Below are 222,706 nucleotides of genomic sequence, written 5' to 3'. Positions count from 1 at the left end.
TTAAAGCTTGTTTAAAATTCTGAATTTTTAGTCAAAGCTTGTAATAAAATTCTGAATTTTTGGTCCAAGCTTGTCATGATTAAGTCCAAGTTACAAAATTACAGAAACTAGAAAACCTCCAGCAGCTTCACAGCTCTAAATTAATTCTGTGCTAACATGGGCAGGAGCTTGTCTTGAAACAAGGACTGGTTTTGCCTGTTTGGCTTTAGATTCCCTTGCATGTGAGGCTTTGATTCACTTTTCTCATTTCCTCATGAACTTCACCAGGGCAGGGGAACCTCAGAAATTGTGAAAAATGGGTATTTTATGATTGGCTTTTCACCAATATTCAAATTAATATTATATGTGCTATGTTAGAAAGTGATGCTGTATCCATTTTCTCAAGTAGTGTGTTAAATATAGTTTTAGGTTATAACATAATGATAAAATAGAAACTATGCTATGTAAGATTTTTTTTTAAAGAGAGGAATGAGGTACTCCCACCGAGATAGCAGCCACAGGACACCTGGATCTTTCAGAGAAAGAGAATTTATTGCTCCATTATCAGGAGAAACGAACTTCTTCCCACATCTCCCAGCCTTGAGGAGGTTGTCAGGATTAAGAAGAAGAAGCTGACACTGCCCAGCCAGAATCCTGTGTGTGAATGGAATTTATGCATCATGGATGAGGAGTATGAATAGGCAACAGGCTGTTGCTTTTAAGGGTTAATCCTCTGTTAACGTGGGTAATTTTTGGGCTTATTTTGCCCAGAAAGAGGTACCCAGACTGTCCTTAACTCTTTGTTCCTATTGTCTCATATTGTCCTAAATCCCAACTGTCCACGTTTTTACTACTCTCATTACATTACCATTTTTATACCATGTTATTGCCATTAAACGTTTAAAACTCTAAACCAAGTGATTGGTGCTGTATCCATTTTCTCAAGTAGTGTGTTAAATATAGTTTTAGGTTATAACATAATGATAAAATAGAAACTGTGCTATGTAAGATATTTTTTTTTAAGAGAGGAATGAGGTACTCCCACTGAGATAGCAGCCACAGGACACCTCAATCTTTCACTGAAAAATAATTTATTGCTCCATTATCAGAAGAAATGAACTTCTTCCCACATCTCTCAGCCTTGAGGAGGTTGTCAGGACTAAGAAGAAGAAGTTGACACTGCCCAGCCAGAATCCTGTGTTTGAATGGAATTTATGGATCTTGGATGAGATGTATGAATATGCAACAGGCTGTTGCTTTAAAGGGTTAATCCTCTGTTAACGTGGGGATTCCTTCCTCTCTGTGCAGGGCAGGATATGGCTGCAGCACCAGGTTGGTGTTTCTGAAGCTTGAGATGAAGAATTGTTTGAAATCTTTGGCCTCACCAGTGAAAGTGTGATCTGTTTGTGCCATGAGTTGTGGAAATATTGCATCCCATCCCTGGAGGTGTTCAAGTCCACAGTCACAGAATCCTCAGGGCTGGGAGAACCCTCCAGGATCACCCAGCGCCACCAGCATCACCCCAGTCCCTGTCCCCAAGGCCACATCCAGACTGCTCTGGGACAATTCCAGGGACTCCAAACCTCCCTGGGCAGCTCAGCCCAAGGCCTGACCACTCTGCCAGGGAAAAAACATTTCCTCAATGTGAAAAACACCAATCACTTGTTTTTAAAATTTTTAAAGTTTAATAATAATAAAATGGTTATAAAAATAATAATATAATGAGAGTAATAAAAATTTGAATAATTGGGATTAGGACAAAATGAGACAATAAGAACAAAGAGTTAAGGACAGTCCAGGTACCTCTTTCTGGGCAAAATAACCCCAAAAAGGACCCACGTTAACAGAGGATTACCCCTTAAAAACAACAGCCTGTTGCATATTCACACACCTCATCCATGATGCATAAATTCCATTCAAACACAGGATTCTGTCTGGGCAGTGTCTGCTCCTTCCTGTGAATCCTGACAGCTCTTCAGGGCTGAGCAAGGCAGGAAGAAATTCGTTTCTTCTGATTAATGAACAATAAATTCTTTTTCTCTGACAGATTCAGGTGTCCTGTGGCTGCTGTCGTCCTGCAAGTCCTTTCCTTAGAAAAAGTATCCTATATGGCATCGTTTCTGTTTTAACATTTTGTTATAACCTAAAACTATATTTAACACACTACTTAAGAGAATTAATACAGCATTACTTTCTAACATGACATATATAATATTCATTTGAAACTTGTGGAAAGCCAGTCATAAAATACGCATTTTTCACACTGAACATCCCCTGGCACAACTGAAAACCATTTCCTCTCCTCCTTTCACTTGAAATGTGAGAGCAGAGCCAATTTGTTCCTTGTTTATCTACTGCTAGAGACACACTTAGGGATAAAATTGTTATTTTGAAATACCCATTGCACTGAATTTCCAAGTGCAGAACAAGACCTTGAGTTCAGAATAATAATAAAAAAAAAAAAGGTTGTGGCTTCCTGCCCAACTTGTTCAGGAAACAAGTGTCACGTATCTGTTGATGCAGGTGTTGGCTTCCTTCTTGTGGCCTTGCATTTTGCAGCTTTTTTTAATCTTCTCTTTTCCCTCACACACCAAGTGTCTGCTAGGATCAGACTGATCCACGCTTCCTTTCCCAGAGCTGTTGTTGTGGTTCCTTTCCCCAGAAAATACAGAAAGTATTTGCTAACTTTGGTGCATTGCTATACTGGAGGAGTTAAGGCTAACTTGCTGTCTGTTGTGTGTTCTGGAGGAGCAATTTGTGTTTGCAGCGCGCAGGGCACGTGCAAATCCTGCAGCTTGATTCCCTGCCAGGCTGTTCCTCACTCTGATGTCACTTGGTGAATCCAATGAATTGGCTTTAAATGCATTTCTGGCTGGAATTGAATGCATCCATTTGTGGCTTTGGTGGCTACAGCAGTGGGAACTGGGGACAGGTGTCTTCTGCTGGTCCTGTGTGGGATATAAAAAGGAACGCTGTGCCTTTAGGAGGACACCATCACTCTGGGAAGAAGGTCAGGTAGAAGTGTCATGTCATTTCTGAGGAAGATGAGATACTTTTGTGAAAAATGGGTATTTGATGATTGGCTTTTCGCAAATATTAAAATGATTATTATATGTGTTGTGTTAGAAAGTTATGCTGTGTTAATTCTCTTCAGTAGTGGGTTAAATATAGTTTTAGGTTATAACATAAAGTTGGAATGGAGACTATGCTGTGTGGGACGCTTTTTCTAAAGAAACAACTCACAGCCACAGGACACCTCAATCTTTCAGAGAAAGAGAATTTATTGCCCCATTATCAGAAGAAGTGAATTTCTTCCTGCCTTGTTCAGCCCTGAAGACGCTGTTGGGATTAAGAGGAAGGAGCTGACACTGCCCAGACAGAATCCTGTGTTTGAATGGAATTTATGCATCATGGATGAGGTGTGCATCATGGATGAATATGCAACAGGCTGCTGCTTTTAAGGGTTAATCCTCTGTTAACATTTGTCCTTTTTGGAGTTATTTTGCCCAGAAAAGGTACCTGGACTGTCCATAACTCTTTGTTTTTATTGTCTCAACTCAATATATGGAGTTATGGACAGTCCAGGTACCAATCGCAATTGTCCACATGTTTATTACTCTCATTATATTGCTATTTTTATAAAAAAATTATTACTATTAAATAAAAAAAACAAACAAACAAACAAAAACCCAAGTGATTGGCGTTTTTCACACTTTCCTGTTGTCCATCAGGATAGTTTGAGCTTTGGAGAAGCAGAAGATTTATCCTAGGCTCCATCACAAATGGTGGGAGCAGCAGGTGAGGGGGGAATTCTGTCCCTGTACCCTGTCTCAGGTGATTCCCCACCTGCAGAGCTGCCCCAGGCCTGGGCCCAGCGCAGGGAGGAGCTGGAGCTGCTGCAGAGAGCCCAGAGGAGGCTCCAGGATGGGCAGAGGGATGGAGCAGCTCTGCTGGGAGGAAAGGCTGGCACAGCTGGGATTGTTCACCTGCACAGGAGAAGCTTTGGGCTGAGCTCAGGGTGGCCTTGCAGGGCCTGCAGGAGCCCCAGGAAAGCTGCAGAGAGACAATTTCCAGGGGATGCAGGGACAGCACACAGGGAATGGCTCCAAGCTGAACATTTTGCAGGTTCAGATCAATATTAGGAAGGAATTGTTCCCTGGGAAGGTGGGGAGAGGCTGGGATGGAATTCCCAGAGCAGCTTTGGCTGCCCCTGGATCCCTGGCAGTGCCCAAGGCCAGGTTGGACATTGGGGCTTGGAGCAGCCTGGGACAGTGGAAGGTGTCCCTGCCATGGCAGAGGGTGGAGCTCGATGAGCTTTAAGTCCCTTTTCACCAAAACCATTCTGCCATTCCCAGAGCAGCCGGGTCGTGGCGCCGGCGACGAGAAGACCTCGCCTGCTCCTCCTCCTCTTCCTCCTCCAGAGCACGCCTACAACTAACCCACGCCCCGAGCCGCTTGGAGCGATTTTGAGCGCTCTTTATTTCTTTTCACACCTCCTTCCACCGCGGAACTCCGCGTTCCCCTCAGCGTGAGGAGCAGGCGGCGCCCTCACGGCCGAGCGCTGAGGGGAGGAGGAGGGGAGAGACGCGGCGCTGCCAAAGGGGCGGGGCGCCGCGCGCGCCAGCCCCCGCCAGCCAATCAGCGCTGTGACCGCCACCCGCCCTCCCTGACGCACGGCGCTGCGATTGGCCGGGGCGGGCGGCGGGGGGCGTGGCCGCGCGCCCGCCATGCTGATCACGCTGTGCTACCTGTACCTGTGGGCGCGCTGGGGGCCGCGCTCGGCCGCGCTCGTCCGCAGCACCGTGCGGAGGCTGCACCGCTCCCGCTGCTCCTTCACCTTCTGCGCCCGCCAGCCGCACCCCGACGAGCGCGTCTGCCTCCGCGTCGGCGGCAAGGTGTTCTGCACCGGCGAGGCGCAGGTAGAGCCGCGGGGATGCGCGGGGAGGCGCGGCGGTTGCCGCGGTAACGGGGATGCGGCGGGGGGCGCGGTTGCCGCGGTAACGGGGACGAGCATCCCGGCCCCGCGGTGACGGGGTTGTGGTTTGGTTCTTGGGGTTGGTGGCGGGCAGGGGTTTGGGATTAGGAAAAACAACGCGCGGAGGGAATTCCCACGTGGTGTCAGAGCCAGGGGAAGGAGGAGGGGACAGCCGGGTGGTCGCTTTGGTGGGAAATGTTAGTTCAGGTGTGGTTCCCTCTCCTCGCTGCTTGCCGGAGCTTGTTTAAATAGGAAATGGGCTGAGAGATGCTCTGTGTGCTACAAATGTGTATTTGTATGTGTGTATATATATGTAAATATATAGAGGAAATAGGAAATATTTATACATGAGAATGTATATATATATATAGGAAATGTGTATATATATGGGAATAGGAAATGGGCTGAGAGATGCTCTGTGTGCTACAAATGTGTATGTCAATATATATACATGTATATATCTCAGAAATAGGAAATATATCTATAGGAAAAAATAATATATATATATATATGAAATAGGAAATATATCTATATAGGAATATATATATAAAGGAAATGTATATGTATATATAGGAATAGGAAATGAGCTGAGGGATGCTCTGTGTGCTACAAATGTGTATTTGTATGTCTACATATATAGGAAATAGGAACTATATATATAGGAATGTATGTACATATAGGAAATGTATTATATAGGAAATAGGAAAAATATATATATATAGGAAATGTGTATATATAGAGGAATAGGAAATGGGCTGAGGGGTGCTCTGTGTGCTACAAATGTGTATTTGTATCTCTGTATATATATATATGTATATATTTATGTATGTGTATTAAGTGCAGCTTTGCAAGTGCAGCAGTAGTTCTAGGAAAGCTTGGCTGGGAGAGCTTGAGAGAATTCCATAAAATCACAGAATGGTTTGGGTTGCTTGAAGATCATCGTGTTCCAACCCCCTGCCATGGGCTCCATGCCCCGTCCAAGCTGACCTTGGGCACTTGCAGCAGCCCCAGCTGCTCTGGGCCCCCTGTGCCAGGGCCTCCCCTCCTTCCCAGGGAAGATTTCCCTCCTGATATCCCATCCAAACCTGCTCACTTTCAGTTTAAGGACATTTCCTCCTCATCCTGTCCCTGGGAAAAGCCTCTTTCATTTCAGCAACATACTTGGAGAACATGTAAGGCTTTAGTCTAAAAATATGTGCTGTGCTTGTGCCTCCAGGATTCGTGTCAGGGCTTTAAAACGCTGCTGGATCTGCCCAGGAATGTGAACTGCAGAGAGAGCTGGCTGCTTCTCCCCACACAAAATGTGGTTCTAAGTGAGGAAAATGAGGTGCAAAATGAGAATCACAAATGAGCAGGGCTGGGGGAGGCTGTGGCAGCCCGTGAGGGTGGAAAAGCCCTGTGCCTGAAGCAGCTCCACGTGGCACTGCTGGGAGCAGAACTGAAAGCGAGCTTGCTTGACTCTCAGGATCAGGAGTGGAGCTGGCACTGCCCCAGCTCGTCTGAGTTATTTAAATGGATGGTGGATTTCTCTGAATTTGGCACTAAATGCCAGAATTGGTCTGGGTGAGGCTCTTCTTGGTCTTTATGCTTTTTGCTGCTGTTGGTGTGTGAGTGGTTGAGGATTATTTCAGTTGTTGCAGGGATTTATGGAGCACGTCAGTGGCTAAGTGCTCTTCAGGAAGCAGAGAAGCTTTTTGTAAGTTCAGTGGGTAAAAAGACCATTTGCATTTGAGGGAAAACAAGATTAGAAATGCTGATGGAGTTGGTTCTATTTAAAACTAGGTTTTTTGCTATTTATTAACAGATTATTTCACACTCAAGAGCGATGGTGGCAGTCTCAGAACCTTCCCCAGCCAAGTGAAATACCTAATTCACATTCCAATAAAGCCCCCCAAAACAAAACAAAGCTGTGTTTGGAGGAGTTCTGCCTCACTTGCCCTGGATTATTGTTCTGTGAAGAGGATTTCAGCTGATTTCTGCTCTTTGCTCCACTCCTGCTCATTTCTGAAACAGCTTCTCCTCAGCCCTTGCACTGCCAGCACATTTTTTTCTGTCTGCAGTGCTGTTCATGCAGACTGATTTTATAATCTGCTGGGTTTATTGGTGTTTATTGGGAGCTGGGGAGCCCTCTGGGGAATTGCAGCTTGGCATGAAGTTTGGCACAGACTCAGGGCTGTAATTCAATGTATTTCTGTCTCTTTAAAATATGTGGTGACAGCAATTGAAAATCCCTGGGGCAGGTCCTGTTGTGCTGCACTTCAGTGTGAGAGCTCTGGCTCTGCATCACTGGGGAGCTCTTTACATCATCTCTGAAGAGATTAAAGGTTAATTCAGATTTTTTTTTTGGCTTCTGGGCAGCCAGCAAAGCTCCTTTTCTCTCTCAGTAGCTTGGACTGTGATCAGTAGCTTGCTTAAGATACTGCAAGTCCTAAATCATAACCTGTAAAGGGATTTTTTTGGTTTGATCTTTAGCCAGAGGGGATGTTTAAGGTACTTTAAAGCTTCCTGAGCTGAGTTCACTTTCATGTGGGAGAAACCAGTGTTTGTTTGTGCAGCTTCTGTGCTCTCTGGGGTGGCTGGGTCAGTGAGCTGCCCCCTCAGTATTCTGGGCTGTGCAGGGATGAGCACACTGAGTGCTGGAATCCAGAGCCACGCGGGAATTCCCTCCTGCTTCCACATGGAATTACTGCAGGTGTGTGCAGAAGGGAAATGTGGGAAACAGTGAAGGTAAGGGGATTTTTAGGGAGTTGACAAACAAGACAAGACTACTAAAATATGTTCTTTGAGATTTATTACGTCACATTACATTAAGACAATTAAAAGATAACAACAGCTCACTTCTTACTAACAGCAACCAAAAAAATTCTTTGTAATAGAACATTTTAAAAACTTTTTAACCAATAACATATTACCAAAACTTACAGATAATTATTCTAGTTAATCACTAAAACCATACCTACTTCAAACAATACTTTCTTATATACTTCCTATTAACAATACACAATTATTAAACTTAAAACCTTCTCCTATCTTACTAAACATATTTTCTGCAGTCTTAAAATCTGTCTTAACCAAACCTAAAACTCAAACTGAGTTGAGTTGTTTCAATTGTTTCATGTTTTGAGTTCTCTCATTGTTCCATGTCCTTGCTTACTGTACTGTTGTAACTTTTCTACTTTCAGATTTTACAGTTAACTCTAAGAGTTCTCTATTCTTTCTGTTTCTAAAGCCTGCTTTCACAGCTTTCTAAAAATCTTCTTACCTTGACTATTTCCCACAGCAAACCAGTTGTTTCTAATGTTTGCCATTTTTAAAATATATCAGACAAATGAAGTTCAATGCAAAATGAATGTGAAAATTAACAATGGATGTAATATTTTCCTGAGAAGCTGTGAGGTGTCTCAAATGTGTTTTTTGATCTGCTGATTCCAGGTTTTGAGCTTTATTTGCTCCTTGCTGAGGGCAAGAGAGGGAATCTTTTGTAATTTAATGAAGAAACTTCTGTGCAGTGTTCTGCTGAGCGGTGGATGGAACAACTTACGGAAAAATTTATTCTGAATGAAGGATTTGTTTCTATTTGATGAGATTCATAGTGAATGAGGAATTTTGTTGAATGAATGAGGATTCAGTGCTCAGTGTGGCTGGGAGAGGAGGAGAGGTGCATGGGGGATGCTGCCAGGGGCAAATGTCCCACAAGGGTCCCAGTGCCAGGGGCTCGGGGGTTTGTGTTCCACCCTCCCTTCCTGTGAAGCTGAGAGCTGGAGTTTGAGCTGGCTTCAAAAACCCGCCTTGGCACTTCCAGTTTCACTTTTAGTGTTCCTTTTAACAGTTCACAGCTTTATCCCCTCCTTTGTCTCGTGGGGAAAGTGAAATCATCATCGCCCTTCCCGTAAGGCTGGAGGCTCGGATTTGAATTTAAGCTGGGCGTAATTTAAACAGGAATTCTTAAATCAGTTGTTTCCTGCTCAGACTTACTCTCCTTTCCCATTTCTTTCAGTTCCTTGATGACTTAAACAGGTGGAGGGGGCTGCTGGTTTCTCCCTTTGCTCACGCTGAGAGGCTGCTGCCAGCAGAGCACATTGCTTTTGTGACAGAAAGCATTTCTGCTCACCCAGAGCACTTGCAGAAAGCACCTGACTCTTCCAAGGAGGTGAGAAAATATCTTTGTTTTTGCATAGAAAAGGGGGACAGATATTCAGTATTTTTGTATAGAAAGGGGGTACAAATATTCAATATTGTTGCATAGAAAAGGGGTACAGATATTCAATATTGTTGCATAGAAAAGGGGTACAGATATTCAATATTCTTGTATAGAAAAGGGGTACAGATATTCAATATTCTTGTATAGAAAGGGGTACAGATATTCAATGTTCTTGTATAGAAAGAGGCACAGATATTCAATATTGTTGCATAGAAAGGGGGACAGATATTCAATGTTCTAGTATAGAAAGGGGTACAAATATTCAATATTCTTGTGTATAAAGGGGGACAGATGTTCAATATTCTTGTATAGAAAGGGGTATACAGATATTCAATATTTTTGCATAGAAGGGGGTACAGATATTCAATATTCTTGCACAGAAAGGGGCACAGATATTCAATGTTCTTGCATAGAAAAGGGATATAGATATTCAATATTCTTGCATAGAAAGAGGTATACAGATATTCAGTATTATTATATAGAATGGGAGATAATCAATATTCTTCCATAGGAAGGAGATACAGATATTCAATATTCTTGCATAGGAAGGGGGACAGATATTCAATATTCTTTCATAGAAAAGGGATATAGATGTTCAATATTACTGCATAGAAAGGGGGACAGAAATTCAATTTTCTTGCACAGAAAGGGGCACAGATATTCAATGTTCTTGCATAGAAAAGGGGACAGATATTCAATATTGTTGCATAGAAAGGGGTACAGGTATTTAATATTCTTGCATGGAAAGGGATACAGATACTCGAAATTATTATATAGAAAGGGGGACAGATATTCAATATTCTTGCATGGAAAGGTATTCAATATTCTTTCTTAGAAAGGGGTACAGATATTCAAAATTATTATATAGAAAGGGGGACAGATATTCAATATTCTTGCATAGAAGGAGGCACAGATGTGTTGTGATCTTATGGGGAATAAAAAGGGAGTTGCTTCATTCAGATCACTCAATAATTAAACTCTATTTTGTGTTTCAAACAGAGCCAGAGGTATTTTGTTGAGATTTTCAGGAGCATTTTTCTCTGGCTGTGGGTGGGCATTGCCCCCCCTGTTCTGGAGCCAGGCTGGGAGAACTTGGGATTGTTCAGCCTGGGGAAGAAAAGGCTCCAGGGAGAGCTCAGAGCCTGAAGGGGCTCCAGGAGAGCAGCTCTGGGCAAGGAATGGAGTGACAGGACACAGGGAATTATTGGGTTTGTGGGGTGCCCCATGGCAGGGAGGAATGATGAATCTGGCTCCATGCTCTCAGGAGGCTGATTTATCATTTTATTATACTAAAAATATATTAAAGAATGCTCTACTAAACTGTACTAAAGAATACAGAAAGGACACAGACAGAAGGATAAAAAGATAATAATGAAAACTCCTGACTCTCTCCAGAGTCCTGACACAGCTTGGCCCTGATTGGCCAAAGAGTGAAAACAACTCCCAGCAGAATCCAATGGAACAATCACCTGAGGGTGAACAATCTCCAAACACATTCCAAAGCAGCAAAACAGAGAAGAAAATGAGATAATTACGGCTTTCCTTTTTCTCTGAGGCCTCTCAGCTTCCCAGGTGAAAAATCCTGGGTGAAAGGGATTTTTCAGAAAACCTGAATGTGACAGGGAATGGCTCCCACTGGGAAAGGGGAGATTTGGGTGGAAAGGAATTATTGGGAAGGAATTATTGGGAAGGAATTCCTGGCTGGGAGGGTGGGCAGGGGCTGGGATGGAATTCCCAGAGCAGCTGGGGCTGCCCCTGGATCCCTGGCAGTGCCCAAGGCCAGGCTGGACACTGGGCTTGGAGCAGCCTGGGACAGTGGGAAATCCTTCTCCTGCTTTTTGTGCAGCCCCCTTGAGGCCATGGAAGGCTTTGGGAGGGGAGGGATGGATCTCAGTGCCCCCAGGGAAGAGGAGGAAAGGGAAAATGTCCATGTCAGGATGTATCTGGAGGCTTTAATAAAACATCTGGGCTGCTGCTGGAATCCCAGAGCTCTCCATGATCCCAGGCTGGGATCACCCCTGGAGCCGTGGATAAGGGTGGGAAGTGGATTTGTAGAGATTTTTTCAAGCAGCATTAAAAGGGCTTAATTCAATTTGAAACCTTAATTTTAATTTTATTTTATTTTAAAACCCTAAAGTCAGCATTTCTTCTCTCAAAGTTTACATACAGAACCCTCTGTCAAACTTCAAGAATTCTATACAAATCCACTTCCCACCCTGGCCTGGGTGTCCCTGAAGGGCCACCTGTCACCCTTATTTCCTGCAATCAGGAAATTTCAGGCTCCTTCACCAAAATTCCACATCCTTGGTGTTCCAGGACATCACATCCACAGGTGCTCATGGCCAGGCTGCTTCCCTGGGTGAGGATCTGTGTAAAAGAGTTTTTTAGTCTTCAAGTTGTTGTTTATTTTTTATCTTATCAGAGGTTCTACACTAGACTTAGCACACAAAGAGAAGGCAGCAAGAAAAGTCACAAAATGTACAGTTGCAAGGTCTTTTAAAGCTATTTTATCTCTTAAATTAACTCTTAAAATGTGCTTTATTTCTACTTTTTTCTACCAATAACTAATTATTTGCCTGCCACACAACATCTGTATTACAGCTCTCCCTAACTAATCACTCTATACCACCAGCACAATAGAAAATAAAGCAGATGAAGAAGAAAAAAAGATCAAACACCATCCAAAAGCCTCTGTTTTGTCTTCTATCCACCTCCATACTAAAAACCCAAAACTCTTAAATTTTTCACCCTATGGTAAAGTATACTACCAGCAATTTCCTTGTGGAAAACCTGCAGCAGCTGCTTTGGGAATGGTTTTATTGCCTTTGGCAGGTGGAATCCATGCAGGTGGGCTCTGCTTCAGGAGATAAATGAGCTGTGCCCTCCCTCTTGTACACCTGGGCCAGCTCAGGTGGAAGATTTTTATTTTTTATTTTTACTTTGTGTAGCAGAAAGATCCACAAACACACCTGCATTGAAGCTCTAATTATCTATTCTTTTGGGGTTTATTGTTTTGGGTTTTTTTAAAAAAAATCTTCTTGGGTTTGCTTTCATTTTCCTTAGGATGGAAGATTTTTCATCCTTATGTGGCCATTACTAATTAATTTGATTTAAAAAGCTCAGAAGTGATAGTCCATGCAAAAAATCAAAACTAAAGAGGACAGGGGCTGCTGCTTTATTTTGTTTATTGTTCTTCTGTGTGAATACAATAAAGTGCTCTTAATTTTGGTTAAAAACCAGCTCTGGCTGTCACCACATCCAGGGCCTGTGGGGCACACATTGCTCTTGGGGGAAATTCTGGCCAAAAAAGCCATTTTTTGGTAGGAGTATCAGTGATCTGTGGCTGGTGAGAATGAGGAGGGACTCTTGTACACCTGGGCCAGCTCAGGTGGAAGATTTTTCTTTATCTTTTACCTTGTGTAGCAGAAAGATCCCCAAAACCACCTGCATTGAAGCTCTAATTATCTATTCTTTTGGGGTTTATTGGAGATTTTTAGTCTTCTTGGGTTGGCTTTCATTTTCCTTAGGATGGAAGATTTTGCATCCTTACGTGGACATTAATAATTAATTTGATTTAGAAAGCTCAGAAGTGATAGTCCATGCAAAAAATCAAAACTAAAGAGGGAAAGGAAACCAGCTCTGCTGGTTTGTTTATTGTTCTTCTGTGTGAACACAGTAAAGTTCTCTTAATTTTGGTACCTCTGGCTGTCACCACATCCAGGGCCTGTGGGAACTCATTGCTCTTGGGGGAAATTCTGGCCAAAAAAGCCATTTTTTGGTAGGAGTATCAGTGATCTGTGGCTGGTGAGAATGAGGAGGGACTCTTGTACACCTGGGCCAGCTGAGGTGGAAGATTTTTATTTTATTTTTACTTTTTGTAGCAGAAAGATCCACAGAAACACCTGCATTGAAGCTCTAATTATCTATTTTTGGGGTTTATTGTTTTGGGTTTTTTTTTAAATCTTCTTGGGTTTGCTTTCATTTTCCTTAGGATGGAAAATTTTTCATCCTTATGTGGACATTACTAATTAATTTGATTTAGAAAGCTCAGAAGTGATAGTCCAGGCAAAAAAAATCAAAACTAAAGAGGACAGGGACTGCTGGTTTATTTTGTTTATTGTTCTTCTGTGTGAATACAATAAAGTGCTCTTAATTTTGGTTAAAAACCAGCTCTGGCTGTCACCACATCCAGGGCCTGTGGGAACTCATTGCTCTTGGGGGAAATTCTGGCCAAAAAAGCCATTTTTTTGTAGGAATATCAGTGATCTGTGGCTGGTGAGAATGAGGAGGGACTCTTGTACACCTGGGCCAGCTCAGGTGGAAGATTTTTATTTTATTTTTACTTTTTTGTAGCAGAAAGATCCACAGAAACACCTGCATTGAAACTCTAATTATCTATTCTTTTGGGGTTTTTTGGAGTTTTCCTTAGGATGGAAAATTTTTCATCCTTATGTGGACATTAGTAATTAATTTGATTTAGAAAGCTCAAAAATTATAGTCCAGGCAAAAAAAAAATCAAAACTAAAGAGGACAGGGACTGCTGGTTTATTTTGCTTATTGTTCTTCTGTGTGAATACAATAAAGTGCTCTTAATTTTGGTTAAAAAACAGCTCTGGCTGTCACCACATCCAGGGCCTGTGGGAACTCATTGCTCTTGGGGAAATTTCTGGCCAAAAAAGCCATTTTTTTGTAGGAGTATCAGTGATCTGTGGCTGGTGAGAATGAGGAGGGACTCTTGTACACCTGGGCCAGCTGAGGTGGAAGATTTTTATTTTATTTTTACTTTGTGTAGCAGAAAGATCCACAAAAAAACCTGCATTGAAGCTCTAATTATCTTTTGGGGTTTATTGGAGTTTTCCTTAGGATGGAAAATTTTTCATCCTTATGTGGACATTAGTAATTAATTTGATTTAGAAAGCTCAGAAATTATAGTCCAGGCAAAAAATGAAAACTAAAGAGGAAAAGGAAACCAGCTCTGCTGGTTTATTTTGTTTATTGTTCTTCTGTGTGAATACAATAAAGTGCTCTTAATTTTGGTTAAAAACCAGCTCTGGCTGTCACCACATCCAGGGCCTGTGGGGCACACATTGCTCTTGGGGGAAATTCTGGCCAAAAAAGCCATTTTTTGGTAGGAGTATCAGTGATCTGTGGCTGGTGAGAATGAGGAGGGACTCTTGTACACCTGGGCCAGCTGAGGTGGAAGATTTTTATTTTATTTTTACTTTTTGTAGCAGAAAGATCCACAAAACCACCTGCATTGAAGCTGTAATTATCTATTCTTTTGGGGTTTATTGTTTTGGGTTTTTTTTAAATCTTCTTGGGTTGGCTTTCATTTTCCTTAGGATGGAAGATTTTTCATCCTTATGTGGCCATTACTAATTAATTTGATTTAGAAAGCTCAGAAGTGATAGTCCATGCAAAAAATGAAAACTAAAGAGGAAAGGGACTGCTGGTTTATTTTGTTTATTGTTCTTCTGTGTGAACACAGTAAAGTTCTCTTAATTTTGGTACCTCTGGCTGTCACCACATCCAGGGCCTGTGGGAACTCATTGCTCTTGAGGAATTTCTGGCCAAAAAAGTCATTTTTTTGTAGGAGTATCAGTGATCTGTGGCTGGTGAGAATGAGGGCGACTCAGACAACAGGAGTTTGAATAATGTCCCATCTCTTGCTGAGTGCTGGCCTTTCATCCTTTTTGCTGACAGAATTTTGATTTGGAATTGCAACAGGAAAGCTGGAAAATACTCCCTGAGGGTTTTTGCTCTGCTCTGAGCCAATGGATTGCTGCCTGATTTCAGGGTCACAGCTTTTGGCAAGAGCTTTGCTTTGTGAGCTGCTTCTGTGGGTTCGCTTTGTTTGCACTGTGCAGCAATAATTACATTTTACATCTGAGGTTTTACTTGGAGGAGACATCAAGAGCATCAACAGAACTTCCTGACAGCCTCCAGGTGTGGGTGTTACTTGTGCCTGTTCTTTGGGTAGGAAATGATGTTTAAATACTCTGTAAATCCTTCACCCTCCACCACAGGCAGGGAAGCTGGGGCACCTCTGGTGGGGCTTCACCACCTTGAACTTGGGGGTGAAACCCCACACTCTGCTCCCCTTTTCCTCTGGGAAAGGGAATTTTTTCTCTAAGGGTTAGCAGAAATCATGGATCACAAGATACCCAGCCAGGTTTATTGTTAGATATCCAAAGGCCAGAAATAGAAATATGGATTGAGAGCCCACCTGCAGAGCTGGGCCTAGGCCTGGGCCCAGCCCAGGGAGGAGCTGGAGCTGCTGCAGAGAGCCCAGAGGAGGCTCCAGGATGGGCAGAGGGATGGAGCAGCTCTGCTGGGAGGAAAGGCTGGCACAGCTGGGATTGTTCACCTGCACAGGAGAAGCTTTGGGCTGAGCTCAGGGTGGCCTTGCAGGGCCTGCAGGAGCCCCAGGAAAGCTGCAGAGAGACAATTTCCAGGGCATGCAGGGACAGCACCCAGGGAATGGCTTCACACTGAAACATTACAGGTTTAGATCAGATATTAGGAAGAAATTGTTCCCTGGCAAGGTGGAGAGAGGCTGGGATGGAATTCCCAGAGCAGCTGGGGCTGCCCCTGGATCCCTGGCAGTGCCCAAGGCCAGGCTGGACACTGGGGCTGGAGCAGCCTGGGACAGTGGGGGTGTCCCTGCCCTTGGTGAGGCAGAGAACAGAGGCTGGGCAGAGCTACAGAATAAAGCAGGGATTGATTCAAAGCATCTCCTCCATGGATGCACCTTGGGCAGCACCAGAGCCCAGCCAGGGCTGCACCCAAGATGAACCAAAATGGCCCCAAAATGCACGGCTGGGAACGGGGTCTGTCCCTGGGATCAGTTCTGCTCCATTTGCATCTTGCAGTTCATTGTCCCATTCCAGCTTTAGCCCCTGCAGTCCCACCCTGCTTGTTTTTCTCTCTCCAGCCCACGGGGTTTGTGCTCTGGGGCTGAGATTTGGATCATTTGTCCTTGGTGCCCAGCTGGAGCAGGAATTGTTTTGTCTCCCTGCTCTGTGCACAGAGCTCACCATCCCAGAATGTGAACCCAGCCCCACACACTGAAGCAGCACAGAATGTGAAAATAATAAAAGCTAAACCTGAGGCATCAATGGCAGGGGTGGCACTGGGTGACTTTTAAAGCTCCCTCCCAGCCCAACCCATTCCATGATTCTAAGATGCTGTAAAAATGCTCAAATTTGGTCACTTTCAGAGAAAATCTCAACACAAGCCCAATGCAGCAGAGCAAGAACCACTTCAGGAAAATAACAAATCCATTTTAAATCAGCATCAGATAGTGGGGAAAAATCCTTCCCTGGCAGGGTGGGCAGGGCTGGGATGGGATTCCACCCCTGGATCCCTGGCAGTGCCCAAGGCCAGGCTGGGCACTGGGGCTGGGAGCACCTGGGACAGTGGGAGGTGTCCCTGCCATGGCAGGGGTGGCACTGGGATAATTTTTAAGGTTCCTCCAACCCAAACCATTCTGGTATTCTGTGACTGAATGGTCTCATTTGGGTTTGTTGATTACACACCAGAAATTGTCTCTGAGAAAGACTTAGAAAGGAGACAGAACCATTGGGGTTGTTGGTTCTGTCCCCTTGTTCCCTTGGGAAATTCCACAACATCAAAAGCTGCAGCTGGATTCCCTTGGGTGGTGTGTAAACCATTTAATTGCAGAAAAGAAAGATAAATTTAGCTGATGGTCTGATTATGAACAAGTAGAATAACTGACAGCTCACCCTCAGTTTGTGCATCCAAAATAGGTTTTTCCTTCCTTTAATCAGTGTTTTACATCTGGTGTATGGGGGTGAAAAGCTGAACCTCATGGAAGTGTCCAAGTGCTGCAGCTGCTCTGAGGGAGTTGCACTTTGTCTCCCCATGTTCTGGAGCATGGCAAAGGCTGATTTTTTGACTTTTTTAGGTCATGAAGGCAGGTCTCTAAAAATTCTTTCATGGGAGAACAAGTGGTTTGTGGATCCAGTTGTGTCTCCTACTTGTGCATTGTTTCCTTCCTGGAAAAAGGAATTTTTGACGTAGATAAACATCTTGAACCCTCATGGTTTAGTTAAGACTTCTGATAATTTTTTATTAAAATGAGGAGTTTAAGATTTGAGGAGTTTAAGATTTGAGGAGTTTAAGATTTGAGGTGTTTAAGATTTGCAGCCTGTGAGATTTCCCCACATTTGGTTTCCCACCCTGAGCTCTTTGTCCCTCACCACAACCTCTCAAAGGGCTGAAGAGTTTTTGAGTTTCTTGTAAAAAATGCACCATCATCACACCTGTTGAAAGCAGAATGCTGAGTGTGGTCATTAATTAACTTACTAATTTATGACACAATGAATTTTTAAAATATATCTGCCCACTTTTACCACTGCTGCCTGTAAATGTCCCTTCTGCAGAGCTTAACTTTAATTTTTTTACCCAATCTACCTGCAGCCTTGATTCCAAATGCACTCAGAATTGACCTGGGGATGAAGAATTCCCTGGGAATGGCCAAGGAGGAAATTCATTTCAGCTGCCTGCACGAGCCTCTGGATGCACCTTGTAGTTAATAAACCCTTGTAGTTGAATTTTGTTCTTTTCATCAGCATTCTTGCTTGGAGTTTGTGCTGAAGGAAACAAATCCAAACAGAGTTTTTCTTACAGCTCTGCTGCCATTTTGTTGCTTGGAACTTTTAGAGCCTTGCTCTTTGGGAATGATTCCTTGGTGTGGATATTTTCCTCTTCTGTCAGGGCTCAATCTTTGCTGCCTAAAGCAAACCCCTGTCAGTAAATTCTTCAATTCTCCCGCATTCCTCCTGCAAACTCACAAAATTGTTGCTGCTTAGGGATTTCTCCACAATTTTCCCAACTGAAAGCCATCCATATGCTCTGTTCTAGATTGTCAAGTGGTCAGACTTTTGTTCACCCTTGGCCTATAAACCTGGTGAACCTTTTAAGTTAATTGCTGAAGCCAGTGTAGATAATTTCAGTAGCCTTGGAGTAGCCTTCCTGGAAGACAGGCTGCAGATGGAGAACGGGATGGTGCCACACAGGATTGTTTGTAAGTACCCTCCTGATCATTTCTCATGCCACAACATTCTTGATTTATGCTTATTTTAGGACTTTGTGCATATTTTTTGTACCTACCTGAAAATTTTCCTTTTTTTTTTGGCAGTGTTTTTTTTTCCTGTTGGGATTCCAGGTTGACCCCTCTGTAGCTCTGCTTTAATTTTTTTGGAGGATTTGGAAGGGTTTGGGTTGGAAGGAGCCTTAAAAATTATCCATTCCCAACCCCTGCTGTGGGCTGGGACCCTTCCACTATCCCAGGGTGCTCCAAACCAGAAGTTAGCAAATACTTTCTTTAAATCTTGTCTGCTAGATTAACAAATCTATTTTTGAAAATCCAAACTGAAAGTTTTTAGGCAAATGTTCTCATTTTTTTTTTCATATTTGAAATTAACATATATTTAAAGCTGAACATGGATTGAAAACAATTTGAGGTGGGATTTTTTTTTTTGGCCTTTTTTATGGGGTTTGTTTTTGCTTTGCTGTTTTATTTAATGTAGATCACAGTGCTCAGGCAGAAATGAAGGAATGACAAAATCAACAGCATTTAGCTGAAGTGCAGGAGGACAGGAATATTCTCCCAAAAGAATCTGATGGGAAATTCTGTCTCTCCTGGTGCTGTTCTGCATAAATATTCCCCCAAGGAAGGCTGGCAGCTGAGAGTGTCCCAAGTCTGTCCCTTTTTAAAATGTTTTCTGCCTCCTTTTGCTTCCAGTGCTCTGTGGAAGCTGCTCCAGAACAGGCTGGGGGAGGCTCTGGATGGAGTAACAGAGGTTGGAAACTGAAATTCCCTTGGGATACCAAAAAAACCCCAAATCTTGCTTCATGTTTCTGCTCCAAAGGGGATGTAATTTCATAATAAGGAAAGGGGTTGAAGTTGGATTAACAAAATGTTGTTAATCAAGTTTCTCCCTGGATTAAGAGCACAATAAATTGATTTGGTTGTGTGTGAGCGGGGAAGGATTCAGGAAAATGTTTCAGATTTTTCCTTGAAGCCCTCCCTTGTGATGAGTGTCTTTTCTCTCCTCTTTGCTCTGCACATTTCTTGCTGGTCATAATCATCTTTGCTCTTCTCTTCTCAGTTGTATTTGCTCCAAATTATCTTCCCATTTCTGTCATTTTCAGGGGAAAAGGGAAATTTTTAACAGTTCTTCCTATTTTCTTGTTTTCCCTTGGATTCTTAGCTCCCAGATCTTGCTGTGCTGGATCTCTCTGCCTTTCTGCAGCCTGAAATCTGTTCAAATCTCTTTTTTACTCCCTTTTCTCGTGCCAAACCTTTATCTGCAGCCTGCAGCAGTGCAAGGGACGTGGTTCAATATCTGTCTTGCCCAACACCATCACTTTATTAGCTTATTTCAAAACAGTTGCTTTCAAAACAGCAGCACTTTTAAACCCTGCCCTAATTAGAAGAGCTGTACTTTTCCAGAGGTATTTTCTCTTTTTCATTTTGTCTTTAGATTTATGGTATGGGTGCAAATCTCTGTTGTCCTGGGGGGAAATAGGATTTGTTGTGTCAAATAAGTGAAATTCTTGCTGTTACAGGGAGTTTGTACTGAAACTGAATTCTGCTGTTAATGATACTTATCCTAACCCTGGTAATCTCGTTATTTGAACCCTTTTTTTGGTATCTTTACCTTTTGCAGCTGTCCATTTAGAGGAGTCTGCTCTGAAGGAGCTGGCAAAGGAGGCACCGTCGGCGGAAGAGGAAAGCACGGACATGGATGCAGTAACTCCTGCTGGGAAATCAGGGTTAGGGCAAGCTGAGGAGGACAGATCCCAGCTGGAAGAAGAAAGGGAAGATGAGGAAACAGGAGGTGGGGAGCAGCACCACCTGCACCTTTCCAGCTGCCACGAGTGCCTGCAGCTGGAGAACAGCACCATCGAGTCGGTGAAATGCGCCTCTGCAGAGAGCATCCCCGAGCTGCCCCGGGACTGCAGCAGCACAGGGCAGGAGGAGAAGGAGCACCAATGCCTGCAGAAAGGAATCAAAAGAATCAACCTGGCTGGAAAACCCCCTAATGTCCTGATTTACCTGGGCTCTGAGGCTGCCAAAGGGAGGTTTGAGCAGGTGAAAGCAGTGCTGAGGGAGTGCATCGATGCTGAGAGCTACACCCTGTACCAGCTGCACCAGGAGCAGGTGCTCAGGGACCCCTGGGTGGAGAATTCCCTGCTGCTGCTCATTGCCACAGAGGAACCCATCCCCGAGGGCATCCACAGGCAGTTCATGAAATTCCTGTCCAAAGGGGGGAAGATTCTCGGGCTTTCTTCGTCCTTCACCTTTGGGGGCGTGCAGATAAAGCACAAGAACAAACTGAGGAGGGCGGTGCACGAGCTGGTGGTGACTAAAAGGGACAGCACGGAGGTGAAGCTGAACCTGCTGCTCAGTGGCTGCGTTTTTGAGGAGGGGATGAAGGGAGATGGCAGCAGAGTGAAGGTGTTGAGTCGACTGAGCAGTGCTGCTGAGGACACGGTGATTGTGCAGCTGAGCCATGGGAGCAGTGGAGGAGAAGCCATCCTTTCCCAGGTACTGTGGGCATGCATTTCCTCATTGCTGCTTGGGCTGCAATCCTAAAAATTGTTCCTATTGTGTGTTCATTGGGGGTTCCTGTCAAGGGCAGGTGTGCAAGCATGGAATGGTTTGGGCTGGGAGGGAACTGAAAAATCATTTTGTTCCAGAAAAATCATTTTGTTCCATTTGGTGACAGAGGAACACCTTCCACTGTCCCAGGCTGCTCCAGCCCCAGGGTCCAACCTGGCCTTGGGCACTGCCAGGGATCCAGGGGCAGCCCCAGCTGCTCTGGGAATTCCATCCCAGCCCCTGCCTGTGACCATGGTCACAAGGGTTTTCAGGATGAAGAAGAGACGAGAATGTTGACTCCATGATCAGAAGGCTTGATTTATTATTTTATAATATATGTTACATTAAGATTATACTAAAAAGCAATAGAAAGGAAAAGGTTTCTTCAGAAGCTGGCTAAGCTAAGAATAGACAAGAATGAATAACAAAGATCTGTGTCTCAGACAGAGCAAGAGCCAGCTCTGCCATGAGTGGTCAGTAAATCCAAACACCCACAGGAGACCAATCACAGGTCTACCTGTTACATTCCACAGCAGCAGATAACCATTGGTTACTTTGGTTCCTGAAACTGCAGCTTCTCACAAGGAAAAATCCTAAGAAAGGATTTTTCATGAAAGATGTCTGTGACACCTGCCCACCCTGCCAGGGAGGAAATTGTTCCTAATATCTGATCTAAACCTGTAATGTTTCAGTGTGAAGCCATTCCCTGTGTGCTGTCCCTGCATGCCCTGGAAATTGTCTCTCTCCAGCTTTCCTGGGGCTCCTGCAGGCCCTGCAAGGCCACCCTGAGCTCAGCCCAAAGCTTCTCCTGTGCAGGTGAACAATCCCAGCTGTGCCAGCCTTTCCTCCCAGCACAGGAATATCCTGAAACTCACCCAGTGCCACCCCTGCCATGGCAGGGACACCTCCCACTGTCCCAGGCTGCTCCAGCCCCAGTGTCCAACCTGGCCTTGGGCACTGCCAGGGATCCAGGGGCTTCACTGGGAATTCCATGCCAGTCCCTGCCCACCCTCCCAGCCAGGAATTCCTTCCCCATATCCCACCCAAATCTCCCCTTTCCCAGTGGGAGCCATTCCCAGGTGTAAATGGATGTGCAGGGGTCCAAGTGCAGGGTGGGTTTCCCTTGGTGTTAAAGAAGGGGAATGTCACTGCTGGGAAAACATTTTCTTATTTTTGCCATGGATCAGGCAAGGTAAAGCCAAGTTTTGTGCAGGAAGCAGGAATTTCACTCATTAATCCAAGGAAATGCCTCCAAGGGGTGCCAGAGCTCCCAGGGGTGCCCAGTGGCAGCACAGGGAGCAGTGGCCACAAACCAAAGCCCAGAAAGTTCCAGCTCCACTTGAGGGGGAATTCCCTTCCATGGAACAGCTGCCCAGGGAGCTGATGGAGTCTGGGACATTCCAGACCCACCTGGACACTTCCTGTGTCACCTGCTCCAGGGGACCCTGCCTGAGCAGGGGTTGGAATGGATCACATCTCCAGAGGTTCCTTCCAACCCCAGATTGTTCTGGGATTTCCTCATATTCCAGAGCAGAGCTTTCCCTCTCTGCCTGCTGGAGATGGTACAGGAATACAGCTGGAGCAGATTTTGGGAGGTGGGAAATAAATCCCACAAAAGCCTTACAAAAATAGGAATTGTGGCAAAGCAGGAAGTGCAGAATAAACTTTGCTGGAAACTTTTTTTTTGTTTCCTGAGTCCTTATTCAGGCTTTAAAGGTTGAAATGTTTAATATTCTGCAGCTATCAAATAGCTCAGAGAATCTGGGGGTGGGATTGGGGTAGTCTAGGATGAGCCAAAACCATTAATTCCACTTAAAAATAATATCCCACAATAGAAGTGTCTCTCCAGTATCATGATATTGTGATCTCTGGTTAAAAAACCACCAAAACAGCCAAAGAAAACCCTCAAACAAACAACAACAAAAAAACCCCCAAAAAAGCACCACCAAACCCCCCCCAAAAAAAACCAAAACAAAAAAAACCAAACAAAAAAACCAAAACAAAAACCCAACAAACAAATAAACAAAAACCACCCCACCCCAAAAAGACCAAACAGATAAAGGTCAAGTGTTCATAATTTTTTTTTTTCCTTTTTTTTTTCCTTCACTTTACCTTCTGGATAATGGGTGAGGAAGCTTCCATGGGAGGGTAAATGTTGGTCACTGATGATTGAAATTATTTAAATATTCCCAGCTAAAGTTTTGGGTGGTGGAAAGGCTGATGAGAGGTACCACGAAGTTTAGCCAATAAATAATTGAGAAAAGCAGAGCAAGATGAGTTTTCCAAGATTAAGTAAAGGAATATGAAAGATGAACCCACTTCATGAAAGATTCTATTTTTGTACCAATATTTTAGGTGGGGAACTTTCTCAGCAGCCCAGAGCACTGAAATTTTAACTGCTCAGGGGTCAGGTAGCAGTTACAGAGCTCAGAAATATTCAGGGGGTTCTCAGAAGTGTTTTTGTCTTTGATTAGCTTAGATCTGCTGGGTTTTTGGGAGCTCTGTTGGACACTGGAGGATATTTATTGCTTTTTTTTTTGTAGGCAGCTCTGCCAGCCAGAAAATGGATTTGATTCTGTCCCTGCAAGTTGTGCTTTGCTGCACCCTTTCAATTGATCCTCCTGCTGCAGTAAAACTTGATACTCCAGAGGTTTTTCCCAGGAAAAAGAAAAGGGCATCAGAGCACAGCTTCAAAAATCAGATTAAAAGCATTAGTGGGACATTTTATAATTCTCAATGACTTCCAGTCTGGATTTGAAAAGCCCTCGTTGTTTCCAGGCAGTGACATCAGCCAGGAACTATTCTGGCAGATTTGTTTCTCTTTCTTCTGCACTCCTCTGGTGGGTGGGTGTGTCCTGCCTCCTTTTTAATGTGTTTATTTTACAATCATGGAGTGGTTTGGGTTGGAAAGGATCTTAAAATTATCCCATCCCAGCCCTGCCATGGCAGGGACACCTCCCACTGTCCCAGGCTGCTCCAGCCCCAGGGTCCAACCTGGCCTTGGGCACTGCCAGGGATCCAGGGGCAGCCACACTCATTCATTTCCCTGAATTTCAACGAAAATATGTAAAACACAAAGAACATAATGAAATTTTGCAAAATGGAAGGAATGAACAAAAAGAAGGGCTGTATTTAATAGCAATCAATCGATCTGCAGAGAGTACAAGTGTGGATTCTTTGGAGTTTTTTTCACCAGGGTCAGGATTAAATGTGTGAGAGGGTATTTCTTGTTGGCACTCAGATGTTTATCAGTTCTTATCTCTGTCACAGTCTCACAAACCCTGAGTTCTGCAGCACTTCACTCCAACAAACTAAAAATGGAGCCCTGTCTCTCTCTGCAAGGCCTTTGAAGGATAAACTGTCCAATTAACAAATGACACCTCAATTATTTTCACTTTTAACCCAACACCCAACCACCCATGCCTGCAATGGGGACTTTTTTATCCAATGACACAAAACCACCCAAACCCATGGAGAAGAAGAAGAAGAAGGAGCAGCCTCCACCCCAAACCCTCCATCTTGCTTTCTCTCTATTCCTGTATTCTAAACCCTTAAACTCTGAGTTTCCCACCCTGTGATCTCACACACTTCTATTCCAACTCCACACCTTTAATCTCAGTTTTATTATTGAAGTTTGGAAGCTTCTCCAGGCCCTCAGGTCAGTGCAGTGTTCTCTTGGGGGTCAGAGCCTGGCAGCACAGAAAGCCCAAAATTCAGGGTTCCAACATACAAAGGCTTTGAAATATCTTGGAAAAGCAGGAAAAAAGGGCCAAAAAGGAGGTTTATGAAGGATTTTTTCCTCTTGCATTTAATTTTAACTTCTAAGCATCTGCTTCAGCCATGAGGAGTGATTTTCTACCAGGTGAAAAAGTACTTTTTAGACAGAAGGGATTCTTTATCTGCACTGATTTCCACTGAATTCATGTGACTTGCTTGAGTTCTCCATACCTCGTTCAACTTCTAAAAAGCTCTTTCAATTTTAATATAATTTTGATGGAATTTCAGTTTTGATGGAATTTCAGTTTTGATGGAATTTCAATTTTAATGGAATTTCACTTTTGATGGAATTTCAGGTATAATGGAATTTCAGTTTTGATGGAATTTCAGTTTTGATGGAATTTCAGTTATAATGGAATTTCACTTTTGATGGAATTTCAGGTATAATGGAATTTCAGTTTTTATGGAATTTTAATGGAATTTCACTTTTGATAGAATTTCAGGTATAATGGAATTTCAGTTATAATGGAATTTAAATTTTAATAGAATTTCAGTTTTAATGGAATTTCAGTTTTGATGGAATTTCACTTTTGATGGAATTTCAGTTTTAATGGAATTTCAGTTATAATGCCATTTTAATTGTAATTGCAATTCTCTTCATGCACGGAATATTAAATGCCCAATCTTGCTGTTGGTTCTGGCAGAGCTGAAAAGCAGAACATTAAATTTAACTTGGTAAAATACAAGTTTGATCGACTCCTTCAGAAAAAGTTTCTGAAGAAATTAAATTTTAGGTGGGTTTCAGAGGAAATTCTGGTGTCTTGATGGTTGTGATCCCTGAATTAAAAACTGATTTTCTTTTTTTCTATGTCCTGCCAGGCCCATTTGGAGCTGGACAGCAATGCCATGGATGTGCAGACTGAGGAGGATTTTAATTTGCTCAAAATGAGCAATTCCAAGAGATTTGAAGTTCTCAGGGAGATCCTGACCTGCCTGGGGCTGAGCTGTGGATCCAGTGAAATCCCTGAGCTAACTCCCATTTATCTGCTCTCTCCTGATGAGGTAAGCTGGGATTTACCCTGCCAGGGAAATTCAGTGTCCTCCTAAAGCCTGGAGAGTTTTCAACATTTCAGGTATTTCAGGTAAGGGAAAAAAATTTCATTTTTAATCCATCAGTTTTGGTCCGTGCTAGAAGGAATTCTGAATTTCACCGCAGGGGAATTGTGCAGGGTTAATTTTATTATATTTTTAATTTTATTATATTTCTGTGTTTCTGTTAAGAAATTTTTAATGCTGTGCTTTTTGAAGGCTGTAGTGAGCTGCAGAAATAACTGCTTTAAAAGACAGGATTTATTTATTTATTTTTTAATATAAAATCAAGATAAAAAATTAATCTCTTAATTAAATCAAGATAAAATTTCCAAATTTTAAATCAAGATAAAATTTCCAAGAGAGGAAATGGTGAAGAGCAGAGTGCAGTGAATGGGAAGGGGCTGATGGCCCAGGGAAATCAATCCCTGATTCCTGAGGCTGTTGTAATATTTCCTGGGAATATTTGAAATTCAAACGTCAGCTCTCGGTGCTGCTCTCCTCCATGTGGGACCCTGCTCTGAACAATTGTCAGGAATGTCTAAAACAGGGATTTTCACTTGTTCTTCTTTAAAATATAACTTCAAAATCTTGTGTGAATTGATTCTCCATTTGTGTGGCAATGTGGAAACAAAACTGCAACCCATTTAACCTTTTTGGTTGTGTTAGATGTGCTCCAGACACAAGCCTTGGGTATTGAACTCTTCCTATTTTTGTTCTCCTCTTTCACTATTTTTTTTCATGATTGTTTCTGTCCAATGCCTTTGCACTTCTCAAACATGTTATAAATTAAAATTCAGTTAATTTCTATCCAAACTTGCCATCTAGTGGCATATTGCAGGGTTGCAGACCACCAAGTTAAGATATTTTAACTGCCTATCCTTTAGTTAAAGTTTATACCACAATTAGTTTTTAAAATTTGAACCATAAATTCTATTAATAAATTATTTTATTCCTAAATTTCATTAATTGTGGCTTCATGTGATTGTAATTGTTTTATTCACATATTTAATGGGAGTTTTGCTGTCTGTAGTCGTTGTTTTAATGTCTTTCCCTTTAGGCCTGATAAAATTCCAGAATCTTGTGTAAAAGGAAATTGCAGCTTGTAACAACAACAGTTCCTAATGAAGAGAGTGCACATAAACATAAATAATGAATGTCTTAGAGTTCAGCTTTCTCACAAATTATTTATTTTTCCCCATCCATCCATTATTTATTTTTCTCCTTAGGCCTCCTCCCTTTCCCAGAGAGCCAGGAGATACCAAAAATGTGAATTATTGGAGGAAATCCTTAATTTTATTGCCAGCAAGTGATTTTGGGATGGTTTTCTTAGACTTCCCTGTAATAAAAATACCACAATGAGTCAAATAATGATCAAGCAAACTCAAGGTCTTGTTAACAGATACAAAAATAATGAGAAATACTTTTATATATTTCTTTTATATTCTTTTATATTCTTTTTAATATTATTATATATTTATAATATATAATATTAGATATTATTTATATATTTATATTCTATATAATATTATCTATATTTATTATATGATAATACTATAAATATTATATATTTATTTTTATATATAAACTTTTATATTCCTGAGACTCGGCAGCTCAGGAATGATTCCTCATCCCCAAACTGGACTTTCCATTGTGTTTAAAATCTGCTGGTTCCCCTCACCTGCTCAGATTTTCTAATTAATTTTAGGAACCCCAAGCTCCTTTTGCTTATGAGGAAAAAATAACAATTGGGTTTGCTCTGCGTTTTTTGTTCCATTAAGAAAAAATGAAGCTGAGGGGTTTGGTTTTTTTTTTTGTTTTTTTTTTTGTTTTTTTTGGTTTTTTTGGTTTGGTTTGGTTTGGTTTGGTTTGGTTTTTTGTTTTGTTTTTGTTTTTTTTTGATAATTTTAAAATTCTTTCAGCTTCAAGTGCTGGCTTGGGGAGTTCTTCAATTTACAGCAGAGCTGTAAATTCTGTGGGATTCCCTTGGTGCCTCTTCCATCTTTTATCAGAGCTTTCACCTGGCCTGTTTCCTGCTACCTTTTGGGCATCAGATAGAATTCTAAACTTTATTCTGTGAGCTTCTCCTGACTTTGCCTCTGCTGAAATTCCCGGAAAATCTGAGTTTTTCTGCATCGTTGTTGAGATGCTGTTAATAATCCCATCAAACCTATGCTGCTAATTGATATGAATGTGATTATTAAGAATTTAAGATGTTCCTCTCCACTCTGTGGGTCTTTGTGCCTTTTGCATTGGAATTTGAAGCTGTTCCTGAGGGGTGAATTGGAATTTTTTTTTCTTTTCCTCCTCAGAATTCCCATTTTGAAGTTTTAATTTCCAATTCACGGACCTTAAAACCACAGTCTTGCTGCATGAATTAAAAAAACCCAACAAAACATGAGCAAACTGGAATTATTATATTTTAAATCCAGATGAAAGCTCTGCTGCCTGAATAATGGATGGTCCTATCCATCTTTAAGGATTTTAGATCTTAGCAGGGAGAATTCTGCTACAACAACAACAACTGAAGAACAATTAAATGAAGAACAATTAGAATGCTGGTTAAAAGCTTAATTAAAGCTACACAGCTTGATGCTGAATGTAACTTTAGAGGTCAGTATTGATAGCAAACCCCAGCATCTTTGTTTTTTCTGCTTCTCTTGCTGGGCTGCAGAACAAATGGAGAGGGAAATTCAGAGTTCTGTGGAGAGGGGAGCCCCAGGGTCTGGCACCCACATGTTCAGTGGCAGCTCCCAGCACAGAGATCTGATTTTTGATGCAGCTTCTCCCTTATACTCTCAAATATTTGCTCTTTCAGCCATCTCCAAGGATAATTTTTCAGACATAAATGGCAGGATTGTGTTTTATTGCAGGGAGTTTCAAACCAAGAATAGATTTCAAACCAAGGATTTGCTCCTTGAAGAATGAGATTTGTCCCAGTGGTGATTATTCCCATTAGGAATTGTTACACCCTCACATTTGCTCATCTGAAAACTTGAGTAAAAACTCCTCAGGCTCAGAATTTTTTTTGTGTATTTGAGTAATTCAGTAGCTGGAGCAGAATCAGCTCAGAGCAGATTTCATTTCCATGTCTTGGTTCTGGGGTGGTTCATAGTCTGCTTTTAAATTCCAGGTCCATTATGTCAGCCAAGAAAATGTGCAGTCACTTTATCCTGAATAAATCTTCCTTTGAGGGTGGGAAATTTGAACTCTCAGCTAACACTATAATGAACCCTGATTTCAGGGTACATTTGGAGACAATTGTTTCTGAAATATTTCCATGCATATTCATGGCTGTGGTAGGACTTGAGATTCAACTTCAGGGTTTGTTTTTAAATTTCCAGGGCCAAAATCAGGGGTAGTTACACTGAGACTCCAGAGTTTTTATTACTACCCAGGGTTTTGGTTTATAAGTAAGTGAACCAAAAATGTATAATCTACAAAATGGGAGATTTGCTTGTTTTCTCTTATCCTCAAAGCAGCAGCATCATCCCTGCCTTACAGACAGTAGAACAAAAACCAAGAGCACGTTAAAATTATTTATTCCAGAAAGGAAATTTGCTCTTATCTCTGGCTCACAAGTAAAATAAGAGCTGAGAAAAATCTTAAATGACCAACAGACAGTGAGGAACTGGAATAAATCACTGATAAATCATTTGTGTCTAACTTGTTTTACTTTTTTTATATGTATTATCTGTATTATTTTAAATGAGCAAAAACCTTTGTACTTGAAGGCCTTTCCCAGTTTATTTCTTGGCTAGAAATAAAAATACCTTTCAAGGCAAAGTAGCTTCAAGGGGAAAAAAATAGATGAAGCAATGTAAATATATCTGTACCAATAAAAAGGGGTATTTGCTGAAGCACCTTGCTGCCTTTGGGGAATGGATTTAATGTATCTGTAAAACTTCACCTAAGGACTGATAGCTGTGCTAGCAATTAAAAACACTGAATTTAACTCCATGGATTTAGGGCTTTTTTCCATAATAAATGCAAAGGAATTGGTTGGGCTGCAAGGCTTTGAGTTGCCTGTGTGTGCAGGGAGGGGGGGTTTGCATTTGCTGGGTTTGTGTTTTTCCCTCTCCCCTCCTCAAATTCACTTTTGTTTCTTTACAACAAAACCCTGCAAACCCAGAAGGGCCACACAAATCATAAAGCAAAGTTTTTTTCAGTGTTGGCATTCATGGGAAGTGTCAATGTCTGGATTCTAATCCTAATTCCTGCTGTTTGCTGCGGTTGGAGTGCGGTTCTGAAGGGAATTCTTCTCCAGGAATATGGTTTTTGACAGTCTGTGCCTCACTGTTTTCCTCTTTTTGCTTCATTAGCACTCAGAATAATGAAATTATGTAGGGACTGTGTCCAAATTCAGCAGTTCAGAGCTGCTCTGCTCTGGTTTTTGTATCTCAGTGATGTCTCCTCCTGTACCCAAGTGAACAACATATCTAACACTTGTCACAGTCCCATGGTGGAATAAATTCTGTGTATTTTAGCATCTTTTTATACTTTCTTCCCAGTCTTCTATTACTCTGCACACTTTTATTAATGTAGTTTCCTCACAGAACTGTTGGTTCTTGGGTGAATTTTGCAAACTTTTGAGTTCCAGTTATTTGGTAGAGGTAAAAGCTTAAATCAAGCTGAGTTTGTGAAGCAGATTTTGCAGCAGTCCTGATGCCTCAGGTTTGAGCTTTTCTATTTTTCAGGTTCTGTGCTGCTTTAGTGTGTGGGGCTGGGTTCATATTCTGGGATGGTGAGCTCTGTGCACAGAGCAGGGAGACAAAACAATTCCTGCTCCAGCTGGGCACCAAGGCCAAATGATCCAAATCTCAGCCCCAGAGCACAAACCCCGTGGGCTGGAGAGAGAAAAACAAGCAGGGTGGGACTGCAGGGGCTAAAGCTGGGATGGGACAATGAACTGCAAGATGCAAATGGAGCAGAACTGATCCCAGGGACAGAGCCCGTGCCCGGCCGTGCATTTTGGGGCCATTTTGGTTCATCTTGGGTGCAGCCCTGGCTGGGCTCTGGTGCTGCCCAAGGTGCATCCATGGAGGAGATGCTTTGAATCAATCCCTCCTTTATTCTTTAGCTCTGCCCAGCCTCTGCTCTGGGGCAGCCTGCACAAGGCATCAGTCCAGGGCAGGATGATTTTCACAGGTACTTCTGTGCCAAGGCAGCCCTGGCAGTGAAAACTGAGAGTCACAGAATTCCAGAATTATCAAGGCTGGAGGAGCCTTTCAGGATCACCCAGCCCCACCAGCATTACCCCAGTCCCTGTCCCCAAGGCCACATCCAGACTGCTCTGGGACAATTCCAGGGACTCCAAACCTCCCTGGGCAGCTCAGCCCAAGGCCTGACCACTCTGCCAGGGAAATTTTCTGTCCCAGTCTCCAACCTGAGCCTGCCCTGGTGCCATTTGAGGCCATTTCCTCTCCTCCTTTCCCTACCCCTCCTGGCAGGAGCTGTGCAGATCAATGAGGTGCCCCCTGAGCCTCCTTTGCTCCAGGCTGAGCCCCCTCAGCTCCCTCAGGGATTCTCCAGCCCTTCCCAGCTCCGTTCCCTGCCCTGGACGCGCTCCAGCCCCTCAAGGCCCTGTTTGAGGTTTTCCTCTCCATGGCTCTCTTCAGATGCAAAGAACTTGCTTGGATCACTGAGGCACATTAAATGAACACCTTGCCTTGAAAAATTGTTTTGTTCTCAAACAAAAATAAAACCTTTTGCCCTTGTCCAGGGAAGGAGAATGGAGCTGGGAAGGGGCTGGAAAGTCTGTCCTGGGAGGAGCTGCTGAGGGAGCTGGGAAGGGGCTCAGCCTGGAGAAAAGGAGGCTCAGGGGGGACCTCACTGCTCTGCACAAGTCCTGCCAGGAGGGGCAGGGAAAATAATGAGAGGAAATGGCCTCAAATGGCCATTTGAGGGCAGGCTCAGGTTGGAGACTGGGACAGAAAATTTCCCTGGCAGAGTGGTCAGGCCTTGGGCTGAGCTGCCCAGGGAGGTTTGGAGTCCCTGGAATTGTCCCAGAGCAGTCTGGATGTGGCCTTGGGGACAGGGACTGGGGTAATGCTGGTGGGGCTGGGGTGGCACTGGATGGTCCTGAGGTTTTCTTCCCACCTTGATAATTCCATGATATCAGGAATAGCAACAGTGACTGTAGGTGGAAGGCATGGAGAAGATGATGAGGACTAATGGCAGAGTCACAGGAAAATTTTTCAAGAAGATTTTCTTGGCTCTTTGTTCAGAGGCAACTTTTGGAACCAACCCTATAGTGCAACATGGCTGTGAAACTATAAAAGGCTTTTTACTGATTTGTGAGACAAAAATTCAACTGGTCAATTGAGAGATTGTTTATTCTGGTGAGAAACAGGATTTGAGTGACAAATGAGCTTTGTTTGTGCTGCCTCCTGTAAATCTGGCTTTGAGGTGAAGGAGGGCAGGGCTGGATGGGATCTTGGCAATGAGGAATTGTTCCCTGGCAGGGCTGGGATGGAATTCCACCCCTGGATCCCTGGCAGTGCCCAAGGCCAGGTTGGACACTGGGGCTGGAGCAGCCTGGGACAGTGGGAGGTGTCCCTGCCATGGCAGGGGTGGCTCTGGGTGATCTTTAAGGTCCCTCCCAGCCCAATCCATTCTGGAATTCTCTAATTATTAGAAGGCTGGATTGCCTCCTAATGTGTTCACTCTCAAAACATTCTTCAGCCTTTTTCCTGGAGCTGTTCTTAGGAGAACCCTTTAAGGGAGCCCTGGGGTGCTGCAGGTGCTCCCAGTGCAGTGCCCAGCCCTGAGCAGTGTCCCTGCCCAGCTGAGCCACTTCAGTGCTGTCGTTCTGTTCACATCACAGGAATTTCTGCTGCTCCCAGAGCCTTTCCCTCCATCTCCTGCAGCCAGGGCAAGGTGTTTGCCAGCAGGGGACACTTCTGAGCTGCGTTTCGAGGGGAAAACCGGGGAAGGGATGGAAAGCATTTTATGCACAGTGTGTTGGAGATAGATTTGCATGAAAATATCTTTGCATGTTTGCAGCAACTGCCCCTGTATAATATTTCCTCAGTTTGAAAGCAGCCTTTGAAATTCCACAGGAATCGATGGCATGTAGTGTCAGGATACAGTAAAACATTTCCAATTAAGAAATCTTGATGGGAGGTGAAGGGAATTCCAAATGTGGAGCCAAGTAATTCCAGGTGGTGCTTAAGGATACCTTTTCCTTTTCTGCTGTTTCTTTTCAGGGAATATTTGCCATGTATTTAGGGGAGAGGGGAAGGGAAATCTGGCAAACATTGCCTTTGTTTTATACTTGTCTACTTCAGATTTTGTTTTCCTTCTTGCAGGATGGCAGCAAACATGCTGTTCCTGTTAAACAAGCATGAGGCACATTTGTAGGCACATAATAATGAGCAGCATTCTTCCTTTGCATTATGGTTTGTAAACAACTTTTGGGCCCTGGATTGATTCAATAAATGGTTTTGAGGATCATTTGGAAAATGCAGGAAGCTTTGAGGAGTGGAAGCAAGTATGCTGTTTATAGCAATCTCCATAAAAAGGGGCTTTATGCTGCTGTGAGAACTAAAAGTTAATGCCTTTTGTACCGAGTAGCATTTAATCTTTGTGTGGAGCTGACTCTGATGTGAAATTATGATGTGCTGGCATCTGCCCAAAGTGCCACTCATGGAATTGGATTCTCTCATGTTTCAAGGCTGGCTTGGAGTCAGTGTGCATGATACTTCACAACCACTTTCTTCAGCAGGCATGTTCCTTCTGTACTGGAGAGAATGGAAAATTTCATTATCCCCCCAGAATGGCTTATGTAATATATATTTAAAACATTTGTGTGATCTCTGCCTGCTGCTGGCTTTTCACTCTTGAGATGACAGAGAGCAGCAGCAGGCCTGATCAATGCTTGGGTACAGGTTACTCAGCAGAGTGCTGAGGCTGACTTTTCTTAATTTCAGTTTGGTCTCAGAGTTTGGGATGGGGATCTAAATTTCAAAAAATCAAACGTGGTGGCAGATTGACCCAAATTCAGGTGTCCCATTCTGCCTTGCTGGGAGGGCTGTATTCAAGTGCCTGGGTGTGGATTTTGTTTCAGCACTCCTGGTAAAGCCTTTGGAGTCAGGGCTGCCCTGGAGCAGATGGGGGATTTTGGAGAGCAGGAATCCCTGCCCTGTGACAAACACCCCGCATTTGGCACCGCTCTGACCTCACCGCTCAGGGTCTGACAAAAGTGGAGGATTTCCAAACATAAAAAAAAACACCCAAAAAACCACCCTCAAGATTCCCTGATGTCCATGGGGCCTGCAGCTAATTTATGGAAGTGAGACGGGGAAAATGAGAGCAGGCTTGGCATCAGCTGGAGCTGGCGAGATGCTCTCGGGTTACCATTGCTCAGAAATGACGCCTCCTTCCCACAATGGGAAATTGTTGTGGGGCTCCTCTGACACTTCCATCAGGGCTCCTTTTGTAGCCAGAATGTGTGTTTAATTCATGTATCATTTAATTAAAGGGGCAAGTTGGATAAGTACAGGGATAAATAAATGTATAGGACCAAGAGGAAATAGAATTCAATCGCTCTTCAAAAAAGAAAAAACTGCAAACTTTAGCTGCTTTTGGAACACTGCATTTGCAACACTCAGGTCTTGTGAATTTGTATTTTATTCCTTTGAAACACTGCACTTGCAATATTCAGGTTTTCTGAATTTGTATTTTATTCCTTTGAAATGCTGAACCTGCAGCATTCAGGTTTTCTGAATTTGTATTTTATTCCTTTGAAACACTGCACTTGCAATATTCAGGTTTTCTGAATTTGTATTTTATTCCTTTTAATAAAATCCTGCAATATTCAGGTTTTCTGAATTTGTATTTTATTCCTTTGAAATGCTGAACTTGCAGCATTTAGGTCTTCTGAATTTGTATTTTATAAATTTGAAACACTGCATTGGCAACACTCAGGTCTTCTGAATTTGTATTTGATTCCTTTGAAACACTGCATTTGCAGCATTCAGGTCTTCTGAATTTGTATTATATTAATTTGAAACACTGCATTGGCAGCATTCAGGTCTTTGGAATTTGTATTTTATTCCTTTGAATAGAAACCAGCAATATTCAGGTTTTCTGAATTTGAATTTTATTCCTTTCAAACACTGCATTGGCAGCATTCAGGTCTTCTGAATTTGTATTTTATTCATTTAAAACACTGCATTGGCAACACTCAGGTCTTCTGAATTTGTATTTGATTCCTTTGAATAAAACCCTGCAATATTCAGGTTTTCTGAATTTGTATTTGATTCCTTTGAAACACTGCATTTGCAGCATTCAGGTCTTTGGGATTTGTATTTTATTCCTTCGACAATCCAGTTGTGCAGTAATGTGCAGAAAAAAACCCAACTTGTTCACAACAGAGAGTTTATTATTGAAATGTATCAAGCTGGATTTATTCTGGAGAATTAAGATGGGAGTTTATTTGGAGTCACTGATTTCTCAGAGTTTGTCACCGGGCAAAGGCTCCAAAAACCTCCATTGTCAGCTGTGACTGGTGCAGCAGTTGGTGGGGAAGGGGCTGCCTCTTTGGGGATTTTTGGGTTCCTCCTCTGACAGTTCATTTCCAGCCATGATTTCTGACACGTTGAGGAAAGCTGGAAATTCCAGGTGCAGGGGCAGTGGAATTTGGCATGTGCCTGTCTGCCTGACACGATGCAGTTCTGAGAGAGAAAAGCTGATTAAAGAGCAGCTGTTCGCTGAAATCACCACGTTTGCTGCAGCTCCTGCTCTGTTCTTTGGGCTTGCAGTGGGTGTTCCCAACCTGAGACCATGTTTGACTTTAATAAACCACTGAACTCACTTGGACAACAAAGGATTGACAGGAAAATCGGGGCAAGGTTTTCTCAGAAGGAAAAAATAAATCAGAATAAATACATCTTGTGCTGGCTGTTTTCGTGGTACTTGTATTTTTCTCCTCCCAGGAAAAGTTCCCTGTGTAAAGTATCAGGGCAACCTGTGTTTTACAGTTAGATCATGCAGAGCTGTTCTTCACAGCATGAAGTGATTTAATTTCAGGAATTTCAGCTGGTCACAGTTTTATCTATGCCAGCATTTCCTAGAGGATCCACAGCAGGGATGAGGTTTGGTCCTGCACCTGTATAATTCCATAATTCTATATACAGTCTTGTGTATGTGTGTGGTAATATGTGTAAAACGATGAAATTACTTTAATCTCTGTATAATTTTATTGTATCAATCACATTGGCCACCTCAAGTTTCAGAAATTATCTCCTTTCTTTACCCATTTTTTCTAAACACACAAGATAATGTGTTGATACGTTTAAAATGATGAAATTATTTTAATCTGTGGATAATTTTATTGTATTAATAATCACATATAGGCCACCTCAAGTTTCAAAAATTATCTCCTTTCTTTAGCCATTCCTTACTAAGCACACATTTAAGATAATGTGTTAATACATTTAAAATGATGAAATTATTTTAATCTGTGTAGAATTTTATTGTATCAATCACATAGGCCACCTCAAGTTTTAAAAATTGTCTCCTTTCTTTACCCGTTCCTTACTAAACACACAAGATAATGTCTTAATACATTTAAAATGATGAAATTATTTTAATCTGTGGATAATTTTATTGTATCAATCACATAGGCCACCTCAAGTTTCAAAAATTATCTCCTTTTTTTACCCATTCCTTACTAAACACACAGAACAATAAAAGTGAGTGAAGTGCCAGAGGCGCAGAGGAGACCCCAGAGCTGCAGCCCTGAGAAAAGCTGGGATGAGAGTTCTCCATGGAGTGTGTAAATCAGAGCATGCTCCTTGACTGATGAGGATAAGAACTTTTTTTTTTTTTTTTTTGAGAGGAAAAATGCAGGAGGAAGAGCTGGTGGATGTGGTTTGATAGCAGATGAAAAAGCAGAGGCTGTGTGGGAGGAGGAGAGAGGGGAATGGGGCGACAGCTGAAGAGCAGAGGTAAGGAGTAAGGCTTGAACATGGAGAAAATAACTTTATTACTGCCTTTTCCAGCATTCCCTGCAGCTGCTGGTTGTTATGTACATCTCTCATAATTTTAGCTATAAAAATGGTGCTGCTTTGGGCTGATGGTTTCACTAAAATGTGGGACAAGGTTGGATTTTTACAGCTTGTTTTATTGAGAATCACTTTCCTGCTCCAGCGTGGGTTGTTTCTCATTGGTTTCTCAAGCCTGTACTAAATTGTGCTGCTGAATTTATCTAAGAAATGTTTCAAGAACTGCTTCAGGAAACAGTTCAAAATATGCTTCTTAATTTGTAAAAGAAGCCAATAAATATATAATTAAAATAATAGCAAAAGCCAGGCAATAGCAGGATCAGTATCGAGGAGATTTTAACATGGAAAATAATATTGTCTTCAGTTTGAGAGTAATAATTGTAATAAATTTATGATTTTTGCATGTGGTGAGAACTTAAATTTGGAGTTTAGATCATTTAGAAACCAAAGTCTTTGGAAGTGGGGTCACAGATTGCTGAGTCTCAGAACATTTGCTGCACAAACAACCCACATGTAAATTTTTATTCAGCTTTTTGCCTTTGAATATCGATTTCCTTACAGAACTCAATGCCTTAACAGCTTCAGACAGAGAAACTAAATAAAAATAAAGCTGTTTTCATTTGCTGAGAGAAAGAAAGAAAGAGAGATTGTGGATATATATGGATATTAATTTGGATTACTGAACCATTCGCTTATGGCTCTTGTTTTAGTGATTGTTTTTTGATGTTTCACTTGGAACAAGGAAATAAATCACAATTTCTTTTGTAATATAGCATTCAACTGATGAGCAGGTCATATTAGAAGTAGAAAAAGTTACATTGGTCTCATTATTAAAATAATTTCAAGGAAGAGCAGCATTCAGCTGGAGAAAGCGTCTCATGTTAAGAGCTGTGCCTGGATGTTCTTTGCTTATGGAATAAAGTCAAGTTTTAGGAACTAAAAAACATCTTTAAATCCTCAGGAGTTTTAAAAACTTATTTAGTGAGAGCATGTCTCTGTATTTCCATGGAGTCAGAATCGATGCAAATCAATTCCAGGAGGTATTGCTGAAATTCTTCTGCAAGATAAGGAACAATAATCGGTGTTTTGATGCCTGATTGTCAAGATCTAAATAAAAAATTGCATCTGGCATGTTTTGACTTTAGAACTTATTACACGAAGTGAGCAATTACCCCAGCATTTTTCTGGCCTGGAAGACATTTCTTCTTTCCAAGATGGAATTGTTGGGCTTAGGGCTCGTGAGGGTACCACAGCTCCCTGTCAGGAGCTTTTATCTGGTTATTTCCCATTTCTAAACTGTCTTTTAGGTGTTGGCATCTCAGTACAATTATTTGCTGATGGAAAAGCAAATACAAGAGCTGAAAACAAATGGTAATTCTTATTGTTTTGCTTCCTTGGAGAGAGGGGCACTTTCCCAAAGTTACCATGAGCAGTATGAGCTGCAAATTAAAATCAATATTTGAATTTCCAAGGTTTTTGTTAGGAATACCTGGAAACATTTTTAACTGTCCTTCTGCCTGTAGAATATTTCTGTCATTATTTTAAATTAACATAGTTGGGAGCTTTTTGCAGTTACGGGAGGTTTTTCCTTATTTTCCTTTTTTTTCCTGTTTTAGCCTCTTTTTTCTTCCTGTTTTAGCAACTTTTCCTTTTTCTTCCTGTTTTAGCCATATTGCTATCAATAACACATATTGATATTAACAATAAATAATTTTGATATTAAAACACATGTGGTAGGGTGTTGGATTTGGTGTTTCAGTCCAGTGGTATTTCTGAATATCCAGAAAAGATAAGGATTTGCTTTTGCTGTCTCTGCAGCACTTCTGGAGGTGGAAGTGAACTCCAAATATTTCCAAGCTTTTTTCTATCCTACACAATCCACTCTGTTTAATTAGCAGCCCAGGTTAGACATTTTTGAACTGCAATAAACTTTATTCTAATTATTGCTGCTCTTATTGCTCCATAGATAAAAAAAATTCTCCATCTGTTCAAGGACATTTTTTCCTCTTAGAAGCATTTAATGATTTGCTGCTATTTGATCATTTTGCTGGTAGAATTTTACTTTCACAGCCACTGTCCCAATCCTCTTTTTTTTTTTTTTTGGCAAACTGAAAGCACATATCAAACTTTAAACTCAAAATTAAAAAATTTTTTTTTTCCTCACAGTCTCCTGTTTTCCCAGCAATTACGTTCAAAAACTAAAAACCTGTCCTTACTTAACCAAGGATAAATTAATTAATCACTAAATATCACATATTGATATAGATTTTGTCTGGTTTGAGTGCATTAGTTTGTGTGCAGCTATGCTGGAAGTGCATTTTAAACTCCTTTTTTTTGCATTTTAGTACTGGTCAAAGTAATCCCTGAAACTTTTGCTTTCAGGACAATATATTTTTAGAAGTTACCCCTTCAGTTTGGGACTATTTAGTATAATATAATGATTTTCTACAAAGTTGTATTTAATCAGTTAAAAGTTTATTTTTGGAGTGGATTTGTGGTAGAATTAAAAATTTTGGATCCTTTTGTGACAGTAAAAAGAAAAAAAACCAAGGTCAGGACAGTCCTACAAAAGCAAGGACTGAAACAAAAACCCTTCTGAAGTGGAGAACCTGGACAGAACGAAATGAAGCAAATCCTTGCCTGGATTAATACAAAATTTTAGGGTGAAAAAAATCATCTTTTTCAGGTGGCAATTCAAATATTTTGCACAAACCAGAAGTGAGGGGTGTTTGCAGGCCCTGTGATTTAATTTGAGTCAATCCTGAGTTCTCTTTGGGCTGAGTTGCACTTTGGAGTAACTCCTGCTCACAGTGTGGAGCACAGATATCTGCAGGGGCAGGGACAGGGGGTTCTGCTCAGAAAAACCCCAGGAAAACCCCAAATCCTGCGGAATAAAGAACGTGCCCTGCTCAGAAATGCTCCTCCCCGCCTGTGTTTGGGTCTGCAGGACAGTTCTCAAGCACTGCCTCACTCTGGGTCTGTCCTTGTTTCATTCTGTGAGTGAATTTCCCCAAAATCCTGAATTCCGGTGCTGAGCTTTCCCCTGGGCCTGGGGATCCAAACGCGCCCTTGTGGAGTAGGAGCTCGTGGTGTGTTGGACTTGAGGCAAACCCTCGCTTGGTTCCATAAAATTGGACCTTACTTTGTAAGATTTAAATGAGTTTTATATCCAGTTTTAAAGGAGAAATTTAACTTGAGATGTTTGTTTCCCCATTTCTCCCCGAAATGCTTTCGGCTCCCTCTGGAGTTTCTGGAGCTCATTCCTGGATTTTAAATGCAAGGTGCAGCCCAGGGTTGGATCTCCATCGTCCTGGGTTCCCTCTGGGGCAAAAACTTTGCTCCTTTTGCCCTGAACAAGGTTCAGTCCCAGCAGGAGAAAGTGTTACCTCTGAAAAAGGAGAAAATAATGAAAAACCACGTGGCCGGGAGAGCTGTAAATGAAATTGTATCATCCATTCTCACAATTGAGCATTGTGTGAATACTGTGTTTAAATACGGTGCTTTCAACCATGTTCTGTAAAAAAAAATTATCAGTTTCTGCTAAACTGGGCATTAGTGAGGCTTCTTTCAAGGTTCAGTATTTGCTAGCCAAGTTTTACATTGCTGTGTATGTATGCAATGTATTTTTGAATCATGAAGCTTCTTTGATAGTCTGCTAAATAAAAAGCAGATTTACTTTCTAATTTTTTTTTACTTTTTTTTTTTTTTTTTTTTTTTTTTTTTTTTTTACTTTAAAAAAAAATCCCATGCTGTCATGGTAATATTTTAAAAATATCTTTGATTAGCAAAGAGATGTTAAATGAAAATCAGTGGTAGCTTAATACTGGGTTTTGGAGCAGGACAACACACCAAGTGTATTCTTGACATTTTAGTGCAAAATTCCCAAGAAATTCTTTCTTTCCAAGATGTTCCTTTTGGAATTTGGAGACCAGTCTGTCAACCTGAGTGTGTTTTAGGAAGGAATATAAAATCTATGGTCCATGCTGAACATCAGCTCTGCAGTTTTGGGGCCGTGCTGCAATCCCTGAGTTGTGGCACTTTTAAAAAATTTTTTTTTATTTTCTTCTACTTAAAAAAAAATAATCCCATGCTGTCATTTCCATTTTTTAAAAAATATCTTTGATTAGTGAAGAGATTTTAAATGTAAATTAGTGGTAGCTTAATACTGGGCTTTGTCTTTGAAGCTTGATAACAAACCAAGTGTATTCTTGCCATTGTAGCGTAAAATTCCCAAGAAATTCTTCCTTTCCAAGTCGTTCCTTTTAGAACTTGGAGACCTCTCTGCCACCCTGGCTGTGTTTATAAAGGAATATAAAATCCAGGGTCCATGCTGAACATCAGCTGTGCAGTTTTGGGGTCGTGCTGGAATCCCTGAGTCGTTGTACTTTTATTAATATTTTTTTAACTTTCTTTATTTTCTACTTTAAAAAAATAATCCCATGCTGTCATGTTCTTTTTTTTTACAGTATCTTTGATTAGTGAAGAGATCTTAAATGAAAATTAGTGGTAGCTTAATACTGGGTTTTGTCTTTGGAGCGGGAAAACACACCCAACGTATTCTTGCCATCATAGTGTAAAATTCCCAAGAAATTCTTCCTTTCCAAGATGTTTTTGGGAGGCCATGCTGCCAGCCTGACTGTGTTTATAAAGGAATATAAAATCCACAGTCCATGTTGAACATCAGCTGTGCAGTTTTGGGGCTGTGCTGCAATCCCCGAGTCATGGTACTTTTTAAATATTTTTTTTGCTTTCTTATTTTTTTTACTTTAAAAAAAAAATAACTCCATGCTGTCCTGATAATCTTTTAAAAATATCTTTGTTTAGTGAAGAGATCTTAAATGAAAATAGGTTAGTGGTAGCTTAATCCTGGGTTTTGGAGCAGGATAACAAACCAAGCGTATTCTTGCCCTGGTAGCGTAAAATTCCCAAGAAATTCTTCCTTTCCAAGATGTTCCTTTTGGAACTTGGAGACCTCTCTGCCAACCCAAGTGCGTTTTAGGAAGGAATATAAAATCCATATCCATTTTTGCACGTGGTGAGAAGTTAAATTTGGAGTTTAGATCATTTAGAAGCTGAAATCTTTTGAGGTGGGGTCACAGAGTGCTGAGTCTCAGAACATTTCCCGTGCAGTTTTGGGGCCGTGCTGGAATCCCTGAGTTGTGGTACTTTGTAAACATATTTGTTTTACTTTCTTCTACTTTAAAAAAAATAATCCCATGCTGTCCTGTTCATTTTAAAAATATCTTTGATTAGCAAGGAGATTTTAAATGAAAATTAGTGGTGGCTTCATACTGCGTTTTGTCTTTGGAGCTTGAAAACAAACCAAGCGTATTCTTGCTGTTACAGCGTAGAATTCCCAAGAAATTCTTCCTTTCCAAGATGTTTTTGGGAGATCACACTGCCAACCTGGCTGTGTTTATAAAGGAATATAAAATCCATGGTCCATGCTGAACATCAGCTGTGCAGTTTTGGGGTTGTGCTGCAATCCCCGAGTCATGGTACTTTTTAAATATTTTTTTTGCTTTCTTATTTTTTTTACTTTTTTAAAAAAATAACTGCATGCTGTCATGATAATCTTTTAAAAATATCTTTGTTTAGTGAAGAGATCTTAAATGAAAATAGGTTAGTGGTAGCTTAATCCTGGGTTTTGGAGCAGGATAACAAACCAAGCATCTTCTTGCCCTTGTAGCGTAAAATTCCCAAGAAATTCTTCCTTTCCAAGATGTTCCTTTTGGAACTTGGAGACCTCTCTGCCAACCCGAGTGTGTTTTAGGAAGGAATATAAAATCCAAGGTCCATTTTTGCTCGTGGTGAGAAGTTAAATTTGGAGTTCAGATCATTTAGGGGCTGAAGTCTTTTGAGGTGGGGTCACAGAGTGCTGAGTCTCAGAACATTTCCCGTGCAGTTTTGGGGCCGTGCTGGAATCCCTGAGTTGTGGTACTTTTAAACTTTTTTTCTTTCTTTTTTTTTTTTTTTTTCCTTTCTTCTACTTTAAAAAAATAATCCCATGCTGTCATGTTAATTTTTTACAATAGTTTAGATTATTGACCAGATATCTTAAATGAAAATTAGTTAATGGTAGCTTAATACTGGGTTTTGTCTTTGAAGCAGGATAACAGACCAAGTGTATTCTTGCCACTGCAGCATATCAATGCCAAGAAATTCTTCCTTTCCAATGTCTTCCTTTTGGAATTTGGAGACCTGACTGCAAACCTGACTGTGTTTTCAGGAGTATATCAATTTAAAATCCAAATATAATATAAACTCCATGGTCCATGCTGAACATCAGCTGTGCAGTTTTGGGGTCGTGCTGGAATCCCCGAGTTGTCGTACTTTTATTAATGTTTTTTTATTTCTTTATTTTCTACTTTAAAAAAATAATCCCATGTTGTCATGTCCATTTTTTTTACAATATCTTTGATTAGTGAAGAGATCTTAAATGAAAATTACTGGTAGCTTAATACTGGGTTTTGTCTTTATACCACGACAACAGACCAAATGTATTCTTGCCATTGTAGAATAAAATTCCCAAGAAATTCTTCCTTTCCAAGATATTTGGAACTTGGAGACCTCTCTGCCAACCCGAGTGTGTTTTAGGAAGGAATATAAAATCCAAGGTCCATTTTTGCCCGTGTTGAGAAGTTAAATTTGGAGTTCAGATCATTTAGGGGCTGAAGTCTTTTGAGGTGGGGTCACAGAGTGCTGAGTCTCAGAACATTTCCCGTGCAGTTTTGGGGCCGTGCTGGAATCCCTGAGTTGTGGTACTTTGTAAACATATTTGTTTTACTTTCTTCTACTTTAAAAAACAATAATCCCATGCTGTCCTGTTCATTTTAAAAATATCTTTGATTAGCAAGGAGATTTTCAATGAAAATTAGTGGTGGCTTAATACTGGGTTTTGTCTTTGGAGCTTGAAAACAAACCAAGCGTATTCTTGCTGTTATAGCGTAGAATTCCCAAGAAATTCTTCCTTTCCAAGATGTTTTTGGGAGGCCACACTGCCAACCTGGCTGTGTTTATAAAGGAATATAAAATCCACGGTCCATGCTGAGCATCAGCTGTGCAGTTTTGGGGTCGTGCTGGAATCCCCAAGTCGTTGCACTTTTATTAATGGGGTTTTTTTACTTTTTTATTTTCTACTTTAAAAAATAATCCCATGCTGTCATGTCCATTTTTATAAAATATATTTCATTACAAAGAGGTCTTAAATGAAAATTAGCCCTAGCTTAATACTGGGTTTTATCTTTATACCAGGACAACAGACCAAGTGTATTCTTGCCATTGTAGCGTAAAATTCCCAAGAAATTCTTCTTTCCAAGATGTTCCTTTTAGAATTTGGAGACCAAACTCTGCCAACCTGAGTGTGTGTTAGGAAGGAATATAAAATCCATGGTCCATGCTGAACATCAGCTGTGCAGTTTTGGGGCTGTGCTGGAATCCCCAAGTCATTGTACTTTTATTAATGTTTTTTTTTTTACTTTTTTTATTTTCTACTTTAAAAAATAATCCTATGCTTTCATGTCCATTTTTAAAAAATATATTTCATTACAAAGAGGTCTTAAATGAAAATTAGTGGTAGCTTAATACTGGGTTTTGTCTTTATACCAGAACAGACCAAGCGTATTCTTGCCCTTGTAGCGTAAAATTCTCAAGAAATTCTTCTTTCCAAGATGTTCCTTTTGGAATTTGGAGACCTCTCTGCCACCCTGACTGTGTTTATAAAGGAATATAAAATCCATGGTCCATGCTGAGCATCAGCTGTGCAGTTTTGGGGTTGTGCTGGAATCCCCAAGTCGTTGTACTTTTATTAATGGGGTTTTTTTACTTTTTTTATTTTCTACTTTAAAAAATAATCCCATGCTGTCATGTCCATTTTTATAAAATATATTTCATTACAAAGAGGTCTTAAATGAAAATTAGTCCTAGCTTAATACTGGGTTTTATCTTTATACCAGGACAACAGACCAAGTGTATTCTTGCCATTGTAGCGTAAAATTCCCAAGAAATTCTTCTTTCCAAGATGTTCCTTTTGGAATTTGGAGACCAAACTCTGCCAACCTGAGTGTGTGTTAGGAAGGAATATAAAATCCATGGTCCATGCTGAACATCAGCTGTGCAGTTTTGGGGCTGTGCTGGAATCCCCAAGTCATTGTACTTTTATTAATGGGTTTTTTTTTACTTTTTTTATTTTCTACTTTAAAAAATAATCCTATGCTTTCATGTCCATTTTTAAAAAATATATTTCATTACAAAGAGGTCTTAAATGAAAATTAGTGGTAGCTTAATACTGGGTTTTGTCTTTATACCAGAACAGACCAAGCGTATTCTTGCCATTGTAGCATAAAATTCCCAAGAAATTCTTCTTTCCAAGATGTTCCTTTTGCAATTTGGAGACCACACTGCCAACCTGACTGTGTTTATAAAGGAATATAAAATCCACAGTCCATGCTGAACATCAGCTGTGCAGTTTTGGGGTTGTGCTGGAATCCCCAAGTCGTTGTACTTTTATTAATGGTTTTTTTTTACTTTTTTTATTTTCTACTTTAAAAAATAATCCTATGCTTTCATGTCCATTTTTAAAAAATATATTTCATTACAAAGAGGTCTTAAATGAAAATTAGTCCTAGCTTAATACTGGGTTTTGTCTTTATACCAGAACAGACCAAGCGTATTCTTGCCATTGTAGCATAAAATTCCCAAGAAATTCTTCTTTCCAAGATGTTCCTTTTAGAATTTGGAGATCTCTCTGCCAACCTGACTGTGTTTATAAAGGAATATAAAATCCAGGGTCCATGCTGAACATCAGCTGTGCAGTTTCAGGGCTGTGCTGCAATCCCTGAGCCTGGTCCATGTGAAAATGCGCTGTGGTTTCACCTTAACATTCCCAGACATTTCTGCAGCTCCCAAACCCCTCCAGTGTGACATGGTGGGGAGGCTTTTTTTCCCTCAAAAAAGGCAAAAATGAGGTCCAGCTGAAAGCTTGTGGGAGTTTAATGCGTGTTTACAGTGCTAAGAGGAGAATCTTTGGCTCCTGTGCTGCTATTTCATATTCATGAACACTAAATTCATTCACATTTGATGTGTGTAACCCTGCTGAAAGGCAAAATAAACCTGCTGGAAAACCCTCAGCTAAGAATTGGGTATTATCAGGGAGAAGAAAAAATATTTGCTTAGGTTTTATTTACTTTAATCATTCTGCTGCTAATTCCAAGATTTTCAACAAACAATTTTGTTGTTAGTTAAAAAAAAAAAAAGTTTTGGTACCAAATAAAAATAGTATTATGTGATAGCTGTTGAAGAGAGCCAGTTTTAGCTGCTGAATATATTGCATCTAATTTATTGCCCTATTAGCTGAGAACAAAATTCTTCTGTATTTTCTTTTCCTTAGTCTATACAGAATACTTTTGAGAGTAATTTAATATATACGTGTACAGCATTTGGGGTTAGATTTATATCTTAATTTATGCTTCCAAACATGACTTGGATTATATCATTTAAAAAAGAAAAATCAACCCACTTTAATATGCATCATGCTCAGATTTTTATGCAAAAGTGGAATGTCTTTTCCTTTCTGCCTAGGCTTATTTTTAGCCCAGTTGCCCATAGGTTTAATTTACTGTAGACTTTTCCTTCAGAAAAATAACAATTTTATTACAAAGTAGGTGTCACGAAGAATTAAACGCCCGCCCTGTAATTTCTCACACCTTTTTTCTGGTAGGATAAATCACCACCTGGCAGAAATCTGATTTATCAGCCTTTGGCTGAAGTGTTTGGCGGTGATGTTGTGTCAAAGGTGGACCTTGTTCCTGTGGGTGCTTTCCCCTCAAAAGCAGATTTATGGGCTGGGGCAGCAAACCTGGCCCAATTACTGCTGTGGGACCGGTTCCCCTCTCAGAGCTGCTCGTGCACTCTCTCATTCTGACACTCAAAGCTGCTGGTAAAGGAGATTTTGCCCTGTGATTTTTAGTATATCCTGTGCTTTAAAATAAAATGTGATCATTTACTGATGCTGAGCCTGAACTTGGATTTTCGTGTAATAACGCGTGGACAGTGCATTTGTGAGGAATTAGAGAAATCCTTCTTTAATTGTTGTGTGTGCATGTGGAGCTGGCTGAACACTAATTAAACAGTTTAGAGTATTTTAACACAACTCCACTTTGCTCTTTTTGTCCATGAGGAGACAAATCTGTAAATTCTGCTTTTAGCAGAAACCTCGAGCAGGCCTCAAAATCAGCCCTGAGAAACGCGCACAGTGTCCTAAAACTCCATCAAATGAGGGAATTCTTGTTTCAGTGGACTGCTGGCCTTTCACATGGAATATGGTTCCCTTCCCAGTGTCATGGGCTTTTTTTTCCACATGCATGGACGGCCCCAGGATTTTTTTTAGGTTTTTTTTGTTTGGTTTTTTTTTTACAGCTACGCTTTCAGTTCTGGATGAGGTTTAGCCTTTGACCCAGGCACTTTCTTACAATAAACAGTTTGTTGATGAGAGCAGCTGCTGGGAAGATTGTTTCCAGACTGTTCTGCCACAGCTGAGGAAGGAGAGGAAGCAAAGTCTGGGATGCACCTTACAGCCTCCTCCTTGTTCCTCCCCTCCTCAGAGCTGTGTGTGCCCAGCAAACCTCCTGCACCTCTTCCCACCCTTCTCCTGGCACCCCAGTTCCAAGGGGGAGCTCTCTGCTGAGAGCAGGAGAGATGCAGACAAAACACACTCCCTGTGAAGAACAGAATTAATTTCTTTTTGTATTATTTTTAACCCATTTACCTATTCCCATCCTTCTCCTGGCACCCCAGTTCCAAGGTGGAGCTCTCTGCTGAGAGCAGGAGAGATGCAGACAAAACACACTCCCTGTGAAGAACAGAATTAATTTCTTTTTGTATTATTTTTAACCCATTTACCTATTCCCATCCTTCTCCTGGCACCCCAGTTCCAAGGTGGAGCTCTCTGCTGAGAGCAGGAGAGATGCAGACAAAACAAACTCCCTGTGAACACCAGAATTAATTTATTTTTGTATTATTTTTAACTTATTTACCTATTCCCATCCTTCTCCTGGCACCCCAGTTCCCAAGTGGAACTCTCTGCTAAAGCCAGGGGGGATGGAGACAAAACAAACTCCCTGTGAAGACCAGAATTAATTTATTTTCGTATTATTTTTAACCCATTTACCTCTTCCCCTCCTTCTCCTGGCATCCCAGTTCCCAAGTAGAGCACTCTGATGAGGCCAGGAGAGGTGCAGATGAATCAAGCTTGTTGTGAAAACCATCATTAATTTCCTTATGCATTATTTTTAACCCATTTACCTATTCCCATCCTTCTCCTGGCACCCCAATTCCCAAGTGGAACTCTCTGCTGAAGGCAGGGCAGATGCAGACAAATCAAACTCGCTGTGAACACCATAATTAATTTCCTTATGTATTATTTTTAACCTACTGTATGTCTTATTTTTAACTTTATGTATTATTTACTTATATATTGTTTTTAATGTATTATTTTATGTATTAGTTATGTATTATTTTTAACCCATTTACCTATTCCCATCCTTCTCCTGGCACCCCAATTCCCAAGCAGAGCACCCTGCTAAAGCCAGCGGAGATGCAGACAAATCAAACTTGCAGTGAAGACCATAATTAATTTCTTTATGTATTATTTTTAACCTATTTACCCATTCCCATCCTTCTCCTGGCATCCCAATTCCCACATCGAACTCTCTGCTAAAGCCAGGGGAGATGCAGATAAATCAAACTTGCTGTGAAGACCATAATTAATTTCCTTATGTATTATTTTTAACCTATTTACTCTCATTTTTCATTATTTTTCTCTACAAAAAGTAACATCTTAACTTATTTTTCATGAGTCACTGAATCCTGCCCTGGGCCCTGCTGTCTGTTCCCCAGGATGAGCTGCTGCCCATTGGATAAATGAATTTTCAGCCTACACACGGTGCTTTCTGAAGCTAAATTTAATTTTGGATTGAGATTTAGGCAGGGATTTATGAGCAGTTGCTGGGTGTGTAGTCCAGGAATGGGTTGAAATCTAAGATGCTTCGTGTTCAAAGAGATGGGCTTGCAATGAAGAGGGGAAGGACACCTTGCAGCGCTTTGTTAAAAATCTTTCCCTTTTTTGGATGAGGTATTCCAGATATGGGTTGGGAAAATGGATCCACTGTGTTTATGTAATGCAATGCTTGTTTTTAAAACCACTCTGAAGAGTGGAGACAAAACCAAGGCCCTTGACTGAGTGGCTGGAATGATCTCTCAGAAATGATGAGCCTTTTCTGCCTCTCTTCAGCTAAATATCCCCCCAAAACCAAAATAACCTCTGGAGACTCCTCAAAAATCAGGTTAGTTGGGAATTCCAAAAGTGACCAACCCTGCCATCTCTCTAAATGTTCTTCTGTGCTTTGTGCAGTCCAAATCTGCTGCTTTGCGCCGTGTCTCGCTTTAGGAAATATAAAAATATTATTAAGAAACTGCAACAGATTTACAGGCTGTGCAGAATCCTGGGAATGCACAGCAAGTACCAGCCAAGGAACTGCAGCTCACGAGAACATGAAATGAAAATGTGCCTCACTTGCAGGACAATAAAATCTTTATGAAGTTCTTCAGGCCGCGGGGAAAGGAGGGAGTGCAGAAATGGGGATTTGAAAGGTTCTTACCCAGTGAACAAAAACACCACTGGTGAAAATAATGGCCTGAAATTAATTGTAAGCAGCTAATGTTAAAGGAGTTTCCTAAAAATGTCCTAAAAAGTGGATTCATTGGAGTACTTTGTGTATTTCCAGATTGTGAATGTGGTGGAAAGAGGTTTTTGTGTTTCAAAGTTCTGTTTGTTGCCTTTGTCCCAGTTGGTAGAAAATCCATCTCCAGGCTGGCACTGCCCTAAGTCTGGGTGTGAATGGGCAGGTTGGGAATGCTATTCAGTATTAATGGCATCAGCATTGAAAGTATTCTTATTTTCGTTTTTATTTCTATTTATTATTTTATTATTATTATCCAATGATATCTAATACCCATTCTTCATCCTCTCCACTTTCTCTGTCATCACCAAGAGATGATTTTCCTCATTTCTCTATATCAAATTCTTGCATCTGTTTTCTTTTTTTTTCCTTCTGATTTCTTCAAACTTTTCCTACAGGAAAAGTCATTGTACTTTGTTTTTAAGAGAAAATCATGCACTTTAATGAAAGATTGAGGTAGTAAACTTAATAGATAGCATTTTACAAAGCCTCATTAAAAGGTGGGGCTTGAAATAAATAAGGACAGTAGACAACATCATTTTTCCTGCATATTATGTGTATTTACAGTAGCTAAATATATTTGTATGTTGAGATATTTATATATTATTTATAAATAATAAAAATAAATATATAAATATATTACAAAATATATGTTTATATATAAATATGTTGAGATATATATGTTGATATATTTCTATCTTTTTGGTCATGTTAAATACTGCTTCTATTGGATCCAAGTGATGCTGTGGGAGCTCTCCAGTGATTAATTAATTAATGAATTAATTAAAATTGAACACCTTCAAAACTGTTGAGCAAAGCTGTGTAGGACAAGGAGCACGTGGAGATATTTTTGGTCTGTATGTGTGTGAATTTTTATCTTTCAGGCTGAACTCAAAGGACAACCCTCCATCAAAATATTTCCTTTCCTATCAGTGCTGACAGAGAATCCATAGGGATGAAATATCGAAATTTGAGATCCTGTTTGAGCTGTGTAGCGCTCCTTTGGGAGCAGGAAATTCAGGAAAAACAAAAAAAAAGCAGATTTTAGTCCTGTTGGAGGTGTGATGTCTGGTTTTGCTTCAGACAGGCTCCTCTAAAAATTGGGTGCTTTGTGCCTGTGTGATCCTCACTTGCTTGCAGTTCAAAAAAAAGAGCATATATATAAATATATAAATATAAAATATATTAAAATTTATAAATAAATATGGTTTTGTGTCTATATATATATACATACATATATATATTTTTTTAAAAAATGTGAGATTTAATCACTCCATCAGCTGATAAAACATGGATCAGTGCATCACCTGGAAACTTCTCAAAATTAAAGATAGTTAATTGAAAATCATAAGATTTTATACAAATGAAGGCAAAAAAAAAAGTTTTAAATCATGTTTTGTGTCTCCAGAAAGTGAATATTTGAGCTCGCTTCACAAGCACAGCTAAAGTACAATATTTTAATCTCAATATTGATTGTACAGGTACAATATTTTAATCCCAGTATTGAGTGTTCAATTACAATATTTTAATCCCAATATTGATTGTACAGGTACAATATTTTATATCCAATATTCAATGTTCAATTACAATATTTTAATCCCAACATTGAGTGTACAGTTACGATATTTTAATCCCAATATTGATTGTACAGGTACAATATTTTATATCCAATATTCAATGTTCAATTACAATATTTTAATCCCAACATTGAGTGTACAGTTACAATATTTTAATCCCAATATTGATTGTACAGGTACAATATTTTAATCTCAACATTGAGTGTACAATATTTTAATCTCAATATTGAGCATACAGGTACAATATTTCTTTTAATCCCAACATTGAGTGTTCAGGTACAACATTTTAATCCCAATATTTAGTGTGCAGGTATAATATTTTATTCCAAATATTGAGTGTACAGTATAATATTTTAGTCCCAATATTGGTTGTACTGGTACAATATTTTATTCCAAATATTGAGTGTTCAGGTACAACATTTTAATCCCAATATTGATTGTACAGGTACAATATTTTAATCCCAGTATTGAGTGTTCAGGTACAATATTTTAATCCCAACATTGAGTGTACAATATTTTAATCTCAATATTGAGCGTACAGGTACAATATTTTAATCCCAGTATTGAATGTGCAGGTACAATATTTTATTCCAAATATTGAGTGTTCAGGTACAACATTTTAATCCCAATATTGATTGTACAGGCACAATATTTTAGTCCCAATATTGATTGTACAGGTACAATATTTTAATCCCAGTATTGAGTGTACAGGTATAATATTTTAATCTCAATACTGAGTGTTCAGGTGGAGCATCATGGTTCATTTAAATCCTCTCCTTTTCCCTCACAGCAGAGGAGGGAACTGATGGGAAATGTTTGTTTTATGGCATTGTATTTTTAGCTTTCCTTTCGTTTCACCTCCATGCTTTTAACAGGAATCAAATTGAAATGGAATTTAATAGGAACCAAATGAATTTAGGCTGTGGGTGAATTTTTTTTTCCCAACAAAGAATTCCAGTGATGGGGAGTCTCAGGCCCATGGTAGAAAAAAGCAGCTCCCAAATCTGCCCAGCTAAATTGCATTTATCTGTGGACATGAGCATGCAGATAAAAATAAAAACCCACATCCAAATCCTATCTATATAAACAGATTGTAAGAATAAAGTCTCGGATTTGGGGTTCTTTTTAACCATTCCAACTGGGTGTGCTCAGTGCAGAACTCTCCTTGTTTGACAGAGCCCAGGTGCAAATAAAATCTTCTCCATCAGGAGCTGTAATTTTGTGTTATTTTATACTGCAGCAGAGAAGGCTCCAGATGCAGCTGGTTTCTGTCTCTGTCTTCCCTCCTTGGTGTTCAGTCTCAGCCTCTAAGTGAGCACTGGGGAAAAGGGAAACTTAATGATTATGAAATTAAAAAGAATTTCAAGCAGCAAAAGCAAACTTCAGTTACGGAGCATTGCTGCACACACCTGACCAAACTCTTGAAATTACAGAGAGCAGATGTCAAAGTAAATAAATAAATGAATAAATGAAACACAGCTTTTGCTCTTCCTTCTTTGTGTTACAATTAGCACAATTTGTGCTGATGAGAACCTGAGGGTCTGGAGTGTGCAGCAGCTGAACTTTGTATTTTTGGGAATTTTGGGAGTTGCTGTCCTCTGCATCTCCCCTCTTGCTCAGAGCTCCTCAGTCAGTGCCACTCTCAGCCTGACAAACCAGAATTCTCCTGCTGTGGCCCTGGGTACAGTGCTTGGAAATTCCCAATTTCAATTCCCAATTTCAGTGCTTGGAAATTCCCAATTTCAATTCCCAATTTCAGTGCTTGGAAATTCCCAATCTCTCCTCGGTTCTCTTTAAATGATTCCAATTGAGCTTTGGCGTGTGGAGAATTTATTAGTGAGAGGTGTTGGGTAGTTTGTGTGGGTGCAGTGCTTTTCTGCTTTGGGTGACTTTTCTTTCAGAATACATTAAAATTACATTAATTTTTTTTTTACCATTTAAAATACAGGTAGAAACATTCTCTTCTTGAAAACATTAAACTTGTAGATGAGTTTAATATGTATGTTAATAAATGATTATTGACATAATAATGTTACAATTAGCACAATTTGTGCTGATGAGTGGAGGAGCTGAGGGTCTGGAGTGTGCAGCAGCTGAACTTTGTATTTCTGGGAATTTTGGAAATTCCCAATCTCTCCTTGGTTCTCTTTAAAGGATTTCCATTGAGCTTTGGAGTGTGGAGAATTTGTTAGTGAGAGGTGTTGGGTAGTTTGTGTGGGTGCAGTGCTTTTCTGCTTTTGGGGACTTTTCTTTTAGAATACATTAAAATTACATTTTTTACCATTTAAAACACAGGTAGAAACATTCTCTTCCTATAAATATTAAACTTGTAGATGAGTTTAATATTTATGTTAATAAATTATTATTAACATCATAATGTTACAATTGGCACAGTTTGTGCTGAATTTGTGGTGATGAGTGGAGGAGCTGAGGGTCTGGAGTGTGCAGCAGCTGAACTTTGTATTTCTGGGAATTTTGGAATTTTGGAAATTACTATCTGGGGTGTGCAGCAGCTGAACTTTGTATTTCTGAGAATTTTGGAAATTCCCAATCTCTCCTCGGTTCTCTTTAAATGATTCCAATTGAGCTTTGGAGTGTGGAGAATTTATTAGTGGGAGGTGTTGGGTAGTTTGTGTGGGTGCAGTGCTTTTCTGCTTTTCGGCACTTCTCTTTCAGAACACATTAAAATTAGGTTTTTTCCCAGCCCTTCTCGTGGCAGTGGCCACCAGGGGCTGCTGCAGAACGGCGGATGCTGCTGGACCAGGAGAGCTTGGGAATTCCAGCTGGGTCCTGGGCTGAAATCCCACAGTTCTGACACGATTGTGTTCCTGGTCAGTGGACTTGGGGCAGAAATGATCCCTGACTCTGCATATATGTTCATTTCATTACACAATAATGTCATTTTTGCTGGGCCAATTGTGGGATGCTCAGCATCCCTGTTCCTGGAACTTCATGTGAAGGAAATTCTTACAGTAAAAAATTAATTTTTCTACTGTGACCAGTACTTGAAACTTTGTTAAACACCTAAACCCGTGTTTTCTTAGGAATTTGTTAGGAATTTTCTTAAGAATTTGTTCGGAATTTTCTTAGGAATTTGTCTCCATATTTTCTTAGGAATTTGTAAAAATCCCCCTCCTTGATGATGTGTTCATATTTTTGATCAGCTCAGCAAGCACATAGGCATTATGGTGGAAATTAGCTGGAGAACTATACACATAAAACAATTCTTAAATACTTCAGGATGCGTTAGAAGCAGTGAAAACAAGAAGTTTGCCTAAAATCCATGAGGGGAAAATCACATTGAAATAATTCACTCAGGAGAGTAAATGGTTGGAACTGTGGGGCATATTTGTAATAATGGAACAGCACACAGAAATAGGTGCTGGTTTGCTCTTGCCAGGAAATATTGTGTGGCAAAACCACATCATAATTATCATTTATTTACAGTGTCATCACACTTTAGTCACCTTTATTTTGTATCTTAATTTCAGTCAGACTGTAAACCCGGCCTTAGGTGAGTTAATTCTTGGTGAGTTAAACCCAGTTTTTACTTTGAGTGAGTTAAAATCCTGTTTCTGTAAAATTCTGTGATTTTTAGAGAGATTAAATTAATTTTTAGGAGATTAAATGACTTAATTTCAGTCAGACTGTAAACCCGGCCTTAGGTGAGTTAATTCTTGGTGAGTCAAACCCAGTTTTTACTTTGGGTGAGTTAAAATCCTCTTTCTGTAAAATTCTGTGATTTTTAGAGAGATTAAATTAATTTTTAGGAGATTAAATGACTTAATTTCAGTCAGACTGTAAACCCAGCCTTAGGTGAGTTAATTCTTGGTGAGTCAAACCCAGTTTTTACTTTGGGTGAGTTAAAATCCTGTTTCTGTAAAATTCTGTAATTTTTAGAGAGATGAAATTAATTTTTAGGAGATTAAATGACTTAATTTCTGTCAGACTGTAAACCCAGCCTTAGGTGAGTTAATTCTTGGTGAGTCAAACCCAGTTTTTACTTTGGGTGAGTTAAAATCCTGTTTCTGTGTGTAGGAGTTGCACATCCAGGGCTGCTGAGTGAATTTCTGTGTTTGGAAAGCAATAGGAAAACACTCTCTGATTAAGCAGAGTTTTTCCATGTTCTCCCTGACAGAAATGAAAGCTGTAATTTTTCTAAATATCAGTTACAGCCAATCAGTTACTGCGGGTATGTAAAACAAGTAGGATAATGTGTAAGGAATTTATTTATTCTGTCAAAGCTCTGAGTGAAGGTGCAGGTCAAAGAAATGCTCACAAAACCTTTAATCATCATCACATCATCATTTATGATGCAGAGCAAAAAAAAAAAAAAGGAGAGGGGGGGAAGGAAATATTTAAAGATATTTTATCCAAGAGTTTAGACAGAAAATATTCAGAGGGAGCTTTAAGAAAGCAAGATATGGGGAGTAATTTCTCTGTAACTAAAATTTAGCTGCTGAGCCTCTCTTAGACTTGGGGCTTGACAGAATTTGGGAAAAATTATTCTTTCCTTTGTGTCCTGTGCTGCCCCTGGGCTGACAGCACAGGCTGTGGAATTTGAGAGCAGGTCGTTCCTGGGGGTGGAAATCCAGGGCAAGGCGTTGGGAACAGGAGCACTGCTCTCACTCCTTCTCCAGGCAGAGCAGAGGGATGAGGAAAGGAGGAGCAGTTCTTGGTACATAACTGTTTGTGGGGAGTTTGCTCTCAGTTTGTGCCTTTTGAGGAGTTGGGCTGGAGCTCAGACACATCTGCAAGGGCAGCTTAGCCCTGCCTCCAGCACTCACAGGAAATGTATTCCAGTTCCCAGATACAGCACTGGTGGGAATGACGGGTGTGGGTTTGCTTTGGACCTTTTTGTTTAAAAATCAGATCTCTTCCTCTTGGAAGTTTGAGGGCAAGCATCACTAGTGCCTTATTTCCAGTCGAATTGAAGCCACAATTTTTTGTGGTTTCATTTATCACATACAAGACGACTTCAACTGTCTGAAATTCAAGCTGCACACGGAGCAAAAAGCCCCAGAATCTGTGTTTGTGGCTGTTCCTGAAGTCTCATATCAAACCTCACATCTCATATCAAACCCCTCAAAGCAGAATTTATCTCCAGAAAGAGTGAATGTGGAGCAGTTGGTGCAGGGTGTCACCACAGGGGTACTGGCAGCAGTAAATCATCCTTTAGCTGAAGGTGTGACCTGCTTTAGCAGATATTCCACCGAGGAATCACTAAATGGTTTTTTCAAACTGCTGGTTTGGCCTTCAAATTGAGTCTTAGTTGTGGGAAATGGATTTGTAGGGAATTCTGCAGGCCTGACAGAAGGCTCACACAGTGTGTGCATCTGTGTGCAAACCTTGAGACAAGAAATGCTGCCTTAGAAATGCCCTGGAGCAGGACAGACATTGCTGAGAGAGAAATGGAGCTGGAAACAAGTTTCAAAGGTGGCCTTGCAAAATAAGACTGGATAGTGTGGAGAAATAGAACTGTGAAAGATGCATTGCAGTGGGACCCACAGGGGGTAATTTTAGATGATTGGTTTTAAGGCATTTCCAGCATGGTGTGGCTAAAGCTGATAGGCCAAGAAACACTTATAATGTATTATAATTAGGAAATAATTAGCTTCTGATTGTGAATTATAACATCTGTATTGTCTCATCCTTCTCATGAGACTGAAAATGGAGTAAAAGGTTTTAAAACCCCTCTCAGATGCCCCATCTGTGGGTCAGGAAAAGGCTCAATCCAACCCTTAGTGCTGGACTAAAGGGCTTCCTCCAGCAGAGCCTCTCAGCACAGTGAAAATGAATGTGTGCCCTCCATGCTTCAGGGTGTAGAGCACTACCAACAAGAGCACTACAATCCCTGCTACAGGGACAAATTAAGCTTAATTAATCTTCAAAGGAGTGCGGTCTCGACTCCAGGAGAGTGTCAAGTACGTGCAGCAGAGCTTCGTTTTTGAGGAGGAAAAGTTTCCCTGTTTTGAAGCAGAAGATTGCTGGAGTAAAACCAGTTTTGGAAGAATGTTGGTGTGTCCTCACATGGGGTGATCTGCCTTTCTGATCTTGTTGCCCTTGCCCACAGGAGATTCATCTTGCTTTCCTGAAATGGCTGGAGGGGAGCGTGGATGCCGAGGGGCTGAGGGCGTCCAGCAAGGTGTCCCTGAAGTTTGTTCCATCCCTCGAGTCCAAGGTGGAGGTGACTCCGTCCCTGGTGCCCGTGATCACGGACATGGGGAGCTTCTCCTCGGAGCATTTCAGCCTCCAGACCTATCAGCAGCATCTCCACACCAAGAAGCTGGGAAAGATCCTTCTCTTCACTGAGGTGACCACGACAACCATGAATCTTCTGGATGGGTAAGATGGGGATCCAGGGCATCCTGAGTCAGTTTTCTGATTGGGAATTTTTAATTGTGGTAACACACAGTGCTCAGAGAGAAGCTGGACACGAAGTAAGGAACTTTAGAATTCATAATTGTGGTAACACACAGTGCTCAGAGAGAAGCTGGACATGAAGTAAGGAACTTTAGAATTCATAATTGTGGTAACACACAATGCTCAGAGAGAAACTGGACATGAAGTGGAGAACTTTATGTTCACAGGATATTAATTGATAAGATATAAAATACTGAGCCGTAAAGAGTGGGGAAAGCTGGAAACTGGACATGAAATGGAGAACTTTATGTTCACAGGATATTAATTGATTATATGTAAAATACTGAGCCATAAAGGGTGGGGAAAGCTGGAAACTGGACATGAAGTAAAGAACTTTATCCTCATGGGGTGTTAATTGATTGATAAGATGTAAAATACTGAGCCATAAAGGGTGGGGAAAACTGGAAACTGGACATAAAGTTAAGAACTTTATCCTCATGGGGTGTTAATTGATAATACATAAAATACTGAGCCATAAAGGGTGGGGAAAGCTGGAAACTGGACATAAAGTTAAGAACTTTATCCTCATGGGGTGTTAATTGATAATATATAAAATACTGAGCTCTAAAGAGTGGGGAAAGCTGGAAACTGGACATGAAGTAAAGAACTTTATCCTCATGGGGTATTAATTGATAAGATGTAAAATACTGAGCCATAAAGGGTGAGGAAAGCTGGAAACTGGACATGAAGTAAAGAACTTTATGTTCACAGGATATTAATTGATAATATATAAATTATATATTATATATATTTGATAATATGTAAAATACTGAGCCATAAAGGGTGAGGAAAGCTGAGTAGGACAACTTTTTGCTTGGTAGTGGAGTTTAATCTTTATTCCTCTGAACATCACCCTAAGGAAATTTGATTTAATAAATATTCATAGTTAGGAGATGAAATACATTCTCTAGTGGAAGTTCTTCTCTAAGCCTCTTCCTTGAGAGCAATACCAAGGAGGTAATACCAAGCAATACTTGAGAGTGATACCAAGCAGGTTGTGCCCCTAATTTTAACCTTCCTGTTTCCTCTCGTTTCTTTTGCTGAATATTTCCCTAAAATGCTCTTTAGTGCTTGGTTTGTGCTCCTAAAACATGGATTAGGGCTCTGCTAGAGGTTCTTCCATCATCACACAGATGAGCCTTGTGAATGAGCTGTGGGATACCTCAGAGAAGGTTCCTCATTGGAGTTGAAATGGGATTAAGTGATAGGAAAATCACAGTTACTAAATCTCAGCCTGGAGTCTGTGCACAAAGGCTGTACTGTCGTGTTTAGTGGAAATCTGCTGGAAAAAACTGTCTTGGGGAAGTTGTTGCCATTCAGGACAGAAACTCCAGGCCTGCAGCTGTAAATCCTTGGGGCAGCTAGTTTTGAATATCAGGGTTAATTTATCCGCAGAAATCGCAGATGCATTTTACAGGTGAAAAACAAACTCAGGAATTTTTTGTTTGGGGATTTTTTTTCTTTAATCTAGATTAAATAGTCATGAGTGTTGTTGTCACTGAAGAGTTAACCAACAATAATGGCTTCAGTTCTCAGCCTGAGAGCCTAAATTGCAATTTGTGGACAAATACAAATTTCAGTTCCAAACCATTCCCTGTGTGTTCAAACATCCACACATTAGACAAAAAGTTGCTGTCTAATTTTGCAGATCCTCTCCCCCAGATTTAATCCTGCAGCTGATTTTGCAGTGGCTTTTGCAGAGATAAAGACTTGCCAGTTTGATAAGAGGCCATGGAGAGTTATTTTACAGAAATTCAGTTATTTGTAGCATTTGCCTCTTTGTTTTTAGTGCTCACAGCATGTTCAGCCCACAGGGTTGAAAGGAGGATTGTGAAGAAATTGGTGATAATTGAATAAATCAAGAGGTTTGTTCCCTCAGTTTGTTCTGGTAAAATGAAGTGTTTAATTCAGAGGTTTGGGATTTGATTTGCAACAAGCTAAATGGAATCTGACCAATTTATGAATCATTAATTATCAAGGCAAGGGAGATAAGAGAAGTGGTCTTGATTTTTCATGTATGTTTAAAAGTTGGTTTTTTATATTAAATAATCCAAATACAATGAAGTGCTCACAGATGTAGGTCTTCAAGATTTCCCCCATCGTGATGAGGCTTAAATAGTTAATTTTCAGGTAAGTTCTGAACTACAAATCCTGACTCTACATATCTGAGGCTTAAATAGTTAATTTTCAGGTAAGTTGTAAACTACAAATCCTGATTCTACACATCTTATGCTAGGAAGATGGTCCTGGGCAGATCATAATTTGAATTATTAATTTATTAATAATCTATCTTAAATTTATCCTCCAAAAAGACCTTTCTTTTATAAAGTTAAAATAATTGTCTTAGGTGTTATGGCTGATGCTGTAAATACTCTGTTGTCATGGGTAATGGAATAATGTAATCCTTGTGATTTGCAGCTCACTGAAGAACCTTGAGATTTAAATGATAGCATTTCATAATCTAGAAATCGATGCAAATTTTGCATCTAGAAATCGATGCAAAAATCAGGTAATTTTTATTGAGGGAAAAAGTTGTCAGTTTTTTAAGGTGCTTCCAAAGGAACCCCTATGAATTTGTTAGGAAAAGTGTGTGGTGCTTGTGTCTCATTGTCAGTTCTGAATGGAAGGAAAAAACATCTCAGGAAAAAGAATTCTCTTTGCTGAAAGAAAAAACAGTTACTCTTTGATCATTCAGGATTCCCAGAAAAACATTGCAGCACTTTAATCAGGCATTGCATGAAGGACTCTGTTAGAATCTCCCAAATTCGACTCTCTCAAATTCTACCAAGTTTTGATGGTTTAAAATATACAGACACCTCAAGGACTTAATGAATGGGATTTGTTGTAAGTTGTTTAATTAACAGTATCCAAAAAATTCAGCATTTAAATTCTGCCACTTCAGATTTTCTCATACTGGATGCCAAACTTTTATTTCCCTTTTCCAAATTTGTCTCAAATTTTTCCAAGTTTTGATGGTTAAAAATATACAGTCACCTCAAGAACTTAATGAGTGGCATTTGTTATAACTTGTTTTATTAGTAAATTACCCAAAAAATTCAACATTTAACTCCTGCCACTTCAGATTTTCTCATACCTCTCCCACCTCATCCCACTGGATGCCAAACTTTCATCTCCCTTTTCCAAATTAGGGTCTCCCAAATTTGTCTCAAATTTCATGAAGTTTTTATAGTTAAAAATAGTTTTAAATTTACAGATACCTCAAGAACTTAATGAATGGGATTTGTTATAAAAAATTCAGCATTTAACTTCTGTCACATTGGATTTTCTCATACCTCTCCCACCAACTGGATGCCAAACTTTAATTTCCCTTTTCCAAAATAGGGTCTCTCAAATTTTTGATGGTTAAAAATATACAGACACTTAAGAACTTAAGGAATGGGATTTGTTGTAAGTTGTTTAATTAGTAGATTATCCAAAAAATTCAGCATTTAATTCCTGCCGCTTTGGATTTTCTCATACTGGATGCCAAACTTTTATTTCCCTTTTCCAAAGTAGGGTCTCTCAAATTTTACCAAGTTTTGTTGGTTAAAAATATACAGACACCTCAAGGACTTAATGAATGGGATTTGTTATAGTAGATTATCCAAAAAATTCAGCATTTAACTTCTGTCACATTGGATTTGCTCATACCTCTCCCACCAACTGGATGCCAAACTTTAATTTCCCTTTTCCAAAATAGGGTCTCTCAAATTTTACCAAGTTTTGATGGTTAAAAATATACAGACACCTCAAGGACTTAATGAATGGGATTTGTTATAAATTGTTGAATTAGTAAATTATCCAAAAAAATTCAGCATTTAATTTCTGTCACTTCGCATTTTCTCATACTGGATGCCAAACTTTTATTTCCCTTTTCCAAAGTAGGGTCTCCCAAATTTGTCTCAAATTTTACCAAGCTTTGATGGTTAAAAATGTATAGACACCTCAAGAACTTAAGGAATGGGATTTGTTATAAATTGTTGAATTAGTAAATTATCCAAAAAAATTCAGCATTTAATTTCTGCCGCTTTGGATTTTCTCCTACTGGATGCCAAACTTTTATTTCCCTTTTCCAAAGTAGGGTCTCTCAAATTTTACCAAGTTTTGTTGGTTAAAAATGTACAGACACCTCAAGGACTTAATGAATGGGATTTGTTGTAGTAGATTATCCAAAAAATTCAGCATTTAACTTCTGTCACATTGGATTTGCTCATACCTCTCCCACCAACTGGATGCCAAACTTTAATTTCCCTTTTCCAAAATAGGGTCTCTCAAATTTTACCAAGTTTTGATGGTTAAAAATATACAGATACCTCAAGAACTTAAGGAATGGGATTTGTTGTAAATTGTTGAATTAGTAAATTATCCAAAAAATTCAGCATTTAATTCCCGCCGCTTTGGATTTTCTCATACTGGATGCCAGACTTTTATTTCCCTTTTCCAAAGTAGGGTCTCCCAAATTTGTCTCAAATTTTAGCAAGCTTTGATGGTTAAAAATATACAGACACCTCAAGAACTTAAGGAATGGGATTTGTTGTAAATTGTTGAATTAGTAAATTATCCAAAAAATTCAGCATTTAATTCCTGCCGCTTTGGATTTTCTCATACCTCTCCCACCAACTGGATGCCAAACTTTCACCTCCCTTTTCCACCTCCCCAAATTTCCATAACCCCCCCAAAAAATGAAGGGATGGAAGGGGGAAAAGGGGGCTGGAATTAATTTAATGGCTGAGCAAGCTCACAGTGGAGGAACAGCCGGAGCCCAATAGGGGCCTTTGTCTGCATTTCCACCCTGGCTGGGAACGTGCCAGTCAAAAGTCAGGCAGGAGAAACAGGTGGGAACTATTAGACCTGTCATAAAGTTTGAAAAATTGATTCTGGAGGCTGAGGGAATAGATTGGACTTGACAGTGTTGTCCTAAAGATTCTAAGGGAAAGTTGTGTTGTTTAATTTGGGATCCCTTGATTGTTCATTAGCTCTCCAGATGGTGGCTGGGGAGCTTGGTGCTCACTGTACTGTCCCTGGTGTGTGTTTGTGTGTCCTGAGGTCACAGCAAAGTGGGAATTCACCTGTAGGTACCCAGAATTTAATGGCATTGGCCTAGTTGTCAAATAAAAATTCCTAAAACTGTCGTATGTTGTTTTAAATGATCAATATTCCTTCTGTGATTTCATGTTCAAGGTCCTTTCAGGCTATTTTTTTAAAGCACTGCAACTTTTATTTCTCAAACTGAAATTTCAAATCCTCCCCAAACATTGTTTTTTTCTCTAGATGGAAATTCTTCCTGTGAGTTTCAGAAACCTTTTCTTCCCAGATGTTTATCCTAGTGCCACCTGAGCAGGTTAACCCTGCCAGAAACGGTTCCACTTTCCTTGGCTCCTCAGAGCATCCCTGGGAGTGCAGGTTTTAAAATGAAACCATTGGTTTTGAGGCTGCATCTGGTGTGGTGATACAAGTGTTACATTTTAGACTTAAAATATATATATATATATATATATATATATATATATATATATATATATATATAGTGTGGATATACATAATACACTTATTACACTCATAAGGCTTGAGATTAACAAAGAAATATTTCTATTTCTAATATTTCTACTCACTCTAATTGGGTGGAATGGTTTCATGAACATTTCACTAAAATGAAATTATGAGATAGAAATTTCAGTTTTGTTCTTTATCTTAGATCCCGTTTCAGTGTTTCAGTTGGCAAAAAATTTGATTTACACGTGATTAAGCCGGCATGGGATATATTCTGTATGAAATGCCATCATGAATCCCTTTTCTCCAATATTTAAGAAGCACAAAGTGCCATTGTTAGGGAAAGTTTGACACAAAAGTGGTGAATTTTAGTGGAAGTGAAATGTGGGCTGAGGTTCCTTTCATAACTGCTGAATAGGATATTTAAATAAAATGTCAGTTGAGAGTAAACAATTTCCAAACAGCTACAAGCTTTGCAGAAGAAAGTCTTTTCTATCACTGGTGTCCTTTTACTTTTCTAGATTCATACTGCTGAATTTTGAAAAGCTGAACTGCAGCTCTGATTTTGGGAAGTGGGCATGAGGACTCATTTTATTTGAAAACTCTTGGTTTAGTTGGATTGAAATACGGATGCTGCTGATGCAGGTCTGAGTTAAGGAAAACCAGTGTGAATTGAAGGAGATGGGAATGGCACTGCAGAGGCAAACAAGCTGAGATTGACCAACTGTCTTAGGGCCTGGGGGGTTTTAATTTGGTTTTCAAGTCCTTGTTATGTTTTACTCTGTGTTTAGTTATTCCTTGCACCTTGGCGATGCCCCTTACTCTCCATTCAAACTGTATTTTTAAAAAACTGAGTGATTGGGATGAGCTTTAAGACCCCTTCCCACCCAAACCATTCCCTGGTTCGCTGATAATCTTTATATTTCAGCATGATGAGACTCTCCCAGTACATTTTTAGCCTGCTAAAAATGAGTATTGTGTCACAGACATTAACAGTTTTATAAATTAACCCCCTCCACCCTCGTCCCTCAGGAATTTTGGCTGGGGAGTTGGAGAATACCACGGTGTGCAGGAGGGATTCTTCCTTGCAGGAAAGGTGCCTTTCTCTCAGGAAACAGGAAATTTAAATAGGAAATTAGAAAACCATGTGCTGTTCAGTAGGTTAGATGCATTTTAACACTGAGTATCTCCTATACTCTTATCTTTTCTGCAGCTACATAACCCAAAAATATTTTGTCAGTTTGGATATCGAGGTCACAGTAGTTCATACTGCCTTTAAAAACTCAGATCCCTTGATGTTGTGAAACTGTAGGATGGGATAGGAATGCTGTGCTTGATTAATGTCTTACTTAAAATCCAGAGTTTGGTACTAAGAGCAATAGACCTGCTCTTTATATTCCTAGATATAGTAATATATATATATATATATATGTATATATGTATGTATGTATGTATATTATATCGCTTCATTATTTACATCACTTTTATTACTAACTTTTAAGCTTCCATTTTTTAATTTATTTAAGTGATTGAAGGATTTTTATCCTCAAAACAAAATGTTGGGGCATTCAATAGCTGCTGCTGTGCTTTTCTTCCTTAAGGATTTTTTTTTAATAGGCAGTATTTTGTGCCTTTCTTTGGTGCTAAAGAAAGCTCATATAGCAGAGTAAAGTTTGTTTCCCTTAAATCAAATCAAATTAAGTTCAACAGGAGGGTTTTTTTTGCTAATTTAGTTTTAAATGTATAATATTTCATACTTTATTGTGCCATTCATTTATGGGCAGCGCTTTGCACCAGCCAGTGCTGGGGGAAGCTCAGCCCGATAACAGAAGATCACGCAGGGATTTTGGAATTTTTGTGACACAGCCAAGAGTCTGCTCCTTCCCTGGAAGAATGGGGAAGTTTTTGGCACTGATTTGCTCCTGGGCCATTCCCAGACTCTTCCCTGCCCTACCATTTTCCAGGACACTCTTGCTGAAGGGTTTCTCTGTTGGGATTTGGCGTCTCCTTTGCGTCACTCTGCCCTGATTTTCTCTCCACCTGTCGTGCACCATTCCTGTGGGCACCGAACAATCAGGTCCCTATTTTCCTGTCACGCACCTTGTGTGCCTGATTTTCCACGGAACTGAAGGCAAAATGTGCCCTTCTTTCTTTTTCTTTTTTTGTTGTTGTGTAAAATCAGTGGATTTTCTTCCTGTTAAAGGAGTGGGCCCCCTGCTTGCAGTGCAGAGGGAGGTTTGGCATTCCCAGTGGGAATTGAGTCATAAAATAAAGATTCCCGTTTGGCAGAACAATTAACCCGTGCTGAACTCCAGGGGGAGGTTGGGTTTCCCTGCTGCTGGAAGTTCCTGAACAATCCCCATTATCACAGGGACACCAACACAGCCCCGAGCAGCCTGGAATCTGAGGGAAATGTTCTTTAAATCTGGGGGAATTGTTCCTTAAATCTGGGGAATTGCTCTTTAAATCTGGGGGAAATTGTTCTTCAAACCTGGGGAAAATTGTTCTTTAAATATGGCAGAAATTGTCCTTTAAATCTGAGGGAAATTGTTCCTTAAATCTGAGGGGAATTGTTCCTTGAAATCTGAGGGGAATTGTTCCTTAAATGTAAGGGGAAATTTTCTTAAATCTGATGGGAATAATTCCTTAAATCTGAGGGGAATCTTTCTTTAAATCTGAGAGGAATTCTTCTTTAAATCTGGGAGAAATTGTCCTTTAAATCTGAGGGGAATCGTTCCTTAAATCTGAGGGAAATTGTTCTTTAAATTTAAGGGGAATCTTTCTTTAAATCTGATGGGAATACTTCCTTAAATCTGAGAGGAATTGTTCCTTAAATCTGAGGGGACTTATTCTTTAAATCTGGGAGAATTGCTCTTTAAATTTGGGGGAATTGTTCCTTAAATCTGAGGGAAAATGTTCTTTAAATTTGGGGGAATTGCTCTTTAAATCTGAGGGGAATTGTTCTTAAAATCTGAGGGGAATCATTCCTTAAATTTAAGGGGAATCGTTCCTTGGAATCTGAGGGGAATCTTTCTTTAAATCTGAGGGGAATGGTTCTTCAAATCAGAGGCGAATTGTTCCTTAAATCTGAGGGAAATTGTTCTTTAAATTTAAGGGGCCTCTTTCTTTAAATCTGATGGGAATAATTCCTTAAATCTGAGAGGAATCTTTCTTTAAATCTGGAGGGAATTGTTCTTTAAATCTGGGGGGAATTGTTCTTTAAGCCTGGGGGGAAACATTCATTAAATTTAAGGGGAATCATTCCTTAAATGTGAGGTGAATCTTTCTTTAAATCTGAGAGGAATGATTTCTTTAATTTGAGGGGAATCATTCTTTAAATCAGAGGGAAATCATTGCTTAAATCTGAGTGGAATGGTTCTTTACATCTGAGGGGAATTGTTCTTTAAATCTAAAGGGAATCATTCCTTAAATCTGAGGGAAATTGTTTTTCAAATCTGAGGGGAATCATTCCTTAAATTTGAGGGGAATCTTTCCTTAAATCGGAGGGAAATTGTTCTTTAAATCTGAAGGGAATAATTTATTAAGTCTGAGTGGAATAATTCCTTAAATCTGAGGGAAACCCTGGCAGGCTGCACAGCTAAAACAAGAGTGAGGGAATGGTCATGGCAGGGTTTCAGTCACATTTTGCTGGTTTGTTTTACACGGTGCTGTTTTCATGCCCGCATTTGAAACCAGGAATTTGGTAATAAAGTGAAAAAATTGAATGCTGAAGTTTCAAATCATTGCAGCTCTTTGAAGAGGAGGATTAGCTTGAAGCATATGATCCATGTAGCTGAATACAATATGCCATAATACATATGATATCTTGTTATAAGTAATATTAAATGCAACATATTATGTGTATATTATTGCTCTTGGTTTGCTAATTCCATGGCTGTCAATTTTGTTCTTGAATTGTAACTTTTAGTTTGGAAAAGGAAATGCTGCCTAAGCTTAAACTGCCCAGAAGTACTCAGGGATTAATATTTGTACTTCATTGAGAAAGATATCATTGTGTTCATCAAATAGCCAACTTTGCCTTTTCACATGAGCTCAGATCAGAATATAGTCTTAAATAAAGTCATGTGCTTATAAAAATAACTTTAAAACCTCAAACCCAGTCATAAATCAGTCTAGGACAGTGTGATGGACTTAAAAAGGGGAGCGTATGGCATAGAAGAACTAGGTATGTCATTAATCACAGAATCATGGATGGTTTGGGTTGGAAGGGACCTCAAAGCCCACCCAGTGCCACCCCTGCCATGGCAGGGACACCTCCCACTGTCCCAGGCTGCTCCAGCCCCAGTGTCCAACCTGGCCTTGGGCACTGCCAGGGATCCAGGGGCAGCCCCAGCTGCTCTGGGCACCCTGTGCCAGGGCCTGCCCACTGATAATGTGATCAGAAGAATCAACTTTCCCACCCCCTGATTAAGCTCATGGAGTAGCTTGAACCTTGGAGAAATCCTGGATTTGCATTTTTGTCCCAAACCTCTTTCTTAGACTTCTAATCATCAGACTAATGAAGGAATGTATTGCCAATGCTGCATTCAGATAAAACAGAATAATAGTTGGGCATCCACGTGAGTTGAGAATGGGTTTGGTTAACAGATTGCTGCCCACATGATGGACAGGGACATTTCACAAGGGGTGGAGTGACAGGACAAGGGGGAATCGCCGTCAGCTGAAGGAGGGCAGGGCTGGATGGGATCTTGGCAATGAGGAATTGTTCCCTGGCAGGGTGGGCAGGGCTGGCATGGAATTCCACCCCTGGATCCCTGGCAGTGCCCAAGGCCAGGCTGGACACTGGGGCTGGAGCAGCCTGGGACAGTGGGAGGTGTCCCTGCCATGGCAGGGGTGGCACTGGGTGGGATTTGAGGTCCCTTCTACCCCAAACCATTCTGGGATTCCATGAAAGATCCAAAGGTTCAACTACAACCAAATGCAGTTGCACAAAGTCAGAATGATTCCCTTGAGATTTCAGTGAAAAGAGCAGGAGTAAATTTGTTAGAATCTCAAAGTTAGATCACAGTTTTCCATTTTGCACATCTCCCTCTCTTTCCTTTTGTAAGGAAAAAAAGAAAAAGGAAAAAAAAGAAGTTGGTTTTCCTCTGGAAGCAAAGTAGGAGCTGGGAAACAAAGCATGGCTGCTTGGGGAAATTCACACAGCACCTGTTCTGGTGTGGTTAAGAATAAATACACTGATTTTTGTTCATTCTTATGTTGCCAGTCAGAAGAGAGTGATTTCGTTTTAGAATTAATTTCAAGTGCTTGTTTCTAGAGCCAAAAGCTTTGAAAGCTTGTGTAATTTCTGTCTTTAGCAGTAAACATAGAAAATCCTACAGAATCTGAATTCTTGCCCTAAATCCCACTGGCCTAATTTATTTTCACTTATAGTCCTAGTTAAAATATTTTAAGAATCTGTTTGTATTCAAACGAGGGCTTGCATTTATCACACCTCATATCATTGAGCCTGAAATGTCACAGCCTGGAGAATGGTGTGTAAAAAAAAGTGAGGTTCCCCCACTTCAGCTTTGTGATCCCCAGGATTGCTATAAAATCCTGTACCTCATGTTGCTCTCCAGAAATTTACTGGCATTGTTCTTTTTGCTGAACTCTTAAACGTAGATGAACGTCCAGAGTTTTTTTGTAAACTTGAACTGACACTATTTTTACACTTTTTTTTTTACTGGTGATATTATCTTACATCAAAAAAAGAAAAAAAACTCTCAAGGGTTTTACAGGATTTTTTGCAAACACAAAGCTCTCGTGGCTCGTTGCATTAAGGAGTTGTGGAATGCAGCAAGGAAGTGTCCCATGGACATTTTTAGTTGGATTTTTATTCAAATGGATCATCAGGCTGCCCATCCACTGAGGAAGATGAAGAGGGAGAGCTGGACAAGGAAGAAAAGGAGGGAGATGGAGCTGATACAGGAAGAAGGAAATAAAAATTCAAGGGAAACAAATTTTTACTGGTTATTCTTAAGCAAATACTCCAAGCTTAATGTAAAATAAATGAGATGTAGGGAGATTGCAGCATAAATTGGGGAACAATCATTGTTAAAGCACTTATCAAATAATTAATGATCACAAGCCCAAGACTCACCTGTTCCACTGGCAGATTGTCAACTGAAATCCAATTAGCTCAATGTTGAGGTTGGATTTTTCGGATTTTTCTGAAGTTAAAGACTGGTAAGAATTCCAGTTAAGCACGTGGTGGTTCCAGTCCTAATTTTTTTGTTTTAATTGGGAACTGGGGAGTGTGAGGGAAGGGGTGCACCCCTTATTTTGTTGACACTAAATAATAACTTTGCTTGTGGCCATAACTGAATCTGCAAATGCTGATGTCCTGTGTCGCGGACATCTTTTCCCTGAAAATCCTTTCTTTAGGATTTTTCCTCCTGAGAAGCTGAGAGGCCTCAGAGACAGAATGCAAGCAGTGGTTATCTGCTGCTGTGGAATGCAACAGGTCCACCTGGGATTGGCCCCTCTTGGATGTTTATAATCAATGGCCAAACAAGGACCGAGCTGTCTCGGACAGAGTCTGAGAGAGCTGCCTTTGTTATCATCCTTTTCTTTTCTATTCTTAGCTTAGCTAGCTTCTGAGAAAAGTTGCCCTTCTTTTTCTTTTTAGTATAGGGATAATGTGATATATATATATATCATAAAATAATAAATCAAGCCTTCTGAACATGGAGTCAACATTCTCGTCTCTTCCCTCATCCAAGAACCCCTGTGACCACGGTCACAGTCCTGCTCTCCTGGTTTATTTTTAATCATCCTTTCAGTCTTTCTTACAGTTATAATAATATTTAAATACCTAATCTGAATCCCAAAGATTACTTATATTGCCTGCTTTTAAAAATGCAGTTTACAATATATTACCTCGCACTTTTTGGATTAAAAAAATACTCACTGTATTGCATCTGCTAAGTGTCAATAGAAAAACTTCAGAGTTCAGATGATCTTGAAGGCCCCTTCCAACCCAAACCATTCCATGATTCTATGATTTTATGATTTATTAGCAACAGATAATGTATAAACTCCGTGTGGAGAGTGGTGCCAGATGTGGGAGATAAAAAGGAATTGCTGGTGGCCACCTGCTTTAGTGCACATTTCAGCTCTGCTCTGGTGGTTGATGGCATGAAGAGTTCATGGAATCCATTCAGAGTCAGCAGAGCATGTCAGGTTAGCAGGGAGTGATGCTTGTGGAATGCTGCAGAATCCATCTGTTGGAAAGACAGAACCATCACCTCCTGCCAAGCTTTTGAGCATCAGCTGTGAGTGGATATTTGGGTTTTTCTTGTGGTAGGGAAGCACCCGAGAGCTTTTGAGTGTGAAGGTGTTGGAAATTCAGGGCAGTGCTGGGACTGCTGCTGCTTTGCCTGGCTTTAATGCCTGTTCTGATCTTAATATTTCTGTCTTTATATCAGCATTGTGCTGCCACTCAGTTTAGACTGAGAGTCATAAAATTACACAATTATTAAATTACAGAATGGTTTGGGATAGATGGGACCTTAAAGCCCATCCAGTGCCACCCCTGCCATAGGCAGGGGCACCTTCCACTGTCCCAGGCTGCTCCAGCCTGGCCTTGAACACTTCCAGGGATGGGACAAATTTGGTTTTTAATTTCTATTCTAGACAAAGTTTGAAAATTGAAGTTTGAAAAGTTCGCAAATCAGCTTTTTGGAGATAACAAAAAGGACATTTTCTATTTGCATTATATCTATTTCTATTCCCAGTATTTTCCTCACACATTTCTAATTTTTCCTGCAATCAGTAATTTTTATTTCCTTTCTTGTTGTTTTTAGTTCTTTGGGGTTTTTTTTTTGGTTTGATTTCATGTTTGAGATGGATAAATATTACCTCTTGTTGCTACAGCTTACTTAATTAGTACAGATTATTAAAACTAGAAATTGCAGAATTTAAATCTTTCCACAAAAAACCAAATATTTTCTTCTTGAAATAATCCTGATAGTGGCTTCCTGATTGGTAAAAACCAATAAATTAGAAGAAATCAATCTTATTTCAATTATAAACTCAAATATTGGCTTTCTTTATACTAGAAAAAAAACCTTTTTCTCAGCTATGGGTTGCAGAAATAGCAATTTATGGGGTTTTCCCCCCTTGTATTTTATACAGAAATAGGAGTAGCCAAGAAGAGGTACAGAAATGCCTTTTTGGGGTGTCTGCAAGAAGAGCTGTAAAATATTGCACACTTAGTGCTGATTGACTCTGCAGAAACCAGGGAGTAAAAGAAGCAGAGAAGCCATTGACTCTGCAGAGTTTTAGTCCAGTTTTGGGGAGGAGGGTAGAAGGAAAAGGGAAGAATATGGGAGAAAAATTGGCATTTTCTTATTTTACAGAGTCTAGGTCGGTCACTAATGTTGAAATCTGAAATGCAGGGAACTCTCAGAACTTTGGGCCTGGAAGCCAAAGCTTAGAATGAAACCCAGGATTTGATCTGAGACCTTGGGAAAGGCTCCCAAACTGAGGGGCTGGAAGGGAGAATGGGGATTTGTAAAATCCAACAATCCAGTTTAAAACAGAGACACGTTAAGCTAAGTAAAGGAATGTTTAGAGTTTTAGAGTTTAAGATATAGAAAAAATAAAAGTAGTTACAGAGGTTGATGCCTTGTGCAGGCTGCCCCAGAGCAGAGGCTGGGCAGAGCTACAGAATAAAGCAGGGATTGATTCAAAGCATCTCCTCCATGGATGCACCTTGGGCAGCACCAGAGCCCAGCCAGGGCTGCACCCAAGATGAACCAAAATGGCCCCAAAATGCACGGCCGGGCACGGGCTCTGTCCCTGGGATCAGTTCTGCTCCATTTGCATCTTGCAGTTCATTGTCCCATCCCAGCTTTAGCCCCTGCAGTCCCACCCTGCTTGTTTTTCTCTCTCCAGCCCACGGGGTTTGTGCTCTGGGGCTGAGATTTGGGTCATTTGTCCTTGGTGCCCAGCTGGAGCAGGAATTGTTTTGTCTCCCTGCTCTGTGCACAGAGCTCACCATCCCAGAATGTGAACCCAGCCCCACACACTGAAGCAGCACAGAATGTGAAAAATAGAAAAGCTCAAACCTGAGGCATCAAGGTAAACAAGGAGTTCAGAGTGCAGCACTGTCGGTCTGTGTGTCAGAACATGATTGGCTAAGAAAGCTCACACTGTAACATGGGTTCCATAAAACAAAATATTTAACAATTGGGTCAAAAACATAAATATCCTTGTTGGCAGTGTTTTATTGCTTAATAATCCTTCAAAGGTCTTGTAACTGAGGGTCTTGGGACCTTCTGAACCATACGGTAACAATGTGAGCTGAACTTACCCTTCCTGCCTGTGTAGGAGATAAGAAAGATAAACCACATCATCAAAAAAAAATCAGAAATCCCATCTCCAGTTCCTTCCAGAACTCCCCACAAGTGAATTATCACACACCAGGCAGATCCTTTTCCACTCAGGATGCCTGCAGGTTCTTCCTCAGACTCCTCTGGTTTTTATTCCAACATGGCATGGACAGGGAATGTTCAGTAGGAGAGTTTGGGAGCGCAGGTAATTGGAATATTAGGATCCTACTCAATATTCTGTTACTCATCTAATGCACTGCTTGGAGAGTTCAGCACTCAGTGGTCATCAGGACAGAAAATTATTCATTGATGAATTATCTTTCATTAGTAATTGGGGAATAACTGGATAGAAACTGGAGCCCTTTCCCTGGGAGGAAAAAGGGAATATTCTCCAGTTGGCTGGGGCTGTAGCAGGGGATGTTGATGACAACAGGATTATATTGGTTTGGAGGGAAAATGGGAATTTGCTGTGAGTCCTGAGCTTAATAAACTGGTGTGTGCCAACAGCAGAGGTTAAGAGGAGTGAAAAAGTTCTGTTTTGATGCTTTGCCAAGCTAAGCAGTGAAATATTGTGAGCATGAACCAAGTGAGATGGAATGTGTGGGATTTGGAACCCAAAATCCCAGAGAGTGAGTGACAATTCCTAAGGGCTGCAGGGTAGATGCCTTCCTTCCTTCCTTCCTTCCTTCCTTCCTTCCTTCCTTCCTTCCTTCCTTCCTTCCTTCCTTCCTTCCTTCCTTCCTTCCTTCCTTCCTTCCTTCCTTCCTTCCTTCCTTCCTTCCTTCCTTCCTTCCTTCCTCCCTCCCTCCCTCCCTCCCTCCCTCCCTCCCTCCCTCCCTTCCTCCCTTCCTCCCTTCCTCCTTCCCTTCCCTCCCCTCCCCTCCCCTCTCTTTACCCATGGCTCATAAACTCTGGTAACCTAAGATTTTCCAAAATTTTGGATGTAAATTTTCCATTAATTTCATTTATTTCTTCTATTTTAGTTTGTTTATATGTTCTCTAACTCGTGTCAGGAAGGCTTTCTACAAAGAGTGCTTATAGCTTTTTTAAAATTAAAATCCTCGTTTTCCATCATTCTTACAGTGTTTTAAGCACACACTTCATCCAGTTCTTTACAAAAGTACCTGCAAATGGTGTTAAAAAAAGAAATGTGAACGTGGGGGTTGCATTCACTGGATCCAGAACCAAGATCTCTTTGTTACTTGGCTACATCTGCATTTATCTCATACCCAGCAAAACCTTCTTGGAAATGGGGACTATTTTTTTTTAAAGGGATGGTTACTATACAAGGAAAGCCTAAGCTAAATTTAGATTACAAAGTATTAGCCCAGAGATGAGCAAAATATACAAAAAAAACAACACCAAGAGTCCAACTGTGCTGTCGTTCCTTTTGCGTTTTTCTTCTGCTGTGAGATGATTCAGATGAGTTTTTTATTCCTGTGTTTATCTGATGGATGCTGGCATGGGAGGCTTTGGTTGGAGATAAAATGGGGGTGGTTTTGTGTCCCACAGTGCCCCAGGCTCCCTGCTGGGGGCTGACAGAGGAGATTCCAGGCAGTTCTGTGGAGCAGCCTGCTGGGAATGCTCATCCATCCTGGCTGGCTGTCACCTCCAGCACAGGGCTGGGGACACAGCCGAGCTGCTCTCCAGAAAACCAGGGTGTTTTCTTCCTCTAGTTAACAAAATTAAACACCAAAATGTTTTTTTTTTAAAATCAAGTTTTGGCTGTCTGTACAAGCTACGACTACATAGTTATTAAAAAGCTTCATTAAGGTTGTGGATTATGAAATATCTTTTTTTTTTTTTTTAAATCACAGAAAAATTGTTTTGTTTTTAACCTGTCATGTACTCCAGTCTCTCTGAAGGTCTTTTTTAGCTGTGGGATATTAAGGTCACCCAGGGAAGGTGCTGTGAGGCTGAAGGTTTTGCCTTTTCTGTGTTTGCAGTTTTATGTGCTCTGGTAGAGCTGGGGTGCCTGGTTCTGCTTTTCAGGTTTCAAAACATATTCACCATCTCTCCCTCTCCATCCAGTGCCTCATCCCACCTCATTCCAAGAGGAATCTGATCCCTAGGTGTGGTTTTCCCTCAGTGGGGTGTGTGCATGTCTTGGTTTGAAGAGACAGGTGTGTGCGAAGGAAGGCCGGAACCTCCTTGAAATGGAAAATGCAAACCCCCTCCCTCTGAATTGTTATTAATTTGAAATTAAGGGGCTCTCAGGCAGAGATATGGGAATAGGAATAACAGTTCTTTATTAGGGAAAAATAAAATAAGAATGCAGAAATACAGAACAACACTGACAGAGTGAGAATAGGAGCTGACACGCTGTGGGTCAGGGTGTTGGCAGCAGAGCTTCAAGGTTGCAGATAGAAAGAACTTCCTACAAGTTTTACACTTTCATCTCTGTTATACTGAATTTATTTTTAATCATTTCACCTGGGAACCACTACTGATAGTAGAAGGTGCTGTTTGGTGTTTATTTCCTAAGATGTGTTTTCTTTAAGAAATTTTTCTTTTAATCCATCGATTCCATGGGGGCTCAGCCCTCCTGCAGTGCCAGCTGTGGCTCTGCTGGAGCAGGGATCCTGCACAAGGGGGGAGTTTTCCTCTGCAGCTCCAGGGCTGCTGCAGATGGGCCTGGGCTCCCTCTGGCCATGCAGGGCAGCAGAAGCTGCTCCTCTGGCAATGCACTGGGCAAAGGCTGCTGGGCTGTGCCAGCACCTCAGATTGGATCCAGGTAGGAATGCTTGGCTCCTCCCCTGGGCAATGCAGCATCTCCCCATGGGATGATGGGATTGGATCAGCCCTGCAGGGACACTCAGTGGCCATGGACAGCAGAGATCTCCTGCAGGGAGGATTGGCTGTGGGAGAGAGAAAGAAAAAACTGCCCATGGACAGCAGAGAGCTGCCCCAGCTCTGACAGATGGGGACAGAACACACAGCCCCTGTTACATTTGTAACCCAGGACACCTCCCTGGGGTTTGGGGCTGCCTGGCTCGGTTCAAGTGCTGCTTCCTGAGGGAGCTTCCTTGCCTGCTTTTGGCAGGTGTGAGAAACCAGCTTCACTCTTTAAAACTTCTGAGGATTTGCTAAAAAGAGCTAAAAGGGACAATAGTCAGCACTGGGTGTGTAGCATTAGTTAGAGGCACACAGTTAATTATAACAATGTTTTTACTATAGTTTTTTATTGCATTGGTCAGATACATATTTCTGAAGATTATACAAATTCAAACATTCTTTTTCAATTTGTTTACATGTTCCGGGAATTCTTTAGCATAGTTCGATTCTTGACTTGTGTAGAAATTGTGAATTTTTAAATTTTTTTTTTATTTTTACAACAATTTTTTGGTTTTGTGATTTTACTAGTTGATAGTTATTGATCACATCTCTTTTTATTCATACAGATTGCATTAGTTATTTTGTAAATATGTTAAAGTTGTTTTTATTGTCAGTTAGTTACAAAAACAGAAACATTAGTTATTATTTTACAGTTGCAGCTACTTCTGCAAAAGTTAAATGTACAAAACATATTTTAATATTAGCCAAAGCCATAATATATTTATCCCATTGTCCACAAACTAAAACATCATATATAAATGATGTTCTGAAAATACAAGTTACACAGTGGCCAGAGTATACAGAGAAAATACAAGTTACAAAAGTGGCCAAACTATACTGTATGAAAAGCTGTTAAAAGTGATTACAAACTGTACAATATCAAAATTATTGTGATTAATAATTTGTAAAAATTAATCTCTAATAGTGAATCAATGACTCAGTTATTTATCAGAGTAGGGATGCAACATTTCCTTCCCAGGCTCTGCTGCTCCTGGCAGACAATTGAAAGGTGGATGTGTGACAACTCTTGTTTATTTAATATGACTTAAACAGTGTCCTTTTTTAGGAATCAATGTCACATGTCAGGGCCACCATTTTGAAGCACTTTCCATAATAAAAAAATAAAAAAAATTTCCAAGGGAACCACCAGTTTGATTCTCTGGGAAAAGCAGTTACTGAACAGAAAACCTATTTAATGTCAGGTACAGGCAGGTGCCTTTTTGTGGCTAAACACACAGAACTGATGGTGCTGAGTTCTGTCTGAGCAGATTCTGAGAATTTCAGCTGCTCTGCCGTAGGACAAGGTCAGACATTTCAAATTAAAACTGTTTTTATCCTCTTGAATGAACTGCATTGCTCAGGAAAAGCTGATTTTTGTTTGGGATGCTGCAGATCCTTCCCCAGTGGAGACTCCTGGGTTGTATTTTCACCTCAGTTGTTTGAGCAGTCACAGGTTGGATGTGGTGACCCTGCAGAGGTTTTTCCCAGCTCTCATGACCCCAGGATTCTGTCTTTGCACGACCTTCTGAATTTGAGTGCCTGCCTGGGAGGCACCTGATGGTTCAGAGAATTTCAGTGCTTTGATTTCAGGCAGCCTCAGCAAGAGTGGAGCTTTCAGCTGAGGTGAGCTCAGTTTTCTTGTTCTCACATGGGTTTGTGCAGGGAAATTTGAACTGAATTGGAACAGCTGGGAGTGGAGGACTCTGTGTCCTACAGGGACAGGAGAATGAGGGGGAAGAGCCTCATCTTCTTTTTCCCTTTTCTTCCATCATCCCCAAGTGTCTGTGATTTTTTCAAGCACTCCAGTTGTAGCTGCTGTTTGTCTCTCCCGTGTCTGTGAGGTGGTGCAGAGGTTTGAAGACAAGAGCACACAGCCCCAAGCTGCACCAAGGGAAATCCAGGTTGGAGAGCAGGGAAAAGGCTTTTCCAGCAAGGGTGAGAAAGTTCTGGAATGGCTGCCCAGGGAGGTGGGGGAGTCCCCATGCCTGGGTGTGTTTAACAAAGCCTGGATGTGGCACTGGGTGCCAGGGTTCAGTTGAGGGGTTGGGGCTGGGCTGGACTCGATGGCCTTGAAGGTCTCTTCCAACCCAGGGATTCTGGGATTCTGTGATATTGGAGAAGAAGAGGTGAGGACACCTCAGAGCAGCTTTCCAGGGTCTGAGGAGGCTCCAGGGCAGCTGCAGGGGGACACTTCATCAGAACGGGAGGGACAGCACCCAGGGAATGGCTGCCAGTGCCAGAGGGCAGGGCTGGGTGGGATCTTGGCAATGAGGAATTGTTCCCTGGCAGGGTGGGCAGGGCTGGCATGGAATTCCATCCCTGGATCCCTGGCAGTGCCCAAGGCCAGGCTGGACACTGGGGACAGTGGGAGGTGTCCCTGCCATGGCAGGGGTGGCACTGGGTGAGCTTTAAGTCCTTTCCAAACCATCCTGTGCTTCTAAATCCCAGTAGGAATGTGCCTTACTTGCATTAGTTCCAGCTAACTCCTCATTGTGAAGTTTTATTCAAGAAGCTGCCACTCTCACAACCATGTAATTACCAGAGGAGCAGAGCTGTCCAGATGATTTCTTTGACTTGGATTGGAGCCACGCTGTTTTCAAATGGTAAAAATAATAAAAGTCAGTGGCATTTTCACTCCACGTCTCAGTAAGCTGCATGAAAACTGGTGCCTGTGTGGGTGACAGCCCTGGACAACTTCATTTAAAAATTCAGGCATTTATTTCAAGAATTTGAGGCAGAGCAAATCTGTGTTATGGCTTTCTGATGAACCCTCTGATTTAAATCTGTTGATTTAGTTCCTATTAGATGAGTGCTGATGCAAATGGTGCCTTGCTGAGAGGAGAGAAGGGGGGAAAAAACATCCATGTGTAGAACAGCAAGAGAAGAGCAAATAAAAAGATTCCTCATCAAAAATGCCCACATGGGGAAATAATTTATCTGCCTGGTCAGTTCTGCCAAGGATATATTCCTGTCTCATCTTTAAGCATAGTTTTCCTCAAATGGAGCCTAACAGTGCATTAATTATAACATTAAACGTCCAATCAGCCTTCCTCAGAACTGGAAGGGTGTGTGGAGGTGGAGAAGGGGAAATAATCCCTCAGTTTCCCTGGGTTAGGTCCTGGTTTAACTTTGAGAATCCCACTTAGGAATGCAGTTCCCAACTGCAGAAGATAGGAGTGGAGTAGCAGAGCCCAAAAGATGGAAGGTTTGAACTGGGCAAAGTGGTGGTGTGTCCTCAGTGGTGTTTGTACAACACTTGTGAAAACAAGAGGTTACACGGATATTTGAGTTTTCAAAGACCTGCTGCAGTCTCTCTTAGAATTTAATGTTTTCTGATGTTTTCTGGTGTGTGATATCTTGTTTCAGGAGTGACACAGAGAATGGAAATGGCAGAAATGTGGATTTGTCACATAAGCAGTCATGGCTCTCTCTTGTTTCTTCCTTGGTAAACCCAGCCCTGCCAGATGATTTTTGGGCTGTGGAAATGGTTCCAAAACAAACCCTCTCTGTAGTTACATTATCCTTCAGTGCAAGGAACATGTTTGGCCTCCTTACTGCTGACATCTGCCAAGTATTTCTTCACCAAGTGCTTAGTGTAATTTGCAGTGAGCTGCTGAATACTTAATGGCCTTTGTAGAACTTCATCTTTTATGTCCTCCTAGGCTTGGAGCAAATCCTTTCATCATCAGAGTTACCTTTGTGCTGCTTTTTGGTTTTTTGGGTTTTTTTTTTCTGGGGAGATCCTTGCATTTCCCACACCCAGTTTCTCTGGGATTTCTGGGATTTGATTTGGAAGTAAATGCCTTTTTTTTTAAAATTGTTTTTAATTAACTGGTACTGAGTAATATCCAAAGAATATAAGTGATGTAAGGAAGGGACACGTTCTTCATTTAACTCCTAATAAAATGTAAGGACTTTTCCTCCTTTGGCATCCTGATTTAAGCTGCATAAGTGAAGTGGAATCAGGATTTAAATGGGAAATTTTAAAAGCTGGTGGAAGTGGTAATGATAGTTTTACTTCTCTCCTAAGTCCTTACGTGTAGGTGCTCCTAGTTCTGTTTTCATGATGAAATATTACTCCTTTCCCTCTCTTCTCACTTCCTCAGGCAAGAAAAATACCCAGATCAGTGCAGTAAAAGCAGGTCAGAGCAGTAAAATCAGTTTTGTGCCATAAAGGGCCTGAATTCTGAGGGGAAGGTTGGAGATGGGGTAATTTCTGTCACCAATCTTTTCTCTTTCTGGGTCCGAATGGACCTGGAGTCTCTGGAATTGCCACAATGGAGATGTAGGTTTTTAAAAACAAAGAATAATGCTAATTCTACTACCTGTTCAATCTCAATTAATGATATCCTGCTCAGCTAAGTTGAACTCAAAGATAAAACCCAAAAAAATCAGGAAGTTTCATTTACAGCTTATCCATGATAATCTCCAGACTCCTCAGCCCTACAAAATGAAATCACCAACCTCCTTTACAGGAAATACAGAAATCCACAGTCCAGTCAGGCTCTTCCAGTGCTGGCTGAAGGAGAAATGGCTTGGAAAAGCTGTCATAAAGTCATTGAAAATATCCTTTTTAGTGGGGGAGAAGATGGTGGTAAGGTTTTAAAGCAGGCAATGTTGGGCCAGGCTGGGTGAGGCCAGGTCGTTATTGATGGGATGTTGTGTGCAAGCTCTGGTGTTTGCTTTCAGATTTAGCTGTTGTTTGGCCAAGGAGGACTCATATTCCTTATTCAGATCTGCAGGAACACAGCTTCAAGGTCACTCTTAGAAAGAACTTCTTACAACTTTTGCACTTTCATCTCTGTTATACCAAATGTATTTTTAATAATTTCATCTGGGAACCACTACTGACAGTAGAAGGTGCTGTTCAGTGTTTATTTCCTAAGATGTGTTTTCTTTAAAATTTGCAGCAAATTCCTTAAAGTAGAATTTTTCCACATTTGGTGCGAGCCACAATATTCTGAAGCTTTTAAGTGCTGCAGAATCATCAATTTTCTTGTAGTGAATTCTAACAGATAGTGATAGATTCAGAAATTAGTGATTCTTAAAATGCTCATAAATATTTTTTTCCACAATCATTTATTTTGATTTTGTATAGATCAGCATTTGCCATCACATGTATGAAGTTTATGGTAGAGATGAAGGCTGGGATTTTAAGCCTGTGATTTTTTCCACATCAGAGCATTTTTCCTTCTGCTGTTCATAAATACACGTTCTGTATGTCAGAATCTCTCAGGCTTGTGTTACAAGGAGTTTTTTCCCTGTTTAACTGGTACAGTTCCAGGTGGGACACAGGTTCTTGGGAATGCAGAGGAAGTGGTTCAGGAATCTGTTGAGCTGCAGGTTGCTCATGGTTGGGCCCTTGCACAGAGGGGCAGGTCTGGTTTAATGCAGAGTCATAAAATCAGGGATTGCTTTGGGCTGGAAGAGACCTCAGAGGACTCATCAGAATCATTGAATAAACCCCAGAGTGGTTTGGGTTGGAAGGAACTCCAAGATGATCCCATTCCAACCCCAGCACCTCCCACTGTCCCAGGTTGCTCCAAGCCTGGCCTTGGACACCTCCAGGGATGGAGCATCCACCCTGCTTTATTCAAGCTGTAACTCAAGACACCAATTTCCCTGCATCTCTTCCAGTGGAAGCAGTGCTGAAAACCCCAGCTCAGGTTGGTATTCCTGATTATTGGAATGCTGATTAAAATCTGCAGCAGAAGCTTGGCAGGTCCTGAGTGCAGCTGCTGGGTCCAGCATCAGGGGAAATTCTCTGGAGCAGTTCCTCAGAAAATTGTTCCTGTGTGGTTCCAGTTGGAGGAAGCCTGGCAGAGAGGGATTTAAACTGACAAAGGGCAGGGCTGGGGGGGATATTGGGCAGGGATTGTTCCCTGGGAGGGGCTGGGATGGAATTCCCAGAGCAGCTGGGGCTGCCCCTGGATCCCTGGCAGTGCCCAAGGCCAGGTTGGACACTGGGGACAGTGGGAGGTGTCCCTGCCATGGCAGGGGTGGCTCTGGGTGATCCCTAAAACCCCTCCCAACCCAAACCACTCTGGGATTCTGGGGTTCTCTGGCTGCTTTTCTGTTTGAACCTGTGATTTCTTCTCCCCTCACAGCACTTTTCCCATCCTTTGCCCAGTCCTCACACCAGACAAACATCACACCATCGGTGTTGTGGTTTTGGCCCATCCCATTCCTGGCCTGGTGCATTGTCCTGTGAACTTGGAAAAATCCCTTGGAGACCTGGATTTTGCCTCAGTCCCTCTCCCTTTGGCAGTGCCAGGACCCAGGGAATGGCTCCCAGTGCCAGAGGGCAGGGCTGGATGGGGTCTTGGGAAAAAATCCTTCCCTGGGAGGGTGGGGCTGCCCCTGGATCCGTGCAGTGCCCAAGGCCAGGTTGGACACTGGGACTGGAGCAGCCTGGGACAGTGGGAAGTGTCCCTGCCATGGCAGGGGTGGCACTGGGTGAGTTTCAGGATGTTCCTGTGCTGGGAGGAAAGGCTGGCACAGCTGGGATTGTTCACCTGCACAGGAGAAGCTTTGGGCTGAGCTCAGGGTGGCCTTGCAGGGCCTGCAGGAGCCCCAGGAAAGCTGGAGAGAGACAATTTCCAGGGCATGCAGGGACAGCACACAGGGAATGGCCTCAAACTGAAACATTACAGGTTCAGATCAGATATTAGGAAGAAATTGTTCCATGGGAGGGTGGGCAGGGATGGGATGGAATTCCCAGAGCAGCTGGGGCTGCCCCTGGATCCCTGGCAGTGCCCAAGGCCAGGCTGGACACTGGGGACAGTGGGAGGTGTCCCTGCCATGGCAGGGGTGGCTCTGGGTGATCCCTAAAACCCCTCCCAACCCAAACCACTCTGGGATTCTGGGGTTCTCTGGCTGCTTTTCTGTTTGAACCTGTGATTTCTTCTCCCCTCACAGCACTTTTCCCATCCTTTGCCCAGTCCTCACACCAGACAAACATCACACCATCGGTGTTGTGGTTTTGGCCCATCCCATTCCTGGCCTGGTGCATTGTCCTGTGAACTTGGAAAAATCCCTTGGAGACCTGGATTTTGCCTCAGTCCCTCTCCCTTTGGCAGTGCCAGGACCCAGGGAATGGCTCCCAGTGCCAGAGGGCAGGGCTGGATGGGGTCTTGGGAAAAAATCCTTCCCTGGGAGGGTGGGGCTGCCCCTGGATCCGTGCAGTGCCCAAGGCCAGGTTGGACACTGGGACTGGAGCAGCCTGGGACAGTGGGAAGTGTCCCTGCCATGGCAGGGGTGGCACTGGGTGAGTTTCAGGATGTTCCTGTGCTGGGAGGAAAGGCTGGCACAGCTGGGATTGTTCACCTGCACAGGAGAAGCTTTGGGCTGAGCTCAGGGTGGCCTTGCAGGGCCTGCAGGAGCCCCAGGAAAGCTGGAGAGAGACAATTTCCAGGGCATGCAGGGACAGCACACAGGGAATGGCCTCAAACTGAAACATTACAGGTTCAGATCAGATATTAGGAAGAAATTGTTCCATGGGAGGGTGGGCAGGGATGGGATGGAATTCCCAGAGCAGCTGGGGCTGCCCCTGGATCCCTGGCAGTGCCCAAGGCCAGGTTGGACACTGGGGCTGGAGCAGCCTGGGACAGTGGGAGGTGTCCCTGCCATGGCACTGGATGGGCTTTGAGGTCCCTTCCAGCCCAAACCATTCCATGATTTCCAGTGTTTCAGCCCTGCTGAACATCTGTGTTTTGTTCTGACACTTGAAAGAATAATTTTCCTCTTATAACCGTGTGTTGTAATCAAAACTCATTTTTCTTTGGTTCAACAACTGAAGATTTCCTATCAAGATCCATAATTGGTGTTTAAAAGTAAAATCAATCATTTCTCTGTAATTGCCCAATTTCTAACCCTTCCTTTACCTCACAGAACCGTGGCAGTGTGCTGTAGGTAGAGAGGAAAAAGAGGAAGGAAAATGGGTTATTTGGTGAAGCACAAGGCATGCGATTGTTGTTTGTTGTTGTATGAAATCACAATCAAAATTGACACAAGTTGCTATTAAACTCTATTTCCTGTGTTAAAAAAAGTCAGTATTAGCTAAAAAGAAACCTGCAGCAGTAGATTTGCACATAGACCTTAATGAGCCCAATTGACCTTCTGTGCTGTATTTACAATTGCCTTCAAATTGTAAGCAGATGTTTGAAAAACTTTTGTTAATAGGTCCCTAACATCTGTTTCACCAGGGATATTGCCCACCAAAGCAGCTGTAATTAGTAGAGCACCTCGTGCAGGCATCTTTTTTTCTTACTGGTGCAGATGATCAGGTTTCTCCCTGGGGTATTAAAGCAAAATCTTATTGGCACTTTTGTTTTCATAAATTCTACAACATCTCTTTTGTGAGGGGGAAAGTTTTTCCACCGAAGGTAAGAGGTTTTTTTTTTTCCCCTGTGAAGTCTTAAAAAAAAAATAAAATAAAAAGCTTTGCAGAGCTGATACATCACCAAATAATATGAAATAGTGAGTGCAGCTGAAGCTTTTGATGGGGTTTGTCCATTTGTGCTGCTCAGGTTCATGATAAAATGTGTGTTCCGAGTGGAAAAAAAGGCAAAAAGGAGGAAAATCTCAAACCCTGCTGCTGCTGCTGCAGGAAAAAAAAAAAAAAAAAAAACCAAAAAAAGAAAATCCAGTGTCATTTGCCCATTAAAGTTCTTTTATAGGACATAGTTTCCATTTGTTGGGAACACAAAAACCTGTCTGCTTGCTGAGTTTACACAGCCCTGCTTGCAGGGGATTGTTCTGACAGGGGCTCAGGAGGGCTGCCAGCCTCCAGAGCTTTTCCTGTTAAACAAACCATTGTGCAGCTTGGGAGCTCTTCTCTGCCTCCTGCTTTCTAAAATGGAATATGGAAAATGCAACTGGAGCAGGGAGGCTCGGGCAGAGCCTCCAGTGAAGTTTCCACTCAGTTTCCAAGTGGATTTCTCTGGAGAGAAGTGAGTGGCAGAGGAGCAGCCCCTGTTCCAGAGGGGGGAATCCTCTTGGGAATGTTCTGCTGGGTCCCAGAGCAGCCTCTCCAAAGCCCAGCAGCTTTCCACAATAATCCATTTTATGTCCTTGCAAAGGCAGAGGAGCAGCCCCTGTTCCAGAGGGAGGAATCCTCTTGGGAATGTTCTGCTGGATCCCAGAGCAGCCTCTCCAAAGCCCAGCAGCTTTCCACCATCACCCCTTTAGTGCCCTTTCAAAGCTGGGAGGTGACCACTGTGTCAGAGTTTGTGAAAATAAATGGATTTTAGCTCCATCCTTTGGACAGTGCCGTAGGAATTGCTTCCAGAGGGAGGAATTTTAGGGAAAAAAAGGGTCCTGATGATGCTGCAGTTCAACTGTGAAATAAATCTGTGTTATTCAGAGATGTGCTGCCTGAAATGTTGAATTACTGCTTGGATTGATGTTATCAAACTCTGCAGAGCAAGAGTCTGACTCACATTTCAGGGAACCAGGGAATGGTTGGGGTTGGAAGGGAGCTTAAAAATCACCCAGAGCCACCCCAGCCATGGCAGGGACACCTCCCACTGTCCCAGGCTGCTCCAGCCCCAGTGTCCAGCCTGGCCTTGGGCACTGCCAGGGATGCAGGGGCAGCCCCAGCTGCTCTGGGAATCCCATCCAGAACAGAAAACAGTCTGGGGTTGCCTTTTCCACCCAAGGGCCACCAATTATCAGAACCCTTCACTTTCCCACTTGGGTTTCTGGAATTAAAGGAACTTTTTGCATCTTCTCTTCCCTGAGGAGAAGATTTGCCTGTAGCAAATTAGGATGAGAATTGAATAATGTGTTATTTATTCTCAAGGATGTTCTGCTGTGTGTTGTTTTTTATAGAAGTTCATTTTTCACAGAAACATTCTCCAAGTTGCTATAATGACTGTGCAGATGAACCACTACTTCTATAAAAAACTCAAAAGTTTTTTAAGTCCCCTTTCCCTTCCAAGCCCAAAATACAAACCAGCTTATTTCCTATTTTTTTATGAAATCACGGGGGTAGGAATGAAACAGGTTTTCTCTAAAGATGCCAAAAAGAAATTGATTTGATTTATTGCAGGGGAGGCATTTTTTCATTACTTCTCTAGACAAATGTAAAAATACAGAATATCATTATGGAAAGCAGCTGATACAGAGGCTCATTTTCTACCTCTTTAAGTCATTTCCAGTGTCTTCCTAATTAAAATATCTTTTCAGAGGGGACAGCTTAGTACTCTCTACGGAAAATATGTGCAGCTCAGCTTTTAAACCAATTTTATTTTCATTGTTTCATTGGAAAAAGCTGCATTTTTTAACTTGCTGGGCTTTTCAGCCTTCTAGTTTGTACTGGGCAAATCTAAATTTAATCCAAATTGTCAAGTAAATCATGCTTATACCTCAAGTAAGACTGGAAATACTTCTGCTGTGAAAACTCCAAGGATTTTTTGAAAAGCCTTGAGTTCTGTGTGGTTTTGCAAAGTGCTGCTTTACTTTTAGTTGGAGCTTTTTCTGGGGGACAAATCCTCAGGAAATTCAGACTCACTCCCAGGAATTATTGGGTTGATATTTTGAATTTGAAGTGAATCTGACACCTGTGAATTCATCGTGGAATTCATTTGAAATGTCAGTTTTCTGTGAAGATCATCAGGTTTTAAAGCAGGGGACAGCACACAGAAATATCCTTTGGAATTCCACAAAGGTTTATCCAATGTTTCCTTGCTGGGTTTGCACAAAGCCATCGAGAGATGGAAACTTGGGCTGTGCTGATGCCAAAGGGAAACATTCACAGAGTAAACTCCTCTTTTCTTTGGGGCTTTTTTTTCCTATTTTTTGCCTTTTTAAGGGAATTTATTTCTGATTATTAAACTCCTTTGATAAACACCATCAACAAGTGATCCCACTCCGAGGATTAGCCAAATTCTAACTCAACAATTTCACATTTATTAAAATACAAAACACTGTAAATGTCCTTTAGATCAAATAATTGTCCATTCACCTTCTCCTCTATTAATCCTGAAGGTTAATCAGATTTTTTTATATTTTAGTTTTCATTTTTTTTAGATTACTCATAAATCATTTAGAATTATTGATGCTCTCAGACACCTCTTTGTACAGATGGGAAACAGGGAGAAAATCACTGTGAGCATCATGTAGGTCACTAAAAATCCTGCCAGGGTCATCATATTTTATATTTTATATTTTATATTTTATATTTTATATTTTTATATTTATATATATTTGTAAAATATAATTCTAACGATACAATGTGTTTTATATATTTTATTTATTGTCCAATATATAAGTATAGCAAATTATATAAATATTCATGCACTTATTATCTATTTATACATTTATTTATAAAACTATATAATATATTATCGGTGTTATATTTTAATATTAAATTTTATATATTTATCTAGATTATTTTATACAAAATATATATATTTTGTATAAATATATATATTTATACAAATGTATATATATTTATATTATATATATTTGTATATATATATTTATACAAATGTATATATAAATATATATATATACATATATATGTATACTTTAATTTTTATATATATATATATTTTTTAAATGTACATATTTAAATATACTTCTTTTTCTTCACCTCTGGCTTCTCTGAGCACTGAAGAGGAATTTAACCTGTTTCATACTTTAAGGAAAAAAATTATTGCACGCAGGTTTGAGAGTTCTAAAATTATTTAGGGTGCAGGAATTATTTTAATGTTCAAAAATAAGGTTGTTGCCAGAAAAATTCCCAAAACTGGAACCTGCTAAATTTGAAATAATGTGACAAGGACAGATATTTTCTTTTTTTTAGATGAGATTGTTTACAGGTTTCCTTTACAGTCACAGTGTTATTGAAAATTCATATTTCCAATACCCAGTGGCAATGCTCAGCTCCCTGTGGCACAAAAAAAATCACAAAAATCTTGAATTATACACATAAAACTCTTTAGTTATACACATTAAATACTTTTACTTGGGAATTTTGGCAGCAAGGAGCAGCCAAACAAGGTTAGGCCGCATTTAAAGCTATTCCTGTTCTTATTTGTCTGCTATGAAAAGTTCTGATTATGAAAAATGTTGATAATGACTCTGATTTATTGAATTCCCATTGAAACCAAGTTGCCTTTGTGGATTTACAAATGCATCACATCAGCTGACATCAGCTCCTAATGTGAACTTTCTTTTCCTCCAGAGCCAAACATGAGCTTAAATGTTATTTTTAAAAGCTGGGAGATGGTGAACTACATCAAAAAGAGATACATTTACATTATGGCTTCAGACAGATCTGCTTTTTTAGGAGGTAATTAACTTTTTTTAAAAAAATTTATATGCTGCTTTTTTAGGGGAAAAAAAAAAAAGAGAAAATGGTGTAGAGGGACTGAGCAGCAATTTTGAGTGTAGGGAGCAGAAAGTCTCCCTGTCTGTCTGGAATTCCATGGTTGCACGGATGGAAAACAGCAGCATTCATTATGCACCTTGACAAAACGCCCCTGATTGCAGCTGACTCCCAGATTTCCCTAAAATTGCACTTTTGAGCTGAGCAAACAGCTCTGGCCAGGGGTAAAATCCCCAGCAGTGCTGCGGCTCTGACCTCGGCTGAGCTCCTCGGCCTGCGCTGCTCTCACACGGCCCGGCCCGGCCTGGCTGGGGAATGGGCAACATGAAAATGGCATTTGGGGAGATTTTGTTTGAGACCAAGAGTCAGGGGAAAAGGGTTCAGCCCCAGTTTTTACCAGAAATCTTGGAGCTCCAAGATTTGGAGCTTGAAAACTTCCAGCTCCTCGAATTGCGCTGAAAATTGAACGTCCCATAAAGATTTTCTGCACGTCTTTAAAAATTAAATTTAGGGTTTTTTTTTAAAGCAAAAAATTTAAATTTTTAAATTTTTTTTTTTAAGCCAAAAATTAAATTTGTTTTTTTTTTTTTTTAAGTCAAATCAATTGGTCAATTGGTCAATAAGTCAATTGGTTAAATATTTGAGAAGTTGCTTGGAAGAATAATCCACTTTCCAAGACCAAATGGGGTTGACTCTGTGGCTTCCCTGAGTGCAGGTGGCTGCTGCAACATCCCAAAATTTTGGAAAACTTCAGCTGTGGATGGAATTAGAGCTGAATATTGTATTCATTTATGTCAGTTCCTATTAAGCTTTGCTGTTCAAACAGGTTTCTTTTCATGGGAAGAATGACAAAGGATCATTTTTCCATTTATTCCTGATTTTGAGGATCTCAAATATCATGACAGGGTTTTTTTTTTTTTTAAACTGGATTTTCAGAGTGTGGGATCTGTTGTGTTCCAAGGCCTGTCAGTTCCATTATTTGGGGGTTTGTAGAAATGATTGCGTGGAAAAATCAAGTGCATGGAAAAATCAAAATTTTCTCCCAAAACAAAAGAATTTCAATATTTCTGCATTTCTGTGTGAAGTAAACGGAGATTTTTAAATTTTCCTTATATTAGTGCCGTTCTTTTAACTGCTTTCAGTAAGATCATAATTTCATTATTTTTGAAGTGAAACCATATCAACTTTCATCAGAAAACTTTAAAATTGCAGGTAAAAATCAAAATCTGCTTCCTTTTAACTTAGCACAATTTTTGAAACCTACACCTAGGAAAAAAAAAAAACTTAAATTATTCTTCATTAAATCTCCTTTTTTTTAAAGAATTAAATCCAATATTTCACTCCCTGTTATTTCCATGCTGCAATTGTTGTTAATTATCAGCACTCACTGACACTTTCAGGTCTCACCTTCCACACCAAGGTTTGAGCTGAAGCTTTGCCCTATTTAAAGCTGTCAGTCAGGGGCAGGATTTATTATTTTTAACCAGTGGAGTTGTCTTGATTCAATTCCTAGAGTAAATAGACTGAAATAGGTGTGAGGATACATTTCCAGCAATTTTTCCTATTTCCCTTTCCTGTCTAGCAGTACAACTTGGGTGGACAGGCTCTTAGGGGGAAAAAAAACAGCCCAAAATTCAAAATCTTAAGAGGTTGTTGCCCTCTTCTGTGTTTTTTATTTCCTTTAGTGTCAGGCCCATTTCTGTGACATCCATCCACCCATTTCTGTGGGGTTTTTTGGGGTTGAGAGTTTTTATTTATTTAAAAAAAAGTGTTTATTGTGAAACTTGTGAAGTTTTGGTCTCCCTGTGACAGCGCAATCTGGAATGAGAGAATTTTCCATTGATACGACAGCTCTGAAATTTGTTTTTTGCTAAAAGCAGGATTTTCACCTCCTTCTATTTGTAGATGATGGAATACTTCAGTAAACAGGATTTACTCAATTAATCAGATTTACAGATTAGCTTATTGATCACAACTGTTTCGTGCTGAGGATCAATGCTAATGGACTTCAAATCTGTAATTGTTAATCCATTTCTGAATTAACATTGATGCTTGTTGCTATAATCCCTGCTCATTTGATTTTTGCTTTTTTTTTTTTTTTTTGTGGAGTGCTGGAAAATTCTTTCTTATCCATTAAGGCATTTAAGGGAAGAAAAGGACAAATCCAGCCAATTAATTTTCTGGGTATAATTGAGGGTGCTCTTAGCTAAGGAGTGTTTGACATCATAGTTTTTAAATTTAGGTTAGGGTGTCTTGCATTGCATTTTATACAGAGAGATATAAAAGATATGGGAAAATAGTAAAATATTTCTTATTTAGGGCTGAATTTATTCCTGTTTGAATCATGGAGATCATATTGTCCTGATCACTGTAAGCCATTGCTGCAGTTCTAGAATGGGAATTATTCTCTCTCTTTGGATTTATTAAATGTACAAAATCAATCATTTTTGCAAAATTAATGGCAGAGACACAGGAAAGGTGAGTTAGAAACACTTTTGAGCTGCCTTGGCCATATAAACTAGAAATGGATGGTGCAGGAGCTTTGAGTGTCTGACAATTCAAGACACAATCTCACACTCCCAATAATTTTTCTGAGGGCAGGAAAATGAAATTTGAGGGGATCAAAACTTAGCCCAACAACATCACAAAACCCCAGTGCTGTCAGATCTATTTCAATTTCTATTTTCTTTTTTAATAAACTCTCTGAGCAACCATTTACATAGAGACTTTTCAAACTGCAACTCTAAAAGGGGATTATTCAGATGGCAGAGTCAAGCACTTGGGTTAATAGATCCCACATATGCCATTTATTGCATAGCTGTGTTTATTGCTTAAGGCACTAATTCCCTTAAGTGAAACACAGGATTTTTTAGAATTAAATAAAATAAATTATTTCTTTACCCGCTTTTAATGTGTTAAGCAGAAAATCTCCGGAGCAGACGAGCATCCAAGACGCAGCAAACGTTGCCGTTGCTGTTGTTGCTGCTAAAAGCTGAGCCATAATTTAACTAACAGAGAGCAAACAGCAGGGTGAAGGCGATTTCTGCTGCGTTTTCCCAGGATTTCAGCAGGGGAATGGAATTTCTGTGGGGTCAGGGGAACAAACAGCAGCTGAGGTGGAGCTGGGGGTTCAGCCTGGAGGGGAGCAGCTCCAGGGAGAGCTCGGAGCCCTTCAGGGCCTGCAGGGGCTCCAGGAGAGCTGAGGAGGGAATTTCCATGGAAATGGAGGGACTGTGGTGCCCTGAGAGGGAGCCTGGAACAGAGGCTGGGGGTGCTGCTTGCAGGGGTTTTAGGATGGGGAAAGATGAGAATCTGGATTCCGTGTTTCAGAAGGTATGTTTGTTATTTTGTGATACACATGATATTAAAAGAAAATGATATTAAAGAAAGAGGAATGATTTCATCAGAAAGCTTAAAAAAGTTAAAAAGGAATGATAATATCTTGTAACTAACTAGAGAGTTTAAAATAGTTAAGCTATAATTAACTATTAATTAAAAACTACTACATGAAAGGAATCAAAAATGCACTCGTTGCATTCCACAGCAGCAGATAATTTATGTTTACATTTCATTTTTGAAACTTTTCAGTTTCTCAAGAGAAAAATCCTAATAAAAATATTTTTCAAAAACTATGTCCGTGACAGAGGCTGGGCAGAGTTAAAGGAATAAAGCAGGGATTTATTAAAAGGCCTTTAAAGGATCCACCTTGGGCAGCACAAGACCCAGCTGGGGCTACACCCAAAATGAACCAAAGTGGTCACAAAATGGACACAGGATGGACCCAAGATGGACCCTGGGTCAGGAGTTTTCTCACTCTTACAGGTTTTGGTCCATTTCCATATTGGGGTTAATTGTCCAATTACAGCTCCAGGTTATGCAGCCCCATCCTCCCAGATTGCTCTCCTCAATTTGCTGCTGTTTGTGCTTTTTGGGCCTGGAAAAGGATTGTTTTGTGTGACTGAACTGTGAGGAGAGGAGAACTTCACATGAAGTTCAGAGTTATATACTAATACAAAATCTGGAAAATGTAAAAGCTAAAAATTCAGGCACCAACAGGATGAGAGGGACTGGCCTTAAACTGAAGGAGGGCTGGGATGGGATCTTGGCAATGAGGAATTGTTCCCTGGCAGGGTGGGCAGGGCTGGCATGGAATTCCAGCCCTGGATCCCTGGCAGTGCCCAAGGCCAGGCTGGACACTGGGGACATTGGAGCAGCCTGGGACAGTGGGAGGTGTCCCTGCCATGGCAGGGCTGGCACTGGGTGATCTTTAAGGTCCCTTCCAACCCAACCCATTCCATGGTTCCATCAGTGTAACTCACTCTGGGTGTGCTGGAATGCACAGAGTCCATCCCTGCCCCTCAGTGTAGGAATTTCACAAGATCCCAAGCACTGGAGCCACTCACAACTAAAATTATGCTCATGCTTGGGCATTTCAGGGCACAGGAACAGCTCCAACATGGTTTATTATTATTATTATATAACCAAGTGAATATCATAATTCTTTCTGTCTGGTGTTCTTCAGCTCAAATCTAATATCAAAGTATTACATCTAAATTCTCCTTTTAAGGGCCACAGCAAACACAGCGTGGGTGGACCTGCTCAGACTTTTATTCCAAGTAATTCCAAGACAGATGTTCAACAAGATCCAGAAAACGCTGCTTGATGGATTGAAAAGCATTTCTCTAAGTGGATTAAAAGACTACAAGAGTCAAGATGTTTCTATTTGTGCTTCACACAATTATTCTCTTTAAAGAGACTGTGTTAAAACTGTTACCATGGTGTCTGCATTCTAAGGTTACATGTTGACAAGCATGTCATTAAAAACCAGCAGACACCAGTGAGGATCTGCTCCTGATCACCCCAGTTAAGCTGGTTTGGAGGGATTCTTCTGCCCATGTGTTTAGCACATTCAATTCCTTATCTGCTTTAAGCAACGCTCATGAAAGGCTTTTTCCATGCAGCAGCATAAACCATATCAAAATGGTGTCAGGTTTTTACTGCTTGGCCATGTTGCTGTTTAATAAAACAAAAAATACAACAAGCAGCTTTATCTGGTAACAGTTATCCAATTCATCAAGAGGCTGACACCTCACTGAATTAAATCCATCCTACAACCCCAGCTCTTTCAGCACAGCAAAACCCTGTTTGGTTCAGCAGCCAATCCTTCAGAGCAGCAAAATCTCCAGTGGGATGATAGGGAATTTCTGGGATGGGGTTGGACCTGCCTGGGCAGGATGGGGCAGCAGAGATGATCCCTGTGTGTGGCAGCTGTGGGCTGGGGGATGTTCTGCACAGATCCTGTGCTTCTGTTCAGTATCAAAGTCCCACAGCCACGTGGGGATCCTTGGGAAGGTGCATTCCATTGGCAGGGATTGGTTTTGTTTCTCTCTGGAGGGTGGTTGGGTTTCTGTGGGAATGAACAGGCTCTCGTGTGCAGCTGGGAAAGGGAGCAGAGATTTGAGAACCTCGTGGAGTTCCAGAATTCCCAGTGCCAGGAGCTGCTCCTGGGTCAGGGCAATCCCAGCCAGGAAGGAGAATTCACTGGGAGCAGAAATGAGGGGAAGGACTTGGGGTGAAAAACTGGACAGGAGCCACCAGTGAGTGCTGGGAGTGCCAAAATCCATCAAAATCCTGGGCTGCATCCAGGGAGGGGAGAGCAGCAGGAAAGGGATTGGGATTGGGATTGGGATTGGGATTGGGATTGGGATTGTGCCCCTGTGCCCCTGTCCCCAGGTGATTTCCCACCTGCAGAGCTGCCCCAGGCCTGGGCCCAGCCCAGGGAGGAGCTGGAGCTGCTGCAGAGAGCCCAGAGGAGGCTCCAGGATGGGCAGAGGGATGGAGCAGCTCTGCTGGGAGGAAAGGCTGGCACAGCTGGGATTGTTCACCTGCACAGGAGAAGCTTTGGGCTGAGCTTAGAGCCCCTTCCAGTGTCCAAAGGAGGTTTTAAAAAGGAGGAAGAGGGACTTTTTGTATGGACAAAGAGTGACAGGACAAGGGGGGAATGGTTTTAAACTGCCAGAGGGCAGGGCTGGATGGGATCTTGGCAATGAGGAATTGTTCCCTGGCAGGGTGGGCAGGGGCTGGGATGGAATTCCACCCCTGGATCCCTGGCAGTGCCCAAGGCCAGGCTGGACACTGGGGCTGGAGCAGCCTGGGACAGTGGGAGGTGTCCCTGCCATGGCAGGGCTGGCACTGGGTGGGCTTTAAAGCCTTTTCCAACCCAAGTCATTCTGGGATTCTGTGCAATCAGGGACATTTTTGCCTGGCATGGCATAAGCCAAGTGACAGCTGCTGTAATTGGGACCTTGCTTTTACCAAATAACCCTTAAAGCTCAATAACCCTCCCTGGCATGGGCTGACCCCTCCTCCCCAGTAACAGAGGCACTTTATTTCCTGTAAGTGGCTTATCTTCATAACCTGATAATAATTGATATTCCAGGATGGGAAAGTAAGTGCAAAATGACAGGCAATGCCAAAAGATGAGTCTTGAAAATTATGAGCCCATTATCATCTAGAGACTTTTTGAAATACAGGCTTGAATATCCCTGAAATAGCAGAAGGGTGAGAAAAGGAAATGATGCTGGCTCTCTATATCTATGTGTATATATATTGTGCATATATATTTTTGTTTGGTTGTGTATAACATTGCCTGGAAATCCTATTCCATAAAAGATCAGAGTCTTTGGTATATCTGTGATTTTTCTGGGGTGTGTTATTGAGGGCAGTACCTCCTAGATCTGCTTTATCTTCTCAGTCAATGCAGTTTTTACTTCCTCAGTAGCAGCACAACCTTTTCATTCCTAATTCCATCCAGCCCTGAGAGTTAGCACTTGTATTAGAATTGTATATAAAAATACAATGTATTTTTATACATTGTCAGTTTAGCACTGCCACGTTCCCTGCAGCAGGAAAATTCCCTTCAAATCTGATTTTTCAGTCCAGTTGTACAAAATCACCGATTTTTCTGCAGCACAGCCTTACTCTATAAATCCAGGAAAAAATGCACATTTTGTGTGTGGCTTTTGGGCTATGAGAGAAAAAGGCACTTTCCATGAGCTCCCTTTTATCTCTAGTGCATGATGTAATTTCCATCTTATTAATACAAATGATTCAAAATACTGTTCCTCTTTCTACTTCTTTGCCTCTCCCTTAAAAAAATCAAGTTCAGAATAAACAGTATTTTATTACAAGACATAATTTCTATTACTTTTTCTTTCTCTTTACTTCAGACTTTAGACTAAAAGGCTCCTAATTTTCAGTTATTATTTCTCACCTAATCTTCATTTCATTTTAGGAGTTCTGTTGTGCAGCTTCAGCGCTGCCTGAAGAAAACTTTTCCATATTTTCTTCTCTCAGGTTTTGTCAGCTTTTCTCACTGCACTCTTTCCCAATCACATCTCATAAAAGTTTTAGTTTCCAGCTCGGTATCTTTTATGGAAAAAAATTTATGTCAAAGATTTTGCAGAGCCAAATTCTTACCAATTTCCTTTTTTAGGGGTATTTTAAGGAAAGCTGATTTACAAATTAATTATATTTGTTGTTCTGTCTACTTTTGATCAATAAAACCTTTTCAGAATCCTTCTGACAAAATATTAGGGCTAAGATCTGGAAATTCTGAAAGACTGAGACATGAAGTTTTTGCATAAATATGAATAAATCTATAAGAGCATAAAAAGTGCCAAAAAAATACCTACAGCACGAGGAGTGATGAGCTGGAGCCACAGGATTTTGTTTTATTTATTTATTATTTGTTTTATTGCCTTCACTGAGAATTCTTAAAGGTTCTGTAATAAAATGGTTTGGAACTAGCAGAATTTTTACTTTTATAACTTTTTGAAGTTGTAAAACAAATCAATAATTAATGTATGAATAATATGAGAAAGCCATTAATTCATTTTCTGGGTGGAAGGGAGTATTAAGAGCTGTTCTGCTGTAGGATTTTCAGAAAGCCAATCCTTAGTCTTTAATTGCAACACTGAATCCTAAATCAACTATTTTTTTAATTTTTCACTTTTTATTTAGTTGTTGTTTTTTTTTTTTTAATGTTCTTTCTTTTTTTGGTAGCTGTTTCTCATGATTCAGTCCCATTAAACTCAGGCCAGCTTGGGCCAGTCCATGGCATTGTGGAAACTGTGCTTGCTTCATTTCCTGGGATTTCAGAGCAGGAGACATTTCACTGTCAACATTGCCATCTTCCTCTAGCTCCCTTTCTGAAAGGACTAAATGGCCATCACTTTTGTTGAGGGGGGAAAAAATGCATTAAAACACTTTTTTTTTTCCCCTTTCATCTCTAAGTAGGTCAGTTTGTGGCGGAAAGTAGAAAAATAGCGGAAAGTATTAGTTTGGATTTTCCATCTTCTCCTAAAGTATCTCCAGGATGGTGCTTGTGTGCTGATTGCAGGATTATATCACAAAAGCAGACCCGAGTGCGAGTGAGTTGTGCGAGGGCTCAGCAAAATGCGGTGCCACAGATCCCTCCCTGCCTCCAGAGGGAATCGCCCGCCCGGAATCGCTGCCGGAATTTGTTCGCGCGGAGATGCCAAGGAGGCGCTTTAATGAGCAGAGTTCCCAAAAAACCAGCGAGGTGAGGGATGATCTCAGTCATAAAATCTGTTTTGCCAGATTTTTTTGGCCTAAGGAGGCGAATTCCGTTCCCTTCCCGAGTTTAGGGTGGTGGAGCTGCAGTGAAATCGCGGCGGGTCAGAATCGCCGCGCGCGAGGCACCGGGCCTGGGAGCTGAGGAGTTTGTGGGGATGGCCCTCAGCTCACCTGGTTTTCCCCAATTTATCCCATCCCAGATCTTGCAATGACCCTCAGCTCACCTGGTTTTCCCCAGTTTATCCCATGCCAGATCTTGGAATGACCCTCAGCTCACCTGGTTTTCCTCAATTTATCCCCTGCCACATCCTGGAATGGCCCTCAGCTCACCTGGTTTTCCTCAGTTTATCCCATCCCAGATCCTGGAATGGCCCTCAGCTCACCTGGTTTTCCTCAGTTTATCCCCTGCTACATCCTGGAATGGCACTCAGCTCACCTGGTTTTCCCCAATTTATCCCATCCCAGATCCTGGAATGGCACTCAGCTCACCTGGTTTTCCTCAGTTTATCCCATCCCAGATCCTGGAATGGCACTCAGCTCACCTGGTTTTCCTCAGTTTATCCCATCCCAGATCTTGGAATGGCACTCAGCTCACCTGGTTTGCCTCAATTATCCCATCCCAGATCTTGGAATGGCACTCAGCTCACCTGGTTTGCCTCAATTATCCCATCCCAGATCCTGGAATGACCCTCAGCTCACCTGGTTTTCCCCAATTTATCCCATGCCAGATCCTGGAATGGCCCTCAGCTCACCTGGTTTGCCTCAGTTTATCCCATCCCAGATCCTGGAATGGCCCTCAGCTCACCTGGTTTTCCTCAGTTTATCCCATCCCAGATCTTGGAATGACCCTCAGCTCACCTGGTTTTCCTCAGTTTATCCCATCCCAGATCTTGGAATGACCCTCAGCTCACCTGGCTTTCCTCAGTTTATCCAACCCTGCCAGATCTTGGCAGGGTACAAATGAAACAGGGATCTTGGAACTCTTCGCTGCTCACAGTGACCCCAAGATGTGTCACAAAGTCTCTTTTCCCAGCCCAGCAGTTGAAGAAGGAGTCAGAGCTCTTCAGTTCTCGGTCTCAAGGTTGTTTATTGTTCCTTATCTATAAAATTCTTTCTCCTGTCCAGCCGAGGTCTGCTCAGCAAGGCAGTCCAGGCACTCTGCCTACCCTGGGGTGGTGTTATCTTTTTATACTAAAAATTCCATATACAATATTTAAAATTACTTCCCAATCCCTATCACCTATGTTAGACAGTGAGCTTCTACTCTAAACCAATCTAAAAGTGCCACCATCACAGCAGAAGATGGAGGCCAAGAAGAAGAAGGAGAAAGGCTGGACACGCCCAGATTCCTCCATCTTGCCCCCTGAACCCCCATTCTAAAAACCCCAAAAATCTATTTTTCACCACATGATAAATTCACTATCATTCTACTTAAACTTTCGTGACTTGTAATCCTTCATACAAGGTTGGTAATTGTTTTTTCCAAGGCTAAATCAAAGGCACTGGGGGGTCTTGGGCTCTGTGCCAAGGTCTCTGAACCCCCTGGGCAGGGGCTGGAGCCCTCCAGGGCAGCCAGAGGAATGTCCTGGGTTCCGACACAGGGACCTCTCATCCCACAAGATTCACTTCAGGGTCTGATAATCCAGGAATATTCTGCTTTTAGCCATGAGTTTTGTGATGTGGATTCTATAGTGAGGAGTGAGGGGCATGAATTTCGCTTTCCAAACTTTGAGGAGTAGAAAAAAATTACAGAAAATAAGTTTTTAATACAGGGCCCTGAAGTGTTTTGTGCTTTTTTGTTGCGATTCCTGCTGAATCCTTGTGTTTTGGTGACACCACTGCACACTCTTTAACTTGCTTCTCTCACGTTTTACAAGCTGAAAACAGCAAAAAATTCTCAACCTACAGAGGGTGAAGGGTTTGCTTTTGGTTCTCCCAGTCAAATTTCAACTTCAGTGAGAGTAAACAAGTCTGTCTTTTATTTTGGTATCCTTTTCATTTTGATATTGATTCTTTTGTTTCATAAAGCTTAACACCATAATATAGTGCCACTGCCTTCTCATAATTACTGAGAGAATTTGTGTGGAGTGGACAATTTCTGTCTTCTCTTGGTCCCCATTTTCCTTTATTCTCTGTCTTCACTGATGAGTCAAGAGTCTGGTTTTGACCTTTGAGACTTTTGATGTGGCTGCATGCAGAACAGAATATACCCAGATGGTATTTTGCCTCTTCAGAGGTTTCTTCGCTTAATTTTTGCTGATTTGGATACAAGATTCAATTGGAAATTTTGAAAGCTGAATGTCTGGATGATGGCACACAGATTGAACGTGCGTTTGACGTCATTGGAGTTTGTAAAACTCAGCATGGGTGTAGGAGCAGTGCCACATCCCCAGGTGGTAACTTGATCATTAATTTCTTTTTGGGAGTACAAGCAAACATAATTGAATTTTGTATCACTGCAACAGGTCCTGAGTAAGTTTTGTGTGTAAATATTTGCTCCAAGGAGGCTCCACTGTCCTCTTTTTGCAACGTCATGGAAATGGATGATTTCTATTCACATTAATACAAGTTTTAATTTTATTTTTTGGGCATTTTTAAGAGCTTGAAAGAGGTAAAGCTGCGTGCAGGTGCCTCCAAAAAGATGTGCCGTCTTCCCCGAGCCCTTGCCCTTTTAATGAACCATCTCATTGTCAGCCCTCAGCACCTCCCCGTGCGCCTTTTGGTGACGTGGCTGAGAATTTTAATGCAGCCGGGTTCTCATTCGGCACGGCCTGCGTGCCCCTCACGGGAGGGCCCTTAGAAATGGGATTAACTTCCAGAGGAATGCATTAGCCATGGCCCAGGAGTGGGCAAAGCTCTAACCAGCCTGATAGATTGCTCCAAATCCTCCTAAGCACCCCCTCCATCCCTCCCTCCCTGGCCATTGACAGCTCCCATTGAGCGCCGGGCGGCCTCGGCGCGCTCAGGAGCGGGGCTGTTTTGTAGCAGCCCTGGGCTGATCTCAGATTCTCTCTCTGAAATTAATTCGACGCTGCTTTACATGTTAATCCTCGGGGGATTGATCTGGGGAAGGTCAGAGCGGTGCAGCCTCAGAAAAAGGGGAGAAAGGCTGCACTTAAAGCAGCTCATTTCAGTTCCCAGCCGTGGGCAGAGCTGCCTTTTCTTTGTGGCGCTGGGCCAGCTCGGACAGAATACATCAAATGCTGGCGTTTGATGGGATCTGCAAGGAAGTGGAGCTAATTAAATTTACCTTCATTAACCAATGGCAGCTTGCAAATGGCACAGCTCTGCTTTGGGAACCTGCAGGGTGGCAAAAAAAAAAAAATTAAAAAAAAATAAAAAAAATCCCTGCCTGTCTTTATAGCACCGCCAGAGGAGTGAGAGCAGTCAGGAGCACGGAGTAATTTGATTTATTTTTTTTTTCTTCTTTTCTTACTTGTGGCGTTTTCGGCGTTGCTAAAACAAAATAAATACCCATGGAAAAAACCTGCCAGCGTGGGATGTGCTGGTGCTGGACCATTATGGATAAATCATATGTTTTATTTGGATCTCCACAAAAGGGCAGGAGACTTCAGTGGGGAAATGTTATAGCAAGAGCAGGATAAGGACATCTAATAAAAAAAAAGTATTGCAGATATTGAGAAAGTGTCACTGAGTTGCAGCTGCACCTTGCTGAAATGATTCTTTTAATTTGAAAACAAACCTCTGATGGTTTGGTAATAGCTTTTGGTATTTAACAGCATGGTGTGTTTGTAGGATTTTAAAAAGTCAAGCGCAAAAATGGAATTTTTTTTAGTGTGTGGATTAACTTAAAATATATACTGTGTGCTTTATATGAAAATGCAACAGAAATTTTAATTATAATCCACTTTTTACTTGTAGATTCATTAAACCATCACAATTAAAAATATCAGGAAATTAAACATTTTACAGCTATTCACCTTTCCTACTTTAACTTTCATGAGTACAATATGCATATAACGATTTTACAACAATAAAAAATTTGGATTCACGTTTGGATTGCAAGAGTTCAAACTCTTTCAGGTAGAATTTGTCCCCCAAAGCCTATAAATGTCTAAATTTGACTGCACTGCTCCCTGAAAGAGTAGTGAAGTCTTTTATGGAGTTCAGATGTGCTCTAATTTTGGAGGTTTTCCTTTCAGGAAGCTTGCCTTATGTAGATAGAACCTTATGAATCCAACCGTATATGTCTATAATTTGAATATTTAATTTAAATGTAGGTGTTGGAGCTGTCAGGAATGAATGTAATGTCCATATTCACCTGCTAATATTTGCTCTGAATCTAATAATAGCTTCACATAAAGAGAAAAAAAAGAAATTCACATCTAAAATTATTTCAGTTTATGATCTCTTGTGGCTCTGCTCCCAGGGCACAGGGACAGGAGCAGAGGGAACGGCCTCAGGCTGGGCCAGGGCAGGCTCAGCTTGGCCAGCAGCAGCAATTTGCCCATGGCAAGGGAGCTCAGGCCTTGGCAGGGGCTGCCCAGGGAGCTTTGCAGTGCCCAGCCCTGCAGGTGTCCCCTGCAGGTGGCACTGAGTGCTCTGGGCTGGGGACAAGGTGCCCATGGGGCACTGCTGGCACTGCATGGGCTGGCAGGGCTGGGCCAGCCCCAGTGATTCTGCCACTGAGCCTTAAGAAAACCAAAGTGTTGTGATGAGGAAATTGTGAATAGTTTATAGAAGTGATTGATAGTGTTGTTTATAGTTCAGAGCTGTCGCGGTCCCTGTGTTTAAGTCGGTTACAGCAGACAAGAAAAGGCAGAATCTCCCTTTAGACCATCAATTCTTGAACTTCTCAGCCCCCTGAACTCCTCCTTGATCCTGTTTCCCTTCCTGTGTCTGGGTCATGGCTCCTGGCACTCTGCAATTTTAGGGTTCTAAATGTTCTTTTGTGTTGGCTGTTGAGCAGCTTTTTCTCACCTCTTGATTCATTCTCTTCACCTCTTTTTGTTTTACAACTTAAAGTCACTTTAGGTGTGTATATAATTGAAAAAACAATCATACTTTTTATAATTATGGTGAGTTACCATCAGAAAAAATGCTTTTATTTGGAGAGTGGAAAGTGTCCTTGCCCATGGAACTGGATGAGCTTTAATGTCCCTTCCAACCCAATCCATTTTGGGATTTTGGTGACAAAACCAACCCCTCGATTCATTGTCTTCACCTCTTTTTGTTTTGCAACTTAAAGTCTCTTTAGCTATGTACATAATTGAATAAAACCATACTTTTTATAATAAGGGCAAGTTACCATCAGAAAAAGTGCTTTTATTTGGAGCAGCCTGGGGTAATGGAAAGTGTCCCTGCCCATGGAACTGGGTGAGATTTAATGTCCCTTCCAACCCAACCCCCATTTTGGGATTTTGGTGACAGAACCAACCCCTCGGTTCGTTGTCTTCACCTCTTTTTGTTTTGCAACCTTAAGTCGCTTTAAGGGTGTATATGATTGAATAAAACAATTGCACTTTTTATAATAATGGCAAGTTCCCATCAGAAAAAGTGCTTTTATTTGGAGCAGCCTGGGGTAATGGAAAGTGTCCCTGCCCATGGAACTGGATGAGCTTTAGTGTCCTTTCCAAGCCAGCCCATTTTGGGATTTTGGGACTGTCAGAGTGAGAGGAACCAGTTCCAAAGGAGACGTGAGGGATTTCTAATGAGCATTGTGTGCATATAAAGTTTACCTTTTCCGATGACAGAGTATATAAAGACATAAAATTGCTCCTTAAATGCAATAAAATCACAGCACAGATGAGTTCATGGGAAAGAAATCCATCGAGGGTTGTTAGATGGAAAGACACTGCCTTTGATGTAGGGAGGAATTAAAATTCAGAAGAAATGAACCTTTCACCAGTCAGAGCAGAGCCCTTTAACCACGGCGTTGCCACTGGGCCACAAGATTTAGTAGGGAAGTTTCCCTCAGAGTTTCATTTTATTGGAGTTGTTTGTGGTTTTTTTTTCCACAATGGATTATTGAAGAAAAACAATCTCTCTGAATTTTAGAGAGAATTTTGACACCGAGGGATCCACACCGAGTTTGCTCATTGGCTTTGCGTTGGTTTTCTCACCATCAATTCTGGTAGGAATTACTTGATGAACTGAGGCTGTAATTGCTATTTAAGTGGCATTCTGACTGTGAAAAATGGTGTGTGAGCCAAGTGCAGCAGGATGCCCCAACCCAGGCCGTGATATGGAGCACCCCAGTTTCACCTGGAGCCCTTTTTTGGCATTAAAAAGCTCTTTTCAGTCCTCTCTGCGAGCTCTGCGCTGTATTTTTGATGTCTGCCGCTCTAGCCAGGGTCTGAATTTCTCCTTTCTCAACTCCCTGCCTCTTATGTTTGTGCAGAAATCTTGTTTTAAGCCTGTTCTTTCTTGTAACCCTTCCAGGTTGTGGAATATCCCTTTTTTCAGCCCGGACCCAGCTGTTTCCCATCGGAGAGGGAATGACTGGTTGTGTGGGGAGCCTGGAATCTCCTCCTTCCCAAAGCCAACAGATGGCTTAAAGATACCTTTAACTGAGCCTTTGAGCACTCAGCAGTTGGTGATTTTGGAAAAAAAGGGTGTGTTTGAGGAAATTTGAAGCCTACTGTGCCACATAATTATGCTCCAAACTGAAGTCTTGGGATTCAGGGTGCAGCTTTTCCTTCCCCCTTTTCTCCCATGCAGAAAAGGTGGAGGAGTCATAACAAATACAATTTCCTAACACTGGTGGAAAATGGAAAGGGTTTGAATGGAAGTTCCTTGTTAAAAGGTGATTTGTGTGCAGTGTTAAACTGCAGTTACTCAGGGTTCAGGTATAATTTCTTTATTCTATAAGCTGAGGAGGTTTATGGATAAAGCAAGGCAAAAATATTCCATGGTATGGAGTTTAGTTTGGGATAGGAATGGGAGAGAGAGCAGCTTCTTAATCCAGAGGAAAACCTGGTACTGAAAGGTGAATATTGTGATTAATTTGGGTGCCCTCTAAATGTGCTGACCCCTGAGGGAGGCATCCTTAATCTTAGTTCAGCTTGAATCTTGGGTTACTTTCCTGAAGTAAAAATCATCTTGGAATGAAGAAATTAAATAATAATCAAGCAAGGATGTATATTATGAACTTCTCAGTCCCATAAAACATCTGCAGTTTACATTTCTTGTCCATGTGCCCAAGTATTTGTTTCTGGTGGTTTTTACCGTGTAGTGAAACACATGTAAAGATGTCCTTCCTTGGGCACTTCATGAAAAATTTCTTTTATGTTCTGATTTTCACTTCTTTTGAAAGCAAGCAAATACCTTTTGCCCTCTCTCAGATTTTTCTACCAGAGCTACCTTGAAGTTAAGGCTTCACACAAGATGTAACCAAAGGCAGAAGGTGGGAGGGGGGGAGAAGTACAAGGACTGAATTGTTTTAAAAATGCATTTTTTAAACGGAGGGAAATGATTGTTTCCATTCATCACAGCCTTTTCACATTTTTTTGTCATATCTGATTGATAGTGTCTAGAACAGAAGGGTGCACTCAAGCACTTTGCATAGGTAATTATTTCTGTATGTGGTTATTTCTGCTTGCTGCTTAATTAGAAATGGAGGAGTAGGGAGTAGGGAAGTGATTATCAGGAGCAGGGCAGGGATTGTCCCTCTGTGCTGGGGCCCCTCCAGGGCTGGGCCCAGTTCTGCTCCTGCAGGAGAGCCCTGGAGGGGCTGGAGCGTGTCCAGGGCAGGGAACGGAGCTGGGCAGGGGCTGGAGAATCCCTGAGGGAGCTGGGCAGGGGCTGGAGAATCCCTGAGGGAGCTGGGCAGGGGCTGGGGAATCCCTGAGGGAGCTGGGCAGGGGCTGGAGAATCCCTGAGGGAGCTGGGCAGGGGCTGGAGAATCCCTGAGGGAGCTGGGCAGGGGCTGCAGAATCCCTGAGGGAGCTGGGCAGGGGCTGCAGAATCCCTGAGGGAGCCGGGCAGGGGCTGCAGAATCCCTGAGGGAGCTGGGCAGGGGCTGGAGAATCCCTGAGGGAGCTGGGCAGGGGCTGGGGCTGGAGCAAAGGAGGCTCAGGGGCCCTTGTGGCTCTGCACAAGTCCCTGCCAGGAGGGCACAGCCGGGGGGGTCGGGCTCTGCTCCCAGGGCACAGGGACAGGAGCAGAGGGAACGGCCTCAGGCTGGGCCAGGGCAGGCTCAGCTTGGACAGCAGCAGCAATTTGCCCATGGCAAGGGAGCTCAGGCTGTGGAAACCCAGGGCACCGGGAATATTTCTGTGTCTGCTCTGGGGTGCCCGGACCCCCAGGGCAGCACTGACTCTGACCCTTATCCATGGAGAAAGTTTCCCAGACTTCAAGACAGACTGGAATCCACAAAAGTGTGAAATAGATTACAGAGAGCAGTGCAGGTGCATCACTTGCTGAGAAATTGAGGATTGGGGTTTTTAGTGTGTTGTGGATGGCAGCAAGATGGAGGGCACAGGGTGTTGTCCTGGGTCTCTTCTTCATGCTTCTTCTTCCTCCTTCTTCTCCATGGGTTTGGGTGGCATTTTGTAATTGGGCAGAAAAGTCCCCATTGCAGCTCTGTGGGATCAGTTATTGGGTTAAAAGGGAAAATAATTCAGGTGTCAGTTCTTCATTGGAGAGTTCAGTCTTAAAAGTCCTTGTACCAAGATTGTTGGCCATTTTGTGCCTTCTGATGAAAAGCTGCTGAACTCACAGCAGTGAGACTGTTTTACTGATATGAAATAATAAACACCTGAGTCTGAACATGAAACACCATCTCAAGTGCCTTCAATCCAGACCCAGAGAAAGCCACAGCTGGTACCCCCACCTCAGGCCTTGGCAGGGGCTGCCCAGGGAGCTTTGCAGTGCCCAGCCCTGCAGGTGTCCCCTGCAGGTGGCACTGGGTGCTCTGGGCATGGGGCACAGCTGGCACTCCATGGTCTTGAAACTCTTTTCCAGCCTCAGGGATTCTGGAACAAGAGCCAACACGAATGTTTTAAAATATTAGTAATTATTTTGTGATCTCCGTGTGCTTCAGCTCCTAACAGCCAAGTTAAGGCAGGTGCTGCCATTGCCCTTCCAGGTGCTTCGTGCCAGGTCCTCAGGGAGCCCCTGTCCAGGTGGACAACCATGGTCACCTGCAGGGTGGCAGCAGAGGTGACAGGAATTTGTCACCAGTGCTGGACACTGCAGTGCTGGCACTGAGGGGGAGTGGGTTTGTATTTTATTTGTGTTTTATAGGGTAAGCAGGGCTGTTTGTACACGTGGCATGTTCTCTTTGAATATTATGAAGCTGCACTGCTGAACACATCCTGAAGATTTAGAAACAAAATATCAAATCAGTTCTAATAACCTGCTCTGTTTTTTCTTTTTTTTTTTTTTTTCTTCACAAAACCTCCTCCAACTTTAGCTTTTGTTGTGAAATTTTCTTCCAGGGGCCTGATAGCTGAATAATATTTATTGATTTTCGAAAGCCCTGAGAACAGGATTATATCTCAGCCCGCCTAATAAGATAATTCTTACCAAATTACTCCCTAATAATTCTGATTCTCAGTCCTCCCCCGCGATCCTCAGCCCTGCTCACACAGTCCCCAGCTGTGTTATCTCCCCCCAGTGCAGAAAATTAAGTCAATGTAAGAGTATACTCTGGTTTTTAAGGAGAGGTCACGAATAGCCTCCCTCCCCTCGGCAGCCGCCAGCGCTCTCATTACGCTTCATTTGTGCACTGGGGGGACCCAGCTGGGCCCCCCGGCTGCTCTCATCAAGAGTTAATTTCTGCAGGAGGTGCTGCTGGCATGAACAAGTGCAGGAGGTTCTCTGGTGGTCCTGCCAAACAACGAGAGCTCTTAATTAGCAGCGATGTTCAATCAGGCTCCTTAACGCGCCGCGGCGCCGAGCGGGTCATGTTCCTTCAAAGGAGCCCCAGCACCCCGCCCAAATATTGGGTTTTTTATTTCAAATACGGCCTTGCTTTTCTAGAGGCAAGGCAAGGTGTGAGCTGTGCTGGAGAGCTGTCAGCACTGGGCTGAAAAATCTGATTTTTCATGAAGGATGTGGGGGTTTCTGCTCGGTGGGTTTGGAAGGGAAGGTGTTTTTCATCACAGTGCTGAATATGGAAATTTGTCGACTTTCTCTGGGGTGGGAGGGGTTGTCCTGGCCTCCAGTTGTTTTGTAGAATAATTTTTTGGCTAAAAAGCCAAAAGCAGAGGCTTTGCAGTGCATCCTTTCCTCTCCTTGGTTGTTAATGATGCACCAGGCACAATTCTGGGTCTTTGGAGGGGGTTTTGGGAGCTGCCATGGAGGCCTTGAGTTGTGACAGAGCTCAGGATGTCAAGTGCAAGCTGAGGAATCCCTTTAAAAGTTACTAATTATTATATAGAAATTACATATGAATTACTGTACAGAATTACCTGCCCAAATATTGGGTTTTTTATTTCAAATACGGCCTTGCTTTTCTGGAGGCAAGGCAAGGTGTGAGCTGTGCTGGAGAGCTGTCAGCACTGGGCTGAAAAATCTGATTTTTCATGAAGGATGTGGGGGTTTCTGCTCAGTGGAATTTTGGGAATTTTCGTCGCGGCACTGAATATGGAAATCTGTAGACTTTGTATGGGTTGTCCTGGCCTCCAGTTATTTTGTAGAACAATTTTTTGGCTGAAAAACCAAAAGCAGAGGCTTTGCAGTGCATCCTTTCCTCTCCTTGGTTGTTAATGATGCACCAGGCACAATTCTGGGTCTTTGGAGGGGGTTTTGGGAGCTGCCATGGAGGCCCTGAGTTGTGACAGAGCTCAGGATGTCGAGTGCAAGCCGAGGAATCCCTTTAAAAGTTACTAATTATTATGTATGAATTACATAATAATTAATGTATATAATGACAGGTGCTAGAAGTATTTTGCAGGTTGAGGATAAATGGCAGGTGCACAAGAACCCCAGAATAAACAGTTTAGTGCTGCGTGGCCAACTCTCATTAAACAGGCCCAGGTTTTGAAAACAAGGCACAGCAAATGTCAGAATATCAGAAATGACAATTTGGAGCAAAATTGACCATTTGATCCAGTGAAATTGCTTATTTGCCCTTTGAAGTGGCAATCGGGAGTTGAAATAAGGGTAAATAAAAGCAGACAAAGTTAGGCCTGAGCCACATCCCAAACATTCCCAATTTTTTATGTTCAATATTTACATTTATATTGATTATTCCAGTTGATGGTCCTTCCTCTGTAAGGATTATGATTCATTACTGGGGGTGGCATTTTCATTTTTTTAAATTAATTCATTTATTTTCCATCTTTCTGTTAAAAACTGAAAACTGGCTCATGATTGATGATTGCTCATTGCCAATAAAAGAGGAAAAAAAAGCTGGGTCATATCTTAAGGTGCCAGTTTTACATTGAAAAGTATCTCATTTCTACCATCCAAAAATTTCATTTTTGTTTGATTAAATTGGAAATTGTGAATATAGGAAGAAAGTTTTATTTGCTTTTTTAACTTTTCTGGGAAGTCTCTTTGAGAAGAGTCTTTGATTTGAAGGTATAAATGGTTGCTGTTTACTGTGGATTTTTTTTTAGGTTTTGTTTTATTTTTTTTATCTTAAAGCCTTGGGGGTTTAGGACACCTGTCTAAATTAGTGACCATCCAACTATTTAAATTAAGATAATTAATTTTTCATGTATTTCCAGTGCGGATAGTTGCATATGGACAATCTAAATCCTCACTGGATCTGAAATAATTATTTTAAAAATGGGTTCCATCAAAATGAAGTGAAATTTTAATACGAACAGAAGAGTTGTAGGAAGAAAAGAGTTGATTGCCCCAAGCCCATTTTACAAGATCTTTTCCTTGGTGGGAAAAGCCTGGCCCAGAGTGGTTTCCTCTACTGGAGATGAGTAGATGAATAAGAGTTTATTTTATACACCATTTTTACTCTTTTTTTTTTTTTCCATCTAATTACATCTGTTGAGAACAGGACCTTTAATAAATCACTAAAAGCAAGAATGAGTTCTATAAATAAATTATTATTTGAACGTAGAAAACATGACTTTTGATTTTTAATTCTGTAGATAGGATTGAATCTACAGCATTTTTCTATTTATTTCATCATAAGATTTAAGAAAATCACAGGATTTTTCTTTTCACTTTTTTAAGATTTGTGTGAATAAGCAGATTTAAAGCAGACCAGGACATATCACTCAGGATTTCTTCTTCAGCAAAATTTGTAGATCCTTGTGCCCTTAAAATTATCATTTTGTCTAATAACACATCTTGATAAATTCAGATTCTGAAAGGCAAGGATTGGGAGGTGTAGGTGGAACTGAAAATAAATAACTTCCCTACTGAACTGAGGAACTTTGTAAATCTTTAACTTTAAGCCCTACAGGTTCATTTTGTTCACTCTCTTTTCCTAATTGTCACTGTAGGCCAGGACATGTGGGACAATTAGAATAGGACAAGAATTCCTAGTAAAATGCAGGATTTCAGATGCCAAGCCTAAAATCTGAAATTAGATTCAGTGGGAGGTGTAAGGAAGAAGATGGTGAATGTTGTAATGGTCAACTTCTTACCAAAAAAAGGGAAGGAGAAGAAAAAGAATAATCAGTAAGGTTCTTCTTATGATGTAAGATAATTAATATATTAAATTTGCATGTAATATTTTGTGACTGGACCTGTGCTGAGGTTTTTGACCACTTTTTGGTCTCAAGGTCTTGGAAAGTCTTTGAAGTCTTTCAGAAAAAGTTGTTCCTTGTTGGATTAACCTTTAAAAATCCAGGTGCACATTTCTCGATTTATTCTCTCAAACAAAGTGGGATTCTACATTTTTCAAGTGAATGAGAATATTCCTTAAACCTAAGTGTATCCAGGCAAAGCTTCAGGCTGGAACATGCCCATTGCCATTTCTAAATGCAACCACAGCGCAGTTTTAGAGAGGCAGAAGGGAGCTGCACCTTGGCATTTAGCCAGGAACGTGGCATCGCTGTCCTGTAACACCAGCCACCAATTATTTCATCCAATAAAAACAGAATAATCTGTGTATTGCAATGCTCCTAGCAGGCTTCAAAGGAAATCTTCACTGGATCATGCCCACGAGTCAAAAATAATTAAAACTTCAAGGCCTAAATGGATCTTAGAGCTCTGCACAGAGATAAATTCTCTGTTAAATTCTCGTTGTAATTTCCCAGACTGGAGGGAGATTTGAGCATTTTTTTTTTTTTTGCAGTGGCTGCACATGTTTTTTTCATCAGCACTTTGGGGCTGGGTTGTCTTGGAATGCACTTGAAATTTCTTGGGTGGCTGCAGATGGCCTCGGTCTCGTTTGCGTCACTACGAGCAGAAAAATCAAAATAATTCTTTGAAACTGGATTTGGTGAGCGTTGCACTTTAAAAAGGAGGAAGTGCCCTGGAAGTTCCCTGCTTGAATTTTTTCAGCTTGAAAATTCTTCAGTATTTAATTACCAGCTGCCATCGAAGGGTGGGAAGGCACGACAAAGCCAATCATTTATTTTGTGCCTGTGTATCATTAAATGAATATTTTAGGTTAAGCTGTTTTGCTGGAATCAGTCTTGGATCTGAGGTCTGGATGTTGTGTGGGGATCACCTCAGAACCTTCAGAAATTTCCTGTGCCCCTTCCTTTGGATTTTGGGGAGAACAAATGCGGCCATTTTAAGCCAGTGTTGCATGAGCAGTGGAATATTAGGTGGCCATGGGTGAAGAATGAAATTCTGGGTGACAGAGACCTGGACATTTTAATTTCTGATTTCATTCCAACAGCACTTTCCATGTGGAGCAGGAGATGAGTTTGTGGGTAGGCACTTGATGCCTGAGGTTGTGGGAGAATGAGGGGTTTGCCATAAAACCTCTTCCTATAATAATTGTGCAGTCATTGGCACATCCACTGCTCCATTCGTTCCTCTGGTGGCCCAGGGTATGGGATAAGCAATTCAGCCTCAGATCCTCCTGCTGTGTTCCCTGATTTTTAGAAAGATTTGTTGCTGATCCTGATGCCTCAGGTTTGAGCTTTTCTGTTTTTCACATTCTGTGCTGCTTCAGTGTGTGGGTCTGGGTTCACATTCTGGGATGCTGAGCTCTGTGCACAGAGCAGGGAGACAAAACAATTCCTGCTCCAGCTGGGCACCAAGGACAAATGATCCAAATCTCAGCCCCAGAGCACAAACCCCGTGGGCTGGAGAGAGAAAAACAAGCAGGGTGGGACTGCAGGGGCTAAAGCTGGGATGGGACAATGAACTGCAAGATGCAAATGGAGCAGAACTGATCCCAGGGACAGAGCCTGTGCCCGGCCGTGCATTTTGGGGCCATTTTGGTTCATCTTGGGTGCAGCCCTGGCTGGGCTCTGGTGCTGCCCAAGGTGCATCCATGGAGGAGATGCTTTGAATCAATCCCTGCTTTATTCTTTAGCTCTGCCCAGCCTCTGCTCTAGGGCAGCCTGCACAAGGCATCAATCCGTGTAATTTCTGGGATTAGAAATAATAATTATAATAATTCCAGGACCTAAAGGGGCTCCAAGAAGGCTGGCGAGAGACAATTTAAAAGGAATGGAGTGACAGGACACAGGGAATGGCTTTGAACAGATGGAGGGCAGTGTAAGATGGGATTTTGGGCAGGAATTGTTCCCTGGCAGGGTGGGCAGGGGCTGGGATGGAATTCCCAGAGCAGCTGGGGCTGCCCCTGCATCCCTGGCAGTGCCCAAGGCCAGGTTGGACACTGGGGCTGGAGCAGCCTGGGACAGTGGGAGGTGCCCCTGCCATGGCAGAGGTGGCACTGGGTGGGCGTTGAGGTCTCTTCCAACCCAAACCATTCCATAAATCCATGGGTTTTCCTGCTTTTATGGCATTGTCCCTGGGTGGATTTTGAAGTGCTTTGCCAGTAGTTATCATTCAGCTTTCCAAGATCCCTTAGGAGCACTGTAAATCAATAGTAATGAAAAGTTTCCTCACACTCACAGGGGTGGAGAAAACCTCCACAATGATGATTTTTGCTTTGGATCCTCCAAAGGCACCCAGGAAAAATCGTGTATGGGAAGACCTCATTCAGTCAAAGGGCTGAACAGCAAAAAGTGACTTCTTAAATCAAATAAATTTTATGTTGGAGTTGTAGATTGGAACCAAATTGAACCATTCCTTGCATGCAGGCTTGAATCCCAGAATCCCAAAATGGTTTGGGTTGGGAGGGACCTCAGAGCCCACCCAGTGCCAGCCCTGCCATGGCAGGGACACCTCCCACTGTCCCAGTGTCCAACCTGGCCTTGGGCACTGCCAGGGATCCAGGGGCAGATCCAAAGCTATTAAAAAAGTGGGACTGGGATCCAAATTTTTTGTGTTGTTCCCCTCTACTTTGAGTGACATTTTTCTAATCAAGTGCAAACTCATACTGATATCCTATTCAGCTTTCTGGGGTTTTTTCCCCTGTGATTAAAATAATAACTATACATATATATATATATATATATATATATATATGTGTGTGTGTGTGTGTATATATATATATATAAAATAGTGATATATAAAATATAAACAATAATAACAGCAATAACAATATATAATAACAGCAATTATATAGAAGCATAATAATTATATATAATATATTAATAGCAATATATAATAACAATTAAGGATAACCTTTTTATATATTATTTATTAATTATGAAATTTATTTATTTATTTATTTACTTACTTACTTACTTATTTCCTTACTTTTTCCTCTGCTTATCTAAGTGGTGTCTAGCTCTGCCATGCCCGTGCCATCCTGATGGGATAATCCCATCCCCAGCCCCATTCCTGGGATTCAGGAATGCTCTGCCAGGACTGCAGAGCTTGTGCAGCCCCAGAAACTTAATCCCAGTTTTTCTGGGAAAGGGGCAGCCCTGGAACAGCTGCATTCCATGAGACCTCGTGGCAAAGAGCCTTCAGAGAATGTTTTCACTGAGCTGCAGGACACCAGATCATTCCAATAAAGTCCAGGGGTGTTGGTCAGCCATGCAGGAACTTTATAATGTTATAATATTATAGCAATGTGCCTTCTTTCAAGTCCTGCAGTTTGCAGTGTTAAACTGAATGATCAATTTGTTTTTTACAGTAGAAAATCTCATGGGATTTTATTGATGTGGGAGTGGCTTCGTTTTGACTAATTTCAATTTTGCAAATATTTATTTGTGGCCAGAGTGAGTTACTGAACACACATTTTGGTGTGTTCAGTATTACAAGCACCACTTGGACTTGGATATTCTTCTCAATGTCTGTTCTGCCTGGAAAGAAAATTTATTTGCTTAATGAGCAGGGAAATAAAGCATCTTTCTGCTGTCACATCTTATATTTTATGATCTCATTTCTCAAATTCAGTCATGTTTTCTTTCTGGAAGTATCCTAAAAGCTAATGAATACAAGGAAATTCAATTAGAGGAACTCTTCAATAACAAAAATAAATGTTCATGTCCCAGGGAGAGATAGAATGTGATAAATAATCCAAGATGTATTTTATGTTAACTTCCAGGAAATTTTTTTGACAGTAGAGTTTAAAAATAGCATTTGAAATTGAGAGCTTGACAGTGCATTTCATGATTTTGGAAGCCACCTTGCCTTATGTGATACTGGAATCTAATAACATAAATTGGAGTATTACATATAAGTTGGAACAATAATAAATTGAAATAATAATGTTATATTTAATTGGAATATTTTATTGGAACACAGAATTCGAGGGAAGATTTTTTTTTTATTTTTTACTACTAAAAAGATTCCATACCAGCTTTTAAAAATGGGCAGTCAAATACATAATTTATTTAAAAACAGAAATACACTAATAGGCAATAAGCAAATGTAAGTTGGCAATACCCAACCATTCCGTTGCTGCATTAAATGTGAAGGTTTTGGTTGATTAAAATAAATTGAAAGATTTAAAAATGTGGAGGTTTTGGTTGATTAAAAAAAAAATAATTCAAAAATGTAAAGGTTTTGATTGATTAAAAAAAACATTTAAAAAGGTGAAGGCTTTGGTTGAGTAAAAAAATAAAAAATTAAAAAATGTGAAGGTTTTTTGGCAGATTAAAAAGTTAAATTTGGTTGATTAAAAAAATCAGATTTTTGTCTTTTGCTGTTGCTAAAGCACTGAGGATCTCCAGGTAGGATTTACATGAGCAGCCTGTAGATGTGTGGATTTCCAGGGGGAGAGTTCCACTCCTTTTGCTGCTCTTGGCTTGTGCCCCTTGGTGTCTCAGCTTCCAGCACCTGCAGAAGGAAAAGCCCCTGCATTGTGTTTGGGTTTCCCCCAGATGGAGGGAGGAATGATGAATCTGGCTCCATGTTCTCAGAAGGCTCATTTATTATTTTATGATACTATATTATATTAAAGAATACTAAACTACACTAAAGAATACAGAAAGGATACAGACAGAAGGCTGAAAAGATAATAATGAAAACTCCTGACTCTTTCCAGAGTCCTGACACAGCTTGGTCTGATTGGCCAAAGAGTGAAAATAATTTACATTAATCCAATGGAACAATCACCTGTGGGTAAACAATCTCCAAACAGATTCCACATGAGCACAACACAGGAGAAGCAAATGGAATAATTGTTGTTTTCCTTTTTCTCTGAGGCTTCTCAGCTTCCCAGGAGAAACATTTATCTCTGGCTGGGGTCTGTGTACAAATCCCCAACAGGACAGGGCTGCTGGGACGTGCCTGGAGCTGTTTGATTTTCCAGCATCACTCTCATTCCATGATTGTGACAATGGGAGATGCCAGCAGCTCACAGCCCAGGCAGCAGACACAGAACTCAATGTCACAACTCACTTGATGAGTTTTCTGACCAATCCCACAAAGCAAAAGCACATTGACAGTGTTTATATCTGTATAGTATATATTCTGTATTGACAGTGGTTCTATCAATCACCATAAGCACAGGTACCTTTGGTTAAACACTGCTTGCTTATTTCAAATACAATACCTGCTTGTGAGCCTTCAAACACAATGCACAGAGCTCCATGATTAAGCTTAGAACTTCCTAATATCTCACTGGATAAACTTTTCTGTAGCTTAGGGAGTTATTCTAGACAAGCATTAATACACAGACCATTGTTCTATTTGTCCTTGCTTCTCTACTTTTTACATCATTTTTCTGCTGACCAATCTCATGGCTGCTGCTTAGCTCTGATCACAGTTCCACTGTCTCTGAGGCCTTTTGCAGCTTTCCCAAAACCCTCTGAATTTATGGATTCCCACAAAATCCTGAAGGGATTTCCCAGAAAACACGAATGCCGCACCCCTGGAGAGCGAGGTTCCCACACTGGCAGGGGCTCCATCGCTCCTGGCTGTGTTTGGTTTGGGGCTGGATGTGCCAATCCCTGCTGCCTGGGAGGAGCTGCTGTGGGGAGCACTCGGGGTCGTGTCTGCCCTGGGTGATCTGAGCTTGTTCTTGACAGGAACCCATGGGTTGGGTGGTGGTAAATTCATTTATTGGCCTGAAAAGTCAGTTCTTGGTGTCTGTTCTGTGTGCAGAGAGGGGGAAGGGGCTGGGAAACAAATCCTGGGGGGAGCAGCTGAGGGAGCTGGGAAGGAGCTCAGCCTGGAGAAAAGGAGGATCAGGGAGGGATTTGTGTCTCCCTTGTGTGATGTGAACCGTGGGTGGGGTGGTGGTAAATTCATTTATTGGCCTGAAAAGTCAGTTCTTGGTGTCTGTTCTGTGTGCAGAGAAGGGAATGGAGCTGGGAAGGGGCTGGAAAACAAATCCTGGGAGGAGCAGCTGAGGGAGCTGGGCAGGGGCTGGAGAATCCCTGAGGGAGCTGGGCAGGGGCTGGAGAATCCCTGAGGGAGCTGGGCAGGGGCTGCAGAATCCCTGAGGGAGCTGGGCAGGGGCTGCAGAATCCCTGAGGGAGCTGGGCAGGGGCTGGGGCTGGAGCAAAGGAGGCTCAGGGGCCCTTGTGGCTCTGCACAAGTCCCTGCCAGGAGGGCACAGCCGGGGGGGTCGGGCTCTGCTCCCAGGGTGTCACCCTGATTTTTGAAGTTTTTCTAAGCCTTCTGATGTTTACATTCTTGTGAGGAATTTTCTTTATGTAAATAACTCATTGTTTTGCCTTCTTTTATGGAGGAGGAGACGTTTGCTGGGCTGTTGGTTTGTCCAGTGTCATTGGAGAGGTGGCACTGTCACCCTCCAATCCACTGCCACTTTTGGAAATCTGTAAGTGTTGGAGTCAGAAATGAAAAGTGCTTTTTTACCTTGAAAAGAGCAGTGTGTTATTTCGTGTCCCGTAGTGACAGCCAGGGAACGGGGACAGAGGTGACACAGGATGGGGACAGGAACACACAGCATGCTGGGGACACACGGACAGGGTGGGGACATGGTCCCACATGAGGAAGAGCAGCCTGGGGACTCATGGATGGGGACAGAGCCCACAGGTGGGGACAGGGGACACAGGGCCAGGACAGATGGATGCCAGCATGCCAGACAGGCAGGGCACGGGTGGCAGAGGGTGCTGTGAGCCCTGTGGCAGCTGGGGGTGGCCTGAGGGGACACAGAGGCCATGGTGCCAGCCCAGAGCAGGAGCCTGCACCCACCACAGGGCCCTTGTCACCAGCTGGTGTCACCTGCTCATGGCAGAGGCCCAGAACCCCAGAGGGGCCCTTGAGGGGACACTCTGGGGGTCATTATGGGGCTATGGAACACCCAAATGGCACCAGGGCAGGCTCAGGTTGGAGATTAGGAACAATTTTTTTCCCTGGCAGAGTGGTCAGGCCTTGGGCTGAGCTGCCCAGGGAGGTTTGGAGTCACTGAATTGTCCCAGAGGGGTCTGGATGTGGCCTTGGGGACAGGGATTGGGGTGGTGGCACTGGGTGATCCCGGAGGGCTCTTCCAGCCTTGCTGATTCTGGGATTCTGCCCACATTGCTGGGAATTTTGTGTGAGGAGAGAATCCTTTCCCCTGCTGGATGCACTGCAGAGATAAAGGATCTGCTGTGGGGTTTTTGGATTTCACCTCTCCTTGGCCTTTGGACTCCTTTTGTTGAATCATTTGAGCCACCCCAGTGATACCACCAGGAGTGACACAGACACAGAATGAAGGTCCCTGACCCAGAGTTCACAAATTGTGAATGAGGGAAAGCCCTCCAGGGGCAGGATGACTCTGGATGTTGTACAGAATGATAAAAAGGGAGCACGAGGGGTTTTTATTTGCTGCAGTGGAGAGGTTATCCCATAAAACAAGGGTGATAGGAAAATGGATTTTACAGGTTTACTCTGTATAAATAGGAGCACAGTTCTCTGTTAGCTTAGTCTGATGTTCTGGTTGAAAAGCTGAAATTATTTATGGACTACTTGTAGAAAAAGACATTAAAAAAAATAAGTGAAGGGAAAAATATTTCCTCCCTTTTTTCCTTCTCAGTTATATTGAATGTTTAATATATTGTGCAAGGTGGAGGAGACAGACAGCTGCAAACAGTTGACATTTACAACTGCAACTTTATTAATTCTGTGAAGAGTTGCTTGTTAAAATTCTCTTAGTGGAGAAAAGGAAAGATTATCATTTTTTTTCTCCAGTGATCTTTCCCCTTTCAGATGCTTAACTCCTCAGTGTCACAGCTGAAGGGTTTAAATGCCATTCTTAAATCTAAAACCTTAAATCCAAGATCTCTTCCTAGGCCACGCTGCCGAGGCTTCAGATCTGCCACAGCTTCAGTCATTTCCATGAAAAATTTGGGTGACAGAATTGAAATTTTCCTTCTCAAAAACTCCTCTTTGCTGGGAGAATCCATACGGTTCTAAAAAGGTGAATTTAAAACTCCAAGCTTGACAAATCAAAGTGTGGCCTCAAATAATCAGATGCAAATCGTGAAATGGAGAGAGAGTGGTTGAATATCAATTTTCACGAGAGGTTCTTTAAGTCTGAGTGAGCAATCGAATGTGAGTTAAAAATAAATTCCTGTTGCAACAAAGGAGGTGAGGACTGGCTCTGAAATTCATACAGAAGTGCTTAAAAAGGTGCTAAAAATGTCAGGGTAATCCTTGCAGCTCCACTCAGCACTGGGAGGGTTTAACTGGAGTTATTGGCCCAGTTTTCAGCTGGAGGCTTCAAAAAGTGTGGATTTGCTGGGCATGGTACAAAGCAGGGCAAAAAGGGAATTGTTCAGGGTGTAGGAAACATGATTCCTTAGGTGGGGAGAGTGGGAGAGCAAAGAAAAAAAATTGTGTTTCTTTCCTCAGAAGAGCTCAAGAACAGTGCAAAGAAATTCCACTCCAGTGCCTGGTACAGGGAAAAAATGAATGAGCATTTTCAGTGGGTATGGGACAACATTTCAAATACAGATGGAGGAATTTTTTCTTGAAAAAATTGCTTTAAAAAGGATTTTTGCTTAAGTGAGCTGTTGTATCTCCATGGTTGTGAGATTTTGTGAGTAGAGCTGAGAGTGGGAGAGCAAAGAATTGTGTGATAGCAAAGAATTGTGTTTATTTCCTCAGAAGAACTCAAGAACAATGAAAAGAAACTTTCACTCATGTGCTTGGCACAGGAAAAAAAAATGAATGAGCATTTCCCCATTTTCAAGAATTTTGCCATTAAAATTTGCTAAAAAAAGGGAATTTTGCTTGAGTGAGCTGTTGTTTCTCCATGGTTGTGAGATTTTATGAGTAGGGCTGAGAGTGGGAGAGCAAAGAATTGTGTGATAGCAAAGAATTGTGTTTCTTTCCTCAAAAGAAGAAGAACAGTGTAAAGAGACTTTCACTTGAGTGCCTGGTACAAGAATAAAATGAATGAGCATTTTCAGTGGGAATGGGACAACATTTCAGCCCAGAAACACAGATGGAGGAATTTTGCCTTTAAAACTTGCTGAAAAGGGGAATTTTGCTTAAGTGAGCTGTTGTTTCTCCATGGTTGTGAGATTTTGTGAGTAGGGCTGAGATTGGGATAGGAAAGAATTGTGTTTATTTCCTCAAAAGAACTCAAGAACAATGAAAAGAAACTTTCACTCAAGTGCTTGGTATAGGAAAAAAATGAATGAGCATTTCCCCATTTTCAAGAATTTTGCCATTAAAATTTGCTAAAAAAAGGGAATTTTGCTTGAGTGAGCTGTTGTTTCTCAATGGTTGTGAGATTTTGTGAGTAGGGCTGAGAGTGGGAGAGCAAAGAATTGTGTGATAGCAAAGAATTGTGTTTCTTTCCTCAAAGGAGCACAAGAGCATTGCAAAGAAACTTTAATTTGAGTGCCTGGTATACAGGAAAAAATGAATGAGCATTTTCAGTGGGTATGGGACAACATTTCAGCCCAGAAACACAGATGGAGGAATTTTGCCTTTAAAACTTGCTGAAAAAGGGAATTTTGCCTAAGTGAGCTGTTGTTTCTCCATGGTTGTGAGATTTTGTGAGTAGGGCTGAGAGAGGGAGAGCAAAGAATTGTGTGATAGCAAAGAATTGTGTTTCTTTTCTCAAAAGAAGAACAGTGTAAAGAAACTTTCACTCATGTGCTTGGCACAGGAAAAAAATAAATTAGCATTTCCCCATTTTCAGAAATCTGAAATTCTTTCAAATTTCAAGAATTTTGCCATTAAAATTTGCTAAAAAAAGGGAATTTTGCATAAATGAGCTGTTGTTTCTCTGTGGTTGTGAGATTTTATGAGAAGGGCAGAGCATCCTTCCAGCACTCTGGGGCTGTGCTGTGAATTTGGGTCAGATTTTGCTGTCCCTGTCAGAACCAGTTTGATTTTGGAGTGGGATTTTGGGATTTCCAGCTCATTTTGCCATGGATTTTTTTACTTCACACAAATGTACTGATTTTTTCTTTTATTCCACATATTTATGCCTTTTATTAATTTATTTCCCAGCAGTTTGGCATATCTGTGTCTGTAACTTCCCATTTCAGTCATTTTTCTCCCTCTCCAGCCACAGGAATTCTTTGCTACATAATGCCCTTACCCTTGATAAAACCTCACTTTTTCATTTTAAATGAAATAGCACCTCACAACACCTGGTGGTTTTTTAGAAATGGGTATTATTCTTGTGTTTTCCTTCGAGCTGAGTAATGCACAAAAAAATGGGTGAAGGAGGACCCAGAGATCTGCCAGGTGCTTCAGAAATGAAATTCTGATTTCCTTTATTATTGATTCCCCTTTTTCCTGCCCCTCTTGTGTCTCTCTCCACGTTTCTTGTTGCATCCTTCAGGCCCTGCAAGGCCACACTGAGCTCAGCCCAAAGCTTCTCCTCTCCAGGTGGAAAATCCCAATTTTTTCAGCCTTTCCTAAACCTGAGAATGGTTTATGGTGATACAGAATTAGAGTTTGACATGCTTTTAGTCAGTATATGGAAGGAATTTCTAGGTTTGGTGAGGTCATGCAAAATTAAAGGCATTTTTTTCTTTTCTGCTCTTTGGGATATCCAGATTCCATCCTCTACTATGTGTTGATATCAAGATGCCAAAATCCAAAATAAATTTACTTTCAACCCAAATTTCTGTGATTCTGTGATCACCCATCCACCACCTCTCAGGATAAGAATTACTTGCACACATTTTATTTGTACAACATTTTATTCTTCCTGGGCATATTTTAACCTCTCAGAAATAGGAACTTCCAGCTTTCCAATATGAAGAATTTGAATTAACAACATTACCTGGGGACTTCTGAGCTTTTTGGTTTTTTGCTCTTTGGGATATCCAGATTTCATCCTCTACTATGTGCTGACATCAAGATGCCAAAATTCAAAATAAATTTACTTTCAACCCAAACCTTCTGTGGTGAGGTGACCCATCCACCACATCACAGGATGGTTTGTACATATTTTATTTGTACAACATTTTATTCTTTCTGGGCATATTTTAACCTCTCAGAAATAGGAACTTCAGCTTTTCAATGTGAAAAATTTGAATTAACATTACCTCGGCATTTTGCCCACCTTGACAAGGGAAATCCCTCTTTTGGGGCCTTGAGTAGCAACATCTTTTTCTTTTCTGCTCTTTGGGATATCCAGATTTCATCCTCTACTATGTGCAGATGTCAAGATGCCAAAATTCAAAATAAATTTCCTTTCCAACCCAAACTTTCTGTGGTGACCCATCCACCACCTCTCAAGAGGATTTGTACCTATTTTATTTGTACAACATTTTATTCTTCCTGGGCATATTTTAACCTCTCAGAAATAGGAACTTCAGCTTTCCAATATGAAGAATTTGAATTAACAACATTACCTGGGGACTTCTGAGCTTTTTGGTTTTTTGCCCTTTGGGATATCCAGATTTCATCCTCTATTACATGCAGATGTCAAGATGCCAAAATCCAGGATAAATTTACTTTCAACCCAAACCTTCTGTGGTGACCCATCCACCACATCACAGGATGGTTTGTACATATTTTATTTGTACAACATTTTATTCTTTCTGGGCATATTTTACCCTCTCAGAAATAGGAACTTCCAGCTTTTCAATATGAAGAATTTGAATTAAGAACATTTCCTGGGGACTTGTGAGCTTTTTTTATTTGCCTACCTTGACAAGGGAAATCCCTTTTTTGGGGCTTTGAGTAGCAACATCTTTTTCTTTTCTGCTCTTTGGGATATCCAGATTTTATCCTCTACTATGTGTAGATGCCAAGTGTCAAGATGCCAAAATTCAAAATAAATTTATTTTCCAGCTCAAACCTTCTGTGATTCTGTGGTGACCCATCCATCACATCACAAGATGGTTTGTACATATTTTATTTGTACAACATTTTATTCTTTCTGGGCATATTTTAACCTCTCAGAAATAGGAACTTCAGCTTTCCAATATGAAGAATTTGAATTAAGAATATTACCTGGGGACTTTGGAGCTTTTTTCTTTTCTGCTGTTTGGGATATCCAGATTTCATCCTCTATTACTCTCTTACATGCAGATGTCAAGATGCCAAAATCCAGGATAAATTTACTTTCAACCCAAACCTTCTGTGGTGACCCATCCACCACCTCTCAGGATGGTTTGTACATATTTTATTTGTACAACATTTTATTCTTTCTGGGCATATTTTGACCTCTCAGAAGCAGGAATTTCCACCTTCACCTTTCCAATGTGAAGAATTTGAATTATCTGGGGACTTTTGGCCTTTTTCTTTTGCCCACCTTGCCAAAAGAAATCCCTTTTTTGGGGCTTTGAGTAACAACATTTTTTTCTTTTCTGCTCTTTGGGATATCCAGATTTCATCCTCTACTACGTGCTGATATCAAGATGCCAAAATTCAAAATAAATTTCCTTTCCAACCCAAACCTTCTTGATTCTGTGGTGACCCATCCACCACCTCTCAGGATAAGGATTACTTGCACACATTTTATTTGTACAACATTTTATTCTTCCTGGGCATATTTTACCCTCTCAGAAATAGGAACTTCCACCTTTCCAATATGAAGAATTTGAATTAACAACTTTTGGGATTTTTTTGCCCACCTTGCCAAAGGAAATCCCTTTTTTTGAGGCTTTGAGTAGCAGCTGTATTTTGTGTGAGCCTGTGGTTAAAATCCACATTATTTTGATGGCTGTTGATGATGCTGTGGCCAGCAGAAAGCAGCTTCCTTATTTTGAAATCCATTTTTAATCAGCCATGAAATGGTTATTTTGGAATTATTTTATGGAATTACTGGGAGTCTGCCTTGGAGCTGGCACAGCCCAAACATGAGAGGCTTTCCAAAATATTCACCAATTATTTGCAAACAGAATTTGCTGTCCCTAATTCAGCTGCTTTGGAGGGCTGGAAGAGCTCTGAGCTTTAATTCTGAATTTAGAAATCTTGTGGTTCCTCTTGGCACGGGCAGGGCTGAAACTCTGCTGCTTGATGAGAGCATTTTTGGGGTTTTAATTTTCATTTCCATGCGAGCAGAGCCAGCTGAGCTCTGCTGTTGTGTTGAATTCACCATGAGAAAAGCAAAATATTTTTCTGGAATTCACCTTGAGAAAAGCAAAATATTTTTCTGGAGTTCACCTTGAGAGAAGCAGTGAATTTTTCTGGATTGTTACCTCTTCACATGATCTGTGACTTGAAATCAGGAAAAAAAAATAATCAGTTCTTTCTTCAGGAGGAAATTCTGTGTAGGGATGCTGGAGATAATCTTCATTTGTGTGTTTTAAGGGAAAAATGGCGTTGGTGAAATTAATTCCTCTCTGAGAATTTAATTCCTCCTCTTAGGGAACAGCAGCTTTTCTGGATCTCTTTTTCCTTTGAAAAATTATGTGTATAGTAAACATTCCATCAGGTCTAATAACATTAAAGAGAAAAATTAATTTTATAATGAATCAAAATTAATTATGTTATTTTATTTTATTTTATAAATGAATTTATAGATCAATATAATTTCTAAATAGCATTATAAATTATGAATTATTATATTATTTCTAATCTATAAATTAATTTTTAAGTAACTTAATTTTAATAAATTATTTACAATATTTATAATATTTATAATAGTTATAATAGTTATAATATTCTAATTTATAATTATTATTTTATTTGCTATATTAAAAATATTAAAAAATTATTTATTTGTTTTAAAATATTATTAAAGATAATATTCTAAACTTCACTTGGCAAACAAACTATTTCAAATTTTAGCCACAGCTTTAGAGCTCAGCTGCCATTTCTTAAGGATTTTATTTTAAAATCAGCTCTCACTGAAACACTTTGAGACAAAAAAAATACCTTTTTCTCCTGGAAGTTTGCATTAAACTTCTCCTTAATCTCTTACATTATCATTTATGTTTACATTGTTTATATATTATGTTTATTTATGAGGTTCTATATTTATGTTTCTTTATGTACTATTATTATGGTATATATATATATATATATATATATATATATATATATATATATATATATATATAATATATATATAATATATATATATTAATATATATATAAATATATATAAATATATATATTTATATATATATAAATATATATAATATATAAATATATTATATATTTATATAATATATAAATATTTTATATATATATATTATATATATATATATATTAAATTTTTTTGTATTCTACCTCTACTTTTTATTACAGAAGGATTAAAACCCAGACATTTTATCTGTGGGAGTATTTTTATGAAATTCTGAGTTCACTGACACGGAAGGAACGCAGTGTTTTGATTGCTTTTACACAGCAAAATGTTAATAATACTTAATAATATTTTTTTTTTCCCCCAAAGATTTCATGCAGCACCATTCTCAATGGGAAAAAAGCCATGCAAGTGAAATAATTGTGCTGTAGCTGCCAATTGATGAAGCCACAATTGGGAAAAACTGAGGAAATTTGATTGAGTGCCCAGCAAAATGTGTCCAGAGAGCGCCTCAGGGCTGATGCTTGTACCATACAAAAAATCAGAATATGCACCAGCATTTGCAACTTTTGACACCTCCTGTGTGTATTTTTCAATTAAATGTTCAATCTTTCAATTCATTAATTAACGTTCCACAAAATGAATTGGAATTTTCAGTTAAATGGTGAGAGATGAGAATTCGGAAATCGAAGCTCGCACGCTTCTGACCAAGGGCAATTGAGGCAATGGGGAAATTTGGCTGAAATTTTAGTTAATAATTAATCTTTAAATGTATTTTTTCAGAAGGAGAGTTCAGTGAATGGACAGGGCCAAATTAATTAGTTAATTTGGCTGAAATTTTAGTTAATAATTAATCTTTAAATGTATTTTTTCAGAAGGAGAGTTCAGTGAATGGACAGGGCCACAAGAAATGGCAGTGTGAAATTGCTGCCTTTTGGTTCAGGGGAGGAAACTGCTGTGTGTGCCTTCAGAAAAAGGAGAATAATTCAAATTATTTCCCAGTTAGCACTGGGTGAAGAAAACTGGGAATTTGCTGCATCCAGAACCTCAATTTTGAGCACAATGGATGTTGCAGGCAGAAAAGAAAAGAAATTAAAGCAAATAATGGGGAAAAAATCAAAGGTTTTAGAGGGTTCTCCTAAGTATAAATTAATTCCGTGATTTTAAGTATTGATGAAACTTTTAATAATAATAAGAGAGGAAAAATATTAATTTAAATAAGGAAAATAATCGTTATTACTAATTTTTGAGGTCTTTCACAGTTCCTTCTGTGATTTCAAATATTGCTGAAACTTTAAATAATAAAAATAAAAAATAAAAAAAATTAAATAAGTGAAAAAATTGTTGTTACTAATTTTTAGGTCTCTCACAGTTCCTTCTGTGATTTTAAGTATTGATGAAACTTTTAATAATAAGAAGAGAGGAAAAATATTAATTTAAATAAGGAAAATAATTGTAATATTTTTGAGGTCTTTCACAGTTCCTTCTGTGATTTCAAGTATTGATGAAACTTTAAATAATAAAAATAAAAAAAAAAAAAATTAAATAAGTGAAAAAATTGTTACTAATTTTTAGGTCTTTCACAGTTCCTTCTGTGATTTTAAGTATTGATGAAACTTTTAATAATAATAAGAAAGAAAAAATATTAATTTAAATAAGTGAAAAAATTGTTATTACTAATTTTTGAGATTTTTCACAGTTCCTTCTGTGATTTTAAGTATTGATGAAACTTTAAATAATAAAAATATAAAATAAAAAAAATTCATTTAAATAAGTGAAAAAATTGTTGTTACTCATTTTTAGGTCTCTCACAGTTCCTTCTGTGATTTTAAGTATTGATGAAACTTTTAATAATAAGAAGAGAGGAAAAATATTAATTTAAATAAGGAAAATAATTGTAATATTTTTGAGGTCTTTCACAGTTCCTTCTGTGATTTCAAGTATTGCTGAAACTTTAAATAATAAAAATATAAAATAAAAAAAATTAACTTAAATAAGTGAAAAAATTGTTGTTACTCATTTTTAGGTCTTTCACAGTTTCTTCTGTGATTTTAAGTATTAATGAAACTTTTAATAATAATAAGATAAAGGAAAAAATAATATAAATAAGGAAAATAATTGTTATCATTAATTTTTTAGGTCTTTCACAGTTCCTTCTGTGACTTTAAGTACTGATGAAACTATTAATAATAATAAGATAAAGGAAAAATTAATTTAAATGAAAATAATTATTTCTAATTTTTAAGGTTTTTCACAATTCCTTCTGTAATTTTAAGTATTGATGAAATTTTAAATAATAATAAGATAAAGGAAAAAGACATTAATTTTAAGAAGTGAAAAAATTATTACTAATTTTCAGGTCTTTCAGAATTCCTTCTGTGAATAAGTATTGATGAAACTTTTAATAAGAAGAAGACGATAAAGGAAAAAATAATTTAAATAAGTGAAATAATTATTACTAATTTTTGAGGTGTTTCACAGATCCTTCTGTGATTTTAAGTATTGATGAAACTTTTAATAATAAGATAAAGGAAAAAATTAATTTAAATGAGGAAAATAATTCTAATTTTTTAGGTCTTTCGCAGTTCCTTCTGTGATTTTAAGTATTGATGAAACTTTTAATAATAAGATAAAGGAAAAAAATAATTTAAATGAGGAAAAGAATTATTACTAATTTTTTAGGTCTTTCACAGATCCTTAAGAAGGAATGGAATTTTTTTGTTGTCGAAATACTTTAATTTTTCCCACTTTGCAAGGCTCTGGGAAGGATCCTGGGAGGGCACCTCAGACAATTTTAATAATAAGATAAATGGAAAAAATTAATTTAAATGAGGAAAATAATTATTACTAATTTTTTAGGCCTTTCGCAGTTCCTTCTGTGATTTTAAATATTGATGAAACATTTAATAATAATAAGATAAAGGAAAAAATTAATTTAAATGAGGAAAATAATTCTGATTTTTTAGGTCTTTCGCAGTTCCTTCTGTGATTTTAAGTATTGATGAAACATTTAATAATAATAAGATAAAGGAAAAAAATTAATTTAAATGAGGAAAAGAATTATTACTAATTTTTTAGGTCTTTCCCAGTTCCTTAACAAGGAATGGAATTTTTTTGTTGTTGAAATACTTTAATTTTTCCCACTTTGCAAGGCTCTGGGAAGGATCCTGGGAGGGCACCTCACACAATTTTAATAATAAGATAAAGGAAAAAAATTAATTTAAATGAGGAAATGAATTATTATTAATTTTTTAGGTTTTTCCCGGTTCCTTAACAAGGAATGGAATTTTTTTTTTTGTCGAAATACTTTAATTTTTCCCACTTTTCAGGCTCTGGGAAGGATCCTGGGAGGGCATCTCACACAATTTTAATAATAAGATAAATGAAAAAATTAATTTAAATGTGGAAAATAATTATTACTAATTTTTTAGGTCTTTCGCAGTTCCTTCTGTGATTTTAAGTATTGATGAAACTTTTAATAATAATAAGATAAAGGAAAAAAAATAATTTAAATGGGGAAAATAATTATTACTAATTTTTTAGGTCTTTCCCAGTTCCTTAACAAGGAATGGAATTTTTTTGTTGTTGAAATACTTTAATTTTTCCCACTTTGCAAGGCTCTGGGAAGGATCCTGGGAGGGCACCTCACACAATTTTAATAAGATAAAGGAAAAAAATTAATTTAAATGAGGAAAAGAATTATTATTAATTTTTTAGGTCTTTCCCGGTTCCTTAACAAGGAATGGGATTTTTTTTTTGTCGAAATACTTTAATTTTTCCCACTTTTCAGGCTCTGGGAAGGATCCTGGGAGGGCACCTCAGACAATTCTTATTTGTGCTCATTTGAACTTCCATGGTAGATCCAGTGTGGTTTGTTGTGCATCCTGGAGCGGCTGTTTGGGAACAACCTCAGCTCCTCTCTGCTCCAACATGGCAGCCCTTTCACAGCCTCAGTGATTCAAGCCAGGAAATGAAGTGATGTCTTCAGAAATTGCAGAGAAATTTTCATAAGGAAATGCAATCACCGTGGCTAGAAATTGGCCAGAAAATCACATTAAAATCTCTGTGTGAGCAGAAAGTTCTCCCTTGGCTTTTTTCCACCTGAAAGGGAGCTAAGGAATAAGGGATAATGAGGAATATTGGATAAATTCACCTTCACCATGGGTTACTTTTGAGATCTTCATGTGTGTGATGCCTCACTGTGAATTAGTGAATCCAAGGCTGATTTAAAATGGATTTGTTATTTTCCTGAAGTGTTTCTGGCTCTGCTGCATTGGGCTTGTGTTGAGATTTTCTCTGAAAGTGACCAAATTTGAGCATTTTTACAGCATCTTAGAATCATGGAATGGGTTGGGCTGGGAGGGACCTTTAAAAGTCACCCAGTGCCACCCCTGCCATTGATGCCTCAGGTTTGAGCTTTTCTATTTTTCACATTCTGTGCTGCTTTAGTGTGTGGGGCTGGGTTCACATTCTGGGATGGTGAGCTCTGTGCACAGAGCAGGGAGACAAAACAATTCCTGCTCCAGCTGGGCACCAAGGACAAATGATCCAAATCTCAGCCCCAGAGCACAAACCCCGTGGGCTGGAGAGAGAAAAACAAGCAGGGTGGGACTGCAGGGGCTAAAGCTGGAATGGGACAATGAACTGCAAGATGCAAATGGAGCAGAACTGATCCCAGGGACAGAGCCCGTGCCCGGCCGTGCATTTTGGGGCCATTTTGGTTCATCTTGGGTGCAGCCCTGGCTGGGCTCTGGTGCTGCCCAAGGTGCATCCATGGAGGCCTTTGAATAAATCCCTGCTTTATTCTTTAGCTCTGTCCAGACTCTGTTCTCTGCCTCACCAAGGGCAGGGACACCTCCCACTGTCCCAGGCTGCTCCAGCCCCAAGGTCCAGCCTGGCCTTGGGCACTGCCAGGGATCCAGGGGCAGCCCCAGCTGCTCTGGGAATTCCATCCCAGCCTCTCTCCACCTTGCCAGGGAACAATTTCTTCCTAATATCTGATCTGAACCTGTAATGTTTCAGTGTGAAGCCATTCCCTGGGTGCTGTCCCTGCATCCCCTGGAAATTGTCTCTCTCCAGCTTTCCTGGGGCTCCTGCAGGCCCTGCAAGGCCACCCTGAGCTCAGCCCAAAGCTTCTCCTGTGCAGGTGAACAATCCCAGCTGTGCCAGCCTTTCCTCCCAGCAGAGCTGCTCCATCCCTCTGCTCATCCTGGAGCCTCCTCTGGGCTCTCTGCAGCAGCTCCAGCTCCTCCCTGGGCTGGGCCCAGGCCTGGGGCAGCTCTGCAGGTGGGAAATCACCTGAGGGGCTCAGGGGCACAATCCCCCCCTCACTGTGGGGTTCTGGCCTGGGGCAGGTCCAGATCTCATCCCCAGCACCCCCAGATCCTCCTCCCAGGCTGCTCCATCTGCTCATCCCAGCCTGGCTGGATCCCAGGGGTTGCCCCATCCCAGGGTCAGGACCTCACTCTTGGTTTTTGTTGATCCTTTTGGTGTTCCCAGGCCCTGTCCCGAGGCTGTGTCACTTGCACTTTCTAGTGGGATGGCCAACAGTCTCTTGGTACAAGGACTTTTAAGACTAAACTATCCAATGAAGAACTGACACCTGGATTATTTTCCCTTTTACCCCAATAACTGATCCCAAAGAGCTGCAATGGGGACTTTTCTGCCCAATTACAAAATGCCACCCAAACCCATGGAGAAGAAGGAGGAAGAAGAAGCATGAAGAAGAAACCCAGGGCCACACCCTGTGCCCTCCATCTTGCTGCCATCCACAGCATACTAAAAACCCCAAAACCTCAATTTCTCACCCAGTGATGCACCTGCACTGCTCTCTATAAAAATCTATTTCACACTTTGGTGGATTCTGGTCTGTCTTGAAGTCTGGGAAACTTTCTCCACGGATGAGGGTCAGGGCACCCCAGAGCAGACAGACAAATATTCAACACAGGGCAGTTCTCTTCTGTGCTGGGTTCCACCTCAGACAAGAAGGGCTGGATCTGGCTTTGATCAATGTGTTTATAAATTTTATTTTAGCCTGAAGATTCTACTCTTACCATGTTATGATAAATATATTTCATTGCATCCTGGTAAATCTTCTGTTTCTCAAATCTTGGCACTCGAGTTGTATTCCCTAACAAAATCTGTTTCATTCCCATTTGTCCCATGTTCACTTTTGGCTTTGGGTAGCTTTTTCAAGCAAGGTTGTGGATTGAAAAGATTACTTACTAGATGGGAAAAAGTGAAATAAATTGTTCAAAACAGGACAAGTTTTTGCTTTTCAAATTAAAAATCGAAAGAAACTCCTAAACTCTCCTCACATCTCCCCTGGAAATGCCCTCCTTTGCTGTAACTTTGTGGTCTTGATGATATTCACAGAGAAACTGATTTACTGAATAAAGAAGTTCTTTAAGTTTGCAGTTTTGGAACATGACCAGTGTGTCTGAACCCAGGTTTCAAATTTTACTGGCATTTTGTTGGCAAACTAATTTTTTGGAGTCCTTTCTTATTTGGGTATGTTTCCTGACACCTCTGCCTGTATGGTGCTGTGTTTTAAAATTCTCTTTTTCTTTCTCTTTTTTTTTCAAGAGGAAAAGCCTATAAACATAGACAAAGGACTAATTATAAAATAGCAGGTCTAAAAATAGAGAGGCAAGAAAATTACCAGCTGAAAAATGCAGTGGGCAGAGAAAAGAAGAAAGAAAAAGAGGATTTCATGGTAGAGTTCTGCAATTCCACCAGCAAAGCATGAACCATTCCCCATTTACAATACCATCATTTCAATCAAGCATGGGGGGTAAAAAAGAGGTGATTTAGGTGATTTAATCTTCCCTTCTGCCCCCTGGCATCTCTTGCTGCAGCTTTCATTTCTGGAGAGCTGACAAACATCTCAGGAGGCTCTGCCCAGCTCCCAGGCCTCCTCCATCCTGCATTTCCCTGGAACTGAATTGTTATTATTGCCCTGCTGAGGGATTTACCCAGCCGGCCCAAGGCTCTGGGAGCTCCTCACCCACGTCATCCATTCAGGAGAATATTCCTTGCTGGAAATGCCCTGTCTAGGTCAGGACAATCTTCTTTTTGTAGCATTTCTTGAGGGAACAAGGAACCAGCTGTGCAAGGTTGCAGTGCTTTTTTAGCTTTCCCCATGGCTGGGATATTGTAATCCCTTTAATGCTTTTCCTCCCTGGTGCAGGACTTTGGTGTATCCAAGGAGTTCAAGGAGAATTTGACATTAAATGGCCCTTTCTGTGCTGACTTTGCTGCGGGGGAACCCACTAGAAAGTGAAAGGAGCAGTGAATTTTTGCATTAGAACAGAAGAGTGCATTCATGTCAAGGGGCATTCTGGTAAATGTTTTTTTTCCTTGCTGGATTTAGGCACAGTTTTAAGTGAGATTTCTGTCATTTAAATCAGCCTGAGTTGGATTAACAGCTGAGGTGTTCTCCTTGTCTCAGCTGGGGGAGCCAATCTTCTGGGAGCACCTGGTTGTGTGTAAAATGCCTCATGGAAAAATGTAAATATTTAGGCTTGTTAGAGAGTGTGCAAATGGCTTTAGGATCCTGCCTGGGAGATGGGGTTCCAGTGACCACCACTGGGGCTAAATCATTGATTTGACAGTTACAATGGCTAATTTCTGTTAAATTTAACTGTTACAATGGTCAATTTCTGTTAAATCACTGATTTAACAGTTACAATGGCTAATTTCTGTTAAATTTAACTGTTACAATGGTTAATTTCTGTTAAATTTAACAGTTACAATGGTCAATTTCTGTTAAATCACTGATTTAACAGTTACAATGGCTAATTTCTGTTAAATTTAACAGTTACAATGGTCAATTTCTGTTAAATCACTGATTTAACAGTTACAATGGCTAATTTCTGTTAAATTTAACAGTCACAATGGTTAATTTCTGTTCAATCACTGATTTAACAATTAAAATGGCCGATTTCTATTAAATCACTGATTTAACAGTTACAATGGTCAATTTCTATTAAATCACTGATTTAACAGTTACAATGGCTGATTTCTGTTAAATCACTGATTTAACAGTTACAATGGTTAATTTCTGCTAAATCACTGATTTAACAATTAAAATGGCTGATTTCTGTTAAACACTGATTTAACAGTTACAATGGCTAATTTCTGACTGATTTCAGCCAGACCTAAATGCCTGCTGGAAACACCAGGGCTGCCAAGTTCCTGTGCATTTTCTGGAGTCAAGAATCCCTGAAGGTTTCTAGTCCAAACTCTTTTCTTTTCAGCAGAGTCAACAATGAATTCTGACCAGCTTGATAAAGGCTTTTTCCAGTCAGGTCTGGAAGAACTCCACATCCTATTCCAGAGTTTGGTTATCCCCTCAGCCCAGTGTTACTCACTGGCTGGATGTGTGTGCCATCTCCTCCTCGATTCCCTCCTTTCCTTCACCTCTTATTAAACTTCTGGAGACATCAAACAGGACAAGTCTTGGAGAGTCCCCTGAGGGTCTGCAGCTGTATCCAGCCCTCAGCTGGAGCACAAACCAGGATTTTCAGTCCCAGAATCCAGACCCTTTCTGCTCAAGGCTTGACTTGGATCCAGGGATGGAGATATTTTCCCTCTCAGTCTGGCACCACCCCGACGTTCCTGACCACGAGGATGGGAGAGCTGGATGTGCCCTCAGCACTCGCAGATCCATCCCCTCTTCCCCCGCCGAGCTGATGGTGCCAAGATTGCCCAAGAGATTTATGAGATCAATTCTTTTCTACTGCTGGGGTTTCCTCTTCTCCCTGAGCCCTGTGTAAAGTCCTGAAGACTTTGCTGGTGAAGCCCTGGGCAAAGAATTCCTTGAGAGGCTCAGCCTGAGGTGTATCCACTGTGTTTTAGCCTCAGCCAGCTGAGACCCCACATTTTCCTTCCTTTTTTTCTTTTTTAAAAATTTTTTAATCACATTCCAATAGAAGTTTTTGTTGCCTTTTTTTTTTCCCCCAATCTCTGGTATAATTGAGCTTTCCATTCTTTGGACCATATTTCTGCATTTCTCCTTTGTAATATTCCTCCTTGCTTCCATCTTTTTTGGACATTTTTTACACTCTTGGGTTCCCTTTTTTAGCCAAAGCAGCCTCTGTTCACATCCTTATTTTCCTCAGGATTGTGACAGGGTTATTTTGCGGGGGGGAATTTGTAAAGATCAGATCTTTTGAGCTCCTTTGCCCCTCAGAGATGTCACCCATAAAATCCCATCTCCCAGGTACCCAAATAAACCGAATGCAGAGTTTGTTCGTCCTCAAAACTTTCCTACATTTCCTGGTTTGGTGGCTTTTAGCGATTCCCAGTGTGGTGTCACTCACAGAAACTGCTGCTTTGGGGTCAGTAACAACATTTATTTTATATTTGATAGAATCACAGAATGCTTTGGGTTGGAAGGGACATCCAAGATTGTCCAGTTTCATCCATGGCATGGGGCAGGGGCACCTTCCACCATCCCAGGCTGCTCCAGCCTGGCCTTGGGCACTGCCAGGGATCCAGGGGCAGCCACAGCTGCTCTGGGAATTCTTTCCAGGGCCTTCCCACCTTCCCAGAGAAATATTTTTTCCCAATATCTAAACCAAACCTACTCTCATTCATGGTGTCTTCTCCTCTAACTGTGGCCCACCAACCTAAATAATTCTGGAATTCATTGACTTGACTAAAATTGAAAGGGTTTGGGTTTTTTGGGTTTTTTTTTTTGGGATTTCTTTGGTGGGTTTTTTTGGTAGGTTTTTTTTTGGGGGGGGGGGTTGGGTTTTTTGGGTTTTTTTGTGTTGCTTTTACAATACTCTCTAAACAACCTCTTTGAGAGTGAGATTTTCAGGCAAGGAACTCAAAGGGAAGGGACAAATCTGCCCATAACTCTTGTGCCCAGGTATTTGAACATCTGGAATGCTCTGCTGGCTGTGGTAATGCCCCTGCAATCCTGTAACACAGCAGGATGCTTTAATGAGAGTTTCAACCTTAAACCCACAACTTCAATGAAATTTATAGCTGTTAACATTAGTCAAACGTGGTTTGGGGGGTTTCAGTTCCCATTTTACGTTCATGTAGGATGAAAAGTCATTGTGTTGGCAGGAGAGCCCTCCTTACACTTGGAATTTCTGTAAAATAATTAAATATTGTTTATTACTCCTGTCAGCGCTCATAATATGCACTGCAGGGTGGGGAGGAGGGTATTTGTATAAAAAACTGTGCTAGAACCTCTCACTATTTCAGCTGAATGCCAAAAGTGCCTTGCTCACATTTTGGAAAATACCACAAAAATGTTGAAAAAAAAAGAAAAGTTTACATAAAATTCCAGGATCATCTTCTATGATCATATAGATGTCATCTGATATTCTTCCTGATGGGTAAATTTATTTAATCTTCTATCTCATTCTGGTTTTTGGAATTAATACACAGAACATGATGGTTAAAGAGCACAAAAAGAAGAAAAAGAAAATAAAAAAAAGATAACTTCTTGAAGGAAAATATTTCATGGAGGGGGGGAAATGTGGTGAGCACTGCGATTAAGCCACTCTGCAGAAAAATGAAATTGTTAAGCCTGCAAGTGATTAAGTTGAAAGAGAAGAAGGGAAGTCAATATGTAAAAAAGTGCACGTACAGTTAATCTTTCTGGTAAGGAAAATCCAAGTTGTTTCTCCCAGAGAAGAAAAAAACCCCACCAAACTAACAAGCACACACCATGCTCAGAGCTCTGAGCTGAGGGAAGGCAGGCAGGAGGCTGTGTGGAGAATTTTATTATCACTGGTTTCATGTTAATTCCAGCACAATCTCAGGAAGCAGTAAAAAAAATCATTCTGTGTGTCTGTCGGTGCATCAGCCTGGGAATTAACAACTTCCCCATGTTGTGTCCTTTAAAGAATTTCTTTGTGACCCTTGAAAGCCCAGCCTCGGCCTGTCCATGTAATAAGTTGTTACCTGCTGCCAAGTCTCCAAGAGCTGCATCATCTGTTCTCCTAATTGTATCTCTTTGGTGCACAAGCCTGTGTTTTGCATTCCTAATTAGCTTTTTTCCTGCTCTGTTTATTTTCCTCCCCTCATGGCAGCACATGATTTTTATTTTTCTTTTTTCATTATTTCAAAACAGATACATGAATGGGGGAGCAGCAGAAATCCGTGTGTTTCAACAAAGCCTGTAATTTCCTCCTAACTGTGTGTCCAAGTTTCAATTGGATTTTTATGTTGCAAAAACATGGAATTGGTGTTGTAATCAGGCTGCTCCCAGAAGACAGGGATAAAACCTCCTGAGCTTTGGGGGATTTTCCCCCTGAGGGGCTGGAATGTGTCCAGGGAAGAGAAGGATCTGGAAAACAAATCCTGGGAGGAGCAGCTGAGGGAGCTGGAGAGGCTGAGCCTGGAGCAAAGGGGATCAGGGGGAGCTCATTGCAGGAGGGGCAGTGAGGGAGGATTGGGGAAAGTGAAAGGAGGAGAGGAAATGGCCTCAAATGGCACCAGGGCAGGCTCAGGTTGGAGATGGAGACAGAAAATTTCCCTGGCAGAGTGGTCAGGCCTTGGGCTGAGCTGCCCAGGGAGGTTTGGAGTCTCTGGAATTGTCCCAGAGCAGTCTGGATGTGGCCTTGGGGACAGGGATTGGGGTGATGCTGGTGAGGCTGGGTGATCCTGGGGGGCTCTTCCTGCCTTGATGATTCTGAGATTCAGTATCAAGAGGTAAAATTTACTTCTAAAGGTGGTAGGTAGGTGGGCCTGGTCTCAGCATGTGATCCCCAATGTTCAGAGGAGACAATTCCCAAGGTGTGTTCCATGGAAGGTGACTGGCAAAGAGATTTTCTGGCTGTTGGCCTTTGATGGCATCTCCATGACTCAGGAATAATGGGGAAAACATTGTGGGGCCTGGTCCAGCTGCTGCTGCTTTGTGTGTCCCTACCCATGACAGGGGATAGAACTGGATGATCTTTAAGGTTCCTTCCAAGCGAAACCATTCCAGGATTCTGTGATTTGTATTTAGCAAAGACATTTGTGATCCAGACTTTGCTTGGGCTTTCCAATAACCTCATCACCATGAAAGTAGAATCACAGAATCACAGAATCCCTGGGTTGGAAGAGACCTTCAAGGCCATCGAGTCCAGCCCAGCCCCAACCCCTCAACTGAACCCTGGCACCCAGTGCCACATCCAGGCTTTGTTAAACACACCCAGGCATGGGGACTCCACCACCTCCCTGGGCAGCCATTCCAGAACTTTCTCACCCTTGCTGGAAAAAACATTTTTATAACATCCAACCTAAACTGATTTAGGCACTTGAAAGATGCTCTGAAATCTCTGGGTTTCTTGCACTTTGGTGCTTCCACAGCCCCAGGAGCTGCTGATGTCCCATTTATCAGCCTGTGGAGCAGGGCAATGAAAGGTTCCTCATCTCAGCACAAAGAATTGTGTCTCTGTGGGACACTCACAGCTCCTCCTTGCTGCTCCTGCACCTCCTCAATTGCAGAGCTTGAAACACCTCCCAAACCCATCTGAAATTCAGGGGAAATTGGTTTTCTCAGCTGTTATAGAGATGGGGCAACTGAGAGGTGTTTTGAAAGATTTTATTATGAGTCTTGAATAGTGACATAGAAGAGATGTAAAACAATGCCATTCCATCAGAAGCCAATCTGTTTCTTAATTACAATACTTTATAAATGTTTATATTTCAACTTATGAACTATTATGTATTTAAACTTATTAACTTTTACCACACAATAGTACTATTACTTCTAACACCAATTACCTGTATTTTTTCCTTACATGGCCTTACTACAATACATCTTTCACAGTTCTAATTCTCTAAAATACCTAATCATTTTACAAAACCATATTTTAAATCTTACTTACACCTTATCTCAGTATTTACATACAAATATACATCACTATGTAAACTTTCTATCAAATTTTAGAAATTCTTTACAAATCCATTTCTCACAGGAAATCATTGTGAATGGTGCTTTTTTTCTCTGATTTGGGCTGCCCTTACCTCTGAGACAAGATTGCTTTTATAGGAATGAACAACATGGTGTTTGTGCCTGTGGGAGAAGCAGATTTGTGGGCTAGACATCCCTTTTTGGGCTTACCTCACAAGCAACATCTTGAATATGTTTTATCTCTGAAATAACCCTGAAAATGTGAAATGGAGGAGGATCATGGTGCCGTTCAGATCTGTTTAAAAGTGGCTTGAACAAAGTTGTCACAGTAGGGTTTTTTCTTCTTTTCTTTTTTTTTAAATTTTATTTAAAGTGTAGCATTGACTCATTTGGTGGTGTTAAAGTGCACTTTCTACTTATCCCCAGAGGAAAGTTAGTATTCTTTTAGGTGAAACTATTTTAAAAGCAGAACACAAGCCTAAAATAAGCCAGTGTTCTCTAGAGCTCTCAGAAGGTGTAGATTTATTTACTGTAGTTAAATCATAATTAGTTCTCAGGGGATAGTGTATCTTTTAAACTGCTTTATTGCCACCATATTGGTTTTCTAAATAATCAGAAACTGCTGCTCTTATATTTTGTAGTATGACCAAAAATTCGCTGTAAGTAGAAACAAATGTTTGGAATTGCTGGTTGTCACTTGCTGAAGATAGGGACACCCAAAAAATGAGCATTTGAGGGAGAAGTGAAGAAATACAAAACCTGGGTTATCAGAACTCAAATGAACTGTAGCTCTGACTCATTTCAGATAAAATAATATTTTACATTATCCTTTTTCAGCCAATCATTTTTTAATATTCTAACGGGTTTGGTTCGGGACTAAATGTTAACTGAAAAAAATGGTGGTGCAACGTTAACATAAAATATTACCTGATATTTAAGCCTTGATTTTCATGAATGTAGCTTAGTGTTGCAGCTGATAAGCATGTGGGGTTTTTGGTTTTTTCCCTAATTGGCAGGTTAATGTTCGAGGTGCCTGAGGAGATGGGTTTAATAGCAGTGGCTGTTCGACAAACACAAGGGAAAGGTGAGTAAATCTCCTTGTTTTATTCATAAATGTGTATTAAATACACAAAATAGGACATTTCAAGCTGCATTATGAGCATTTTTGATAATATAATCCATAGAATAAGCCTGTCCTCTTCTCCTCCTGCTCAAACTGTGGATTCAAACTCAAAACCCAAAAGTTAATAAGAGACCAAAGTAAACATTTTCAGGATGTTTGGTGGCTTTTGCAGAAATGATTTAATGGTCTCCTGGCTCCTGCCAAAAAAGTTTTGCCAGTCACAAAAGCTGCCATCACTACACTGAGTGTAACACAAGTCAGAGCTCCAGATGAAAACTGAAACTGGGTTAGCTGGAGCAGGACTGGGGCTCTGAGATTGAGTCTGAAGGACCTGCCTGAGCAGATCAATGTAAGCAAGTCGTGTTTCCTGCCCAGAAAAATGCTGGCACTTCTTTGAAAGCCACATTTATTCTGCTGCAAGAGCAGAGTGTGTGGCCCAAGAAGCTTTTTCTGAGCACAAATCCATGAAAAGATGATTCCCTGCTTGCAGTGCAGGGTGGTTCAGAGTTTGGGTGCATTTCTGGGTGCACACAGAGCATTTTCAGAAATGCTTTTCCACTTGAGCAAAGCAAGATCTTTAAAATGTGTCTGTCAGCAGAGACCAGGAAAATTCCTGGAAGCAGGGGATTTAGGACATGCTGGGAAATTGAGCAGCAGCTGCAGAACCTCAGAGCAGAATTCTAGAATGGCCTGGGTTGGGAGGGACCTTAAAGATCATCTTGTTCCATCCCCTGCCACACCTTCCACCAAACCAGGTTCTCAGAGCCCCTTCCAACCTGGCCTTGAACACTTACAGGGATACAGCAATATTTTAAAAATTCCAATTTTTTTTTTTAAGAAAAAGCTTTGCACTTTAACCCTTTTTCTTTCAAAATTAGTTTGGAAAACTCCATTAAAGGAACTTTTGGTACATTCTTGGATGGATACCTTTGAGTCTTTCTCTTTAGTTATCTCTGTCTTTAGTTATCTTTTGTTATCTACATTCACAAGGTGATCTTTTTTATAAAAATGTTCTTGTCCTGAGTTGAAGTTCCCCTTTTTCCTCTCATGCCCAGGTCGTGGTGGGAACGTTTGGCTCAGTCCCATGGGCTGTGCCCTGTCCACTCTGCACCTCTCCATCCCTCTACATTCCAACCTGGGCCAGAGAATTCCTTTCATCCAGCACCTGGTGTCCTTGGCAGTGGTAGAGGCAGTCAGATCCATCCCAGGATATGAGGTATGTCCTTCTAACTCATCTCAAAATCCCTCCTTCCATTTCCAGGAAATTCAGATTTTTGCTGGGCCTTTTCTGTGCGTAATGGCTGAATGTATAATTCAGTTCTTTAAAAGAATCTAAACTTAACCTTCCTCGTGTTTGATTATTGATATGTTTGGAGAAATCCAATATCCAGAGGATGAATGTTCTTTTACAGAGCTGATCAAATGCACTGCACTCATTTCACTCTTAATCTTATGAAACTTAAGCCTCAATCCTCAGCAGTAAAGAAAAAGTCAATTTTGTTTGCCCAACAATGGAGCTGATTTGTTTTGATTTTGAAGGAGAATAAGGAGGAGGGAAAAATGAATAAAACTGACAAATCCTTTTCTGCTTTTTCGTTGGTGCTGTTTCAGTGGTCACTTTATCCCTTTTAAAGGATTTTTCCAACCCTTGTTTAAGGTTGAAAACTGATTTCTAAAGCAAGAGCTGAGGAGAATTGCTCTCGAGAGGGAATCAAGTGTCCTGTCATCAGTATTAAAATGAAGAACCAGTCTTCTTTACCACCTCATATATCTCCTTTTTAATGTTACCATTTCCTAATATTTGCTAACTATAAAACTTTGGTATTTTACAGAAGTAGTTAACTAAAGCATATGTTTCCTATATTACAGAAAATCAATGACTTATACACATTTACACATGAACTTTATTATAGTGGCACCCAGTAGCTTTGCTGGAGTTTAGGGTCTGTCAGCCTTTCTATTAAAACCTTCTAAATTCAGTGCTTCATAACCTGACTGGAAAAACAAAATGCTTCAGGCTAAAATTTGCAATATAAAATATTTGGCTGGAGTGGATAATTTGACCACTTAAAAACAAAGGGACAAGGGTTAGTTTTATAAAATATGGGGATGACTGGGGAAGGAGCTGATTTATGAATGGAGGTGGTTTTGCTCCTGTGTGCCTGCCCTGATGCACTGTGGCATTTTTTAATTTTATTCCATTCAAGAGGAAAAAGGTGACTGAAGTTCCAAATATTGATGTAAAAAATGAGGATCGATAATGAGTGTACTGTACTGAGCATATGGAGAGTAAAGAGTGACCAGGGCAGATCTGCTGAACCTGAGGGGACATCAGCAGGGGGGCAAAACAGAGTTAAAGGTTTAGAATCAATGATGTCACAGCAAGAAAATGTTAAAAATTATCAAAAACTCAGTGCTTGAATTTCCCCTTTGCACTCAAGTCTTGCAAGGCTTTTCTGTATGTCCATGTCATACCAGCTGCAGCAGCCACAAACAATGGGATGATCTGCAGAGGGATGGAATCATGGAATGGGTTGGGTTGGAAGGGTCTGAAAGATCATCCCAGCCCTGCCAGTGCAGGGACACCTCCACTGTCCCAGGCTGCTCCAATGTCCCCAGTGTCCAGCCTGGCCTTGGGCACTGCCAGGGATCCAGGGGCAGCCACAGCTGCTCTAAGAAACAAAAAAAAAAAAAATTTTTTTCCCACCATCCCATCCAAACCTGTAATTTTTCAGTGTGAAGCCATTCCCTGTGTGCTGTCCCTGCATCCCCTGGAAATTGTCTCTCTCCAGCTTTCCTGGGGCTCCTGCAGGCCCTGCAAGGCCACCCTGAGCTCAGCCCAAAGCTTCTCCTGTGCAGGTGAACAATCCCAGCTGTGCCAGCCTTTCCTCCCAGCAGAGCTGCTCCATCCCTCTGCCCACCCTGGCTCCAAGAGGTCCATGGCTCAGTTTATCAGCCACTCATGGCTTTTAGGATGGCCACAGTTACTGACTCTGCTGAACCAGCAGTAACCAAGGCTTTGGTGTGGCTCCTCCCAGAGCAGATCTGAGGGCTCGGTTGGAAATTCCCTTGTCAGATGTTCATGCTGAGGATGCAAATGGGCTTCAAATCAAGAGGATGCTTTGTTCTCCCATTCTGAGAACAGCAGAGTCTCTCTAGTGAGGGAAGACAAGAATTGCTCCATTTCCAGCATATTTTGTGACATTTTGTGTGGTACCTGGTGAACACACTCTGTGGCAAAGTCACGTGTGGCATTCACATTTTCTGAAAAATCCCTTTGCCCAGAATTTTTCTCCTGTGAAGCTGAGAAGCCTCAGAGAAAAAGGAAAACAATTCTTATCTCATTTGCTTCTCCTGTGTTGTGCTCACATGTGGAATGTGTTTGGAGATTGTTCACCCACAGGTGATTGTTCCATTGGATTCTGCTGGGAGTTGTTTTCACTCTTTGGCCAAGCAGGGCCAAGCTGTGTCAGGACTCTGGAGAGAGTCAGGAGTTTTCATTATTATCTTTTTATCCTTCTGTCTGTGTCCTTTCTGTATTCTTTAGTATAGTTTAGTAGAGCATTCTTTAATATAATATAGTATCATAAAATAATAAATCAGCCTTCTGAGAACATGGAGCCAGATTCATCATTCCTCCCTTCATGGGGGCACCCCACAAATCCAGCAGTGATGAGAACACCCAGCTGCCTCAGCTGTTCCTGCTGCTTGTTGTCACTTCAGTCACAGAGCTACTGTCTGCTGTCTCACAGGTGTGTGTTTCCCCCTTTTATCACTGAGAGCACCATTTCACTGTGTCATTCCTCCCATGTCTCCAGAGTCCCCTAAAATCCTTCCCCCGGTGCAGGGAGCCAAGTTCCTTTCCATAACGAATAGGAGCTGGTGATACTTTCCCTCAGAATGCTTTGATAGCAAAATCAGGTAGTATTTCCTGTCAGTGGACGTGTCATGGACTCCTCCCTGGCCTTTAAATCTGTCAGGAAAGTAGACACGGACCCAGGTGCAGCTTTCACACATCCTGTAAAGGGATTTCTGCCCCTACAATAGGAGGGAATGCGACTCCTGTAGGCCTGGAGCACCTCCCCTGATTTGCCCCCGGGGATGCAGCAGCCATGGGCAGTGTTTCAAGCTGCAGGAAGCACATTTGCTTTCTTTCTGTGTTTAAGTAGCCAGTGCAAAGCTCAGCTCAGCCCCGTGGTTTCAACAAAAGCTGCTCTGTGGGGCTGGGACGTTGTCACTGCTCAGTTTGTGTTTCCAGCAGGGACAGCCTTGGGACATCTCTGAACCATTTCTGTGGTTGGGAACTGAGATTTCTCCTGTCTGCTGAATTTCCTTTCTGAAATTCAGGATGTCACTGTCTCTTTGGCTGCTACTGATGCCTTGTGCAGGCTGCCCCAGAGCAGAGGCTGGGCAGGGCTAAAGAATAAAGCAGGGATTGATTCAAAGCATCTCCTCCATGGATGCACCTTGGGCAGCACCAGAGCCCAGCCAGGGCTGCACCCAAGATGAACCAAAATGGCCCCAAAATGCACGGCCGGGCACGGGCTCTGTCCCTGGGATCAGTTCTGCTCCATTTGCATCTTGCAGTTCATTGTCCCATTCCAGCTTTAGCCCCTGCAGTCCCACCCTGCTTGTTTTTCTCTCTCCAGCCCACGGGGTTTGTGCTCTGGGGCTGAGATTTGGATCATTTGTCCTTGGTGCCCAGCTGGAGCAGGAATTGTTTTGTCTCCCTGCTCTGTGCACAGAGCTCACCATCCCAGAATGTGAACCCAGCCCCACACACTAAAGCAGCACAGAATGTGAAAAATAGAAAAGCTCAAACCTGAGGCATCAGTTCCTGCAAGGTTCCTCAGGCAGGGTTCCATTTTCTGTAGCATTTGTGGAGCATTTCAGTAGATTCTCATTAAGAGGAGCAGTTGACAGCAGCATTTTGGGTGTGGTAAAAAGGCAGAGAAAATTCTCTTCCTCTGCCCTGCTCAGGTGATTCCCCACCTGCAGAGCTGCCCCAGGCCTGGGCCCAGCCCAGGGAGGAGCTGGAGCTGCTGCAGAGAGCCCAGAGGAGGCTCCAGGATGAGCAGAGGGATGGAGCAGCTCTGCTGGGAGGAAAGGCTGGCACAGCTGGGATTGTTCACCTGCACAGGAGAAGCTTTGGGCTGAGCTCAGGGTGGCCTTGCAGGGCCTGCAGGAGCCCCAGGAAAGCTGGAGAGAGACAATTTCCAGGGCATGCAGGGACAGCACCCAGGGAATGGCTTCACACTGAAAAATCACAGGTTTAGGTGGAATGTTGGGAAAAAAATCCTTCCCTGGGAGGGTGGGGAGGCCCTGGAATAGAATTCCCAGAGCAGCTGGGGCTGCCCCTGGATCCCTGGCAGTGCCCAAGGCCAGGCTGGACACTGGGGCTGGAGCAGCCTGGGACAGTGGGAGGTGTCCCTGCCATGGCAGGGGTGGCACTGGGTGGGCTCTGAGGTCCCTTCCAACCCAAACCATTCCATGATTCTCTACAGATTATGGAGTCATGAATGAGCCATAAATGTCTCTAAATGTCTGCTTTTGTTTCTTTAGGACATTGAGCTGCGAGTGAAGTGGCCAAATGATATTTACTACAGTGACCTGATGAAGATTGGTGGAGTTCTGGTAAACTCAACACTCATTGAAACAACATTTCATATTCTCATTGGTAAATGTCTGTTTTGAAGCTTTTTTGGCTGATTTTTGGGTTTTTTTCTGGAGGATTTTGTTATCAGTGTCTGCATCAGTAAAAATGGCAACGACAAGAACAAATAATGACAGCAGGCATAAGGAAATAAAGCACAACATTCAATCCAGAGGAAGCACAAAAAGTAAATGTTTTCATTCTTCTTAATAATTCCATATGCCTGACAAGTAAAACATAAATGCAGGCATCTGGATTGGTGTAGGAGAGTTCAAAGGAAGAGCATTACATGGGAGAGGGAAATTGTCCTCCTTGATTTATTGCAAAACCAGTGGAATATACTGAAAACTCCATCCTTTTTTCCCAATTTATGGATTTTTTGGAACATGTCAAATAGTTAAATGAAGAACATGCTTTTTAAATCAAAAGAGCTACATGCACAGAGTAATGTTTTGTCATTTTTTAATTATTGAGATATTTTTGTCATCTCTAGTCTGATTATCATCCTGCTATGTGATAAGGAAGTTTTCCCCTAAGCATCCCAGATCTGCTGAGAAACCTGCCAGATTCTGGTTCCAGAAGTAATTAATTGTCTCTGCTGTGTCTAAAAAATTGAAAGAAAATTCCTTAGCAAGTCTAAAAGGGTAAAGAAAAAAATGATATTTGCTATTTGAATATAGCACAAGTAAATATCCTGCAAAGATGGAGTGGTCATGATGTTGTTTCTGTCAAAGTTCTGTGATTTTAGAGGTGCAAGGCAGAAAAGAGTTGAAGAAGTCACCTCCTTCTGTGAAACATGCCCAGACATGACATTTTCTGTTCCATTTTATACCTTCATTTTGTAAATAATCCACTCGAACAGAGTGGAAATTGCACAGAAACTTAAGAAATCTCTCTGTGCCCCTTCAGCCATTTACAACTTCCATGTTTTCCTACAGCCTGGTTAACACAAGGAAAGCAGGAATACATCCAAAAATAGTTCATTATATCAAATATCTCTTTAGGCACTTCACATATTTGGTTTGGACCTTTCCCTTCTTACCCTAAACATCAAAATACTCCAATTCAAACGGAGACTTTCTGTATCCATTCTCTCTGATCCCCATCTGGAAGGCCTGAGGTATAGATAAATGTCCATTTTCATCAGTCTGTTTTCAGCTGGAAGCTTTTCAAATTGAAACTTCCTTGCTCCATATGAATCCAAGGATGTTTTCCATCGTTCCAGTGCTGTGTCTCACTGGGAGTCCTAGAGGGGCCTCATTGAAGCGTTGGGATTGGTAGGAGTGATGGGATCCAGCTTCCCCGACAGGAAAGGTGTGTCAGGTCCATCTCCTCTTTTCCAAAGGAGCCTTTCCTAGACAGAATTCCAGGATCCCTGAGGTTGGAAAAGCCCTCCCAGCCCATGGAGTCCCAGCTGTGCCCACCTTGTCCCCAGCCCAGAGCACTCAGTGCCACCTGCAGGCACTGAACTCACTCTTTGCATGGCATTCCTCAGAATCTCCCATATATGAGGATAACGATGGAAACCATTTGAGCTGGGCTCGGTCTCTTTCTCCGGGCAACAACAGACAGAACAAGAGGACACAGTCTGAAGCTGTGCCAAGGGAGATACAGGCTGGAATGAAGGAGGAAGTTTTTCACAGAAAGAGTGGCCAAATACTGGAATCATCCACCCAGAGAGGTGGTGGAGTCACCATCCCTCGCTGTGTTACAAAAAGCCTGGATGTGGCACTGGGTGCCATGATCCAGCTGAGGTGTTAGAACATGGGTTGGACTCGATGATCTTGAAGGCCTCTTCCAACCTAGAAATTCTGTGATTCTGTAATGATGGAAATCAAGGATCATCTCTGTGGCTTCCCTGCTCCGAGGAGGAGCTCAGGAGAGTAAGATCAGAGACAAACCTGCATTTTCATTGCTCAGGAGAGTAAGATCAGAGACAAACCTGCATTTTCATTGCTCAGGAGAATAAGATCAGAGACAAACCTGCATTTTCATTGCTCAGGAGAATAAGATCAGAGACAAACCTGCCTTTTCATTGCTCAGGAGAGTAAGATCAGAGACAAACCTGCCTTTTCATTGCTCAGGAGAGTAAGATCAGAGACAAACCTGCCTTTTCATTGCTCAGGAGAGTAAGATCAGAGACAAACCTGCATTTTCATTGCTCAGGAGAGTAAGATCAGAGACAAACCTGCATTTTCATTGCTCAGGAGAGTAAGATCAGAGACAAACCTGCATTTTCATTGCTCAAATGCTGCAGGTGACAACGCTTCACGCCGAGACTTTCAAACACAGTTTGGAAAAAAAAACCAAAATAAACCAACCAAAAACCTTTTTTTTCCAATTTGGAATTTAAAATTGAAGAACTTCACGGTGTTGGCTCTTCTGGAGGAGGAGTTCTGAGGAGAATACTCACCATTACTGTGAGGGCCAGGCTCGGAGCCGGCGGAGGAGCCCAGCTCCAGCGGAATGCAGGGGGCAGGCAGCGAGCGCGAGCAGCAAACCCTGCTCAGCCTCTGCTCAGGCACGTGCAGCTCCTCGTGGATCCACCACTGGCACATCCATCAGCCCCAGCAGCACTGCTGAACGCTCTCTGCTCCCGTGGGCACTGCCCAGGTGCCCCCAGAGCCCCGAGCACCCTGTGGCTTTCCTTGTGGCTTTCCAGTTTCCTGGCTGCCTTTCCCCCCTTGCCGCGTTCGTCCCCAGGTGCTGGGGCTTCAGCCGAGCTCCTCGTCCCCGGGTGGCTGCTGTGTCCCACGTTTTGGGTTGCTGAGCAGTGATCCTGATGGACCCCAAGAGCCTGGGACCCCTCAGTGGGGTCTCTGTTCCCTCACACTGGGGTGCAGATGGCTGAGTTGGGATTTGCTGGCACAGCTCGTTGCATTTTCCAGTTCATTTTCCTTTGTCTCTTTCCAATAACCCATTTCAGCTCATTTCCACAGGACTGGTGTGTTGGGATCCCTGTGCCTTGTTTGTGTTCATTCCCTGACTTGTTAAAAGTCCCAAACTCCTTTTCACTGAAGGAATCCTTCTCAAAGTTAACACAAATTATGAATTATTAACAGCAAATTTACAAATCAAGACATCTGCACCTCCTTGCAGATGGAGCTGCATCATGTCCAAACCTGATTGACAGACAGGGAGTTTTATCCCAAATGTCTGAGGGAAGAAAAAAAAAAACAAACCCAAATTATTAGGAGAAAAAAATAAACAGGTAATACAATATAGTTCTTTACATCCCTGGAAGGCTGTTCCTGCAGGCTGCAGAAAAGGCCCCAAGAGCCATATTTAAACAAGGGAGGCATTCTGCCAACTCAGAATTTGGGAATTGCAGCTGGAGAAATCTCAGCGAGAGGCTTGAGGCTTCTAAAGGATATGCTGTGGTGAGATAGATTAGGCAAACTGGAGTCTTACAAAGTTAAAATCAAATCTTCTGGGCTTTCCTGAGCAAGCCAAACGAGGCTTATCAGCTGAGTGCAAAGTCTGGGGTTTTGTACAGGGCACTGAGCTCACTGCAGGAAGCAGAAAGGTCTCTGAGCTGAGTTTTAGACTGGGAGATAAAAACTCCATCTTAGGCTGGGATCAGTTGTTCTCTGAGTGGGCTGAGGAGCTTCCAGGGAGCACAGGAATGTCTCACGTGGATGGTTCTGGAACCAGGGTGCAGTTTGTTGGGGTGTGGGTGGAAGGCTCTGCTGGATTTGCCTCTCTAACTCTGAGGAGGAATTTTGAGGACAAAGAGCAAAATCTGAGCTGAGAAATTGTAATTATAGGAGAAGGAAGATCCAAAGGTGTAAGAGGCTGAATGAAACCAGCCATCCTGAGTGAGGGATGGTTGTAGGGAGCAGGTGAATTAAGTGCTGGCTGCGATGGTAACAAAGAGTTTGTCTCTTTGATCGTGTCCTCCTCTTTGTCCTCTGCAGGCTTTGGGTTTAATGTGAATAACAGCAACCCCACCATCTGCATCAATGACCTCATTGCAAAGTTTAACAGGGAAGAGGGGACAGAGCTGAAGCCTCTGAGTGCAGATTGCCTCATTGCAAGGACTGTGACTGTGCTGGAGAGGCTCATTGAGGTGTTCCAGGAGAAGGGGCCCAATGGAGTCCTTCCCCAGTACTACAAGTATTGGGTACACAGGTAAGAGTTCTCAAACTTTCTTTTCATAAAATTGGTGGCAGAACTCATGGGTATTTTGTCTTTTTCCACAAAATTCCCCTTAATATGAGTGAATAGTTTAAAATCCTCCCGAGCAGGGTGCACATTTTTAAGGGAGAATTAAAGCAGCACATAATAAATCAGTGATAGCTTGAGTTAAAGAATGCTTCCAGGTATTTTAAGTGTATCATCTCCAAACAAAGGCAATTTGGAATTATTTGGTTGGAGATGGATGAAGCTGCTGTACTTTTAGGAGGAAAAAACAACAGATTGTTTGGATTAACTCCAACTCTGTCCATTCCACAAGAGGAAATTAAAGCAGGTAGAAAATGCTGCTGAAATTCAGGCATTGTGTGTACAGAACCAGTGAGGTGGGAAATGCAATATTCTGTTAGAGGGTGAAGCCTTTCCTGTGAGGGTGCTGAAGCCCTGGGAAACCCTGGCTCTCCCTGGAGTGCCCAAGGCCAGGCTGGACACTGGGGCTTGGAGCAGCCTGGGACAGTGGTGGAGGTGTCATGGTTGGAGTAGGATGATCTTTAAGGTCATTTCCAACCCAAACCATTCCAGGATCCTTTTAATGATTCTGGTGAGTCCTTTGAGGTGATTTTGATGCCTTGGAGTGGCTCCCTAGAGCAGAGGCTAGACAAGATTAAGAGAATAAGAGCAGGTATTTATTAAAGGCTCCACAGATACACCTGGGGCCCTCAGAAGCCTCCAGAGGCCTCACCCAAGCTGGACAATGGTCACCAGTGTTTCACACAATTATCAGTTTGGTCCATTTACATATCAGGGGTTAATTCTCCAATTACAGCTTCAGGTAATGAAGTCATTCACCCCCAGTTTGCTCCTCCCAATTCACTTTTGTTTGTATTTTCAGGGCCTGAGGCTGTAGGGTGTCCTTGGATCTCAGGCCTAGGGGGATTGTTCTGTCTGACCAAAATGTGGAGACAGGAACTGACACTTTATAAGGAGTTTAGAGTCATGCACTAAGGCAGTACAGGATTGGAAAAATAGAAAAGCTGAAATCTTAAAGCATCAGTTTTAATTGCTCAGTGTGCATGAGCTGCTGCCTTGGTTTGGAAAGCCAGGTGTCTGCTGAGGAAGGCAGGAGCCTCCCCTGAAATGGAAAATGTAAACCCCCTCCCTCTGAATGATTATTAATTTGAAATTAAGGGGCTCTCAGGCAAAGATATGGGAATAGGAACAACAGTTCTTTATTAGGGGAAAAAAATTGAAATAAAATAAGAATGCAGTGATACAAACCAACACTGCCAGAGTCAGAGCAGTCCCTGTCCCCTGTGTGTCAGGGGGTGGCACAGCCCCATCCCATGGGGGCTCAGCCCTCCTGCAGTGCCAGCTGTGGCTCTGCTGGAGCAGGGATCCTGCACAAGGGGGGAGTTTTCCTCTGCAGCTCCAGGGCTGCTGCAGATGGGCCTGGGCTCCCTCTGGCCATGCAGGTGTGAACTGTGGTGTTCACAGGGGTCCCTGGACGAGGGAAGAGATGAGAATCTTGACTCCATGTTTCAGAAGGCTGATTTATTATGATAATAAATTATATTAAAAGAAAATTATATATATTATATAAAAAGATACATATTATATTAAATTATATATATATTATATTAAATCATAGATTAAAATTGCATATATTATATTGATTTTATTATATATAAAATATACTATATATAATATATTATAGTATATATATTATATATGTGATATATTATATATAATATATAATATATATTATATATATTATATATGTTATATATGTTATAAATATTATGAAAATATATATTAAATTCTATGTATTATATTAAATCATATATTATATTAAAATTCTATATATTATATTAAAAGAAACTTATATATATTATATTAAATGATATATATGATATTAAATCATATATTAAAATTGTATATATTATATTAATTTTATTATATATAAAATATACTCTATATATAATATTATATAATATATAATATATATTATATATTATGTAATATATAATATATATTATATATATTATATTAAAATATGTATTAAATGATATATATGATATTAAATCATATATTAAAATTTTATATATTGTATTAATTTTATTATATATTATATTAAAAGAAAATAATATATATTATATTAAAAGAAAATGATCCTAAAGAATAGAAGAAATTATTTCATCAGAAGGCTAGAAAGGAATGGAATGGAATGATAATAAAATCTGGTGACTGACCAGAGTCCGAGCTAGCTGGGCTGTGATTGGCCATGAATTAAAAACAACCCCATGAGCCCAATCCCAGCTGCACCTGTTGCATTCCACAGCAGCAGATAACCATTGGTTACATTTTGTTCCTGAGGCCTCTCAGCTTTTCCTGAGGAGGACAAGTCCTCAGGACAGGGTTTTCCATGAGGCGTCTGTGTCTGTGCGAGATTCCCCCAGCCCGGGCTGCATTCCCGGGCAGGCAGGTGCTGACAGCCTCTGTGTTGCAGCGGGCAGCAGGTGAGGCTGCGCAGCGAGGACGGCCCCGCGGCCTGGATCGTGGGCATCGACGACTGCGGGTTCCTGCAGGTGCACCGGGAGGGCCGGGCCGTGGAGTCCGTGCACCCTGACGGCAACTCCTTCGACATGCTGAGGAACCTCATCGTCCCCAGGCACTGACAGCGCCTCTCACTGCCTGGCGCTGGCTCCTCGGCCTGGGAAGGGGAACGCGGAGTTTCATTTTTTCCCTTCTGATTTTCCGCTCTGTGTTTGCCGTGGGTAACGTCAGCAGCTGAGAGGAGGTGGTGATCTCACAGCTGGAGGCCTTTATTCTTTTCATTAACTTTAAAACACACCTCTGTTGCCATTCTTTGTAAGGATCTGTTCTTTGCAAGGAATATTTGTGCTGAGCACAACTTTCTCCTCATTTACACCCTGTACTGGAGAGACTGAAGTGGCTCAACATTTCCTTTTTTTTGGTTGATTTAGCACAGTGCAGGACAATATTTACTTTTTTACTTTGTTGTTTATTTTTTTTTTTAACTAAATTCTGTTTTTCTGTGTTGTCTGCACTAAAACCAGCTGGAACATCACATATTCCTGAATTGCTGGGATCACCACTGTGCTTAATTCCAGGTCTGAGTGAAGATCCTGATTTGGTTCTTGTCTGTGTAGAACCTCTACAATAATTTACCAACCTGTGCTTTGGTCTCAGGTCTGCAACTCTTAAAGGCTGCCTTGAGTTTTTGGGAGAGTTTTGCATCAGCACTTAGGAGCTGTGCTGGGTTATCCAAGGGATTTGCACTCTGCTCTCCTCAGTCACTTGGATCTGAGTCAATCATCTCACCTGTCCTTTAAATAAATCATGGTTTTCCAAGGGGCTTCAGGAAGAAAAACCCACTGGAGCAGTGCCACACCCAGGGTTTTGTAGAATCCCATGTCAGGGGGTGGAACCTGTAATTAATTTAGAATTTATTGGTAATTTTCCATTATCTCAATGAAGTTAAGTGCATAAATAAAGGGAATAAATCAGATTCCCTGATGCAAACAACTGTTCCAGTGAGAAACACAAATCACAGCGTTCCCCCATGCCCAAATTCTCTTCCACAGCCCTTTTGTCACCCCCTCTCCCAAGCCATGTCTGGTTTTGCTGCTGAGCCCTAAACCCAAGAGCTTTAACCCCTGCTGACCTGAAAGCAGCTCATTTTTGGGGCTGCCTGCACGTTTCCAGGTGGGGGGAACACCCTGGGAATGCTCCTGGAGCTCCCAGTGTGGTTTTGGTGTGGTTTTCTCCCAAGGAGACTCGGCCACCGCAGCTCCCCAGACAATTCTGTGCCAGCCAGGCTTGTCCCAGGTGTGATGTGGCCACCTTAATTTCTTTTTTTCATGGTGGGTCAGCCAGATTGGAAATTGCAGAAAGGAAACTACTGTCTCCTAGCCAGAACTGGGGTTTTTAGGTTAAAGTTCACCTCATAAACAATCCCAACGTTTTAGATTGTTTCAGCTCCAAAGCCAAGAAGTCTTAAAACAAGGAAACTTGTCTGTAATGGTAATTTTGACCAATCCTCACCTATTAGGGTTTAGGTGGTTTGGCAGCAAGGGTAGAAATTAAATTGTCCCTGTTAAATTTAGGATTTCATGTTTCATCTCACAGAAGATTTGTCCTGATTGTCCAAACCCTGCTGGGTTTTGTTTTTCCCCCCCTATGATCCAAATCACATGAGGCTGTACAGCAGCATCTCCTAGAACTGCACACACACAGCTGTTAATTGCCAGAATTAAAATGATGCACCAAATTTAGCTTTTTTCCACCAGATGCTTTCGAAACTGCTTTGGGCTGAGAAGGTTTGGCAGCTGCCTTTGATAGAATTCAGTATTAATGCATGGTGTGATCAACTGAAACTCGAGTCTGGCTTAATAAAGCTTCAGTAAAAAGAAAAAAAACCCATCTATTTATATATAGATCTGTCAAAAATGGGTGTGCACTTGCACACTCACATCTTCCTGCTGCATCCTCATTTCTTTTCTGCCTTTTCCTTCACGAGCAAACTGCAGCAAAGCAGAGCTCTGGTGCTGCTTTTCCAGCCACAGAGTTTTACCAAACTTCACCTTCAGTCAGAATTTGTAGCTCAAACTGTCTCAGCTTTAGGGTTTGCCTGTAGGGAGCTGCTTTTGGGGTTTGTTCATGTTCCACACAGACTGGGAAGTGCCTGGAGGGATCGAACAACCAGGTGGTGCCTCAGGCTGGAGCTTGAGTGGCTTCTTTAGAAAACTTCCTTTTCCTTTCACCAGGGACAAAAAAAGAGATGGGGAAAGGGATAAAACATGGGAATTTTGGAAGGGCAGAAGGAGTTTGCAAAGCTTCAGTGGCTGAGCAGCAGCAGAGGGATATTTTTTTAGCATTTTTTAAATGCTGCAGCATTTCCTGGTTGCTGTTGGTCCTTTTGTAGCTGCTCCAGTGATGAGCTGGTTCTGTTCTCACTGGGAACTCTCAGGTTATTCCCAAAATTTTTTTGCACTGGGAAGAAACTTGGAGTGGAATTTCCTTGCCACAGGGGAGAGCTGCCCAAACCTGGATGTGCCAGAGCACGGGGGTGCTGTGGGAGCCACTTTGCCCTTTCAGTGGCCTCTTCTGGTGTCTCCTGGATTTGGGGAAGGATTTGTTGCTCTTCCTTCAGAACCAAAGACAGGGAGAGTTCCCATGGGACAGAGAGCAGCTGGATGAAGTCCCTGCCTCTTTCAGGTAGAGTCTGACTCTTCCTCTGCCCAACGTGGCAGGCCCAGGAAGCCACAACGTTTCTGCAGGAAAACCCTGGTTTTCCTTGTTCTCCGTGTGTGACAGACAGATGTGGTGTGGGGTGTCCCTGGGTGTGGGGCTGGGGAGATCCAGCCAGCCCCAGGCCCAGGAATAATGCTCTGAAAATGTTTCATTTCATTCAGCTGTCTGGATTAGTAAAACACCTCTTCCATTGTGAGGCTGAGGTCATATCTTAAACTATTTTCTTGATGAAGTGCTTTCAAAAAACCCATTTATTACCATGTCCCCATTTCCATTTTTTAAATTTTTTTTTTTTCCCTGCTGGGCTCTGGTAGAACATTTCTCATGGTGAAAACATTTGTGGGGGTTGTTTATTGATAGGAAAACTTCTGGGTGTGTTGGCACGTGTGCGAGTCCAGGCTGGGTCGTGCCCAGTCAGCAACAAAGCTGCTTCCAAAGGTTTGAAAAAGTAATAATGTACTTCACATTTCAGAGTCCAGGCAGCACATCCTGCTTCTAGTAAAGCTTTTATAAGACTTCAGAGCTTTTTTTTTTTTTTTTATTTTAATATATCCAACAAATCAAGGGCTATTACCTGGAAATAATATTAAAGCATTTAATTCTTTATGCTGCTGCTTCACTGTGCAAAAATTCGTTTCTTTGCTTTCTCTGATTCAGCTGCGTCAGCAGCCTGAGGAAAAAAAAAAAAAAAATTACTTTTTGCAACTACAATCAAAATATCTGTCATGGGAAAGATTTGTGCTGGTTCCTGGGGGTAACTGGGTTGATAAAAAACATTTGCATGGCTAAGTGGTGGTGGGGATGCACTGCCTTGATCAGACACCAAAGAAATTAAATCTGGGCCCAGCAAAGGGCAGGGGTCAGGAAATGATGGAGAAGAAAGAACTGCAGGGAAGAATTGTCAAGTGTTGAGTTTCTCATCAGTGATTCTGTGTTATTTGCATTTTCCAAGTGTCTTCATTTAAAATGCAACGTGGCAAAAATACAATAAATTTTAAAAACTCTCTGTGTGTTTTATAGTAGATTAATTGTCAATATAGAACATGTCACACTTGAAATAAATTTTCAAATATGCACCATTGTCCTTTGTGAAATACTTTGGTTTGTGGTTTTTTTTTAAAAAAAAGGAGAAATTCAACTCAGTTTTCCTTTGGCTACAGGATTTTATTAACATTTTAACAGTTTTGTTTTACATAATAAATAAGCAAAAATGCTTTACATTTTTAGGGAATACATATATAATTCTGAGCTTGAATAGGTTGGTTGGGTTGCGTGCTTCTTCACCTACACTTGCCAAATAGCTTTTATCTGCATCATATTAAAAAAAAAAGCAAAATCTAACCTTCAGGAAAGAACTGGAATAACATTTCCTCTGTGGCATTTTTGAAGTGTGACTGAAATGCTGGAAAAAAAAAAGAATTTATGTCCTGTCTTGAGATTTCTGGAGCAATTCTGGCAGATTTCCCGTTCATTGGCACTTTCAGTGATGAATTCCCCAGTTTTGCCCCTGTTGTGCTGAATTTCCTTAAATTACCTTTTTCAAATCCCAGGGCACAGAGAGCTGGGGACAGATCTGTGCCTTTATCACCTTGTTTTATTTCCATTGCACTGCTTCCAAAACTTGCAGAGCTCTCACTGTGGGATTCACTTTTCCAGCTTGACCTGGGTCTGGTGGAAGATTCCCTGATTGGCAATGAGATCTTCAAAGTCCCTCCCAACCCACATTTTCTATTATTTTGGTGAAATATTCCCTCTTTCACTCTCTTTCTCCCATTTTCCATGATTTTCTTGCCAGGTCTGAACTCCCCCAAGAGTTAAAATCTTGTGAAGTCTCACAACAAAGGTGTGGCTCAAATACTACAGAGAAATGAGGTTATTTTTCATAATATATTTCAATTCACATTCCCCTTCAGTGCCACCATTTTTTTTTCATTATTAGAAACATTTTTCATTATTAAAAACTTTTTTCATTATTAAAACCACTTTTCATCATTAAAGCACTGCCACTGTGATGGCAGTGCCCTGTTCTGCACTATGATTTTGCTGAGAACATCTCTAATTTAACTGACCAAAAAAATCCTGGTTTTCTCCCAATGTAATTTCCTCCCAGATGGGAACATGGAATTGCTGTTTAAATCTTGGGAGAGTGGCAGGAAAAATAAAAAAAATTCCTTCCCACATTTGCTTTTGCCATCTTTTCTGCACCTTCCCCTGCATTATCAGCTGGGAGGTCTTAATTGGTTCATTATTGCCTGGCAGGGAGGTTTCCTGTGCCTGGGCATCAGCTCCCCTGAACACCTGGGGCACAATGATGGAACACCTCCTCTGCTCTGGAACAAAGCCTGGGAGTGGGAGTAACAAGGTGGGAAAATATCGAGCTGAGAAACAGCAGTGGTGGTTTTTTCTCCAGCAAAACCCCAATTTTTGTGTTTTTACAGCAAGCAGGACTTGCAGGAACACCCAAAGTGCCACTAATGAGGGAGAGAGTGCAGCAGGAGGGGTGGGCATCAGGTTTCTCTTTAATGATGCCAACCGTGCCAGTGGCTCCTTCGTGGGGCGTGGGTTTAATTGAATTGAGCAAAATGAAGCCGTAATTGTCTTTGCAGGATCGGGGTCGTTCATGGGGAGCAGGGGCTGGGAGGGCCCTGAACCCACGGGGAAAGCAGCTGGTGTCTCCTGCCTTTGATTTGTGGGGTCAGCATGATCATAATCCACATTTGCAGCTTTTCTGGAGGCCTGCCAGCTCCTCCAGCACTGAACAAACTGAGGTTACTCAGGGAGTGACTCTGCTGGTTTTGGTTCTGTTTGGGGTTTTTCTGTAATCACTGATTTGGCTTTTTTTGTTCTCTTTAGCACAAAATGTATTTTTCATGCAATTGAAAGCAACAGCTGAGAGTGTTCAGTTCAAGTTCATTTTCAAGTGAATATTAATTTGATAATAAAGCTTTCTCTGTTAACCTTTAATGGGATGCAATGAAAAAAATGCTGAAAATTGTTGTCAAGCCTTTGCTTTTAAAGTATTTTTGTGTACTCGGAGCAATAAATATTTATACACAGAAGGAAATAACTTTATTTCTGTATTCTAATGGAAAATTCCCTGCCCATTTCAGGGGCTTGGAAGTGCTGGATGAGCTTTAAGGTCCCTCCCAACCCAGACCATTCTGGGATGAATTATTGCTGCGTAGAAAACATGGAATTTTTAGGGCTGAGTATTGCATTATGATTTTTCTGACAAGGTGCAATCCATGAGCAAGGGTTTTTTTTTCCATATTACACAAACCAGGTAAGAATTTTCTTTTCAAAGAATTATGGAATGGTTTGGGTTGGAAGGAAGCTTAAAGCTCACCCAGGGGACCTTCCACCATCCCAGGGTGCTCAAGGTTTTTCAGTGAAGTTCTCTTTAGAGTCTGATGAGAGGAAGTTTGAAAAATTCTGAATTAAGCTTGAATTGGGGTGAGAAATGGAGCTGAGTGAGATCTAGAGCCACATTTATTGTTTAGGGAGCCTTTTTTTGTTGTTTTATCCACTCACAGTGTTTGGGGAAATGGTCGAAAACCACCCTGGGCTGAGTGTTGTCAGTTGAACTCCCACAGACCCATCCTCTGCAAAGAATTAAAAATAAAGGGGTGAAAATCTCTTCCTGGCTGGCTGGGCCAAGCGTGAGTGTTTCCAATGTGCTGTTGGGGATTTGTGGAGTGCTCCAAGCAGGGAATTCCAGCCCTACCTTTGTGCTGACAACAGGATTTATGCCGGAGGAAGTTCAGCGTGTTAAGAGCTGGAATTTTCAAAGCTCACAATTCTACTGGTAAGTTCAAAATAAGGCAGAAATGTTCATTATTCTCTTGACTATAAAGAAAACATTTCTGGTGCTGTTATTAAGATGTATTTGTGACTGGCTGGGTTGGAAATCTGCACAGGCTTCCCCCAGAATACTCAGGGAAACACAGGATTTAGGAGTTTCCTTTTCTTATTTGTGGAGAATTAGTTCCTGCTCCATAATTTGTCCCAATTTGCCATGACAAGACCTGTAACCCTGTAATACCTATCTTTGTACCTATTAATTTCTCATATTGTCCCTTGTCAAGATAAATGGTGGTGGCAACAATCTCAGAACACTGAAATCTGTGTTAAATAAATCCAATGTAGGGTTGATTTATTTAGTTTTAAAACTTTTGGGTAATTAATAAATAAGCTTTTTTTCCCCTGTTTGGGTAGGACAGCTGTGTTGTGGTTGTTCAAAATCACCACTCTCTCAACAAAGTCCATGTGTCAGGGGGTTGGGTGGAGAGTTGATGTGAGGTTTCACACAATTTGTCAAAAAAAACCTAAACTAGAATGCATATTTTATGATAATGATTAAAAAAAAAAAATCTTGAGTTTATTTTAAGGAGGGGTCAAGGAAAAAAAAAAAAAGTTCTTCATATAAACCTCTGCATATAACACCTCTCATTTCCTTCTGCTGCACACTATAAAATAACAAAAATAAGATCTGGAACTTGGCTTCTCCCTGGCACCAGAGCTGTGTCTGGGACACCGGAGCACGGCAGGGAGGGAGGGGATTTTCCTGGCACTCCTGGAACTCACCGCTTTGTCCCTCGCTGCCCTCCAGCTTTGCTCAGTCAGTGTCACTGTGTTTCCTCATGCTTTTTCCTTTTTTTTTTTCCTTTTTTTAGCAAATCATTACAGTTTGGCTTCTTCACTGAACACAGAACCCTCCCGTGCTACCGTCACCTGCCGTTGGCAATGATGACAGAAGTCCCAATGTAGTGGGGCAGTGCAGATTCCTTGTGGCTTTCTGGAGAGGACGCCGAGGAGGGGCTTTGGTTTTTGTAAAGAAACGCGTTGACTTCCTCGGAGTTGTAGGAATAGTTCTCCCCCCCGTGTCCCGTGGCCGTGCAGGGGGAGGTTTGGAAGGCTCCGTGCTTGGCCAGCACGTGGTGGTAGTTGAGGAGCACGAAGGGGACCTGGCCCGAGGGCCTCACCTCCATCAGCCGCTCTCCGTCGGCCTCGTGGTCCAGCTTCACGCTCATCCTCTCGTCCAGCTCCTCCAGGCTGCCTGCGTGGTGGCCGATGTGCCCAAATTTGGGCTCTTTGACGCAAATCCTCCTGCTCTGCTCGTAGACCGAGGGCACGGGCAGCAGGTGGCTCAGCTGTCCCACGGCCTTGGCCTGGCAGCACTCGGATTTGGGCAGCAGGGGGTTGGAGAAGGAGCCCTCGTTGATGGGCATTTTTTCAGGCAGGTCTCTGGGAAAAGCCAGCTTGTTCTCCTCTTTGATGAGGTGGGCGTGGGGCTGGATCCTGGGCTCTGCTTTGCTGTGTTTCATGATGGAAGAGTCGTAGAGCTCCTCTTTGTAGCGGCCTGGCACGGGCGCCATGCAGCTGGGGAAGGCCTCGGGCAGAGCGTCCTGGCTGTACCTCCTGTTGGACAGTGGCACTGGCAGGGGAAGGAAAACGTGTTAATCACTGACAAGGAGCCTTTGCAGGAATTGCAACTCACTGGCATGAACTTCTCTGAACTTATTGTAGTTCAGTCAGACCTAAGAAATGTTAGGAACTGCAACCTGAAATCAAAAATCTTCCCCTGAAGTAAGCTCGTCTCAGAGATTTATCTAAAAGGTGGATTACATTGGTACCTATCAATCATTCCATTATTAAACTGGTGGAATTGTTTTAATCATGGAATAATAACCAGAAATAAACCGAATTTATTCTTCCTGTCATTGTGAGAGTGCATTGGACGCTCGTCCTTGCAAGGAGAACATCCAGCTCAGAGGGTGGGCTCAATGATCTCAAAGGTCTTTTCATTCTGCAGAATTCCCTTGATTCTGGTTGATTCTGTTAATTCATGGTGTTAATTTGAGGTGCATTTAATATCTATGTAAGATATTAGAAGGTGACTTGTAATTATCTAATTAGGAAAATCTCCTTGTGATACCCAGAGTGGGTCATGTTAAAGGCTTTGCTTTTTCTCTTTGAAAAGCTGATGCCAGATATTAAAAACATCTCTTGAAAAGCCACACAAATACCTCTTCAGCAAGGCTGGGTCTTTATTACATGGGAATATCTTAAAAGAAAAGGCAGACAATGATAAAAATGCAGGTTACAACTTTGAATGGGGGAGGGAAAAAAGGTTATTTTTAGAGAATTAGAAGCCAGATACTTCATTTTTCAACAGTGTGAGCCTAGGATGACTATCCCAGCTTTTCCTCTAAAATATATTGAGCAGTCTTTTTTCTCCTCAGTTTCTGCATGGCAACTGAACTCTTGAAACAACTGGAGTTATTTTTACCATTTTCTGCTCGCCTTATGAAGCTTTTCCTTTCTGTACACCCCTATCTACAAGCAGTGAGAGAAAAGGCCCCTGGTTTTCTCCTGTACCATATGAGTAATAATTTTTTTTTTTGCACTCTCCTATGAACAGTTTGTGAGTTAAACAGCTCCTCCAAGGCACATTTGAAAGTTTTATGTTAAAGGAAAAATGACCCACTGAGCAAATTTCTCATGTTAGATCCAAACTTTTGTTTTGTGTGAGGTTCACTGGAAGCCCTGGACACTGAAGTGCCTTTTTTTAAACAGATTTTCTGTTTTTCTAACACTTTTATTCAACATCTTAAAACTTTTGGAGTTCCCCTCTATTGGTTGCTGATGTAACCATGGCCATTAATAATTAAATATTCCCTGTGCTGTAATAGACTGGCAAAGCCTTCATGGATAACAGAGGAAGCAGAAATAGCTCAATTGTACCTTTTTTTTTTTATATATATGCAGAGCTCCATTAATTTCAGAGGGAGTTGCACTACGTAATTAACACCAGAATTTAAACAGGAATCTGGTTCCAATTTCTTCTTCACCCTCCTAGAAACAATAACCTTTCAAGTTATTCTTTCCCTTTTCTATGTATACATTTTGTCACAAGAAGGAGAAGCTGAAGGAAGCTGAGTTCTCACCAGCTGGTGAAAAATGGCCCTTTCAGATCACAAATCCAGCCAGGGTTCAGCCATGTGCAGTGCTCAGATTTTAACTCCACATTTGGTGTTTTTATTGTGAAATAAATATAGATGCTGAGAGCTACTGGCATATAAATAATATGGTTTATTGATCAGGTGTTCTGGGTTTAGGTGTCCACAAGAGGGATGGATTGTGTCCTCCTGCAGGTTGGAGTATTTTCAATTTATGGCTCTCCTTTAATCTCTGAACAAAATATTTTCCTTCTCCATTTCTAGAGCCCAAGAGAACCTGGAAGAAGCTGAGGCACCGCAGCCACCAGCTGGCCCCTGCCTTGTCACCTTTAATTGTGTAATCTCCAATCCTGCCGGGCTGAGGATGAACCACCAGGCTGTAAATCCCAGAATGGTTTGGGTTGGGAAGGACCTCAAAGCCCACCCAGTGCCAGCCCTGCCATGGCAGGGACACCTCCCACTGTCCCAGTGTCCAACCTGGCCTTGGGCACTGCCAAGGATCCAGGGGCAGCCCCAGCTTCACCCGTGCCAGGGTCTCACCACCCTCTGAGCAAAACATTTCTTCCCAGTCTCTGGTCTGACCCTGCCCTGGGGCAGTTCAAAACCATTTTCCCTTGTCCTGTCGCTCTCTGCCCCTATAAAAAGTCCTTCTCCCTCCTTTTTATGAAACAAGGCAGAGATAGAACAGGTCTTGATACACCCCCTGCCCATGAAAAGATATTTTTTTAGATTATCTCAGTCTGTTCCTGTCCTGGTCTGAACCCTAATTTCAAATCACCCAAGGCATGGGCTGATCGTTCTCCATTATTCTCCCTCAAAAAAAACCAAAGGTGAGACAAAATGTCTCTTTGTCTCATGGGCAATCCCTTTGCAAAATGTCATTTCTTTCTTCCAGTAGGCACTGGTTAAACCTGGGGAGGTTTTTTTCCAGAGATTTTCTCCGTCTTTTTCCTCATTTCCTGAGTTTTGGCATGACTGGTGGCCCAGAGCTTCACACACGTAGCTCAGAAGGCCCAACAGCACCACTGAGTGACCAGCAGGTCCCGTGGTGCCCACAGCAGCAATTTCAAGGGTAAAAAGGAAACTTCTGACTAAAAACACAGTTGCCTTCACTGAAATGATTTTTTTTTTTTATGATGACTGGGCCAGCTGGGAAAGAGTGGAAGAAGCTTCAAAACCAGATCCTGAAGCAGAAACATCTGATTTGCAGGCAGACGTATCTGCTACGTGCTTCTCCAGAGCTTTGATGGCTTGGCACCATCATCCCCCAATCTCTGATCTCTCCAAAAGGAGCTATTTTCCATGGAGAAAAATGTCTTTGGCCCACGGGGTTTTTGGCAGCTGCTGCCCTGGATGTGATGTGGAATGGCCCTCGCCTCCAAGCCGGCTGCCAGATGTCAGAGTTGGCTTTGCCTTTGGATCGAAGATGATGATGCTAAGCAGATCCTCCCTGCTTTGAAGCTCCCTGGCTGTCAGTTCTCCAGTGAGCCACTGGAAAAAAGCAGCACTTGACAACCTAAGGCAGATCAGATGCAAAAAAAACCCCAAAAAAACCAAAAAACCAAAAAAAAAAAAGGGACTTCCAAAGGTTCAGAATTCAGCAAAAGTGCAACAGCACCTTTGAAACAAGGCTGGAAAAATTGGGTGGAAATCCTGTCTATAGGGGAACCTCTGTTTTCTTTTCCCCTTTTGCCCAGGCCTGAGTTTGACCATATTTTTTCCTTCAACACAAAGGGAACATGTATATATTTCCATTAAAAAAAAAAAATTATATATATATTTTTAAATACAACTCAAAGCGCTTTTGCAGAGAATTAATTGCAGCAAGCCAACTTTCATCAAATCCCCAATAGACATCCATAATAAATATCCATTAAAATGCATCAAAATGCTCAAAAAAGAACCCAAGTCTCCCAACTAAAAAAGAATCCAAATTTCCCAACTCCAGCAGCAAAACCTTCAGTGGAAGCAGCACCAGAAATAAGAACTGCTGGAATTGCAGCTCCATTTTCCTCCTGGTGGGGAAATGGTGATGTGGGATGAGATTGAAAAACAGCAGCAGTTCCTTGCAGTAAAAAATCCCTTTTCTATTGGGATTTGGAGGGTTTTACCCTATTCCTGCAGGTTTACTGGGGATAGGCAGGATTTACTTAAGTCTTTATCTTTATCCTCAAAATATGTCAGTTTTTGGGGAGGTTTTGCAGGTTTTTGGGGGGTTTTTGGCTTTTGTTTGCTTGTTTGGGGTCATTTTGGTCCTTTTTTGGTTTTTTGGGGTTTTCTTGTGGTTGTTTTGTTTTGTGTTTGTGTGTGTTTTTTACCCTATTCCTGCAGGTTTACTGGGGATAGGCAGGATTTACTTAAGTCTTTATCTTTATCCCCAAAATATGTCGGTTTTTGGGGAGGTTTTGCAGGTTTGGGGGGGGGGTTGGCTTTTGTTTGTTTGGGGTCTTTTGGTCCTTTTTTGGTTTTTTGGGGTTTTCTTGTGGTTTTTTTTTTGTTTTGTGTTTGTGTGTGGTTTTGGGTGGTTTTGGAGTTTTTTTTGGTTTTTTGAGCGTGGGGTTTTTGGTGGTGGTGGTGGTGGGGGATTTGTTTATTTTGGTTTGTTTTTCTTTTTTTTTTTTTTTTCCTTTTTACTTTTTTCCCCACAGCATCTTCAGAAAGGACAAAACCATTTCCTATTTTTGGTCCAAAACTCCTCCTTTTCCCCCACAGTCCACAGGAGCAACCAAAGGAAAGAGCAAATTAGAGGAGCACAGACTGAGGAAAGGATTTAACCTGCTCTGGGCTGTGAGCAGAGCTTCCCTCTTGCTCATTCTCAGCCTAACCACAGAAAAGTGAAATAAAATGCTCTGGCAGGGAGGGGAGCTCCATCATGGGTGAGGTCAAACCGTCCTGTGAAGGACAAAACCCCAGGCAGGAATTATTTGTTCTTCTGTGGGAAGCACATTTGGTGTCTGATTCCATCTCCTGTCTGATGCAGCAAGCTCAGCTTGAATGTCTTTGTATTTTAATATATTTGTATTTTAATATTCCCTTCGGGTCTTGGAGATCTACACCCATAAGTGAATAATGTCTTGATTTTGGTTTCCAAGATCCTACCTAAAATGGTACCCTTACGACTACCTAATTTTTTTATTTAAAATTTATTTTAATTTTTTAAAAATTATTTAAAATATTTTGATTTAAAATTTATTTTTGATTTTAAATTTCCACTACTGCTTCCTCCATTCCAAGAAATGAGGGTTTCCATCTGACTGCACAGCAGTACCTCAGTCCTCATCGGTGATTTTTAATTAATGAAAATTATGAATGCAGAGAGATGTGGATGGGATCCAAGGATTTGCTCTGGATTGGAATGTGATAAACTGGAATTCTGCTTAAAGGAGTTTAAGTTAAGGATTCCCTGGGAGTTCTGCAGCAGCTGAGCTGAATTCTGCCCTTGTTGGTGTTCTCTGACACTTTCAGATACACCTTAAATCACAAAAGAACTCCTATATTTAATAAGATTGAATAAACTCAGATGTGGTGAGGTTTTATTTATTTAAATTTTTTTTTTGCATATTTTTGTGACAGGTTTTTGTATCATTCTCACAGTTACTGAAAGTAAAGCAGGGAACAGGGGGGAAATCCAGGCCAACCAAGGCTGCTCTTGCTAAAATCAGCAGCAACCTGAAATCTCAGCAGAACTTCCAAGGCTCATTCATGAAAACAATTAAATTCAGAGTCGTGTTTGGCTTGAAGGGGAAGCTGGGTCAGGGGAGTAATTAATGCTATTAATTGAGTTATTATTACTCGACACCATCCCAAAATAGCCTGAATTGCCAGAGTCTGGTTTGTCCAAATATTTTTGTTTCTTTAGCTGATTAACATTGTTCCTTGCCCTCACAACTTGACTCAGTTTCATTTTGGAGCTGGGGCAGCTGTGAGATCAGGAGTGTTTGAAATGAGAGAGAAATCTCTGCCAAAACCACTGCAAGAAACCCTGTTCTGGTGGAACACAGTGGGAATAAACAAGCTGGACAGATGATCCTCAGAATTCCCTTCCAACCCTAATTATTCCCTGATTCTGTGATTAGAGGGTATTTTGAGCATCTTTACATTTGGTTGTGTTATAATTTTTCAAGGTTATTTCTTACAGAGAAGTCAATGCCTTTCCTCAAAAAATTTCTATCCCTGACCAACTGCACAGTGAAATAATGCAGGTGATGGGAGGCATTTTCAAATTCACAATTATTATAAAAAGTAAAACAGAATTATTACTCTGTAAGGTAATAATTTATTTTTTTTTAATTTTTTATTTTAATTTTTTTAAAATTTTTTAAATTTTTTTTTTATTTAATTTTTATATATATATTTTTATTTTAATAATTTCCTTTCTCAGCACAAAGCCACATTCAGAGTGGCTTTGTGCTGAGAAAGGAAAAGCTTCAATTTTTATGGGAATAGATGGTGTTTATTTTAATTTCTGTGTTAAAATTACCAAAAATTACTGTGGAGGTCAAGTTTCAATCTGGCTTCAGTTGTGACTTACCTGAGAAATTCCACTTAAATAACTCTGAGAGTACAAAACAAGAGGCTAAACTGTGCCAGTACTGAAGGAAAAGATATCCTGTGCTGCTCTAAAAGTGATTTTTGTGAGAGCATGTTGTCACCTGAAGCTTTGATAATATTCCCAGTCCAGTGCTGATGGAAACGGGAAGAAGGAACATTGGGAATACCATAAATATAATGATTGTTACACTTCACTGCCTCTGATTTTCTGTCTTTCCTAAACTGAAGCCTCAGGATTTCAGCTTTTCTATTTTTCCAATCCTGCACTGCCTTAGTGCATGACTCTAAACTCCTTATAAAGTGTCAGTTCCTGTCTCCACATTTTGGTCAGACAGAACAATCCCCCTAGGCCTGAGATCCAAGGACACCCTACAGCCTCAGGCCCTGAAAATACAAACAAAAGTGAATTGGGAGGAGCAAACTGGGGGTTAAATGACTTCATTACCTGAAGCTGTAATTGGAGAATTAACCCCTGATATGTAAATGGACCAAACTGATAATTGTGTGAAACACTGGTGACCATTGTCCAGCTTGGGTGAGGCCTCTGGAGGCTTCTGAGTGCCCCAGGTGTGTCTGTGGAGCCTTTAATAAATACCTGCTCTTATTCTCTTAATCTTGTCTAGCCTCTGTTCTAGGGAGCCACTCACAGAATCCCAGAATCCCTGGGTTGGAAGAGACCTTCAAGGCCATCGAGTCCAGCCCAGCCCCAACCCCTCAACTGAACCCTGGCACCCAGTGCCACATCCAGGCTTTGTTAAACACACCCAGGCATGGGGACTCCACCACCTCCCTGGGCAGCCATTCCAGAACTTTCTCACCCTTGCTGGAAAAACCTTTTCCCTGCTCTCCAGCCTGGATTTCCCTTGGTGCAGCTGGAGGCTGTGTGCTCTGGTTGTGTCAGTGCTGCTGGAGAAAGAGCCCAGGGCCAGCTGAGCCCAGGCCCCTTTCAGGAGCTGTGCAGAGTGAGGAGGGCAGCCCTGAGTCTCCTTTGCTCCAGGCTGAGCACCCCCAGCTCCCTCAGGGCTTCCTCACAGGGTTTGTGTTCCCAGCCCCTCTCCAGCCTCCTTGGCCCCTCTGCATGTGTTCCAGCATCCCAATGTCCTTCCCAAACTGAGGGAGGGGATCCAAGGCACCAAAACCGTTTTTCAAACCGCGAACACAAATCCTCCCCATCCACCGCACGGCCCAGCTTTTTCTCCTGGCTCAGAGCGACACCCACCTTCATAACTCTGTGCAAGGTTGTGCCTGATGATGTTCACTGGCTGCTCAGGAAGGCTTTTGGAGGGTGACTGGCTGCTGGGAACCAGGGAGTTGGTGTAGTGCCACTGGCACTCGCCGTTGGTCTGCAGCGCGCCCAGGAAGAACCGCGCCACCTCGCAGGGCGCCCCTTGGGCCTGCCCGAACTTTGCAGGCAGCATTTGCTTCTTGCCACTGAAGACGTGGGAATCCACAGGGAAGTGTCCATAGTGGTAGGAGAAGGGCAGGCTGTAGGGAGGGGCGTACAGGAGCTCGCTGCTCTCTGAATGGAAGTTCTGTTCCTGAAGGGCGGCGGCACTGGCGGCGGGGCTGGAGCGCCAGCTCCCCACCTGGCTGCATTCCAGTTTGTCTGCTTGGAACGAGCTGTATTGCTGAGGGAAAGAGGGGGAAAAGAGCAGGGAAGAGAGTTAAAGGAGGAACTTTTGTAGGAAAGTACAGGACATGTCAGACAGGCACCAGAGCTGGGCCTCGCTGGCTCAAGGCACGGACTGAGCGCTGTGTCTGAAGTTCCCCTCTTTGCGACTTCGCCTTCACATGGGAACAAAAAATCTGCTTTGATCTGATAATTTTGGCAGTTCAGTTTTACAGAATCACAGGATTAAGTTTGGAAAAGCCCTCCCAGTTCATGGAGTCCCAGCTGTGCCCGATGCCCTCCTTGTCCCCAGCCCAGAGCTCTGAGTGCCACCTCCAGGGGACACCTCCCAGAATGGGGATTCCAAACCTCCCTGGGCAGCTCTTCCCAAGGCCTGAGCACCTTTTCCAGGAAGAAATTCCTGCTATATCAAGAACTCCACACACCCACAGTAAATGACACACATCCTACACCAGCACAGATTTTCACAGCACAATTCCAAGTACAGGATTTTCTTCTTTTTGCCAAGAAAGGACGTGGTAGTTGAAGTGCCTCACACACTCCATATGCCAAAGGTTTTACATCACTTGCCAGAGCTGCTTTGTGCTACCTGTACTTTCCACCCCAAGGAAAAAGGATCTAATTTTATCCTGATTTATGAGGGATTTCCTGGGTTGACAATCCTATAGTCTGTTTTATAGTAAATTCAGTCCTGGATTATCTCTACACTGTCCCAAGAACTCAGTGAGAACAACTGGTAATTAAATATTGCTGAAAAATTTACCTGTGGTGGGTAAGGTGTTGTTCTGAGTTTTGCCTTCATTTTATTACTTTTGGGTTTTACTATTTTCCTTGTTTCCTGCGAGGTAGGTACTGAGTTTCTGCATGAAAACTGTGACTTGGAAATGGTAACCTGGTCCAGTGACAACTGAAGTTCCTTGTACTCAATATCTCTGCAAAAGAACAGCCCAGTAAATTAAAAACACAGGAAAATCCAAACTAACTCCTGTAAAAATACATGTTAGCATTCACAAGGCCTGAGTTTTCACTCTTCCAAGATTTTCACTGAGTCTGGGGAAGTCAGGAGGCAGAGGATCTTATGGGATGACCTCATTCCCATGCAAGTCTATTAAAAAATTCCACTGGGAACCACATAAACACCTTTGGATGAAGTGTACCCTCTCTCTGAGCCTGAGCTGTATCATCTTCCCTCAGCCATCCCTGGCTCCCTGTGGTTTGGAACCATGGAAAGGCAGAGATCAACTAATCTGTCTCCTGCTCAGCCAGGAATTGGTCTCTGCCCTGAGGAAAGGAAAAGGAGCAATGTTCCTCCCCTGCCAGCAGTGTGTGATTGTAACTAAACCACACAAGCTGCAAGGTTGGTTTTGATCAAAAAATCACAGAATACTCAACTTTGGAAGAGATCTTCAAGCTCATTCAGTCCCACCATTACCCGGCACCACCAGCATCACCCCAAGGGCCTCATCCAGACTACTCCTGAATAATTCCAGAGAGAGTGACTCCAAACTTCCCTGGGCAGCTCAGCCCAAGGCCTGACCACTCTTTCAAAGGAAAAAACCCTTCTAATCTCCAATCTGAACCTGTCCTGACAAAATTAAGGCCATTTCCTCTCCTCCTTTCCCTTGGGACACGGCAGCAGAGCCTGACCCCCCCTCACTGCCTGTGACCGTGGTCACAAGGGTTTTCAGGATGAAGAAGAGATGAGAATGTTGACTCCATGATCAGAAGGCTTGATTTATTATTTTATGATATTTGTTACATTAAGACTATACTAAAAAGAAATAGAAAGGGAAAGTTTTCTTCAGAAGCTAGCTAAGCTAAGAATAGACAAGAATGAATAACAAAGATCTGTGTCTCAGACAGAGCAAGAGCCAGCTCTGCCATGAGTGGTCAAGAAATCCAAACACCCACAGGAGACCAATCCCAGGTCTACCTGTTGCATTCCACAGCAGCAGATAACCATTGGTTACTTCTGGTTGCTGAAACTGCAGCTTCTCACAAGGAAAAATCCTAAGAAAGGATTTTTCATGAAAGATGTCTGTGACAACTGCCCCTCCTGTCAGGAGTTGTGCAGAGCAGTGAGGTCCCCCCTGAGCCTCCTTTTCTCCAGGCTGAGCCCCCCCAGCTCTTTCATGAGATATTTCCCAGCCCCTTCACCACCTCCATTGCCCTTCCCTGGACAAGATGAAGATCTAGATAATAATAATAATTAACACAAAAACATTTTCTCTCAGCTAAAGAGATGAGACCGCACAGAGAAAGCCGCAACATGCAAGCACAGAACACCGGATGGCACAAGCCAAGAAACCCTGGCAGATTTAATCCTTAATGAGTCAATTAGTGAGAACAGGTAATGGTACAAAGTATTTGGACTTACGTAAGGACATAATTGACACTCACTATGCAGTGAGGCCGTGACGAACGGCTGTTGTGCACGATGGTGGCGTAGCTCTGCACCCACACCCAGCCTCCCTGCTTGGACAGCAGCCGGTAGTACTTGGTGGTCACTTGGCCTTTCACCAGCACTGGGAACACAAGAAAAAGAAATATTTTTTTTAAATTCACATTTTTTTGGAGTCATGACCTCTTCCTGGAGAGGTTTATTTGCAAGGCAAGTGCTTTTCTCCCTCGCGGAATCACAGAATTAATGATGTTGGAAAAAACCTTTCAGATTTCTGAGTCCAGCCTATGTTCTAACACTCTCCTTCCTCTTCCTCCCAATTAACTTTAAATAATCCCCTACAAAATTACCTATCCTGCCCCTTTCTATAGATTCATTATTATTTATATAAAATTTGAAGAGTCCTAAGTTTGTCCAACCTATGTTCTAACACTCTCCTTCCTTTTCCTCCCAATTAACTTTAAATAACTGCCTACAAAATTACCTATCATGCCCCTTCCTATAGATTCATTATTATTTATATGAAATTTGAAGAGTCCTAAGTTTGTCCAACCTATGTTCTAACACTCTCCTTCCTCCCAATTAACTTTAAATAACTGCCTACAAAATTACCTATCATGCCCCTTCCTATAGATTTATTATTATTTATATAAAATTTGAAGAGTCCTAAGTTTGCCCAACCTATGTTCTAACACTCTCCTTCCTCTTCCTATGTCCAATCTATGTCCTAACACCTTCCTTCCTCTTCCTCCCAACTAACTTTAAATAACCACCTACAAAATTACCTATCTTGCCCCTTTCTATAGATTCATAACACCACATTATTATTTCTAGAAAATTTGAAGAGTCCTAAGTTTTGTCTTCCTTCTTCTCTGGGTCACCTATGGTCGCATTCTTCACAAACACTGCTTTAAAATTTCTAACAGTAAAAGAAAAGTTCAAGGCAGCAAAAATATTTTAAAATGGACACAATTCTTCTGAAAGAAAGAGAGAAAATGGTCCCAAATTGCACCAGGGGATGTTGAGGTTGGAGATTGGAAAAGAAAATTTCCCTGGCAGAGTGGTCAGGCCTTGGGCTGAGCTGCCCAGGGAGGTTTGGGGGTGCTCAGGAGGAGTCTGGATGTGGCCTTGGGGACAGGGTTTGGGGTGAGGACTGCATGACCCTGAAGGTCTCTTCCAGCCCTAAGGATTCTGTGATTTTGAGATTTTTTTCCAGATTAGTTGGAAGCACTTCTCTCATAGCTTGACAGATTATCATGTATTTTATTCTGTGGGGTTTTTTTTCCTCTGTTATCATGAAGGTTGATTTTAAAGGGTAAAATTAAAAAACTTTTTGATTGTGAAGCATCCAAACAAAGACAATTTATTTAAAGACAAGGACAGAGAGGGGAATCAGATATCTGATAAATTCACCAGCCATGTAATCCTCCCTGAGCTATTCTGGATCCTCTGTGAACAAGGATATTTTGGCAGGAGGCTGTGCTGTAACAGGAGTTGTGCAGCATCTCTAAATATTAAATCCAACCACAAATATTTCTGGTTCAGTGCCAGGCCTTTATCTCAGGATTCACTAGAAGATAATGCCCAGCCTTTGAAGCTGGTTCTTCTCTTGTGTGGCCTTGGATCATTCCTCTGGAAACTCCATCCTCTTTCTCTCCTATCCAGTTATTAATTGTAAATCAGGGAATCATGGGCTGAGCTCGCTGCACAAATTGTGTTCAAAAAAAGTGGCCAATGGCAGAAATTCCTTTATATAAATATAATTAAGAAAAGGAATCTAAACCTTCTCTCTGTCATTTTAAAACCATTCCCCTTGTCCTGTCACTTTTTTCTGTCACTGACAGAACCAGAGCACACAGCCTCGAGCTGCACCAAGGGAAATCCAGGTTGGAGAGCAGGGAAAAGGTTTTTCCAGCAAGGGTGAGAAAGTTCTGGAATGGCTGCCCGGGGAGGTGGTGGAGTCCCCATGCCTGGGTGTGTTTAACAAAGCCTGGATGTGGCACTGGGTGCCAGGGTTCAGTTGAGGGGTTGGGGCTGGGCTGGACTCGATGGCCTTGAAGGTCTCTCCCAAACCAGGGATTCTGGGAATTCTGGGAATTTTGCCCATATAAAAAAATCTCTCTCCTTCATTTTCATCCATTTCCTTGTGGTTCTGGAAGACTCAGTGAGGTTTCCCAAGGTCTGGAGCACATGGGCCACCTCTCTGGGCTACCTCCTCTCTTACCCATCGCACATCCCAACATATTTAAACTTTCCTTCAATTCCAGTTTATCTCCCAAAGAAAATCAGGCTCTTACAAAATTGACAGCTCTTTCTGGAAGTATCAATTCTTCCATTTTAGGATGAGGTACCTGTGTGTTCAGAAGGCAACAAAATGAACACCTAAAACTGTCTGCAGCTCTGACCTCTACTCCCTGGCACAGGGACAGCACCCAGGGAGCAGCTGGAGCTGGGCCTGGAGGGATTTAGGTTGGATTTTAGGGCAAGGTTCTTGGCCAGAGGGTGCTGGCACTGCCCAGGCTGCCCAGGGAATGGGCACGGCCCCGAGGCTGCCACAGCTCCAGGAGCCTTTGGCCAGCGCTGCCAGGGATGCCCAGGCTGGGCTTGCTGGGCTCTGGGCAGGGCAGGGCTGGCACTGGGGGATCCCTGGGGGTTTATTCCCACTCAGGATATCCCATCATTCCATGATCCTGCAGAACATTCAAAACCCCACCCTCCATGATGGTCACCAAGCCATTGCTATCTGGGGTTTCAAATCTCTCTTAGCTATCAGCGTTTTGCCTCACTCTTGTTGATGTTCCTTCCACTCCTACATTTCTACATGGAATTCCTTATGGGAGGAGGGTGTGCATGATTTAAAAAAAATCATGAGGAGTGTGTTTCTAAGTATGTAAACACACCTAGAAAATATAAAGACATTTGTATTTTTAAGTGCAATTCATCACTGCAAGTTGAAAGTCATGGAGTGGCTACTCAAAGATTCTATTCTAAAAATATTAATAATTGTCTCTATGCCACAGTTTTACTATTTCTGAGTGTTCTATAATTGTGGGTGCTGCTCTGTAGTTGTGCTGCCCCATCCCTGGAAGTGTCCAAGATTGGGTTGGACAAGGTTTGGAGCAAAGTGGGACAGTGGAAGGTGTCCCTGCCATGGCAGGGCATTGGAATGAGATGATCTTCAAGATCCCTTCCAACCCAAACCATTCTGTGCTTTTATGATTTGATGATTCATTCTGAAATCCAAATGGTCCCGTTCCAGGAAATGATCCTTACATTTCAGCACAGGCCATGTAACAGGTAATGTTTGGAATGTGGTCTGGGCTTTCAGAACTAGCTCTTTGTGCTGGTTTAATGAGCACATTTTCCTTGAGTTCGAAATGCTTTGCTACACTCAGTCTTCCTAAAGAGAAATTAATGCTGTCATGGATCACTAACTATAGCAAAGTTCTTCCGTGTGCTTTGGGACTTGTTTTGGCTTTCCTCCTCTCTCACTGATTTTTTTTTAAATCCCTCTTTTAGCTCTGCAGTTAAGACAGTGTTTGAAAAGATGTGAAAACCACTGAGGGCTACAGCGTTCAGCTTTCCTTCCTAATTATATGGATTAACCAGTATTTCTCTGGGGACGGGGGAGGATTTTGTGTCTCCTGATTTTTTAGTAATCTGGGGAAAGTCTGACCTTGGCTGAGGGACAGCAAGTGAGACAGGGAGTGAGCTCAGCTTCCATCTGGCTCTGTGCTCAGCTGCCCTGTTTGATGCTGAAAAGGAAACCTCAGGAATGGGAGTGAGGCAAATCCACCACCCAGACAATCTGTGCAGGCTCAGACTTCTTGGTGGCCTCTGCTGCAGCCCAAGGGGGAGGATCCTGTGGCTTTCTCCTCTGGATGTGCCCTCTGTGACTGGGTGTTCCAGGGCTCTGGCTCGCTCCTGGTTTCACAGGGAGGCTGGGAAAGGCTCTGGGCTGTCAGACAGGACTATTTCAAAAGGCTCCACCAGGCTCCCGGGCGTGTGGCTGGGAGTTCCCAGGCTGCACTGGAGGATGCCACTGCAAGAAATGGATTTCTTGGCTCCACACTGGCAGCAGATCCTGGTTTAGCTGTCCTGGCATGTCAAGGGCACGGCCCCTGGGCAAGGCACAGTGCCCAGCAAACTCCTGTTTTCTTTTCAGACCTCTGAAAATCTGGTGCTGCTCTGCCAGGAGGTTTGAGTGCTGGCAAAGCAGGGGCAGACCCAGCACCAGAGATGGTGGAACTGAGCTTTTCTGTGAAATAACCCTACAAAAACACAGGGTGACTTCCAGGGAGCAAGAGAAGGGCTTGGTGAGGACACCAGCTGGGCTGGGTACAGAGACCTGAACCCTGTTCAAGTTCCTGTGGGAAGAGCAGGGATGCTGCAACGTGTGGGATGCCCCAAACCCCCCTTAAAATGGTACAAACAAAGGGATTCCTCTGAGAGCACAAAGATATTTTGTCTGCACTGGAACTCTGTCCTGTGTTTTGGAGTGCAGGATCCTCGGGCAGGGCCTCCTTATTTGTGTGGCCACATTTCAGGGCAAACACTGTGAGTATGAAAGGGGTTCTGGGAATAACACAGCTTCAAACACCACAAGTGTTTTCCTGGAGCTGGAAGCCAATCAAATGCTTCAAGCAGGAAACTCTCTTTGCTGCCAGCACACCTTAGGCAAATATTCACATCTACATTTCCCTCCTAGCTTGGTGTTCTTGTTCTGTCCCTCCTAACTTGTTCCCCTCACTGTTTCCTTTGTTTTATTCCTTGTGCTGCCTCACTCTGAGTTCAGCTGCTTCAGGGCTTCAGTTTGGGATTTTTTTCCTCTTAAAAAAAGCAAATGGTTATCCTAGTTTAGGGTTGCTTTTTTTTTTTTTCCCCTTAATACCCTTATTAGGTGTAAGATGTTTCTCTTTGGATTTCTGCATCAGGTGACACTTCATCATCAGATTGCTTTATAGAATGGTACAACAAACCTGCCAACCTTTCACTGCTCATGTTCCTGAGACATTTGCTGATGGATGCTGGGGGAGCTCTCACAGTGCTCCCCAGAGGGACTTTGTGCACTTTACATCTGGTTTAATAATTCCCATTACCTGGTATTCCAACCATGACCCTGCACTGTTCCCACTGCTGCCCAAGCATTACTCATTATTTTCTGCTTCTTGGGATTTATCTGCTTTCATAAATTCCTATGCATGGCTCCCATTTTTCTTCTGTTTTTAAAGTTTACAGTAATTTATCTTTAATCTACAGAACTGCTCTTAGTATCCTATTTGGCTGAGGGATTTTTTTTTCCTTGTGGAAGGATGTGGTGGGTAATTCAGTGAACATGATTTGTCTCTTCATTTAAAACTCCAGTCGTACATGGATCAAACTGGCAGCCACAGAATTATCCATCCTGCTACTCTAAAGTGGAAAACTGTTTTTCCAGAGGTGATTGTGGCTGTGGTGGCATCATCTCCATGCTGGTTGATGAAGGTATTTCAAACAGTCTGGTGGAAACAACTGAGTTCATTCTGAACCGGTCAACAGCCACATCCACATGCAGATGTCACCGCTACAGGGAGGGCGTCCCTGACAGGATTTTCCATGTGCCCTGGTCATCCTTTTTTCCAGTTCTCAGCAGCCCAGAGTGTTCAGTAATGTTTTGGTAAATCTGACCTTGCTGTTCAAGCTCAGATTTTGCTTTCCCAGGTGTAGCACACCCTGCCCCTGGCGGAATTCAGCACTCGCGATTTCAGCTTGGACTCGCCAAACACAGTTACAACCTCCTTGGTACTCCAGATCCTCACCAGTAGCACACACTAAGAGAAGAAGGAAGCCTAAAAGAAGGATTTGACTCTGGCTGCTTCCAGCCTACAGGAGCAATCTGGAAAAAAAATTCCCTGACATTGGTTTTTGGATGTCATCTTTGCCTCGTATGGGTTGCAGCAAACGGAGCCAAATCCAGAGTTCAGCCATTCCCTCAATTTGCTTTTCAAATTAATGTGCTACTGAATGAGCTCCTTCCCAGATCCAGATGTTTGAAGATATGATTAGTTACTCTGTTGGAAGATGGGAAATTATTAAATGTGTCATTTTTTTCCTGACAATCCATTCTCTGAACCTCATCCACATGCTACTAATGAATGTCCCTCCAAGGAGTTTTTGGGATTGCATTCCCTTCAAACACAGGATGATTATTACTAACATATTTCAGAGGAATGCAGAGCTGCTGCATATTTTTGTTTTAACAGCAGAGGCTAGTGAAGTTCAGATTTTCCCCTCTCATTTACTTGCTCCTTAGGTTTTCTTTTCCTTCACACAATCACCATCCAGAATTAATTCCAAATATTCAAAATAGCCTGGATCCCCTAAGTACAAAAACTGGCCAGATAAGTTGCTTTGGGTGTTGTTTTTTTTTCTTTTCGGAAGCCCAGCATATCGAGCTGTATTTACACAATTAATGGTTTCCTTAAGTCATAGCCAAGAACTTTTGAAAATCTGTCTCCAGTCAAGATTTGGAAAAGATTTTGGATTTTTTTCTGCTTTCCAGCATGCTGCTTGTTGTCTGCAAAACTTCTCACTGTACTCAACGTATTCCATAGAATCTCAGAATGGTTTGGGTTGGAAAGGACCTTAAAGATGATCCCATTCCCACCCCTGCCATGGGACACTTCCCACTGTCCCAGGCTGCTCCAAGCCCCAGTGTCCAACCTGGCCTTGGATGCTTCCAGGGATGTGGAATCCACAACTTCCCTCTACTTTGGGCCCCTGCTCATTATCCTTCCCCCCAAAGCCTGGATTATTATTTTGGTGAGGAGAGTTTGACACCCGATAACTTGAAGTGTTCAGGTTCTTGGGCTGATAAATGACATCAGCCAGGCTTGCACCTGGATAACTCATGGAATCATGGAATCCCAGAGAGGTTTGGGTTGGAAGGACCCCAAAGATCATCTCACCCCACCCCTGCCATGGCAGGGACACCTCCCACTGTCCCAGGCTGCTCCAGCCCCAGGGTCCAACCTGGCCTTGGGCACTGCCAGGGATCCAGGGGCAGCCCCAGCTGCTCTGGGAATTCTATTCCAGGCCCTGCCCACCCTGCCAGGGAGGAAATTGTTCCTAATATCTGATCTAAACCTGTGATTTTTCAGTGTGAAGCCATTCCCTGGGTGCTGTCCCTGCATGCTCTGGAAATTGTCTCTCTCCAGCTTTCCTGGGGCTCCTGCAGGCCCTGCAAGGCCACCCTGAGCTCAGCCCAAAGCTTCTCCTGTGCAGGTGAACAATCCCAGCTGTGCCAGCCTTTCCTCCCAGCAGAGCTGCTCCATCCCTCTGCCCATCCTGGTGCTCTCCAGCAGCTCCAGGTCCCTCCCGTGCCCCAGCCCAGGCACTCACAGAGGTGGTGAGCGTATCGCAGGTGGAAAACGTCACAGCCGTGCACGTGGTGGTAGAGGGTTTTCTCTATCAGATCCTGGGGTTCATAGCCAGTTAATTCTGTCACCCTGGAAAAGGAAAAATCTGCAATAAACAAAACCTCGAGGAATATTCCGTTTCATTGACCCAGCATTTGGTTGTGGCAACAAATCAGCGCCTGAAAGCTGTGGGATGAAATGTTAGTTTTGGAAACAGAAACTTCACCTTTACAAGAAAAGAAACCCTTTCAGCCCAACCAAAGCAAGGTGCAGCTTTTCCCTGGTACACCCAGGCAGGAAAAAGAGCTCTTTTACTGATTTCCACCTTGGGCTTTTGCCACTGCCATGCAGGATCCTTTGCACAAAGTTCCACTCGAGGAGCTGCTCGTGAAACAATAAAACCTCTCTTGTGGGCTGCTGACACATTTTCATTTGCTTTTGCAGAGCTACAAGTGTAGAAGGTGTGTTGGGCCACATGTGATCAGTGCCTGGGAATAAATCCAGGCTGGTGCCTAACAGGAGAAAAAAGCAGGAGCTTATTCCAGCTGAGAATGTGGAAAGACAAGGAGGTGTGAAGACCACAGGGTGAGGAAAGGAAAGCTGAGGCAAGACTTCAAAAAAAGAAAAAAAATAAAAATCCCAGAAGTAGAAGAATGGAACGAATTCAAAACAGCAGCATCTCTGCAGATGTTAAAGAATCAAATTCAGGGTCAGACTTACACTGGGTCAGACATGAAGAGTCAAACTTCACGTTTCAAATGGACTTTTTTTAATTTAGTTGAGGAGAAAAAGTAGTCCTTAAAGTACAATGTGCCACTTGGCCAAACCGTGGTTTGTTCACGCAGGGTTGTGGGGGGGTTTGTGATGTCCTGAGTTTTCTTTGCCTCAAAAAGGCAGAGCAGTAAGGAATGTCCACATTAACAAGTGTCACACTCCCTTAGCAGGTGACAGTAAAATTGTCTCTGCTGAGGATCTTCTCCTGCAGCAGCAGAGGCATCTGCACATTTTAATTGCAGGAGTTTTACCAGCTCTGGCCTAGGCCTGTGGATTGAAATATTTATTAAAGCTGGAGTGTCCTAGGGTGTCTTGGAGGTTGTCCTCCAGTTTAGATCGAAGGAAGCCCAGTTTAAATTCCCCAAGCCTCTTCATGCCATGAACTGAGCAAGGATGGGCAGGACATGGACTTGCAAAGGGTGTTCCTGGTCTGAGCTTCACACTGGTGAGGGTGCACAGCACAGAGATAGCACAGGAGTGTCCACAGAAACGAGCAGGGGGTCCCAACCAATTCCTGTCATTGTAGGATTGATGATAATGCACATTTTGATTAGTTTTTAAAAAATTTTATGACAATTGTGCATCTTCTGTTCTCATGCTCTGACTCTAACCAGCCCAGTGGACCCCACAGAGGCTGAGGAGGTTCTGCTTGAGAGGGCTGAGGGCTTGGATTCTTCTGAAGGACAACAGCATCAAAATGCCTTTGAATAGATGCTTGTGTTCCTCCTCTGCAGTGTGTGCTCATCCCAAATCCTCACTGAAGCCAATCAGGAGCAGGAAATAATGGTGGAAGATCCTGCTCAGGTTTCAATTCTCCTTCTGACTTCAGTGCACTGAAAAGCAGGGTGGCAGCTCCATCCTGCCCCTTTGGTGAGTACAGACACTGCTCATCCTGTTAGTGTTCAGAAACACATAATCACATCAGTGATTATATGCAGGTGCTTTTATTCAGAGCTCTGGGTGTCAGGAGTGTTCACTCAAATCTGACTCCGACCATACATGCAAGGTGATCGTGGTTTTTATATTCTATCGTTATATAACTTTCATGTTAATTATTAAACTTATATTCTTCTATTGTATACATAGATTTCAGCTAAACATAGCCCCCTTAAATTTCCAACATAGTTTCTCATGATTCTTCTTATGATTATATAATGATTATATTTAATTACTAAACAATCACCACATCTAACAATTATATCATTTATCATACTGCTTATGCAGGTGCAGTGATCTGAGAAAACACAAAGCCTAAGATTTTCAGAGTTCTATCTTTAACATTTTCCAAGGCTCCACTATCAATCCAAACCCAACCAAAGCACCAAAAACACAGGCCAGGGGTTCAGGGGGGCATTTTCCCAAAGGTGCAGTCTCACTTTGAAGCTGGTGACACAAAAACCATCATTGACAGTTCCTAGGACGCCCAAATTTTGGAAAAGGTTGAATCTGGAAATAAACTCAGCTGGTTTACTTCCTTAACATCAAATTAATCTCTCAGGCAGCCTGGGCTCTCCAGGTAGGGCTGTGCAGGTGACAGGACACACAGAGCTCACCCCACTGATCAGTTCTGGTCTCCTGAGTCCTTCAAAGTCTTTTTAAACACCCTGGGAATGAATGCACCCCAAAAATCAGAGTGAGCAGCTCACTGTGGAGGGAAGTGACTGTCTTTTCCTTCTGGTGACTTCAGTGGATGAACTCCTGTGTGGTTTATGTTGTGTCAGGTGGCCAGAAAGGGATTTTGAGCTGCTCCTTCCCATGGTTTCATGCTGTCTGCTGTGACTGTTATGTCTCAAGATCCATTCCCTTGTATGGAAACCAGAACCAAGCCTGAAACCAGTCTTTTCTAACTCCTAACATGCCTCTGTTTTCAGCAAATACAGTTTGGTTTGCTCAGCTGGGAGAGCAAAAGGCTTTGGTGAAGCTCAATTCCCCTTCTTGTCCCGCGCGTGGATGACACCCATCTGCTCCTGGGTAAACACAGCTCTGCAACAGCTCTGGGTCTGTCCCTGCTCCTGTCAACACCCCTGCTTGTTCTGTGGCCTTTGAAGACACTTCTGTCTCCAGGCAGTTCCTCCCAGGCACATCATTTCCTTTCCCCCACATGCAGGGACGTGTTGCTGAACCCCTCGTGCTCCTTTGTAGCTGCGGCACGAAGCGACGCGTGCCAAAAAACGAGGAAGGGTTCCAGAAACAAGGAGCCCTTTGTGTCCCAGCAGCTGATGGAGCCACTGTCTCCTGGGCTGAGCACACAGAAAAGCCTCTTCTTGCGTGGTTGGCCTCCACTCTCTTGGGTAGAGAGGTTTTTCTCCCACATTCACTGCATGAATGTGTTCCCAGCAAATCCAGCCTGCCAGGGAAATGGGGGACCCACAGGAAAGGATTTTTGAAGAATTATCATCTTGTCAATACTTTGTGTATTTGGGATTTTCCCTTCCAGGTCTCCTGGACTGCACTGGACAAAGTATTGTGTCCTACAAGGTACTTGCTCCAAAATCAGAGAAATGAGTTTCAGTTCTGGTTCTGTGCTCATCTGAGCTCCATCAGCTGAAGTGGAGGCAGGGCTCTCCTTCCTCAGCTGTTTTTCCCAAAATTTTGTTCAAGAAGGTCCTGTTTTCATGTGTAGTAGCCAATGGAATTAATTTCCATTCTAACAACCCCATTATTAGTGTTGGTTTCATGGTTATAGCATTACACCAAAAGACAGAACCGCTGTTTCCTTACTGCATCCTAACTCTCTTTCCTTACTTCTCTCTCAAAAGCTTTCTGGATGATGCCAGCCAGTTGTTTGATCTCAGTATTCCACTTTTGGGGTTGTTTTTTTGGGGTTTTTTTGGTACATCCTCATTCCTTTTGCTGGCTTTGCATGATGAAATTTGTGTCCTTTCAGGTAAAAAAATGTTTCACTGCTCCTGTGATGAATCCTCACAACGAGAACCTTTCAGCTGACCCTAAAAGTGCAGGTAACTCCAGGTTAAATTGGACAGGCTCTTATTTCTTGGCATTCCAGACAAAGTTTGGTCTATCCAGCTGCCTGAAAGGCTTTGAAGGCTCTGACTTCCAGATCTAGCTTGGACCGCTGGATTTTTTTCCACGGATGTTTTGACCCGTTTGGAAACCGCTGCACGTAAACACATGAAAGCTGGGTGCTGAGATGAAAGAGCTGCTTACCTGGAATCGAGGAAAATCAGTTTTAAATCCAAGCTGGCTCTGAACATAAACATGTTGCTGTGGAGCTTGATCTCAGTGATTGCACTGGGAGGCAAAGACTGCCCCACGGCCACCAGCCCCACGATTTGGTAACAGGAGTCGTACAGGGACATGTCCAGCATGTACTGGCGGATCTTCAAGTAGCCACTGCAGTGGATCACCTGGAAAAAGGGGAAAACACCCTCAGGATCTGATGGAAAAGGCCCAAAGCTGCTGCCCACCCAGTCTCAATGAGGTTAGAAAGACACATAACTTGTTTTTATCTTCTTTTCTGCCTGGGTCAGGGTCGGGATTGAAAGAACTCGAGGCGGTATTTTGTGCTCAGACTCAGATGTTTATTAGTTCTTATTGCTATTACAGTCTTAAAAGTCGTGAGTTCTACAGCATTTCACTAAAAAGCTACAAAATGGCCCTGTATCTATCTCTACAAGGCCTTTGAGGGATAAACTGTCCAATTAACAAATGACACCTCAATTATTTTCACTTTTAACCCAATACCCAACCACCCGTGCCCACAATGGGGACTTTTTTATCCAATGACACAAAACCACCCAAACCCATGGAGGAGAAGGTGAAGAAGAAGGAGCAGCCTCCACCCCAAACCCTCCATCTTGCTTTCTCTCTATTCCTGTATTCTAAACCCTTAAAACTGAAACCAGTTTTTCCTAACTCCTAACATGCCTCTGTTTTCAGCAAATACAGTTTGGTTTGCTCAGTTTCCCACCCTGTGATATCACACGCTTCTATCCAAACTCCACACCTTTAATCTCAGTTTTATTATTGAATTTTGGAAGCTTCTCCAGGGCCTCAGGTCAGTGCAGTGTTCTCTCCTTGGCAGCACAGAAAGTCTGGAATTCTCAGTATCCAGGATTCCAACAGACACACTCCCCCATAACATTCAGTTCTGGGTTGTCTGTTGATTGCAGCTAATTTGCAAATAGAGATTAAGACTCAGTAAATGCAGTTTTGTGTTTGCTGACAGCATGATTAATCCAGTATTGAAGCACCTCCTCTCTGGGGACTGCCTAATTGCTTTCTAATTAATGCTTTAAGCTCCTTGATACAGATTTCCTGTAGATACAGCCAGAATTCTTGTCCATTGATAAAAAAAAATCTGGAAGTTATTTATTTTAAATGTCCATCTCTCTCTCCCACACACACTCAAAGATGAATAAAAACATTTACATTTTAATGAGTTATTATTCTGATGTAAATAAAGACACATCAAAAAAGGCACTTTAAAAACCCAGTGGGTATTGATGTATCACAACAGCAATAAAAATTAACTGTTGTTTATGCAAATACACAAGAAATGAGATTTAAGTTCTCTGCTCAAGTTCAGAAGGGTTGGTTTTTTTGACACTTGACCAAGCCCAAGGTCCTGAGCTCAGATTTCGGGATCCCTGTGTACAATTGCTGTTCACAGAGGTGATAATGACAGTGTTAGCCTGTAAAAATTCAGTGTCAGCTAAAGGGGAGGGGGAAATGTAACCTGGGGACTATTCCAGCCCAGAAGATTTATTTAGTGTTTATTTATTTAGGTGCTGGTGTTCAGAAATCATCAGTGCCCCTGCCAACTTTCTGGCCCAAGCAGCAGGAATATCACATCCCTTTGCTGAATTTCTGTGCTTGTTTGGCTTTTAGCTGTGTCCTGTGGACAGGAATTAATTTTCAGTGTATTTAGTGCTCTAAACAACTACCAAACATCACCTGGAAATTGGCTCCTCCTGCTTAACCTTCCTCCTCTCCAGTGATTTAAATGCTCAGCAAAAGACTGAACATTCAGACTGGTCAGAAGATCTCCCAGCAGATCTCAATTCCCCCATCACTTGGTCCATGAGTTTTTCCTGTGCTTCAGCTAATGAGGTGATTTCTTAAAAATTAAGTCCCGACTTTAGGCACAGTCAAATGGAATGAATTTAGGCCAACATCTCTCCAGACGAGAGAATCCTTTGATTTTTCACTGTGCAAACTTTTAATAGTGAGGCAAAGAAAGTGATGCCTCTGATTAACAGCGATAATTGGGAATTAAAAAAACCCAAAAACCCCCAAAGCCACGTGGAGACGTCACAATTGAAGCCCTTCTCTCTTTTCCCTGATTTCAGATTCAGCTCTGGGACAGCAGCATTTTTGTGGGGAGCAGCTGAGCAAACAGGGCTCAGTGTAATGAGGAATTCCCAGTGCAGGCAGGTGGGGAAGAGGGCAAACAGATCCACGTCTGCACCTTGAACACATTCCTGCAGAGAGACCTGCTCCTCTGCCGGGCTTTGCTCTCCGCGTTTTCAACAACCCAAAATGAGCCCCGGCAGAACGGATGGGAACAACCCTGCCTGAGGGGGCAGAGAGAACCTGCAGCAAGGAGAGCAGCAAATGGCAGCTGAAAAGAAAAACTGCCTGCAAAGCTGGAAATTAAAACTGCTGCACGTCTGAAAATAAAAACTACTGCAAATCTGAAAATAAAAACTGCCTGCAAAGCTGGAAATTAAAACTATTGCGCATCTGAAAATAAAAACTGCTGCAAATCTGAAAATAAAAACTGCCTGTAAAGCTGGGAATTAAAACTATTGCACATCTGAAAATAAAAACTGCCTGCAAAGCTGGAAATTAAAACTGCTGCAAATCTGAAAATAAAAACTACTGCAAATCTGAAAATAAAACCTGCCTGCAAAGCTGGAAATTAAAACTATTGCGCATCTGAAAATAAAACCTGCCTGCAAAGCTGGAAATTAAAACTATTGCGCATCTTAAAACAAAAACTACTGCAAATCTGAAAATAAAAACTGCCTGTAAAGCTGAAAATTAAAACTACTGCACATCTGAAAATAAAAATTGCCTGTAAAGCTGAAAATAAAAACTGCCTGTAAAGCTGAAAATTAAAACTATTGCGCATCTGAAAATAAAAACTACTGCACATCTGAAAATAAAAATTGCCTGTAAAGCTGAAAATTAAAACTATTGCACATCTGAAAATTAAAACTACTGCAAATCTGAAAATAAAAACTGCCTGCAAAGCTGGAAATTAAAACTATTGCGCATCTGAAAATAAAAACTGCCTGTAAAGCTGGAAATTAAAACTATTGCACATCTGAAAATAAAAACTGCTGCAAATCTGAAAATAAAAACTGCTGCAAAGCTGAAAATTAAAACTGCTGCACATCTGAAAATAAAAACTGCCTGTAAAGCTGGAAATGAAAACTATTACACATCTTAAAACAAAAACTACTGCAAATCTGAAAATAAAAACTGCCTGTAAAGATGAAAATTAAAACTATTGCGCATCTGAAAATAAAAACTACTGCAAATCTGAAAATTAAAACTACTGCAAATCTGAAAATTAAAACTACTGCACATCTGAAAATTAAAACTATTGCACATCTGAAAATAAAAACTACTCCACATCTGAAAAGAAAATATGCCTGCATATCTGAAAATAAAAAGTACTGCAAATCTTAAAATAAAAACTAGCTGAACATCTGAAATTAAAAACTGCCTGTAAAGATGAAAATAAGAACTACTGCACATCTGGAAAAAAAACTGCCTGTAAATCTGAAAATAAAAACTACTGCACATCTGAAATTAAAAACTACTGCACATCTGAAATTAAAACTGCCTCTAAAGATGAAAATAAAAACTATTGCAAGTGTTAAAATCAAAACCACTGCAAATCTGAAAATAAAAACTGTTTGTAGAGATGAAAATAAAAAGTACTGCAAATCTGAAAATAAAAAACTACTGCACATCTGAAAATAAAAACTGCCTGTAAAGATGAAAATTAAAACTATTGCACATCTGAAAATAAAAACTGCCTGTAAAGCTGAAAATTAACACTACTGCAAGTCTGAACATCAAAACTACTGCAAATCTGAAAATAAAAATTGCCTGTAAAGATGAAAATAAAAACTACTTCAAATCTGAAAAAAAACTGCCTTATATGTGAAAATAAAATCTATTGCATATCTGAAAATAAAAAGTACTGCAAATCTGAAAATAAAATCTGCCTGCACCTATGAAAATAAAAACTACTCAAATGACAGCTGTTATTCTACGACTTCAGTGTTTGCTGTGGCGTCGGATTTCGTGTCATAAATAAAAAACATCACACAAACTGCAAGATTTATAAACAGGCTTGGTGGTTCACTACAGTTCCAGCCCGAGGTGATGGCAGTGGCTGAGTTTGTTTAGTGTGGAGGCCAAGGAGGTGCTTTGTGTAACTGGGTGGGATGTGGAAAAGCTCCAAATTCCTGCTCTGGGTTCCTGCCTCACCTGCTCCATGGGGAATAAAACCAAACTGTGCTCCAGGGCTGGACTCCAGAGAATTCCCAGGGACCAAGGGGAGGCAGTGTGCCACCGAGTTTCAATTGGAATTATTGAGGGGATTCTGGGGATCTTTTCAGATTCTTCTCATCACAGGCTTTGCTCTCAGCTACACGTAAGTAAAAATAAACCCAAAAAAAACCACCTAGATCAATAGACTTGTCAGTTGTGGGATATTTCAGGGTTGGAGGAGTGATTTACAGACATTACCTTGTAGCCACTGCAGGTCAGGCCTGCATTCCTCTTGGCTAGGACACACTTCATCCTCAGGAAAAAGGATCTCTCGATTTCATACTCTGAAAGCACAAAGCACATTTGGCTGCTGATTCATTCCTGGAGATCTCAAACCTGCCCAGAACATTGCCCTTCCCTTGCTGATGCTTCAGCTTTAGGCAGAAGCAGAAATCAGCTGATACCTCAGGTTTGAGCTTTTCTATTTTTCAGGTTCTGTGCTGCTTTAGTGTGTGGGTCTGGGTTCACATTCTGGGATGGTGAGCTCTGTGCACAGAGCAGGGAGACAAAACAATTCCTGCTCCAGCTGGGCACCAAGGACAAATGATCCAAATCTCAGCCCCAGAGCACAAACCCCGTGGGCTGGAGAGAGAAAAACAAGCAGGGTGGGACTGCAGGGGCTAAAGCTGGGATGGGACAATGAACTGCAAGATGCAAATGGAGCAGAACTGATCCCAGGGACAGAGCCCGTGCCCGGCCGTGCATTTTGGGGCCATTTTGGTTCATCTTGGGTGCAGCCCTGGCTGGGCTCTGGTGCTGCCCAAGGTGCATCCATGGAGGAGATGCTTTGAATCAATCCCTGCTTTATTCTTTAGCCCTGCCCAGCCTCTGCTCTGGGGCAGCCTGCACAAGGCCTCAGCCATTCTCCTTTCCCACTCCATCCCTGCCTTCAGGATTTATTTCACTTTCCTGTCAGGATTCCCTGTGAAATTTGGCCAACTGAGCACAATTGGGTCTCCAATTTTCTGGTTTTACCACCACTGATGTTCAGCTTTTGGGGTTTTTTTTAGGGTTGGGATTCAATGTGTGAGATGGTATTTTTTGTTTGGATTTAGATGTTTGTTATTGTGATCTTTTATTTGAAAAATCCCTTTGCCAGGATTTTTCTCCTGAGAAGCCTCAGAAACAAAATGTAAACAATAATTATCTGATTGCTTCAAATGTGGTTTGGAGGTTGCTCACCAACAGGGGCATCTATGATTGGTTCCATGTGAATTGTTTTTACTTAATGACCAATCCCAGTCCAGCTGTGTCGGGACTCTGAGTCTCTCACAGGTTTTTATTATTCATTCTTGTCTAACCTTCTGGTGTCTCCTTTCTCTTTCTTTAGTATAGTTTTAGTATAATATAATATAATATAATATAATATAATATAATATAATATAATATAATATAATATAATATAATATAATATAATATAATATAATAATGTAATAAATCAACCTTCTAAAAACTTAGAGTCAATTCTCATCTCTCACCTCATCCTGGGACCCACAACAACACCACAACAATTAGTAACCACAGATGTTTATTTGTTTTTATTTATATTATACTTTTATAAATGGTGAGTTTTATAGTACTTTATTCATAAACTAAAAAAGGGAGCTGTATTTTTATGAGGTCTTTTAAGGATAAATGTTTCATTAAGATATGATATTTAAATTATTTTTATTTTTAATTTCATAATTAATTATTTGTGGTTTGTAATGTGGACATTTTTATTATATATATATATTTATTATTATTATTATTATTATTATTATTATTATTATTATTACGTAATATTATTTAAACTCCAGAAGAAGGACTAACTTTCGTTTTAAAACTTTTATTTTCTTTTATATATATATATTACTATATTTTAAAAGTTTAAACTCTATGCTTTTTACTACACGATGTTACACACTTCTATTTAAACTATACTCTTATCATTTTAGTTTTATTATTTAATTGTGGAAGCTTCCTCTATGGTTTTAGGTTAAATGTAGTGGTTTTTTGGGGTCAGTGCCTGCCAGCACAGAAAATCTGAAATTCTCAGTAACCAGGGTTCCAACACTTCACAAGGAACTCCTTTCTTTCCAAACAAACCCCAGTCCTTATTGGAAAAGGGAAGGAAAAGTGTCCTCTGAAGAGTGGGGGCATTAAGGGAATCTCCAAATTAACAACAGAGTGGGGAACAAGGGAATTCAGTGGGTTTGTATTAATTGTAATAATTGGGGAACAAGGGAATTGAGTGGGTTTGTATTAATTGTAATAATTGGGGAGCAAGGAAATTGAGTGGGTTTGTATTAATTGTAATAATTGGGGAGCAAGGAAATTGAGTGGGTTTGTATTAATTGGAGTGCACGTGGCTGGTCATGCCCAGACCTTCTGGGCTCCACGTGCAGTGTCTGACTTCCAAAACTCCCCTGGGAAGTTGTTTTTAAACAAATCTCTTCAATGATAACCCCCAAAAAGGTTTAAAGTTCATGGTGGTCATTGGTCAGGTACACACAGACTTTCTGCTAAGGATATGGGACAGGAATATTCTGATAGAATATCAATAATGTAGAATATATTTATTATATATTTTTATTATATAAATAATATAGATATATTTATTTATTATATAAATAATATAGATATATTTATTTATTATATAAATAATATAGGATATTGTTATCTGTAATGCTAATTACTCTCAATAATGGTCCAGACACCATGAATAATTCTGATTTTTTACCTAAGGTTGCAGTCTGGCAGAATTATTTAAGGGCAAGAAAACCCATTTGGTACTACTGTGAATAGGAAAATCAGGGAAGCAGGAGGGTCCTCACCTTTGTCCTAAGTCCCCACAGTGTTTTAACCAAAACCCACTTGGGATCTTTCTTTAATTTGATTAAACTGCTGAGTTTTACTCCTGATTTTTGTGCCTCCATCACCCAATTCACTCCTCCAGTGGTCTGAGCCTCACAGGTTCTCTGTATTAAATTCTGGGCTTAAAGGTCTGAAGATACGACCACAGAAAAAGGATTTAGCAAGGAGGGGAAAGAAATGTTTCCTGAGCATTTGAATTTCTCTAATTTGTCTCTCTAATTAAAATTGGATCCCTATGGGGAAAAGCTGGCACTTGAAGGGGCTGGCACTCCCACTGTGGAGTTTTAAATACAAATTTCCACATTGGGTGGGGGGAAGCCACACTGCAGAGATTTGCTGTGGCTGAAGCCTCGTCCCATGAGTCAGGAATGGCTCTGGAATGTGCAAGACTGTGAATTGACATAAAAAAACCAATTAATTAGTTTTTGTGTTAACTCTGCCCGTGTGACCCACTCAGTACCCTCAAAAATAGCAGAAATGGACAGCAAACTGAAAAAGAACTGAATTAAGTTTGCAGTTGTAAAGCTGATTGAAAGGAAAACAATGCCCTGGGATCCTGCTGGGTGCTGCCACATCCATCAGAATAAAGCAAAACTCAAAATATCACAGCTGGGTGATCCTTGTGGGTCACTTCCAGCTATTCTATTCTATTCTATTCTATTCTATTCTATTCTATTCTATTCTATTCTATTCTATTCTATTCTATCCATTTATTTGATCTTTTTATGACTCCAAATTCTTGTGGATTTCCCATCCCTGGCAGTGTCCAAGGCCAGGGTGGACGCTGGGGCTTGGAGCACCCAACGGGTGCAGGATGAGCTTTAAGAGAAAGATTCTCTCCTCTGATGAGGATGATGTGGAAAATGGGGTGCTCAGAGGTTTAGCAAACAAAGAGGGAGACATTCAATATTCAAATAGGAGAAATCACAGTTAAGCTTGGAAAAAACTGAAAAAAAAAAAACAACTTGCAGCATCTAGACTTAGTGGTGAAATTATTGATATCACTGGGGTTCTTTCAAGCAAATGTGAGAGCCCAGAGATAGTTTGGGCTGTCAAGAAGAGGTAAAAGAAAGAAACTCAATGAAGTTCTTAAGGGTCAAGAGATCTCTGGGTGAAGCACATAGATATGAAAGTCTATGAAAGATATGAAAGAGAGAAAATAATGAATAATAAAATGTTATGACTGAACCACAATGTAAGAAACACTAAAGGAAAATAAACTTCTTAATTATTAGAGAATATTAATCTAACAACTGAAGCTGGGCCACTGTATTTGATTATTCAGGAATGTTAATTATCTAAATGCATCATTGGAGGTGATATCTTCTTCTGAGATATAAAAAATGTTCAAAATTCTATGTATATCCTATTCATTCTAGAGAAAGGTGAAACCAACATGTTGCAGACATCAGCTGATGAAGGATGAGAACCAAAATAATCCTGGAGAGAGCAGAAAATCCTTCAGAGATATTCCAGCTGGAATTGGGTGATTCTTGTGGGTCACTTCCAGGTCAGCTATTCTATTCTATTCTATTCTATTCTATTCTATTCTATTCTATTCTATTCTATTCTATTCTATTCTATTCCATTCCATTCCATTCCATTCCATTCTATCCATTTATTTTATCTATTTATGACTCCAAATTCTTGTGGATTTCCCATCCCTGGCAGTGTCCAAGGCCAGGGTGGACACTGGGGCTTGGAGCACTCAGTAGGGTGGCACTGGATGAGCTTTAAGGTCCCTTCCAACCCAAACCATTCCATCATTTTGTGATTCCATGAAATCAGGGCCCATATCCACGTCCAGGATGTCCATTTCAAATGCACTACTGTGTATTTTTTCATCCAAATCCATGTTTCCCTTATCAGACTCATCAAAGTTTTCCTGTCCCAATGATTATTTCTATTTTAATCATTATTTCCCTATTGCTTGCTCAGCCTACAGATCTCCCTGCCTGAAGAAATGGAGTTGAGTAGGTTCAGTAAAAGCTATAAATGAGGCAGAAATTAAGTCATTTAATTCAAATCCCAGCCCAGATTTGTTCAAACACCCCCTTAGAGCTGAAACACAGTGAGCTGGGGATAAGAACCCAGAAAATCCATGGTATGGACATGGAGAAGTTGTGTTTCTTTCCCAGAGCACCATTTCTACCAAGGGAATCTTCTCCATGAATCCCTTTTCTTTTATTAGCCTATCCTGCAATACAGTTTGACTTCAAGGCAAGAATAAACCAGCTTTTTTCTCTTTCACAGATTTGTATTTTCATACTCCCATAAACAGAATAAATGCCATGGTAAAGAAAAGGAGCCCTGATATTTTGGATAAAGAATTTGCATTTGTTCACTCCCATTGCACGACTGCCAAGCAGGGTTCTCCAAACATTTCTTTGAAATTATGCTTTTGTTTATGGAAGCCAGGATTGGCCATCCCTAGAGGAGCAACTCTGAAATCCATCTTTGCTTTCCAATCCATCTTTAATCTCTTTTGACAGAAAACAGTCACAGAATCCTGTGGTTGCTCAGTGGAGTGAGGAGAGAAAGATCACTATGAACTTTTTTCCCCACAGCTTCACCTCTCATGCCTTTGTTTTTTGGTTTTTTTTCTGAGGTAAAAGCTGCTCTTTTATCTCCCATTTCCAGATTTTGACATTACCAAAACATGACACTGCTCTGTTGCAGAACCACTTTGTAAAGGAATATTCCTGAAACTGCCCATGTGTTGCTTTAGGAATGGGGCACTTCATCTGTCCCTGCACAAAAAAATCCGGAAATAAGCATTAAAATGGGGAGCTCTTGCCCAGCCAGTGATTTGTGTCTGCTCCACAGAGCAGCTGGGGTGCAAACCCAAATTCCAGCTCTGGTGGAGGAGATGGAAAATAGGAAAGTCAAGAATTTTTAGAGCACCTAAAAATGGCCACCTGATTCCACCTTCCCTCCTGTGTCACAGACATCTTTCATGAAAAATCCTTTCTTAGGATTTTTCCTTGTGAGAAGCTGCAGTTACAGCAACCAAAGTAACCAATGGTTATCTGCTGCTGTGGAATGCAACAGGCAGACCTGGGATTGGTCTCCTGTGGATGTTTGGATTTCCTGACCACTCATGGCAGAGCTGGCTCTTGCTCTCTGTCTGAGACACAGATCTTTGTTATTCATTCTTGTCTATTCTTAGCTTAGCTAGCTTCTGAAGAAACCTTTTCCTTTCTATTGCTTTTTAGTATAGTCTTAATGTAATATATATCATAAAATAATAAATCAAGCCTTCTGATCATGGAGTCAACATTCTCATCTCTTCTTCATCCTGAAAACCCTTGTGACCACAGTCACACTCCTGTCCACCTTGTGCCTGCCTGGAGCTGCTGCATCCCACAGGTCCCCATGTCCCTGCTGGAACCCAGATAACAGAAATCCCCTTCACTGCCCGTCCCCCAGACCCTCTGCAGGGTTTTGTCCCTTTCAGTTGTTATTTTTTTGGATCTGCTCTGTTCTGTGAAGCCTCACGTGCTGTGGTGGGATCTGCAGAGCATCTGGGGCCCACACAGCCCAGGGCCTGCTGAGAGAGCTGGGCAGGATCTCAGCTGGCTCTGCTGAGCACAAGGTCATGGATTTGTGACACACAGGAACAATCCCAGAATGGTTTGACTTGGAATGACCTTAAAAATCACCCAGTGCCACCCCTGCCATGGCAGGGACACCTCCCACTGTCCCAGGCTGCTCCAGCCCCAGTGTCCAGCCTGGCCTTGGGCACTGCCAGGGATCCAGGGATGGAATTCCATGCCAGCCCTGCCCACCCTGCCAGGGAACAATTCCTCATTGCCAATGTCCCACCTGACCCTGCCCTTTGTCAGTTTAAAACCATCCCCCCTTGTCCTGTCACTCCATGCCCTCATGGGAAGTTCTTCTCCAGCTCTCTTGGAGCCCCTCAGGCCCTGGAAAGGCTCTGAGGTCTCCTGGAGCCTCCTTCTCTGAGGCTGATCAGGATCCAGGACACCACAACTTCCATCCCTTAATTCTGAACAAGGGTGACACCAAATTCCAAACCAAAAGAGAGCTCATCTGGGCTCATACAGAAGAGATGTCTGCAAAAAAACCCCCAGTTTCAGGATAATCCTAGAAGGTGAACATCCAGGATTGGTAAAAGGGACTTGCAAACATTTTGATTTTTCCTGGTAATGATTTGTTGGGGTAGAAAAGCAAAACCAGTTCTGTTGTCACCCATCCTGGAGTTCCAAACTTGCACAAAGTGTCCAAATTTCCTCCCCATTTGGGCAGTTTGTTCTGTTTGCTGCCTGTGTTCAGGGGAAATTCTCCATTATCATTCCTATCATATCCAAACTCAGCCATTCACTGACATCCACCTAAATCCTCCTTTGCTCCTCCAAGTGAAAATCCCAAAGTTTTCTTGGGAAAGGGACTCAGCAGGAAAGGAAAATAACAGATTTTTACACTCTGCTTTGGTGGATTTTACTGCTAATTACCAATGAAAAGAGATGTTTTAATGAGTTGTCTGCAATTTGCCATCTTTTTCCACTTTTGTGTACCAAAATTTATCATTATAATTGGTAAATTAGAGTTTATAAAATGATAATTTCTATGTTTCTCAGATTTAAAGTAACCCTAACAAACAGTGGCAACGGGATCATATTAAGCCATCACCTCTCAGTAATGGTTCTGTAAAATACATTTAAATTAATGAAAATTAAAATAACTTTCCATGTTGGTATTTTGCCCATGTACAACTAGAAAAAATTCTTCATAATTTCATGCAAAAAACATCTTGCCAGATGCAAAATTTTTCTATTCCCTTCTTTAAATATGAAGTTTCTGCATTTAGGGAATGTGGAGGAAAATCCTGCCCGGGGATTTGCTGCTTGGCTGAGGGAAACAGAGCCCTTAAAGCATCAAGTGGAGTGGAGAAAGGCTGACATAATGTATTCCACATTCTTCTGCAGCTTCCATCAGGTTGTAACTCATCATTTCAGAATTATCCAGCTAGCAGAAAACTGGGAGAACTGCAGGAACTTCCACATTTCTCTCCCTGCTCTGGGGAATGTTCACAAACTGCTGTTAGCACGCCACGCCTTGCCCTGTGAGTCAGCAAAATTTGGGCAGCTAAGGATGTGTTTTAAAGCTTTCAAATCCCAGGAAAAGCATCTGAAAGCAATAAGAGGCACACAATGTCTGCCTGCAAACACACATGGAAGGGCAGCGTTGATTAATTCCTTCTCCTGGTTAACCTGCAGTGCAAATATTTTTTATTTTCTTGTTGTCTTGCTTGCAGCAGCAGCCGGGACAAGAAATGGATGGATTGGGAAGTGTGGCTGCCCTGCTGCAAGCCTTAAACTCAGTGTTGTGAACTGGGAAACAAAGATTTCTGCATAAATAGGGAGACAGAGCAGCGCCCCAGATGTTTTGGTTGTAATATTTGAGGCCTTAAGGTCCTGGCTGCTCATGTTCATCCCAGCCTGTGTTGGCATTCCATGGTTGTCCCTTCCAAGGCCCTGCTGGTGGGAGCTGGGTGTGATCAATAATCCTGGGGCAGCCCTCAGGACCCAGTCCTGAAATCCAGCCCCAATTTCAGCCTCATCCAAAGTGCTCATCACCCCTGGAGAGGGAACTTGGTGGCATCACATGGATGCCTCAGGTTTGAGCTTTTCTATTTTTCACATTCTGTGCTGCTTCAGTGTGTGGGTCTGGGTTCACATTCTGGGATGGTGAGCTCTGTGCACAGAGCAGGGAGACAAAACAATTCCTGCTCCAGCTGGGCACCAAGGACAAATGATCCAAATCTCAGCCCCAGAGCACAAACCCCGTGGGCTGGAGAGAGAAAAACAAGCAGGGTGGGACTGCAGGGGCTAAAGCTGGGATGGGACAATGAACTGCAAGGTGCAAATGGAGCAGAACTGATCCCAGGGACAGAGCCCGTGCCCGGCCGTGCATTTTGGGGCCATTTTGGTTCATCTTGGGTGCAGCCCTGGCTGGGCTCTGGTGCTGCCCAAGGTGCATCCATGGAGGAGATGCTTTGAATCAATCCCTGCTTTATTCTCTAGCTCTGCCCAGCCTCTGCTCTGGGTCAGCCTGCACAAGGCCTCAGGGTCACAAACCCCTGCCAGCCTTGTCCCCTCACCATGCCAGAGCCCAAACTCTTTGCTGCTGAGCTCTGGCAGCTTGGGCTGGCCTGGAAATTTGGATTTAAGCTCTGTGTGAGGAGAGCAAAGCTTCAAACTCCTCAAGGCCTGCAGGAAGTTCTGGAGCTGCTGTTGATCAACCTCAGACCGAGTGCTGGGGCTGTTCTGGGTACCACCAGAGCAGGAAGATCTAAAAGCTCTCAGAGAGTGCCCAAAGCAGGGACAGGAGGATGGTGAAGGGTCTGGAGGGGCCACACAAGGAGAGGACACGTGGAATGTGCGTCTGGAGCAGAGGAAGCCGAGGGGAAGCTCCTCAGGGGCTGCAGCTCCTCTGATCTGTGCCCTGCCAGGACCCAGGGAGCAGCGGGAGCTGGGCCAGGGCAGGTTTGGGTTGGGTTTTAGGGTGAGGTTCTTCCCCCAGAGGGTGCTGGGCACTGCCCAGGTGCAGACAGGCTCAGCAGCTGCTCTGCAGAGCAAAGAACTAAGTTAGCAGGGAAAGAAATTAATAAAATTCGAGTTTATCCATAGCAAAGAAAAACAACAAGGCCATTTACATAGAAACTGATAAAATAAATATATAAGGGATGGTTACAGTACCTTACTGAACAACATCCATACCTTAATAATTTGCTTTGAACTCTTACCAATCAATTATTAACATTAATTACTTTATAGCAGCAAAATACAATATGCTATTACTGTGTTCAAGAAATAAAATGAGTTGGTTTAATATAACTAATAACTTAAGATCATGCTTTGTTAAGGATATAAAACTTGAAAACATCTTGTAATAAAGTAATGTTGAGTTGTTTTGGTTTTTTCCTAGGGTCAGGGTTGGGATTAAATGTGTGAGATGGCATTTTTTGTTTGGATTTAGATGTTTATTAGTTTTTATCTATATTCCAGTTTTATAAGTTGTGACTTTCACAATGCTTCACACTAACAACCTACAAAATGGAGACGTATTTTTTTTCTATAAGGTTTTTTAAGGATAAATTGTTTCATTAAGGAATGAAACTTAAATTATTTTTATTTTTGACTTAATGATCAACTACTTGTGGTCAGCAATGGGAAGTTTTTTATCCACTTACACAAAACCACCCAAACCCATGGAGAAGGTAAGGGAGGAGAAGGTGAAGGAGAGGAAGGAGAAGAAGAAGAAGAAAAGAAGAATTTTAAAACATTAAAATATAATAATTTAAGAATTTTTATGCTTTATAAACAATGTGGGGTTTTTATTTTTAATACCAGGGTGATTTATCTGAAGAAAGCCAATGTGACAATGAGGATTGTGTAAAGAAATCCACACACTGTCTGATTTTATGCAAAGCAATAATTTGCATTTCCCTGAGAAATAAATAGAGGTGGCACCCAAATTTACAAAAACTCTAAAACCAGAGGTCAAAAATAATCTGTGCTCTGAGTTCTTTAATCCCAATGACAGAATATCACAAAGCACAGATATTGTCGATATTTGTGATTTTATTCCTCTCAAAACAGATCCTATCCAGCTGCAACTGCTGAACTAAAAATGGATATCAATATCTGAGCTTTAGCTGAAGAAAACATCTTGAGCAAGGCAGGTTCCGTGAGCCAAGCTGGAAATTTGGGATATAAAAGTCTGTGTCTGCAGTGCAATGTTGATTTATGCCCAAGCAATGCCCCAGATTGCAGAAATATATAAGAAAATAAAGTTATCAAAGGAAATTTTTGATTCCACCCAGCGACTTGATGATTCAGGTGCGTTTTAAAAGATTAAAAGAGAGAAAATCAAACTGAAATGACAAAAAAATGCCATTAAAATAGTCTGGTTTCCTCTTGGTTATTTTTTTAATCAAGCCACTTTCACTTCACTGCCCTTTAAGTTATTTCTAGAACTTTATGTTTTACTTAAATATTGAAAATATCTACTCAGACACAGACAGAAGTTGCTTCATTCCTGTCATTTAGTCAATAGTTTTTAGATCTTCACTGGATTAAATAAAAAACTTGATTTGGTTATTGCAGATCAGGTAGTCTCAGGTTATACCTCAAGATTTTAATGGATAAAACACTGCAGGAAAGGGAATTACTGGCACAAGGAAGGCAACAGTAAATAAATATTTGTTCATTCTGCTCACTTTAGAAAGGTTTAGCTGTAGATTCTGGTTATTTTTATACACACGCTCCAGAACTGAGAGAAAATAAAATAACCCCTAAACAGAACAGAATTCCATTCTTCATCTCCTCCAAGTTTGGGAATCCAAAGGAGATGTTGTTGCTTTGAGGTTTTTAGCAAAAATTGAAAATAATTTTCCTTATTCTTATCCTAAATTTCCTTATCAATGTAGGATGAGGCAAAGGAAGCTGCAGAGAATGAGGAATTTATTTGGAAACAGAGCTGAATTCCTTTATTTGTCTCCTCCAAGTCTGGGAATATAAAGGGGATGCTCTTGCTTTGGGGTTTTCATTGATTCATTTCCACAAAATTTGATACAAAACACACATAAACTGACCAAAATTGAAAATAATTTTCCTTATTTTGACCCTAAATGCCCTTATCAATGTAGGATGAGGCAAAGAAAACTGCAGAGAATGAGGAATTGATCTGGGAAGGAGAGGAAGAATTGTGGGATTATCTGCTTTGGACACAGAAATTAATCCCAGTCGGTTGCTCCTGGCTTCAAATCTGTAAAAATCTCTAACAATGAATTGAAAAATATTTAAATTTTAAGCCAAACAGGAGGTTGTTGCCATTGCCATTGCCAAGCCGGTAGGTATTCAAATATCTCACTACTAATTCTGGATATCAGCAAAACTGCATGAAAACTCCTGGATCTCACCAAATTATTGAGGCTGGAAGAGACTTTAAAGATTATCCAGTGCCACCATGAAAATCGCCTTTAAGTCATTTCCATCAGAGGTGTCTCCTCTGCTTCTCAGTAAGTTGGGAAAAGGGAGAAAAAATTTTAAAAATATCAATATGATTTTTAAAAATGTCAATATTTTTTTAAAAATTCTGACGGAGGAATGAACAAAGTATGAAATAATCATATAAGAGGAGATTGAGAAAAAGAAGAGTTTGCTTTCCAAGACAGCAAGGGAGGGTTTTTTTCCCAAAAATACCTATTTGGGGAGGAAGAAAAGAGAAGGAGGCTGAGATAATTCTTGCATTTCCAGCATTTGGAGCAGCCCAGGTGCTCCCAGGCACACCAACATTCCCTGAATTCAGAATTTACAGCTCTGCCCTGATGGAATCACAGAGACCAGAACCAAGCACAGGCACCAAAACTGAAAAAAAATAAAGAAATCCTGAACAAAATCGTAGCAAGAACCCAAAATTCCTCAAGTTTTTTAGGAGCTGTGCTTGGAAAAGGCTGACAGAAACTGGCAGCTGAAATCAATAAATCCAGATAAATCAGTTCTGAAATACAAGTGGGAGCTGCTTTGTGCTGGTTCTGATCTTTGGAAGTTCAAAGGATTGGCCCCGAGGAAGCACAAACTAAAAAAATGGGAATATTTTTGTTTCTGACACAGAAATTGCAACACTGAGGTGACAACTTCACACTCCAAGGGTGGGGCCAATATTTCTGTGGGTGACAGCAGAAGAGGACAAGATTTTCCCCAAAAAGTCGCTTTTTAAATGAGATTTTTTTCCTTTGCCAAACCCATTTCTGCTCTGCTTACAGTGGAGAATATTAAGTCTGGTTTTGTTGTCCAAGCTTTGAATTTAACAGTTGTTTTAAAATATTCAGAATATCCTTCCATTTCCCAATTAGCTGAGGTTTTGTTGGCACTTTTCCACACTCAGACCTTGTAACTGAGTGTGGAAAAGATTTCTGCAGCCTCAGCAACCATGACAAAATAAAAGAGATGAAACAACCACTGGGCTGAGATAAAAACCCCTTTAAAGCTCCATGGCACAAAAGACATTGTTTAATTCAAGGTAACATATTCCCTGTAAGAACATTGAATCCTGGATCACACTTTTGAGTTCCTGCTGCTCTCCCGTTTGAGCTTCGAACAGGATAAAATAAAATAAAATAAAATAAAATAATAATAAAAATAAAATAAAATAAAATAAAATAAAATAAAATAAAATAAAATAAAATAATAAAATAAAATAAAATAAAATAAAATATAAAATAAAATAAAATAAAAAGCTCCATGGCAAAAGGCATTATTTAATTTAAGGTACCTTATTCCCTGTAAGAACATTGAATCCTGGATCAGAGTTTTGAGTTCCTGCTGCTCCCCCATTTGAGCTTCGAACAGGATAAAATAAAATAATAAAATAAAATAAAATAAAATAAAATAAAATAAAATAAAATAAAATGCTCCATGGCAAAAGGCATTATTTAATTTAAGGTACCTTATTCCCTGTAAGAACATAAAATCCTGGATCAGAGTTTTGAGTTCCTGCTGCTCCCCCATTTGAGCTTCGAACAGGATAAATAAATTAAAAAAAAAAAAAATTAAAATAAAATTAAAAATAAAAATAAAAATAAAATTAAAAATAAAAATAAAAATAAAAATAAAATAAAAAGCTCCATGGCATAAAGGGCGTTATTTAATTTAATGTACCTTATTCCCTATAAGAACATTAAATCCTGGATCACAGTTTGGAGTTCCTGCTGCTCCCTCATTTGAGCTTTGAACAGGATAAGTAAAAATAAAAATAAAAATAAAAATAATAAAATAAAAATAAAAAGCTCCATGGCACAAAAGGCATTGTTTAATTTAAGGTACCTTATTCCCTGTAAGAACATTTAGTCCTGGATCACAGCACTGAGTTTCTGCTGCTCTCCTATTTGAGCTTTGAACAGGATAAATAAAAATATAAATAAATAAATAAATAAAGCTCCATGGCACAAAAGGCATTATTTAATTTAATGTACCTTATTCCCTATAAGAACATTAAATATATAAATCCTGGATCAAAGGGGAGTTTCTGCTGCTCCCCTATTTGAGCTTTGAACAGGATAAAGAAAAATAAAAATTAAATTTAAAATAAAATTAAAATTAAAATTAAAATTAAAATTAAAACTCCATGGCATAAAAGGCATGATTTAATTTAAGGCACCTTATTCCCTGTAAAAACATTGAATCCTGGATCACAGTTCTGAGTTTCTGCTTCTCCCCCATTTGAGCTTCGAACAGGATAAATAAAAATAAAAATGAAATGAAAATAAAATAATAAAAAGAAATAAAAATAAGCATAAACAAAACCCCAAAATGAAACATAAAATAAAAATAAAATATAACTATAATTATGACTATAACTATAACTGTAACTATAATAAAAATAGAAATAAAAATAGAAATAGAAATAGAAATAGAAATAGAAATAGAAATAAAAATAAAAATAAAAATAAAAATAGAAATGAAAATGAAAATTAAAATTAAAATTAAAATTAAACCATAAATAAATGTAAATGTAAATGTAAATGAACTTATGGATTCATGGAATGCTTTGGGTTGCGATTTGGTACATTTCAATCTGGAATTGGGTTTTTTTTTTATACTTTTCCAGTGTGTTTTAATCTCAGAAGTACCTTGCAGGAGGTGAGGATGCAGAGGCTGGTGGGCAGTGAGGACAGCAGTCATCTCATCGTGGTCCGAGGGGTGGATATACTCATAAATGCTGTTTCCAGTGAGCTCCACCTGGGAAGAAACCATGGGATAAAAGCAGCTGGGTCATTTTCTGCCCTCAAACACTCCAGTGTTAAAACATGAGCTGGGTGTATCAAAAGCATCTCCCAAGTCACAGCCATTAATCCCAATTAATTCTTTCCTCAGCGGTGATTGATGTCGGAGAGGTTTGTGTGGGAATTTCTGGTGTTGCATCAGGGACAGAGGAGCTCCTGTTAGAGCTGGGGATGAAGTGATAAATTAGAGCAGCTGTAGAAAAGTTAAATTGCCACAAACGGGAGGAAAACTCCGAGCTGTAGAAATGCCTCTCAGGAAGGCAAATATTCAAATAAAAATGATGTTCCTGCAGGTTCCCAGAAACTCTCACCTGCTCTCACACAGCCCCTTTGTGTTTTCCCACCAGCAGCAGGGCCAAAATGACTTTTGCTGAAGATATTCGAGGAACAGGGGTTTGGAAGTGGTTTTTATGGGTTTACATCCTTGTTTTCTCCACCTCTTCAGCTCTATTTTCTCTCATAGCCACTAACTCTAATATCACTGTTATAAACACAGGTCAAGTCTTAATTTCTTTTTTCACCAGGGTCAGGATTAAATGTGTGAGAGGGTATTTCTTGTTGGCACTCAGATGTTTATCAGTTCTTATCTCTGTCACAGTCTCACAGACCCTGAGTTCTGCAGCACTTCACTCCAACAAACTAAAAATGGAGCCCTGTCTCTCTCTCCAAGGCCTTTGAAGGATAAACTGTCCAATTAACAAATGACACCTCAATTATTTTCACTTTTAACCCAATACCCAACCACCCGTGCCCACAATGGGGACTTTTTATCCAATGACACAAAACCACCCAAACCCATGGAGGAGAAGGTGAAAAAGAAAGTGAAGGTGAAGAAGAAGAAGAAGAGGCAGAAGAAGAAGAAGGAGGAGGAGGAGGAGGAGAAGGAGGAGGAGAAGGAGGAAAAGAAGAATGCGAAGAACAAGAAGGTGAAGAAGAATGAGGAGAAGGAGGAGACAAAGGAGGAGAAGAAGAATGTGAAGTATAAGGAGCAGAAGGAGAAGGAGAAGAAGAAGGAGCAGCCTCCACCCCAAACCCTCCATCTTGCTTTCTCTCTATTCCTGTATTCTAAACCCTTAAACTCTGAGTTTCCCACCCTGTGATATCACACACTTCCATTCAAACTCCACCCCCACAATCCCAGTTCTGCCATTCCATTCTGGAAGCTTCTCCAGGCCCTCAGGTCAGTGCAGTGTTCTCTTGGGGGTCAGAGCCTGGCAGCACAGAAAGTCCCAAATTCTCAGCACCCAGGGTTCCAACAAACACAAACACAAACACACATCCAAAGATCTCCACTTTTGGGTTTTCTTTTTTTCAATTAAAAATACAGATTGCTACAAAAATTAAGGTACACAAATGGCCTCTGAGAGAACCCAAAAATCAGATTTCCATGGATATTCACTGCTCTGAACAAAGACTCACAGCGAAGATCTGCCTTAAATATTTGTGTATTCCCTGTCCTGCCCTGAGCTTTGCCTGCACAGGATTGCTCCTGCCTTTCCCACTGCTGACAGAGGCACAGAAAACCAAAAAGGGCCTCGTGCCCCCCGTGTCCCCTCTGCCAGCTCTGCCTGCCACCCCCCAAACCCCCCAGAAAGCTGCAGGAATGGATTTAAGGGGGAAACAGAGCTGAATTCCTTTATTTATCTCCTCCAGTTCTGGGAATCCAAAGGAGATGCTGTTGCTTTGGGGTTTTTATTGATTAATTTCCACAAAATTTGAAATAAAACACACATAAATGGACCAAAATTGAAAATAATTTTCCTTATTCCTATCCTGAATTTCCTTGTCTATGTAGGATGAGGCAAAGAAAGCAGCAGAGAATGAGGAATTGATGAGGAAACAGAGCTGAATTCCTTTATTTATCTCCAAGTCTGGGAATCCAAAGGAGATGCTGCTGCTTTGAGGTTTTTATCAATTAATTTCCACAAAATTTGATATAAAACACACATAAATGGACCAAAATTGAAAATAATTTTCCTTATTCCTATCCTGGATTTCCTTACAATGCAGGATGAGCAAAGAAAGCTGCAGAAAATAAGGAATTGATCTGGGAAGAACAGGAAGAATTGTGGGATTATCTGCTTTGGACACAGAAATTAATCCCAGTCAGTTGCTCCTGGCTTTAAATCTGTAAAAATCTCCAAAAAATGAATTTTAAAATCATGAAATTTGAAGGAAAACAGGAGAGTGCAGGGTCTGAGATGAGTCTCAGTTGCTCTGGGCTGCCCCGTGTGCCTCGGGCCCCCGGATCAGAGAGGGGCAGTAATTGGAGCCACTCTTTGAGCCCATCCCGCTCCTCTCTCAGATCCTGGCAGCTGCCTTTTCTTTGCAGTAAATGAAGTTGTCTGCCCTCACAAAGCAATCTTTTTTTTCTTTCTTTTTTTCCCCTGAAAATGTTCCTCATCCTTCCATTTTCTGCATTATTCATGGAATGTCCCTTCCCAGGGCTGTGCAAATTTGCTTTTTTTTTTATTTCCCCCTCTAAGCATCTCTTCCTCCACTGCTGCTTTCCAACAGCCCCTCCCTGCAAACACAAAAACATCAACAGGGAGCTGATCTCGTAACCAGGCTGAAAATGCACTGAGGTAGGAAAAAAAGAGGAAAAAATAATAAGGAAAGGGGAGATGGAGAAGAGAAAGAAAGAGAGAGTGAAAGGAAAATAAATGAGAGGGAAGGAAGGAAGGAAGGAAGGAAGGAAGGAAGGAAGGAAGGAAGGAAGGAGAAGGAGAAGGAGAAGGAGAAGGAGAAGGAGAAGGAGAAGGAGAAGGAGAAGGAGAAGGAGAAGGAGAAGGAGAAGGAGAAGGAAAAGGAAAAGGAAAAGGAAAAGGAAAAGGAAAAGGAAAAGGAAAAGGAAAAGGAAAAGGAAAAGGAAAAGGAAAAGGAAAAGGAAAAGGAAAAGGAAAAGGAAAAGGAAAAGGAATGAAAGGGAAAGGGAAAGGGAAAGGGAAAGGGAAAGGGAAAGGGAAAGGGAAAGGGAAAGGGAAAGGGAAAGGGAAAGGGAAAGGGAAAGGGAAAGGGAAAGGGAAAGGGAAAGGGAAAGGGAAAGGGAAAGGGAAAGGGAAAGGGAAAGGGAAAGGGAAAGGGAAAGGGAAAGGGAAAGGGAAAGGGAAGGGAAGGAAAGGAAAGGAAAGGAAAGGAAAGGAAAGGAAAGGAAAGGAAAGGAAAGGAAAGGAAAGGAAAGGAAAGGAAAGGAAAGGAAAGGAAAGGAAAGGAAAGGAAAGGAAAGGAAAGGAAAGGAAAGGAAAGGAAAGGAACGGGGAAGGTGATTATCTACATTGCTTCATTTATGTCATTTTCTATAAATTTGCCCTTAAAAAGCTCTGGCTGCTCCTTTTGCAGGAACACCCCACATCCAATTTCTTGTCAGAGGGGAAGGAAAACACAAAATCTCCCTGTGGGTCCTGCCTGGAAATTCTTCTGTTTATTTCTAATTACAAGGGGACAAACATCCTGCAAGTGTCCAGAGGTGTCTTCATAAATATCCTGATCACCTACATTAAAAAAAAAAGTCTAAAAATTCTTCTGATGATGGACATTTCATTTTCAGAACAGGGCAAAATTGCCATTCTGTGGTCAGTGTCCAAAGGAGCATCACTCACAAACCTCTTCTCATTATTTTATCTTTGGTTAAGAGTGATTTTTTTTTTTTTCACTGAATGTTTTGCCCTTGGAATGAAAGCGCCATTTTTAGCAGAGAATTTCCCTTCCAAAAGAAGAAGGAAAAAAAATAGAATTCATGGGTGGCTGTGTATTAATTCCCTATAAATAAACAAACAAACAAATAAATAAATAAATAAATTTTATATTTATATATAACCCTATAAATATCCCTTTAATTTAGGGGATTTCTGACATAAAAAAAAACCCCAATCAAGCTGACCAACCTCATCAGCTGCAGTTGATATTTTCTCTTTAAAACTGTAACTCATGGATGGTTCTTGCTTTTCCCAAACTCGTCCCTGTTTTTAAACGATTCCTCATGGAAATTCACATTTTTCCATAGGATTCAAAGGGTCAAAGGTCACTGTTTTATCCAAAATTTCACTTTTTTGTCCCAGGGTTTATGTCTAAAATTCAAGCCGAAAATCCTTTGTGCAATAATGACTGGTTCTCCTTGTTATAATCACTGAAAAGATTTTTTATTCTGATGGGTTTATTTGCAACCCCTGGAAAATCAGCAGGAGCAAAGGTGCAACACTGACTGTGGGGGTTTTGGTGAATTTTGAATGAGTTAGGGATGGGAACTCTGAGCTTCTTTAGGTGATGTGATTTATTTTTCTTATCTTCTACACAGGCAGGAAGGGTGAGCTCAGCTCACATCTTCACTGAGTGGTCCAGAAGGTCACAAAAACATGAATGACAAGATTTTTTAAGGACTTATTGACCAATAAAACACTGCCAACATGGATATTTATGGTTTTAACCCAATCCTTCAATATTTCATCTCATGGACCCATGTTACAGTGTGAGCTTTCTTAGCCAGTCATGTTCTGACACACAGACCCACAGTGCTGCACTCTGAACTCCTTGTTTACCTCTGGAACTGCTTTTATTTTCATATCTTAAACTCTACAACTCCAAACTTTCCTTTCCTTAGCTTAACCTTGGCTTTAAACCTTGGCTTTAACCATAAATCCCCATTCTCCCTTCCAGCCCCTCAGTTTGGGAGCCTTTCCCAAGGTCTCCGATCAAATCCTGGGTTTCATTCTAAGCTTTGGCTTCCAGGCCCAAAGTTCTGAGAGTTCCCTGCATTTCAGATTCCAACAACTGACCCCAACATTGACTTTCAAAATGGACTTTAAAATAATAAAACCACCAGCAAAGAGATGGGGGCAAAGGCAGGGTCAAATAACCAAAATGTGGATCCATAATTTGGAGTCTCGCCCCCTGCTAGGCACATTCAGCTCTTTCAAAGCCTACAAAGAAACCCTGAAAACTTTAAAATACAGAAATTCTACAGCTCAATTCATAAAGCTAAAGCCCCATGCCTCAGGTTATTAAAGCACCTTCCTTGATGCAGTTTTTAATAGCTGTAAATACCAAATCTCAGCATTTCCTGCTAACAGGGGGTTTATGAGCAACTCAGATTTATTTTCTTTTTTTCCAGCCAAGGAATGATTCATAATAAACACAGAGGGCTAAGTGGATGGATTCTAGAGCAAATAATTACATATTTTACCTCTCATAGACTCATTGCATAAAAGCAAAATAAACTCCTGGAGAAGTTCATTTGTGGTGAAATATTTCAAGATTTATCAAAGATAAGCCTGGCTCCCTCATGGATCCAGAAAACTGCTGGAATAAGCTCCAGACCTCCAAATTAAATTAAAAATTGTCTTTCCACATTGCTCCCCGAGAGGATTTTCCTTTCTTTTTTGTGCCTTTGGACTCTGAGGGGAAAAAAAATATTTGGGGAATTTGAAGCTGTTTGTTATCCATGGAAAAAAAAAAAAAAGGCAAAATAATAAATTGGCTGTGCCAGGCAGTCCAAGGCAGCTGATCCCTGGGCTGGGATGGGCTGGAGGAAGGGTCCTCCAGCAAAATTCCCAATTTTCCTGCTCCAGCTGGGAGCAAATCAAACTCCAAAGCCACAAATGAAGTGGCAGGGCCACAAATGAAGATGTAGATTTTTCAGAAACTCTGTTTCTGAGGCAAAGCCGTGCTTCAAAACAATCCTTAATGCTGCCTTGACATTTATGACTGGTTTAGGCAGCCTGGCTTTTGCTCAAGCTTTAATTTCTTCCTGCTGAAGTTAAACTCGGCCAGAAGATAAAGGCCACTGTAGCAGGCCTCCAAAAATAGTCTGCAAAACTCTTTTTAAATGGCTTTTTTATTTAGTTGAACGATATATTTTTAAACAAATGGCACTCCAGCAGGAAATTGATGTGTGGGCTAGTTAATTGTCAAATTATTTAATAAAAAGGCCTCTCTGTGCCCATTCTAAAGGATTTTTTTTTTTCAGTCACCACCACTCTGCTCTCAGCTTGCTTTGGCTCTGTGAGGGCACTTGTTGGAAATATAATGTGGAATTTCTTTTTTATTCTATGATGGGGGAATTTCCTTCTCCTGGCCAAGCCCATTCTGGTTGGTGGCAGGGGCAGGAATGCCAGGATTTCCAGAGGAGTGGGAACAAGATCCCCTTTGGGGGCCCTGGGAGCTGGCAGGAATACCCCAGGATAAATTGATTTGGATTCTGAGGAGTGGGAGCAGCCCAAAATCAGTGCTGGGTCTGCTTAAAGCCAAATTATCCCTTCGAAAAGAGAATATTGAGGCAGAGCAAGAACAGATTGGTGAGAAATCAGGATGAAATTTTAGAAATAAATTAAAAATATTGTATTATTTAAAAAATAATTTTATTATTAAAAATGTATTATATTATTTATATTAATACATTATTATATTATATAATAATTATATTATATATGTTATATATATTATATATATTATATAAAATATATTATATATATTATATATTATATATTATATAATATAATTATTATATAATATAATAATGTATTAATATAAATAATATAATACATTTTTAATAATTTATATAAAATAATATATATAATTATATATAATATATATTATATAATATATATTATATATTCATATATATTATATATATTATATATAATATATATATAATATATATTATATATTATATATATTTTTATATATTTACATATAATTATTTTATTTATATTAATACATTTATTTTATTAAAGATTTTATTTATAAATAAATTTTATAAATCAATCCCTGCTCACTGTGAATTTTTGTGTTTTGAGAATCCCTTCTATTTTAAATCCCACAGCTTTCAAGCTCAGCTGTTCCAAACTCCTGCTGAAGTGAAAAGTTTGGGATTTTAGCTAATTAAACGGCCTTCAAAAAACAACTTGGCCAAATCTTCTGATTTTCCTCAGCCCAACTTGCACGAAGGATTTATAGATATTTCCATGTATGTGGGATTCAGACAGTGCAGATGACCAGGAGGGATAAATGGGATTAAAACTTCTGTGACACTGCCAGTCCCCTCTTCCCACACGTGCCAAAGTCTATTTAGTGTCCTATTGATCCCATAATTCTTTAATTGTCCCAAATAACTGGGTTAATAGTAAAAAATTTAATTTAAAATAATAAAATTAAAATTAAAAAATAAAATAAAAATTATAATAATGATAATAATATTCAAGATCTGGTGGATTTATATTCCTCCAAAATAACAATTTCTGGGCAAAATTTGGAAAATTTTGGGAGCAAAAAGTACAAGACAGGGAATTTCTGCTCCAGGATGGATGGATGGGAATGCTCAGTGCTTTGGGATAATGGCACTGATGAAATGGATGGATTTGAGCAGGTAAAATCCTGAATCCTTCAGGATTGAAAATTCAGGGTGAGAGAAACCCAGGCTGGAAAATGAGTAGCAAACAGGGCCCTTGTGGAGGGAAGTTGATTGTCAAGCAAAGCAAGATTTAAAGGAATTTGAACGTGAATTAAATGGTTTGAAACAACTAAAACTGTACCAGAGCAGAGTGAACAAACAGCACTAAGAATGTTTCCTGCTCATATTTTTAAAATTAACAGGTAAAAAAAAAAAAAAGTATTTATGGTGGCTGCTTATTCCCAAAATGGCTTTTTCTAAGAGAAGCAGGGGTTTGGAAGTGGTTTTTATGGGTTTATATCCTTGTTTTCTCTGCTTCTTGAGTTCCATTTTCTTTCTTATAGCCACTAATTCTACAATCATTGTTATAAACACACATCCAAAAAACTCCACATTTTATTCAATTAAAAATACGGATTACTACAAAAAATTAAGGTAAATAATCCCCACCATTAAAGCCTCTCTCTCTCTCTGTTTATGGAAACAGCCACAGGATAAATTCACCTGAATTAATTTCAGAATATTTTCAGAATATTCTCCTCTCTCTCACCTTCAGCTCCTCTGCTCTTTGGGCTTTATTTCAATTCATTTATTTACTGATAAATGTTTGAACACTTCAGCTCCTTGCAAGTCCCATCCAGGGCCTGCAGAAATTAATGAGGAATTTTTTTAATGAGACTTTGGCAAACTTCGGGTCAGGTGCTACCGGTGAATTTCAGTTCCAAACAAAGGCATGGAAAGACAATTTCTACTTTAATTGCAATTTCTAGAATAAATGCAGGCTCTTTGCCCTTGTGCCTATCCCAAGAAGGCAAAAAAAATTAGAAATGTCCATCTAAGAGGAAAAAAAAACCATAAAACCATAAAAGCCCCTCATAGTCCTGGTGCAGAACAGTAGTAAACTGAGTTTTATGAGTTCTATCACAACCATATAAAATGCTTTACTGAAAAGAGCACTGAGCTGGAAAAACTCAGGAAAAACTGCCCTCAATTCCATGTGAACACTCATAAATCTGCCCCCCTTTTTCCTTTATTTTTATTTTTATTTTTTCCTCCTCCTCCAGCGCATTGACCATAAACCCCCTGTTCAGATTTCTCTGCCTTTCATGGGCAGCCTCAATATCTGACACAATCTCAGGCTCCCAGAGTCAAATTCTGAGTTTTATTTCAGCTAACTTCAAATTATTTAATAAAAAAGCCTTTCTGTGTCCACTCTAAACCATTTTTTCCTTTTTTAATTTTTTTTTCCTCCTCCTCCAATGCATTTACCATAAACCCCCTGTTCAGATTTCTCTGCCTTTCATGGGCAGCCTCAATATCTGACACAATCTCAGGCTCCCAGAGTCAAATTCTGAGTTTTATTTCAGTTAATTGTCAAATTATTTAATAAAAAGACCCTTCTGTGCCCACTCTAAAGCATTATTTTATTTTTATTTTTATTTTTTCCTCCTCCTCCAGTGCATTTATCATAAACCCCTTGTTCAGATTTCTCTGCTTTTCATGGGCAGCCTCAATATCTGACGCAATCTCAGGCTCCCAGAGTCCAATTCTGAGTTTTATTTCAGCTAACTTCAAATTATTTAATAAAAAAGCCTTTCTGTGTCCACTCTAAACCATTTTTTCCTTTTTTAAATTTTTTTCCTCCTCCTCCAGTGCATTTACCATAAACCCCCTGTTCAGATTTCTCTCCCTTTCACAGGCAGCCTCAATATCTGACACAATCTCAGGCTCCCAGAGTCAAATTCTGAGTTTTATTTCAGTTAATTTCAAATTATTTATTAAAAAGGCCCTTCTGTGCCCTCTCTGAAGGATTTTTTCCTTATTTTAAATTTTTTCCTCCTCCTCCAGCACATCTACCATAAACCCCCTGTTCCACATCAGATTTCTCTGCTTTTCATGGGCAGCCTCAATATCTGACGCAATCTCAGGCTCCCAGAGTCAAATTCTGAGTTTTATTTCAGTTAATTTCAAATTATTTAATAAAAAGGCCTTTCTGTGCCCACTCTAAAGCATTTTTTCCTTTTGTTTTCATTTCTTCCTCCTCCTCCAGTGCATTTACCATTAAACCCCCTGTTCCACATCAGATTTCTCTGCCTTTCATGGGCAGCCTCGATATCTGACACAATCTTTTTTTAAATTTTTTATTTTTATTTTTATTTTTATTTTTTCCTCCTCCTCCAGCACATTTACCATAAACCCCCTGTTCCACACCAGATTTCTCTGCCTTTCACGGGCAGCCTCGATATCTGCCACAATCTGAGGCTCCCAGAGTCCAATTCTGAGTTTTATTTCAGCCCTATTGCCTGCCCACGCTGGGGTTTCAGGCCCTGCCTCCATCTGCAATTTGCAATATCATATTATTTATGGCCCCTCTGAAAGGTAATGAGGGGTAAAATACAATGAACAAGAACTGATATAAATTCAGGCTGATGTGGTGGCAAGGAAAGGAAATTTGAGTCTTTTACCAAAGCCCTTTGCAAGGAGAAAAAAGCTTCAAACAGCCCTGAAAAAAGAAAAATTACTTTATACAAAAGCAAGGCAGCAGTGTGAGAGTCCAAATTTGTGTTTAGCAGCTTTATTTTATTTAGATTTTAGGTGTCAGAGCACATACCTGGGACAGGCCAAGGTGCACAGAGGCTGTTTCAGAAATGTACATTATTTTGCCATCAGATGCCACGACGAAAACAAAACCATCCAGAGTCTGAAATGAAGAGAAATGCACAGGGTAAGAAGCAAGAAATTTGTTTAAAGCATTTACAGCGGGGAAAAAAGTGGATTTTGGAGGGTGATTTCCGACTTCAACAGCAACAAACAGCAAAATTTTGGGGAAATAATAAAATTAAAATAAAAATAAAAATTAAAATTTAAAAATAAAAATAAAAATAAAATAAGATTAAAAATAAAAATAAAAATAAAAAAAAAAAAAAAATAATAATAATAATAATAATAATAATAATGCCAAGACCTACAAGATCTGGTGGATGGATATTCCTCCAAAAGAACAATTTCTGGGCAAAAAATGGAAAATTTTGGGAGCAAAAAGTACAAGACAGGGAATTTCTGCTCCAGGATGGGTGGATGGGAATGCTCAGTGCTTTGGGATAATGGCACTGATGAAATGGATGGATTTGAGCAGGTAAAATCCTGAATCCTTCAGGATTAAAAATTCAGGGTGAGAGAAACCCAGGCTGAAAAAATGAGTGGCAAACAGGGCCCTTGTGGAGGGAAGTTGATTTACTATATTATTATTTATTATTATATATCAAGCAAAGCAAGATTGAAAGGAATTTGAACATGAATTAAATGGTTTGAAACAACTAAACCTGTACCAGAACAGAGTGAGCAAACAGCACTAAGAATGTTTCCTGCTCACATTTTTAAAAATTAACAGGTAAAAAAAAAAGTATTTATGGTGGCTGCTTATTCCCAAAATGGCTTTTTCTAAGAGGAGCAGGGGTTTGGAAGTGGTTTTTATGGGTTTTTATGGGTTTCTATCCTTTTATCTGATTTTGTTCCTTTAAACCCAGGGTCAGTGTGAAATGCACCTCGGCCCCTGCATCTGCAGCTTTGCTGCTGCTGCCATTTCAGGGAATGTTTTGCTGCTTTTCAGGGAATGTTTTGCTGCTTTTTTTTAGTGCTCAGCCCAAATCCTGGGCTCTGTGGTGCTCAGGGGAAGCCAGGCCCTGCCTGAGCCGTTTTTTATGGCACAATTGGCAGACCCAGCCATTTGCAATGCATTCCATGGCAGCACCAGCAATGCTGAGATTGGGCTGCGTTTTCGAGGATGCTTTCTGAGCAAAGAGCTCTCTGCTCTACCACAGCGTCAACTTCCAAAAGGAAAGCAGAAAAAGTCAAATTAATGAGCACAAATATCTCTCTTTCAACCTCAAAGGGAATTCACCTGCCAAAAAAAAAATTAAAGAATTCAAGGCTGGCTGTGTATAAATGATCTCTCCCTTCAATTTAGAGATTTTCTGACATAAAAAACCCCAATCAAGCTGAGCAGCCTCATCCCCTGCCAGCATCCAAAATTAATAAGCACAAATATCCTTCTTTGAGTGTGATGAAGTTTTATCCTTGCAGTCTGCAAACCTCAACCAGCTCAAACTTGAGGCCGAACCCTACAAATTCTCCTTGACAGAAAATTGGCTGGGAGGCAATTGAAAGTAAAAACTCAAGTTTGGTTTGGTCAGGTATTATTTATAAGAGAAAAAAAAAATAAATAATGTAGTAAAGCTCAGCCAGAACTGGCCATGATTTGGATACAAAACCCCTCAGTTTGGGGGGCCCTTGATTTCTCAGTGCCCAATTTCAGGCATTTTTTTCAAAAGTAACTGATGACAAAAAATCTGCATTATCTCTACCCAGCACAGAAAGCTTTGACCAACAGGTGACTGTCAGGGAATATTCCCACGTGTGAATATCACTGGAAAATGTATTTGGAAGAGAAAAATAATTTTTGCAGGACATAAGTAGAACAACCACCTGTTTTAATCCATTTAAAGGCACTGAACTGGAAGAGAAGCAATAAAATCCTGTCTACTTCATGCTCCTCTAGTGCCACCCCAATAAGAAAATATTCCAAATTATTCTCTGGCCTGCTAATGGCTCTACAGCATATAACTGGAACCAGATTACTCTTTGCCAATTTAAGCATAAATTAAATTTTGTGGCAATATTATAATGGGAAATAATTTATTGCAGTTTTAGACGCAATTTTGCTTTGAACACTGTTGTCTTGCAATTGCTTTACCCTTAATTAATAATTGTTTATTAATTTATCATTTATTAACTTGGCTCAATGCTGCTGTTACTGCAGCACACCCCAAAATTTCATGTACAGGGAAGCACACTGAAGCTGAAAATTCACATGGAAAATTTCAGTCTAAGAACCCTTAGAAAAAAAAAAAAGTTTGCAGTAAATGTGGGTTTATTAAAACCTTCAGCATTCGTCATTCAGAAATAACTGAACTGTAAAATGAGAGTTGCAGGTGGTCAGCATTTAATTTGTTATAAATTCAATTAATGCCAGACAAAACAGGGAACAGCCAGGAGGAGGAGCAACAGCAATGATTTATACAACTGGGTCTGCACTTTAATACCTCAATTAAATTATCAAGCAGGTTATTATACACAACTAGATCAGCATTTCCAGGTGGGCTCGTGACTGAAACAGCTGAGAGGGGGCAGCAGCTACATAAAATAAAATAAAATAAAATAAAATAAAATAAAATAAAATAAAATAAAATAAAATAAAATAAAATAAAATAAAATATTCCAAGGCTGGAAATGCCTCCCCAGGAGATCACTTTGAGCTCTGCCATCGCCTGGCTGTTGTCAGCACCTCCCAAAAATCTCGTTTTTCCCCGCAGGGGAGGTGAAGAACGGCGCTCGTCATTCCCAAGGTCGGAGCTGCGGCACCGCGGCCGGGACAGGGATTTTCTGCCGGGTTTTTATCCCCGGCCGAGCGAAAGAGTGAAAACAGCTCCGGCTCTGTGAGCAGGGATTCACCTCCCACAACAACCCGCCCAATAAACGATTCCGGTTTGGTGGCTCTTAAAAATCGGGGGGAGAAAACCTGTGTCGTATTTGGTTCACGTATAAATATATAAATAAATAAATAAATAAATAAATAAATAAATATTTTAAAATAGATACAAATAAAATATATAAAAATACAAATTTAGAAATAAAATTCAAATTCAAATTCAAATTCAAATTCAAATTAGAATAAATAAATGAATAAATAATATTATATACATTATATATTATATATATTATCATATATAATATATAAAAATTATATATATTATATATTATATATTATATATTATAATATTATATATATACAAATATACATAAATATATAAATAAAAGTAAAAAATTGGATTTAAAACTTAAAAATATAAATATAAATATATAAAATATAAATATATAAAATATAAATATAAAAATATATATATTTATATTTATAGTTAAAGTCAATTTTTAATTTTCTTTTTATCCCTCCTGCTGGCACCCCCGCCCCGGCTGCGACTTCCTAAATTCAGAACTCAGAGGAATTCCAGAGCAGATCACCGGGGCTGTGAACAGCGGGACGTTCAGGCGCTAAAGTCCCAGGAGATCCAATGCAGGTGTTGTCCCCTTCCCGGTGCCACCGCCGGGGAGCGCCTGTCCCCTCCCCCGGGGGCTCCCTGGGGACATCCCCGCCGCTTTTCGGGCTGGGCCTGCACAGAGAGGACAAGCGCCCCTTGCTTCGGCCGATACCAAAGGCGAAAAATCGTGAAATATTTGGAATTTAAGTGGTTGGTGCCTCTGGTTTTCTGCTCTCCCAGCCCGACGAGATGAAGGCTTCAGCCAGGCCGCTGTGGTGGTGCGAGAGGAGGAGGAGGAGGAGGAGGAGGAGGAGGAGGAGGAAAAGGAGAGGCAGCCGCTCACCCCCGGGGTGTCCATGTGCCCTACCTGAAGCAAGTGGGATCCGAGCTCCATGGCCACGTTATCCAAAGGGCCGATCCTGCTCGGCTGTCCCCAGGCGTCGCCCAGACCTACAAAAAACCCCAAGCATTTGGTCAGAGCCGGCAGCGGAGCCCGAGCTGTCCCCCCTGCCCTGCCCGTGCTCCCCCTCCTGCCGCGGTGGCAAAGGCCGAGTCCCTTCCCCGCGCAGTTTTTGGGCAGGAATTGTTCTTTTTCTGGAGCGGAGCATCCCCGTATCCCCGAATTCCCGGACGGAATTCCTGCAGGGACGCGGCCGCAGCCGCTCCCATCGCCCGCCGGGCCCGTCCTGTCCTTGCATCGTCCCTGTCCCTGTCCCTGTCCCTGCCCCTGTCCCTGTCCATGATCCTGTCCCTGTCCCTGTCCCTGTCCCTGACCCTGTCCCTGTCCCTGTCCCTGTCCCTTTCCCTGTCCCTGCCCCTGTCCCTGACCCTGTCCCTGTCCCTGTCCCTGTCCCTTTCCCTGTCCCTGCCCCTGTCCCTGACCCTGTCCCTGTCCCTGTCCCTGTCCCTGCCCCTGCCCCTGCCCCTGCCCCTGTCCCTGTCCCTGTCCCTGTGAGTGGCCACCCCCGAGGTGGACAAGGAAGAGGAAAAGAGGTTAAAGAGGAGCTCGATTGGAGATAAACCGCCCCGATTTCACCTGAGCACGGACGGGACCGACAGAGCTTCATCCCCTGGCCCCATCGGGCCCTGACCCCACAGCCTGAGCCTAAACCCAACCCTACAGCCCAAGCCTAAACCCAACCCCACAGCCCAAGCCTAAGCCTGAGCCCAAACCCGACCCCACAGCCTGAGCCTAAACCCAAGCCCACAGCCCGAGCCCAAACCCGACCCGAGCCCATAGCCCGAGCCTAAACCTGAGCCCACAGCCTGACCCCAAACTGAGCCCACAGCCCGAGCACAAACCCGAGCCCACAGCTTGGCCCCAAACCCGACCTGAGCCCAAAGCCCGAGCCCACAGCCTGACCCCAAACCCGAGCCCACAGCCTGACCCCAAACCCGAGCCCACAACCTGACCCCAAACCTGAGCCCACAGCCCGAGCCCAAACCCGAGCCAACAGCTCGTCCCCAAACCTGACCCAAGCCCATAGCCCAACCCCACAGTCCAAGCCCAAACCCGAGCCCACACCCAACCCCACAGCCTGACCCCAAACCCGAGCCCACAGCCGAGCCCGCCTCGGGGCAGGGGACGGTTCCTGACGGAGCTGCCTTGGGGCCAGGAGGGGCAGTGGGGCTGAGGTTGGTTGGTTGATTTTGGCTTCCAGGGTAAAAAGGAGCCTTTCAGAGCTCCCCAAGGAACCTTTCAGGAGCTCCCCGAGGAACCGAGGCCGCCACCCGGTGACAGAGGGGTCACTGTCCCCAAGGGATGGAGGGGAAGGGAAGGACGCGACCGCATCCGTTTGGTGCCTCGGTTTTGGAGCAAAACAACAACCCTGGGCTTCGGGGAGGCCTCAAAACCCAAAAAAGGTTTTTTTGGCCCCTAGCCCTGGATGATTCGGTGCTGCCAGCCTGGAATTCCGGCCCGTTTCGCGAATGCCCCGCTATGAAACCGAGCCCCGCGTCTTCCCCCGGTGCCCTCTGGCCGCCCAGAGGCTTTCCAAAGAAATCTCCTTTCTGCCGGCTGTGCCTCCGGAGCGGGAGGGAAAACTGGCAGAAATTCCTGCCCTGAGCTGCAGCCCCGTGATTCCGGATCCGTTCGTGCTCTGGGCACTTAAACCCGGCCTGGGAATGATGGGGGGATTTCTCTCCATTCTTGGGGCATCCCTTGGGGTGGGCAGGATCTACCTGGAGGAACGCGGTGCTTTCCCCGAGTTGTGATTCCTTTCCCGCCGGGAAAGCGCTGAGGATCTTCCCATGCCAGGCAGGGGACACCGGGCACCTGAGCCGGCCCTGACCCCTCCTTTTCGCCGTCCCGAGGCAGCAGCAGCAGCACCCAAAAAGAGGGGTCTGCATCTGCACCCCGTGTCCGTCTCCCCAAATCCCGGGAATTGCCCTCGTTTTCCCCTGGGGAAGGGAAGAACGCCTTCCCCGCTCTGAAAGAAGCGCTGGGAAAATTGTTCGGGAGAGCCAAACGAAAATTCGCGCTTTTCTCCGCCTTTCCCCAATTCTCCGTTTGGGAAAGCCTCCTAGATTTCCAGAGATACGGCAAAAATGTCCTTTCTGCTGAAAGGCTTTTTTGTTTCTCGGGAGAGAAAGTTTGGGAATGGCGGAGTTTTCCTGCAGCTTCTTTCCCGAGACGGCAACAAATGCGGGGTTTGCCCTTATTTCGATTTACTCATTACAAATTTCGAAATATGAGACTGCAAACCTACAAAGAGAGGTGTAAAAACTGCTCTGAGCAGTTCCGTTCCCAAAGACGGAGCAGATTTATTCCCTGAGCTCTCACGAAACCCTTCAAGAACGAGCGGCGTCTCTGCCCCACCCGTGCGAGACAATTCGCTCCGTCCTGTCCTTTCTCAGCATCCCAAAATCTGCACGGGTTTTGAGGTTCTTTCCTAGCCCGGAATAAAAAAATGTCACTTACTCAGATTCGCTCCCTCAGGAATTTTAAATTGGAGTCGGAATCGCGAACGCGCATCAAACGTAAACACGTTCGGTGGATCAGCCTGGCATTCGTCTGAGCTTATTTTAAAGCCGGCGATTTTATCATTTAATCCGCCAGCAGATCGCTTTAAAGGTGAAAACGAAACGAATAAAACCTTACATTCGAATAAGGGGCTAACGCCCATTAACTTCTCTTCCGAGCCATTTGCGAACGCGCGTTCCTGTAAATGTATGGATGCCATAGGCTGGGCCTGGCTGCTCCTGCCCGGCCGGGAAATAACTCCCAAATTCACTCCCTGGCCTGGAGCGAGGCCAAAATCCCTGCGGATCCACAGCGAGCCTTTCTGCACCGCTCCTTGGCGGGGATGGGAGGCGATCCCTGCCTGGGGACGCTGCCGGGTGTCCCGCACGGGGCGCTTTGGAAGGGGACATTTCCATATGTCCCCTCGCAGCAGGAATTACCCGGCCCGAGAGAGAATTCCCAGCCAGCGGGCGGCTGGAGCATCCTCCCCGCAAACGCTGGGAACACCCAGGGGGATGGCCCAGCCCCAGCGCGGCTCCTTTGCCCTGCCAGAGGCTCGGGGATCACCCGGATCCAGCGATCCGAGGGAGTTCCGGCAGCGGGGAACCGGGAGAGCCGGGTCTGGGCTCAGCGGCAGAGCCCAGAGCCCCTGCGGGACGGTGTCTGGCCAGTCCCAGGCTCAGCCTCCGCTTTTCTGGCACTCTGCCGCAGCAGACACGGGCGGGATGAGCCTCTCTCCTGCTTTTCCCGGTGTTCGGACCGGTGTCTGTCCCCCCGGGCCCGGCAGGAGGAGCGGGATCCCGGGCAGGGCGAGGCTGTGCCCGCCGGACCCCTCCGGGCACCGGGAGGCGGCTCCGGCTCCGGCAGCTCCGGCTCGGAATCAGAGGGGGTTTTAAACAAACACCCCAAAATTCCTGCTGCTTTTGCCGTTGAAAAATTGGGGGATTTTCGTACAAACGCGCCCTGTGGCAAACACGGACAAAATCCCTCTCTGTCCCTTTTGACACCTCTGGCTGTTTTTCAAAGTACCTCAGCACTCGCTTTGTGCCGTTTGTACATTTCCCGGTTTCCAGGGAGCCAGCGGGGTGAGTGGAACTGTAATAAGATCTAGAAATATTTGGGAACAACTCCCACCTTTGCTCTCGGCATACAGAAGTCCGTCCGCACACACATTTGAAAGCCCGGTAGCTTTTCAGCTCGGGATTCTGCTAAAAGAATTACTCAGCCATGTATTACGTTCAGTATCGGGTTGCCCTGTAACTTGGACTATTTCCTTTGTGTCTGCTGGGCTGTTCCGCGGAGCGCAAGGTCCCGCAGCCTTCACAAGGAACAAGGGCAAACCCTGGGGTCTCGCAGCCAACTCTGCTTTTTGGGGTTTCCCCAGCGCCGTTGTGCCTCCCTCGGCCGGAGAGCCTCGGGGACATTCCCGTGGGGCAGCCCCGGAGCTCCACCGAGCTTTGTGCCCCTGGTTGAGCTCCACCGAGCTCTGTGCCCCTGGTTGAGCTCCACCGAGCTTTGTGTCCCTGGTTGAGCTCCACCGAGCTCTGTGTCCCTGGCGGAGCTCCACCGAGCTCTGTGTCCCTGGTTGAGCTCCACCGAGCTCTGTGTCCCTGCCTGAGCTCCACCGAGCTCTGTGTCCCTGGTTGAGCTCCACCGAGCTCTGTGTCCCTGCCTGAGCTCCACCGAGCTCTGTGCCCCTGGCTGAGCTCCACCGAGCTCTGTGCCCCTGGTTGAGCTCCACCGAGCTCTGTGTCCCTGCCTGAGCTCCACCGAGCTCTGTGTCCCTGGCGGAGCTCCACCGAGCTCTGTGTCCCTGGTTGAGCTCCGCCGAGCTCTGTGTCCCTGGTTGAGCTCCACCGAGCTCTGTGCCCCTGGTTGAGCTCCACCGAGGCTCCGCTGTCGCCCCGTGGGGAGGATGCGAGGGCAGCGCTGACACCAAGCCCCGTCTGCAGCGGGGGCCGGGGGAATCTCAGCCCCGACGGCACCGCTGGGTGCGGAGCCATCGGGGAACACCCGGACCCGGCCAGGGGAACCCCTGAGAGAGGGGAAACCCCCAGGTCAGGGCGGGTCTGGGAAGGAGCAAGTCCGGGCAGGGACGTGCGGGGCCGGCCGCTCCTCTCTGCGGGCTCAGAGCCGGGAAGGTGGCCGAGGGTTGGGCGGTGGGAAGGACGGGCGGAAAGATCAAGACTTTTATTTATAAAAATTAAATAAAATAATTTTTTTAAGGGGTGAACTCCCAGAAAAAAAAAAAAAAATTGAAAAGAAAAAAAAAGTGAGGAAAAAACCTTCTAACAAATCTGCCCCGAGGACACCCGCACAAACTCGGCTCTCCCCGCCGAGCCCAACCCACCAGGTCGTGTTAAGAGGCCCCAAAGCGGCCGTCCTACAGACGGGGAGGTCACGGGCAGACCCACGGCGGTGACCCCCGCCCTTCTTCTCCCTCCCTCCCTCCCCTCCGGCCGGGAGAGACCGGAGCGACCCCGCCGCCCGTCCCCGCCCCGACCCCGCCGCCCGTCCCCGCACCGCGGGGCCGCGGCTCCCGCCGCCTGGGAACGGCCCCGGGAAAAGCCTAAAAAAAGCACTTTTGTTTTAGTGAGACCTTTAATGTCACTGTTAGTGGTTAGTACAATAGGGGCTGGCTTTCCAAGAAGGGATTACCCACGCCTCGCTCTTTATTTATTTGTTTAATTCATTAACGAACCTTTTCCGAGCGCGTGTGACCATCAGATGAAATGGCTGCGATTCGCCTTGATTTTCTTAAAATTTACATTCGTGGCCAGGTTTAAATGGGGACCGAGGGCTGTGAATATTCCTAGTAATTTCTATTGTCTGCCACTCGGAATAAGGAAGGTCTGAAATCTACCGCTCCGTCACTTTATTCAGATTATTTTCTATTGCGCACATTGTATTTTGGGTCACATATTAATTAGCTGGCTCCCATCCGGTTGAAACAACCATAAATGTCCAATTTCATAATCGGTTTTGGACACTGCGCCGGGGATGGGGGAGGGAGAGGGTGACGATTTCACCAGTCTGTCATAACCGGGGGGCAGAGAATCGCAGTTTTTAAACGCGGTTCATTCTCGCCTCTCTTTCCTTCATTAACTCATTTTCAAAATAAAAATAAAAAAAATAAAATAAAAAAAAAATACTGACAGCGGAGGCAGAAGACGACTCGTGGTGTGTTTTTGTTCTACAGCAACAAAGCCGTGGCAATAACAACAACCAAAAAAAACCCAACCGAAAACACGAGAGAAGACGGTGTTAGAGAACGGGACGCTGGAGGCTGCTGTGTCCTGACTTTAACTCCTGAATCTCAAGGTCGCAGCGGTACCGCAGGGCACAATCTGGGATTTCGCAGCCCGAACTTGTCCCTTGCAGTGTTTGGGGTAAAGGAGCCGGGGTACAAATCCCCTTTGGCTCTCTGGAGCCTGAGCGGGTTCGGTCCATCTTCGGGAAAAGCAGGAAACCTGTCCCAAGCCCTGTCGGGATCAGTCACCTTCGCTGAGGGGCTCAAACTTTTCCTAAACTACGTCTGGAAACCGGGGGGTGAGCCCTCCACCGAGGGGTTTAAAACCACAACTCTCTCTCTCTTTCTTTCTCTCTCTTTCCCTCCAGCCCAGACGGAGCTGGCAGCCGGGTCCGCAGCCGAGCAGCGCTCCTGCCCGGGCTGGCCGCAGTTAGTCCGGGCCTAGCACGCGTCTGGTTGTGTCTCAGACCTGTCCCCCCGACCCTGGCACCCCTTTGAGCCCCAGAGGGTGACGGCTGGGGCAGCCCGGGGTGCTGCGGTGTGCCCGCCTTCATTCCACCGCCCGGGACCCACCGGCTCCGGCCCTGGCCATGGGGCTCATCCCCCGGCTCTGGCTGGCCCGGGGGTGAAGACGGGACGCCTCTCTGGGCTGTTTCCCCTCCCAGTAAAGCCAACTGGAAACCAGTTGTGAGGAGGGGGGGGGAGGACGGACAGAAGGACGGACGGATGGGGACCCCCCTTCCTCTCTTTCCACAGGCAAATCCCGAGGGAGAGGGAAGCTCGGGTGATGCGGGACTGTGTGGAAGAAACCCCCCCTAAAAAAATCCTTCGGCAGCCGCCTCTGCCCGGCTCCCCCCTTTCCCCTGCACCCTCCCAGGCACTAAACGCAGGGCTCGGGGACCGGAGGAGGCAATTCCCCCCGGCCTGTCATCCCTGGATGCAAAGCTTTGGTTTTAAATGTATTTCCAGCCGTCCTTAAAACGATGAAAGATCAGGAATTCGCTGTATGCATTTAAACGTTGCCCTTAATAAGCAGAGTGTGCGGAAGCGCACGCCCGGCCTGTTTAGGGAAGACAGACACATAAAGCACACCCGAGCTGTGGGTATAAACCTGCTCTCGGGGTCGGCTCGCTGCTCTTGAGGATCAGCAGGGCTGGAAAAGCCCGGGACGCATCCAGCAGCATCTCGAAACGTGCCGCTCTCCCTCCCTCCTAAATCAAAGGCGTTCGGGGGCACGTTCGCCAGGCACGGCCGGCCAGTGACCCCCCCACCACCACCACCACCGCCCCCCTCGAAATTACGGCGCTCTATTTCTCACGGGGAAATTTCCCGGTGGGGGATAATGGCTGGGAAATGCGGCGGAGCAGCGCCGCGCTCCCCTCGCTCCGCTGGCTCGGGAGCCCTGGCTTCCCAAATTAGCACGGCTGCTCCGTGCCCCCGAAATTTCTGAGTTAAATGGCCACGACGGTAAGCTTTTACTCGGGTTGGGAGGAGGGGGGGGGTTTCTCCCCTCCCTCCCCCCATTTTATTTTTTGCTCGTGTTTTTCTTTTTAGCCTTTTAATAAAGCTCCTTAGAAACCGCGCTAAGGAGGAGAGCAGACCTTCTCCTGCGGAATTCGCTAATTCCTTCGCCCAGCTCCCGGTGCGGAGAGGAGGCACAAACAAATGACAAAGCGGGGCTGCTGGGCTTTCTTCAGCCGCCCGCCCGCACTGCCCAGCGCATCAGCTCCGCGGCCGCACCGCCAGCCCCGGCCCGCAGCCTCCCCTCGCCCCGGCGGCCCCAGGGGCGCTCGGGGGAAGGCAGAGCCTCCCGAGGGGATGATTTCCCCCAAATCCAGCGGGGTCGGTGCCGGGCCTGGCTGCTGGGTGGCCCCGAGAAGAGCCACGGGAGCCACAGCCCCGGGCCGGGCCGGGCCGGGCTGGGCTCGGATTCTCCTTCCCCTCTCTCCGTCCCCGGGAGAAGCCGCAGGGCCTCGCTGCGGAGCGGCCGCGCCTTCATTCCCAGCCTGCTTCCCTGGCTCCAGAGAACTCCAACCAAAACAAAATAATAATAACAACCACACGGGTTTGGGGTTTTTTTTCCCCTCCGAGGCCGTGCCCGGACGGGAAGCGCCGTGCCCAGGGGCCACCCCCTCCTCCGGGGCTGAACGCACGAACCGAGCCCGCTCTCATCTGGACGGGACCCCCGAGCCACCGGAGCTGAAGCGGCAGCCGAGGAGGAGGAGGAGGGGGAGGAAGGGGGGATGAAGCGGCCGGCTCTGCCTCCCCCCGCCGCCGGGCTTGGGGCAGACGGGCTCATTCCCAGCCCGCTTTTCCCTCAATCCCCCCTGGCTCGCTCTGAGACCCCTGCGGGCATCCCCTCCCTCCTGCCAGGGCGCCGATGGGGCCGTGCCCACCCCAGCACCCCCTGCCCCTCTGTCCCCGTCCCTTCCGTGCGGGCTCCCGGAGCCCCGGCGCTGTTTTTACCTTCGGGGAAGACGGCTCGCATTTTCAGGTAGCTGGTGGTGAGGCGGATGATGGACGCCTTGTCCAGCTGCGAGGTGATGGCCGAGGGCAGGGGCAGGAGTTTGGCCAGTTCGTAGAATTCTCCATTTTCTTTTTCCCGTCTAGTCTTTGCCGCGTTCTTGGATTTTTCCTTCATCGCGACTGCTGCAAGGCGGAGATGTCACTGGCATATTAGACCCGGTTCTTCCGAATGGCAGGGGGCATGGATTTCGTCGGCAGAGTTAGTATTTTCGTTTTAGGAAGGCAATTTACCCGAATCAAATAATTAATAATAATAATAATAATAAACAACGAAAGGGGGAAAAAATAGACCAAAAAGGGGTGGGAAAAATAAAGCTAAACCGACCAAACAAAACCAACAAGAACAGAAATGGTGCGAGGAGGGGGGAGGCGATCTCGGAGCTGCAAGCAGGACAGGAAAGCCGCTCGGAGAAGGCAGTTCTGCTCTGACCCTGCAGCAGCGAGGGCTCCGAAAGCCAGACTGAAAGATCCACGGCAACCCCCGTCCTCTGCGTGCAGCTGGGAATCGGATCTCGATCTTCTCCTTAACGGGGAGCAAACCGCCGGGTTCCCTTTACCGAACGATTTCTTCTACTCAATCCTGCCCCATCCAAAAATAATAATTAAAAAAAAAAAAAAAAAAGAAAAGAAAATAGAGCGTCCGTGCAAGAAATCATTGGGCTAAGCAGGCTGAACCATTTTTGGACATTTTGTCTCTCAAGAGAAGAAGAAAAAAAAAAAAAAAGGGAGAAAACGAACGACCTAGAACGAAGTGACGAAGTGCAAAACGAGCTGGTCCCGGAGATGCCGAGGACACGACGAGCTCCGCGCTGAGCCGAAGTGGAAGCCGGTGGCTGCTGCTGGCCGGAGCGCTCCGGGATCAGCGGCTCTCCCTGCCCTCCGCCTCTCCGCTCCGGCCGGGCTCCCGCGGCCCAAGGGCGCTGCTGCTGCTGCTCCGCCCGTGCCCGAGGGGCTCCGGCAGCGCCGGGGCTGCCGCGGGGGCCGCGGGGGCTGCGGGGGCTCCGGGGCTGCTCCTGCCGCTGCGGCCGCTGCGCCCGGCTCCAAATGCGCTTCTCATGCGGAGTCAAATTAAAGGATCCGTTTTCCTCGGGACCAGTGCCACTTCAGCGTTGTTGTCTCTTTCCAAACAAGTCCGAGCGCTGGCAGAGGCGCGGCATTGATTTTGTTGCTTTTATTTATTGGTTTGGTTGGTTTTTTTGTTGTTTTTTTTTTTTTTCTTCCCCTTTTAAAGAAAAAGAATTTGAAGGATAGGAATCTTTCCTCTCTCTATTTTTTTTTGTTGTTTCTTGTTTATTTGTCACGTATTTCAAGAGCGAAGCGGTGGCTCTTTGGCAGAGACATGCCTTTCAAAGGCAAGGGGAGGGTTTGCTACATTCACCTCCCGCAATTCGGCAAGGATCGAAGGTAAAATTCCCCTCCTCTCGGAAATCACAGCCGCCACGCTCCTCGTCTGAAAGCACCGATATCTCCGCTCTTTTTTTTTTTTTTTTTTTTTCTTTTTCCTTTTCTTTCCTCGCCTTTTTTTTTTTTATTTATTTAATTTTTTTCCCAGGGGCAGAAGGAGCTCTGAAGCGGACCTCTCGGTTAATTCTTTAGCAAAGGCTGCGGAAAGCCAGGAGAGCCTCAAGAGGGGAGGGGATAATGTATCCGTGACGTGTCCTCCCGCGCAGCGCCCTCCGAGGGACCCGAACGCAGCGCGGAGCCGCAATCGGCGCTTGCGGGGGGACGGGAGGCCGGCCCGGGGGGAGCCGGGGGCGGGGGGACAACCCCAGCCCGCTCCCGGCCGAGCCCCTCGGCCCTCGCTGCCCTTCTCGGTGACCCCGAGGGGGCCTCGTCACCCCGGCCGGCGCTGGGGACACGGGGCGGGGGGTGTGGGGCCGCGACACGCGTGGGGCCCTTCCCCAGCGCCGGGAAATCTCCCGAGAGGTTTATTCTGGGTTGGGTAAAGCACACCTGGACACAGGCGCAGGTACGCGCGGCTCGGATAGACCCCGGCGCTGATTTATGTCGTGTGTGTAATAGCCATTTTACACATTTGTACACAAATATATTCACACGTTCCCCTCGCACACGCCGAGGAGGGGGCCGAGCTCCGCTGCTCATCAGCCCCCGCCGGGCTCCGCTGAGCGGGGCTTAACCCCGGAGCTGCCGGAGCAGAGCTCGGGGAGAGATGGAGCGAATGAAGAAGATGCCGAGACCCCCGAGCCCCCTCCCTCGGAGAGCCCAGGGCCACCTCTGCGGAGCTTGTCACTAAACCCAAGCCTGCGCCCCTCGTCATGTCCCGAGTGAGGGAATTAAGCCCAGCCCGGGCAGGGTTGAACCCGACGGGAGCCCTTGAGCAGCCTCTGGGGACACCAAGCCAGGCGTGTGTCCCTGTCCCACCCGCACGGGGACACAGCCCCAGCCCCCGGAGCCAGCCCGGCCACGCGCGGGGATTAAAGCAGCGAGGAGAGGAGGGACAAGGAGGGACAAGGAGGGACAAGGAGGGACAAGGAGGGACAAGGAGGGACCGGCGAGACGCGGCTCCGCATCCCGAGGGGGATGGGGGACACAATGCCCCGCTCCTTAATCCCCGCGGGAGGCTTGGCCGGCGGGCGAGCGCCTTTGCTGGAGCTCGCCCGGGCCTCTAAAATTAATGATCCCATGGGAGCAGCGAGAGCCCGGCCCGTTCACACCGAGGGAAAGGCCGAGCTCTTCATCCTGCCAGGGCTCCGTAATCAATGATCCCATGGGAGCAGCGAGAGCCCGGCCCGGCCACACCGAGGGAAAGGCCGAGCTCCGCGACCTGCCCGGCCCCGGGTGGCGAGCAGGGACCCTGCGGCACCTCCGGCCCGA

The 222,706-nt window shown here is 42.1% G+C and overlaps 2 protein-coding genes across 4 annotated transcripts; one reads left to right on the top strand and one right to left on the bottom strand.

The window, feature by feature from the left end:
* The first annotated feature begins 4,512 nt into the window (after positions 1-4,512).
* HLCS (holocarboxylase synthetase) lies at positions 4,513-157,459 on the top strand. Of its 2 annotated transcripts, none has more exons than XM_071430127.1 (11): positions 4,513-4,898; positions 8,952-9,104; positions 18,042-18,204; positions 19,853-20,733; positions 25,384-25,566; positions 56,990-57,261; positions 136,574-136,641; positions 137,736-137,896; positions 142,243-142,357; positions 146,251-146,464; positions 156,415-157,459. In XM_071430127.1, exons 1-11 carry the CDS (start codon positions 4,707-4,709, stop codon positions 156,506-156,508), a joined length of 2,496 nt encoding a protein of 831 aa, XP_071286228.1. In that variant the 5' UTR covers positions 4,513-4,706; the 3' UTR covers positions 156,509-157,459. The 2 variants fall into 2 exon arrangements, with proteins under 2 accessions (XP_071286228.1, XP_071286227.1); XM_071430126.1 differs by lacking the exon at positions 156,415-157,459 and adding an exon at positions 148,974-154,705 and having other exon boundaries at positions 4,667-4,898.
* SIM2 (SIM bHLH transcription factor 2) lies at positions 156,386-219,986 on the bottom strand. 2 transcript variants are annotated; one of them, XM_071430130.1, is made up of 12 exons: positions 219,812-219,986; positions 211,501-211,583; positions 207,650-207,739; positions 197,502-197,610; positions 183,185-183,270; positions 178,622-178,821; positions 174,663-174,769; positions 167,259-167,406; positions 165,645-165,813; positions 164,471-164,879; positions 160,328-160,353; positions 156,386-157,146 (listed from the first exon to the last, which is right to left on the bottom strand). In XM_071430130.1, the coding sequence occupies exons 1-12, from the start codon at positions 219,984-219,986 to the stop codon at positions 156,469-156,471; spliced, it is 2,280 nt and encodes a 759-aa protein (XP_071286231.1). In that variant the 3' UTR covers positions 156,386-156,468. The 2 variants fall into 2 exon arrangements, with proteins under 2 accessions (XP_071286231.1, XP_071286229.1); XM_071430128.1 differs by lacking the exon at positions 160,328-160,353 and having other exon boundaries at positions 156,386-157,175.
* Positions 219,987-222,706: the final 2,720 nt, after the last annotated feature.

Source organism: Agelaius tricolor, unplaced genomic scaffold (assembly GCF_023055355.1).
Source record: "Agelaius tricolor isolate 1412-34295 unplaced genomic scaffold, bAgeTri1.0.p SCAF_7, whole genome shotgun sequence".
In the NCBI taxonomy this organism is placed as follows: Eukaryota; Metazoa; Chordata; class Aves; order Passeriformes; family Icteridae; genus Agelaius; species Agelaius tricolor.
Note: the sequence above shows the minus strand (reverse complement) of the source record. Positions and strands in the feature narration are given on the sequence as shown.

Coding starts and splice junctions, on each gene's coding strand:
- HLCS (XM_071430126.1), top strand. CDS start 4,707: ATGCTGATCACGCTGTGCTACCTGTACCTGTGGGCGCGCTGGGGGCCG. Junction 9,105..18,041: donor CACCTGACTCTTCCAAGGAG/GTGAGAAAATAT, acceptor GCTCTGTTCTAG/ATTGTCAAGTGGTCAGACTT. Junction 25,567..56,989: donor ATCTGCTCTCTCCTGATGAG/GTAAGCTGGGAT, acceptor CCTTGCCCACAG/GAGATTCATCTTGCTTTCCT.
- SIM2 (XM_071430128.1), bottom strand. CDS start 219,986: ATGAAGGAAAAATCCAAGAACGCGGCAAAGACTAGACGGGAAAAAGAA. Junction 207,740..211,500: donor TCGGATCCCACTTGCTTCAG/GTAGGGCACATG, acceptor TCTTCATTTCAG/ACTCTGGATGGTTTTGTTTT. Junction 174,770..178,621: donor CTGATTTTCCTCGATTCCAG/GTAAGCAGCTCT, acceptor TTCCTTTTCCAG/GGTGACAGAATTAACTGGCT.